At 40.9% G+C, this 288,358-nt stretch overlaps 1 protein-coding gene across 3 annotated transcripts; it reads left to right on the forward strand.

Moving 5' to 3' along the window:
* The first annotated feature begins 1,013 nt into the window (after nucleotides 1–1,013).
* ATG5 (autophagy related 5) lies at nucleotides 1,014–230,073 on the forward strand. 3 transcript variants are annotated; one of them, XM_089665022.1, is made up of 8 exons: nucleotides 1,014–1,087; nucleotides 19,928–20,097; nucleotides 26,714–26,841; nucleotides 55,844–55,922; nucleotides 57,973–58,135; nucleotides 96,471–96,565; nucleotides 184,485–184,602; nucleotides 225,575–230,073. In XM_089665022.1, the coding sequence occupies exons 2-8, from the start codon at nucleotides 19,978–19,980 to the stop codon at nucleotides 225,709–225,711; spliced, it is 840 nt and encodes a 279-aa protein (XP_089521148.1). In that variant the 5' UTR covers nucleotides 1,014–1,087; nucleotides 19,928–19,977; the 3' UTR covers nucleotides 225,712–230,073. The 3 variants fall into 3 exon arrangements, with proteins under 3 accessions (XP_089521148.1, XP_089521163.1, XP_089521155.1); XM_089665037.1 differs by lacking the exon at nucleotides 225,575–230,073 and adding an exon at nucleotides 206,400–206,522; XM_089665029.1 differs by lacking the exon at nucleotides 1,014–1,087 and adding an exon at nucleotides 17,304–17,410.
* Nucleotides 230,074–288,358: the final 58,285 nt, after the last annotated feature.

Genomic DNA, 288,358 nt, shown 5'->3' on the forward strand with positions numbered 1-288,358 from the left:
GATTTTGCATTTCCGGGTAGGGGGTACGCGCCCTATCCGCGCTGCTGTTTGCGGCCGCGGATGTCAATCACCGGGTCCCGCACGGTAATTACTTACCGGCGCCCGGTGATTACCGAGCATCTCTGATGGGTAGGAAGATTGTTTTGTTTACAATCTTCCTCCCTGTTAGCTCAGGCACACAGCTCGGGATGGCTGTGCACAGTACAGCCATCCCGATCAGTGTGCTTACAGAGAAGAACACACCCCTGCCCCTTAGTAAAACACTCCCAGCACACAGTGAACAATTTGATCGCCCCACATGTTAACCCCTTCCTGCCCAGTGCCATTAGTACAGTGTCAGTGCTTTTTTTTTTTTGCACTGATCTCTGTATTGGTATCACTGGGGATGAGGTTAGTTCCCCCCAGTGTCAGAATGTCCGCCGCAGTCCCGCTAAAAGTCGCTGATCACCGCCATTACTAGTAGAGAAGAAAATCCCAATATATATTCCTCCATTTGTAAACGCTATAACTTTCATGTAAACCCATTAATTTACACATATTGGGATTTTTTTTAGCAAAGACATGTCGCAGAATACATTTTGGCCTAAATTTATGAAGAAATTTGCATTTTTCAACTGGATATTTTTAATAGTAAAAAATCCAAAAAGTATTTTTTTCTCAAAATTGTGTCTTTTTTTTATAGTGCAAACAATAAAAAACGCACAGGCAATCAAATACCACCGAAAGCTCAATTCATGGGAAAAAAAGGATGTAAATTTCATTTGGGTGCAGTGTTGCATGACCGCGCAATTGTCAAAGTAACGTAGTGCCATAACGCCAAAGATGGCCTTGTCAGGAAGGGGGGTAAATCCTCAGGAGGGCAAGTGGTTAAATACATTGTAAACGATGAAATGAATGCCAACTTGTGGGTAGAATACATGGAATGGAATACCACAACGTTCCCATTACTGTCTATCATCTGCAAGTGGATTGTACACTTTCGGTGTCCGTACGTGTTGTGAGGGTGACGTCAGCACTTGGAGGGCGGGGCTCAACCGCACCCGGAAGCGTTTGAGAGTGCCGGGCAGAAGAAGTGCAGGAAATTCGGGTAACAGTCGGCTTTGGTTGGGGTGAGGGGTCCCGGTAGACTGGTCCGCTGAGTGTGAGCTATGATGTTGGTGTAGACAGGCGGCTCCCCTCCTCCATGGTGCACACACACGTGTAGCCTGAGCGCAGGGAAGGTGTAGCCGCCCTGGGAGGACAGCCTGCTGCTGCTGGGACTCTCGCCTGTGTGTGACTGACTGCACCCCCCCATCTGCCTGTCATGGGAGGAGGGGGACAGTGCCCAGCATGGCAGTACAGGATCACTGTCTACAGGACTACATCTGATCTTCTAACTTTTATTCTGTGAACATTTCACTTCTCACTGCTGGCTGGTCACTTAGGCAGAGAAGATATCAATGAATAAAGTGATCAGACTGCCCACAACTGGTCATTATGTTATGGCTGGATACATACATGATCTAGCTTCATATACTCCCACTGATTCCGGGGTGAGCTGTCATTTATGAGTGTCCATAGAGTATGGAAGGGTCAGTGCATGGGTATGATCTGACTGCTCGCTCATCACTGTCCTCTCCGATCATCCATAGTATTGTGTGCGTACATGTATGATCTGACTGTGCTCGCTCGTCGCTGTCCTCTCCGATCATCCATAGTAATGTGTGCGTACATGTATGATCTGACTGTGCTCGCTCGTCGCTGTCCTCTCCGATCATCCATAGTATTGTGTGCGTACATGTATGATCTGACTGTGCTCGCTCGTCGCTGTCCTCTCCGATCATCCATAGTATTGTGTGCGTACATGTATGATCTGACTGTGCTCGCTCGTCGCTGTCCTCTCCGATCATCCATAGTATTGTGTGCGTACATGTATGATCTGACTGTGCTCGCTCGTCGCTGTCCTCTCCGATCATCCATAGTATTGTGTGCGTACATGTATGATCTGACTGTGCTCGCTCATCGCTGTCCTCTCCGATCATCCATAGTATTGTGTGCGTACATGTATGATCTGACTGTGCTCGCTCATCGCTGTCCTCTCCGATCATCCATAGTATTGTGTGCGTACATGTATGATCTGACTGTGCTCGCTCATCGCTGTCCTTTCCGATCATCCATAGTATTGTGTGCGTACATGTATGATCTGACTGTGCTCGCTCATCGCTGTCCTCTCCGATCATCCATAGTATTTTGTGTGCGTACATGTATGATCTGACTGTGCTCGCTCATCGCTGTAATCTCCGATCATCCATAGTATTGTGTGCGTACATGTATGATCTGACTGTGCTCGCTCATCGCTGTAATCTCCGATCATCCATAGTATTGTGTGCGTACATGTATGATCTGACTGTGCTCGCTCATCGCTGTCCTCTCCGATCATCCATAGTATTGTGTGCGTACATGTATGATCTGACTGTGCTCGCTCATCGCTGTCCTCTCCGATCATCCATAGTATTGTGGGCGTACATGTATGATCTGACTGTGCTCGCTCATCGCTGTCCTCTCCGATCATCCATAGTATTTTGTGTGTGTACATGTATGATCTGACTGTGCTCACTCATCACTGTCCTCTCCAATCATCCATAGTATTGTGTGTGTACATGTATGATCTGACTGTGCTCACTCATCACTGTAATCTCCGATCATCCATAGTATTGTGTGTGTACATGTATGATCTGACTGTGCTCGCTCATCACTGTAATCTCCGATCATCCATAGTATTGTGTGTGTACATGTATGATCTGACTGTGCTCGCTCATCGCTGTCCTCTCCGATCATCCATAGTATTGTGTGCGTACATGTATGATCTGACTGTGCTCGCTCATCACTGTCCTCTCCAATCATCCATAGTATTGTGTGTGCATGTATGATCTGACTGTGCTCGCTCATCGCTGCCCTCTCCCATCATCCATAGTATTGCGTGTGTACATGTATGATCTGACTGCTCGCTCATTGTTGTCTCAGGTCCACTGCAGGCTCTCCTGGCTCCTACGTTCTGTCGGGTGCCCCCTCAGCAAGTAGCTTGCTACAGGGGCACCCGCTGCTCCCTGTGTCCATTCACACATGGAGCTGCAGCTTGGCCCTCCCCCCTCCTTATTGGCTGTCTGGCTGTGATTGACAGCAGCGGGAGCCAATGGCTTCTGCTTGCTGTCTAAGCCAATGAGGAGGCAGAGACCCAGGACAGCCGAGGCTGTTGTGCATGTCGCTTGATCTCAATAGGGCTCAGGTAAGTATTGAGGGGACTGAGGGCGCTGCTGCACACAGAAGGTTTTTACCTTCATGCATAGAATGCATGAAGTTAAAAAAGCTTGAGCCTTTACAATCACTTTAAAGGAGTAGTATGGCTAAAGCTCATTTGGCCATACTTCTGTAAGTTACAGAAGTGCATTTTGTCATGCATTCCTGTAACCCGTTTTCAGCCGACAACAGGGTGACGTCACTCAGCCACTCCAGACTCTGGAGCGTTCCCAACTTTAATGTTGGGATCCACCAAGATGTCTGACTGGCAGCTAACTCAGCCTCTCAGCCTGCCGCTGAGAGCCTGAACTGGCTGCCCCCACCCTCTTTAGTGATAGTCACTGGCTCTCTGCTCACTGAAGACCAAGAACTGAGTGATCAGAAGTCATGTGATTGCTTGGTTCTCAGTCTTAGTCCCCGATTACACCGGTGTGACTTGTCATGCGATTTGATAGTTTCAAATCACATGACAAGTTGCACCCTATTGTCCGTAATGGAAGCAGTAATATCGGTGTGATTCCGACTCCGAATTTGAAAGTACTGCATGCACTACTTTTTGCACGATAAGGTGTGACTTACATAGACATCTGTGCATGAAGTCACACAGATGTCTTCCAAGTCGCACCTGAAGTTGGACTGACATCCATCTTTGAAATTGTGCAGATTCAAGTAAAGTTGCACAATTTCAAAGTCGGATTTGATGTGACCGAAGGCTTAGAGGCCTCGGGACCGATGCTGTACCACCTAGGTGAGTGTAAATGTTTATTTTTTATAAATTTCCATACTTTTATTTTAACCAGTCCGAGGCGCAGTTCAGAGCACTCACACTACATAAACGAACCAGCCCAAGGGACTGAACTGCCAAAGTGCCAGTGTGAGAACTTTTTTCATAGGTTTGGATAAAGTGAGGGTTTTTAATGCTGTCTGTTCTCTCTGCCCTGTTTACCGTTATCACAGGGAGTAAAAAAAAATCCCAAATTTCAGGTTGCCACCAGAACAGGTATAGAGGGGAAATTTTCCAATGGGGACACTAGTTCTGGTGACAATGAAGAATTCCCTCACTTTGGAGGGATTTCCTCTAACTTCCTCTTTTGGCTATTGGACAGGACCTGAAGGGGAATCTCCCCAACAAAGATCGTTCATAGACATCCAAATATTGAGTGCAAATGCGTGATCTGACTATCCACCGATATCACTGTTGTTATTCAGTATAAAATACCCTACAGACATCCAAGTATTTATTATTGTGTATACATGCGTGATCTGACTGGCATACACCCAGCACCCCCATCTGATCTAAGATTGTCCATAGACCAGTATTGACTATTGAGTATGCATGTGTGATCTGTCTCTCCGCAGACATCAGTGCAAGCGTCTAATGAAATATTATCCATAGATATCCAGATATTTATTGTTGTGTATGCACTCATGATCTGTCATGCACAAATGCCACCTTATCAACTCCTGTGAAGGGGGAAGGCTTATTCTGATTGATATCGTTTTGATCTGCTGGACCACTCTTTTACCACAAGAGGGCGTAGGATATCTACCTTTTCCGGCTACTCACTTGACCAGATCTGAGGGGAGAAGGGGACTCTACAGGATATATATACACATGCGTATATTTTTACGCTATCTGGTTAGTGTAAATCCTTACCACTTGCACTAGGATATACGGAGCACCTTTTTCCACTGGACTGTGTTTTCATTACCACTTTTTTCAAGCGCTGCATTTTTATATATATGAATTGTGGGACTTTTTATGCGTTTTCCTGTATGTTCAGCTGCTGCCACTATTGATGAGCGCTTACTGTATATTTTATCTTATATCTGCTTGTAACCCTATTTATTAGTATAGCGGCTCTCTACCATATCTTCATAATGGGAGACATCTTTGATATTAGAGCCTCCAGATCTCTAATACCTGACGTTATATTTACACAAGTAAATGAAACAGAGGATCTCAGGGGGTTGTTCATTCATTTGCATAATCTCACCACCTCTGAAATTAAGACCATCTGGGATATCTCCTTCTTGGAGAAATACGTTAAAGATCTAATGGTCCCCAGATCTCTTAGATGGGATATTTCTCCAGACACTGAGGATACTTCATCACTGTTGGAATGGTATCACTATTTCAATACGGTTGGGATTGACATGCTTAAATTCTTAATCGTCAGAAAAAAGAAAAAGTTGATCTATCTGGATAAGGAGATTAACTTAGTAAGGGATAAACTTATCCCTTACAAAACCAACGATGATTACATTACCGAATCCAATAAGTTAAAAAAACATTTAGAAAATGTAGATTCGGAGCAAAAAAAGAAAGAAATATAGTAAAGATTTGGCTGACTACCAAACACAGCAGGTGTTCAAATGGCAAACTTTGGACACCAATAATATGACAGGGAGTAGTGGATCCTATCTACCCTCTACCCCGGTTCATAAACAAGGTCAGCAAAATCCCACTAATTTACAGAGTAGGGTGAGACCTTCTAATTCAAATAATATAAGTTACAACGTCACTACCCAGAATAAATTCCAACCACTAGCGGAATTATCAGATAGGAATATCGGGTCTAGGGACAATAGATGGCATCCAAATGCCCATCCGAAACAGGGAAATCCTGTCCCATATAACACCCAGCATAAACCTAATAAATCAAATAAACGTAAAACTTACCGTAAGAACAATCACCATCAGGGCCCTGCTTATCCGCAGAGGAATTCCTTTGATAATCGAAACGATTACCATTATTATAATTCCCCACAACAAGGGTACTATAGGGATCAATACCCCCGTGACTACCAAAATCAATATTGGAGACCACCATACGATGAGTATTATGCACCCCCTACCCCTAGAACTCCAGATACCCGCACCAATAATGACCATCATTTTTTAGAGAGAGGCAGGGTACGAAAACGAAGCGACAATATAGAGGCAAAAGGGGAGGGAGGAGAATCAATAGATCCAACAAAACGAAGGAGAACTTGATAGGGAAGGGCATTTTCAACCTCAGTGCAACTCCCCTTTCTGATAATGAACTCATTCTCCTTGATAAAGGCTTGAAATTTGCCCCTGCTAGGCCTATGAACAAATTCCAGGCCTTCATTGACATCCAGAAATTTGCAAGAAAGTTATCCATCAAAAGATATTTTCTGAATAACCCTATCTCTAAGCAACCCTCCAGTCAGTATACCTCCCTTGCTAACGCATCTACCTTTAATCTTCCACCACAGAGTAATTCTGCTGTTGGTTTATTTAAAGACCAGGTATTGAAAGATTTGAAAAATCTCCCGCCCAAGAGACTATATAAGGATCCTAAGATCGATGCAGCTATCAAATCTCTGTTGGATAAAAAAGACCTTGTAGTAAGACCAGCGGACAAGGGCGGAGGGGTTGTGATTCTGAATAAGAGTGATTACACAGCAGAAGTGTATAATATTCTTGGGGATGCGTCGACTTATCAATTGCTTCATACAGATCCCCTGCCTGGATATAAACGCATCCTTAAGACCATTATTAAAAATGGATATGATGGTTCCATCATTAATAAGAAAGAGAAGGAATTTCTGTGCCCTAAGGCTCCCCGTCTTGCGGTTTTATATATCTTGCCTAAAGTTCATAAGAATCCATTAAAACCACCCGGTAGGCCGATAGTGAGTGGTATCGACTCACTCTGCTCAAGAATAGGTGCCTACATTGACCAGCATTTACAACCACTAGTACTTCATACTCCATCCTATTTAAAGGACACGAAGCATGTTCTCAATTCTATTAAAGATATCTGTATCCCTCCATCCGTTTTTTTGGTCACAGCGGATGTTGAGGCGTTGTATAGCAACATCAATCATAAAGACGGATGATTGCTGCCAAACATTATCTTACACATGAGAGTCCGTTACTTTCCCCACATATTGATTTTATACTAGAACTCCTGGACTTTGCCATGTCGAAAAATTATATGTGGTTTGATAGTAAGTACTATTTGCAGGTCAAGGGTGTTGCCATGGGGGCAAAGTTTGCCCCCAGCCTGGCAAACCTGTTTATTTCCTTTTGGGAGGAGGACAATATTTATGCTATGGACTGGCCCGAATTACTTTTCTATAAGCGGTACATTGACGACATACTGTTATTTTGGCATGGTACGGAGCAGTCCCTTATCAATTTTTTCACCACTCTCAATAACAACACGGTTAACATCAAATTGTCATATAACTACAGCAATACAGAAATTGATTTCTTAGACCTCACTTTATTAAACCTAGAGGGGCATATTGCTACAAAATCCTTTTTCAAGCCCACCGACCGTAACAGCTTTATTCCTTTAGGAAGCTGTCACCATCCCAGTTGGTTGGCAGGAATACCGAAAGGACAATTCCTTAGGCTCAGGAGAAACTGTACCAGTATTGATGCCTTTCACACGCAGGCTAATATCCTCAAAGATAGATTCCTTGAAAAAGGCTATGACAAGGCGATGTTAGATGGCACTATGGAATCAATAGCTAATACGGACAGACAGGAATTATTGAGTATTCAGACTAAACCACCTAAAACTTTGGTCTGTCCATTTATTACTACTTTCTCTGCCCAGTATAGATCCATAAAACATATTATCACTAAAAATTGGGGGATCTTGAAGGCTGATTCCACGCTCTCTAAGATACTCCCGGATAAACCTGAAGTTATCTTCCGCAGGTCATCTACTCTGAAGGACAAAATAGCCCCTAATGTGGTCTCTTTGCCCACACCACCTCCCTCTCTGTTTAGCTACACTGGTTTCTATCCATGCAACAAATGCATCGCTTGTAAGTGTAATGGGGTGAGGAAGAGAAAGATAGACACGTTTGCCTCTAATCAGACTAAGAAATCCTACAATATTGACAAATTCATTTGTTGCAACAGTAGGTATGTTGTATACTTATTAGAATGCCCCTGCTCCAAGCAATACATTGGGAGGACAACTAGGCGGCTTAGGGACCGCCTCCGGGAACATGTCAATAACATCAAAAAGGGGTACAAGGAACACTCCCTGTCCCTCCATTATAGGAAACATCACCATAGAGACCCCTCCAGTCTGAGATTCGTTGGCATTGACGTAGTAACCGCACATTGGAGAGGAACCTTTAAGACCAGGGCGGTCTCACAGATGGAGACTAAATATATTTTTGAATTGGATACTTTGTACCCCGCAGGCTTGAACATTGAGCTTGACGTCAACTGCTATATTGATAACAGCTGAACCCACTAGGGCTTATCATATGTTATTGACACAAGAAACCACGTTGACTCTATTTTTGGGTCAACGGGGAGTTACTGTATATTTTATTTTTTATTTAAATTCCTTTTTAACCACATGTGTATGGTTATCATACATTAAGTGTAACCCCACTATTCACACACCCATTGAGGATGTTTATTAGTACTGGATCATATCCACCCTCTGTTTCTTGTTTTTGTATTTTATGACACATGCCTATGACATCTGTTTTTTTTATTTGTGTTGCTGAACATAAGCATGTATTTTATATATATATATATATTTTTGGTTCATTTACCTCCATGTGACAGGTATTTTATATGTTTTATAATGCCAATTTACCATGTTGCTTTGTCCCTCCATATGGGATTATTACTCATGTACAGGGTGTGATACCCCTTCTGGTTAAATATTCATATTTTAATTACTAGAGTATTTTACGGGGCTTATGCACCTATTGGCCCCTTATTTAGGACACTTGTTCATTTATTATTAACTTTATGAGCCCTTGTCCCTGCTAATTCACATTCCTTGGGAATTTGTTTAAATTCTTCTTTTCTATTCCACATTGGATGTCCCCTGAGGGGGTTTCCCACACATTACCATCCAATATGCAGTTTTATCACAGCGTATATGACGTCCGATACTATCAATATTGTCTCTACCAGCGCTGGGTATTCTGCCTTTTGGCATATGACAAAATGGTGCCCGCGCATGCGCGGTTGCGCAATACGGACGCCCGGACTCCACTAGTAGGGAGCCGTTGTCTAGATACCTGCACCATTTTGGCCCATGGTAAAATGGCACCCGCGCATGCGCACTTGTCGATTGCGGACGCCCGGACTTCGGCAAGATGGCGCCGCATCAGTGCGCATGCGCCAGATACGGTATATACGTTAGAGGAGACGGTCACGGCGGTCCTTGTTCCACCTCTGAAGAAGTGCGTGCGCACGAAACACGTCAGGTGGGACCTAGGACGCCGTTGACACTAAGCCGCCGGTGCCACGAGGAGGCCCGGCGGCCATCTTTAATACCAAGGGGTCAGTGTGTTCATCCATACCTGCCTATACCCTATGTTTACTGTGCACTTATGTTTTCATATTAAAGCCTTACCTACTACACTATGAGTGTTTCCCTGTGTCCCCTGTGAGGAGCTTCCTCAACTTTTACAGCCCCAAGGGATTTCCTTATCAACTCCTGTGAAGGGGGAAGGCTTATTCTGATTGATATCGTTTCGATCTGCTGGACCACTCTTTTACCACAAGAGGGCGTAGGATATCTACCTTTTCCGGCTACTCACTTGACCAGATCTGAGGGGAGAAGGGGACTCTACAGGATATATATACACATGCGTATATTTTTACGCTATCTGGTTAGTGTAAAGATCGTTCATAGACATCCAAATATTGAGTGCAAATGCGTGATCTGACTATCCACCGATATCACTGTTGTTATTCAGTATAAAATACCCTACAGACATCCAAGTATTTATTATTGTGTATACATGCGTGATCTGACTGGCATACACCCAGCACCCCCATCTCATCTAAGATTGTCCATAGACCAGTATTGACTATTGAGTATGCATGTGTGATCTGTCTCTCCGCAGACATCAGTGCAAGCGTCTAATGAAATATTATCCATAGATATCCAGATATTTATTGTTGTGTATGCACTCATGATCTGTCATGCACAAATGCCACCTTCTCCTCTAAGATCATCCCTAGATATCCAAATATTTTTTATGGTGTATGCATGCATGATCTGATCCCATACACCAAGGCAGTCTCATCTAGATCATCCAAATACAGAGTGTTGAGTATGCATGCTTGATATGTCTGTCCTCCGATACCACCACCATCATTTTCTCTTATGTCTGGGTTTTGCTTGATGAGCATGCATTTATGATCTGGCTTCCCTCATACATCAACATCATCACAATTTCTAAGATTATGCATAGACGTTTTACTATTGGATATTGAGTATGCATACATAAACCAGCTGTCCTTACAGACCACCATGGTCTCATCTGAGATTCTCCAGAAACATCTGAGTGTTGAATATTGCGCATGTATGCACAATCCAGCTGTCTTCAGATACCACCATCATCTCATCTAAGAGTGGCCAAAGAGTTTTGAGACGTAAAAAATGGATATGCATGTGTGATTTGACTGTTTTCACCACTGCCATCATCTACCGTAATTGTTTGGTTTAGCTGAGTGTCTTTGTCTCAATACAAAGCATGAGATAGTGAATGGTGCAGACGGGTGCCACTCATGGAATTCACCATTTCATGTTTATGGATGGCTTACTGCAGTAGAAGTTTAAGCATCAGTGCTTTGGGTACATCTTTTGTGTTGTACAAGAAATATCTGTCAGGAAGCGAATTAACCTAGGAATTCCAAAATGCACTAAGCCAGTGGGTGATTCAGTTCTCCAGCATTACCTGAAAACTTGAAAACTGAAATTCTTTTTTTTTTGCAGACTGATATTTCAAAGCTGAACTCTGGGATACTGATGAATTTTGACCATCACTTCCTGCTAACTAGTACATTAGAAATGTTTTTTGTTTTTTTTTTTCTTTTTAGCTCTAGTTTATTAGGTAACTTTTTGTAAAGTAATATTCTCATTTTCATTCACAAAATGTAGCTTTGCCTGGGCACTCAGAGGAGGAAGCAAACAAGAAGTGATGTCACTTCTGCTGACTGTTTGGGGCTGCTTAAACAAACTACAATTCCCATAATTTAGCAGGGAAGCGTTATAGGAGTGAGGGGAGTGTTTTACTAGGGGGCGGGGGTGTGTACTGGGCGGGACAAGGCTGATCGAGAAAGAAAAACTGTTCTTTCTCGATCAGCTGATCCTCGAGCTGTCAGGGAAGTGACAGACAGCACAGCTACTGCAGCTGTGCTCTCTGTCACTGTTTACCGCCGATCGCCGGGACATAGCAGCTAAGGAGCGGCTGTGACCCGGCGACTCACATCTGCGGCAGAGAACCGTGGGACAAATAGGGCGGCGGCGCGCCCCCTATTTACAAAACACAGGTCTTAAAAAGTGGTTTTGCCTGTGAGTGCCGCCCTGCCGCCGTATATGTACAGTGGCTGGGCGGCATGCGGTTAAAACATCAAATTTCATTATAAATTTAGAGCAAATGGTATTCTGCTACATGTCTTTGCTAAAAAAAAATCCCAATATGTGTAAATGAATTGGTTTATATGAAAGTTATAGTGTCTACAAAATGCTATGCAGAGCAATACAAATCCATGTTCAGGAGCTGACGGGAGATATCTCTATTGTTTACATAGAGGTCTCATCCGTCAGTGATACTTGGCGATCTCCGGGTGCCAGCGGGGAATCACCGGCCGGGACCCAGTGAACAACAGCTGAGGCCGCCAATGGCGTGCCCTCCCCCTCCCGGAAATGCGAAATCAGGTGTGTATATATGTATATATATATATATATATATATATATATATATATATATATACCTGATTTTGCGAAGCCCTACCACCCTGTAGCAGTATTTCTGCTATAGGGCGGTGGGAAAGAACAATTAAACAAGTTGAAGTTAGAGGCTGAATGGCTACCATGCACAGCTGCCCCAGATTTTGCACTCTCCAGTTTTAGTAAATTGACCCATTGTATACAGCATATTGTGATTTGCCAGAAATAAGGTTTGTTAGATTTTACTATGATCCAGTCATCTCTAATAATTAAAAATATAGAAAATATCAGGAAACAATAGATGAGAGGGCCCTGCTTGTTGGAGTTTGCAGAAAATATAAAGTTGTAACATTGTTGCAATTCTTTGTGGATTTGAAGAAGCAGTTTGCATTTGAATTATAGAATAAAGGCAATATTTACTTGAATGTATCTGATAGCAGCTAAACACCAGTAATTTTCACTTCAAAAGGTTAAAAAATTTCCTGCAGATAGTCGTGCTTTGTAAATTTGATTATGTGTGTTGAGCTACATGCTTTTTTTTCCCAATGCTCTATTTTTGGGGGGATTTTATACCCCAGGCACATCCTCTTCCTTTTTGTGGGTAGTTTTCTGAGCAAGGAGACAGAGTTGTGCAATTGAAATGGAGTGCAGAGCAAAGCTGGTGCTTACTAGTGATGCACCAAAATTTTGGTGGCTGAAACGTTTTGGCTGAATATATCCCTATCGAACTTTGGCCGATATGAAAATAGGCACCGATGCAGGTGCCGAAAATAACCCCACCCCTCGCCGCCCTGTGGTTCTCAGCCTTACCTGAGAACCTATCAAACGAACCCGGCGCTGGGCATAGAGATCAGTGAAGGAAAGTTGGCCTCCACTCATCTCTATGCCCTTGGAGGACCAGAGTGACATCATTACTTCCCTTCTGATTCCGGAGCCTTGTAAACAAGGCCTTTTTTTTTTTTTTTTTTTAAAGCATTAGATCAATGCCTGTTTTTATCTAATGGTTTACATTGTAGAGGAGAAATGTGAGGTCTTTGTGTTGCCATATCTCTCCACTGTCACTGCTTATTTCTTTCACAAGGGATGATGGGAATAAAAGTGATTTAAAAAATTTTTTTAAAGGGACAGTGTAAAAAAAAAGTAATTAAAAAAATATTTTTTTTTTAACCACCTCCCGCCCGCCATATAGTCCAATGATGGGCGCAAGGTGGTTCTCTCGTTCTGATAGGACGTCATATGACGTCCTGCCATTCTCACCACGTGTGCGCGGCTCAGGGAGCGTGCAGCGCGGCGATCGGCGGTGCTCTGTGTCCCTCGGACACAGGGGATCACGGAAAGAGCCGAAGATTTTGGCTCGGTCATGTGATCCACTGTGTCCAATCACATGTAAACAGGGAAATGCTGGTTATCAGCATTTCTCTCCTCTCGAACTGTCACGCTGACAGTTCGTGAGGAGAGAAGAGCCGGTAATCGCCTTTCCGCGGAGGGGACATGTACACTGATCATCAGGGCACTGATGATCAGTGTGCCCTGATTATCAGTGTGGCCCCAAAAGTACCACCAGTCAGTCCATCAGTGCCAGCTGAACAGTGCCACGTGCTAGTGCCCATCAGTGCCACAATGCCTCATATCAGTGCATACCAGTGCACATCAATGCCACAAATCAGTGCCATCTGAGCTGCCCTTCAGTGCCAGTCAGTGCCACCTATCAATGCCAATCAGTGCCACCTATCAGTGCCGCTTATCAGTGCCAGTCAGTGCCACCTATCAGTGCCAGTCAGTGCCGCCTATCAGTGCCATATATCACTGCTATTTTCAGTGCCCATCAGTGCCACCTACCAGTGCCTCAGTGCCCATCAGTGCCACCTATCAGTGTCCATCAGTGCATCTTATCAGTGCCCATCAATACAGCCTCATTAGTGTACATCAGTGAAGGAGAAAATCACTTATTTACAAAATTTTATAACAAAAACTGAGAAAAAAATTTTTTTTCAAAATTTTCAGTGGTTTTTGGTTTAAGAAAAAACAAAAACCCCAGAGGTGATTAAATACCACCAAAATAAAGCTCTATCTGTCACAAAAAAATGCTAAAATTTTCATATGGGTACAGTGTTGCATGACCGCGCAATTGTCATTCAAAGTGTGACAGCGCTGAGAGCTGGAAATTGACTTGGGCAGGAAGGGGGTATAAGTGCCCTGTAGGCTAGTGGTTAAAGTGCTGTTCTCTGTACCTTTAAACTTTTAACCTGTAGAAATTTTTAAAGCGTCACCCATGGAGATTATTAAGTACTGTGGTTTGGCGCCATTTCACGAGCATGCGCAATTTATGCATGCGCAAGCATGACATGAGCATGCGCAAGCATGACATGTTGAGTATCCATTTACTTGGTGTAACATCATCTTTTACAATTGTGTTATACCATCATGTTCCTGCTTGCGTGGAGAGGAGGGAGAGGCAAATGAAGCAAAAATAGGTACATCCCCTACCATCCCAGTGTCTGACTAGTGCGTATTTTATTCTGATGTATGAGGAAATCAAGACCTATCCCCATAACTTTTACAACGATACCAGAATGTCAGTGTCCACCTTTACAGCTTACTAACTATTGTTAGACCATGTCTGCAAAGAATGAATACCAACATTTCAGGGAGAAAAGCTGTTGACCACACCACAGCTATCTGCAGCAAAACTCGATAGGCATTTTGCTTAAGATAGCAACAGATAGGAATGAAAAGTAAACCCTGGATGCAGCACTTTCCTTCTTTTCCTAAATGAAGGTAAACTGTATGCAACTGCTGCGTAAATTAACGGCACTATAGAAGTACCTGTAATAAACAAACTAAATATTGCTACTAGTTACATATGAATAACATGATTACTTTGCATTGTGGGAGTCTAGCTGCTTTTAGAAAAGTTTTCTGAAATTTAGATACCCATGCAAATGGAGTCTAACTATTCTTTAAAATGAGTAACGTGTTAATAACTGTATCTTGAAACATAATTTAAAGCGGAGGTCCAGTCAAAATAAAAAAAATAAAAGACAGCAGCTACAAAACAGACGCCTGTCCCTCAATCCCACGGTGTCCTCACAATGGCCGGGTCCACCGGCCATACTGTGTCCCCGCCACCGGCATCTTCAGTATGGGCACCTGGCTGACAGCTTGCGGCTTCACAGCTGCGTGCCCACTGTGCAAGCGTAAGTAGCACTGCGCTTTGTGAATGGTCCCGTAGTCTTCTGGGACCTGTCACGTGTCCCAGAAGACTATGGAGAGGGAGAGGGGAGGACAGCTTCCATCCTTTGGGTACCACCTACCCCCCCCACTCCCCAAATGTGCCAATTTTTAACAGGGAGCAGAGGGACAAAGCCTTAAAGCAGAACTTCCCCTTTTGGGTGGAACTCCATGTGACGATCACGGCGTAAGACCCCTGCCCTTCTCACCGAAGGACTATCCAATCTAAAACCGTGATGTCACGTGCGTAACAATGCCACGCCCAGCTGCACCCTGCACACCGATTTTCCAGCTCACTGGACCACAAATTGATGTACCGGCAGCCTGAGCGCGATTGTTACTGGGTCAGGTTAATTACGCAATTAACCCTTCACACTGCCACCACCTCCTTTTTGTACAGAGAAAGAGAAAACTCGGCAATATCAGCAATAATACTAGGATGATTGGATAATCGTCTGTATACCACTGTCACTGCAGGCAGGTTATAGAGAGGGTTAAACACACATAGTAGCGCTCTTCAGCGGCAGGAATTCGTAAGTTGCATTAAATAGCTTTAGAAACAGTTCAACACTTTCAGAAAGTAAAATTTATTACTAAAAGGTCAAAAGGGTGCAATAAAAATATTTACAGAAAAAAGATGTAGCAAATATATATATAAATATACAGAGAGCAATAACACAGCAAAGAGATAACAGAAAGGAATTTAGAGGGTTAAAGTACTTGCCAGTCCGCCTTGGGTTAAGCAGCTTCAAGTGTCATAAGTCAAAAGGATTTCTTGTCTCTACTGCTAGTTTCGATGTTAAACGCAGGAGACTCTGCTTTCTCTCACCGCCAACTCCAAGCTTAAGAGCCTTTTTCTACAATCTCAGCGGGGTGTCTCCTTACAACAAAGAACCAATTGCCTTATTTGGGGAGGGAAGTGTAGGTGGAGACCTACGTTACAACCAGAATCTCTCATAGCTTATATTTTGGCCCATAACTTTTCCAGGTACATGTAACATCCCACTTGCAGGTAGATTAATATGCAGATGCATCTGCGGAATGGTTAGATATGAGACAGGAAATTTACACTTGAATGGTTCAAGAGATATACTTTTCTGCTTTTCTATGTATGTCAGCCAAGGAGTGTGACATATCAAATGGTTTGTCTTATCGTGACCAATCTGAAGATATGCCTGGCTTTTATGTAAGTCTCTCATATTCCAAGATTTGAGACTTAGGGGGAAAATGGATTTTGAACATGGTATCTAGTTTATTACTCCTCTGGAATATCTTTCAACTCAGGGAAAGGCTTGGGTTATACTTTTACGATATGCCAGATTGCACAGTTTCTTAGACAGCCAGGCACCCAGCTCCCTGGGGGGTTTTATAGCTCGGAGCCCCTGCTGTGCTTTGGCTGCCTATGACCACGGCCAACACACAGGTCACATATCACTGTGGATGAACAGCGAGGGAGGGGGGGATGATCAAAGAGGGGCAGAAGGATCTACAAGATGGAGGGTTGGAGCAAAATGGCTGAACCGTGTTCATCTCTGTGTGTACGCTTGCTACACTCCACTGTAATGCAGAGCTTTTTTTTAAGTTATAGGGAGAGTGAAGACACTTGACAAGTTTTAACTGCTGTCTGTGCCCCCCCCCCCATCCCCATAATGGAGATTCAACCTCTCTTTTTGTCCACTTTACCGTTATCATGAAATATGAAAGAAAATCCAAAATTTTGGGTTTTCCCCAAAACAGTAATAGAGGAGAAATCTTCCAATGGGGACACAAGTTATGGTGACAACCAGAGATTGCCTCACTTTGGGGGAATTTCTTATGCCTTCCTATTTTGTGTAAGGAATAGGAAGTGAGGCGATCTCAATGGGATTCAGATGGCAAAGAAAGCTGACAGGGTTTATAACTCTCCCTTACTCTATCCAAAATGAAAAAACATTTTTGCCTTTAGTTTTACTTTAAAGCAATTATAAAAGTTAGTTTTTAATTGTATTAAAATAATAAAGAGGTTATACTTATCTCTACTTTACATGGATATTGCCCCTTACCTCTACTTCTAGGTTTCCCCACAAGCGCTGTCAGCGCCGCCTCTACTTGTGGGTTTCTGAACTTAGTTTCATCAAGACAGTTGCATACATTGCCCATTGACTGGGGCGCCTCAAGATTGTGCATACTTTTAAAGGGTGCTGCTTCTAAAAAAGAGGGTGGGAAATGCTGTTCTATGTCTACAAACTTTTAAACCTGGGTTTACATGTGTGTGGTATATCGCATGTGATTCAGGACCCTTTTTTTGGGTCCGCACTAGAATCGGATTGCATAGGTATTCACACCTATGCGATCAAATTCTTCACATCGCACTGCATTTGCGGACCGCTTTTGGGGTGTTGTTAGCTTAACATACACACCCGCAGCGGTTCGCATGAACGGGGTGTGATTCTGATGGGGTGCGGAATTTGCAGTGAAAACGCTGTGTGAACCAGGGATTTTACAAGTTACCTATAGTCAAAGACAATCTGTTTAAACTATAAGACATATTTGTGAAGTGTACTATTTTTCCAAGCAAGGTTTATTGTTTTATGTATTTATGTGTTGAATTTTATGTAAATGATTTGGTTTTATTCCTGAACAATCGGTTATAGATTGTATAGCAGGTGTGTGTATATACAGTATATGGCTCATTGAATAGTGATCTGAGAGCTATGACCTACATTTACCCACAAAACTTCATCTTCACTGATAGAGTATGTCCCAGCATTATTTTGTTCTTTTTTTCCTTCAGTGAGAAGTAGCTTTTATTACTCCCTGTGATATCAACACCAGGCTTGTCAAATTCTTGCAGGGGTAGCTGCTGAAAGTTTAATTCCTATCGATGTGTACACATATGCCTAGAACTACTGATCATAAAAGCCATTTCCTTAAACACTGTGTGTGCAGGATATTGGGGGGGGGGGGGGGGGGAAGTCAACAGTGTTGTATTGTTTGAAGTAAAATTGATGTATTATTATTATACAGTATTTATATAGTGCCAACAGTGTGCTCAGCATTGTACATTATAATGGGAAACAGTACAGTAACAATACGATTCAATACACGAGGGGTTCGAGGGCCCTGCTCCTTGGAGCTTACAATCTAGGAGGGAGGGGATAGTGGTACAGGAGGAAATAGCTGTGGGAGATGGAGTGGTAGGAAGAGTGGAGGAGATCGGTAATTAGCTGAGGGCGGGGTAGGCTTCCCTGAAGAGGTAGGTTTTCAGAGTGCACCTAAAGGTGAGGAGAGTAGGTGATAGTCTGATGGATTGGGGTAGGGAGTTCCAAATGATGGGGGAAGCCCTGGAGAAGTCCTGGAGACAGGCATGGGAGGAGGAGACCAGGGAACTAGAGAGCAGGAGGTCTTGTGAGATGTATGCATATTATGAGGGTTGTAGTTTGGTAATCCAGCAAGGGCTGCTTAGGAATTTAGCAGTGGCAAGGTTGTCCGCTCCAACAGAAAGTTAGGAGCACACTGATGTTATGGCAGGATCAAGTTATTTTTTTTTCTGGCTATCTATATAGCCCTTGTTCATTCTTCCACAAAAAAAGCCTTGGACATAAAATCCCCATGTGTCTTAAGCAGGCTATACGTTAGTCAGTATTTTTTGCTTAACTACCAGGTTGGATGGCAGAACTGACATGATTCCCCATCCATACATTGGAGGTAGGTGGAGGAATCCTCTCCACTCAGCTTTTGTATTCTGACAGCTGGGAGATCTACCTGCTGTCAGAATACACTATAGCCTGCAGAGCTGATACTGTGAGGAAAATCTGACATGGAGTACACTCTACCGTGTAAATTTTAAACCCTGGAATTCATAAAGTGTATCATGTCTCTGTATCACCAATGTTAGTGCCTGTGACAGATGCATGTATCTGATCGCTTGAAGTCATGGTAGGGGTGGAACTGAGGTCAGAGTGTCCATATTGGACACTGTCCTCAGTAGTGCATGTTCAGCCATGGACTGCACGGTGTCCTTAATTGCTATGACTCCTAGCTGTGAAGTCAACATTGTCCGGGCAACCAATGATACATTATGGCCTTATTTAAATGATGGCCAGGGGATGCATGTCATTAACCAATTATGGCCATTACCGTCTTTGGGTAATGACGCCAGTTAATATCCACAGCACAGTTGTTTAGATTCAGCTCCCAGCCAGGGAGATCTCCTGACAGACAGCTGGATGGGGCTGGGGATATGTTGCCAGCATCCTAGCAACCCACAAGCCCTGAACAGGAAGCCATTACATTCATGACAGCGTCCTAGCACATACATGCCCCACTCTGAGCACTGATGTCTCTTTGCATGCCAATTTAGTGTTGGTCTTAAATCCCACCAATTTTCATAATCTGCAAACTGTCAGTAGTTCTTTGTGAATTTGTTGCAGCCATATTGATAGATTCTTAAAGTAGTGCAAATAAGAACTACCTGAATCTGTTGCATATGCTGCAACTCTTATCAAAACTGTTACAAGGCTTTCATAAATTAGACACAGACTATTTTAAAACGATCTCACCACCAGAAAAGTGTTGCAAATGCTTTAGTAAATCACCCCAATCAGAAAATGAAAGTCAGAGTAACTTACTACACACATCCTGGCTATTGGCATCACACTCTCAATTGATTGCTTATGATATACCCTGGTAAGGGTCTTTACTGTAATGGTTCACATATATCCTTTCTGCTATAGTTCTTCACAGACTGTTGAATGAAACCGCCTGGTCTATATGTGGAATACAGATGGCTGGAAGAATGACAGATGACAATGATGTCCTACGAAAAGTTTGGTATGGGCGAATACCAACATGCTTCACATTATATCAGGATGAGCTAACAGAAAGAGAAGCTGAACCCTATTATGTAAGTCCTACCATATATATAGACATGGCTGACATCGCTTTGTGACCATGGTGTTTTTGACTTTGATATAATTTACAAATATACTGCTCAAAAAAATTAAAGGAACACGTTTTAATCAGAGTATAGCATCAAGTCAATTAAACTCCTGGGATATTGACCTGGTCAGTTGAGTAGTAGAGGGGGTTGTTAATCAGTTTCAGCTGCTTTGGTGTTAATGAACAACAGGTGCACTAGATGGCCAACAATGAGATGATCCCCCAAAACAGGAATGGTTTTACAGGTGAGTGCCACTGACATTTTTTTCCCTACTCATCTTTTCTGACTGTTTTTCACTAGATTTTCTTTTGGCTAGGGTCAGTGTCACTACTGGTAGCATGAAGCGATACCTAGACCCTACACAGCAGTCCAACTTCTCCAGGATGGCACATGAATACATGCCATTTTCAGAAGGTTTGCTGTGCCTCGCAGCACAGTCTCAAGAGCATGGAGGAGATTCCAGGAGAAGGCAGTTACTCTAGGAGAGCTGGACTGGGCCGTAGAAGGTCCTTAACCTAACAGCAGGACTGGTATCTGCTCCTTTCTGCAAGGAAGAACAGGATGAGCATTGCCAGAGCCCTATAAAATGACCTCCAGCAGGCCACTGGTGTGAATGTCTCTGACCAAACAATCAGAAACAGACTTCATGAGGGTGGCCTCAGGGCCCGATGTCCTCTAGTGGCCCTGTGCTCTCTGCCCGGCACCATAGAGCTCAATTGGCATTTGCCATTGAGCACCAGAATTGGCAGGGCAACACTGATGCCCTGTGCTTTTCACAGATGAGAGCAGGTTCACCCTGAGCACATGTGATAGACATGAAAGGGTCTGGAGAAGCCATGGAGAACGTTATGCTGCCTGTAACATAGTTCAGCATGACCATTTTGGTGGTGGGTCAGTGCTGGTCTGGGGAGGCATATCCATGGAGGGATGTACAGACCTCTACAGGCTAGACAATGGCACCCTGACTGCCATTAGGTGTCGGGATGAAATCCTTGAACCCATTGTCAGACCGTACGCTATTGCAGTGGGTCCTGGGTTCTTCTTGGTGCATGACAATGCTCGGCCTCATGTGGCGAGAGCATGCAGACAGTTCCTGGAGGATGAAGGAATTGATACCATTGAATGGCCCCCATGCTTGCCTGACCTAAATCCAATAGAACACCTCTAGGATATCATATTCTGGTCCATCCAACACTGCCAGGTAGCACCTCAGACTGCCCAGGAGCTCAGTGATGCCCTAGTCCAGATCTGGGAGGAAATACCCCAGGACACCATCTGTCGTCTCATTAGGAGCATGCCCTGACATTGTCAGGCATGCATACAAGCACGTGGGGGCCATACAAACTACTGAATACCATTTTGAGTTGCTGCAGTTAAATTTCAGCAAAATGGGCTAGCCTGCTGCATCATTTTGTCTTTGAATTCAGTCCTCTGTAGGTTGATCATTTTCATCAAACGATGGGGCATCCTTACATTCCTAACACATTGCCCAGTCCATGTCAGTAAAGATATCAGCATGATATTTTTCCCCATTGAGATCTGGTGTGTTTTCAAAGTGTTCCTTTAATTTTTTTGAGCAGTGTACAAACCTAAGTTTTTTTTTTTTTAGTTTTTGTTCTAAGGCTTCATTGATACGGGCAACTAGCACTAGTGTAAATGACAGTGGCATGAATCTACTGATTCCTACAGCTGTTTCAGCCACCTGTGTGTGTCTAGCTGCGGCAAGCACTGTACAATTCAATGACAGGTTGGTGGAGGCCACAACTATCTGTTATATTACCTGTAGTGATCTCTGCTGGATGTACTTTATGTGCTTCCAGCAGCAGTCACTGCAGGTAATCGCTGACTAGGCAGACAGCCATGGATAGCTGTTTCTGCCAAACTGTACAGGGCTTGGCAGCCACAGATTGCTGCTCACAGGTGGCTGAAACAGATGTAGAAATCAGAAGATTTCTTCTGCTATCATTCACATTGGTGCTGGTTGCCTGTGTGAATGTGGTCTAATTGTTAGCTGTGTACAAATAGTTTGGTTCTAGTTTTGTTGAATTTCACCATTGTTTACTATCAAGGTTTGTCAGAAAGTACTAAACTGGAAAATGTATCTAATATTTTTCCTGCATAGAAGAGTGTCCAGGCTACACTATTTTCCTGAAATTACAAAAAAAACTAATTTGGGGCTGTATAGATCCCCTATCATGCTAAAGCAGAATGAATAATATGAAAAAGTTTTGTGTACTCTGAAGGGTTTCCTAATCCAAATCCATGGATTTGGATTAATGCAGTTAAAGTATATGTAAACCCTCTCCTTGTAAAACAACCCATTCAGTTTAAAATAGAAATCAAATGCAAACATTTGTGTGTAGATATTAAAAAACAAACAAACAAATACATGGTGCAAAACGCACATATCAGGAATATGAAATGTTAGGTTTACATATTAAGCAGGATAAGACCACTGAGAAAGGGCTTTCCTTTCTGTCCTGATATATCATCATAGAGCCTATTTGCATTCAAAATGCAAGACATTCTTTGAATCGTGCCCATGCTAGGCAGCATGGGACCTGGAAGACCACTGTAACTATGCAAGTTCAGCTTTAAACTTGGCTCTTTAAAAATATCTTTCTGTGGACTTGTTTTTTTCTCTGTTTACAAGAAAGCAGAACGAGTTCTGAGAACAACTGATGGGCTGACCAGTGAGTAATTTCTAGCACTGATGTCAGTAAATTGCGTTGGTTCATCTCCAGTAAACTGTTGAAAATGGACATATTGCTGTTTGCATTATTCATCTTCCTTTTTGGGGTTAAATTAACATTTCTCTGTCCTGTAAGGTAGGCATGACAGTCAACTCAAAATCAGTTCTCAGCCATTAGGTAGTTTGCATTTTAGCAAATTTAGAGCAGGAGTTTTTCATATTTACTCTGCCCTATATTCTCCTTTTCCTATAAAGCCATGATTAGTCATGTATAATGCATCTTTTTATGAAATTATAAATATAATAGGTTTTATTGTAGAGGCCTTTGATATAGCGTTAACATTTTTGCCACACGTCTGGCTGTGTGACTGGTAGGTTTGCGTAGATAGGGGTGAGTCAGCAGTGTTAACCAGGTTCACTTTTCCATCTGCAGCATTCTAAAAAGAAATAACAAGACTTGCGCAGTATAAAATATGAACTTTAGAGAAGTATCTGGAAAAATAAGGGCTTGTTCACATGTGTGTTGATTATAAAGAAGGAAGCAATGCACATTAATGCATCTATAGCATTTATGATGTGTTTTTAACGTGTTTTCATTATGTTTTTGAAGCGTTAAAAACACTTCAAGAATGCCTATTAAATGCCCATGGAAGTGTTGCTTTTCTAAAAAAAAAAAACTGAACTGTAATGCAGGCCATAGATGGGTCGAAAATCGGCCGATTTTTCGGCTGAAAATAAAATCGGACGATTTTCGGATCGTTAGTGGGTTAATTGTTCGGCCGTTTTTCGGTATTTTGGCAGATTTTTTTTTTTATCGGTAAAGTTGGAAAAAGATCAGCTGATTTTCCCGGCAATTAAGGGCAATTCGGACGATATTTTTACCGATAAAAAAATCTGCGCATGAGCAATGACCTGCAAGAGGAAGACAAAAAGAAGAAAAAGAATAAGAGGATGAAGAAGAAGAAGAAGAGGATGAAGAAGAAGAAGAAGAGGATGAAGAAGAAGAAGAAGAGGATGAAGATGAAGAAGAAGAGGAAGATGAAGAAGAAGAGGAAGAAGAAGAAGAGGTTAAGGAAGAAGAAGAGGTTGAAGAAGAAGAAGAGGATGAGGAAGAAGAGGATGAGGAAGAAGAGGATGAGGAAGAAGAGGATGAGGAAGAAGAAGAGGATGAGGAAGAAGAAGAGGATGAGGAAGAAGAAGAGGATGAGGAAGAAGAAGAGGATGAGGAAGAAGAAGAAGAAGAGGATGAAGAAGATGAGGAAGCAGAAAAGAAGAATAATTCCAGTCTGGCAAAAAGTGTCCCCGCAGAGAGCTCCGCTATTTCTTTGACATTGCTTTGACATTTATAGCGGTTGCAACAATGTGTCTATTTGTTTCTGAATAAAAACATCTGTATCCGAAATGGATACAAATAGATACATTGTTGCAGCCGCTATAAATGTCAAAGCAATGTCAAAGAACTAGCGGAGCTCTCTGCAGGCACACTTTGTGCCAGCTGTAGATGGGATGAAAATTTTTACCATTCCTGGTAACGTTGGCCGCTTGAACAACTGATTTTTCATTTTTTTAAAGAAAAATCGGCCATTTTTCTCCCCATCTATGGCCTGCATACGGCCTCATATTGGCATGGCCGATTCGGACCCTGGTAGGTAAAGTATTAGCGGTGAGGATTGCAGGTGGGTGTGATCAGTCATGGCCAGGAAGCCTGTACAAATCAATAACAGGCGCAGTTACATGTGGACATAAGACAGCTTAGCAGCCTTAAGCTGGCCATACACGTGTAGATTTTCGGACAAGAATATTCATAAGAAAAGTCATATGAAAATTCTTTGAACATTTGATGAATGGACAAATGTCGTTCAAAAATGGTCTTTTGTTTTTAACATTCAACTTTAAAATGAATGTAATTTCTGAACGATAACCACATACACTGGGTGAAAATTTGTTTGATTGAGAAACATGTTGGTGGTATATCTTTCACTTGGATGTTATAAGTTGCACTGAGTAAATAGAGTTAGATGAAACTTCATTTCAGGCTGCAAAGCAACAAAATGTGATTATTTTAAATGGGGTGTTCTTTTCCATACACACTGAAAATATGAACAGTATATACACTGTGGAAAATCATTACCTAGAAATTTTATGAATGCAGAGTTTGCAGCCAATTATTGTTTGCGATATTGCAGCTGATTAGGACCCTGGTGTGACAATCAGCATATCCGCTTGTACATAGCATAGACAGGCAGACAGTTGATTAAACAGCCAAAAAGGAGGGATTTATTTGTTTTATTTGATTGCTTAATCACTACTTGAGTGTTGCCATCTTAACCTGAACATAATTTGTAAAAATACAAGCAATCTCATTCAGGGGGTAAAGGCCCCCCCCTCCCGTATGAGACAAATGGCTACTATGACTGCTGTTAAGGCTTCAATCAAAATTCGAATCATGTTTGTTTTCGACAGCAGTGATGGAAAAAATTCGAAGGGGCAGGAAGGAAAACTTTTCTCAGTCAAACAAATTTTCAGCCAGTGTATGTGGTTATCGTTCAGAAATTACATTCATTTTAAAGTTGAATGTTAAAAACAAAGGACCATTTTCGAACGACATTCGTCCATTCGTCGAATGTTCAAAAATTTTCGTATGACTTTTCTTATGAATATTCTTGTCCGAAAATCTACACATGTATGGCCAGCTTAAGGCTGCTGATCTGTCTTCTGTCCACATGTAACTACGCCTGTTATTGATTTGTACAGGCTTCCTGCCAATATGAGGCCTTACAGTTCAATTGTGAATAAGACAACTATGCCACAAAAGTATTTAAATATAAACAATATTCATTATTATACATACAAATTGATACTTAAAGTGGAAATAAAGGCAATTTTTTTTTCATAATGAATAGTGTAAGGGGGGGGGGGGGGGTTATAGGCTATTTTTCCCTTCATTTCCTGTCCTATAGCCAAAACATGAAGTGGAAGAATATCCCTTCAAAGTGAGGGAATCTCTGGTTGTCTCTATTGGAAGATTCCCCTATACTAAGCTGGCCAAAGATGGATAAACATTTTGGCTGGTTCAAGGGACCAGTCAAATTTCAATCCATCTGTGGGCAGGCTGGTTGTTCAAAAGTCGATCTCTTGACAGGCTGCCTGACTTGTACGACCAACCTGTCAGGTTTTTTTTTGCTCGATCAGTGCCACCAGCTATAGTCGGCAACACTGATTATATATTCTGATGGTGGGAAAGTCTCTCTGCTGTCAGAATAAAATAGATCTGTGGGAGGGATTCCAAGTTTGTTGATGGGGGAACTGAATCATTTTTATTTTCTGGTCAGCCCACTACTTGAAGGGAAAAAAATGCATCAACTACGATTTTCTTTTAGTTTTAATATTAACATAGCCCAACAGAAAAATGTTTTTTCCTTAGTGATTTTTAGACCTATTCTTGGGGTTTTTGGGGCACAGATTCAGAAAATTGCATTGGCTAGTTGGCATCACCCCTAGTTTCCTAGATCTGGTCAAATTTATATAATTTTTTAGTCTGTTTTTATAAAGATCTTGCTGATCAACTGTTTTACACACTTCCAACTGATGCTACAAGGAGATTACATTAAACACTACATTAAAATATCCAGGTTTTTTTATGGGCAACCAGAGTGAAGAGCGATATATGGAATTTATGCTGTGTCTCAAAAACTAGAGCTGATATGGAAAAATTGGTTGCAATTGGTGGAATCAGCAGGTCAGATATTCCCAGGAACAGGTCTAACATTCGAGACACCAAAAGGTGTGTTGGCCTGTGTACTGGTAAAGCTTTAAAGTATTTATTGCCATACCCATTTCTTTTACTTACACATTTTTATATAATAGGGATTATAATTTTTGTTGCAGTTACTTTTACCTCGTGTGAGTTACCTTACTCTCGTAACCGATAAGGTGAAGAAACATTTTCAGAAAGTTATGCGGATAGAAGATATAAGCGAGATTTGGTTTGAATACGAAGGCATTCCTCTGAAATGGTAGGTGATCAGAATATGTTCACATATTTCAATATATTCAGAATCCGTTATTGTGCAAATGACACCATTGGAGTGACTATGGTAGCTGCTTTTCTATCATGTACATTTAACAGGCCATGAGGCTTTGGTAATAAATTATCCTTTTATATCATAAAAGAATAAATGCAGGAACAAGTTTGTTTAGTACAAATGAAGGGCCAGTATAGTAAGGGTAAGTTCACAATGGTATAGATGCAGAAAAAAGTAGGATACTATAGAGCAGGGGTGTCAAACTGGTGGCCCTCCAGCTGTTGCGAAACTACAAATCCCATCATGCCTTTGCCTTTGGGAGTCATGCTTGTAACTGTCAATCTTGCAATGCCTCATGGGACTTGTAGTTTGGCAACAGCTGGAGGGCCGCCAGTTTGACACCCATGATGCTATAGAGGATTACTTTCAGTATTCAGGTCAGCTCTACAAAATACAATCTCAGACAACCATGGAACTGTTTACTGAGCTGTTTGACTGAGAAAACCCTTTAAACCCAGTGAATGAGAGGCGCTTGAAAGTAGTCAACACATGTTACACAAGAATGTGTTTGGTCCTTCAGTTTGCAACACCCATCTCTTTGTGTTTGGAAGCATGGTGTCAGAGCCTATTCTTCATAATAGAAGCTATTTGATATTTATTCATGGAAGTAACATCTAATACTGTCACCGTTTAACCACTTGCCTACCGGACACTTTTACCCCTCCTGTCCAGGCCATTTTTCAGCTTTCAGCTCTGTCATACTTTGAATGTGAATTTTATAGTTTTATTTATTTCAGGTATTTATGTAGCGCCGTCAATTTACGCAGCGCTTTACATATATATATTGTACATTCACATCAGTCCCTAACCCTCAAGGGGCGTACAATCTAGGTGGAATCAGCAGTTTTGTTTGCACAAATAGAACTTTCTTTTGGTAGTATTTTATCACCACTGGGTTTTATATTTTTTGCTAAACATATGAAAAAAGCCCAAAAATCTTCTTAGTTTTTTTTTAGTTTCTGTTTTAAAATTTTGCAAACAGGTAATTTTTGTCCTTTTGCTGTGCTGATGAGGCAGCGCTGATGGCCACTGATAGGCAGCGCTGATGGCCACTGATAGGCAGCGCTGATGGCCACTGATAGGCAGCGCTGATGGCCACTGATAGGCAGCGCTGATGGCCACTGATAGGCAGCGCTGATGGCCACTGATAGGCAGCGCTGATGGCCACTGATAGGCAGCGCTGATGGCCACTGATAGGCAGCGCTGATGGCCACTGATAGGCAGCGCTGATGGCCACTGATAGGCAGCGCTGATGGCCACTGATAGGCAGCGCTGATAGGCAGCGCTGATAGGCAGCACTGATAGGCAGCGCTGATAGGCAGCACTGATAGGCAGCGCTGATAGGCAGCACTGATAGGCAGCGCTGATAGGCAGCACTGATAGGCAGCGCTGATAGGCAGCACTGATAGGTAGCGCTGATGTGGATGCACTGATAGGTAGCACTGATAGGCAGCACTGAAGGGCACTAATAGTTGGCACTGAATGGCACTGATAGTCAGCACTAATAAGTAGCACCGATTGTCAGCACTGATGGATAACGATTGGCAGCCCTGATGGACATTGATTGGCATTGGTAGGCAGCACTGATGGGCACTGTTGGTGCTGCACTCATCAGGATACTGATGATCAGTGCCCTGATTATCAGTGTAGATGTCCCCTTTCACACTTGCCGGTTACCAGCTGTCTTCTCCTTGCGATGTGACAGCGTGAGGAAAGGAAAAGCCAATAATTGGTAAGTGTGAACACTTCTGATCACATAGTAAAGGGCCGCTGTGATTGGCCCTTTACCTATTTTTGTGTTACCTATCTCCTTCAGACACAGTGATCACAGAGTGCACCGGATGCACGGGGGGGGGGGGGGGGGGTGGATCTGGGAGGATGTCAATAGACACCCTCCCAGCACTGGACAACCATGCTGTAGCCGTCATTTGGCTATAGTATGGTCGGGAAGTGGTTAAGGAAGAAACTACAGTCATACACATCACTCTTTTATTTCAAAATCTCAGTACCTCTATAGTTCTGAGAGTTCTTTTCCTGAAATGAACATTAAAGTTTGTTACGTCACAAAGTAAGATTAAATAAAGGTGAGCGCATATACATGTAGTTTTTTTTTTTTTAAATCTAGCTCCATCTTTCTCAACCTTTTTAACATAGCGGAACCCTTGAAATAACTTTCTGGTCTTAGGGGACCCCTGCTACAGTTCATGGTACATTAGTGTGATGATCAGTGGGAAGATGCTCCTTACACTTGTGGTTATTGGGAAGAATTACAGCCTTACTGATAGCTAAAAAGATCAATGGTATCAGTGGGAACCTCTTGAGAGGTTGAAACTGCACTGATCATGCCACTGCGCGCCTCAGGGGGGCACTCTTGTGCTCATGTGCCAGGTGACGTAACAGTACATTGCCTGACCTGGCTGTGATGCCTGCTAGCAGTATATGTACTGTTAGCGAGCGACAAGTGGTTAAAGATGTCCATGCACAAAAATGAAAACCATGGCTTGTGATCATAGATTTTGCTATAATTGAGCAAATAACATGCTGTACATGTGGCATAAAAGATAAACCTACTTTATCACAGAGCTTGGATTTTGCTGCAGGTGCTGCCCCAGAAATCTTACTACTTCTGGGTGCCAGCCAGCGACAGCTGCCAGCTCTGAATGAGAGCAAGTAAGTAGAGTTGAACCAGTGTTGCAATTCCTGGAAATCTTATTTTTATTTTCTGGTGAATTGCAGATTCTTGATTTGCCTAAAAATGTGCATTTGAAAATAGCAATTTGTCTTGTATGGAGGTTGTAAACCCTTACCTATACCTAGTGAAGTGACTTACTTCAGGTGATACATAAGTTGTTGCTGAGAGGCCGCATATTTGAGTACCCAAATGTAAACAAACCTGTGGTGAGAGCGGATACCACCACCTAACGGAAAGCTCCTGATCGCTGTGACAGCCAATCACGGCAGTCACATGATCATAAAACCCCGCCCCCCGGCATCAGAAACCCCTTAAAGGGCTGGGAGGCGTGGCGTTAAGGGGTTAAAGTGCTGGACTTTTATTGCTTGTCTGAGAGTTTAGAGAAAAGGGGATGGAGAGATGAAATTACACATTGCAGAGCTCAGTAAGGAGAGCTCTGAGAGCTAATTGGAGTGAAGGGACACACCCCTCTCCACACAGCTCACAGGAACAGAGCTGAGGCTGTCAATCTGCTGGAGGTCCCTCCCATGTCACCATTTTTCTCTTGGTGTCAGAAAAACTTGTCAGAAGTGATTCATGCTGATAGCAGAAGAACTAGACAGCAGACAGAAATGACACTTAGTGCTCTTAATTGAGACAAATACACACTACAGAGGGTTATGCTTTGTTCATATTTCATGTCTGAGGTTTACAGCCACTTCACAGGAAAAAATGTACAGAATGTGTCTGTTTCATTATAGATTTGTTCCTCTCTAATTGTAAACGGTTTTATAGAAATGAGTGAGTGATTTGTGCGTAGTGCAATGTGATTTATTGGCATCTTCCCCTATGAAAGGGTAATTTTATAGTGGACTGTATTTTGTCACTAGGAAACAAATCCCAATTTACACTGCATAATTTTGCACACAAGGGAGATGATGATAACAGTTTTATATTTAAAGTTGTTGAGCAGAAAGCACCTGGCAAAGGTTTAACTATTTGATGCCTGGTGTGTATATCATACTCTGTGCTCTATAACAAAACAAAAAGCCAAATAACAGTAAAATATGTGTTATTGTATTTATTTTTAAATTAAACTTAAAATAGAAAAGGGAGTGTTTGTACATAAGCAGGTTCTTGTAGGTTCAATTCATTTTGTTCTCTAAATGATTCTTAGAACACTGGTATGCATTGCTGTCCACTCAGACACTATTTTAGCTGCAAATGTATTATTTAGTCAAGTGTGTATTGATTATGAAGGATATGAAAAAAAAATATATCTGCGCTAAGATAAAAAATACAATATAAAGCAGCTGTTAATCACAGTGACACCAAGTGAAAGAATGTAAAAAAATCAAAAAACAGCACTAGTAGGCAAAAAAAACCCAAAGAATATTTCATCAGCCATGATACATAACATCCAGTGAATAGAAATAAAATAAAAGTGTCCATGTGAAAACTAAATACAAGTGAAAACTAAAGTCCCTTCTTCTCCAAAGAGTATCAAGTGCTATCTAGGAGCCGATAATACTCCTCCACTGCCACGTATAGATGTCAGAGCCTCTTACCAGACAGGGTGGACCATAAAATTATAAATGGTCATAAAACGCTCAGCTTGAAGATATGCAATCATGATCATAAAGGATAGAGTACACGCTGATTATGTTTTGGGTGGGGGGCTAAAGGAGGAATAGTCATGTACCACTTGAGGCAAGAGCTTAAGATGGTGGCTGAACATGGATGGTTGTGGAACCAGTTGTGCATCAGGAAGAAATAGAAACGGCTGAGTATCAGTTGTTCAAGGTAGAAAGAGTGGAGTGGAAGAGGCTGCTGACTATTGAACATTGTGGGAGTTAGAGCAGAATAGGAGCAAGGAAAAAAAAAAGAGAAGGCAGAGCATGAGATGAGCTGTTACAGGGGAGAGAGAGAAGGCAGTGAGATTTAATTGTGGATAGAGGTTATAAAAGGCTCAGCATGACATGATGGCAAATGTCCAAAATAATGATTCCACATGCTTGCTTGTGTGTTATTGTGTAAAGCAGCCTTTCTCAACCAGGGTGCCCAGGCATCCTGGGGTGCCTTGAGGTTTCTTCAGGGGTGCCTTGGCAAAATGTCCAAAAATTGCCCAAAACTTGTATACAAGCCAGTGTGTGGAACAAGCCTGCCTTTTAGATGCACAAAAGCCACAGGTTTTCATAGTGCACCATTTCGACCTTCTAGCTGCAGGCGTCCTGACAGCCAATAACATCATCAGTTGATAAGGAGGTTGTCAGCCGCTTGCACAGCATCCTAGTTTTATCATCCCCTGCATCTCTCTGTTAGTGCTGGGGTCACATTAGCTCAGTGATGGAGAATACCTGAGGGAGAAGAGAAACATTGGAATACTAGTCAGTACCAGTGTGCAGAAATGTATTTGCTTTAAAGAATAAATCCCCTCTAATGTTGGGTTTCCTACGTGTGTGGATGTTTCTGCGTTATACACTGAAGGAAATAAATATTTGATCCCCTGCTGATTTTGAATGTTTGCGCACTCACAAAGAAATTATCAGTCTAAAAATCGAATGGTAGGTGTATTCTAACACTGAGAGACAGAATAGCAACAACAAATTCAGCAGAAATGCATGTCTAACAAATGATGCACTGATTTGCATGTTCATGAGGGAAATAAGTATTTGATCCCCTTCACAAAACATGACTTAGTACTTGATGGCAAGTCCCTTGTTGGCAATCACAGAGGTCAGACGTTTCCTATAGTTGGCCACCAGGTTTGCACACATCTCAGGAGGGATTTTGGCCCACTCCTCTTGGCAGATCCTCTCCAAGTCATTAAGCTTGGTGGCTGACGTTTGGCAACTCGAACTTTCAGCTCCCTCCACAGATTTTCAATCGGATTAAGGTCTGGAGACTGGCTAGGCCACTCCAGGACCTTAATGTGCTTCTTCTTGAGCCACTCCTTTGTTGCCTTGGCCGTGTGTTTTGGGTCATTGTCATGCTGGAATACCCATCCACGACCCATTTTCAATGCTTTGGCTGAGGGAAGAAGGTTCTCACCCAAGATTTGAAGGTACATTGCCCCGTCCATTGTCCCTTTGATGCTGTGCAGTTGTCCTGGCCCCTTAGCAGAAAAACACCCCCAAAACAGAATTGTTTCCACCACCATGTTTGACAGTTGGGATGGTGTTCTTGGGGTCATAGGCAGCATTCCTTCTCCTCCAAACACGGCGAGTTGAGTTGATGCCAAAGAGCTTGATTTGGATCTCATCTGACCACAACACTTTCAACCAGTCCTCCTCTGCATCATTCAGATGTTCAGTGGCAAACTTCAGATGGGCCTGGACATGTGCATTCTTGAGCAGAGGGACCTTGCAGGCACTGTAGGATTTCAATCCTTGTCGGCGTAGTGTGTTACCAATTATTTTCTTGGTGATTATGGTCCCAGCTGCCTGGAGATCATTGACAAGATCCTCACCTGTAGTTTTGGGATGATTCCTCACTGTTCTCATAATCATTGACACTCCACGAGGTGAGATCTTGCATGGTGCACCAGACCTAGGGAGACTGACAGTTGTTTTGTGTTTCTTCCATTTGCGAATGATTGCACCAACTGTTGTCACCTTCTCACCAAGCTGCTTGGCGAGAGTTTGGTAGCCCAGTCCAGCCTTGTGTAGGTCTACAATCTTGTCCCTGACATCCTTGGACGGCTCTTTGGTCTTTGCCATGGTGGAAAGTTTAGAATCTGATTGTTTGATTTCTCCTGTGGACAGGTGTCTTTTATACAGGTAACAAAATGAGATTAGCAGCACTCCCTTTAAGAGACTGCTTCTAATCTCAGCTTGTTGCCTGTATGAAAGACACCTGGTAGCCAGAAATCCTGCTGAATGATAGGGCATCAAATACTTATTTCCCTCATGAACATGCAAATCAGTGCATAATTTGTTAGACAGGCATTGCTTTTGAATTTTTTGTTGCTATTTTGTCTCTCAATGTTACAATACACCTACCATTCGATTTTTAGACTGATCATTTCTTTGTGAGTGGGCAAACATTCAAAATCAGCAGGGAATCAAATACTTATTTCCTTCACTGTATAAAACTATTAGAATAGTTTTTCACATTTTGGAATGGGGTGCCTCAAGACTCTCCATAATTTTAAAGGGTGCCTCGGAACTGTCCATAATTTTAAGGGGTGCCTTGACTGAAAAAAGGTTGAGAAACACTGGTGTAAAGTATATGCACAGGCAAACTTGTTTGTTTATATTGGTAAGCATGTTGTGATCATGGACCATTTAGAGAACAAGTAAGATGGGGATGATGACTATGGCTGATGGCTAGGAGCTACAGTGAGAACTACTTATGGATTGGGGAGAGAGGAGGTAGAGCAAGAAATGGTTATTGCTCAGGGTTTATGTCCCTGGGAAAGAATAAAGAGGAGAAACTGGTCATGGACTGGGTAAATAAGAGAGAGAAACAGAGCTCATCCTGGATTGGTAAGGGTCATAAAGTGTACTGAACCACTGTATGTGTGTGTTGTGTATACTGTATACAGAGCTAGTTACATTGTTTTTAAAACAATGTAATTATGTTGTACATTGTGCTCCAACATTGGCATTGTATAATTCAATTTAAAGCACCACCAATGCAAAAATACTGTATTAGATAACTGTGGCTAAAGTATATCTAATCTTAGAAACAAAAGTGTAATATACTGCAGCTTAGACTTTAGATGTGGTGGCTGCATTCGTTTTTTTGGGGCGTTTTTTGCTTAATTTTTACTTGTTACTGATGCAGCTAACGCACTTGCTGCCCTGCAGTGGCTATACTCACTCCTTCACTGTGTATGTAGTGAGGAAACTGGTTTTCACCCAGGCTGTGTATCATTGCAGAGATTTACCTTCACTTCCTGTGTCATAGCCAAACAGGAAGTGAGAGGGAATTCCTTGGGGACTCCCAGGTCACCAGAACTAGTGTCCCCATTGAAAGATTTCCCCTCTATTACTTTTCTGGGGAGAACCCAACATTTGGGGTTTTCTTTTACTTTCAATAATAATGGTAAACAGGACAATTAGAGAGGGTGAATCTCCCTAATGATGGCACAGACCACAATAAAAACTGACAGGTGTTCTAATCCCTCTCCACTCTATCTAAAAAAAAATGCCTTTAGTTATACTTTAAACATGGCTTCTTTTTTCATTACATGGTGCATTGAAAGGGCTAGGAAGATAAAAACAGCTTTCAGTTAAGATCACAGGAAGTGACAAATACATTGCTTTTCTGGCAAGATCAACAAGTAATTTTTTCATTTAATGAAAATGTTCTTAGCATGCAAAATGAAAACGAATGCAGCAATCACAGCTAATGGCTGGTAAGCTGCAATATATTATATTTTTGTTCTTGAGGTTTAAATATCCCTGAAAGTTTATTTAACCACTTTCTTACCGCCCTATAGCAGAACTGCTACAGGGCTGCAGAGCTGCACAAAATCACACATATATATATATATATATATATATATATATATATATATGTGTGTGTGTGTGATTTCGTATTTCCGGCTAGGAGGCACACACACGCGCCGCCAGGGCAGCACAGTGGCTAAATGGTTAGCACTCCTGCCTGGCAGTACTAGGGTTGTTGGTTCGAATCCCAGCCACAGCACCTCCTGCCTGGAGTTTGCATGGTCTCCCTGTGCCTGCGTGGGTTTCCTCCGGGTACTCTGGTTTCCTCCCACACTCCAAAGGCATGCTGGTAGGTTAATTGGCTACTGTCTAAATTGGTCCTTGTATATGAATGTGAGTTAGTGACCTTAGATTGTACACCCCTTGAGGGTTAGGGACTGATATGAATGTACAATATATGTATGTAAAGTGCTGTTTAAATTGACGGCGCTATATAAGTACCTGAAATAAATAAATTGGCGGCTACAGATGTCGATTACTGGGTCCTGGCCGGAGATTACCCGCCGCCACCCGGTGATCGCCGAGTATCACTGGCAAGGGAGAGACCTGTGTGTAAACAATATAGGTCTCTCTCCTACCAGGAGTAACATACTGCTGTGTATTTCTCTGCACAGTATAGAAATAAACAGCAGTATGTTTCCCTAGAAAAAAAACACACACAGCACATACAGTAAAACAGAACACTGTTAACCCGTTAATCTCCCCCGAAATTGACCCCTTCCTGCCTAGTGTCATTAGTACAGTGTTGTTACTTTTTATTAGCACTGATCACATCACTGTATTAGCGTCATTGGGATATCAGTGGCAGTTAGTCAATCCCCCCCCCAGTGTCAGAATGCTTGCCGCAGTTCCGCTGAAAATCGTTGATCGCTGCCATTACTAGTAAAAAAATTTTTTTAAAAATTCCATTATGTATACCGCCATTTGTAGACACTATAACTTTCACATAAACCAATTATTTACATGTATTGGGATTTTTTTTTTTAGCAAAGACATGTAGCAGAATACATTTTTGCCTAAATTTAAGAACAAATTTGACTTTTTAAATTTTTTACTGGATATGTTTTATAGCAAAAAGTAAAAAATATTGTTTTTTTTTTTCAAAATAAACAAACTGTACTGGAGTAGAGTCTAAGCTAGGTTTTTATTGGTTAAATTTAGTTTGCTATTTTTAAATTAGTGTACAGTGGGCAAAAAAGTATTTAGTCAGCCGCCAATTGTGCAAGTTGTCCCACTTAAAAAGATGAGAGAGGCCTGTAATTGGCATCATAGGTAGACCTCAACTATGAGAGACAAAATGAGAAAAAAAATCCAGACAATCACATTGGCTGATTTGGAAAGAATTTATTTGAAAATTATGGTGGAAAATAGGTATTTGGTCACCTACAAACAAGCAAGATTTCGGGCTCTCACAGACCTGTACCTTCTTCTTTAAGAGGCTCCTCTGTCCTGCACTCATTACCTGTGTCAATGGCACCTGTTTGAACTTGTTATCCGTATAAAAGACACCTGTCCACAACCTCAAACAGTCACACTCCAAACGTCACTATGGTGAAGATCAAAGAGCTGTCAAAGGACACCAGAAACAAAATTGTAGACCTGCACCAGGCTGGGAAGACTGAATCTGCAAAAGGCAAGCAGCTTGGTGTGAACAAATCAACTGTGGGAGCAATAATTAGAAAATGGAAGACATACAAGAGAACTGATAATCTCCCTCAATCTGGGGCTCCACGCAAGATCTCACCCCTATAATGCCAATTACAGGCCTCTCTCATCTTTTTAAGTGGGAGAACTTGCACAATTGGTGGCTGACTAAATACTTTTTTGCCCCACTGTATGCCAGAGGGTCAGCTTTACAGCCATGTAGCTAGAACTTTTAGAAGGAGCCATTTTGCATTCCTCTAATCCTAGTGGTTTTTCTGTAGGTGATGGCTTGTTCATCAACATATTGTTGTATATAAATCTTTTCCACTAGGTGGCACCCATAGCATTAGATATAAATCTATGTAATTGAAATTAACGTTGAAGCACTGCGATGAGAAGAGTATTAATAAAAGACATAATGTATAATCTGAAGAAGCATGTATGTTTGTTCTTATCCACTGTGCCAATAGATGACTCATTTAGTTTTAAAATACATATTAAATGAATGTTGCTACAGGAAAACCGCTTAAAATTGTTATTACTCTGCTGCATTCACAAAGTTAAGAATCACTTTGATGTTGATAAGGTTGCAAAATAAACATCGTTTTCATGAGATCTGCAATAACTATTCCAGAATTAAAGATGAAGCATAGAAGAAGCGGTTACATACAAGGCTTTGTTAGCTAAATTAATGGTCTGCAGGTAAAGGGCTGCATGCAGCGTTGGTCAGTGCTGGTTGTGTTCTAATTAAATATCTACCCAATAATGATCTCAGTAAACATTTATTTCCGGATGCTGCTTTTCATCACACTTTTTCTGTGGTGGCCTGTGGAATATTTACTTCTGAAATAAAGATATTTTTGTGCCAAATAACTTGCTGGCTCAAAAAGAACCAGCCGTGGGATGGATTATGCAATAACAAGTACTCCTACAATTTTATGATTATGCAGACTTACCCTATAAAGTCTGTTTATCCCTTCGTTTAGCTTTTCTTAGTTTTTATGAGTATACTTCTTGAGTATAAGAATCAGGGAGGATAGCCCCCTGAGGTCTGACAATTGCTGACCAATCAGCTGCCTAAACTCCGTCTTTCAGTTTCCTTTTTGTTCTGTTTACTTTTTTCGGGTGCTTTGTGATGTATGCATGGTTTGTTTTTAATTGAAGTCTGTGAAATATGCGTTTTGCTGGAAACCCCTTCAAAGATGAAGCAAGCAGGAATTTTTTCCAATACAGCCCATCCAAACTGTAGATAAAGCCTAGGTAACCTTAATGGTATCAAACGCAGTTCCTGTAGTTTACAATATTTGTAATTACAGACCTCTTTTATATTATACTGTTCTGCACACTTAGGAGACAGAGTTCTATTTTATCATTGGGGCAGGAGCAACTATAGGTCTTTAGGTGAACTCTAGCATAATCTTTAGAAAAGAGTAAGTAAAGCTAAAATGGGTCACAGATATAAACATTTTAGGAGTAAACCTCTACATTTATAATAATGTAAGACTGAATTTTTGCATATACAGTACTCAGTTGTGACCGTTTAACACAGTGGTTGTCAACTTATGAGCTAAAAGGGGGGGGCTCAGATGCAGTCCCTGACATCACCATAGGGCCACACATAATGTTCAATATATGTAATGCTTGAGAGGACTGTCGGAAACTGCAGACCTAATAAAGGAAATGAGGGTTAGAGATTGTGGAAATGCTACATTTTTGGCTGGGGATGTGCTGCAGAAGACAATATGTAACTGGGAACATACAGTTACATGATGCTAGTAGTGAGCAGTGCTGTTACCCTAATCAATGTTCCCACTACAGACTGCTGAAGTCCGGGGGCTGCATATCATGTACAAATGTGCTGCAGATTGAGCACCAGGGGTTTAATAAGGTTTAACAAGACAAGTGCAAAAAGAAAAAAGGCTGTTAATTCAGCCATAAATCTTGGGATCTGATAACTTCATAAGCTTTCTGCCCCTTGAATGTTATCATTAAACTTTGTATCCTACTATGCTATCACCATGGACTACAAACCACCTCCCCCTGTTATGGAGAAGAGAGGGAGGTGTTATGTAATCCTTACACAGTGTTATGTAGCCCTAACATACTACTTGCCTTAGGGTGACAACGCTGCTCAGTACAGTTGTTAACCTAGGGCAGGGAGTGTCTTAAAGGCAGGATTACCAGACTAAGATAAAGGTCCAAAAACAAGTGAAAATAGTAAAATATTGCAACCACCACATCTCAGGGCTGGCAAATTACTCTTGGGTTTAGATGCACTTTAAGGGAGTTGATTTATAATGAAAGTAAAAAGTGACCTAATTGTGGTCCTAGGCTGCTGATTCTCCAATTGCTGTGAACAAATTGCTCAAAAATAGTGAGCTTGATATTGATATGAGTTGTTCATTGCATAAAATACAGCCAACACGTTTCTGGAGAGGATAAGTAACAAAATAACGGGTCTTTTAAATGCCTCTCCAATGGTCAAATATGCACATGGCACACTTATTAAAAAAAATTTTAACGTGACTTTATTCCAACAATTTAAAAGTATAATAATAAAAACATATACAAAGTAGGACATTGGTTCTACCGCTTGTCTCCCACATACAATGGTGGAGGGACTGTAGCACTGAAATCCTCAGAGATCTTAAACTGTAGGTTGAAGCATTTCGCAGGTTGCCCGCTTCCTCAGGACCTTAGATCTGAGCAGTATAGATACAATGATCACTGAAATTATATACAGTCATGGCCGAAATTGTTGGCACCCTTGATATTTTTCCTGAAAATCAAGTATTTCACACAAAAAAGGTATTGCATTAACACATGTTTTGCTATACACATGTTTATTCCCTTTGTATGTATTGGAACAAATATAAAACAGAGGCAGAAAAGCAAATATGACATAATGTCACACAAAACCCCAAAAATGGGCTGGACAAAAGTATTGGCACCCTTAACTTAATATTTGGTTGCACACCCTTTGGAAAACATAACTGAAATCAGTCGCTTCCTATAACCATCAATAAGCTTCTGACACCTCTCACCCGGAATTTTGGACCACTCTTCCTTTGCAAACAGCTCCAGGTCTCTCTTATTGGAAGGACACCTTTTCCCAACAGCAATTTTAAGATCTCTCCACAGGTGTTCAATGGGATTTAGATCTGGGCTCATTGCTGGCCACTTCAGAACTCTCCAGCGCTTCTTTGCCATCCATTTCTGAGTGCTTTTTGACGTATGTTTGGGGTCATTGTCCTGCTGGAAGACCCAGGATCTTGGACGCAAACCCAGCTTTCTGACACTGGGCCCTACAGTGCGACCCAAAATCCTTTGGTAATCCTCAGATTTCATGATGCCTTGCACACAGTCAAGGCACCCAGTGCCAGAGGCAGCAAAACAACCCCAAAACATCATTGAACCTCCACCATATTTTACCGTAGGTACTGTGTTTTGTTCTTTGTAGGCCTCATTCCGTTTTCGGTAAACAGTAGAATGATGTGCTTTACCGAAAAGCTCTATCTTGGTCTCATCTGTCCACAAGACGTTTTCCCAGAAGGCTTTTGGCTTACTCAAGTACATTTTGGCAAACTGTAGTCTTGCTTTTTTATGTCTCTGTGTCAGCAGTGGGGTCCTCCTGGGTCTCCTGCCATAGCGTTTCATTTCATTTAAATGTCGACGGATAGTTCGCGCTGACACTGATGCTCCCTGAGCCTGCAGGACAGCTTGAATGTCTTTGGAACATGTTTGGGGCTGCTTATCCACCATCCGGACTATTCTGCGTTGCAATCTTTCATCAATTTTCCTCATCCGTCCACGACCAGGGAGATTAGCTACAGTGCCATGGGTTGCAAACTTCTTGATAATGTTGCGCACTGTGGACAAAGGCAAATCTAGTTCTCTGGAGATGGACTTGTAACCTTGAGATTGTTGATATTTTGCCACAATTTTGGTTCTCAGGTCCTCAGACAGTTCTCGTCTCCTCTTTCTGTTGTCCATGCTTAGTGTGGCACAGACAGACACACAATGCAAAGGTTAAGTGAACGTCTCTCCTTTTTATCTGCTTTCAGGTGTGATTTCTATATTGCCCACACCTGTTACTTGCCCCAGGTGAGTTTACAGGAGCATCACATGCTTGTAACATTCTTATTTATCCGCAGTTGTGAAAGGGTGCCAATACTTTTGTCCAGCCCATTTTTGGAGGTTTGTGTGACATTATGTCGAATTTGCTTTCTTTCCTCCCTTTTTTTGTTTTGTCCCAATACACACAAAGGGAATAAACATGTGTATAGCAAAACATGTGTTAATGCAATACGTTTCGTGAGAAATACATGATTTTCAGGAAAAATATCAAGGGTGCCAACAATTTCGGCCATGACTGTATTAACTAGCTGCCGACCGCAGATAGCCGAATGACGGCTGCACTGCGGCCGGCCAGTTCTGAGTGGACGTCATATGACGTCCTCCCAGAACGCGCGGGCGCGCACCCGGCGATCTCCGTGATCCTACGGACACAGCTGATCACGTGATGTGAAAAAAGGCCAATCACAGCGGCCTTTTACCACGTGATCAGCGGTGTCCAATGACACGCTGATCAGAGGGAAATGCAAGTGCCGGTTCTCGGCTGCACTTTCCTCACGCTGTCAGATCATGAGGAAAGTACTGCCGAGAACCGGCAGTTGTCAGAGCGGGGATCGGCACCGATCATCAGGGCACTGATGATCGGTGCCCAGCAGTGGCACCCGCAAGTTCTGCCCACCTGTGCCCAGCAGTGCGCCCACTAGCTCCGCCCACCCGTGCCCAGCAGTGCACCCACCTGTGCCCAGCAGTGCACCCACCTGTGCCACTCTGCAGTGCCACCTACCTGTGCCCAGAAGTGCCACCCACCTGTGCCCACCAGTGCCACCCACCTGTGCCCACCCACCAGTGCTGCCCACCAGTGCCACCCACCAGTGCAGCACAGCAGTGCTGCCAGTCAGTGCCACCAGTCAGTGCCCAGGGGTTGTGCTAGTCAGTGCCGCCAGTCAGTGCCCAGCAGTGATGCCAGTCAGTGCCGTCTATCAGTACCCATAATCAGTGTCACCTATCAGTGCCGCCTATCAGTGCTGCATATTAGTGCCGCCTATCCGTGACACCTCATTAGTGCTGTCTATCAGTGCCGCCTATCCGTGCCACCTCATTAGTACTGCCTATCAGTGCCCTTTAGTGCTGCCTATCAGTGCCCATCAGTGCCGCCTATCAGTGCCCAACAGTGCTGCCTCATCAACGCACATCAGTGGAGAAAAAATACCTGTTTGAAAAATTTTATAAAAGAAACAAAGAAACTTTTTTTTTTTTCAAATTTTTTGCAATTTTTTATTTATAGCGCAAAAAGTAAAGCGCCCAGTGGCGATTAAATACCACCAAAAGAAAGCTCTATTTGTGAGAAAAAAATGATCAAAATTTCATATGGGTACAATGTTGCATGACCTCGCAATTGTCAATCAAAGTGCGGCGGCGCTGAAAGCTGAAAATTGGCCTGGTAAATAAGGGGGTATAAGTGCCTGGTAGGCAAGTGGTTAACAAACCTTTCCAAAATTTACCAAGTAACTGGGTAGCTTCTCTAATCCCAGAAAGAAAAAAGAAAGAAAGGAAAAAAAAAAAAAAAAAAAATATATATATATATATATATATTCTCTCCTGGGTTGCGTTTGCAGTGTGTTTTGGATCATTGTCCATCTGTACTGTGAAGCGCCATCCAATCAACTTTGTTGCATTTGGCTGAACCTGGGCTGAGAGTGTATCTCTAAACACTGCAGAATTCCTCCGGTTGCTTCTGACTTCTGTCACATCATCAATAAATACCAATGACGCAGTGCCACTGGATGCCATGCATGCCCATGCCATCACACTGCCTCCACCATGTTTTACAGATGAAGTTGTGTGCTTTGGATCATGAGCTGTTCCAGGCCTTCTCCACACTTTTTTCTTCCCGTCATTTTGATACAGATAAATCTTAGTTTCACCCGTCCAAAGAATGCTTTTCCAGAATTGGTCTGGCTTTCTTAGATGTTTTTTGGCAAAGTCTTATCTGGCTTTCCTATTCTTCAGGCTTATGAATAGTTTGCACCTTGTGGTGAACCCTCTGTATTTGCTCTCGCGAAGTCTTCTCTTTATTGTAGACTTTGACAATGATACGCCCACCTCCTGGAGAGTGTCCTTCACTTGTCTAGATGTTGTGAATGGGTTTTTCTTTACCATGGAGAGGATCCTGCGATCCTCCACCACTGCTGTCTTCCATGGACGTACAAGCCTTTTTATGTTGCTTAGTTCACCAGTGCATTCTTTTTTCCTCAGAATGTACCAAACTGTTGATTTGGCCACTCCTAATGTTGCTGCTATCTCTCTTTTCTTGTGTTTTTGAATCCTTACAATGGCCTGTTGCATTTGGAACCTATTGCTGCAAACCTACATCATGTGTTCAAAAGAGCTGTCCATACAAGTGAAAGTACCACACTTAGAATCAACTCCAGACCTTTTACCTGCTTAATTGATGAAGAAATAGCGAAGGAGTAGCCTACACCTGGCCATGAAACAACTTTTGATTCAATTGTTTAATCACTTTTGATCCCTTGAAAAAGGGTGAATGGCTACTCTTAATAGCTGTAATTTCTAAACCCATGCTTCAATTTGGATGTACATACCCTCAAATTAAACCTGAGAGTGTGCACTTTCAGCCCATATCCATTATATAACTATAGCTTGAATATGTTTTGGTAAATACCTGAAAAGACTAAAATTGTGCCTGTGTCCAAATATATACATACATACGCACACACTATATTGCCAAAAGTATTGAGACACCCCTCCAAATCAATGGATTCAAGTGTTCCAATCACCTCCATGACCACAGGTGTATAAAATCAAGCACCTAGGCATGCAGACTGCTTCTACAAACATTTGTGAAAGAATGGGTCGCTCTCAGGAGCTCAGTAAATTCAAGTGTGGTACCGTGGTAGTTTGCCAGCTGTGAAATAAGTCTATCCGTGAAATTTCCTTGCTACTAAATATTCCATGGTCAACTGTTAGTGGTATTATAATAAAGTGGAAGCAATTGGGAACAACAGAAACTCAGCCGCAAAGTGGTAGGCCGTGTAAAATGACAGAGTGGGGTCAGCACATGCTGAAGCGCACAGTGCCCAGAAGTCGCCAACTGTCTGCACAGTCAATAGCTAAAGACCTCCAAACTTCATGTGGCCTTCAGATTAGCATAACAGTGCGTAGAGAGCTTCATGGAATGGGTTTCCATGGCCAAGCAGCTGCATCCAAGGCTTACATCACCAACTGCAATTCAAGCATCGGATGCAGTCGTGTAAAGTACGCTACCACTGGACTCTAGAGCAGTGTAGATGTGTTCTCTGGAGTGAGAAATCAGGCTTCTCTGTCTGGCAGTCCTATCGATGTGTCTGAGTTTGGCGTTTGCCAGGAGAACGGTACTTGCTGACTGAATTGTGCCAAGTGTAAAGTTTGGTGGAAGGGAACTGTTAAGGCATCAGCATACCAAGACATTTTGGACAATTTCATGCTCCCAACTTTGTGGGAATAATTTGGGGATGGCCCCTTCCTTTTTAAACATGGTTTCGCACCAGTGCACTTAGCAAGGTCCATAAAGACATAGATGAGCGAGTTTGGGTGGAGGAACTTAACTGGCCTGCACAGTTCTGACCTCGACCTGATAGAACACCTTTGGGATGAATTGGAGCGGAGACTACGAGCCAGGCCTTCTCATCCAACATCAATGCCTGACCCCACAAATGCGCTTCTTGATGAATGGTCAAACATTCCCATAGACACACTCCTACACCTTGTGGACAGCCTTCCCTGAAAAGTTGAAACTGTTATAGCTGCAAAGGATGGGCCAACTTAGTATTGAACCCTACGGACTAAGACTGGGATGCCATTAAAGTTCCTGTGCGTGTAAAGGCAGGCTTCCCAATACTTTTGGCAATAAGTAATTTTTGTTTCTATTTCTTTATTGCCTCCTTCTGGGATTAGATAAGCTACCCAGTTACTCAGTAAGGCCTACTATGCTTCTAAGTTTTGGAAAGGTTTGTTATTTATATATACAGTGGATATAAAAAGTCTACACACCCCTGTTAAAATGTCTGGTTTCTGGGATGTAAAAAAATGAGGCAAAGATAAATGATTTCAGAACTTTTTCTACCTTTAATGTAACCTATAAACTGTACAACTCAGTTTAACAACTGTGGGAACTCGCTTCAACGTGGTAGAGCTTTGAAACGAAAACAGCTACTCGCTTTCTTTTTCAGGGCCTTTTTAGCCCACTTTTATTTAAATGAAAGGTCAAACATAATGCTTCCCACACAGGGGTATCCACCATCAAACAAAGATTCAGCCTCCTGGCTTACACACAGCTTGATGTCTGTCTCCTGCAGACTTCTTCAAGAATTATGGCCACTAGCACACAGCTAGTCTCTAACAGCCCCTTGCTGCTTTTGGCTTCCACCTCTCCTAGGTGAAGCCCACCTGACTCCTGTCTTCCACATGGAGCCCTCCTGACTCCTAGCTGCCGGGGTGGAGCCCAGAATCATGGCCTGGCCTCCACTAAAAGGCCTGCACACACCTGTGCAATCAGCACGCTGGCTGCTCCCAAAATATGGGCCCAGGATTGGAGATTTCATCCCTCCCAAATCTCTAAGAAATCTCCAGGCTACAGGTCCCAAAACAGGCTTTACAAACCAAAGAGGAAACTTATAAATCAGTTTCCTCTGCATTGTGAGAACTGCCTGGAGCCCCTCAACCTGTATAGTTGAGAATCCTGGGTCTCCATCATGATTTCCACCGTGGCAGGATACCGTACTGCCACATATCCCCCCCCCTTTGTTTTGATCCCGTAGGGGGCAGAACACACAAGCCCAAACTCTTTAATTTGGCACCTCTGTGCCAGCTTTCACCCATATGTGCCCATTCCTGACTGACATTGCTTTCAAAGGGAAACTTTCCTTCCTGTCTTACGAGGTGACTTTCCCTGTGTTCTCCTAGCACACGGACTTGGGCCCTATAAAGACACTGTGCCTTTTTACGGGTACGCTTCCAAAAGCGTTGCCACTCTATTTTCCTTGGAGCTACCCAAGTCCCCTTCCCATTAAGGACCTTCCAAAACTTGGTACCTTGCTGAGGATGAGGGTGACGCCTGAGTTTTAGGTGTCGGACAACATTAAAGCTATGCTGCACTCTTAACCACCGGTTTCCCTTCACCTTTGAAGGGGTCACGCTTTTAAGCACAAAAAGTGTGGGCTTTTTTATTGGGGTTACCTTAGTCCCTCTCTGCATTCTATGTACAGGCATCTTTTTACTGACAAAACCTAGCTCGGTTGGTTTCCCCCCCATACACTGCATGCTTCCTTTGGTCACTGACATTCTCAGACGACAGCAATGTCCTACTCTCCTTCTGAAGGACAGACCGATTGTCTTGCGCTTCAGATGATTTTATGTCAGGGGACCTCTTTAAATAATCCACTTCCTTAAAGTTTTCCTTCGGGGCAGATATGCGATTTAAAGTTTCTCTTCCCAGACTACCCTCCTGAACCTGTAGGGGGCCTAATTCTACTACAGCTTTTACCTCAGCTGTGCCTCCAACATCATATTTACCATTTACCAGTGCATTGCACTTTTCCTCATCATCATAAATATCAACATTTACAAGGGCCTTGCATTTTTCCTCATGGTCAGAAACATCCACACCTTTGTCAGAATTAATTTCAATGTTTGGCAGGGCAGTGTCTGGAGACCAAGTGCACAGCGTGGAGTGGTTGTCTTCCATGGCAATGTTGCTATCCACCAGCTCCACTGGCACATGAACCTCTTCCAGCAACTGTACTGACACCTGACAGTCATAACATAATTCCACATTTGGTTTACTGACCCCAATCACTTGACTCTAGAACTTCCTGACCATATTTAGGGCACTGGGAACGCTGAGAGACTCACCTGCTGAGACTTGAGAAGCTGAAATTTTTAAAGGGACCTCCTCCAAGCTGGAGATAACCACAGCCTGGTGCTCCACCAGAGAGCTGCCATGTGCTGGGCTCACTCTCAACATCTCAGACTCAGCATCCACAAGCTGCCCCTGATCATTCCCAGTGACAACATCATTTTGACACTCCATGCCAACATCACTTTTGTGGGTCACAGACAAAGTCTCTGCTGTATACACGCCCTTATCCATAGGCTGTTCTATAGATCCTCCTGCTGGCACAGCAGAAACAGTGTCCACCTTGTTTTTTTGCATAAAAACCTCATCTATCAACGAGATTAGCCTTTTATTCCAACTATCCCAATCCATTGTATATGTGCTCAATTCGCCAGTGCTCCTCAGCACCGAACCATCTGCCCAAGGAGACACATAAGAATAGACAGGCTTAGTTGCAGATCCATTGCACAAATCACTCTGGATCACATCAGACTTGGGTAACACCTGTTTTCCCACTGCAGGTTGCAATACCTCACATCCACCACTTTGCTCTGATGATACTTCCTGAATTACCCACAGACTTGCATTTTTGCCAGGCTGCATTAACCCGCTGTTCACCTGAACACTTCCAGTATTATTAGACTGCACCAACACACTCCTATGACAAGGTGCAGTTCCACTCTGCTCCACCAGAGTGACATCGCAGTTGTCCCGGGCAACCTCCGGCTCCAATACACGGAGACCCCTGGAGATGTCTAAGGACACCTGTGCTGTCTTACCACCAGTTACTATGGGAAATGACCCATCTTTAATTACAGCTTTTGCACTGCAAGAGCTCAGGGTTTTCCCAACAGCAGTACATTTCACATCATCAACAACATCAGCATTTGTAGCTCTTGTGGGCTGTACTAGCCCACCACCAACCTGTGACTTGCACACATTAGTGACATCACTTCCTTTTTGAGAACCATGCACAGGTTTTACTTTAACCCCTACCTCCCCACTGTACAAGGCACTGCACAGGAAAAAGTCACTGTCAAAAGCACATTCAGTGGCCCAACTAACTGGGGTCACTCCTACATCAGAATGGACAGTCTCATAACCAGTCCTTCTCAACATGACAGTCCCAGCCATGGTTTTATCACACACAGTCTTACCCACCACAGTAGTAGGTGTCACCATCTTCATTTGAGTGCGTCGTCTCATAAACGCATCTTCAACTGCACTTTCCTTGGCAACTTTTCCCTTGTCCCAAGGTGAAGTAACAGACGCCCTCATAGGCTCCATGGACTCTCTGGCACCCCCTGCAGGCCCAACAGGAACTTCCTCCCTGTTGCCAGAGGCGGCCGCCAACATTTTCAAACAAGACTCTGTACTTGCAGTTGTAGATATTTGCGCAGTATCAGCGGTATTCCAGAGTCTGGGACAGTAAAAGATCCCATGCCCCCACTGACCACATTCCAGGCAGGGTACATTTCCACACTTATCTTTGTTGGGACACTGAGCCACATCTTCAATGCAGCTCCTCCTTCCAGGCACTACTTTTTCTCCAGTCGCCATGGGAGATTGCACTCTCCAAGCAGAACTTTGCTGGCTCTTTCCAACACGCTGTATTGGCTCCTCTTGATGCCACTTGCCATGATCCTTGTACGACATAGCCCCCCATACACAGACAGCCCGACTGGCCTCCTCTGTGTTGCTATGGGCCTTCACTCTTGGTCCTGGCCTCTGGTCAGCCCCTCTCCTTGCACATATCATAGGCTTCTCTCTGCTGGACCAACTCTCAAGCCGTGACACATTCACATTTTTCACAACAGCTACTGGTTTAACTGCAGCAGCGTTGCCAGGGGCAACAACACCCCTCTCCCAGGTACAGACATCCTGCAGCTCTCTCCTTGCACTGAAGGTTGGCTTGCTTTCCTCTTTAGGTTGGTTCAATGCTGCCAGGTGCCGCTTGCACCAGTCCACAGCAGACTCACCCACATCTACATTTCCCGGCTTGGCTGGGGCATGCGGTATATAACCCCCTAGCCACAGGGCTCTCTCTCTCATTTCAGCAAACATTGCCTCCTTTTTCTGTTTTGACCGCCCCATCTTTGCAGTCATGCACACAGCAGTGTTACACAGTTCAGCAACACCATGGAACACTGTCTCTTTAAGGCAAAGTCCTTTTCACTATCAGGTTCTCCTCACCTGCACACAGATAGTGCAGACTTATGCACCAAACAGTTCATATAACTGATGAACTTACTTCAATCGCTGGGATCTCCAATTCTGCCCACTGCATCCTCCACCATATGTGGGAACTCGCTTCAACGTGGTAGAGCTTTGAAACGAAAACAGCTACTCACTTTCTTTTTCAGGGCCTTTTTAGCCCACTTTTATTTAAATGAAAGGTCAAACATAATGCTTCCCACACAGGGGTATCCACCATCAAACAAAGATTCAGCCTCCTGGCTTACACACAGCTTGATGTCTGTCTCCTGCAGACTTCTTCAAGAATTATGGCCACTAGCACACAGCTAGTCTCTAACAGCCCCTTGCTGCTTTTGGCTTCCACCTCTCCTAGGTGAAGCCCACCTGACTCCTGTCTTCCACATGGAGCCCTCCTGACTCCTAGCTGCCGGGGTGGAGCCCAGAATCATGGCCTGGCCTCCACTAAAAGGCCTGCACACACCTGTGCAATCAGCACGCTGGCTGCTCCCAAAATATGGGCCCAGGATTGGAGATTTCATCCCTCCCAAATCTCTAAGAAATCTCCAGGCTACAGGTCCCAAAACAGGCTTTACAAACCAAAGAGGAAACTTATAAATCAGTTTCCTCTGCATTGTGAGAACTGCCTGGAGCCCCTCAACCTGTATAGTTGAGAATCCTGGGTCTCCATCATGATTTCCACCGTGGCAGGATACCGTACTGCCACACAACAAACTGAAATCTTTTAGGTGGAGGGAACTAAAAATAAAAAAACTAAAATAATATGGTTGCATAAGTGTGCACACCCTTAAACTAATAGTTTGTTGAAGCTCCTTTTGATTTTATGACAGCACTTGGTCTTTTTGGGTATGAGTCTATCAGCATGGCACATCTTGACTTGGCAATATTTGCCCACTCTTCCTTGCAAAAACCCTCCAAATCTGTCAGATTGCGAGGGCATCTCTTGTGCACAGCCCTCTTCAGATCACCCCCCCAGATATTCGATCGGATTCAGGTCTGGGCTCTGGCTGCGCCATATTTTCTCCACTTGATGATGCCTGTCTTCACTGTGTTCCATGGCATATCTAATGCCTTGGAAATTCTTTTGTACCCTTTTCCTAACTGATCTCTTTTAACAATGAGATTCCACTGATGCTCTGGAAGCTCCCTGCGGACCATGGCTTTTGCTGTAGGATGTGACTAAGAAAATGTCAGGACTGCTTTCCCGTCCGAACACTGACCACAGACATCAAACAAGACTAGACGACATCAATCTGTCTAAACATGGAACTCTTTATTTGAAACTCGAACTGGCTTTTTATACACTCGGGACAATCCACCCTCCCTGCATAATGACACAGAGTGGGGTAATCTACACTTTTCAACAAGAGACACACAGATATTCAAAATTCACACCAGAAGGCAGTCTCACCTGGAGGGAGGGCTGCTGGAGACACCCCGCCCCCCACTAAGCTAATACACATAAACAGATACATCCCATAATAGTTTGCTCCCAAGCAAGACACACAATAGAGCAATGGGATTCAACCACATGGCATTAAACAATCAACTACCCCCTACCCCAATATTAGGACAGATCACCCTGTACCCCTAACAGGCACAGGGTGACTTACACATAATAGGGATATGGGGAGCTGACACAGGGGTCTCCCCACCTCTCTAAAGCGAGCTGGGTTCCATGGGCCCCCCACCCAAAGTGACTCCCTTCAGACAGCTAGCCTTTATTTGGGGTTAATCAGAGGCACTTTAAATGATGGCAGGTGTCTACTGACTCCTATTTAACACGATTTTGAAAATGATTGCTTAATTCTGATCACAGCTATATCCCCAACTATAAGAGTACACTTATGGAACCGCATTATTTTAGTTTTTTATATTCCCCCCCAACCCCTAAAAGATTTCCGTTTGTTTTTCAATTGAATTGTAAAGTTCTGAAATGATTTCTCTTTGTCTCATCCTAACATTTTAACAGGGGTGTGTAGACTTTTTATATCCACTGTGTGTGTGTGTGTATATATATATATATGTATATATATATATATATATATATATATATATATATATATATATATATATATATTCTTGATATTATTTCAGTGATCATTGTATCTATATTGCTGAGATCTAAGGTCCTGAGGAAGCAGATCACCCTGTGATACGCCTCGACCTACAGTTTACAATCTCTGAGGACTTCATTGCTACAGTCCCTCCATCATTGTATGTGGGAGACAAGCTGTAGAACCAAAGTCCTACTTTGTATATTATTTTAATTCAAAGTATCTTTTAAATTGTTGGAATACGGTCACGGTGAATACAGTGAAGTTTTTTTTAATAAGTGTGTTGTGCATATTTGACCGTTGGAGGGGTATTTAAAGTCCCATTATCTTGTTTCTTTCCCACTATTATATTTTTGACAGGGATGATACCCTCCAATGGTATAACCCATATATGGCACCAACCCCTTAGATACATACTGGTGTTTCTGGGGGAGGGCCTCTTCATTCAGAGCAGAACTGTATGGTTTGTAATTAGATCCCGATGAGATGCTTTAGAATGCTTGCTTTGATGCTAAAATAGGGCTAAGGTGTTAACATCTCCACGTAAAGATGAAAGTGGCTGCTGTCTTCCTGTTGTACTAAAGAGTTCCAGCAGCAAGGTCTCCCAGTCATACTTCTTATTACTGAGTTATGAATACATTTATAGTACTTATATATATATTTACACAAAGTATGTATTATCTTAATGCTGAATTAAACCTTGCTATACTTAATTCTGCTTCAGTAATGCAACATCTGTGAGTTTCCTTGGCAGAGCCAACATCTTCGGCTATCTTAATTGACTGGAACAGGACTACAGAACTACAGGACTTCCCGTATGGAAGAAAAATATATTTGAAATATATTTTAAAAATATTCTTCCCAAATCTATTGACATATATTTGAAATACTACAATTTTGGTCATAGTCAATATATTTCAATATATACTGTATGTTGAATGCATTTTATTACAAAATATATGAAAAATATTTTAAAAAATACATTTCAAATATACTGTAGGTCTTTAAAAATACAAATCTACATTTTTGGAATGCATTTACAAATATATGTTTTAATGACTTTTTTATATGTTAAAAAAAATCTGAAGAATATATTTAAAAAAATATATTTTTTTAAATATTTTTTTAAAATATAGTCTTCAGATTTTCTTTAACATAAAAAAGTCATATATATATATATATATATATATATATATATATATATATATATATATTGAAATATATTGAATATGGCCAAAATTGTAGTGTTTCAAATATATGTCAACATATTTGGGAAGAATATTTTTAAAATATATTTCAAATATATTTTTCTTCCATGTGGGTTAGTTCATCCTAATATCCAGAAGGTGCTGGGATTGTAAACTGAGCTGTGCGTGCATCTTAAAGAAGATACAAAAGAGGAAGATAAGAAGCTTATTTCAGAAGAATATACATAGAAATAGTTTGTATCTTCTGAAATAAGCAAACTTTCCTGCTCGTAATTTTCTTAAAAGCATATTCACCATTTCGACTCCTCAGCATTTTCAACCTATAGAGTGACATCTGCCCTCAACAAGGGTTCATGCTTTCTTCAGAATGAAATCTGGTTTCTGTAAAATTCACTGTATTTATAATAAGACACATGTTACATTTTCCAACAAAATTTGACCATTAAAACCCATCCCCAGGCAAAACTTAGAACTTCTTCCAACTTTTTACTGATTTATTTTTCCCTTTTGCGCCTCAGCTCCTGTCTGTTGAAGTGCAGGAAAATCATAATAGGCGAATACCTCTAATGGGGATGCAGACAATAAGAAAAAACAAATGTCCTTGTACAGCGAGAAAGGTTAAAACCACTGTCAGAATTTAATTGCTGTCTTTGAGGAAGATTTCCCTGTATTTCCTGTCCAGATTTCAAACGGAACATAAAGAGAAGGGAATTCTTCTGATACAGACAGTATTTAAAATCTTATAGTAAAATCTCAATGGAACACAAACAAAGGTTTTAAAACTTGACAGAAGATTTACTGTATCTATAAGTAAAAAAAAAAAAATTAAAAAAATTTGGTTGGAGTTTAACTTTAACATTCACCACTCTAAACTAGATGCAGTCCATGTATTTCTAATTCACCTTAACTACATCTGTCATGATAATTTCCCATGGTTTCATCTGACATAGTATTTCTAAATACCAGTGGTGCTACTAAAGAAATACAATTTTTGTTATAACCCTAATAAAAAGTTTCATTTTAGAAACTCCTGACAGGAGATTTCATCATCTCAGAAACCTCATCATCCCTTCATTTAAACATCACCTCTCTTTGCATTCTTACCTCTCCTGTGCCATTATCCTCTGTGCCAAAGACCAACAATAGTAGTGTAGAAATCCCTGTGCTGGAATCGACTGCTTTGGAACCACCATGGCACCTCAAAATGTCTGCCCCATTCTTCTTATTGTTGCATAGACTGAAATTCAGAAGGAGCCTATAGTCCGATTAGCAGAACTGTAAATTCAGATATACTCTAAGGGTCTTGCCCTGGAATACAAGGGAAATTGAAGGACTGATTTAGGAAATTTAGGACTGATTGATCCTATAGTATCACAGTCACATGATGTAATCCGTCTTTTTATTATGTTATGTATAACTGCTGTGACCGAACATTAAAGGATATGTTAACCTGAACTGAATTTGGTGCAGTTGCTTTCAACTTTATTTATCCTTTTTCAAGTTTTATATGAAGTTTTACTGATTTGAGTTTACATATGCTTTAAAGCTAAAGTTTAGTTAAGAAATTACCTACAGCTTTAGTCACATCACTTACCTGTAATGACGTATGTTCCATATTATGCAGGAAGCAAGATCCTTGGGAAATCTTCACTGCAGGGATGCCTGTTCTCTTCCCGTCTTTGGGCTTCTGGCACTGCAGTTGTTAACAGTTTCGAGTCATCAGGCAGAATAGCATTACAGATGGTCCAACAGGGACCTGCCCATTTCTTTCTCTGCCATTGAGAAAAGTTCTTGAATTTACTGCCTGTAACATAATCTGTGATTGGGGAGAGAATCCTGTAACTCTTTAGACTTTTCATTTATAGACAAACTAACAAGTAGTGTGATAAATGAAAAATATAGTAGGGGACGTGTCCCTATCAGACCATCTGTACTGCTTTTCTGCCTGATGATCCAAGCTGTTAAGCACTGGAAAGTCAGAATCAGGAAGAGGACAGGCATTCCTGCACTGAAGATTTCCCCAGGATCCTGCCGTCTGCACAACATGAGACATACAGTACTTCATTACAGCATTACAGGTAAGTAATGTGACTAAAATAAGGGAATCAATGTAGGGATTTTTGTAAGCTAAGTTTCACCTTAACCACTTGCCGTCTGGCCGCTGTATATAAATGGCTGGATGGTGGCAGTCCAGGGGCGGGTTGCCGTTCATAAACGGCACCCGCTATTATGGACTGTGCGCGCTCCCAGGGAGCGCGCAGCACCGTAATCTGGTGCCGCTGTGTCCTGCAGACACAGTGGAACACCGATTGTCGTACGGGACCTCTGTGCGAGGTCCCGATCATGTGATCACTGATTGGCCAATCAGTGATCACAATCAGAGTAGTAAGCAAGATGTCACTTCTGACATCATTGCTTACTACGTGTGAAATCTGTGAATGATCACAGAGGTCACATGGCACAAGGCTATTCACAACAGCCTTGTACCATGTGACAAGCTGTGACCAATCACAGCTCACACAGTAGTTCTCAATGGCTGCAAGAATGCAGCCAGGGAGAAGGAGAAATGATTGCTTTTTACAGCCTTTATGGGTGTAAAAGCAATCAGTGTAAAAAAGAAAAAAAAAAATCTTTATCACCCCCCACAAGTAGTACAGTGTCACTATGGTGACACTGTACTGCTAGGGTGACAGTATGTAGAAAAAAAAACCCATAAATAATAATATAAAAAAAATAAAATAAAAGTGTAAAAAAAAACTTAAAAAATTATAATGTTTGGTTATAAACTAATTTGGGTTATTTTTTTTTTTTACTAAAAAGATAACTGAATAAATTTTGGCCAAGATTTATGATGAAATATTATTTAGTTGCAAAATTTTATAAGAAAAACACTGTTTTTCAAAATGTTTGGACTTTTTCATTTATATAGCAAAAAATAAATATCCCAGTGTAAATGAATACCACCAAAATAAAGCTTTATCTGTCTCAATAAAATGCTAAAAAATTCATTTGGATACAGTGTTGCATGACCGCGCAATTGTCATTCAAAGTGTGATAGCGCTGAAAGCTGAAAATTGGCCTGGACAGGAAGGGGGTAAAAGTGTCTGGACTGGAAGTGGTTAAAAAAAAAAAGCATTTTGGGTTATTTTCGGCCTTTTGTCCAAAAATGTTAAGGTGAATGTTTTTAATAAATGTTAAGTGCTTTACTGCCTTACTTTCTTCTGGATCAGATTTAAAATATATAGTTGAAATGCATATACAGTGTGTCAGCTATTTTTCCCTGTCAAAGGATCTGTAATTTTGACACGGGGCTCTGATTCTTCCTTATTTTGCGTTACTGCATTTTGGCCTAGCATTGCAACTTTTGATTCAGCTCTTTCCTTACTGATTCACTGTCCAGTGAGGGAGCAGAGAGAGGTGAGGTGATATAGGAATCTGAATTGCAGAACCAGGGAGATGAAACACTTGATCAAGAACTGTCTGTGTCACCTGCCTGGCTGCGCAGAGTGAAACATTATTTTAAATCTTTCTGCACAGAATTACAAATCCTTTGGCAGGTAAACCAGTGAACATGTATGCATTTTGCTTTTTGATTGCATTTATATGGGCCTATTAGATACAAACAGTGCATAGTGGAGTTCTGAAATATTTTCTACAGCTCCTTTAATATATTTTGTACTAGTTGTAGCACCCAAACTGTTGTTGTTTTGTTTCAGGCATTACCCAATTGGTTTACTTTTTGACCTACATGCATCGAACACTTCTTTACCTTGGAGCATCACTGTCCACTTCAAGGTAGGTTTGAAGCTTTCCTTATGTTCTAGTAGTAGTTAGAGTATAGTATCTATATCAGCATCTACTTTTTTCATTATAACTTGTTACTTCAACAACTTTACTTAGCTAAAAAAAAACATTTTTACCTTACATAAAGCTTGTTTTTGCATTTCAAGCTTTTCTCTAAATAAGCCTGGTACTGCCATTGCTAATTTTTTCATCAGGATCTGTACATTTGGATCAAGTATAAACCTAATTTGCTGACTAACTGTCTTTGTGTGGGAGCTTTCTATAGCATGAAAGTGATAAGTTAAAAACAAACCTAAGATTATTTTAGTGCAGTCATCTCAGAATCTGTCATTTAGGACATGACTTAACATGTTTTTTGCTCTCTGTTTTAACTAAGTTCGATAACATCCAAACCGTTGATAAAAACCACTGTACTTTTCGGTACTAGCAGTACTTTAGCCTTCCTTTCAGTATAGTGAGCTGTGGCTCTAGTTCTGAGTCACTCGTTCCATCATGATGCACGCATAGAACTTCTACTGTCTATTATTTTCCCTTTTTTTTTTCATTGATGAAAGGTAAGAAAAAGGTAAAGCTATTAATAAAATAGAAGTAATATGACCAGAAGTGCCTGATGTCAGCTACACCCCAGTAAGTGTATGTTTAAATCTGATGCTTCTGTAAACATGTCCCTTTTGTATGTGGCTAGAGAATCTAATATGTAAGTTTTACATTTCATACATATTATTTTATAATCTCCACTTGTTAGTAACCACTGCTTAAAATCCCATTTTTGTCAGTACTTTTGTGAATTAGGAACCCCAGGAGCTCAACTATGTGAAAAATTAGTATTACTTATCCCACCCAACATACTACCTAATAACTACTTCCTTACCAAATGCTAAATACAATGCTGCAAAGCTCCCTTTAATACAAAGCCCTTCTCACTTAAAAAATAATAATATAGGAATCATTAATTCTCAAATTACTATTTGCCCTATACAATAGCAAAACAAACTATTGCTAAGGCATGGCAAACGCTGTTCCTTAATCCTCAAGAAATTATTACTAGGGTATCAAGGACTTTGTTGAATAAAATAAAATTTGCTAAATTGACAGATACTGTTCCAAATCAGAGTCTAGTCCCCTTAGGTAGACAACATTCTTCCTTCATTTTTTGACCACTGTCTCCTCACCTTTGATGATTGTCCAAACTTAGGGCACCATGCCACAGTCCCCTGCTGCCTTTGTTTGGTATACCCTACCCTACCTTTTCACTTTACACCTAATTGCCTTTTCTTTTCTACCCCTACTGTCTTCCTAAGTTTTTTCCTATTTTTACCATATATATTCCCTTGTGGACTTAAAAGAAATTTGGAGTCTCCACTCAAGCTTCGACAGCTCTATTTGGTGGATTCTGCTGCGAGTGCAGGGTGGTTGAGAGTCTGTTCAGACTCAGTACATACGATAAGGGCATGAAAGTCTGTGCCAGCCATGCCCCCCGATATGTTTCACCCAACCCTGGGAGCTTAGTTATGACCCCATGACTAAGCCCCAAAGGGGCAGGGTGAAATGCGTCGGGGGGGCATGGCTGGGATGGAGTCAGCTGAGGCTATCATCTCAATGACACACTACTTTGTATGGGGTACAGTAACAGGGATACATTTCATGCCCTCATATTATGTATATTCCCTTAGCTACTGAAGACCTTAGCTACTTTTTTTCTTTCTTTTCTTTTTTTACTGATCTCTAAAATTGAAAACACAGTTATTTTTTATTTATGATATTTCATTTGATCCTTACCCTTTTCACCAGTCAAAAAGATTTTCTGAGATACCTATATTTACTTAATGGCAATACTCTCCCCAGTGGCAAAAAAAATTACTTTGGTTCTATCCCCAATGGAAAGTAGAACTCTTCTGAAATAATAAAACTCAAACCTACCTATTACATTATTAAGGAAATAGGACTTCTAGACCTTCTTTTCAGTGGGAAAACAGTAAAATGATGTTCTGAATTTGCAGTTAGATTATGAAGTGTGTTAACAGATGTGTTTTAATTGCAGAGTTTTCCATCAAAAGACCTCTTGCATTGCCAATCAAAGGATGTGATCGAAGCACACTTTATGTCTTCTGTGAAGGAAGCCGATGCTTTGAAACACAAAGGCCAAGTTATCAATGAAATGCAGAAAAAGGACCATAAACAGTTGTGGATGGGTTTGCAGAATGGTATGTGTCTTGGCTGTACTCGATAACTCTTCTCTTTTCATTGTCACTGTGACGTCTTCTGTCTGTAGATGGGTTGTCACCACGTATAATATATATCTATATACAGTTGTGTTCAAAATAATAGCAGTCAGACATCACTAACCTGATCAATCACTGTTTTTGGTAGAAATGATATTTTTACATGGCAAATATTGTACTAGCAGGTGTAGTAGAGTAATAGAAATCCAACAGACCCAACAGTCATGACATGCATGCTGCTGATTCTGTGTAATTGAATCACTAATTGAAAGGGTCATGTTCAAAATAATAGCAGTGTGGAGTTCTATTAGTGAGGTCATTCATTCTTTGAAAAACAGGTGGCAATGATTGCCCTTATTTAAGGAAGGAAGGAAGGCAGCAAATGTTGTACATGCTGGTTACAGTGCATTTCTCTCTGAAATTCTGAGGAAAATGGGTCGTTCCAGACATTGTTCAGAAGAACAGCGTACCTTGATTAAAAAGTTGATTGGAGAGGGGAAAATATATAAAGAAGTGCAGAAAATGATAGGCTGCTCAGCTAAAATGATCACAAATGCTTTAAAATGGCAACCAAAACCTGTAAGACGTGGGAGAAAGCGGAAAAACTACCATTCGAATGGATAGAAGAATAGCCAAAATGGCAAGGACTCAGCCAACAATCAGCTCCAGGAAGATCAAAGAAGGTCTAAAGTTACCTGTGAGTACTGTTACAATTAGAAGACGCCTATGTGAAGCCAAGCTATCTGCAAGAAGCCCCTGCAAAGTCCCACTGTTGAAAAAAAGACGTGCTGAAGACGTTACAATTTGCCACAGAGCACATTGACTGGCCTAAAGAGAAATGACGCAACATTTTGTGGACTGATGAAAGTAAGCTTGTTCTTTTTGGGTCTAGTGGCCGGAGACAGTTTGTCAGATGACCCCCAAACACTGAATTCAAGCCACAGTACACTGTGAAGACAGTGAAGCATGGTTGTGCAAGCATCATGATATGGGGATGTTTCTCATACTATGGTGTTGGGCCTATTATCGCATACCAGGGATCATGGATCAGTTTGAATACATCAGAATACTTGAAGAGGTCATGCTGCCTTATGCTGAAGAGGAAATGCTCTTGAAATGGGTGTTCCAACAAGACAACGACCCCAAACACACCAGTAAACGTGCAACATCTTGGTTCCAGACCAACAAGATTGACGTTATGGAGTGGCCAGCCCAGTCCCCAGATCTTACTCCAATAGAAAACTTGTGGGGTGACATCAAAAATGCAGTTTCTGAGGCAAAACCAAGAAATAGAGAAGAGCTGTGGAATGTGGAATACCTGTTCACAGGTGCCAGAAGTTGGTTGACTCCATGCAACACAGATGTACAGCAGTTCTCAGAATCAGTGCTTATACAACTAAATATTAATTGATTCAAAGGAAAGCAAAATCTTCAAACATTTTTCAGTTTATATAGTGAATGTTTGAGTATGTAAAGAAGAATACAAACACTGCTATTTTTTTGAACAGTCTAATATTCACTTTTCTTCAATTTTTTTTAGAGGAACAACACACATTTGATATATTTTTCTTCATGTTTTGATTTGGAATAGAATGTGTAGTGTTCCCAATGCATTTGTGTGTATGGAAATAAAAGCTATTAGAAGGATTTTGAGCTTTATTCACTTTTTTCAACACACTGCTATTATTTTGAACACAACTGTATATATATATAAATCTGTGAGCAATGTTGTGCAATCAAGTGAAAGGCAATGTGACTTATTCATTCTAAGTATTTTTCTTTATATAATGCAAACACTCTGAAATTATAAGTTAAACGTAGAGCTTCCATGCACACTTGCAAGTCTGCATTATATTTTGCTTTATCCATTTATTGATTTGCAGAATCTGTTACATTACCTCTCCTCATCATTTGTGGGAGGTGATAATGGCCATGCTGACATTTGAGAGCAGCGATTTAATAATGTTGTCACAGGAAGTGCTGTGTAGGGAACTATCCACATGCTTTGCTAGGAACCGGATAAATAATAGGAGGTTTCTAGCCTCATTCTTAATTGCCCCTCTCTTCCTGCTCCTTTTTCAGGTGCTTTTCACTTGTTTTTCTAAATATCAATTAATATAAATCAGGCAGAACTGTTGTATTTTGCAGTGCTTTGCCCTGCTCATTATGCAATAATATGGTAGTTATGGAGAGGCTTTAACCACTGAGCCATGCAGCTAGCAGAGATCAAACCAGAGGCCACGGAGAATCCTAGGTTGCTGTGTCTGTGTTTGTGCTCGGAAACATATTGGGAAAGCCACAAAGTGTTGAAAATGTGTGCACTATTTTTAAAATTTTTAAATGTTTGGTTTTAGAAGAAAAATAAACTTTTGCTCTGCCATGGCAGTAAAAAGTAGAATAGCAGAGAGCAACCAGAAATGATCTTTTAGCCCTAACTACTCTAAAAACTGCCACCTTTCCCCTCCTAACACCTATAATTGCCAACATGTTTAAGAAAGATGTGTCTACTTACCTATTTTCAGCCAAATCTGGTCCGGTCACGTAACCTCCTCTGTTCAGCACTCCAAACTTGTTTGCTTTTCTTTTGGTTTTGGATGAAGCTAAAATCATTGTTTTGCCACTTTGAAATCATTATTTTTGTTAAAGCCCAGCTCCAGCTGTCTTTTGTGTTGGATCATGTGGAGGCTGTCTGTGCTTTCCCCTCACTTCTTAGCCACCTGCTCATGGCACAGAAAGTAGAAGATCTCTTCAAGGCATAAACGGAAATAACCACTTTTATATGTGGCATTAGGGCCTCAGATTTTCATATTGCTGTCTAGTTTTCCACTTGGGAGTATCTGCACACTCTGCATGGTTCTGTTGATACCCCTTTGTCACGATTTGAGGTGGAGTCAACAGAACAGGGGTTGCAGAGGCAGTAGGAATACAGACAGCAGTGAAACTTGATCATGGTTCTAACCCTTCCCCACCATACTGAAAGGAAAAACATTTTGGCTGGAGTTTGTTTCTACGCTGTAGCATAAAGCTCAGATCAATGCCGCCTATGGAATGGCTAAGTTTGCGGAGAGGTAGGTGGAACTGCTATCCCTGTTTATAGTTCTAAAGTGTGTTTTCTATTTCTTTAATGGAAATTCCTTGTAAGTGCAATGGAGGTGGGTGAGAAAATCTGAAGACATCCTTGTATGATGTATTGTATTTTATTTGCTGCTTTCAATATAAAGTATTTATTGTACCTAAGGTAGATTTTTTTTTTTAATTTTAATTGTACCTTACAGTAAGTTTTCAGTTTGTATATATTGCATAATACTTTCCTGACATGTCACAGTAGCAGTTTAATTTTTCAAAAACTCCTTACCTTTTATCATTTAAAATCTGTCCTTGAGCTTCAGTCAGTGACTTAGGCTAAGATGACATCACCAGTCTGCTGCAAGTAGGAGTAAGCATTTCCTCAGTCTCCAAAACCAGTGATTCAACTGCAGCATTGTTAAAGGAGAAGTAGGGCCTAAGCTCTTTTGACAAAAGTGCACTTTGTTCTGTACTCCTATGCCCCGATTTCAGCCGAGAGCAGGTTAAACTCTTGTTTACTGACATCACTGAGCCGGTCCAGTCTTTGGAGAGATCCTGACTTTAAAGTCAGGATCCAACCAGATGCCTGGACCGGCAGCTGGCTCAGTTTTTCAGCAAGCTGCATAGCCTGTAGCTCCAGTTAGTTCTGGAGGGGCAGAGCACAGAGCCGGTGACTGAATGTCACCTCTATCTGCTCAATGAAGACTGAGAACTGAGCGATCAGCTGTCTTTGATTGCTCAGTTCTCAGTCTTAGAGGTGGCGGGGAACACATGCAGAATTGGACCGATGCTGCATCCACCTAGGTGAGTTATGTAGGTTTGTTTTTTTACATTCCCGAACTTCTCTTTTAATGTGTAGCAAGCCACAAGGTAAGAGACTGCAGCAGCAGCTGATCTATATCAAACATTTGTGGACCCAGAAAACAAGCTGTACAGAATTTAACATAATTGAATCATCTCTGAGTCAGCATCACAAAAGACCATGACTCCGAATAATGCCTAAATAAATATGGCTCTATGAAATAGGAAAAAAAAAACAGATGAAGGTATTGCCAGGGGAAATACTGTGATCTCTAAAATTTAATACATTTCAGGAAGGATCACATTTACCCATTACTTAGCACATATCTCTGAACATGGCAAAATGTATCCAGCAGTATGTCCTCTTTGTAGTGTATTTAAATGATCATATATGTTGAGGCATTGTTTTAGTGTTCAGTTTTGTTTTTTGATATTGTATTAAATAGAGATTTGTAGATTATCAGCTAAAGAGATTTTAAGCTGGCCATACACATAATCTTAACAGGGTACTCCATCTATGTTATACAGCAGTGGTCTCCAAACTGCGGCCCTTTGCCTACTTTTATCCGGCCCTTGGGCCACTTTTCACCCCACTGTCAGCAATAATGGAGCATACTGTAGCCCCTACAATGGGGAATTATTCCTCTCACTGACACCAACAATGGGGCACTATTCATCCCCCTAATACCTAAAAGAGGACACTGTTTACTTTCACTGACACCAAGACATCTTCTACTCCCTCTGGTCACAGTCCGGCCCTCATAAAGTTTGAAAGACAATAATCTGTTCTGGCTCTTTGTTTAGAAAGTTTGGAGACCCCTGTTATACAGCATAGTTGGGTGGATCTCCCACTGGTGCCTATTGTATTCTAAAAGCTCCCTGCAGCAGCTGTCATCGTGCCCAACCAGCAACTGCATATGAAATGTCTGGCTGGAGGGGGCCTCTTATGTAGCAGATTTTTATCCTTATTAAATGTGAAATTTACATAGTGTATGGACAACTTTAGTATATTACCGTAATCACTTAACCTCTATAACAAGCAACTGTTGAGATGTGGGGCAGCACAGTGGCTAAATGGTTAGCACTTCCGCCTGGCAGTACTAGGGTCGTTGGTTCGAATCTCAGCCACGGCACCACCTGCCTGGAGTTTGCATATTCTCCCTGTGCCTGTGTGGGTTTCCTCCTGGTACTCCGGTTTCCTCCCACACTCCAAAGACATGCTGGTAGGTTAATTGGATCCTGTCTAAATTGGCCCTAATATGTGTATGAATGTAAGTTAGGGACCTTAGATTGTACACCACTTGAGGGTTAGGGACTGATGTGAATGTACGATATATATGTGTAAAGCGTTGCGTAAATTGACGGCGCTATATAAGTACCTGAAATAAATAAAAAATAAAATAATAGTGATGTAGATCAAGTCTTGTTTTTTGTTATGACAGCAGTCCCATAGACTAGAAAAAACCCCCCAAAAAACAAATAAAAACACTGACTAGACATTGAATTCAATTTAACACCATAAATACTATAGCATGATTACCAGTGTAGACATTACTTTTAAACAGAAGCTAACAGGAAGATACAATACTGACAGTTAATATAGAAAGTTTCTATCAATTCACACCTTCTCCTTCTCAATATGATGATGCACAGTATGATGAAAAACAGTCTTTCCATTGCACTGGTTCTTACATGGCAGCTAATAGAGCTCTTCTTTCAACAATATTCAGATAGAAGTAGGTGCTTTGATTATTGTTAGAATCGTATAGATATTGACACCTTATAACCTTTTGACCCTTTGCACAACTAAGTGAAATGTGTAAAATGGGGCAGATACTGAGTTCCGAGAAGCACAAGACTGCTGGAGAAAGCTTGTGGGCTTAGGATGGCATTTGGCGTCTCCCATCTGCTGATAAGCAATGACTCAGATGAGTAGTGACCTCCATCTTTCTGTTGCAGTATGACAGATTGTAGAGTTCCAGGTGCAGCAAGGCAAATGCTTAACATTTAGTCATATATTTTTTCTTTATGTTTGTTTAACCACTTTGCTGCCTCATTTGTTAAATATTTCAGAAAGGCAGCTTTACAGACATTAAATGCACTAAAAGTGATGTCTTCTTTCTCAGATTAAGGGAACAAGTGAATGATTTGGTCATATTGTTTTATTTTTACAGAATGAAATAATGTCTTTTCATCTTTGGTCGCAAACATGATTTTGCATCTAGTCTAGGGTATTGGTTATTGACACATAAAAGGGAAAGTTCTGCTTTAAAGCCTCGTCCCCCACTCCCTGTTAAGAATTGGCACCTTTGGGGAGTGGAGGGGAAGCGGGTACCCAATTTTTACAGGTACACGCTCCCACTTCCATTGTGATCGCCTAGACAAGCGGAAGTTGTCCTCCCTCCACATAGTCTTCTGGAATACATGACAGGTCCCAGAAGACTACGGGGCCATTCAGAAGGCACAGCGCTACTCACACATGCGCAGTGGGCACCCGGCTGGGAAGCCGCAAGCTGTCACAGCCGAGTGCCCACACTTAAGATGCCTGCACCGATGAGAGAGGATGGCCAGTGAAAATGGCTGCGGTGAGGACACTGCTGCATCGTGGGTCAGGTGAGTGTCTGTTTTTTAAAAGTCAGCAGCTACAGTTTTTGTAGCTGCTGACTTTTATTTTTTTAGATTTTGACTGGAGCTGCACTTTAACATTAAATGTCACCAGCCACTCTGGCTTCTTCTTGAGCAGGTTTAAGCGGACTTTGCATTGCATATATTGCATTGCCTGCTAAGTAATGTATAAGTGTAATAGAACTTTTATGTGTTTATTACCTTTCAAACAGATCATAGTACTCACCCTGACAGTGTCTTCATCTTCCTGACACTTGCGTATAAGGCCAGTGTCATAGTTTTTAAGTTCTGCACTGTGCTTGCATGTGTTTTGCACAAATCAACCCCTTGCTACTGTTTGTCACTTTATGTATGAAGAATGTTAACAAGACATTTTCTTCCAGCTGTCAGGATGAAAAAAGAAACAATAATTCAGTTTTGTGGTAACAAGAATTGTTCACATTTTTCATAAATTTAAAATGTTGCAGTCTAAATTATTAGTAAGGTAGAGGAGATTGAAGAAATCCTTACCTTCTGCAGAATATTGACACTTTCTCAGACAGCATTACTCAGCTTTGTCACAGTTGTACCTGGGGCTCAGAGACTGCTTTTTATTTATAAAATGCATACTTGAAAGTTACACTGTGTTCAAGTTTACTATATAGAGTTTTAGTTGAAAAGATACTTGGAAGGTAAACCACTTCTGCAGCACTTTTTCTTTAGAAATTTAAGTGTTTTTTACCCTTTATTATGACCTATAATCTGTGCATTTCAATTAAAACCAAACTGAAATCTTTAAAGAGGGAACAAAAAAAACCTTACAATAATGTGGTTACATAATTATCTACACCCTTAAACTAATACTTTGGTTGAAGCACCTTTTGATTTTATGACATCATTCAGTTTGTTGCCCACTCTTCCCTGCAAAAGTGCTCCAAATCTATCACATTGTGAGGGCATTTTATGTGCACAGCCCACCTGGGTCACCCCACAGATTTTCAGTTGGATTCAGGTTTGGGCTATGGCTGGGCCATTCCAAAACTTTGATGATTTTCTGTGAAGCTATTCTTCCACCTTGACTAAAGTCCCAATTCCAGCTGAAGAAAAACTGCTTATTTAGTTAACTTCAGCTAACTTCACTTTGTTCAATTAAGCTTTGAAAATAAAACCCAGAAGCTGATTGGTTACTCTGCACAGCTGCACCAGATTCTTTATGCACCAGTTTTAGTAAATTTCCCCAAATGTCTCCATAAAGAGTACTTGCCACCTGCTTAGTATTATCGCATAGGGGCTTGTTATCAATAAAGTTAAGTAAAAATCAATAAAATTAAGTGAAAACTATTTAAAAAAACAAAACAAAACTGTAATAAAGTGAAGTTAAAATTATTAAAAGTATCTCCTGTTATTACGTGCACACACATGTGAAAGCAAATGCGTGCATAGGATGCACACTTTTCAATAACCCATATTGAGTATCACAAAGCTTGCCAGAGTAAGGGGAATACGTTAGTTAATTCTAAACTAATGAGCTAGAAAGGCATTTAAAGTCTCACCCATTGTTTGGCTAGCATTATTTTCTGCTATTTTGAGGGTTTGTGCAGTTTTGATGCTTAACAAATTTGGTTATTTACTCAACATAACTTTATCATGTATTTTTGTTATTAAAAAAATGTGAATTATATTGTGTTTGTGAATGAATATCATATATAGATTTGATAAACGGTTGCACAAATTTTGCAAAACATACAAAATTGCAAATACTATCTTTTTATCTTACATAAACTCTGCATTCCGAAAATATATAATGTTTTGGGGTTTTAAGTAATTTTCTATCCAAAAATGCAGATTTCAATGTGTGTGAAAAATTTAAAGATTGCTCCCAAGTCGAAGTAGTTATAGAGCAAGGCCCATAATCTGGAACCTGGGACCAATGTTGTTATAGGATTGTCCTTATCAAAATCTCCTTCATCTCCATTGGGCAAGGCTGACACCTCACAGGAACTTCCATGTCTTCTCTGGACTTTCTTTCTATGTGTGCCCATTTACTGGAACAGTTTATTGCAGAGGCCATAGGTGAGCACTGATGCCATCTCTAGCAGAGTCTATATCTGATCTTTCTGAGCTCATGAATCATACCAGGCTTGTATCCTTGTTGCCGTTTTTTATTCAGATTTACAGTCACAACAGAGAGGTTCTTTTTGGATTACCACCGTTTCCTACAGTCCTCAGATATACAGAGGGTGGTTTCTAACCTTATTAATGCAGTGAGCACTACCGTGCATCTGGAGGATCAGCCTGCCGTCCCACGTCTAGGACTTTTTAAAAATCCCACAGCTGCAAAAGATCTTTCTACTACACCTACATTTTCAGTGATTTCTTTATGCGAATTGAAGACACCCTGAAGGGTCCTGGACCCCACCTAAGAGTGTGCCCAGAACATTTTCTCCTTTGAGAAGGGATTTATAAACTGGTGACCTGTTCCCACTGTGGATGTGCCTGTGAATGTGCCTGTGATCCACAGAAACACCAATAAACGTGTAGAAGGTATGCTCATCTTTTGGGACTTCACTGACATACAGTTTATTGCCTCCTTAAAGCCAAGTATAAATATCTGTAATTGCCCACCTCCCTGTGTTAGTGGCAACCCTGATGTGTCAAATGGTGTGTAAAAGGATAGGATCCCGCAAAGAGGATCCCTTCAACATGGGGGAAGGCCCCTGTTTTATAGAGTGAAAATGCATAGGACAATCTGGTTATGTGTGTAGGACTTTGATGAGATATCCAAGGAACATCTGATTCACCAACCCTTCAAGGGATGTCATCTGTTTGGACCTTCTCTTGACACAGTCATTAGCAATGCCATGGGTGGCTAGAGTGTGCTGCTGCCTTAACACAGGATATCTGTGGAAGGGTCAAAGGAGTCCCACCCTTTTATCTCTTCTACTTTTGGCAGGAAGTACTTTTAGGCCTTCAGAGCCTAACTCCCACTCAGGCCTTCAGGATCTAAGCCAGAAGTCAGCTAATCCCTCTAATAGGCCTTCTGCAAGAAGGTGTACCTCCACTTTTTTAAGTGTGGGAGGGGGCTGCTTTTACATCTAAATGGATCTTCGAGGTTGCCTCCCCTGAATTTGGCTGCTCAGGACACCCCTTTTAGCCCATTAACTCTTGGTCTTCTTCAGCCTCACCCTTTTTATCTGGGTGCCTTGATTTAAAGAGAGACATCCACATGGTACCCATGTTCCAAGAAGTCCCTGGTGTGACACTTGAGTTTCTTATGGTAAAAGGAATGGTCCACCTTTCCCCATTGCAAGGGCACTCCACTACAATGGCACTCCACTACAATGGAGTGTCCCAATACCTAGAGATTAACTATGGTGCCTCAGAAAAGTTGGTCCAATCTCTTTGGGTGATCCCACTACAAGTTGGTTCCTTGACCTGGATTCCATTGGACATCACAAGACCTTCACCTCCCAGGAAAGTTAGTAAGTTCTTGCTGTGATGGGATGAGTATCCTGGTCCTTAGATTGGACGAAGCTGAGAGAGCTGCTTTCACCAAAAGGTCTCCCTTACTATCTAAATCTCAGCCAGTAATATTTCTAGAGAGAGAGAGGTGTGCCTCATCTTCAGTATGGCAGGAAGATACAATTGCTGCAGATTTCTGTGTTCCCCTGGAACCTTAGCCATTTGGCTAAGGTTCTTCCTCCTCACTCCACAGTGATGTTTCTCTGGACCTGGGCGCATCAGATGATTCCAGATTCAAGGTTAGGCAGGCCTTGCAGAATTGTCACACTTCAGGTCTGTTAATGAATTCATTTTGCTCCTTCTTTTGATCTTCTAGTGTTCACAATTCCCAGTCTGGGTCTATACTATACCTTCATCCCTGCCTACACTTGTAGAGGTATCTCTTTTGTACCTTATTCCCCTTAATCATTCAGGCTGACTTCAAGGTCGGTACACCTGCATTGTCACCAATCTCAGGGGTCATTTTGATATTACACTTTGAGGTACTCATGTTCTTGGATATCCCATGAAAGAGGGATCGTCTGGCCAGGATACCTTATTCTTATCTTAGTACCTCCCACCACTGAATTCTAGTGGTTGGGAGAATGGGGCATGTGCTGTACTCTGTAACCTCTCCATGGTCATTAGCAGGCTTCTTGTCTTGCAAGGTACCTCACCTCATCTGGCTCGGCTTTAGCTGTTGGTCCTTCTGGTAGTCCTCTGTTACATTATGGTTCCTGGTCCTTTCTTGGTTCTGTCAATGGCTATTGCCTACCCCTTTGTTGGACTGCTTTTGGACGTCCCAGCGGTTTTTTGAATTATTTATTTTCCCATGTGGTAAAGCTGCCTATTTTGGTTGGCAAAACAAAAAGTTTTCAGGTCCTGACCTGCATATTTGAGATCTCCTCACTTAGCTCAGTGATACTGAGGTCAGGGTCAACCCTGAAGCAGCAGAGATTCATCACTATGTTTTACAGTAGGAATGGTATGCTTCTGCTAATCAACCTTGTTTCCTCTACAAGCATAGTGTTCATGGTTGTGACCAGTTCAGTTTTGATCCCACCGCTCCCATTGATTTTGTTCTAGAAGTTTAAAGGTTTCTGTAGGTTATGTTTTATGTATTGTAACCTTGCTGTTATGTGGTATTTCTGCAGCAAAAAACATGTAACATTTTCCAAATGCTTCTAGGGGTATTGTTATTATGAACACTTTAGAATCTTTTTCTTTAAGAAATATGTGTCCAGTTCCTCTATCAGTACAGCAGAGAACTTTATCTCTAGTATTGTCTACCAATATTGTGTTAGCAGTCTATGAATTAATAAACATGAGCAAAACATTTGCGACATTATTATTATTATACAGGATTTATATAGCGCCAACAGTTTGCTCAGCGCTGTACATTATAACGGGAGACAGTACAGTAACAATACGATTCAATACACGAGGGGTTCGAGGGCCCTGCTCCTTGGAGCTTACAGTCTAGGAGGGAGGGGATAATGACATGTCTTCATTATTAGCAGTGGAAGCTTTTTGCATTGGTTGTTTCAAGGTAACTATAAAGCACTGTATACAAGGTGTGTTAAAGTGAACCTGTGACCAGGCTGGTCAGCTTATGTCTGTTAAGTAAACAGTGACAATTCTGTCTAAAAAAAGAAAATTAATTCAGCAGCCACATCTAAGAATGGGTAAGTGGTAATATGACACATTTTGTTCCTGGGTGTAAATATGGTTCTAAATGCAGCAGACAAAAATGACCCTGACCCCCCCCCCCCCACCCTTGGTGGGTGTGCGCTGTGAAAGACCTGTGGAAATCTCACAATGGAATGGCCAGAAAAACACATCTTTTGTCATGTAAAACAGCTCCTATATGTGTATTTCATCTGCATTTTTAGATGTTTGCTTTGAGTTCAAGTTTATTTTTCTAACCTAGGAAGATTAGGTTCATTGGTTTCTTTGGGTCAGCCTAATCATGTATTCCCATAGACCTTTTTTATATGTGACATTCTTCGTTAGGTTACTTTTAGGCAGGGCTTTATTCCCAAAGAATAGATGCAGGTACTCTAATCTCCCCTGAGTCACCCTTTATCGCTGCCTTTGACCTATCTCTGAGCGCACTGTCCCTTGTCTCCGTTCCCTATCCACCTCCTAGTACTGCTCTTTAGAGAATACAGATCCAAGTATCATTTTGTGGTGTTAAAAAATTTGTTTGGAATTGATAATAAAATTTGTTTTAGCAAATTAAGCAAATTTGTTTGCTTAATGATTATAGACCCCCCAGCAACAATAGACTCCCCAGAAACAGAATACCCCCACACCAGCACAATAGACTCCTGCTGACAACAATAGATCCCCCAGCAGGCAGCATCAATAGCCCACCCCCTACAGTAGATGCCCCATCAACATAACCTCAGAGCAACAATAGATACCCCAGAAGCCAGCATCAATAGACCCCCCATCAACAGTAGATCCCCCAACAACGTAAGAACCACAGAGCAACAATAGATCCCCCAGCAACAATCGACACACCCATTAGCTTTACACCCTAACTACAATAGATCATCAGAAATCAACATCAGTAGACCCTCCGGCACATCCCTGCACCCTTTGCCATTACATGCCTCTTGTGTTGGAGGTGCCGGAACTGCGTTCCCCCACGTTCCCGCTGAAAAAAAAGCCCTGCTTTTAGGCTATCTAAATATTGATCATTTTGTCGCGTGAGAAGCTGAAGGATGACTTTCTACTAAAATGAACACATTTTGAAACTCAACAAAAAGCTTACAAGACATCTTTTGAAAACTTTCAAAAGCTAATTTTGATATATCAGCTATTTGCAAAAGAGAAATAAGAAATGCTAGTGAAACCAAGAATTAGAAACACAATGTTCTGTTCAGTTGTTTTTTTCTAAAGCTGGCTTTCTTTTAGCTCTAACGTTTTCTAGTGCTGCAGTGAAACATAATAAATGACCACAAAAAAGAAAAGAAAGTACCATTTGCAATAACTGCCTCATGACGGCTACATCTGTTATTTTTTCTTTTTTTTTTTTTTGCAAAACCTTTGGGCAGTTTAAATTAGGGCTGAAACAGAGAGTAAACATTTACATTTTAGCAGCGGCAGTTCCTTGCTTGATAGCCATAGTCAAACTGTCTTCAAGGTCATTGAAATGGCAGGGCAAGCAGCAATGTACAAATAGGCTGTTTAGATAGACTGATTAATTTAGCATAGATGTTAAAACAAAGGGCTGTTTTATTTACCCAGTACATTCATACTGAAAACAGAAATGCTTGGAATATAATGAAGAATGCTAGATGCTTCCATTATCTGTGAAATCATTATTTCAAATAAACTTTAAGACTTAAAGCTGAACTCCAAATAGATGGAAAAGACACAATCTGTTAAATCTCTGTAATTATCAATGCATTCTTAAAATGTAACTAAAGGCAAAACTTTTTTAAAAATTTTGGATAGAGTAAGGGAGGGTTGTATGTCCCGTCAGTTTTTTCTTTTGCCATCTGTGTCTCATCGGGGATATTTCCCTTCACTTCCTGTCCCATCACCAAACAGGAAATGAGAGGAAATCCCTCTAAAGATAGGGAATCCCAATGAATCGCCAGGGCCACCAGAACTAGTGCCCCCATTGGAAGATTTCCCCTCTATTAGTGTTCTGATGTCAATCCAAAATTTGGAATTTTCCTTTACTTTCACTTTTGATGACAACAATAAACAGGACAAATAGAGCGGGTGAATCTCCATAATGGGGGTACAGACAGCAATAAAAACTGATATACATAAGAGCAGTTTAATCTGCCAAAAGGATTTTATTTCTGTCGTCCATCTCTGTATTTAGCTGTTTGTCTGCTTGACCTTTTCTTTACGAGTCAACCTGTGTATATATTATTTTTGCTACTTTGCTATTTGCTAAGTTCAAGACTTAAAATATATCATTTTTGTCATGTAATTATGACATGTTGCTTATTAATAGTTCATGTGTACATTTCTAGTCTTCTGCTGCAGCTCTAGGTTCTGTTCTACATTTATAAAGCATCTCAGTTGCGTTGCTAAACAAAGCCTGGTTGCAGAGCCTAAAAGTGAAGTACTGAGTTTCAAAAAAACAAAATAGAATACTAACATAGGTGGATGCAGCATTGATCCCCCAACGCCTCTTCACTGAGAACACCATTGACCATTAATTTCTCCTCTCTGAGTAGAGAACGTTGACTATCAGTCACTGGCTGTCTGCTTTGCCCCTCAGAGGCTCACTGGAGTATTGGGGTGTGGAAGGGGTGGAAGTAGCTGTCTCAGTTTCCCAGCTGCACACCTGAGAGGCTGACCCAGCTGCCGGTACAGCTTCTGGGCGGATCCCGATCATATTGTCGTAATCTTCCCAGAGCCTGGACCGGCTCTGTGATGTCAGCCGCCATCGCTCCTGAAATCCATAGTAGACGTATGGCCAAAAAGCTGACCATACTTTTCCTTTAAAGGGAAGCTTAACGTGACGCCAAACTCACATTATTTTAACTAAAATGTACTTTCTATCTCTTTTTTTCCTTTTGATTCATCTCTCAAATGCAAGCTTTTTTCTGATGTTTTCAGACTTCCTGCTCTAGGGTGGCAACATTGTTCTCCCTGACCCTCTTGTGTATGTGCACATAGCCACCCTTCCCTGCTCGTTTCCGAGATGGACAGCACATCTACCTGTAGACATATTAAGCTCTAAGTGAATTATGGTACCCATAGAGTGGGGAACATGTGACCAGAAATAGCAGCACTGCTCACTCTACGCTAGCAGCAGTGAGATGCATCAGGAGAAAAAGAGCTAAGAGATTTTTTTTTTAAACAAAAAACCAGAGCCATGGTATAATTGATATTTTAGAACAATTGACGTAAAAAAATTGGGTTTAGTGTCGGTTTAGATTTTTTTTGGACACCAAGTTCTACAGCATTACCTTTAGCACAGGAGTTAGTGTGGAATGTATGGGTAGTCTATATGTGGATCTTTACTACGCTCCTCCCCCATGCCAAATTCCATGTTAGACTGGTTCATGCTTCCAATTAGAAGGTTTAAGGTTACGTTTTTCAACAGTTCTTTTATGGTACACTAGGGAGGAGATAGTAACTTCCCTATAAGGCACCCCCCTATTGTTTTTCGGGGTCTTTTGTGGTGCAAAGGGTACAATTAGTTTGTTCACATGTAGTTTGGCACATGCTTTCACCTTGTATTGGGTTTAGAACTTTTCTGTTTATATACCTGCCCAGTGACGTAAGGCCCCTGCCCATGGACTTCAACACTGGCCTTGCTAGTATTGCTGATACATTAAATAGGGAATATGACCTGGAAATCCTTCATATGTTTTATTCATTCTGATACAATACAAAGCATTTAATTCACCTAACCTTAGTGTTTATTGTGGGCCTGGGTGGGGCTGCAAGCTCTCCATCTGTTCTTTTGAATGTTACAGTGGATATAAAAAGTCTGCACACCCCTGCTAAAATGTCAAGTTTCTGTGATTTAAAAAAAGACAGATAAATAATTTCAGAACTTTTTCCACCTTTAATGTAATCTATAAACTGTACAACTCAGTTGCACAACAAAGTGAAATCTTTTAAGTGGAGGGAACTAAAAATAAAAAACTAAAATAATATGGTTGCATAAGTGTGCACACCCTTAAACTAATACTTTGTTGAAGCACCTTTTGATTTTATTACAGCACTCAGTCTTTTTGGGTATAAGTCTATCATCTTGACTTAGCAATATTTGCCTTCTCTTCCTTGCAAAAACACTCCAAATCTGTCAGATTGCAAGGGCATCTCCTGTGCACAGCCCTCTTCACATCACCCCACAGATTTTGGATCGGATTCAGGTCTGGGCTCTGGCTGGGCCATTCCAAAACTTTAATCTTCTTCTGGTGATGCCATTCCTTTGTTGATTTGGATGTATGCTTTGGGTTGTTGTCATGCTGAAAGATGAAGTTCCTCTTCATGTTCAGCTTTCCAGCAGAAGCCTGAAGGTTTTGTGCCAATATTGACTGGTATTTGGAACTGTTAATAATTCCCTCTACCTTGACTAAGGCCCCGGTTCTAGCTGAAAAAAAACAGCCCCACAGCATGATGCTGCCACCACCATGCTTCACTGTGGGTATGGTATTCTTTTGGTGATGTGCAATGTTGTTTTTCTGCCAAACATATCTTTTGGAATTTTGGCCAAAAAGTTTATCCTTGGTTTCATCAGACCAGAACACATTTTTCCACATGCTTTTGGGAGACTTCAGATGTGTTTTTGCAAAATTTAGCGGGGCTTGGATGCTTTTCTTCGTAAGAAAAGGCTTCTGTCTTGCCACTCTACCCCATAGCCCAGACATATGAAGAATATGGGAGATTGTTGTCACATGTACCACACAGACAGTACTCGCCAGATATTTCTGCAGCTCCTTTAATGTTGCTGTAGGCCTCTTGATAGCCTCCCAGACCAGTTTTCTTCTCATCTTTTCATCAATTTTGGAGGGATGTCCAGTTCTTGGTAATGTAACTATTGCGCCATGTTTTCTCCACTTGCTGATGACTATCAATGTTCCATGGTATATCTAAAGCCCTGGAAATTCTTTTGTACCTTTCTCCTGACTGATACCTTTTAACAATGAAATCCCTCTGATGCTTTGGAAGTTCTCTGCGGACCATGGCTTTTGCTGTAGGATGCGACAAAGAAAATGTCAGGAAAGACCTACTAGAACAGACCTACTAGAACAGCTGAACTTTATTTGGGGTTAATCAGAGACACTTTAAATGATGGCAGGTGTGTACTGACTCCTATTTAACATGATTTGAATGTGATTGCTTAACTACTTGAGCTCCAGAGGATTTACCCCCCTTAATGACCAAGCCTCTTTTTGCTACTCAGCGCTGCACTAATTCAACTGATAATTGTGCGGTCATGCAATGCTGCACCCAAACGAAATTTACGTCCTTTTTTTCACACAAATAGAGATTTCTTTCGGTGTAATTTGATCACCTGTGTGCTTTTTATTTTTCATGCTATAAACAAAAAAAGGCCAAAAATTTTGAAGAAAAACAATATTTTTTATTTTCAGTTATAAAAAATATATAGTAAACTCAAAGTTGGTTATAAATTTAGGCCAAAATGTATTCTGCTACATGTTTTTGGTAAAAAAAATCCCAATAAGTGTATATTGATTGCTTTGTGTGGAAGTTATAGCGTCTACAAACTATGGTATAAATACTGCAATTTCCGCCATTTTTCTGCTATACAGCGCTGCGCTAGTTTGACGGACAATTGCGCGGTCATGCAATATGGTACATAAATAAAATTTACATCCTTTTTTTCCCCACAAATTGAGCTTTCTTTCGGTGGTATTTGATCGCCTGTGCGGTTTTTATTTTTTGCGCTATAAAAAAAAAGTCTGACAATTTTGAGGAAAAAAAAACAATATTTTGGACTTTTTGCTATAAAACATGTCCAGTAAAAAAAAATGCAAAAATCAAATTTAGTCATAAATTTCTGCCAAAATGCTTTCTGCGACATGTCTTTGCTAAAAAAACCCAATACGTGTAAATTAATTGGTTTACGTGAAAGTTATAGCGTTTACAAATGGCGGGAAAGATACTGGGATTTTTAGGGTTTTTTTTTATACTAATATTGGCGGCAATAAGCGAATTATGGCGACGATAAGGGACCTATGGCAGCAACCAGCGACTTAAGGCAGGACTGCGGGACTGCGGCGGACATTCTGACATTGGGGGGTACTGACTTGGGGTCACTGCCATCCCCAAAAACACTAATACAGTGATCAGTGCAAAAAAAAAAAAAAACTGACACTGTACTAATGGCAATGGGGAGGAAGGGGTTAACTTTATTTTGCAGGGAAGGGTTATAGGAGTAAGGGGAGTGTTTTACTAGGGGGCGGGGGTGTGTACTGGGCGGGACAAGGCTGATCGAGAAAGAGAAACTGTTCTTTCTCGATCAGCTCATCCTCGAGCTGACAGGGAAGTGACAGACAGCACAGCTACTGCAGTTGTGCTCTCTGTCACTGTTTGCCGCCGATCGCCGGGACATAGCCGCTAAGGAGCGGCTGTGACCCGGCGACTGACATCTGCGGCGGCGATCCACGGGACAAATAGGGCGGCGGCGCGCCTCCTATTTGTTTACAAAACACACGTTTTAAAATGTGGTTTTGCCTGCGAGTGCCGCCCTGCCACCGTATATGTACAGTGGCTGGGCGGCATGCGGTTAATTCTGAACACAGCTACATCCCCAGTTATAAAAGGATGTGCACACTTTGTTTACTCTCCCCCTAAAAGATTTCAGTTTGTTGTTCAATTGAGTTGTACAGTTTATAGGTTACATTAAAGGTGGAAAAAGTTCTGAAGTGACTTATCTTTGTCTAATTTTTTTTACATCACAGAAACCTGACATTTTAACAGGGGTGTGTAGACTTTTTGTATCTACTGTGTATTCCTCCTTTTAGCAGACTATATTAAAGAATGAGTCAGGGGTTGGATTTTTTTTCTGACTGATCAGGGGCATGCATGATTAGAGTGTGTTGGACATGCTTACCTAGAATGGGTGCTATGGATATATGCCATAAGGACGATTTTTTTTTTTTGGCCCACGTATTTGTAGACTCAGTTGCAGGGAGATTGAGGGATTTGCAGAGGAATTTGCATGCACCAGACCAGTTCTTTCGTTCAAGTTAGAAGTTCTTGTGTAGATAGCCTGTGCCTTCCCATCTGTCTAAATGGCAATTTTATTATTTGACTTTAATTTATATTTAAGCTGAAGCTACACATACAGTATATCCTTTCAGTAACCTGCAATCACAGTTTCCCATTTGTATAATGAAGGAAAAAAGATGCCTACTTTCAATTGTTTTGTCTTAGCTGACACCCTGTAGGCTACTCTTCTATTGTGGTTTTATTGAAGATTGCTCTATTCAAGTTATTTGGTGATATAGTAACTCAACTGTATTTACATATGTTTTAGGTAATACTAATCCTGTTTAATTAACCTTGGCAAGGGTATATAAATTGCTATAAAATAGCAGTTCACACTGTCACTGAAAGCTTTGTTAGGGCATGCTGGTACTGAAACCTGTCTTACCATTATTGTTTTATCTGATGAGGTTTTGCCTTGGCAGCATGTCATCAGTGACACTGAAAACAGTGTTTGCCCCCAAAGGCATGTATGACTTCAAATCAATGTTCTGTTCTAAACACACTTGTTCATTTGCATAGTTTATGTATTTCTGAAAGCTGTTGCTCTTTTTACAAAGGCCTTTTGTTAGACTTTAGACAAAGCTACTATAACAGTCAGAAAGTTGTTTCTCAAGGCTAAACTCCACACATACGTATATAACATACACAAATGAATGCAGCTCTATATCCATAATTACACCATTAGATGTTTTTAATACAAACCGTGTGAATGTAGCTTAGCCTCAGCCCCTCTGCAGTCCACTGTGCAGCAGAGCTAGAAGAGGAAGAAGCAGCATAGGGAGTCGATCGGTTGTGCTGCATTGCTCAATGTACAAGCCGATAGGAGAAAAGATCAAAGAGATGAGTTCATCAGTATTACACTTCTCTTTTCACTGTCCATTCACAGGGTGAGGGATGGACAAGAGCCGTAAGTGTTTTTGAGCTGCAGCAGATAAAATCAGATTTCCTGCCCTGCCAGACTTGACTGTGCTGTGTGGCAGACCTGTATAAATCTAAAGACCGAATGGACAGAAATACAGTGCAAATCCTTTGGGTGGCAAAACAGCTTTCATCTGTGTATTTCAACTGTATATTTAGCTGTTTGCCTAGTGTTCATAGGAAATTTGTGCTGATATACATTGGCTGTCCTTTCTGATCTCTCCTTATGAAAATGTTAGTGAAGATGATGGCTTCTGATTTACTCAACCAAACAAGACACCTTCCCCCTATCAGAATGCACAACCATACATGCCATTGGCCACAAGCGCTGATGCAAATGCTTGGTTTGCAGCAGGACCGTTTTTTGACAGAAGCTCATGTTTAGACCAGCTTCAGTTGAACAGACAAAATTCATCCAGTTCCTGCTGAACCTGTTAAAATCAATAGTGTAGTGCTATATAAATCTCACTATAATGAGATATATAATATATATCTAATTTATAATCTATAAATACATATATACAAATGTTACCACACACAAAGTGCAAATTGTGCAGTATCAAAAAAAATTAAACCAATGAAATAATTCATATGTGAATCAATTTACAAATATCAAACATGAGAAATAGTTCAGTGCAAAAATGCTAATAAAGTGCTTATAAAACCACCAGGTGAACTATGGTTAAACCAATAAAAAAAAAGTTTCAAAAACATTAGTCATCAGAAATGATCATTTACTGTATTAGGCCTCATTCACACCATGGTGGAGAGACGTCAGTTTTTCTGTACATGTTCTCTATGTGCCCTGTTCACACCCCAACACTAATATCATGTACAGATTTTTTTTATGCACAGGAATCTGCAATCTGTATAAAACTCACTGAAATGTGCATAAAACAGTTATGTAAACTCATGCCTCTGCAAGGGAAATCTGTGTGGTTTACCCATGAGCACCCATTATGCACATATGGTGTGAAAAAATAAAGGTCAGCAGTTACAAAAACTGTAGCTGATGACTTTTACAAACCAGCCACTCACTCCCATCCCTTGATCTTGCAGTGTCTCCCCCGCAGCCTGGTTAATTGGCCGTCCTGTGTTCTTGGTGCCGGCATCTTCATTGTGGGCACCCGGCTGTGACAGCTTGCGGCTTCACAGCCGGGTGCCCACTGCGCATGCGTGAGTAGCGCTGTGCTTTCTGAATGGTCCCCTAGTCTTCTGGGACCTGTCACGTGTCCCAGAAGAGCTCTGCTTTAAAGCTTTCACCTTCCAGTGTCGCAATATTGCCCCTCATGGGTTCCAACACGTCCACTTCATGCAGTACAGCCTCAATTCTCTTACCAAATGTTGTGGACCATAAGGGTTAAATGGTCAAAAGCGCTTTAAAACAAAGTGCCTCCAGTGGTATTCGGAGCAATCACATCGATCAATAACCAATATTACCAGCAACCGACAAAGGGTTAAAAGGTGCAGACCATCGTGTAGTATATAAAAACCTGCTTTATCACAATATAGTATACACTTACAAGCCAAATCTTCATAACTGCATTAAGCAGTATCTGTCAAAACAGGCAGTTTCTCACACCAAACTCCTGCCGGCACCATGTGTGATTATGTCGTATTGTTGCCATGCCCAATGTGTTTCATCAGGAACATGGTCAGGGGACTGGCTAGGTTCCTGCTGAACCGGCTGAATTTTGTTACTTGTGTATCGGGCTTTAGTTATAGGAAACCTTGGCTCCAGGTATGTTGTGGGCTCTTCCCCTGCTATGGTTCTGTGTAAGCTTTGCTGTAAACTGGATGGGGATGAGAAGGGGGTTACAGATGCATGGTTTGTAAGGGTGCTGTGTGCTAGCCTATTGCATAGGCTGATAACCCTTTGTAAAGAAGGCATGTAAACAATAGCTAAACTTCTTTTTTTGTTAAGAGCTGTGAGAATGCCCATGCACAACTGGCTTTAGGCTCCATTGGAAGCAAGTGAAACAAAGCTGTATTTCTAAAATACATTAACCTCCACTTGTAGCGCATGTTACATCATCAGTAGTAATAAATGTGTGTACTTTTAGGGCTTAGGTGAAGATCAGATGTAAAGTGCTAGAATGTTTGAAAGTATTAACAGACCTTTCCTCCTTACTGTATTGGTTGATGCTGAATTTTGGCGTGTAGATATTTTGTATTCTCTTTTCCATCCAGGAAAAGACCCTCTCCAGGGTCTTTGTCACATGTGTTCCAGGCTATCCCTGTTGTTTAATCTGTTGCCACCTGTGTAACGTGTGAGGTGGCAAAAGGTTGGGTGATTTTACTCATATGATGCACGTATGTGTCACTGCGTGGCCAATGTTTCTGTGCTGTCAGAACACTCACAGAGACAGATCTTGGTCCCCCCTAATGACCAGTAGCCAGCGAGACCAGCTCCTCATCATGTGACTACTGTAACAGCCAGACACAGTGGTCACATGATGTCAGATCCTGCTCACCCTCCGGGAGTACTGACCCTATTAAAGGGACACTGGGGCTGGGCAGGAAGGGGTTAAAGAGTGCAATTACTCTAGATTTATGCAAAGCAAAATTAATGGGAGGAGTGACTCTTCACCTTCCTCCTCAATGCCTACCTGTTCAGAAAGGGCTGTAGGAGGTTTCACTCAGAAGAGTCTGAAAGCAAACAGCGTCTCCTATGCTCCCCACCTCCCTTCCCCTTTTGGAGAACATCTGATACTCTGTGAATCCATTGGGTGCACCCAGTGTGCAACAAAGTTTATATAAAAGTGCTAAAAATATATAAATTGTAAGCTTATAAACCTAATTACATTTAACCAAAGCCACTTTAGCTTTCTTTAATATGAATATAGGTCATAGAGGACAAAAGTAGATAGAATTACCTAGTTCTAAGTAGGGTCGTCTTGTTTTCAGAGATCCTGAAAGCTTTGCGGCATTTATTCATCAAGGTGCTAGAATAGTTCCTAAAGGAATTTTTCTCTTTGGTGACTCTATAGCATTACCATTACTCCACCAGACTGTGTTGCTATTGATGCAAGAAATTATGCATGGTGTCATGTTTTTTATGCCAGGTTCTTACCCATCTGAATGTGATTGAGGTACTCTCAGTTGTGGGCATATGTCCCTGAACACATACAGTGCTAAATGTGAATACCTTTCTGTACAACATCGCAGCACATTTCAGCTTGTCAAAAACTTTGAAAGGATTCAGGCAGCTAAGCTGAATGCTGCTCCTGCACATAGACTAAATGCCCAGTGTGTATGTGACCATACAAGTTGATTTCACAGACCTGCTGGTCACTGAATTTTATTATTTTTTATACAAATTTCTGTAAACTCTGGAGACCTGTAGTGCTGTAAGTTCCCGGGAGATCAGCACTTTTCTGAGATGCTTCATTTACCTAGTCTGGCACCAAGAATCAGATCATAAAGTCTCAAGGACCATGTACTGTCTGATTGTTTTATCAAATAACCACAGGCTAGCAGGCTTGGTGTTTCGAGCTACAGTCAAACAATTTGCTGTTTTTCTATTTGCTTTAAGAAACAGGTGTACTAATAAATGGACCACTGAATGTATATTTATGACAATATTTCAGTATCATGAAGTCTTCAGCACAATTCCTTTTTTATTTTTTCAGTAAAATCTACGACACAATATTCAGCTTCTTCATCTTCTTGTGAAATCCAGTCATAAAAAGTTCCCACTTCAGGTAACATTGAATCAACATGTTTCCCCAACAAGCTGGAGGCTGGCCAGATTATTGTAAAACACTTGCCAGAATTTATTGTTTGCAGTTTACTATCTTGGGCATAGAGACAGCTAGAATATTTCATATGTGCATTGCATTTATTAGTACAACTGGATGAGATCCATCTAAAACACAAGCTCCTCAAAATGCTTCATGTGGCTTGCCTTGGGTGGGAAAACATACCTTCAATTGGGTTTTTGTTTTTCAAATACACCTAATACAAGTTTGTGGTTGACGGCATTGCCGTTTTCAGAAGTCATGGATACTTTTGCCGGGTTAGGCAGTCTCAGTTGTTCATGCCACCTAGATCATTGAATATCCTTGTTCTACTATGAAACAATACTGCTCTTTCATCCATTGTTATTAGGCAGCTTGTGCTGTAACTGCTTTCTCCAATTAGACACGTCAATATTAAAGTTGCTGAAATTCTAATTAAATGTATCTTTTATTTAGCAAATTGTCTGTTTTGAAATTTAAATCTTTGTTATATATTTAAACAGATACAGTATACACTTCTTAGAATTCTAATTTGGCAGTGTATTAATATTATGACTTTTGTTGTACCCAAATGACTATTGTTCATAGACTTCTGTAGATTTTTCACAACTCTTAGTTGTTGGTTAGAATTAGAATTCTTTTTGGTTATATACCAATTTCTTGTTGAAACGGGCCATTAAGAGCTATTTCTTTAAGGGTACCTGTTAGACAACATTTTCTGGAAACCAAATGTTTTAAAACACTAGCTAATCCAATTATGTATTCATTGAAAATGAAAAAGAAATATATTCAAATATATTCTTTAAAAAAGATCAATAGCCTCTTCCCATAAGCAGTACGCATATATGTGGCCACACAAAGTGGGCCTTATTCCATGCTGCCACATATATTCTCTTTTTTGCCTGGCACTTGCTCGCTCACTCGGCCCCAGCACTATCACTGCACCGATTCTGGCCACATAGCAACATTCAGGAGCCAGTAGGACAGGCTCCCAATCATGTGATCACTGTGAAAGCTAGTTAAAAGGATCACATGATCAAAACGCCGATGAAACATCTCTGGCATTAATATTTCTTGAAGGGTTGACAGGAAGGAGTTAAACTTACTTTTCTGCATATGTACGCATAAAAAAAACTTTCTAGATATCACCTCACATAATCCTCTTCACAGAAGTAGTCAGATTGGGCAAGGGAAAGTCAGCACGTTCAGCCATTCAGAGATTTCTGTTGTGCACAGTGCTGGTCAACCTACCACTGTACATGCTTATAGAATGGGAAACGACAGTGATTCCCCCATAAAGTTGCTGCTGCTTAATTGTCCACTCAGCAGGATGAGAGAGAGGAAAGGAACTCAGGAAGCAGAACTTCAGCATCCCTTTTCTCCTATAGTGAACCACTAGATTATTTGTATTATAGTATAAATTATGGAAATTACATTTTTACATTATTAGTATCATACTATAAATGATCACATCCATCAACATATTTGAGACCAGAAGTGACCTCCTGTCTGTTTTGGTTCTTATTTTCTCTTGATGCTCCTGTTGTGTTCAGTGGCCTGCCCTGGCGTCTGTTACCCCCTACTACCATTTTACAATCAATGTGGCAACACATCGCACACCTTGAGATTACAAGCTGCCACTCTTTTCAAAATTTCAATATGCTTGGGACCCTCCCAAGTTGTGGTCAATGAGTGTTCTGTTGTGACATATTTATCTACCATATTCTGCAACCCAATCATCCTTCATGCTCACCCAGTCAACCAAATACCCCCGGTATTGGTGGATTGGTAAATATTTCTAACATACAGTCCTGTGAACTTGCCTCCCCACACCCATTATAACTACTCCATCTTTGTTATCTGACTTTCCACACTGTTCACAGTACTGCATGCACCCCTTTCAAGCTTGAAGCTTATACTTGGTTACATCCCTTTGCCCAGGGGTAAGCCCATAGTGTGGGTAAGGACATCTCAGGCTGAGAACCAATACGAACTGCTCCTCAATCTCATGGAAAGCTTTGGGAACTCTTGTCACTACTTCATTTAATCCCATTCAGCTGATTTACTTTACTCACTAAAATGGGAATCATATAGCCATACCCAGAAAATGTTTCGGAGGTCTTCAGTGAACGTCTTCACTAAAGCAGCTTTTTAATTATGGCTCATACATAAGGACTACCTCAAGGTCACGTATCCCAATATTAGCCCAATCTGTTTTGGACAGGATGACTGGGGAAGATAAATGCTGGATACCCCTAGCTCAACCTCTGATGCTCCTCACTGGCCTTGGTCAAAGTCTGTGTTGTCTCCGCCCCTTCAGGTGCTATAGTGATAGGGAGGCCCAGTTCTCCATTCTACAAAGTATAGTCTATATAAAGGAGATTTTTGTATTAATGAGTTGATATTGATACCCTCAAATGTCCTTGTAATTCCCTAGGACATGTTCAAGTTGCTTATACTGTTTGAGCTGTTATTGCATCAAGGCGGAGAGGGAGGGGGGCCCTGTGATAGTCCACCTGTAACTCAAACACACCTCCCCCAATTTACCTTCTTTCTTGTAAGCCTATGCAGGCCTCTCTCAACCTACCAATATTCAAGGGGCTTCCTTTTTCCTGCCCTGACTCCCTTATAAATGTAAATACACCCACTCTATATTACATAGTTCGTCTGGTTGAAAAAAATAGTCCATCCGGTTCAACCAATAAAAAGGAAAAAAAAAGATACAAACCCATATACAGTGGGGAAAATAATTATTTGATCCCCTGCCGATTTTGTAAGTTTGCTCACTTACAAAGAAATGAAGGGTCTACAATTTTTATCATAGGTGTATTTTAAATGATAGAGACAGAATATCAACCAAAAATCCAGAAATAATGCATGATACAAATGTTATAAATTGAGTTGCAGTTCAGTGAGTAAACAGTATTTGATCCCTTACCAACCAACAATAATTCTGGCTCCCACAGACTGACTATGTGCTCATGTGGTACACAGATTAGTCCTGTCAATTTTAAGAAGGTGCTCCTAACGATAACTTGTTATATGTATAGAAGACACCCATCTACAGAATCTCTTTCTTCCATTCAAGCCTCATCATCATGGGCAAAGAGCTGTCAAAGGACATCAGGGACAAGATTGTAGACCTGCACAAGGCTGGAATGGGCCACAAGACCATCAACAAGAAGCTTGGTGAGAAGGAGACAACTGTTGGAGCTATTATTCGCAAATGGAATAAATAAAAAAAAAACATCAATCACCCTATGTCTGGAGCTCCATGCAAGATTTCGCCTCATGGGGTAAGGATTATCATGATAAAAGTGAGGGATCAGTCCAGAACTACATGGGGAGGAGCTTGTAAATGATCTCAAGGCAGTTGGGACCACAGTCACGAAACATTGGTAACACAATGCGCCACCATGGATTGAAATCCAGCAGCGCCTGCAAGGTCCCCGTCCTCAAGAAGGCACATGTACAGGCCCATCTGAAGTTTGCTAGTGAACATCTAAATGATTCAGAGAAGCATTGGGTGAAAGTGCTGCGGTCACATAAGACCAAAGTCAAGCTCTTTAACGTTAATTCGACAAGCCACCTTTGGAGGGAGAAAAATGCTGACTATGACCCTAAGAACACCATCCCTACAGTCAAGCACAGAGGTGGAAACAATATGCTTTGGGGCTGTTTCTCTGCTAAAGGCAGAGGCTAACTTTGCCACATTGAGGGACCAGAGGATGGGGCCGTGTATTATAAAATCTTCGATGAGAACCTTCTTTCCTCAGCCAGAACACTGAAGATGGGTCGTGGCTAATATGTACCTAACACAGCACCTGGTGGTCTACAACTCATAAATCAGAAAAAGACCGTTGCTCTTCTCAAATGTGCTCTGTGCAAATGTCCACAGGCATACACATGTCTGGGGTGCATTAGTTTTTACCACCACCATCACTCGGAGCCCCCATATCCCCCTATCCACACCCAGATTGCCTCCTCTTTCCATCCCATGTCCTATCAAAGGAATTTCCCACCGTTTAACACTGGCTGTTCTCACCGCTAACCCTTCAAAACATAGTAGCTCCACATAAAGCTGTCTACACTGCCAGTAATCCCTACTAACCCTTTCACCTTCCCTTGGCCCCTACACTAAATCCCATCCCACCCCTTCAGATCATGCTCTCCTACCTAAATGAATACTCAAACTTTCCATAACTGACTTTACTATCCACCATTTGCCACACATGTCCACTAGACTGGCTTCTTATGGGGTCTTGGTTGGGCAGAGGTACAGACGTGCTCCTCTAATCTGAAATTGTAAAAAAAAGTCTATATAGGTTGTTCAAGATACCTCTGGGACAAAAAAAATCTTTTCTGTTCTTCTAAACCCATATGTTTTTGTCATTGTCTTTTCTATGATCTTCAACTCAATGTACCAACATTTTTCAATAAAGATTATCTTGGATGAAAATGCATTTTACTGGGGAGTTTTTATTTTATTGCGCTCCGTGTGTTCAGCTAAAAATCGCTGAGGGTTTAATACTACTTTTAAGGGTTCAGCGATCTTCCATTTAGAAGTTCATATCCTACAATATTCTTTTTTTTTTTTTTTTTTTTAATTTTGTGTTGTCTTAAGAAGTGAAAGTGCAAGTAAAATGTACCACCAAAGATTTGGAAACTACAGAAATGTGCTAAAGTATGTTTTTCACAAATCATAAAGTGTGAAAGCAAAACAGTGCTGATTCCACTGGCTCTGATAAGTGTATGTTAGTAAAGGTGGGGGGGAGGGGTTGAGTATATACATTTCATTTGTAGGTCAGTTTTTAAAGAAGTAGGGCCAAAGCTCTTTTGGCCCTACTTTTACTGGGGATCGCAGTAGTGCACTTCATTCTGCACTCCTATGACCCATATTCAGCCGACTGTGGACTAAAGTGCTCTGTCAGCTGACTTCACGCAGCCAGTCAAGACTCTAGAGAGATCCTGAATTTAGTGTCACTGAGAGCCTGAGCTAGCTGTTCCTGCCCCCTCCACAGCCCGGTGCTTTAGTGAGCATTGGAGGGGCAGAGCAGAGAGCTGTTGACTGACAGTTTTCTGCTCACTGGCTCTCTGCTCACGAGACTGAGAACCAAGTGATGTGATATATGACCGCTCAAATCTCCATCTTAGAGGAAGCGAGGGACAGATGCAGAATCGGACTGATGCTGCATCCACCTAGCTGAGTATGTATGTTTTTTTGTTTGTTTTTTTTGTTTGTTTTTTTTCAATCTAAAACTTCTTTTTTAAAGATTCCAATAGAAATTAGATTGCTGCCCAATCTTACTAAAACTGTCAGAATCCAAATTTAACAATGAGTTGCCCATAGGTTATTGGATATTTTTGAATGATATCTATCTGTCCCTCTGAGTATTATGTAATTTAGTCAGAGTGTGCATTGTTTTTAGAATGAGGTTTTAACACTTACCTAATTTATGATATCTGTGGGTTACCAAGGAGTCTAGTAATGAAGATAATTTTAAATTGATATACTTTTTAAGCTGTGACATTATATTGTAAAGCCCTGAGCAAACTGTTGGCGCTATATAAATCCTGTATAATAATAATAATCTCTCATAATAGGGACCACCGTGGTTAAAGCTAATCGACGTGCTGCTTTATCTATTTTCTATCAGCAGAGAACAGGTTGGGCGAACTTTCCCAGCCTTCAAAGTTATTATTATACAGTATTTATATAGCGCCAAAAAGTTTGCTCAGCGCTGTACATTAGAGTGGGAGACAGTACATTAGACAATACAGTAACAGTACAATACACGAGGGGTTCGAGGGCCCTGCTCCTTGGAGCTTACAATCTAGGAGGGAGGGGATGGTGGTACAGGAGGAAATGGCTGTGGGGGATGGAGTGGTAGGAGGAGTGGAGGAGATCAGCAGTTAGGTGAGGGTGGGGTAGGCTTCCCTGAAGAGGTGGGTTTTCAGGGTGCACCTAAAGGTGAGGAGGGTAGGTGACAGTCTGATAGATTGGGGTAGTGAGTTCCAAAGGATGGGGGAAGCCCTGGAGTCGGGCATGGGAGGAGGAGACCAGGGAGCTAGAGAGTAGGAGGTCTTGTGAGCGAAGAGTACGTGTTGAGTGGTATTTGGATATCAGGTCAGTGAGGTAGTTTGGGGCAGTATTATTAATAGCTTTGTACGTCAGTGTTAGTAATTTGAATTTTATGCATTGGGCAATCAGAAGCCAGTGGAGGGAATGACAGAGGGGGGTGGCGGATACAGAGCGGTTGGTAAGGTGGATGAGTCTGGCTACAGAGTTCAGGATAGACTGAAGCGGGGAGAGTCTGATGAGGTAAGCCGGTGAGGAGGGAGTTATAGTAGTCAAGTCGTGAGATAACAAGGGAGTGAATGAGTTGCTTTGTAGTTTCTGGGGTTAGGAACGAGCGTATTTTGGAGATGTTGCAGAGGTGGAGCCTGCATGAATTATGAACTATGCATGAAATGCATAGTTGTTTTTTTGTCAGCTGCAAGCTTTTGTTTGCAATAGTTTTCATGTTATAGTGTTCAGAATATTTGATCAATGCATGTCTGCACTAAGTACAGGGCTGTAAACCTTTGCTGTACATAGTTCCAAGACCTGTGGGGTAATTTCTTGCTGTTTTATGTTACATTGGTCTTAGTGATTAGGCTAAATCTGTTTAGGGAGTAAAAGAACTGAAGACATATTCACTGTTGGATGACAAGCACCATAAACGTGCCTCATTTTCCTCTTCTGTGAGAGAAACAGCCCTGCCTGTACTTTGGACCTTGTGGGATTTCCCACAGTATTTAAAAACCCACCAGCTAAAAATTAACATTTTTTAATGCTCACAATCCCTATACTTCTTTCTTTCTTGCTTAGGCAAGAATATGTATGCTATACTGTCCGCAGGCTCCTGAGATATCAATGTCATATATCTTGCTCAGATGATGGCTTCTACATCATCCAGGCATGCAGTTTGAGTAATTTATTTGTGCGTAAATTGCCAAGAGCCGCCAAGAATTGATGGAAGTTCCTTTATGACAAAAGAAGTTTGCCTGGTGCTGGTGCCTGATGCCCAGCGTTGATGATTTTACATGCTTTCCTCACAATGTAGGTTAACATCAAGGATGGCTTTACACTTTTAGGCTTCGTTTATGCAGTCGTAAAAATTTTACAGATGTTATTACATGTGTTTTCTAGGAGAAAAGTTCCTGCATATTGATCAATAAAGTACTACAGTATAGATGCACATGCATACATAGTGACTTAATTTATGCATTTACAAATGGAACATGCAGTGCATGTTTGCACACCTGTATGAATGGCTCCATTGAAAACAATGCAGCTGCATTCAGATCAGTAATTAACCTGGAAGGTTTCCCCCCTTCCTGACCAGGCCATTTTTTTTTTGCTATCTGGCGCTGCACTATTTCAACTGGTAATTCTGCGGTCATGTAACGCTGTACCCAAACAAAATATTATTTTTTTTACAAAAACAGGGTTTTTTTATTGTAAAAGGAAGTATAAAACATTATAACAGGTACATAATACAAGCATTTGACTTTTTGACATGAAAGTTATGGTACAGAACAAATGAGTAGAAACAATATATTGCACAACATCCAATGTAGGGCAAGAGGAAAGGAGGAGCAAAACGATCTGCACAAGAAAATCAGTTCAATATTGCCGCAATAGAATTAGTGTGATGAAAGAATCCAGGGGTGAAATAAGCAGAAACCAGTTATCCAGGAAAATAGAAAAGGGAAAAAAAAGGGGGAGGGGAGGGAGAAAGAAAAGAGCACCAGAGAGAGGAAAAAGGGTGGAAAAGAAGGGCGATGCTACCATAAGTCCCCACTCCAAAATCCCAGTAGAGAATAATGGGTCACCACAATCTCTCAGTGAGACATCCAGGGGAGCCATACCATATCATATTTCCATTGACTGTCCCTATTGATATAGGTAAGCTTGTACATTGGAAGGGCTGCATCCACAGCCATTTCCCAGGATGACGTCACCAGGGGATCCCCAGAATTCCACTGTAACAGAATCTCTCTTTTGGCATAATAAAAGAGGTAGGATATCAACAACTTCAGATGGTGGGATTGTTGCACATCATTATGAAGTCCCAACAATGCTAAGGCAGGTGAGAGGGTCAAGCACAACTGAAGCCGTACATTAATTAGGTCAAAAACATCAGACCAAAATAATACAATTCTAGGACACGTCCAAAACATATGTAGAAAGGTACTGGGATGTAACCTACAATGAGAACTGGTAGGGTCCCGCTTTGGATATATCTGAGAGAGCCTCAAGGGGGTAAAAGTAAACCCTATGTAAAAATTTGACCTGCATGAGTTATTCCTGAAGGAGATAACGAACTTCGGACCCTGTTCCAGAGCCTCTGCCCAATCCTCCTCATCCAGAGAAGGAATATCTTCTTTCCATATAGCTCATAATTTCTCAACCTTAGGGGAATTAACACCAAACAATGTTCTATAGAGAGCAGACAGTGGTTTGTGGACGTCCTCCTGAGTCAACAACTCCTCGACAGAGTCCCGCTGAAGGATAGGTGGGTGCAGGAATTGGGCCCTGGCTGCATGTCACAGTTGGAAATAAGGGAAGAACATCTTTTGAGGGAGACAGAACTTCTGGAAAAGTTGAGAGAATGTTAATAGCATCCCAGAGGGCATAATATCCGCCAGGGTTCTAATACCATACCTGGCCCAAGGTGCGGGTCTGGGATGGAGCGGAAATGAGAGAGTGTAGGATTCCCCCAAAGAGGTTGGGCTGGGGAGATATGGATAGGTTGAAGGAAACGTCTATCCAAAATCCAAATTCGTAAAGTAGCCTGCGTCGATCCAGGAATGGTGTCATAAGCCCTGCGTCACTGATATGGGATAACATGGAGATCTGCTAAAGATCCCAAACAGACTGCCTCCAAGCAGACGGCAGTATTGGTGGGGGTTGATCAGGGATTTTTTTTTGTACACTTTGAATGGCAGGTGCAATATAGATCATTGCACCTGCAATGCAGTGCTTGCTTTGAACTGTCATGAATGGGTAAGTTCATGAATCATGACCATTCGAAATACTATTGATTTCTGATTGGCTACAGCTAATCACGTAGTACAGGGTGCTGTGCTTGGCCCATATACCAAGTGAGAACTGTGGGCCAATCACAGCTCACCAGGAAGGGAAGAAAAGCTGTTATGAATCAGATTGATTCATAACAGCTTTGCTAACATTGTGATCATGTGATTGCTATGCGATCACATGATCAGCGGGTCCAGTTACCAGGATCCGCTGCACCCCCGTGTTAGTACAGCCAGAGCGACATTCCAGTACGTTGCTCTACCTGTAAATGCCAAGTACTGTGGGCAGTCAGAAAGTGGTTTAAAGACACTTGTTGATGCTTTTTTTTTTTTACAGCCGTGTGAATGAAGCCTTAGCCCTGGTTCACACTGAATATGGCATTGAAATTCCGCTACTTCACTTGAAGTAACGCAGTTTCAAAGCTGCTGGTCAGTGCAATTTCATGTGCGGCTTGCCTGACATCTGTGCACAATTATACAGAGATGTCTTTGCAAGTCGCACTTAAAATCAGCAGAAATAGTGCAGAAACCTTTTTTCAAAATCAGTGCCATACCGCAAAGTTGGAGTCACACCGATTTGAACGGTTCCATAGGGTGCAACTTGTCAAATTGCATGACAAATCACATTGATGTGAATGAGGGCTTAAGGTTTAAGTTCGTATTGGGGGTTAGATAAAAAGTGGGCTATGTTTAAAATTAAGGAGGGTTAAGATTAAAGGCTAGTTTGGCTATAAGGGGGCTTTTTATATGCATTCCCTAGGTTTTTAATGCGGTCTGTGACTCCTTTGGAAAGATACACCTCTCTACTTGTCCTAGTGGCCATTATTACCTGTCAGAAAAAAAGGGATATCCAAAATTATCTTCCAATATACAAGAAGGTTTGTTTTACTGCTCTTTCCCCTTTCTATATAAAAAAGTGTCACTTTAACACAAAAGTAGGAACAAGTGAGAGACAGGTTTGCAGTAGCATTTACCATTAACTGTACATTGGTGATTTCCTGTGCATGGGAACTGGAACATCATTGTCCCAGGCCCTACTCTGGCATCTTACAGAAAAGTGAAAGAGAAAGTGTTTATTGCTTTGCACATTCGGCATAAGCATTGTATAAAAACTTTGCTAGCAGACAGGCTAAGCATTTTTTTTTAGCATAAGAGGCATACAAATTCTCTACCCTAATCAAAAACTCTGCATACAAGCTTTTTTAAATTTGTAACATAAATACTTTAGTTGCGCTTTAAGCCAAGTGTCTCAGTTAAATTGTTGGTGGTCAGCATTAGGAGCATTGGTTGAGATGAAGCAACTAGATTAAATGGAATTGTTTTCCCTAAAATTAATTTTCACATTTTTAGTTACAGTTGTCTCTATACACCAAAACATGAGGGGAAAAGTTCTATGTTTAGCAGTGATATTAATAACATATGTTGCATAGGCTTTTGTTTTTCTTTAGAATAAAGTAAAGATGCTTTTCCCTCTGATATGTAATTGTCTTGTTGCTTTACCTTCACTGTGTACTTTCAGGAATTATGACGGTGTAATGTGGAAAATATCTCCACTAGAGTCATCCAGAACTGCAGTCATCATTTAGTATTTACATAATTTGCTTTTGATGCGGTTGCTTTTTTGTGGAGGGGGGTTGCATTTACAGATTTTGTTTGAAGGCAGAAGCCAAATGTGGCATTGCCTCCTTCAAATGAAAGGAGGCCTAGTGAATGTCAGTGTGTCTCGTGATGTCATGTAACCAATAACTTTTTTTATTTTGAATTGGAAAAACTTTCTTGTGACTGGCTAGCCATGCTCTAATTTTTATTTCTCGCTTTGTTTGGGGATTTTTAGGAATTTTTTTTTGTTATCTCATGTAATCCAGTCAGGTGATTTTTGCATAAAAGGATGCTTTCTCTGCTGGTGCCTTAATGTCTTATGCCATAACTTGGCTTTGGTTCTCAACTGAAAAAAGTACTTTGGTGCATAAAACAAAGCAGAGAGCATTTTTCTGTTGCTCATAGTTACCAAATTCTCTTTTAGGTTTCCGGTGCAATTTGGCAAAATAAACCTAAGATTCTAAATCCAAAAGTCAAAAAGAAAATACTTTATGTGTTAGGTCTGCTGTGTTTTTAGTGTCAGTAGGTTTTTGTTGAAGATTTTCAAAATATCCAGCATAAAAAAGAACGAAAAGCCATACATGATATACAGTCAGGTCCATAAATATTGGGACATCGACACAATTCTAACATTTTTGGCTCTATACACCACCACAATGGATTTGAAATGAAACGAACAAGATGTGCTTTAACTGCAGACTGTCAGCTTTAATTTGAGGGTATTTACATCCAAATCAGGTGAACGGTGTAGGAATTACAACAGTTTGCATATGTGCCTCCCACTTCTTAAGGGACCAAAAGTAATGGGACAGAATAATAATCATAAATCAAACTTTCACTTTTTAATACTTGGCTGCAAATCCTTTGCAGTCAATTACAGCCTGAAGTCTGGAACGCATAGACATCACCAGACGCTGGGTTTCATCCCTGGTGATGCTCTGCCAGGCCTCTACTGCAACTGTCTTCAGTTCCTGCTTGTTCTTGGGGCATTTTCCCTTCAGTTTTGTCTTCAGCAAGTGAAATGCATGCTCAATCGGATTCCGGTCAGGTGATTGACTTGGCCATTGCATAACATTCCACTTCTTTCCCTTAAAAAACTCTTTGGTTGCTTTTGCAGTATGCTTTGGGTCATTGTCCATCTGCACTGTGAAGCGGCGTCCAATGAGTTGTGAAGCATTTGGCTGAATATGAGCAGATAATATTGCCCGAAACACTTCAGAATTCATCCTGCTGCTTTTGTCAGCAGTCACATCATCAATAAATACAAGAGAACCAGTTCCATTGGCAGCCATACATGCCCATGCCATGACACTACCACCACCATGCTTCACTGATGAGGTGGTATGCTTAGGATCATGAGCAGTTCCTTTCCTTCTCCATACTCTTCTCTTCCCATCACTCTGGTACAAGTTGATCTTGGTCTCACCTGTCCATAGGATGTTGTTCAAGAACTGTGAAGGCTTTTTTAGATGTCCTTTGGCAAACTCTAATCTGGCCTTCCTGTTTTTGAGGCTCACCAATGGTTTCCATCTTGTGGTGAACCCTCTGTATTCACTCTGGTGAAGTCTTCTCTTGATTGTTGACTTTGGCACACATACACCTACCTCCTGGAGAGTGTTCTTGATCTGGCCAGCTGTTGTGAAGGGTGTTTTCTTCACCAGGGAAAGAATTCTTCGGTCATCCACCACAGTTGTTTTCCGTGGTCTTCCGGGTCTTTTGGTGTTGCTGAGCTCACCGGTGCGTTCCTTCTTTTTAAGAATGTTCCAAACAGTTGTTTTGGCCATGCCTAATGTTTTTGCTATCTCTCGGATGGGTTTGTTTTGTTTTTTCAGCCTAATGATGGCTTGCTTCACTGATACTGACAGCTTATTGGATCTCATCTTGAGAGTTGACAGCAACAGATTCCAAATGCAAATAGCACACTTGAAATGAACTCTGGACCTTTTATCTGCTCATTGTAATTGGGATAATGAGAGAATAACACACACCTGGCCATGGAACAGCTGAGAAGCCAATTGTCCCATTACTTTTGGTCCCTTAAGAAGTGGGAGGCACATATTCAAACTGTTGTAATTCCTACACCGTTCACCTGATTTGGATGTAAATACCCTCAAATTAAAGCTGACAGTCTGCAGTTAAAGCACATCTTGTTCGTTTTATTTCAAATCCATTGTGGTGGTGTATAGAGCCAAAAATGTTAGAATTGTGTAGATGTCCCAATATTTATGGACCTGACTATATGTCACACAATATCATCTGTACAAACATATAGCAAGGGAAGAAACAAAAAGACCTTTAGAAAGGGTATCTACAAAGGCATAATACACAAATGTGACATAAGAACCATCACATGTCAAAAATGTTGAACAGTATTATTAATCGGAGAGTGGGGATAAGTCCCATCCCCTCATAGGACAGTCCCAGCAAACTTTACGTTTCAGTAGTTAAGCCAAAAACTTCCAATGTAAAGTAAGATTCTATAATATCAGCACGTAGACAGAAGAATAAAGAGAAAGAACATAGAAATGAGAAAAGGATCAGATATCCAACCGAAATTCCCCTCTTTGCACTGCGTGCACTAGTCATGAAGGTAATACCTCTAAATAGTGAAGCCCTGGGTCCCAAATCTTCTCAAACCTGGACTGTTTGTCCTGAGGCAGACTCAGCATTTTCTCATTCAATATAATCTCTGTGAGTTTCTGCTTCATGACAGCTACCACCAGGGACTTCCAGGCAGTTGCTATGACAATTTTAGCAGCCAAGCACACATATAAGATCAGGATTTGCGTATGCTTAATGACTTTAAGGACAGACTCATTCAAAAGTGCAACCTGTGCCTTCTTGGGTATGTTTATCATGGTGACTGAGTAAATTAAAGTGTGCACCCTAGTCCTAAACCTCTGTACCTTGGGACATGTCCACCACGTGTGAAACATGGTTCTCTCCTGGCCACAGCCTCTAAAATATCCTGAGGGGGCTCCCAGATCCATCCTGGACAATCAGGCCAGGACCAAATACCATGGGGCATAACCTTATAGTTAGCCTCGATCAATTGTACATCTAAAATTCTTTTATGGATCCTGGCCGTCCAAGCATTCCAGTCGTCCTCAGGGATATTGGTTTCCTAGTCTCTCTTCCAGGTCAACTGATATGAGAGTTTAGTGGGGGAGGCAACAAACCGTTTGTATAAGAGTGATATATTGCCCCTCTGTGCTCCTACTGAGAAGAATCTATTATCAAAAGCAGTCTGTACGATAATATCAGCCATCTGCCTCTAGAGTTTTGTAAGGAAATGTGTGATTTGATAAAAGCGAAAGGATTCACTTTGTAGCATTTGAAGCTGTTGGGAAAAGTAAGAAACTTTGTGGATGCCTTTATTATGCAGGAAGTGACCGATGCAGTATAGGCCCTTATCTATCCACCAATGGAATGGGAGAGGCTGTAGTCAGAGAGGAAACTCCAGGTTGTAAAATATGGGGGCCACCAAGGTGTGAAGTGAGCACTCAGGAAATTATTTACACAAGGAATCCCATAGACACAATGAATGAGACAAAAAGGGGCATAATATGGCGCAACAAGTTTTTAGGGGAATCCACATTACTAAATCTATAGGGAGGGGCTTACAGGCCTGGGTTTTTAAATTCCAAGTCCAATCTGGCATGTATGTATCCGAATACAGTTGGCATAACTGCTCCGCTGCCCTGTAATATTTACGAAAATCCCCTAAACCCTCTGCCTTTTTTGGGTTTTCTAATATACCTAATAAAGAGGCCAGTGAATGTATGTGAAAGCTACTCTCAGTGATGCCCCCTTTTCTTCTACATATTTTACAGGTTGTGTCCTCTCTGTGTTGACATATTGCTTTGGGAGTAGCTGCTTTTAGGGGAGTCCTTATATGAAACCCTCTAGACATTCTGGATTGGTACCTTTAAGCTCCCTTACAATTGTAAGGTGGGATTTTGCAATTGAGCACTAATGGCTGTATTTTTAATATTCTTCGGAAGCCAAAGTGGAAATCCCAGCTTTTGTACTGGGGAGATTTCTCCTCGCTTTCTATCTGAAATTCATGATACGAAGGAGTGTGCTTCTCTAGTGAAACTTAGATAGATCTTCATTACTGACAGGGGTTCTATGTTCACTCCTAACTCTTTCCCATCTAAACACACAAGCAAAATGTTTTGACTGGAGTCCTACTTCTTGTTCTGAATGTACTATATAACATATATAATTCTTGGTTAGTTCTGCTCAGAAACTTAACTTTATTTGTTAATTTGTTCCAGATAAATTTGACCAATTTTGGGCCATAAACCGAAAGCTTATGGAGTATTCTACAGAAGAAGGGGGATTTCGGTACATACCTTTTCGGATATACCTGGTAAGTAATAATTAAAACATTTTAGATATAATTATAAGGGGATTAGAGGCAACAAATTCTTAAACAAATAATTATATACAGTCAGGTCCATAAATATTGGGACATCGACACAATTCTAAAATTTTTGGCTCTATACACCACCACAATGAATTTGAAATGAAACAAACAAGATGTGCTTTAACTGCAGACTGTCAGCTTTAATTTGAGGGTATTTACATCCAAATCAGGTGAACGGTGTAGGAATTACAACAGTTTGCATATGTGTCTCCCACTTGTTAAGGGACCAAAAGTAATGGGACAGAATAATAATCATAAATCAAACTTTCACTTTTTAATACTTGGTTGGAAATCCTTTGCAGTCAATTACAGCCTGAAGTCTGGAACGCATAGACATCACCAGACGCTGGGTTTCATCCCTGGTGAAGCTCTGCCAGGCCTCTACTGCAACAGTCTTCAGTTCCTGCTTGTTCTTGGGGCATTTTCCCTTCAGTTTTGTCTTCAGCAAGTGAAATGCATGCTCAATCGGATTCAGGTCAGGTGATTGACTTGGCCATTGCATAACATTCCACTTCTTTCCCTTAAAAAACTCTTTGGTTGCTTTTGCAGTATGCTTTGGGTCATTGTCCATCTGCACTGTGAAGCGGCGTCCAATGAGTTGTGAAGCATTTGGCTGAATATGAGCAGATAATATTGCCCGAAACACTTCAGAATTCATCCTGCTGCTTTTGTCAGCAGTCACATCATCAATAAATACAAGAGAACCAGTTCCATTGACAGCCACACATGCCCACGCCATGACACTACCACCACCATGCTTCACTGATGAGGTGGTATGCTTAGGATCATGAGCAGTTCCTTTCCTTCTCCATACTCTTCTCTTCCCATCACTCTGGTACAAGTTGATCTCGGTCTCATCTGTCCATAGGATGTTGTTCCAGAACTGTGAAGGCTTTTTTAGATGTCGTTTGGCAAACTCTAATCTGGCCTTCCTGTTTTTGAGGCTCACCAAAGGTTTCCATCTTGTGGTGAACCCTCTGTATTCACTCTGGTGAAGTCTCCTCTTGATTGTTGACTTTGACACACATACACCTACCTCCTGGAGAGTGTTCTTGATCTGGCCAACTGTTGTGAAGGGTGTTTTCTTCACCAGGGAAAGAATTCTTTGGTCATCCACCACAGTTGTTTTCCGTGGTCTTCCAGGTCTTTTGGTGTTGCTGAGCTCACCGGTGCGTTCCTTCTTTTTAAGAATGTTCCAAACAGTTGTTTTGGCCACGCCTAATGTTTTTGCTATCTCTCTGATGGGTTTGTTTTGTTTTTTCAGCCTAATGATGGCTTGCTTCAATGATAGTGATAGCTCTTTGGATCTCATCTTGAGAGTTGACAGCAGCAGATTCCAAATGCAAATAGCACACTTAAAATTAACCCTGGACCTTTTATCTGCTCATTGTAATTGGGATAAGGAGGGAATAACACACACCTGGCCATGGAACAGCTGAGAAGCCAATTGTCCCATTACTTTTGGTCCCTTCACAAGTGGGAGGCACATATGCAAACTGTTGTAATTCCTACACCGTTCACCTGATTTTGATGTAAATGCCCTCAAATTAAAGCTGACAGTCTGCAGTTAAAGCAAATCTTGTTTGTTTAATTTCAAATCCATTGTGGTGGTGTATAGAGCCAAAAATGTTAGAATTGTGTCGATGTCCCAATATTTATGGACCTGACTGTATAAGCCTCCAAAAAAATTCACATTTCTTGCCTGGCCAGAAAGATTTTAAAATGAGGAAGAATGAAAAGGAAAGGTCTTTATACCCACTTCAGCCTCAACTTCTCTGTATACACCCGATTCATGAAGCAAAAAATAAATCTTGCATACACATTGCATGGATAAAGCGGTAGATCTCTGCAAACTAGTGTCTCCAAATAAGTCCCATTCGTAGAAAATGTGTACACAGCACGCTCTGGGCCTTAAGGAAGGATGTTTATGCCTGTTGAACCTTTCTGACCAGTTAATTATAAGCTATCTACATAGAATATCTGTCCTGCTATTGTGTTCTATTTGAGTATGAATGTGTATTATTTTCCAGTATTGATATAATGGAGAAAAGCAGCAACCATGTATACTGCAATGCAATTTGCTAGACTTTTGTCCTGCTTGCTGTATGTATGCTTGCTTTGCATTGCTCTGTATGTTATGTATCGCATACAGTGCATTCATAAAGTGTTCAAATTTGCAAACATTTCTACAGAAACAATTGAGTACTGTCCGTGATACTTTTTTTATTTGCAAACATTTCTAAAATTATTTTTTCACTTTGTCATTATGGGTGCTGAGTGTAGATTAATGAGAAAAAAAATTAAATAAAAAACTATTATCCAGCGGCAACATTGCAAAATGTGAAAAGGGTTTGAATACTTTAGAAATGCACTGTGTATATGAACACAAATTTTGACATCTATTGAAATGGTGAATACTTGGTGAAGTGTCGACTGAGAAACCACTTGTGCTTTATTGCTCAGTGATATGAGAATGCTGGTATTTCAGCTGTGGTTTGCTTGAACCATATATATGTCGCCTTTGCAGTTATTTGGCTAAACTCTCAGCCTTCCTGCATTATATGCTTGCTGTACAACTGTGTCATACATACTTGATCTACTGACAGGACTACTCTGGAGACACTTTAATGCAGAGAGTCACCTAAAATATATGTTCTATCTCAGCCTTGTGTTTGCAAGAACCCTCTAAGTTATACATTTTTTCTTTTTTTGCTTCATGCAGTAGTCCTTGTGTCTATTTATTTTTGGGTGGTTTCTTGGAAATGCCCTAAGCTTTAAAAAACATCAGCTGGCCATTCCTGTTCGACTCTTCTCTAGTTGCTAGAAACGAATAATCCCATTCAAGAAGTGTAGGACATTACATTCAAATCTCTCCTTGAAATGGGCAAATCACACCAGGTGTACTACAAATCAAAGCCTTTCTGCTGCATTCCAAGACTTTAGGCTCGCAGCAATAGATGACTGATTTTATGCCCCTTGGATCTGCAGATTGCAGAACTGTTTGCTACAGATATAGAAATAAATCATATTTTTATTCCCTGCGTATCAGTAGGTATCTCTCTTCTACCAGAAATGTTGAATATTGCTTGTATACATGGTTTTACTAGCTGATGGTTTTGGAGGTTACATGAGGCTGTGATATATAAATCCTCAACAGCTGCAGATTTGTAGAGTTGCATAAATTGCCTTTCTCATGTATGTGTGGTACCCAATTACTCTAAAGTGTGTTCCTTTGGCAAGGGGATGAGGACTTTAGATGTAAGTTTGACACAAATGCCTAACGTCAAAATAACTAGTCATTGTGAAACTAATGATTAATTGGGAACGGAAATTACAGCTGTTACCATGAATGTTACCTGATGTATAAGCAGTTACCAAAGTGCGTTATTAAGCCTTAAAAGGATTATTTCTAAATAATTTGTGCTTTTCTTCTGTCAACAACCAACTCTGTTTTGTGCTTAGTTGTAAACCACCTTATAAAAAACTCTAGATAACTTTCTAGATATAATGGCATTTATCAGTATTGGTTTTTTTTCCTTTCACTGTCTTTTCTGAGCATTGTATTACAAGATCCACCTCTGTCAAAATAATAAATATTTCTTAAAGTGGTTATAAACCCTCATATATACCCAGTGAAGTGACTGGCCTCAGCTGATACACAGTGATGAAACAAATTCTCCTACATAAGTTGTACCTGTTTATCGGCAGTTTTCTTGTCTACATCCATTCAAAGGGCAGAATATATGAAGCTTGTCTGAGCCATCAGAAAAAATGGTAGGAGAGCTGAAATTACATACTGCAGAGTTAAGTGTGGAGAGCTCTGAGAGATGATTGGAGGGAAAGGACCCCTCTCCTTCACACAGCTCACAGGAAAAGAGCAGAGGTTGTCAATCACAGCCTGTGTGATGGAGCTCCCTCCCTTGTCACCATTTTTTTCTTGGTGTCAGGAAAACTTGTCAGAAGTGACTCATGCTGATAGCAGAGGAATGAGGCAGCAGACAGCAGTGATACTTAGTGCTCTAGATTGAGAAACCTACACACTATAGTGGGATATGCTTTGTTCTTTTTCATGTCTGAGGTTTACATTGAAGTTTTTTCCACTGAATGCAGCACTCAGAGATACCTATGGTTTTAAAAAGCCACTCAGTTTATTACTGAGAGCAGATAACAATATTGACTCTCCAAAGGACACTGCAATGTTTATTTGTAATTCCTGTAGACCAGAGCAGGGAGCTGATTTTCTGTTTCTGCATAGCACTGCAAAGAACATTTCATGATTCGAGGAGAATGCATTCAGATGACCTTGTTTCCTCAGATGTGACCAGTTTCTCCTTGGAATTTTACCCCCATTCGTTAAAATGAATTGAGCTTGTTTAAGAGTCCCAAAGCAATCAATGTATAGAACACATTTGTTACGCACAACCCTGTGCTTTCTAAATATGCTAAAAGAGTTTTGTTCTTTAAAGATGTATTCCAGTCATGGCATTTTTACATGGTTACATTGGTCCAACTTGTATATACCATAGCCATGGGATCCCCCTAGAAGCTGGAAATCACTGAATTAGAAACCGCTAGTCCAGTGATCTCCACTTTGGGCCATTCACTGAGTGGCTGCCCTGTTGCATTGTGAACACAGGTCGGCCACTCAGCACAGGTGCCATTCAGAGAATGCTTGGAATTTTCTCAGTGAATGCAAATTGTTCTCTTAATTGGGCAAGGTGGAGAGGCAGAGCGGTGACCTCTCGCTCTCCACCTTATCCAGTCAGAGATATTTGAGAAAGTGAAGGAAAGTATCCCCAGATTGCACACACACATATCAAAAAAATAAACAAACGGGTTTTACCCTTCTCTGTACATTAATTTTAGAATGTACAAAGTAAACCGAGAGTTTAAAAATGACTATCTTGATGAAACTTTATTTTAGGACCCAGTTAGTCATAGACACTTTATGATTTTACTGATCGATATCAGTATTTTTTATTGGTGTTTTTTGTACATTTTATGCAGTGCTTTCTTTGTGACAAGATATATAGGCCTTCCCTAATCTTCCGTGGATTGTATAAGCCCCAGCCTATGCCATCTTGGGGTATGCAATGTTTTTCCTGTAATTATGCTTTCCTTGATGAGCATGTACCTTCTGCCACACACCAAAAATACAGTGCAGGTTACATCAACAGTCCTTCCTTACAAAACATTCATGTAAGGAGGGAATTACGTACAGTTTCATAATGCAATAAGCGGTGCAGTAACACAGAACAACGAGCTATACGAATTGGTTACTTTTCTTACTACAATAATCTCTGAAAGATGAAAACTGTTGAGTTTGGACAATTGTTATTGTTCTTTTTTTTTAAGCTTTATTTTCTATTTATTTTGTAAATGTAGTTCAGGTGCTGTACATTATTAGCATACACATTTGTCATACATTCTTCTGATCCAGCTGGTACTATTTTACATTTGCATTGATGCTTTTGCTGCTCATGAGATCATGGTTGATTGTCCACACTGTCTGATGCAGTAAGGTATTTATACCTGAAGAGGGCATAACTGCACTGCCTGTAATCTCATCAGTGTGCCAGAATGTCTTTTATATGATGCACTTTTCAAAGTGTTTATTTCTCACTTACAAACTTGTTTTTATTAGTAGATTAAATGTGTGGTTAGGTTTTATACATAGATTAAAAATGACCATGCAGTGTACATAATTAATTATTTTTTTGTATGAACAGTTTATGATTATTTTGATTTAAAATATAGTAGAAAATACTGACACGTAGGAATGAAAGCTGTGGTTATTTGCATGGCCAGGTGTAACAATCTTTCAGTTCTAATGGTATTAGGTATTTTAGGTTGAACAAAATTGTATCCATTGTGTATTATCACTACATAGTTTCAATGTTTAGTAGTTTTCTCAGTATTGGTCCAGGTGTGTGGAGTCGTCCATGGTCTAGTGAAGAGTAGCGAATATGCATTAAAGTGATTGTAAACCCATATATATAATTTTTTAAATTTAAAATAACAAACGTTATACTTACCTGTTCTGTGCAATGGTTTTGCACAGAACAGCCCCAATCCGCCTCTTCTTGGGTCCCCCGCCAATGCTCCTGGCTCCTCTCCCTGCTGAGTGCCCTCTATGGGGGCACTCCTGAAAGCTTGCTCATAGGCGGTTTCTTTGTGTCCATAGAGTGCTCATGGTTCCTCTCCCCCCACTGAGTGCCCACTATGGGGGCACTCCTGCAGGCTTGCTCATAGGCTAGCTCTTTGTGTCCATAGACACACAGAGTGTGGCTCAGCTGCGCCCCCTGTTCCTGCCTCACTGGCTGTGATTGACAGTCTCTGAACCTATGAGGAGGGAGAGAGCAAAGATAGCCACTGCTCTCGTGCACAGCACTGGATCAAGATCAGGCTCTGGTAAGTATAAGGAGCAGCAGCAGGTGGATGACACAGGCTCACCCGAGGTGTGGAGTCTAAGCACTAACCGGTGTTTCCCAGAGCTCAGGATAGTGGAGATGGGTTTTGCTGCATGTTAGTACCAGTTCACTGTCCTCTTGATCACCCTACCAGGAAGTGAGCAAGTCAAGGTCCAGTAGCAAATATAGCAGGCAAGGGTCAAGCAGAAACGTAGTTAGTAAACAAGCCAAAGGTTGGTAAGGATTGATAGTGGAGATCCAGACGTTAACAGGAGTGACAAGAGCGAGATATTGGCTGCAGAGAGCACAATAATATGGCAAACAGGAGGCGCAGAGACATGACTTAAATCAGGAAGTTCATGGGAGGAGCAAAAAATTCAAGGATCACCAAAAACAAGAGATGAGACAAGAAAGTTCAAACAATCATCAAGAAGAGACATCGCCAGACATGGCAGAGGTTGCAGGTTCACACCTGGGTCCTGACAACTTTATATAATTTCATTCCAGCTCTACTTTCAAACAGTTTGGCTGGCGAAGCAATAGTTGGAGTCTTAAACAGATAGTACCCTGATATTTGACTCAAAACTTCCTGCTCTTTAAGTGGTAGTGCAAAGTGATCATGTTTTCCATTTTGTCCTACTGTCTCTCCTCTCCAAACAACTCTTTAAGCCCCTCACGCAGCAGAGAACAGAGGCCATGTGATCACTTATTAAAGAAAGGAAAAGAGAAAAAAAAAAAGAAAGATATTCCTGCTTGGGGGGGGGGGAGAGAGAGAATTTTTACACACACACACTTTTCCTAGCAAATTCATTCAAGACCATGTTGCAAAAATGAATACACCACAATGAAAGCTTTGGGAGCAAAGCTAAATTTTAGACAACAAAATCCTAATGAGCAAGAATTCAGGCGAGTCTAATTATTCATTAAACAGGTGTCCAGCAGACAGTTCATTATAAAAGGGTGTTATTTAACAAAGAAAACCCCTTCCCATTTCATGCTGTAAGCAATGGCACAACATGGAAGAGAAATGTCACAAGGCCTGAGAAAGAAAATAATTTCTTTACACAAGAAAGGTGAAGGCTTTAAGAAGATAGGCAAAGCTTTACTTCTCAGTTAGAATACTGTAGCAAAAGTGATAACAAAGATGGAACTGCAGCCATCTCACAGAGACGTCCAGGCCATCCACGGATGTTAACACCTCGACAGGAGCGTCTTCTGCTGGGATGGGTTGAAGAAAATTGCTTTCACTGCAGTTGGCTAAAGAAGTAGAAAGCCAAACTGGGGTGATTGTTTCCCTTAACACAATACAGTGTACACTGCAGAGGAATGGCATGCATGGGTGTCTTCTTCGAAGGAAGCCTCTCCTAAAGCCCATGCACAAAAAAGCCCACCTAGAATTTGTCAGGGCCCAAGCTGAAAAAGAAGACTACCGGGACTCTGTGCTCTGGAGTGATGAGGCCAAGATAAATGTTTTTGGAACTGATGGCTTCAAAACTGTATGGTTTCACTAAGGTGAGGAGTACAAAGAAAACTGCATGACGCCTACAGTGAAAAATGGTGGTGCCAGTCTCCTTCTGTGGGGCTGTCAAGGTCCTACCTTTTCCCTGAAGTTTTGTTACTCCATGTGCTGGCGTCCATCTTGGATTGTGCTGTGCATGGTGGGAATCCTTTTATGCCTTCAGGTCTCTGAGGTCCATCCCCCAGAGGGGTGTGGCTGATGACATATAAGCCTGTGGCCCGCACATGCTCTTTGCACTTGTGTCTTGTGTCTTTGTCTTCCTACAGCTCTGTGTATACGCTCGTGACTCTTCTGGTATTCTGACTCGGCTTGTGATTAAGACCATTCTCTGTGTTTTCCTTCGATCTGACCTTCCGTTGCTGAACCCGGCCCGTGACCTGTGATTCTCTGTCTACTGTTCTGTACCGTTTTGTCCCGTTGTTGTCGACCCAGCTTGCCTGACTACTCTATTGTCATTCTCACCAGCTACACGCCATTGGCGGCGGCCATTACCGCAGCCGGGGTGTCTCGGGGGCCGCGACCTGGTACCTGGCTGCGTCAAGTCCATCCCCACCATCAGGGGCCCTGGTGAAGGGCAGCCTGGGACTTAGACTCCGCGCCCTGAGGGACTTCGGTCTGTTGGTGGTGGTTGTCGTCAGCCATTGCGTTACCCTGCCACTAGGCCTACCTGTCCGTTCCACAGCCCTGCCCTGACATTACACAAGTGCCATGAATCCTGACGGTGCAGGTACGCCTTCGCTTCCAATGTTGGTCGCCAGACTGGATCAACAGGATCTCCTCTTGGATCAGTTTGCTCAGGCGTTGCAAACCCTGCTTGCACGCACCGCGCACCTTACTCCTGGTGTTATTAGGCCGGTTGTCACTCCGGTGGTCGCTCCCGCTGCTGTTCCGCTGGTTGCGCCTACCGCCGCGGCTGCTGCGGCACCCGCGGCGCCCAGAGGTATGACTGGTTCAGCCCCTCTTCCACAGCACTTTGGGGGTGAGCCGAGTCAGTGTCGTGGATTCCTCAACCAGGTGGGGATTTACTTTGAATTAATACCCCATGCTTTTCCGTCTGAGAGGTCAAAGGTGGGTTTCCTAATATCGCTACTCTCAGACAAGGCCTTGGCCTGGGCGAATCCCTTATGGGAGAGGAATGACCCAGTGATTCACGAGTTTTCGGGTTTTGTCGATGCCTTCCGTAGGGTATTCGACGTACCGGCTCGCTCCGCCTCGGCTGCCAAGCTGCTCATGTCTATGCATCAGGGTTCACGGACCGTTGCCGAGTACGCCATAGAGTTTCGTACCCTGGCAGCAGAGGTGGGTTGGAACAATGAGGCTCTGGTGGCTGCGTTTTCTCAGGGTCTTTCTGATGCATTGAAGGATGAGATCGCAGCCAAGGAATTGCCTGTGGAGCTGGAGGCACTAATTTCCTTCCTGATCCTGATTGATACCAGGCTCAGCGAGAGGCCTTCACTCAAGGAACGCCTGCGGAGGCCTTCCAATCGACTGGCACCTGCATTTTCTGTCTCACCCGTTCCTCCCTCTCCTCCCACTCCTCCTGGGGATAGATTGTCTGATGGTGAGCCCATGCAGCTGGGGTTTGCTCGCCTTTCCAAGGGAGAGCGGGCCGCTCGGCGTCGGGAGGGGCGCTGCCTGTACTGTGGTCTTGGTGGGCACTTTCGGCAGTCCTGTCCGGTCCGTCCGGGAAACGCTCGCACCTGAGATCCTGTCGGGGACAGATCTTGGGTGGAGTCTCCTCGTCCCCGGCGTTCCGCAGAGATAAGCCACTGATCACCGTTGTCCTCTCTTGGGCGGAGGGCTCGGTGACGGCCCAGGCGTTGGTAGATTCTGGGGCTGGCGGGTTGTTTATGGACAGCTCGTTTGCTGCCCAGCACTCCATTCCCCTGCAGGCTCGAGTTACCCCATTGGTTCTCGAGGCGATAGATGGCAGGCCCCTGCAACCACCACAGGTTACCCACGAGACTATGCCAGTTGAAGTAGCTATTGGGGCTGTTCACAGGGAGTTGGCCTGTTTCCAGGTGATTTCTTCCCCTCACTATTCAGTGGTTTTGGGGTATCCCTGGCTCCAGATGCACAATCCAACCTTCAATTGGCAAACAGCCGAGATTCTCTCGTGGTCTCCACAGTGTGGGGCCGGGTGCATCCGTGGGCCGGTTAAGGTGTTGTGTGCCTCCTCGGACTCTGCGTTGCCCACCGACTATGGGGAGTACCAGGACGTGTTTGATAAGGTACGCGCTGGTGCCTTACCTGCTCATCGTCCTTACGACTGCGCCATATCCTTGCAACCTGGTGCCACTCCTCCGCGTGGCAGGGTGTATCCTCTCTCGGTTGCGGAGAATAAGGCCATGGAGGAGTACGTTGCGGATGCGCTTTCCCGGGGGCACATTCGTAAGTCTACTTCCCCAGCAGGAGCGGGCTTTTTCTTTGTTAAGAAGAAGGGTGGTGAATTGAGGCCTTGCATCGATTATAGGGGTCTTAATCGAATTACCACTAAGAATGCCTACCCGATTCCCTTGATTACTGAGTTGTTCGACCGCCTTAAGGGGGCAACAGTCTTTACCAAACTTGACCTTAGGGCGGCGTACAACCTCGTACGGATCAAACAGGGGGATGAGTGGAAGACCGCGTTTAACACCAGAACCGGTCACTACGAATACCTGGTGATGCCCTTCGGGTTGTGTAACGCGCCCGCAGTTTTTCAGGAATTCATAAATGATGTCCTGCGTGACTTGTTGCAGCAGTGCGTTGTGGTTTACCTGGATGACATCCTGGTTTACTCTGCCTCCATGGAGTCCCATATCCAGGATGTCAAGCAGGTGCTGCAACGATTACGTGAGAACGAACTTTTTTGTAAACTTGAGAATTGCGAATTCCATCGATCCCAAGTTGCCTTTTTAGGCTACATCATTTCTGCGGAGGGATTCTCCATGGACCCTCAGAAGGTTTCGGCGGTTCTGCAGTTGCCTCGTCCCAATGGTCTTCGGCCCATTCAGCGCTTTTTGGGTTTTGCCAACTACTATCGGAAGTTCATCAGGAACTTCTCCACGCTGGCAAAGCCTCTCTCAGACCTAACCAAAAAGGGCAGTAATCCTCACGAGTGGCCATCCGAGGCCATCGTAGCTTTCGAGGCTCTGAAATCCGCCTTCGCTTCGGCTCCGATACTGTCTCATCCCAATCCTGGATTGCCCTTCATCCTTGAGGTTGATGCATCCGAGACGGGAGTAGGCGCTCTCCTGTCTCAACGTCGGTCGCCCGATGGACCCCTACTTCCCTGTGGGTTCTACTCCAGGAAGCTTTCCTCTGCAGAGTGCAACTACCAGATTGGAGATAGGGAGTTGTTGGCAATCATTCTGGCTCTCAAGGAATGGAGGCACCTGCTCGAGGGCTCCGCGGTTCCAGTCCTCATTCTTACCGATCATAAGAACCTGACTTATCTTTCGGAGGCCAAAAGATTGACACCCCGTCAGGCCAGATGGGCCTTGTTCTTGTCGCGGTTCAACTATGTAGTCTCCTATTTGCCGGGTTCCAAGAATGTCAGGGCTGATGCATTATCGCGGCAATACTCTGAGTTGTCCAGGGAGGACTCTGAGCCAACCTCGGTCATACCTCCGGATCAGATCCTGGCTGCCATTCGCACCAGTCTGACTTCTCCCCTTGGGGAGCAGATTTTGGCGGCTCAAACTGACGCTCCTCCCGAGAGACCGGAGGGTAGATGTTTTGTACCCGAGGGGTTGCGCACCTGTCTGCTGCGTACCTACCAAAACTCCAAAACTGCCGGGCATCCGGGGAGGAACCAGTTTTCTTGGGTCGTCTCTCGGTTGTTCTGGTGGCCAACTCTCCGTGCCGACATCGCCTCTTATGTAGCGGCATGTTCGATCTGTGCCCAGAATAAATCTCCACGGCATCTTCCAATGGGTCTTCTGCAACCCATTCCCAATGGGGAGCGTCCTTGGTCACACCTAGGCATGGACTTTATTGTAGACCTCCCTGTGTCTCGGGGTCATACGGTCATCCTCATGGTCGTCGATCGTTTTTCCAAAATGTGCCATTGTATTCCACTCAGGAAATTACCAACAGCGCAAGAACTGGCCACGGTCTTTTCCAGGGAGATTTTTCGCCTGCATGGGTTGCCCAAGGTGATTGTCTCGGACCGCGGGAGTCAGTTCGTGTCCAGATTCTGGCGCGCCTTTTGCTCCCAGTTGGGTATTAGTCTCTCCTTTTCTTCAGCCTACCACCCGCAGTCCAATGGGGCTGCGGAGCATTCCAATCAGGCCTTAGAACAATTCCTTCGGTGTTATATCTCGGACCATCAGGACGATTGGTCCGATCTCCTGCCTTGGGCAGAGTTTGCCAGGAACTCAGCGGTCAACTCCTCCTTCGGGATGTCTCCCTTCATGGCCAACTATGGGTACCAACCCGCGGTATTACCTGAGAGGTTCTCACCACAGGACATTCCGGCTGTGGAGAACCATCTTGCTGCCCTGCGTTCTTCATGGGGGCAGATCCTGAGGGCTTTCAGGGACTCGGCTCAGCGTCAGAAGTTCCAAGCTGATCGCAGACGGTTGCCCGCTCCTTCATACCAGGTCGGCGATCGGGTGTGGTTGTCTACTCAGAACCTCAATCTTTGGGTACCCACACCCAAACTAGCTCCCCGTTTTGTCGGTCCTTTTCGCATTCTCCGCAAGGTGAATCCGGTGGCCTATGCCCTTGCCCTTCCACCTGGGATGCGGATCTCCAATATCTTTCATGTATCACTGTTGAAACCTCTGATCTGCAATCGCTTCACTACCTCTCTGCCTCGGCCCCGTCCCATTCGGGTTGACGGTCATGAGGAGTATGAGGTGAGCCAGATCCTGGACTCTCGATTGGTGCGCGGAGGGTTACAGTTCCTGGTACATTGGCGCGGTTATGGTCCCGAGGAGCGTTCCTGGGTTCCCTCCGCGGATGTCCATGCTCCTGCCCTCCTCCGCGCTTTTCATACCCGCTTTCCTCAGAAACCTTTTGTTGAGCCGCGGAGGGGGAGGGGCCCTTGAGGAGGAGGTACTGTCAAGGTTCTACCTTTTCCCTGAAGTTTTGTTACTCCATGTGCTGTCGTCCATCTTGGATTCTGCTGTGCATGGTGGGAATCCTTTTATGCCTTCAGGTCTCTGAGGTCCATCCCCCAGAGGGGTGTGGCTGATGACATATAAGCCTGTGGCCCGCACATGCTCTTTGCACTTGTGTCTTGTGTCTTTGTCTTCCTACAGCTCTGTGTATACGCTCGTGACTCTTCTGGTATTCTGACTCGGCTTGTGATTAAGACCATTCTCTGTGTTTTCCTTCGATCTGACCTTCCGTTGCTGAACCTGGCCCGTGACCTGTGATTTTCTGTCTACTGTTCTGTACCGTTTGTCCCGTTGTTGTCGACCCAGCTTGCCTGACTACGCTATTGTCATTCTCACCAGCTACACGTCATTGGAGGCGGCCATTACCGCAGCCGGGGTGTCTCGGGGGCCGCGACCTGGTACCTGGCTGCTTCAAGTCCATCCCCACCATCAGGGGCCCTGGTGAAGGGCAGCCTGGGACTTAGACTCCGCGCCCTGAGGGACTTCGGTCTGTTGGTGGTGGTTGTCGTCAGCCAGTGCGTTACCCTGCCACTAGGCCTACCTGTCCGTTCCACAGCCCTGCCCTGACAGGGGCTGCATGAGTGCTGCTGGTGTCGGGGAGCTGCATTTCATTAATGGTATTATGAATTCACAGATGTACTGCTCTAAATTGAAAGAGAAGATGCTACCATCACTTCGTGCCCTTGGTCGTCATGCACTTTATCAACATGACAACGATCATCTAAGGTCACTATTGTATTTCTGAAGAAGAACAAGGTGAAAGTGATTCAGTGGCCAAGTATGTCTCCTGATCTGAAACTTAATTGAACACCTATGGGGAATTGTGAAGAGACGAACTGAAGTGAAGTTGAGCATCACTCTCCATCCAGCATCCAGGCTCTGGATTGTTGTTCTTAAGGAATGGAAAAAGATCGATATTGCAGTATGTGGCCAACATGTTCATACCATGTGTAGAAGACTTGGTACTGTCCTTACAAATCATGGAGGTCATACAAAATACTAGATGGAGTAGTTTTTGTTGTGGGGTGTATTCATTTTTGCATCAACTAATTTGAGTAAAACTGAAGATTTTGTAATCTAAGTTAAATTTTGGAAATTGTTCATCAATATATTAAATAATAATTAAAATCTTACTTTTCAAAAAGGGGTCTACTCATTTATGCTGAGGTGTTATTTTGCATTTCTATTTTAAACTGAATGGGTTGTTTTGTAAGGTACGGGATTACAAATACTTTAAAGTATTACTAAACTCAGGACCCGGCATTCACTATATCTGGTCTCCCACAGATCATTGAAATGCAATAATTTTAGTAAATATAAACTGCTAAATACCTTTTCTCATCAGCAGTTAGACCAGTCTTGTTACTTTTATCAGTGTCCAGCAGAGCACTGGTTAAAGCTTGTAGGATGAGTTTTCATTCTCCCCTGATTGTCCAAGGAGTCAGCAGGAGCCCTGACCCTTTGTCTGGACAGTGCTGATTGGCCCTGTGTAAATCACATGCACTCTCCCAAAAAGAAAAAACCTCTCTAGCAATACACACCAAACTAAGCATGTGCAGCCTGCCCTCAAGGCTCTGTTCTATCAGAAGATAGATTGTGGACAGTACCAAAGGAGAAGATCAGAGGAGACAGGATCAAACATCCTTTTTCCACATTGTGGAGGATTAACACCTTAGATTCCACAGTGAGTATAACAATCATACGTTACTGCATATACAGACTGATTTTACTGTTGTGGGTTTAGCAACACTTTAATTAGTATTTTACGTTAAGTCCAGTTTTATTCTTTAATCTATTACATGCTATGTAATATATGTATCACGTACCTGGTGATTGAGGCCAGTGGAGAGAGGGCTTCCCTTGCGGCTAAGTTCCGGACTCCCATGAGAGTGGGACAGCGGGAGTCAGGCCCAAAGTTGCACAGGTCGCCAGTAGGAGTTCTGGTTGGTGGTCCACTCAGGAGCACAGCTGGTGCATGGAGATAGGTCTGCAGACTAGAGGCGCCTGTGCGTGGTATGCAAGCCTTCCAGGATTTGGATGTTTGTTGGTTTGTCAGTTCGAGCCAAGGTCAGGTACCGGGTGGGGAACAGAACAGACGTGGTCAGGTGGGAAAGCCGAGGTCATGCACAGAGGATTGAGAGAGAGAGTATCCTTTAGCCAAGCCAAGGTCAGATCAGGGGGGTCAGTAGAGCAGACAGGTCCAAGTACAAGCCGGGTCGGAATCAGGAAGTCACAGGTAACAGGAACAAACCACGGGGAGCTAGAGATCATCCAGCAACCAGAGGAATTGATGAGTCTCCTTATAAAGGCCGTCTGGCACCAGACTGAGGCTGAGGTGTCCCTCTGCGGCAATGTAGAGTATTGGCAGAAAATAGACCCTGACAATTTGTCTGTGTCTATAGGCTTTTCTATTTCTTTCGACTTATATTCAAGCCTATATATGGTGTTTTGTTTGAGATAGTTTTAATTTCTTTAAACTGTGCTCTAATTCACTTTTGCTGGTGTTTTTTTGGGGGGATGTTTCCTTATGTTGTGGAGTGTGTTGTATTTGTTTGTCTGCTGTGGTATTTTCTTATTCTTTTTAGAATGTTTTGTATTCAAAAAATACTTTCAGTAGAGCACAGTGAGGAAGGCTGACCTAAAAAATGATACCAATGGAGAATTGTAAAAATTCAGAGAGCATAACAGAAAATCTCCTTAGTGTGGGGCGGCATGGTAGTGTATGCTAATCTAACCTATTTTATATTTATAACTATGTAAATCATGCTGCTCCCACACATCTGAGCTGTTTCACTAAAAATGAACTGCCACCACTTCCAGGACTATAAGAATTTTAAATAATATTGCAAGGAACAATCATGATCAAAACACACCCTGAGAATTATGAGCAATATTTTTTTTTTTTAGTTGGTTCTATTTCAGATTTTACTTGTAATTTCCAAGTAATTATATGAAACAACAAGGTGAAGATTCGGCTGTTACAAAAGAGTGGGTAGAATCAGAGGGGTAGTTATAAACAGAATAGGTCCCCTTTAAGTAGCTGTAAGCCTCAGACATGAAAAATTAACAAAGCACATTCCTCTGTAGTGTGTACTAACCTAAATCCAAAGCCCTGAGTCTGGCTCCTCTGTAATCTCTCTTTTCTCTATCTGCATGACTCACTTCTTACCGATTAGGCTGACACCATAGCCTCCCAGGAGACGTCTCGCACCCCCAAGCACACAGCAGATAACTCATACTCTCAGCGCTATGTTTCTCTGAGCTTGAGGAGGTGTTTCACTTTCTTCCAATCAGCTCTCCGATACATTCAGCTCTGTGCTCTAGCACTGCAGTGTGTGTGATGTCAGATCCCTGCTCCATGCTTTCTGCAGCTGAGAAAAATCTTTTCATCTGTGTGTTGCAGAAGGCTGTAGAGGACACATGGCTACAGAGAAATTACAACTTCTGTAGGAGGATTTGTTTAATCATCTGTGTGTCATCTGTGGCTAGTCACTTCAATGGGTATATGTAAGGGTTTACAACCATTTTAAAGTAAAAGCAAGCAATACATGCTCATACATGGAACCCATCTATCCCAAATAATATTTGCAAGGACATGTTAAATCTGAACTGCAGCAATCAAAGTAAACACCAAGCAGCTGCAACAGAAGTTTGTACTGAAAAAGTGACCCTATGTCAAGAACACCCAGCAAACTACTCTGGCCTAGAGATCCCCTTGTGCTTCTTTATGCAGATACCATAATCTTTGATAGATTCTTAAATTCTTAAACTTCCATAATTTTTCAATATCGCAAAAAAGTTGTATTCTGTTAACTGTATGTGGTTATAGTAGAACTAACATTGGAAAAGATCCTGAACAGGCAGGCTCTTTATTGCAGAAGAGAAAAGCAATGGCTCTTCTAAATAAAATACACTTGCCTTCTCTTTAACAATGCTGAGCTGCGATGACTGCACTCCTGCATATGCGTGGAAGTGGTGATGTCATCCTGCGCTGGCCACTCAAGATGGGCAAAGACTTGCACTCAGAAGAAGCCAGGTTGAAGATGCCAGTACCTATGAGAGACCTCACAGGCAGTCGACCTTTGGAACTAAAGCAATTATTTTTGCCTGTAGTTACACTTAGTACCTAATGATAGCATTCAGGTTATTATTTCTGTTAATTATGTCACTGTTCTTTACTTTTTTTCCCCATTTCCAAGCTATTCAATGGGGTTGGGACAAACCTCATAACACTGCCAAGGTGCTTGAAATTTCACTTGGTTCATTTGGTTTAAAGCTGGCATTTATTCTGATTATATTTTTCTTTTTCTGTTCCCCACCCACTCAATAACAAACATGTTGATTACTTTTTTATTTTAATAAAACTTTTTTTCTGTTTTTGTTACATGCCTTATTTTAGACTCAGTAATGTCATCACTGAGTCTCTGTCCTTCACTATGCAATCCAGGTAGATTATGGCTGGTGGGAGGGGTCAGCAGGGGGCTGTACATGCACAGCACTCTGTCGTAGTACTCCTCTCAAGAGTCCTCAGCCATGATGCAAACAGTGAGGTGGCTTCTGGGAGGAGTGCAGAGTAAGATGTTATGAGGGATGCAGGGAGTGCAGAATGTGGGGTAGTGGGGGATGTAAGGTAGTGCCGCATGTGGGGTATTGGAGGATGCAGGGGGTTCATAATGTAGCGTATTGGTTAATGCAGAGTGGGCAGACTGGGGGTTAGTGGCGGCTGCAAAATACGGTTTGAGGAGGGAAGGGGGGTGCTAGAGGTTCAAAATGTGGTTATTGGGGGATGCAGGGGATGCAGAATATGGGGTATTGGGGGATACAGATGGTGCTGAATGTGGAGTAGTGGGGAATGCAGGGGTTGAAGAATGTAGAGATGCAGGGACACAGAATGTGTGGTAGTTGGGGTGCAGAATGTTGGTAATGGGCAATTCAAGGGGGTGAAGAATGGGGAGTATTGGAGTATACAGGGAGGTGTAAAATGTGAGGTCGTGGAGGATGCAGGGGTCACAGAGTGAAGTGTAATGGGGGGCAGTGCAAAGTGAGGAGTAATGGGGGATGTGGGGGGTGCAAAATCTGCAAGATATAGAGGGTGCAGAATGTGGGGAACGTGGGGAACTTGGGGAATGCAAGAGGTGAAGAGCAAGTTGTAATGAAGAATGCAAGGGATAAAAAATGTGGGGGATGCAGGGGTACAGTGTGAGGGTTAGTGGAGGTATATGGGGAAACACTGCGGGGCCCTGTCAGGCAGACTGTACTGGACTCCATAGCTTCCAATGGCGACCTTGAGGGGGCTTTTCCTCACTGAGGCTGGGCTTCTCAGTACTTCAGGACTGAACGGCAATGATGTAATGATATCCAGAAAGAATGCCTGCCCACCATCACTGCCAGAAGAAGTTTGTTTGTTTTTTTCAAATAAAAAATATTCATCGGTGGGGGTTTAAATGCTGGAGTTCTGCTTTAGACTTGTTTGCATGAAAACAAATCCATCTCTGTGTGTAAGCTTACAAAATACTTCTGTTTTTCTTGGCAGCATAATTGACAGATCTATCAACGATCTATTAGTGAATAAAGTAGCCAAAAGCTACAGCTTTCCAAGCATGAACATGCTTATACTGGAACTGTTCATTCTATTAATTATGCTGCCAAAAGGAAGAGGCATACATATTATATGTGTTATTGCCCAGTCTGTTTATATCGGCACTAATTCTAATTTTTATAGGAATGTTTTTCATTTAATCTTACTGAAGTGACTTCAGGGATGTGCAAATGTTTTAAATAACTACTTGTCCAAGGGACTACAGTAAACCCCAATCTACTTGTCCTCATTAAAAAAGGAGAAACATTTTTAAACAAAACCATATTTAAATCTGAGGTGCTTTTAAAAATGTCTGGGGCTTTTAAAAACGAAAAGGGCTTTATGACCCCCACTATAATGTACAGCGCTGAGCAAACCTTTTAGCGCTATATAAATACTGTATAATAATAATAATGACGACAAACTTTTAATATTTTTAAGATGGCTCTGTTTATCTTCTACTCACCTCCCTGCCTGCCTCCAGCACCGCTCCGGGGAACCATCAGGGAGCAGAGAGACCATACAGTGTAATGAGCACCGATTGGGTGCTCATCAGGAAAGGGAAGTGTCGGGCTTTTTTTTAACGCTCAGCAGAAGCGCATCTGCTGAGCGAGTGAATAAGGTGCCATCCCCAATGAGAAAAAAGAAAAACTTTATTTCTTCAGGTTACCCTCGCACATGAATGCACTTGGGTGCTCAGTACTAGTTCCTGCTGAGCAGCTGAATCAAGCTCCAGTGTCCGTTCCGTTAGGCCCTTTTCAAAACGGGCATTTTGGGGTTTCAGAATAGCTGCAATTCTGCCTGCAATCTCAAAACGCACTACAATCATAAAGTACAGGTTCAAGTGTCATTATTTTTAATGGCATCTAAAACACGGTGTGGTTTTGCCACGATTGTTGTGATTTACTTCAGTTCTTTTGGACAACAGGCTTCACGCGATGCGTTTTGCAGTGTGACAATCACGGCAAAACCGCAACACCTTTTAGGTGCCATTGAAAATAATGTCACCTGAACCTGCGTTATGCGATCACGGGCAGAATCACAGCAATTCCCCTGCAATCCCAAAATGCTCAGGTGTGAATGGAGCTGCCCTGGTTCATACATTCTGGATGGCTTTTTTAAAAACAGATTCACATGAGAGGCTAGATATTATGTGTTCCTATTGAGATGGTTCACACAGATGTGATCCACACGCATTGCGTTTTGAGTGCCTCTACAAAAAGGGTCCTGTGTGAGCTTGTAGCGATGCATTCCAGACTCGCAAGTGATAGAAAAGAGAGACATGCCGAGATAAGTATTCACATAGGATTGCTATTAACAGGAGTTTTTACATTGAAGTGAATGGAGGGAATTTTTGCATTGAAGTGAATGGGAGGGTGTTTTTGCAATGAAGTGAATGGGAGGGTGTTTTTGCATGGGAGGGTGTTTTTGCATTGAAGTCAATGGGAGACAATTTTGCACTAAAGTCAATGGGGTGCAATTTAGCATTGGAGGCAATTGAGAAAGAGAGAGCGAAATCTGGCAAAATTGCACCTGTACTGAAATCGCACAGAAACCAAAATTACATTGTGATTTCAGTACACATATGCGTGAACCCAGGCTAAAGAGGCTACTTACCTGCAGCAGGGCTAAATGTAAAGAAACCCTACCTGTCCGGCGCCTGGAACTGTATGCCCTTGGCACCGGGCGATATAAATTGTGCATCCCTGGACTTGCAATGTGTTAAAATAAGCAAGAAAGCTTCTTTAGATGTCTGAACTAAATTCAGGTCCTTTATAAAGAAACTTTGTTTCTCAGCCCTCCCAATAAACTTAAAGCATACCTAAAAGCAAAACCTTTTTTTTTAAGTTCTGGATAGAGAGGAGATGGAGTCGAATACCTGTCAGGTTTTTATTGCCCTCTGTGTCCCAGTTGAGATTCACCCTCTCCATTTGTCCTGTTTACCATTATCATTGAAAGTGAAAGTAAAAGAAACCCATATTCTGAGTTATCCCCAAAAAAAGTAATATAGGGGATATCTTCCAATTGGGACACTAGCTCTGGTGACCTGGGGGTCCCCAAGGAATTCCCTTAATTTGCATAGATATTCTTACTTCCTGTTTTGGCTATGGGACAGGACGGACGTGAAGGTAAATCTCCCCAATAGGACACAGATAACAAAAAATAAACTGACGGGTCATAATCCTACTTTACTCTATCCAAAATTAAAAACTCTCAATAGTTCTACTGCAGAGAAAGCTGTTGTAAACAATAAAATAAATAAAAATGTATTTCCCAAGCTGGTTGAAGATGCCAGAAAGCAGGTTAAAAATCGTTAGCTTAGTGAATGTGGTGAAAATTCCTTGATAGTCTTAAGATTTTATTTGTTCAGCACAAATTTAAGGCACCTTGTGCCAGATGTAGCAAAGCAACCTCAAAACATAACTGATCCTCCTCCATGTTTCACAGTAGGTGCAGTGTTCTATTTTTTCATTTGTCAACATAGAGCTGATGTGACTTGCCAAAAAACTCTAGTTTTATCTCTTCTGTCTAAAGGATGTTCTCCGAAAAGCATTGCACCTTGTCGGTGTGCATTTTAGTAAATTCCAATTTTTTTTTTTTTCCAACAGTGGAGTCCTCCTAGGTTGTCTTCCTTTGAGCCCACTGTCTCTCAAAAAGTAACATATAGTGTGATCAGACACTGATGTACCTTGACCTTGGAGTTCAATTTTTATCTCTTTGGAAGTTTTCCTTTGCTCTTTTTTTTTACTGTTTACACTATTTTTTTGTTAACTCTGGGGTTGATTGTCCTTTTGTGGGCATCCATATCCAGAGAGGTTGATATATTTACAAGAAACGTCAAGCTGCTTGGAGATGGTCTCATAGCCTTTTTTAGCATCCTGGTCTGTGCTTTTCCTTCGGAAGACAGTGCTCTACCACTGGCAAATGATGGGATATGGAATTCCAACTCCAACCATCATAGTCTTTCTGCAGTCCAGTGATTTATACCCAATATGTAATGTAATTAAGCACATTACTGAAATTGTCCATGCCCCTAACCAGAGGTAGCAGAGTCATTGGTAAAATGATACATTCCTGTAGCCTTCTAAAACACTGCTGAGTCTTGCAATGGGAAAATATATACATTAATACAGTGTGTGTATAGGTGTTTATATGTATATATTTTTATGTATATATATTTTTTATTAAAATAAATAGTGTAGCGCTAATAATACTAACAAATTACGTGTTAAAATGCACAAACTCTATATACATCCCCTACATATATATATCAAAGGTGATAAATCAATACATAAATAATAAAATAGTTGTGTCATACGTGAATTCCCTCACGGGGAATATTTAGTGAAAAAAGTGACAAACACACTCCTATTTGCACGTTGTGAAACAATATGTATAGAGTTTGTGCATTTTAACACGTAATTGTTAGTATTATTAGCGCTACACTATTTATTTTAATTGATCATTCACTTACTTGGGTATAAGTTTGGTGTCGGCAGCTTTTGAAGGATTGGATTCCATTTAAGCGCAGGAGGTTGTTTTTGGAATTTTTTATATATATTTTTAATTGTTTTATCAATTTGCAAAAATGCAAAGTGAGCAAACAGAAGAATAATCTGAATCAAATCAATATTTAGTGTGACTATCATTTGGCTTCAAACCAACACCAGTTCTTACACTTGCACAGTTAGGGATTTTCTAGGATTAGAGTCGGGTGCATGATTAAGCAATTAGCCCTGGCTCACACAAGTGCAACTTGTCATGCGATTTAACCGTTCCAAATCGCATGAAAAGTCGCACCCTATTGCAGGCAATGGAACTGTTCAAATCAAATTTAGAATCGCACCGATTTTGAAAGTAGTTCCTGCTCTATTTTTGGTGATTTCAGGTGTGACTTGCATATACTTTTGTGCATGAAGTCGCACAGATGCCAGGCAAGTCACACCTGAGATCACATTGACCTGTGGCTTTGAAATCCAGCTTCAAGTAAAGTAGCGCAATTTCAAAGTATCATTCAGTGTGAACCAGGACTTATACCAAGCAGGTGCTAATGATCACAATTTCATATGTAGCTTGAATCACAGTCATTAAAACAGAAACAACTGTGTAGGAGGCTCAAAACTGGGTTAGGAACAGCCAAACTCTGCTACTAAGGTGAGGTTGTAGAAGACAGTGTCATGTCACAGGTCATAGACCATGGCAAGACTGAGCCCAGTAGTTATACTGCATTGGAAAGTCACTCTCAAAGAAAAATTTCCAAGCAGACATTGGTTTCAAGATATGTTGTTCAAGCTCTTTTGAAGAAGCACGAAGAAACAGGCAGCGTGTTAAAGTGGTTGTAAAGGCTCAAGCTTTTTTATCTTCATGCATTCTATAAGGTAAAAAACCTTCTGTGTGCAGCAGCCCCCCTAATACTTATCTGAGCCCTGTCATGATCCAGCGTTGTGCACGAGAACCTCGGCTGTCATGGGTCTCTGCCTCCTCATTGACTGCGACAGCCAATGGTTTAGCCCCCACAGAATCCTGATCTCAACATCATCAAGCCTGTCTAGAACTATGTGAAGAGACAGAAGGATATGAGGCAGCCTACATCTACAGATCTAGTTAAAGTGGAGCTCCACCCAAAAGATTTTTTTTTTCTTTTTTTATAATTTTCACGGGAACTTCACTTTAATTCTCCAAGATGTTTGTCAAACAACCTACCTGCCAAGTTCCTTTAAATACTGTATGCAAATGTGCCTAGAAGAATTGATGCTGTTTTGAAGGCAAGGGGTGACCACACCAAATATTGATTTGATTTGGATTTATCTTCTGTTCCATTTAAAGCATTTTATTCACACCTGACTAAAACTTTAGCACAGTAGCATATATATACGATCGAGTGCAATGTATTTACAGTGTTTCCTAGATATCCTTAGGTCATTGAATATGGTTTATTGCTGCCTGTTGCTGTTTTTTATACTGCAGATTTCATGATATTTTAGGATGGTGGTACATACCCATAATTCTTTATGAAAGAGTTTAGAGGGGGAAGCATAATTATCAACCTAATTCTTGCTGATTCATCCTGCTGCGGATAGTCCTGGACTTCCTCTACAGAAATAGATCTCTTCCCCTTTTTTTGGGACTATTTTTAGCTGCCGCCCCCAGCATTAGTGACTGGACATGTTTCCTTCTTTTCTTTTTTTTACATTTCTGTTATTATTGATGCAAGAACAGAGCATGTGAAAAATACAAGACACTACTTTAAAGGTCATGTTTTATTCTATAGCAGACTTTATTTGTACAAGTTTCTCTAATTTTTTTTGTCAAGTTTTGCTGGCTAGTTTGGGTGCTAAACGCATCCTTGCACATTAGCATTATGAAGACAAGATATGAATTTTAAGTGCTGTAATAAATGTTGTCCTATGTTAAGTTTTTCACAATTTTAGCAGATTTTGAACATTAAATATAAATTAAATATAAATATTTGGCATGGAAGATGAAACAAAATTTAACTCAACCACAGTCAGATCCATCCATATTCAGATGGAGAAGCTTTGGAACAAAAAAACAATTTTTCTTGAAATGTCCATGCTGGAATGTCCAAATTATCTTCACATGAAGGGTATACAATAATTAAGATTTAAGGTCTTTGTTCCCTAGCTTTAGTAAATGAATACAACTGCACACCATATACATAGTGTTCCCACACAAGTCTGAGTAGCTTAACCAAGAAAAAAATACTCACAGTTGATCCAGAAAAAGACAAAAGTCTGTATAAAGCATGGTCCGGTTTGCTTCAACTGGAAAGTAAAAAAAATAAAAATAAAATATAAAAGTGGTTTCCAGCGTTTTAACAAGCTTTATTGATTCAGATCGTTAGAACAAGCCCCCAATTGGATCCTCCCACTCTGAAAATATTAATTGATGGATTAAAATTTTTGAATGCTGTATGCCCATAGTGCATTTTAGTGAAACGAAATGCAGGATTTAATTAACATCTTTCTACTTATGACTGCTATGATGTATATGAGATCTGATGGCCTTGGGTTGTTGAACCTGGAACTTGCTCTGCAAACACTTAACACTTTCACTGCTAGTCTCTGTGTTCCACATTAAATTTTTGTTAGCCTGATAATTTTTTTCAATTACACTTTGACAGGGTTTCCTCCTTTCTGATGCTTTGTCAGGCTCTAACTGCAGCTGTCTTCAGTTGTAGTTTGTGGGTCTTTCTGCCTTTAGTTTTGCCTTCAGCAAGTGAAATGCATGCTCAATTGGGTTGAGATCAGGTGATTGACTCTGCCATTGCAGTATATTCCACTTCTTTTCCTTCAAAAGCTCCTCGGATGCTTTTGCAGTGTGTTTTGGATCATTGTCCATCTGTACTGCGAAGTGCCATCCAATCATCTTTGCTGTATTTGGCTGAATCTGGGCTGACCGTATATCTCTAAACACTGCAGAATTAATATGACTGCCTCTGTCTTCTGTCACAACATCAATAAACACCAATGGCCCAGTGCCACTGGAAGCCATGCATGCCCATGCCATCACACTGCCTCCACCATGTTTTACAGATGACGTTGTGTGCTTTGGATCATTAGCTGCCCCAAGTCTTCTACACACTTTTTTCTTCCCATCATTCTGATACAGATTAATCTTAGTTTCATCCATCCAAAGAATGCTTTTCCTGAACTGGTCTGGCTTTTTTAGATGTTTTTTGGCAAAGTATAATCTGACTTTTCTATTCTCCAGGCTTATGAATGGTTCACACCTTGTGGTGAACCCTCTGTATTTGCTCTCATGAAGTCTTCTCTTGACTGTAGACTTTGACAATGATACGCCCACCTCCTAGAGAGTGTCCTTCACTTGTCTGGATGTTGTGAATGGATTTTTCTTTACCATAGAGAGGATCGTACAATCATCCACCACTGTTGTCTTCTGTGGACATCCATGCCTTTTTATGTTGCTGAGCTCACCAGTGAGTTCTTCTTTCCTCAGAATGTACCAAACTGTTGATTTGGCCACTCCTAATGTTGCTGCTATCTCTCTGATGGATTTGTTTCATTTTGGAAGACTTACAACAGCCTGTTTCACTTGCATGGACAGCTCCTTTGAATGCATGATGTAGGTTCACAGCAGTAGATTCCAAATGCAAATAGCACACTTAGAATTAACTCCAGATCTTTTACCTGCTTAACTGATGAAGAAATAATGAAGGAGTAGCCCACACCTGGCCATGAAACGGCTTTTCATTCAATTGTCCAATTACTTTTGGTCCCTTGAAAAAGGGGGGATGGCTACTCTTAAGAGCTTTAATTCCTAAACCCTTCCTCTAATTTGGATGTACATACCCTCAAACTAAACCTGTAAGTGTGCACTTTCAGCCCATATCCATTATATAACATATATATTATATTAGGTCCATATATATATATTATATATATATATGGACCTAACTGTAACATGTTTACCAGCTCCCTGCTTTCCTTCTTGAAACCCAATTCCGTATGTGCCCACAGCTGCTGACATTTGGCAGGAGGGAACAGTGTAACGCATACTGACCTGCCCAGCTGGAAATGGTTCTGTGCCACCATATCCTGTACATCGGTGACAGCAAAAGGGAAAAAGGACAGGGTTTATAAATAATTGAGGGAACCATGCTTTTTGCCCCAGTGGTTAATCTTGCTTCTATATTGCAATTATTTGCGTGACCCCCACACACTGCCATTAAATGAGTGAATTAAACAATTGTATATGATATAAGTGATCTCATGTAAATACGTTTGGTTTTAAGAAGGCCATATTGCTTTAATTACTGCTATCATGTAGGGTTAATACAAGCATCAATGGTCTGGTTCTCATCAGCATAATGATACAATTGCTGGAATATTTTGTAGGCTATGACAGGTTTATAGGTCTAGAAATCATGGTTTACAAAATTTTAACTAGAAGTTATCTAACTATTATCTCAATTTAGTAAGCAAGGATCTGCCTACTCTGGCATTGTTTGTGCTTACAAGCAGTGAATATATGGTATAGAACTTGTACTGCAAATCTATCTTCTATAAATGCATGAAGGGGAGTTACCTGAAAAATATGTCAGAATCCACTCTACTCCAAAAGCAGTTTGTGAGTAAGACTACACATCATTAGGCATACACTTCACGCCTTGTGTTCACTTGGATTGCTTTTTGAGGATTTTATTAGAGCAGTAAATGGCATAATACCTTTCTGCACCCCTCACTAAAACAGGGTCTAATCTTTATTTAAGGTGTAGGGATGATTAGTTCTTGATTGAATGATTTGGACACAGTGGAAACACTTTTGGGTTTACAAAGAATGTGTCACTGTCCATTTTTCATAATGTGATTGTCCATAGCTTTAAACTAAATTTATTCAAGGCGCTATCAACCATTTGATGAGGACAGCATGTTTACACTGCATATGCAGTGAGAAATATACCCAACACTTTGTGTATTTCCTTCCTAAACAGACACTTTTAGTTGTCATATGCAAAACATTTACCCATGAGCAAGAGTGTGGGTTGAAAACACAAACTACTACTTTTATATAGGTCAGCTTTGACCTATATAATTTTTGGGGAGTCAAAATGCACAAATCTTCACTAGTGATTGTGTATAAAAAAAAAAAAAGGGAAGGAAAGTCAAAACCTTACTAAGGTTAAATCTCCTTTCACCCCCATTATAAGCCTATTCTATCTACCCTGTAAAAAGAAAGTTGCCTATACTTACCTGTTCTGAAGTCATTCCAGTCCAGTCACATGATCAGGTCCCAGTTCCGGCTTCAGTGTAGACGAGGGACAGCCGACAATGGATTCCCCATAGTAATCCTGTGAGTGACACCATCGTACAGGCTCTGCAGCCATTGTCAACAGTCTCTCCTCTACACTGAAGCCAGTGCTAGAAAGATCATGTGACCCGACCGGAGCAACTTGGGTGGAAGTAGATTTAAGCTTAGTTAGGCTTTCACCTGCCTTCCACTTTTGAAAATAATCCTGACTTTTTCATATATTGTAAAGAAAAATGTTGCGCTCAATTCTATACTGTAAACATTTTCTAAGGTAAACATAGCAGTGTGCATTGCTGACCTCCTTCTGAAATTACTGGTTAAATACTGATTACCTGGCTGTTTTGCCAAGCTTCTGGTTTGTATTGTTTGAGCCACTGACGCAGAACAGAGGCCAGATGTCAAGTTATTGAAACATGATGATAAAAACCCAAGGTATCAAAGAGTGATGCTCAGTATGACAGATAAGTAAAGAGCATTTGCAGAATTAGAGGTCAGCAATAGCAGCCTCCATGCCTCTCTCAGGAAAGTTTCCCTTTAAAGAAAGCTGTCATGAGAGACACATCCAGGCTGCCATTGCCGATCTTGTCTTCTGAAAGTGGTGGCCCTCTCAATTAAGTATTTGATGTTAGGTGCCAAAAAAACCCATACAGATAACAACTGTAGATTTTTCTTTGATGTATCTGATCTTAATATTTGTTCAAGGTAATTGACTTAGATCAAGTATTGAAGCTAGAAGTTAATCACACAGCGGCAAGGTAAATAGCATTTTCAGAACAGCCCCTTGAAAGCTTTTTCATTTTATTAGATTTTGTCTTCATGTGCGTATGCAGCTCAATCAACAGCTAGTTGTTACTCATTTATTAAAAATAGCACCTTTTTTTTTTTACCGGTGTGAGTGACATTTTTATGGTCTTCTGTCATTGTGCAGTCAGGAGCTGGTTTGTACTGTACTAATGAATTTTCTCTTGGTTGCTTCAGGTAAAGCAGGGGTCTCCAGACTATGGCCCTCCAGCTGTTGAAATACTGCAAGTCCCATAATGCCTCTGCCTGTGGCTGTCAGAGTCTTGCAAGGCCTCATGGGACTTGCAGTTCCTCAACACCTGAAGGGCCATATTTTGGAGACCCCTGAGTTAAAGTAAAACTGAAGGTGTTTTTTTGTTTTTTTTTTTCAACAAAGTGGAGGTGGAATCTAACACCCGTTTTTTATTGCCGTATGTGCTGCCATTAGAAAGATTAACCCTCTCTATTTGTCATGTTTACCGTTATCATCAAAAATGAAAGTAAAAGAAAATCCAAAATTTTAGGTTCTCCCCAGAACAGTAATAGAGGGGAAATCTTCCAATGTGCACACTAGTTTTTGTGACCTGGAGGCCCCAGTTGATTTGCAGGGAGTTCATCTGAATTCCTCTTTTGGCTATGGGACAGAAACAAAGGTAATTCTTCCCAATGAGACACAAATAGAAAAATAAACCTGGCAGGAATTCCAACCCTCGCTTACTCTATCCAAAATAAAAAAAAACTACAGTTTTACTTTAATGTTCATTTTGTGGCAAATACAAATAGCTTTCTTTTTTCATCAATAGTGAATATACAGAATGTAGCTTTATTACAGTTCTCATTCATTGCCAGAAACTTTCATATTGGTCAAATATCTGTATCTTGAAAAAGATAATTATCATTTTCATCATTAGCCTACTTGCTCTTTCTGAATTTCCTTTCTTCTTCTGCAGCCCACTGCCATCTCTGCAAAATGGCAGTTACAGAATGATAGTGATAGCAACAAATCTACTGAACTGTATTTTCTTTGTGAGTTTTGATTGTTATTGAGTTATGATTTTTGTTTATTTTAGCTGAATAGACAAAAGAACTTGGACAACTACCCAATCCTTCTATTATACTCTCCCATTGCAGAAGGATTTAAATTCAGTTCATTTCTATCATAAAATTATTGATTGAGGATTCATTTAAAGCTTTACTAAAAATGTAAAAGCAAATCTAGTTCTCAAAGGGGAGAAGTGGAGGAAATATGTTTTATTGAGATAGAAAATACAAAGATATGGAAGTCTTGCCTCTATTTTCTTGACATGTTCCCCAGAGCAGGGCTTACAATTTAGAGTCTAGACCTACTAGCCAGGCACAAACTTTACTCTCCACCAGTTGCCCCACCCAACCTTGCCCAGGTCCGCCTCCAACCCCACCTCTGGCCTGCCCCCAGCCATGCCCCCTTAAAGCTTATGAAATTACATTTTTCTTTAGAATAATGAGTCCAAAATATAAAACTGTATACAGTAATGTATATCCCAGCTCCCCTGTACTCCATTATAGTGATATGACATGTATACAGTAATCATTACTGTATACATGTCATCACTATAATGGAGTACAGGGGGCTGGGATATACATTACTGTATACATGTCATATCACTATAATGGAGTACAGGGGAGCTGGGATATACTTTACTGTATACAACATGTCATATCACTATAATGGAGTACAGGGGAGCTGGGATATACATTACTCAGTAATGTATATCCCAGCTCCCCTGTACTCCATTATAGTGATATGACATGTTGTATACAGTAAAGTATATCCCAGCTCCCCTGTACTCCATTATAGTGGTATGACATGTATACAGTAATGTATATCCCAGCTCCCCTGTACTCCATTATAGTGATGACATGTATACAGTATGTATATCCCAGCTCCCCTGTACTCCATTATAGTGATATGACATGTATACAGTACTTACTCCTTGAGTCCCCCGCGGCGGTGGACAGGGTGTCTCCTCTCAGCGTAGGAGAGCGGACTTCTCCTGTGCCTGTCCCCTCAGCCGAAGAAGCCGGAACCCGGCTTCACAAATGAGGCTTGGAGCGCAGCCGCTCCATCATCTGTGCTCACCGCTAGAGAATTTCTCCTCGCATTTGGTGAGCGGGCGAGCGACTTTTTCAAGCCCTGCCCCAGAGTATGATTTTCTTTGTTATAGTTTCAGCAAACCCCTAAATATCTTTAAAATGTTCCTTGTACAGCTGATGCTAAAAATCACTAGGTTTCTAACACTTACTTTTTCACATTATAATATGTTCAATCTCCAAGGCCTATCTAGTTCAGGAGGTTTCCAGATTAGAAATGTGAAAGAATTGTTTAGGTAATTCTAAAGCACATTGTACAGAATAGGTGTCTACGATTGTAGGGAAACATTTGCCCGATCTTGCTGTTTAAGGTTAGCTCCAGGAACAATCATGTCTAAAATCTGCCTTGATGTTCCTTAGTGGAACCTACTATTTTTCCCCAGGAGAAAAGCTGATGTCCTATCAATGCCTGCTTCATAGGCATAAACATGCATGTTCTCCTGATGACAGTGTGCATGTTTGACCAATAGTTCAGTGGCTAGAATATGTACAGTGCTGAAAAAAAGCACTTAAACAGGCCGTTCTAGCACAGAAACCATCCAATGTGGTTGATCTAAAACAATTCTGCAAGGAAGAGTGGGCCAAAATTCCTCCACAGCGATGTGAAAGACTCATTTCCAGGTATTGCAAATGCTTGGTGGCGTTTGTTTCTGCCAAGGGTGGTACAACTAGCTATTAGGTTTAGGGGGCAATTATTTTATCACCAGGTAGGTTTGGGAAGCTTTTTCCCCTTAATAAATGAAATCATCATTTAAAAACTGCATTTTGTATTTGCTCAGGTTATCTTTGTGTTATTTAAAATTTTTATTAAATTTGACGATCTGAATCATTTAAGTGTGACAAATATGCAAAAAAAAAAGTAATAAGGAATGGACAAATACTTTTTCACAGCACTTTATACAAGGCTCTCTTGTCCAGTGTCTGTTGTCACCTTTACCCATCAGGCTCCCTTACAAAGTGGTGGCTCACTAATACTTCACTGATTATTGCTTCCATCTTCTTCCTTTCCTTTATGTATGGACACCTCATTCTTTTATTGCCCTCAATATTTTTACTTGTTCTACTTTGTTCATCTCGTTTAATTTCTTTTCTTTACCTTCCATCTCCCAATTATTAGCCTTCTGATTAGTTTTTAAGGCTTCTATTAAAATCTGTAATGTGAAATGCATTTGGGTTTGGATCTCCGTTAGTTTATACAGTGATATTATTGTTTGATGATTTATTCCATGTTGTATTTCTTGCAAATTAAAAAAAGGTTAGATGAAAAAAAAAAAACGTAAAAAAGAATTTTCCAAGACACATCAAAGAGTAGATCTTTTGCTTTGTTTATCCTCCTTCTCTTTTATTTAAGTTGAATGTTTTATGAGTTCCACACAAACATACTTTCATTTTACATGGTTGGTTGTAAGATAGGTTTTGCATTTCTCTGTGATATTTCTAAAAAAGAATATAGGTCATGTATGAGGTAAGCCATAAAACTCTATGAATGGGTTTTAGGTGGCTTGTTATTCATCCTCTCCTCTCCTACTCATGATTTCTGTCATTTGCATACACATTGTATGAATTCCGTTGTGCGCCAAAACTAAAAGGCAGCATTTTCTAAGCATGTGCACAAAATAAGTCACAGTTACGTAGCAAGTGTACAAGTATTTCTCAATTTGCAACTGAACAAAAAATATTTTGCAGTCTTTTGTATTTTAAAAAAATTATTATTTTTGCATGTGCCATTTTGGGTTCATAAAAAAGGCAAATAACACATTCTTTTCTGCCAGAGGCACAGAGACATGATCATTTTATAACCCATGAGTAGATCAAAGAGCGTGTGAGCCAGCAGTTCAGCACACATTAGTCATACCTTTTTTTTTTTTTTTACAGTTAACTTTCACTGTGGCCATTATTAATGCATCGTAGATTTTCCTTTCCAGTCCTGAAATGCGTCATTTCCAGGAATTTGTAAAGCACTGGTTTTCTTTCCTCCCTGAAAGAAAAGTCCACCGAAAATTGTGTAAAGTATGTTTCCTCAAAGCAGTCAATTACTGTAGTGTTACCTTTTAAGAGCAAGCCTAAGCTTGAGTAAGCACAAAAAATTGGAGATGCATTTCTTTTTGAACATTTAATGTGAATGTGTTATCTAGCAAAACTCTTATGTTCATCAATCAGTTGCATTTACTGACAATTATGTAAATGTTTCAGGAGCCACTCAATGCCACTTATAGTTTTGTTTAGTCTAAAATGGCACATGACAAAAGAATGATAACAGGAAGCTTCCACAGAAAGTCATGTCTGATTTTGTACAGGGAAAGGACATTTCACATACAGTGCTTGTTTTACCCAATATTAATAAATGTTTATTGATTTATAAAGTAAGCCCCGTACATACAAACCTTCAAGTTGCGAACTTTCAAAGATACGAACATGCGTTCGCAAGTGCTATCACATTAGTTCATGTGTTTGGCATACATTGTCATGTGCGTGCATTCTCTACAAGTGGTTGAGCTTGTATACTTTACTGTACAGAGTACAGTGGTACAGTATCATTCATGTGAAAAGTACTGTATTATAAACCTATTACAGTACACTACTTTATAGCCAACTGTGTTAGTTGTGTACCTAGGCTTACTTTGTTGGACTTATGAATGCACTTCCAGAAAAGAACTTGTTCTTATGTTGGGGAGTTACTGTGTATGTTTTACTAACTTTGCTTGGTGTGACTAGCACATTTCATATTTATTTGATGGCTTAACCACTTCAAGTCCGGACACTTGCACCCCCTTCCTGTCCAGGCCAATTTTCAGCTTTACATAAAACATAGCAGCATGACAAGTGCAACACTGCTCAAAAAGAGTGGTTATTAGAAAATCCAAGCGGAGTAATGTAATTTAAATGTTTAACAAACAAGTTTTATTTGATCACATAGATCATATTGAGGTTAGACAGAGACATGGTAAACAAATCTTTATAAAATCACTGAATTAAAAACATTCGGCGTCTCCATAAATAGTATCCGGCAATCAGGAATCCACATAAGGCAATAAGGTTCCTAACTACTAGATCAAAGGCTTTCCATGTTTTCCATATAATGTCTGCATGGGGGGAGCATTCTTCAAGAAAATGTTTTGGTGACCACCACCTTGAATAGAATGACCTGGAAATGGAAAAACCAAACAAAAATATAAGAAGATCATAGTAGAAGAAACAAATAATAGGAAATGTATGCTAGTCATATGCAATAACAAGACAACCGCATAGCTGGTATATATATTATTCCATTACCTTCTCATGAACTTGACCATCATATAAAGATGGGTATATGGCCTTCCTGGATATCCACCCCAAATGAAAATGTATCCACAGTAGTAGGTGATTCTAAAGATATATGAATGTAAACCATAAATATAGAGCTACTAACAGACCTGAATTAATTAATATAATGTCTGCTCCCCCCATGCAGACATTATATGGAAAACATGGAAAGCCTTTGATCTAATAGTTAGGAAATGTATTGCCTTATGTGGATTCCTGATTGCCGGATACTATTTATGGAGACGCCGAATGTTTTTAATTCAGTGATTTTATAAAGATTTGTTTACCATGTCTCTGTCTAACCTCAATATGATCTATGTGATCAAATAAAACTTGTTTATTAAACATTTAAATTACATTACTCCGCTTGGATTTTCTAATAACCACTCTTTTTTGAGCAGTGTTGCACTTGTCATGCTGCTATGTTTTATGTTAAGCTTTTGGGTTTATAAATCCACACTAATTATCAGTGAGACGGAGATATCTATATGACACATATCTACGTGTCATATTAGGTGGCTACCCCCTTCCTTTTTCCAATTTTCAGCTTTCATTGCTATCACACTTTGAATGACAATTGCGCGGTCATACAACACTGTACCCATTAGAATTTTTAGCATTTTTTTTGAGACAGATAAAACTTTATTTTGGTATTATTTATTCACCACTGTGATTTTAATTTTTTTTGCTATATAAATCTAACAGTCCAAACATTTTGAAAAAAAGTGTTTTTCTTATAAAAGTTTGCAAATAAATAATCTTTCTTCGTAAATCTTGGCCAACATGTATTCATCTATCTTTTTAGTATAAAAAACCCCCCCCCAAATTAGTTTTAACCAAAAATTATAATTTTTCAAAAAAATGATTTTACATTTTTATAAAAAAATTGTATTTTATTTTTTTTTAACATACTGTCACCCTAGCAGTACAGTGTGACACTACTACTTGTGGAGTGTGATGATGATTTTTTTCTTTTTTTACACTGATCGCTTTTACACCCATAAAGGCTGTAAAAGCAAAAATTTCTCTTTCTCTCTAGTTGCATTCTTGCAGCCATTGAGAAATACTGTGAGAGCTGTGATTGGTCACAGCTTGCCACATGGTACAAGGCTGTTATGAATAGCCTTGTACCATGTGATTTCTGTGATCATTCACAGATTTCACTAGTAGTAAGCAATGATGTCAGGAAGTGACATCTTGTTTACTACTATTCATGTGATCACTGATTGGCCAAACGGTGATCACATGAATCGGGACCTCGCACAGAGGTCCCGTACGACAATCGGTGTTCCACTGTCTGGAGGTCACAGCGGGCACTGGATTGCAGTGCCACGTGCTCCCAGGGAGTGCGCACAGGCAGTGAATGCGGGGGCCGTTTATAAACAGCCACCCGCTCCTGCACTGCTCCCGCCTGGCCGTTTATGTATATGGGCCGGACGGGAAGGGGTTAAAGTTGATCTCCAGGCAAAAGAGCTAGTGGCACAGTTGTGTCTTTATGTTCATATATGTGAATTATTTTGCCTGCGAAAGAATTTGTGACACTGTTCAGTCAGTCTTCTGATTCACATACCTCTCCCACACTATGGGGTGATTTACTAAAGGCAAATAGACTGCACTTTGCAAAGTGCAGTTGTACTCTGCAAGAGCAGTTGCTCCAGAGCTTAGTAAATGAGCAGAAGATCTGCTGACTTCCATCATCCAATTATGTGTGTGCAAAAATGCTGTTCTTTTTATTTTTCTTGCACGTGATTGGGTATTCTTTGCAAAGTGAAGCTTTACCTCATTTACCAAGCTCTGGAGCAACTGCACTTTGCAAAGTGCACACTCTGTTTGCCTTTAGTAATTCACCCCTATGTTCCCAGCCAAATTCTTCCACCATTGTCTGGTTAGGTTTACAGGTTCCTTTGTCACCTGTTCACACAGGAATCCTTATTTTCCCTTCAGGGTGTTATGAAAACTGAAAACCCAGAGGCTCTCATTGGTGTGGTGTAATGACCAGTAATCATCCTCATCATAGGTTTCTTTATAGCAGTTATAAAAAAAACAAAAACAAAAAAAAAACCAGCATTTTGATTAGTGTCTTTTTATATTGTAAGAACAATGAGATTTTGGTTTTGTCATTTTTATCAGAAATAAATATTACATTCCATTATATTCAGTTTCACTTTCAGATCATTTTCAAGAGCATATGTACATTTTACTGTAATATGAGTAAATGCAACTGTCAGATATATTGATGTTATGTAAACACATACACACAGGGCCAGTGCTAGACTGCTATGCGCACTACGCAAGACCAGCTACTTGCACTCCCTGAAAAAAAACAATTACTAACTGGGGAGCTAAGAGGAAGTTATGTTAGAAGAAAAGTAAAAGTGCAGAGAAAGGTGGGCGTGGCTTAAATTACACTAACTATTAGTAGGGGTATGGAAATTTTTGAAAAAACTACTTGTCCAGGGACTAAATCGGTGCCCCAATCTACTTGTCCCTCATGACAGTCTACTTGTCCTGATCACAAAAAAAAAATCAATTTTAACCAAAACCGCATTTAAATCTGAGGTGCTGTTAGGAATGTTTGGGACTTTTAAAATCAAAAAGGGGCTTTATGGTGACTTAAACGGTTAATTTTTTTAACATTGCGCTGTTTTATCTCCTCCTCCCCTCCCTGCCTGTCTCCAGCACCGCAATCTGGGACTAGCAGGGAGCAGAGAGACCTTGCAGTGTAATGAGCACTGATAGGGTGCATGTCAGGAAATGGGAGTGTCCGGCTTATCCCTTTTGCTGCCAGAGCCATTTTTGCATTTTTTTGCGCACGTTTAAAAAATAATTTTAGGTTTGAATATTACACAAAACCCCCAAACATATATTTTCTGAAATCCGAGAACCTAGAGAATAAAATAGTGGCAGTTCCAGTTAATATATCACATGATATTACCGCAAAGGTCTAGGAAACGCAAAATTTCAGTAAAAAATACACAAAATTAATTTTAGGGCACAAAAAAAGCAGTAAATTACCCTATTTTTTGTAAAATCTTAAAGATTTGGTTCCAATTTGGTATATCCAACATGTCAAACCTTATATTTACATGCGCTCCTGAAATGGCGACAAACTTCAGTACCCTATATTTTTCATAGGAGACCAATTTAATGACACTTATAGGTCATCAGTTTAGCATCACAGAGGAGATCTGCTGCTATAATTATTGCTCTCATTCTAGCGCGCGCAGCAATATGTAACGTGTATCACAATTGCTGTTTTCATGCGTAGCCGCCCCGGCGTGTGCCGGGTGCCACACATACTTTTGCGTGGCGTGTGCCACATATACTTTTGTATGTGTGGGGGTGGGCCTCAATTTTTTTTTTTTTTTTGAGGGGATGTTATGTGCTTGGGTGATTTTTTTACTATTAAAATTTTTTTTCTTCTATTTACCTTTTTTTTCATCACATAGGGGCCCCTGCATGTGTCCCCTGTGCTCCACTGAATGTAATGCAGTGCACATCACACTGTATTACATTCTTTCCTGGTCTCAAAGACTGGGAATCTGTGAATGGGGACCTGAAATCTGTGAATGAGGACCTGGAATTGACGTCAAATGCCACTTCCGGGCCAGGACAAGAAGGGGAGGGGAGCTGAAGTGAATGAAAGTATTCATGTGTTCTAAAAATTTTAAATGCTTATTAAAGTGGTACTTTAGTCAAAAAATGTAATCCTGCTAAGTCACTTCAGGCTAACCCCTTTTGCAGGTAAAGCTATGTAAAACATTAAAGTGTTACTAAACCCACAACCGTAAAATCAGTCTGTATATGCAATAATGCAAGCTTGTTATACTCACTGTGGAACCTAAGGGGTTAATCCTATGGATTGTGTAAAAAGGCTGTTTGATCTTTTCTTCTCTGCCCCTCCTCTTGTTCAAATGCCCATGCTGATATGATAAACTGAACCTGCACATTCTCAGTTTAGTGTGTATTGCTTGAGAGGTTTTCTTTTCCCTTGGGAGAGTGCATGTGATAAGCACAGGGCCAATCAGCACTGTCCAGACAGAGGTCAGGGGATTTCCATCCTCCTAGAGAAAACTCCTCCTACAAGCTTTAACCAGTGCTCTGCTGAAGTCACAATACTGCTTTAACTGCTGATGATAAAATGTATTTAGCAGTTTATATTTACTAAAATAATTGCACTTCCATGTTGTGTGTACTGTGGGAGACCAGCTATAGTGAATGCAGGGTCCTGGGTTTAGTAACACTTTAAAAATAAGTGCTTATACTGTTCAAAATCCAGTACTGCACTGCTCACCCTGCTCTGCACATGCTCAGTTGCTCTCTATGTTAGGCACGGTGCCCAAATTGTAGAGGCAGATCTGCTAACAGCCTAAAGATTTACTGCTGTTCAGGGGCCCTAGCCTTCAACAAAATGGCAGCCTCCAGCAAGCAGAAACAATGGGACAATGCTGGAGGCAATTTACAGCACACCTACATTTTGGTAGCATAATTATTAATGTGAAATGTATGTTCCTTGCTAAAGAATATTATTATTATACAGGATTTATATAGCGCCAACAGTTTGCTCAGTGCTTTACAATATAACGGGAGACAATACAGCAACAATACAGTTCAATACAAGGGGATAGGAGGGCCTTGCTCCTTGGAGCTTACAATCTTGGATTTTATCAAGTTGTTATGGATAAAGTTTGCTCTAAGAAAAACTGTCATTTCTGCTTATTGTGATAACCATCTGATTGTATTCATGGATGTTTTATTTGACATTTCCCAGTGTTTGTAAAGATGATTCACTGCAACTAATTTTAGTGAGGATATAGGATCACCATGATGCTTAATTCAATGTAAGGATATGAGAAAGTTGTGAGCTGTTTCCCAGGAATTAGGAATAGAATTGTTGCTAAAGTTTATGAGGTGAAGTGTAGTCAAGCAATGTCTAGACACAACATTTCAGTCACTTCTTACAAGAAACAAATAGTGCAAAACCAGATGTATGCATCTACATGTTTAATGGTTATCCCTACACAAGTACAATTAGATGGTTGTTTCTGACATTATGTGCTAAAGTGTACAGCATAATGAACATGTTTAGGGAAATAGTAGGCTTTCCAATATATGATGTTTCCGTTAGTGGCCTCAAATCCAACATTTTACTGCAGGAAATAATCAATATAGTACTCTAGTCTTTACCTCTGTATAGGGAAGTGTAACCAGTAGCCATGTGGAGTCATGTCATTATTTATTATATATGACTACCTTTGTGACAATATTTTAGAAGGTTCCCAACATTCTTCACTTCAGAAAAGGCTTGGCAGTTTTGATAAAGTGGTTAGTGATAGCTGTAAGTTTTGTATTTCAGTTAGGGAGGAAGTTAGAAGTAATATACACACAGAGAATGAAAAAATGATAGATGCCAGAAATTTCTTCTGATCCTGAGTTTAATTTCATTTTATCTAAGGGGACTACTGTTTATATGTATAAAGGCATTGTATCTTATCTTAGCTTTTTTTTTATTTTCATTGTCTTAACCACTTGCCTACCAGGCACTTATACCCCCTTCCTTACCAGGCCAATTTTCAGCTTTCAGCGCTGCCGCACTTTGATTGACAATTGCGCGGTCATGCAACATTGTACCCATATGAAATTTTGATCATTTTTTTCTCACAAATAGAGCTTTCTTTTGGTGGTATTTATTCGCCACTGGGCGCTTTACTTTTTGCGCTATAAATTAAAAAATGTGCAAAAAATTTGAAAAAAAAAAAAAAGTTTATTTGTTTCTTTTATAAAATTTTTCAAACAGGTATTTTTTCTCCTTCACTGATTTGCGTTGATGAGGCGGCACTGATGGGCACTGATAGGCGGCACTGATGGGCACTGATAGGCAGCACTAAAGGGCACTGATAGGCAGTACTAATGAGGTGGCACGGATAGGCGGCACTGATAGACAGCACTAATTAGGGGTCACGGATAGGCGGCACTGATATGCAGCACTGATAGGCGGCACTGATAGGTGACACTGATGATGGGTACTGATAGACGGCACTGACTGGCATCACTTCTGGGCACTGACTGGCGGCACTGACTGGCACAACCCCTGGGCACTGACTGGTGGCACTGACTGGCAGCACTGCTGGGCAGCAGTGGTGGGTGGCACTGGTGGGCAGCACTGGTGGGTGGGCACAGGTGGGTGGCACTGGTGGGCACAGGTGGGTGGCACTGGTGGGTGGGCACAGGTGGGTGGCACTGCTGGGCACATGTAGGTGGCACTTCTGGGCACAGGTAGGTGGCACTGCAGAGTGGCACAGGTGGGGGCACTGCTGGGCACAGGTGGGGGCACTGCTGGGCACAGGTGGGGGCACTGCTGGGAACGGGTGGGCGGGGCTAGTGGGCGCACTGCTGGGCGGAACTTGCGGGTGTCACTGCTGGGCACCGATCATCAGGGCACTGATCATCAGTGCCCTGATGATCGGTGCCGATCCCCGCTCTGACAACTGCCGGTTCTCGGCAGTACTTTCCTCACGATCTGACAGCGTGAGGAAAGTGCAGCCGAGAACCGGCACTTGCATTTCCCTGTGATCAGCGTGTCATTGGACACCGCTGATCACGTGGTAAAAGGCCGGTGGGATCGGCCTTTCACCACATCACGTGATCAGCTGTGTCCGTAGGACACAGCGATCACGGAGATCGCCGGGTGCGCGCCCCCTGGGGCGCGCAGGAGAGCGCGTTCTGGGAGGACGTCATATGACGTCCACTCAGAACTGGCCGGCCGCGGTGAAGCCGTCATTCGGCTATGCGCGGTAGGCAAGAAGTTAAGCCGGCCATTGATGATGCAGTTTTCTTTCCTGCACCCTTGCCTTGCAGGAAAGAAAATCACTCAACTCACTGTGTTGATAGGGGAATCCCACCCACGGAGCTATTGTTCTCTCCTTGCATGGGGGAGCCATCCCTTTATTGATAGGAGCTAAAGGCGCTGGCAATAATCACATGAAAAATCTGACAGTCTGGTTGTACCCAAGTTGTATGGCAATTGAATTGGGTACAATCAGCCTTACCATAGATGGTTCGAATCTCAGCCGGTCCCTGATGCTGAGATTAGAATCATCTTTGGCCGGATTTACACTAAGTCCTCATGCACACTGGACGTTTTTACAGCGGCTGTTTTTGGCTTTTGACATTTTGTTCTACAGCCAGTAAACTCCCCAGCATGTTATCCTATGTGTCCATACACACATAGACTGTAATCAACGTTTTTTGGCTGAAAAAAACCCCCCAGAACTAGTGGGTTTCTAGAGGAGTTTTTTAGCTGTGAAAACACTCTAACACTGTAAAACACGGCAAACCGGCATTTTTGGATTTTTTTTTTGTAAAGAAAAACGCGGCAAAACGCTAATGCAAAAATGCTAAACAATGCTGAAAAACGTGCGTTTTTTACGTTTACACAGCTAACACTACCAGCGTTATTAAAACGCCCAGTGTGCATGGAGCCTTAGACTGTCTGGTTCCTTTCCCTAAAGTAAGTAAAAACAAATGTGTCACATAACTGCAGGCACCATCAGATAACAGTTTATACTACCCTTTCATATGAGTATAGCCACTGGGCTTGACAAATATTCTTTTCTTACAAAAAAATGCTGAAAATGTTGTATGGTTGCATCTTTGGTATGCAAGGAATACCATTATTTAAAATCTACCTAAAAATAAGAAAAAAAGGTCACATAAATGCAGGTAAAGTAAGGTGCCTGCTCCAGAAACACTTCAAAATTTAATGTACAATATGCAAGTTTCAATTTTCACAGAGATAGGGATGGTGTTGGATGCGAGATAAGGGTGTACCTGTACTCATGCTATAGGAAAGTTGGAGTCTAAATATCAAATTAGTCTCTAACGGCAATCCCTTGGGCAGTTCTCAAGCGTTTGCAGATCTGGTGCTCAAATTGATACTTTTTGTGTGTTACTCTATCCCATAAATTTGTAGTTACACTTCATGATTATCACTGAACCTGATCCAGTAAGGGGAGTTACGTATTTTTTTACTTCCCCCCATAGTTGTACATTATATGACCTAAAGCAACCTTTGAAGAATCCCTTCTCATGCTATACCAGGTACCAGGCTAATAGTCTAGTTCTGTCTATATCTCTGCTTCTGCATTCCCAGAACTGCTTCACTTTACTATAATATCCACATTGCCAAACTTGCTGCACTTCAGTACCTGCACTGCTGGTACTGGAAGTCAAGCCAGTTAGTCTCATCCAGCTGGTTGCACTATCTCTTTTGTTGTGTGTGGGAGGCTAAGACCTACTGGACCTGCATACAATTTCTGCCATCTTCAGGACATTCCTCGTTACTTTAGTATTGTCTCATATCTCCACACCTGGTTCCAATCAGCAGGCTTTAAAATGTAGCCAGTGCATTCAGCCTGTGCCTGGTAAAAGGTGTGTGTTTGCAGTTTGTCTGATGACTGTATGCTTTAAATTGCTTTTGTTTAATAACCAAAGATTCTGTTTGCCCCTGTGCTTACCTTCTGCCTGTTTTATGATTGCTTACCTACAACTTGTCATGATCTCCAATCTGTCTGACTTTGATTTTATAACATTGTTTTACATTTTAGTTATGCATGCAAGTTGGCTGTCATCTGGGCTTCGTGACTGTTGCACTGTGGTGTGCTAACAGTGCAACATTTGCACCATTAGCAGCTCTGGTGAAAAACTGACATCTCCAGGTTGCAGCTCAGTGAGGGTTCCTTACCCCTTCTGGAAATAAAGAGGGTCCATTATACAACATGACAGTTAAATGCTTTGATTTTTATGCCATTCCTGTAAGCACCACAAATGATCGCCATAGTGTTTGTAATATGAATACCTCCTGTGATTGTTGGTTCCATTTAAAGCAGAAGTTCAGTCTGTAAAAAAAAAAATTAAAAGTCAGCAGCTATAAATCCTATAGCTGCTGACTTTTAATAAATGGACACTTACCTGTCCCAGGATCCAGCGTTGTCCTCACCCGAGCTAGTTCTTCACTAGCCTCTGGTTTCCTGATGCCGTGTCCTAACTGTGGGCAGCCGGTTGTGCGGCTTTCTTTGACAGTCCAGTCCCTGTGCTGGGAGTGTGCTCCTAAAACAAACACAGATACGCATATATGCGGCCTCATGGAAGATGACCCACTTCTGTAAGGCCTCATATCTGTGTACATGCTGTGGGAAGTGGTTAATGACACTTTACAGGGTAAATCCATTTTCATAGGAACAAAAAAATGGCAAATAAAAAAAATATAGCATATACAATTGCTACATAAAGCATATTGTAATTGAATTTTATTAAAAATTACCTTTCCTTTTCAATCTGCAGTGCTGTAATATTCTGTAAAATGTAATGAAATAAGGCTACCTGGAGGCATTCTGTACACAAATGGTATACAGCACACCCCCTGAAATGTTATTTCCTGCTTTTGTGATTGGCTTACTGATTTTCTGAGAAATCTGCATTTTGGGCATCCCCTTCAACAAAACTGTAATTTTTGGTGATACACTTCTAAAGGGATGCAGGCCTTGCCACTTTCCTCATTGGAACCATGCACATGTAGCAGCTGATTGATAATTATAAAATCACACCCATTAAAATTCACTTTGCATATAGACACAGACAAACAAACCGCTATTTCTTCAGACTACCAAAAGGTAAGAATCTGCAACAACGTTTGTTAAAATTCCTGCAATGTACAAAGATCACCCAGAGGGGAATGTTTTTCCTTAACAAAAGTTACTCTTTAAGATCTGGAAATGTATTAATACACACACACACCCCTCAAAAAAAATGGATGGAACATTTTTCAATCAGAGTATAGCATCAAGTCAATTAAACTCCTGGGATATTGATCTGGTCAGTTAAGTAGTAGAGGGGGTTGTTAATCAGTTTCAGCTGCTTTGGTGTTAATGAAATTAACAACAGGTGAACTAGATGGGCAACAATGAGATGACCCCCTAAACAGGCATGGTTTTACAGGTGGAGGCCACTGACATTTTTTCCCTGCTCAACTTTCATTACTGGTAACATGAGGCAATACCTGGACCCTACAGAGGTTGCACAGGCAGTCCAACTCCTCCAGATATCGTATGTACTCTTTAGCGCCTCGGGATATGCACAGCCAAAAGGGAAGCCAATGGTACCAGGACAGCGACAACCAAAAGAAATGCTTCAGGGGTGCAGCCCTCCTCAGACGGGGAAATCAGCCGCTGGATAGAGAGAAAACAGGTGGCACACACACCTAGTGCATTATCCAAGGTTTATTGTAGGAGTGAAAGAATAATAAAAACATACTCACAGACGAAGCATGTATCTAAAAAGCATAGAAAAATGACAATGGCCACAACGGCAGGCAAGGTGTTCTCACTGTCAGTGCGGCCTCTGATGCAGATGTATGATGAATGGAAAGTAGGAGCCTTGCTGTTGATGTCAGGCATCAACAGCAATGTTCCTACTTTCCATTCATCATACATCTGCATCAGAGGCTGGTCATCAGCTCTGAGGAAAGGGATTTGTCCCCGAAACGTGTCAGCCATTTGACCGCACTGACAGTGAGAACACCTTGCCTGCCGTTGTGCCCATTGTCATTTTTCTATGCTTTTTAGATACATGCTTCGTCTGTGAGTATGTTTTTATTATTCTTTCACTCCTACAATAAACCTTTGATAATGCACTAGGTGTGTGCGCCACCTGTTTTCTCTCAGTCCAACTCCTCCAGGATGGCACATCAATACGTTCCATTGCCAAAAGGTTTGCTGTGTCTCACAGCACAGTCTCAAGAGTATGGAGGAGATTCCAGGAGACAGGCAGTTACTCTAGGAGAGCTGGACAGGGCCGTAGAAGGTCCTTAACACATCAGCAGGACCGGTATCTGCTCCTTTGTGCAAGGAGGTACAGGATGAGCACTGCCAGAGCCCTACAAAATGACCTCCAGCAGGCCACTGGTTTGAATGTCTCTGACCAAACGATCAGAAACAGACTTCATGAGGGTGGCCTGAGGGCCCGACGTCCTCTAGTGAGCCCTGTGCGCACTGCCCTGCACCATAGAGTTTGATTGGCATTTGCCATTGAACACCAGAATTGACAGATCCACCACTGGTGCCCTGTGCTTTTCACAGATGAGAGCAGGTTCACCCTGAGCACATGTGACAGACGTGAAAGGGTCTGAAGAAGCCGTTGTGAAGGTTATGCTACCTGTAAGGTCATTCAGCATGACTGTTTTGGTGGTGGGTCAGTGATGGTCTGGGGGGCATATCTATGGAGTAATGCACAGACCTCTACAGGCTAGACAATGGCACCCTGAATGCCATTAGGTATCGGGGTGAAATTCTTGGACCCATTGTCAGACCCAGCGTAGGGTGCAGTGGGTTCTGGGTTCCTTCTGGTGCACAACAATGCCTGGCCTCATGTGGCGAGAGTATGCAGGCAGTTCCTGGAGGATGAAGGAATTGATACCATTGAATTCCCCCCACACTCGCATGACCTAAATCCAATAGAACACCTCTGGGATATCATGTTTTGGTCCATCTGACGCCTCCAGGTTGCACCTCAAACTGTCCAGGAGCTCAGTGATGCCCTAGTCCAGATCTGGGAGTAAATACCCCAGGACACCATCTGTCGTCTCATTAGGAGCATGCCCCAACGTTGTCAGGCATGTATACAAGCACATGGAGGCCATATAAACTACTGAGTACCATTTTGCGCTGCTGCAATGAAATTTCAGCAAAAAGGACTAATCCGCTGCATCATTTTTTCACATTGATTTTCAGGCTGCCTTTGAATTCAGTCCTCTGTACGTTAATGATTTTCATTTCCATCGAATGATGGGGTATCATTACGTTCCTAACACATTACCCAGTCCATATCAGTATAGATATTCAGCATGATATTTTTTCCCATTGAGATCTGATGTGTTTTCAAAGTGTTTAATTTTTTGAGCAGTATATATATATATATATATATATATATATATATATATATATATATATATATATATATATATAATAGAAGTCTATAAAGGGTTTTTTACTAGTAACAATCAAATCTGGGTCTCTTGCTGGCGCTGTCACTAGGTCTGAGCAGCTAGTAATCCAAACAGTGAATCCTGCCATAATGTGTGCACTGGCCTGCATGGGTGGAATGGTGCCTAAAAACTCATTGGGTAAGTGCTTTACTTCATATAGTAAAGTGTCATGTTGCTTTATAGTTTCATACACACACTTTTGAGATTTGTTTACAATGAAAGTACTTCAGTAAGTCACTATATGAACAGCTGTAAGTACAGTTTACTTTCACTTATCTATGCTACTTTCCTCTAAGAAGTATTTATGTATGCATTCATTTAGAAACCTGTTATCCCTGCAAGTTAAATAATTACCTAAATAAAGCATTTCTATAAGTGCTTATATTTCTATAAATGCCTGAACATCCGTGTAAATATGGATTCAGAAATACAGACAAATAGCCCTAGTTTCCTCTGTACTTATGACTGAAATATATTTATTTATTACAGATACTTATATAATGCCATCAGTTTTATACAGCCCTTTACATATACAGGCGTACCTTGGTTTACGAATTATTGCATTCTGCGGGACTTTTCGTATTGCGAAAAATTCATAAACCGAAATGTGGTTTCCCATAGGAATGCATTGAAAACCAATTAATCCATTCCGGAGGTCAGAAAAAAGTAAAAAAAAAAAAAAAAAAGAGTCTTTTATCTGTTCAAAACTCTATAAAATGCACTTTAAAGGCATAAATACTGTACAGTGATATGATTAAAAATGAAGTCATAAATGCATTGAAAACCAATGAATCCATTCCGGAGGTCAGAAAAAAGTCAAAGTTTTATCTGTTCAATACTCTTTATAAAGTGCACTTTAAAGGAATAAAGGGACATGATTAAAAAAATTCCTAAATACACTGAAAACAAATTAATCCATTCCGGAGGTCAGAAAAAAAGTCAAAAACAGTCTTATCTGTTCAAAACTCTTTATAAAGTGCACTTTAAAGGCATAAATACTGTACAGGGACATGATTAAAAAAAATATTTGTAATGCATTGAAAACCAATTCATTCGTTCTTATTGCAAAAAAAAAATTCGTAAACCGAGACATTATTTTCAATGGATTTTCATTTGTAAACTGAAAATTACGTTAACCGAGGCATTCATAAACCGAGGTACGCCTGTATTGTACATTCACATCAGTCCCTGCCTTCAAGGAGCTTACAATCTAAAGCCCATAACTCACATTCATACATAAAGATACTAGGGCCAATTTAAACAGGAGCCAATTAACCTACCAATATGTATTTGGAGTGTGGAAGGATACCGGAGTGCCCGGAGAATACCCTTGCAGGCACAGGGAGAACATGCAAACTCTGTGCAGGTAGTGCCATGGTTGGGATACGAACCAACAACCTTAGCCCTGCTAAGCGGAGGTGCTAACCACTTAGCTACTGTGCTGCCCCAATCCTCAATAACTGTGTATCTACACTTTCCTGATGCCAATAATGAATATATGAGGATGAGATATTTTTATATATCTTTTAGTTACTGAGCTCCATCATTGGTAAAAGTAATAGGGAGATAGTAAACAAATATTGTCATTAGCTTATCTGCCAGCAGAACTGTTGACATGTCATGACATTTTTTCATCATGGCAGCTTGTCCACACTTAAAAAAAAAAAAAATTAAAAAAAAATGTGCATCACTAGAATTGTCAGACTTTTTGGGGAAACAGTTTTGTTTTCCATTAAGTACTTGTCACTCTTTTTATGTATGAGAATGTGTTGGATTTAGTTATTTTTGTGTTGTATGAAGGTGTTATACCATAATCCTTCCCATGTAAATAATGCACTAACTACTTAAAAATTAATTGGAAAAGGTGCCACATAATGTACTCTCTCCTTTGCCCATGTATTTTAATCTGCCAGATCTTTCACAGCTTGCCAGTGAGTCAGCATTACTAGTAACCCAATAGTTGATATTCTACTTTATTCCTTCCGCCTCTTCTCTTCTGAACGGCTTAAGTTACAAGCTGGAGATTTAAAACTCATCCTCCATTCCCTTTTCAAAGCCCACTTATTAGTCCTTTTGTCCATAGGGACACAACTGATACGCTGATCTAAGACTTTGCACTGTCATTCAGCTTTGTGACACTTTCTGGCAGGGGGGACAATCAGTGAGGGTTAAAATGTTCAAAAATTAAAAAAAGGCCATGTATACACAAAACAGCTGTTCTAAGAACATAAACCAAAAGAATTAAAAGAATTTTGTTTACCTAAAGTCTTTGTCATGTGTTTGAATTACAACAAAATTTAAAGGGAATTTTCATTTTTATTCATATAGAACAGTGGTCTCTAAACTGTGAACCGGGAGCCGGATGCGGCCCTTTACGTGCCTTTGGGGCACTATTTCTCCCACTGACACCAACAAAGGGGCACTATTCATCCCAGAGATACCAGTGATGGGAATGATGGGGCACTATTCCTCCCCCTAATGTCAAATGTGGCAATGTTTACTCCACTCCTTCTGGCCCCCCTAAAGTCTAAAGGACAATAAAATGGCCGTTTATTTAGAAACTCTGGAGACCCCTGATATAGAAGATTAGGCTATGTGTTGTAGGCAGGTTTTGTGTGACAACAACACGTTTATGTTTTCAGTCCCCTGAACCCCAGCTATAAATGGCCCCCTTGCGGTCTTTCGACCAGGTCTGTGTCTAAGCCAATTTCCAACTCACACTTTATAATCTGTTACAGCAAACATTTTTTACTTTTGGGATAAAGGTGTTACATAAATAAAGGCTGATCATTGTAAGCACCACTGTCAGTGTTAAATGGTCTGTCGCCCCCCCCCCCACCCCTGCCAGAACACTCAGGTCAGCGCTGTCAGTCATTGGCTGAGAGCCCTCATCGGGAGGCGATCAGCAGACCTTTTTCGGGCATGCTCACGGGCTGAATGCTGGCTGGTTCCTATTGAACTGGCCGTTGCTGCCCGACATTCTGCCCTTGTGTACTAGGCTTAAAAAAAGAAACTCATACAGCCATCACATCTTAGAATTGGCAATCTGCAATATAATACATTTTTGCTTTTGGGTTTAATACTGTTGCAATGAAATAAAAAAAACAGTGTAGTATGCACTGTATTTTCAAACCTGTTTATTAAAGTGGTTGTAAACTTCAGACATGAAAAATGAACAAAGCACCGCTCACTATAGTGTGTACTAATCTGAATACAATGCCCTGAGTCTGATTTCTCTCTAACCTCTCCTCTCTTTGCTATCTGCATGACTCACTCCTAACAGTTTAAAGCAGGGGTCTCCAAACTGTGGCCCTAGGGCCAGATATGGCTTTTTGCTTGCCTTTATCTGGTCCTTGGGGCACTATTCCTCCCAATGATATAAGGTACTATTCCTCCCACTGACACAAACAATGGGACACTATTTCTTACACTGATACCAATGATGGGGCATTATTCCTCCTATTATTACCAATGATTGGTATTAATGGGAGGAATAGTACCCCATGTTTATTTTCACTGATGCTGGGCCCGGCACATTCTCTACCCCCACTGGTCACAGTCCGGCCCTCCTAAAGTTTGAAGGACAGTAAACTGGCCCTTTTTTTTAAAAAAGTTTGGAGACCCCTAGATTAAAGTATGACTAAAGGCAAAACCTTTTTTCAGTTTTGGATAGAATAGAGATGGATTAGAACACCTATTAGGTTTTTATTGTAGTCTGTGCCCCCTTTAGGGAGATTCATCCTCTCTATTTGTCCTGTTTACCATTATCATCAAAAGTGAAATTAACACCACAAATTTTGGGTTATCCCCAGAAAAGTATTAGAGGGGAAATTTCCAATGGGGACATTAGTTCTGGTGATCTGTGGGTCTCCAAGGAATTCCCTTAATTTGAAGAGATTGTCTCACTTCCTGTTTTGGCCATGGGACAGGGAAGTCAAGGTAATCTCCCTATGGGGACACAGATGGCAAAAAATACATTGAAATGGGTTTTAACCCTCCAAAATGTTATCCGAAATTAAAAAAATTTTTATACCTACAGTTCTACTACTGAGTCGACACCTCCACCTCCGGAGATAAGGCCAACTTTCCAAACCCCCCCCCAAGCACAATGCAGATGACTCATACTCTCAGCTTCTCTGAGTCTGTGAAGAGGGTGGTGTGTCACTTCCCTTCAATTAGCTGTCAACTTTTACAGTGCTCTTTGATCTAGCTCTGCAGTGTGTGCAATGTCAGATCTCTGCCCCCTGCTTTCTGTTGCTGAAGCTTGCAGTGTAAACTATGTGTTTTGGAAGACTGTAGAGAACACAGTGTACAGATAAACAGGTACAACTTATGTAGGAGAATTTGTTTAATCTCTGTGTATCTCCTGAAGTGAGTTACTTAACTGGGTATATGTTAGGATTTACAACAGGGGTAGGCAACCTTAAAGAGGTGGTGATCTACCTGAACAACATGGGAGAAGTCAAAGATCACTGGGCACAATGTTGCCTCCTCACACCTGATTAAAACCTATAATTGCCGTACTTCAGTGTCGCAATCACATGCATTGCATGGCACTCATGGATTTAAATCGGGTGGTGATGAGGTAACAAATCTTCTCCTCCCCACCTGTCAAACACACTCTGGTTGCTTTTCAGTTGAGTCGTGATTTTACCACCCCTAATCCCTACCCCCTTTTAGGTGCTGAGGCAGCAGTCAAAGGTGTGCACATGCCACAGCAGGAATTGTACCCCCTGTTGCTTTTGGTTGGTGCCTCTGTCTGCCAATCGCAACCCATTCAGGCGAATGAGGCCACTCTGCAAGCGTCCTGCAACTGCATGCTTCTGTGGGATCCAGGGGATTAAAGCAAGTGGTGAGAAAGCAACACAATGCTGTCTGCTTTAACCCCTTGTTTGCTGTACTGCAAGAGGTTGCAGGGCGGTTGCTGGGCACTTGTAGAATGGCCTCATTCACTTGAATGGGTCATGCAGGGTGCAGTTGGGGCGGGGGTGGTAAAAACACATCTTGACTATGGGATTTTACCACCTCCAGATTGCAAATGTAAATGCACCCTTACTATTCTGAGACCCCTCAAAGGCTGTTTTCACTCTGATGTGCTGCGACTTTCCTGGGTTAGTTGTGCTTTGCCATAGACTTCTGTTATATCCTGCAGGTGTGGTTCACTTTCAGAAAGTGCACCAAAACCACAGGGTATAATAGAAGTCTATGGCTAAGCACCGCAAACCTGCAAGAGATCTGCATGTACACTGCACTGCACCCGTGGTGTGGGTTAACCCAGCAAATCAGTGTGAAAGCAGTCCTATACTATTATGCCCAGCGTATTGCTTCACACTGACTTGAAGATCTCTGCTTTCCTGCTGCTGGAACCACTCTGGAGACTGCTAGCCAGGATTAGAGGTGGAGTGCAGAAGTAGTCCTTCTGCATTGCACTCTGTTTGATTCTCTGGGATGGTGGGTCAGCAAGCCCTGACCGTGATCTACCAGTCACCTTGCCATGATCTACTGGTAGATTGCCATCTACAGGTTGCTGACCCCCAGTTTACAACCACTTTAAATGGGATTTTGTAGACGGTAATTAGAATCGTTGCATTCCTGCTGACTGATTTTAGAGAAAAAACCTTTTACAGATAGAAAAAGCTCCCTGCAGTTAAGCCACTTGTTCTTTATACTGATTATTTCACTGGTATGAGGCACTTTATCAACATGCAGAAGCTTTCACAGTACTTGTAGCAGTTTGTTAACCTTACAATCAAAGTAAATACCACATAAGCCATCAAAATCTCCACCAATAGTTAACATTACTGTCTTTGGAAAATACAGGCTGTGTTGTCCCTTTGAGAACTTAAAACATATTTTTTTCTGTTCAATATTATACACATTTCACAGATTATAATAAAGGTAAGCTATCTCTAATGTGACATGCTCTAGTGTGGTGTCATTTTTTTAAATGCAGTTCTTTTCTTATGGTCACTACATGAATCACAGAAGTAAAATGTGTAATTTTCTTACTTTAAGTTCTGTGATTGACAGTCATTGTGTCATTTTTACCGACAATTTTTTCATAGCATTTCTTATGTTATGTATCATCTGTGAATTCTAGACATAGTTCAACAGGAACAAGGAATGCAAAACGTTTCATTTCTGTCATATTCATGACATCTCAGTACTCAGTTTAGCATGATTTCTATTCTTTACTCTCACTTCTTGAAATAGTCAGTGCATGTCGTTTTCAATGATGGCTGCTACCAGAATTAAATCCTATAAGTTCGTTCAGTACTAACAAAGCTAAAGTCTAATTATTTATTTTATTATTACAGGTATTTATATAATGCTGTAAATTTATGCAGTGCTTTACATATTATTTTTATACAGGATTTATATAGCTCTAACAGTTTGCTCAGCGTTTTACAATACAGTGAGGAACAGAAGTATTTGAACACCCTGCGATTTTGCAAGTTCTCCCACTTAGAAATCATGGAGGGGTCTGAAATTCACATTGTAGGTGCATTCCCACTCTGAGAGACAGAATTTAAAAAACAAATTCAAGAAATCACATTGTATGATTTTTAAAGAATTTATTTGTCTTGCACTGCTGAACATAAGTATTTGAACCATAAATCAAAAATGTAGCGCTACAGACCCAAGATATTCCAATGAAGACAGATAGGTAGTTCATATGAATAAATGCCTAAACAAACATAACAGTTCATAAAAAGGGTGACTTTTAGTGATTTCTTCTCTGTCCTGCACTTCTGGTGCTCAGGCGTTGTGCAAAATAGTGCTGAGAGAATGCACACTCACCAGAACGCCCAGGAAAATGAGCTGCTGAGAGAATGCACACTCACCAGAACGCCCAGGAAAATGAGCTGCTTCAAATAAGTATTTGAACACCTGAGAAAATCAGGGTTAATATTTGGTACAGAAGCCTTTGTTTGCAATTACAGGGGTTGAACGTTTCCTGTAGTTCTTGACCAGGTTTGCACACACTGCAACAGGGATTTTGGCCCATTCCTCCACACAGATCTCCTCTAGATCTGTCAGGTTTGGGGGCTGTCGCTGAGCAACACGGAGTTTCAGCTCCCTCCAAAGATGTTCTATTGGATTTAGGTCTGGAGACTGGCTAGGCCACTCCAGAACCTTGATATGCTTCTTACGGAGCCACTCCTTGATTATCCTGGCTGTGTGCTTTGGGTCATTGTCATGTTGGAAGACCCAGCCACGACCCATCTTCAATGCTCTGACTGAGGGAAGGAGGTTGTTGCTCAAAATCTCACAATAAATGGCTCCATTCATCCTCTCCTTAATACAGTGCAGTCGTCCTGTGCCTTTCGCAGAAAAGCACCCCCAAAGCATGATGTTACCACCCCCGTGGTTCACAGTAGGGATGGTGTTCTTGGGATGCAACTCATCCTTCTTTTTCCTCCAAACACGACGAGTGAAGTTTAGACCAAAAAGTTCTACTTTGGTCTCATCTGACCACATGACTTTCTCCCATGCCTCCTCTGGATCATCCAGATGGTCATTGGCAAACTTCAGACGGGCCTGGACATGTGATGACTTTAGCAGGGGAACCTTCCGTGCAATGCATGATTTGAAACCATGATGGCGTAGTGTTCTACCGACAGTGACCTTTGAAACTGTGGTCCCAGTTCTCTTCATGTCATTGACCAGCTTCTCCCTTGTAGTTCTGGGCTGATTCCTCACCTTTCTTATCATCAGTGATACCCCACGAGGTGAGATCTTGCATGGAGCCCCAGTCCGAGGGAGACTGATAGTCGTCTTTAGACTCTTCCCTTTTCTAACAGTTGCTCCAACAGTTGATCTATTTTCACCAAGCTGCTTGGCAATTGCCCCGTAGCCCTTTCCAGCCTTGTGGAGGTCCACAATTTTGTCTCTGGTGTCTTTTGACAGCTCTTTGGTCTTGCCCATGGTAGTAGTTGGCGTCTGACTGACTGTGGGGTGGAAAGGTGTCTTTAAAGAGCTCAGACAGGTGCTACTAAGTTAGATTAATGAGTTGAGTAGAGGTGGCCTTTTTAAAGGCACAGTAACAGGTCTTTGAGAGCCAGAATTATTGCTGTTTCTTAGGTGTTCAAATACTTATGTTCAGCAGTGCAAGACAAATTCTTTAAAAACCATACAACGTGATTTCCTGATTTTTTTTTTTTTTAATTCTGTCTCTCAGAGTGGGAATGCACCTACAATGTGAATTTCAGACCCCTCCATGATTTCTAAGTGGGAGAACTTGCAAAATCGCAGGGTGTTCAAATACTTCTGTTCCTCACTGTATAAAGGGAGACAATACAGCAACAATAAAAGAGGGTTAGGAGGGCCCTGCTCCTTGGAGCTTACAATCTAAGATTGTATGTATGTGTGTATGTATATATATATATATATACATATATATACACACAGTATCTTACAGAAGTGAGTACACCCCTCACATTTTTATTAATATATATATTTTATTATATCTTTTCATGTGACAACACTGAAGAAGTTACACTTTGCTACAATGTAAAGTAGTGAGTGTACAGCTTGTATAACAGTGTAAATTTGCTGTCCCTTCAAAATAAATCAAAGCACAGTCATTAATGTCTAAACCGCTGGCTATAAAATTGAGTACACCCCTAAGTGACTATGTCCAAATCGGGCCCAAAGTGTCAATATTTTGTGTGACCACTACTATTTTCCAGCACTGCCTTAACCCTCTTGGGCATGGAGTTCACCAGAGCTTCACAGGTAGCTACTGGAGTCCTCTTCCACACCTCCATGACGACATCACGGAGCTGGTGGATGTTAGAGACCTTGCGCTCCTCCACCTTCCGTTTTTGGATGCCCCACAGATTCTCAGTAGGGTTTAGGTCTGGAGACATGCTTGGCCAGTCCATCACCTTTACCCTCAGCTTCTTTAGCAAGGCAGTCGTCATCTTGGAGGTGTGTTTGGGGTCGTTATCATGTTGGAATACTGCCCTGCGGCCCAGTCTCTGAAAGGAGGGGATCATTCTCTGCTTCAGTATGTCACAGTACATGTTGGCATTCATGGTTCCCTCAATGAACTGTAGCTCCCCAGTACCGGCAGCACTCATGCAGCCCCAGACCATGACACTCTCACCACCATTCTTGACTGTAGGCAAGACACTTGTCTTTGTACTCCTCACCTTGTTGCCGCCACACACGCTTGACACCATCTGAACCAGACAAGTTTATCTTGGTCTCAGCAGACCACGGGATATGGTTCCAGTAATCCATGTCCTTAGTCTGCTTGTCTTCAGCAAACTGTTTGCAGGCTTTCTTGTGCATCATCTTTAGAAGAGGCTTCCTTCTGGGACGACAGCCATGGAGACCAATTTGATGCAGTGTGCGGCGTATGGTCTGAGCACTTACAGGCTGATCCCCCACCCCTTCAACCTCTGCAGAAATGCTGGCAGCACTCATATGTCTATTTCCCAAAGACAACCTCTGGATATGACGCTGAGCACGTGCACTCAACTTCAACTGTATGGTCTTGGCCATCGTGCTGCAGCTCAGTTTCAGGGTCTTGGCAATCTTCTTATAGCCTACGCCATCTTTATGTAGAGCAACAATTCTTTTTTTCAGATCCTCGGAGAGTTCTTTGCCATGAGGTGCCATGTTGAACTTCCAGTGGCCAGTATGAGAGAGTGAGAGCGATAACACCAAATTTAATACACCTGCTCCCCATTCACACCTGAGACCTTGTAACACTAACAAGTCACATGACATCGGGGAGGGAAAATGGCTAATTGGGCCCAATTTGGACATTTTCACTTAGGGGTGTACTCACTTTTCTAGCCAGCGGTTTAGACATTAATGGATGTGTGTTGAGTTATTTTGAGGGGACAGCAAATTTACACTGTTATACAAGCTGTACACACTACTTTACATTGTAGCAAAGTGTCATTTCTTCAATGTTGTCACATGAAAAGATAGAATAAAATATTTACAAAAATGTGAGGGGTGTACTAATTTCTGTGAGATACTGTGTGTATATATATATATATATATGTGTGTGTGTTGTACATTCACATCAGTCCCTAACCCTAAAGGAGTGTACAATCTGAGGTCCCTAACTCACATTCATACATGCACATACTAGGGCCAATTTTAGATAGGAGTCAATTAGCCTATCAGCATGTTTTTTGGAGTGTAGGAGGAAACTGGAGTACCCAGAGGAAACCCACGCAAGCACAGGGAGAACATGCACACTCCAGGCAGGTGGTACCGTGATTGAGATTCGAATCGACAACCCTAGTACTGCCAGTAGGAAGTGCTAACCATTTAGCCACTGTGCTGCCCAAATTCCAGTTATACATGTTATTTGCTACACATATTACTAATTTTTAAGTATGTTTATTGTAATAAGCATTGAATAAGACCCATAAGATAGATGTTAGAATATACATGGCCAAATGTGCATGTGTAAGATGCAGTTCACATCTAGGCACTTTAGCATGTTAAACAAAATCCTGCTTGTGGCATTACCTGTGTGGTTTCCAGCATGTGCTTAATGTCTTTTGATGTGCTTATATAGCAGATTACCTTTGATATATTTAATATGTATTTAGGTAAATGATTATTATACCTGTCATTCAGACTCCAGGTACACCTGGGATTACATAAGTGCTGGCAATGCTTTACTGATTCTACAGTGTTGTGCCCAAAACATGGTAGCACTTCATACGGACTGAACATTGTTAACACTGTTAAAGGACATTGGTGAAGATATTATTGTTAAAGTGATACTAAAGGTTCAGATTTTTTTTTAAATAACAAACATGTCATACTTACCTGCAATTGTTTTGCATAGAGCAGCCCTGATCCTCCTCTTCTTGGGTCCCCCGCTGGTGCTCCTGGGCCCTTTCCCTTGCTGAGTGCCCCCAGAGTAAGCTGCTTGCTCTGGGGGCACTTGTGCATGTTTGCCTCTATCTATAAGACACACAGAGCGTGGCTTGGCTCCCCTCCCTCCTCAGTGATTGTGCTTGACAGCAGCGGGAGCCAATGGCTTCCGCTGCTGTGTCTGAGCCAATGAGGAGGGAAAGACCTGGGAGAAACACTGCTCTTATGCATAGCGCTGGATTGAGATCGGACTCAGGTAAGTATTAGGGGGGAAGTGCACACTGAAGGTTTTTTGCCTTTTTGTATTGAACCACTATAATGCCCAACTTCGTCTAAATGTGTTTGTTTTTAGGAATTTTGGCTACAATAGGGAAGAGATAGAGTCTATGACAGGCTTTTATTACTGTCTTTTGCCCTTACTGAATATATTACCCCTTAATTCCTGTCCTTGAGATACCCTATACAATAGGTGAAGCAAAGAAGGTTCTTCTGGACAGAAAGAAGCAGACAGCAGTAAAAGCTTGATAGAGGTTCCTACTTTTCCACATTCTACTGACTCCAAGAATTTTTTTTTTCTTCTCTTGTTCTATCCATATGTAAAAAAAAAAACACAAATCGTTGAGCAATGAGGGTAATCTTAAATTTTACATATAGTGATGGGCATTATACTTTGGCATATTGCTTAGGACTACATTAAACTTTGCAATATTTCTTGAATGCAGTGGATTGGTATATGAAGTGAATATATGAGCAAAACTTTTTAAATTTCGTTGAAAGTGGTTGCAAACGTTCACTTTTTTTTCTAACATAACAAATATGTTATACATACTTGCTCTGTGCAATAGTACCTACTCTTCTAGGGTCCCTCACCGACACTCTTGGTTCCCGCCCCCATAGCAAGCCCTTACTATGGAGGCAGATGTGCTCACTCCTGACACCTACAGTGACCCACCCCCCCTGCTCCCTCCTGTGCCTGGAGAGGAGAGAGCAGTGACGCTGCTCTCAGGCACAGTGCTGGATTGACAGTTTTTATGAGCGGGGCTCATACTAGAAAGTATTTTAACCTTAATGCATAGAATGCACTAAGGTAAATAACCTTATGCCTTTAGAACCCCTTTAAAATAGATTCGGAAAAGGGTTAAATGCCATCTTTTTATTTCTTGCTACCTATTTCCCATTGGGGTTATTTCTCTTCACTTCCTGTCCTGTTCTCTACAAAATGAAGGAAATTTCTCTCTTGTCACCGCAACAGGATTCGCAAAGTCTTTCTGTTCTAGTGACAACTGCAACATTTTGGATTTCCAATTACTTTCTGTCTTTCTAACAAGGGTCACAGGACAAATAGGGCGAGTATATTGAATGACAGCAATAAAATGTGTACAGTGGTTAAACCCTTCCATACTCTATCCAAGACAAAAAAGGTGTTGACTATACACACACCTTAACTATGAATTAGTATGGCTAAATATTTGTAGCTTCTAGTTCAAGTTTGTGCTCACTTCATAGCAAGTAAAGAAAGTTGAAGAGAGCGGAAAATCAAACTTTTCACATTTTTATGTATTATTTTTATTTATGTACTTTAAAAGAATATGGGTCATTTTTATAAAGCAGTGAATGTAACAGTTACCAAACATTGACTGCAAGGGAAACAAACACTATCATTTAAAACATGCAATAGAAATGTTTGGCGAATATCACATTCTCACTACTTTATAAATGTACACTATTGTATTCTACTTCAGACCAAATTATTGACATCTTCCTTTCACTATTTAGCAGAACGTCACTCTCTCACTCAACATTGAATATTAGTAATCAATATGCTGCTAGCATTAGTAAATAGATTGGAAAGTATATGATATTTACTTGTTTTAAACTTTTTTTTACATTTCTTCAGGTATGTTCTGGTTTCCATGCCTAGGCAAATGATGTCATAGATCCCAGGAGTCTCCATGAAAGGAGGAGGGGTTTTCTCAGCTAAGCACACCCTCCTGCCTGCATGCCTAAACTAAGGGCAGATGGATTGCAGAAAGTAAATGCTACATGAATCATCTGCCCTTACTCAAAATGGCCACTGCCAAAAATGCTAGGAGGTGTTTTTCAAGGCATTTTTTTCAGCAAAATAAAACATGGAGACATAAATGGATGGATGAGTTTGCTGTAAATGTTAAAAAATTAAATAGCATTTTTGGTATGTGCTGCAGCATAGTTCTGCTTTAAGCAGTTTTGTTGTGCTGAATACATATTCTATTATGGGACTTTATTTGGAGCAAACAAGGTTAATGCACCGTTTTTCAGTAGCTCCCTCATTTTTATATTAATCTTATAGAATTATATTATATGCATTGTAGTTTTTTTCATGTTTTGGATAGTGTAGAGAATAGTTTAAATGAATATGCAGCTTCTTTATCTAATAATCCATGCTTGTGTTCCAATTTAAGCCAGTGTAATGACTGCTGCCCTAGGCTTCCTGTTTCAGGGTAGTTCCTTTCTCTTGTTGCAATCTATGGAGTCACCCTTGCATGCAGGAACTAGAGCTGCATATCCCTTACCTAGGTATATTGATAAAACACACATCCCTGTAGCCTAGGATGTGCTCCCTCCCCCCTTTTCCAAGCTAACAGACTGGCTGAACTGTCCACTTTTGTCTCTTTCCTGTAAAGACCAGAATTTCAGGGAAGCAGCACTAGGAGAACACGAGCCAGTAGCATTGAAAGTTGTAAACTGCAGGTACTGGTGTAAAACATTTTAATTATAATTATTTTATGGTGCTCAGTGTGGTTAACTAAAAAAACATTGAGTGTTTAACCACTTCCGCTGGCCATATACATATATGCGGCCTCTCGGTGGGTGGGCTTCAACGCCAAATGGCCGCATATATGCAGCCTTGTATAAACAACTTAGCGTGCTGAGAGCAAGCTCCCTACCTACATGGTCGCCGGTGGGGATCAGTAAGCACCCAATGCATACTTGCCATTGGGAGCTTTCCGATCATGTGACCACTGCGACATCCAATCACAGTGGTCACGTAAGCCGAAAGTCCGCCTCCCAGCATCTAGAAGCTCTTAAAGGGCTGTGAGGTGTTGGCGCAAAGGGGTTAAATGTTCACCTTTGGGAACATGTTACATGTTCCATCCGTGTTTAGGGTGGACCATATAACATGTTCCCAATGCTGCAGCTGCTGCCCAATTCCTCCCCCCCGGAGAAGTTCCCTGTACAAACTGTCACTTTTTAAAAAAGCGTGGCCATGCTGGGCTCCACCCACACGGCCATGTCATTCATTCACTGAGTTCCTTGAATGAACTACAAGTACCAACATCCTTTGCAGATGTCAGCTTGTAGTTCTTGGTGAACTACCATGGTGCTGTGGAGCTCCATGGTAGTTCATTTATTCTTCCTGTCCGTGTATCTGCTTGCCTGTATGGGATGTATGGGCAAGCAGATATACTGACAGGCCTGCAGGAGAGCTGCATAGCAGCAGCGATCGGCTGATTGCTGGTGCAGTACTTTACAGGCTCCTGCAACGAAAAATAATGCACATTTTTTTTAACTGTAAAAGGTGAAGTTATCCTTTAATATTACTTTGTCTCCAAATTGAGGCAGAGATACCCTCTCAGACAATTGTCACTGGTACAGATGTTCCCATCGTGTGGGGTTTAATGTACTTGTACTTTTTTTGTTCACCCATGAGAAAGTACCACTGTAGGAAGAAAACCTTCTTGGTGGTGTTCAGCCGCTGACTCCTGCACTTTACTTCAGTAAAACTATAATGTTTAAGAGTTCATCACTTTAGAACAGTTTATGTTATGACAGACAGATCTCCATATAGTGGCATACTTGAGAACATGGTGTAGTAGAAAACCTAGCCTAGTAAAGAATTAGAGACACAGGAGCTGAGGAATGATATGAAAAGGTTTAATCTATAGGTTGAAGCTTTTTTCCCAGCTAGTTTGCAATAAAAGGCCCGTGTAATGTATCTCGAGGATGACTTTTGCTTGTATGTACTTTTGGCAGTCTGCCCTGCTTTTTATCATGTTCTCCATAAATAACTGTTTAAAAACCACAGCTGGGAACTAGCTGCTGACAGTTTGAAACATCATTTTCTAGGACAGTGATGTGTCTGTTATCTTGAATTGGATTTATTGTTCTTATCAGAAATATTTAACAGATGAAGAAAACCACTTTTACTTTTGAAACAGTTAAGTGAAAGTAACCTAAAGTACATGTAGGTATATCCAAAACTTTTTTAGTTTTTGATTGAGCAGAGCAAGGTTAAAATATAATTCAGTTAATGTTGTTACTATGGTGTCCTTTTATGAAACGGAGATCAGCGGCAATCCTGAGGATTGTTGCTAATCTCCGATCATTAGTGGTTTAGGAAACAGAGATGATCAGTGGAGAACATGTTCCCTGCTGATCATCTCAGCACACAGACTGCCAGTGTATGAAGGAGTGATGTCAGCCCTTCACTGGAGATCTGTGTTCTCCCTCCAGATTCTCCAGCCCAGAGGTGGAGAATCAGGGGAACCACAAACGAAGCAGCGATAATTTACCTCTGCTTAGTAAACGGTGTTTGACTGATCTCTTATTGTAATCTTGTGAGATTATAATAACAGCAGCCGTTTTCCAGCGTTCAAAGAGTTTGTAGATCGCTTCTCTCTTCATTCGAAGAAATGATCTACACCGCTTCATAAAAAGGCATTCAGAAGAGAACTCTCTCCTTTGAGAACTGAGCAGCAGTCATTTACCACTGCATGATAAATGGACACCTGTGTGCGATCAATTTTACCTTTAGTTCTTCTAGATACACAGTTGGAAGTAAGCAAAATCCCTATAATGGGAGTGGAATTCCCACCTTAGGCATTTGGCACAAGAACAGTTGTTCCAATTGGAATGTTTGCCCTCACCTCTTGTTCTGGTGACAACTCTAAAATTTTGAATTACCATCACATTGTGTCCTTCCTACAATGGTCACCAGCATACTGCTAATCGACTTGTGAACAGCTAGCCTGTCAGGTTTTTCTCAAAACATCAGTGCCGCTGGCCACAGGCTGCCGGCTGCCCACAGCAGGAAGGATTCTCCCATCCACATCGAATGTGTGGATGGGAGGGAATTGGCTCATCTATTTTTTCGTTGAGCAAAAAAAAAAAAAAAATCATGTATAGCAAGCATAAGTATCTATAGATAGACTGGTCCATGCGATAAATCTTTCCTGTTCTACTGGTCATACAGAGACAAGTATCTGACACATCTTCACGCAAATAAAAGTCTGTTGGGAGGGACTCACCATCTTCTTCATTCTCAAGTTGTTTATGTTCTATTTTATTTTAGTTAATTGAAACAAAATATAGTAGGTCACAGGTAGTTTCAAACATTTTGTTGCCGTAATGAGAGCTTACAACTTTGTAAAGCATTATTTATGTAGTTAAAGTGTTACTAAACCCAGGACCCTGCTTTTGGTCTCCCACAGTATAGAGGACATGGAAGTGCAATTATTTTAGTAAATATAAACTGCTAAATACCTTTTCTCATCAGCAGTTAGAGCAATCTTGTGACTTCTATCAGTGTCCAGCCAAGCACATGTTAAAGCTTGTAGGAGGAGATTTCTTTCTGCTCTAGGAGGATGCAGGACCCCTGATCGCTGTCTGGACAGCGCTGATTGGCCCTGTGCTGATCGCATGCACTTTCCTCTCAGGGAAAAAAAAACCCTCTCTAGCAATACACACCAAACTGAGTATGTGCTAAGTGACTCCACATGATATGTCAGGAGATAAGAGAGGGGCACTAGAAGAAGGGGAGGATCAGAAAAGTCAGGATCAAACTGCGTTTTTTGGCCCCTTAGGTTTCATAGTGAGTATAGCAAGCATGCTTTACTGCATATACAGACTCATTTTACTGTTGTGGGTTTAGTAACACTTTAAGCTGCATGGTCCAGATATTACATTTGTTGCTTGAATCTCTGCCTTTGAATTTAAATTTTCGGCCTTGTATGGCGGTCTTGATTTCATTTAAAGAGCTGTTATTTAAATCTTTTGTGAGATAAATTTGACAGGATGAATGACATATTATCTTCTATATAATGTATAAGATACTATCCCCGTGCCTCTATGAGTAATTAGTGAAAATAATAAAATAATAGATTTAAAAGGTTTGTGCCAAATATTTTAATGGTGCATACATTTCATATATGTATCCCAAGTGCAAAAAAAAAATTTCAATCACCAGTGATTGTACAGGATGGCTGCAAACAGAATGTGTGTTTCCACAATAAAACAATGAATATGAAAAAGAAATAAATTGCTGCGCCTTCCCTATAAATACAAATAAAACTCTAGTATACAATATGAATCAAAAATAAACCATACAATATCATAGCATTCAAAAAAGTGTCCATAATGAGCAGTGAATGTCCTTAAATATGAACTGTCTATATTACAGGCTCAATCTGTGCTGTTCTCGCCACACTCTTGCCACATTGCACCTCTTGTTTTTCACAAATATACTCCCTACATGTTACACCCGTATCCACGGTGTAACATGAGCAGCCCCCGCACCCTCCTAAGCCCCCCATTGTGACACGGACTGGGGATCCTCTCCTCATACCCGCTGTAACAATTTAACCACCTACTTACCTACTGCCCTATAGCAGATATACTGCTACAGGGCGGCTGCTCTGCGAAAAATAATGTAAATATACGTGATTTCGCATTTCCTACCCGTGCTGCCATTGGTTGCAGCAGATGTCAATCACCGGGTCCCGGCCGGCGATTCTCGGTCGGCACTCGGTGATCGCCGCTAAAGTTGAGGGGGGAGAAATCTGTGTGTAAACAATACAGATCTCTCTCCTGTCAGCATGGACATGCTGATTTCTCTCTCTCTCAGCAGAGAGAGAGAGCAGCATATCTCCCTAGTAAAACAGCACACACTGTAAGCACAACACACAGTTAACCCTTTGATCTCCCCAGATGTTAACCCCTTCCTGCCCAGTGTCAGTACAGTGTCAGTGCTTTTTATTAGCGCTGATCACTGTATTAGTGTCACTGGAGACGTCAGTGGCCGTTAGTCAGTTCCCACCCAGTGTCAGAATGCCCGCCGCAGTCCCACTATAAGTCACTGATCGCCGCCATTACTAGTTTAAAAAAAAAACAAAAATTACAGTGTGTGTGTGTGTGTATATATATATATATATATATATATATATATATATATATATATATATATATATTGCCATTTGTAGAAGCTATTACTTTCACGTAAACCAATTAATTTACATGTATTGGGATTTTTTTTTTTTTTTTAGCATAGACATGTAGAAGAATGCACTTTGGACTAAATTTATGAAGATTTTTTTTAATTTTTTATTGGATATGTTTTATAGCAAAGTCAAAAATATTGTTTTTTTTTTCAAAATTCCTAAATCTTTTTTTGTGTATAGCAAAAAATAAAAACAGCAGATATGGTCAAATACCACCAAAAGAAATCTCCATTTGTGGGCAAAAAATTACATAAATTTAATTTATGTACAGCATTGCATTACTGCGCAATTGTCAGTTAAAGTAATGCAGCGCCGTATCGCAAACATTGACCTGGTCAGGAAGGGGGGGTAAATCCTCTGGAGGGCAAGTGCTTAAAAAACATTTATGTCAATGGGAGAACTACAACTTCCCTCAACCATTACAGCTGATGGTTTGTAGTTCTTAATGAACTACCAGGGCGCTGGTGAGCGCTCTAGATAGTTAATTGATTCTTCCTGTCATTCAGTAACTGCCTGCTCTACATTAGGAGCAAACAGCTACACTGTCAGTCTGCAGGAGCCTTGCATTGCACCCTGCTAAACTGAAGTACAAAGGTTTGCAGGCTCCTAATTGAAAATTAAATAAATGCTATTTTTTTTACCTGCAAAAAGATGTGCATTTATTATTTCTTTTTTTAATGAAGGAATTGTATCTTTCAGAAAACTGCTGCACTGAGTGGATGGTTGTTCCACAAATAATCATTTGATTAATAAAGGAAAATAACTGCCTTAGCAGAAATTTGTTTATCTTCTTCATAATAAATATTGAGGGGAATTTACAAAGAATGGAGCAGCCAGAATTTGGAGCAGTTGTGCATGGCAACCACTTAGCGTCTGGCTTTCATTTTTAAAGCTTAACTGAACAATCATAAAGAAGATTCTGTTTGGTTACTCCCTAGGGACTCAAAGCTCTTATCAAATTGGTGTTGGGGCAGATAGGAAGTGAGGAATCTATCTTGGGTTTGCTCAGTTTGGAGTATGGGAGGAAACTACAGTGCCCGGAGGAAATCTGTGCAAGTGCAGGGTGCTGCAGGGCAGAAGAGCTAACCTCCAAGTCTCGGTGCTGCCCCTGAATAGTCATTGTTGCTAGTGTATGGCTAGCATAAGTGTGCCTTCAAATGACATTTGGTAACTGCATACATTAAAAGTTAATTTAGGACTTCTGTAGGAGAACAAAAGTGAATGAAATGGAGTTTACATACCTATGTAGACAAATTTATTGGTACCCTTCCATGAAATAGAAGAACCTACAATTTTTTCTACAATTTTTTCTAAAATAACTTGAAACTGACCAAAGTAAGTAGAATAATTGTTTATCTATATTTCATAAAAATCAGATTTTGCTTTTATTTTTGTATTCAAAAGAATGCTTTAAATAATAAAACAAATGGAAATGGCATGGATGAAAATGATAGTTCCTTTAACATAATATGTTGTAGCACAACCTTTAGAGGCAATCTATGCAGCCAAGTGATTTCTCTTTCCTCAGATGTTCAATAGGATTCAGATCCGAGATCATAGAAGACCACTTCAGAATAATCCAATGCTTTGTTCTTAGCCGTTCTTGGGTATCTTATCTGTGTGTTTTGAGTCATTATCCCATTGGAGGATCCATGACCTGCGATTAAGAAAGTGCTTTCTGACACTGAGCAGCATTTTTTAATTCAGAAGTCTTTGATAGACTTGAGGTTTCATTGTGTCCAGCACAGATTTATGGCACCTCGTGTCAGACACATCAAAGAAGCCCCAAAACATAACCAAACCTTCTCCTTGTTTCATGTTTTTTAAAACTTTATTTTTGTCTGTGAACATATGAGTTGATGTGCCTAAAAAAGGTCAGTTTTTATTTGATCTGTCCAAAGGACATTTTCCCAGAATCATTGTGGCTTGTCAATATGCATTTTAGCAAATTCCAGTCTGGCTTTGATATGTTTTTCTTTCAATAGTGGAGTCCTCCTGGGTCTTCTTCCTTTGAGCCCACTGTCCTTCAAAAAGTGATGGATGGTGCTATAAGACAGTGATGTACCATTTTTTTTTTTGGAGTTCAACTTGCATGTCTTTGGATGTTTTCTTTGGTTCGTTGTCTTCCATTCCCACTATTCTTCTGTTCAGTGTCGGATTGTGTTTCCTCTTGTGGCCATGGCCAGGGAGGGTGACCATGGCCAGGGAGGATGGCTACATTGCTATGGACCTTAAAACTACTTGGAGATGGTCTTATAGCCTTTACCTTTAACATGTTGGCGAATAATTTCTCTTTCTGATCCCTTCAGACAAATCTCTTCTTTGCTATTTCTTGTTAATGTTCAGTGTGGTGCACACAATACAGAACAACAGAGTGGCACAGCACGAGTTTGTCAGTAGGTTTCAGCCAATGATTTCAGCTGACACTTGCTGATCGTCTGTGGCCAGTCACAGAACAATTGTTTTTACCAACAAAACCCAAACAGCCAGAGTTATAAGTAAAAGCAGCACACATTACATTTGTTAGGCACACAGTTAACCCCTTGATTTCCCCTAGATGTTAACCCCTTCCCAGCTAGTGTACAGTATTAACCCTGATCACTGTACTAGTGCCACCAGCGACATCAGTGTCAGCCAATTGGTGTCCCTCCCAGCCAGTGTCTGTTAGAACCAGATTGTCCACCACACTATCACAGTCCCACTATAAGTCTCTGTTCCTTGCCATTACCAGTATAGTGTCTACAGCTGCTTAAATTCCAGCATACACCTTGTTCCAAATTATTATGCAAATTCTATTTAAGTGTCACAAAGATTAAATATTTTGTTTTTCAGTTTAACTCATGGATGGCATTGTGTCTCAGGGCTCTTTTGATCACTGAAAACAATCTCGGACACCTGTAATAATTAGATTGGCAGGTGAGCCCAATTTAACCACTTGCCTACCGGGCACTTGTACCCCCTTTTTTTACTGGGCCAATTTTCAGCTTTCAGCGCTGTCACATTTCGATTGACAATTGCACGGTCATGCAAGATTGTACCCATATGAAATTTTTATAATTTTTTTCTCACAATCAGAGCTTTCTTTTGGTGGTATTTAATCGCCGCTGGGCACTTTACTATTTGCGCTATAAACAAAGAATTTGAAAAAAAGTTTCTTTCTTTCTATTATAAAATTTTTCAAACAGGTAATTTTTCTCCTTCACTGATGTGCGTTGATGAGGCAGCACTGATGGGCACTGATAGACAGCACTGATGGGCACTGATAGGCAGCACTGATAGGCAGCACTAATGAGGTGGCACGGATAGGCGGCACTGATAGGCAGCACTAATGAGGTGTCACGGATAGGCGGACTAATGAGGTCACGGATAGGATAGCAGCAAACAGATATTTGAAGCTGCTGGTGCCTCTGGAGTCCCACGGACATCAAGGTGTAGAGTCCTCCAGAGTCTTGCAACTGTGCATAAACCTTCTATTCGGCCACCACTAACCAATGCTCACAAGCAGAAACGGCTGCATTGGGCAGAAAAATACATGAAGACTAATTTTCAAACAGTCCTGTTCACTGATGAGTGCTGTGCAACCCTGGATGGTCCAGATAGATGGAGTAGTGGATGGTTGGTGGACGGCCACCCTGTTCCAACAAGGCTGCGACATCAGCAAGCAGTGGTGGAGTCATGTTTTGGGCCGGAATCATGGGCACAGAGCTGGTCGGCCCCTTTAGGGTCCCCAAAGGTGTAAAGATGACCTCTGCAAAGTATGTGGAGTTTATGACTGACCACTTTCTTCCCTGGTACAGAAGGAAGAACTATGCTTTCCGTAATAAAATCATCTTTATGCATGACAATGCACCATCTCATGCTGCAAAGAATACCTCTGCATCAATGGCTGCTATGGGGATAAAAGGAGAGAAAGCCATGGTGTGGCCTCCATCCTCCCCTGACCTCAATCCTATTGAGAACATTTGGAGCATCCTCAAGCAAAAGATCTATGAAGGTGGGAGGCAGTTTACATCCAAACAGCAGCTCTGGGAGGCTATTCTGACATCTTGCAAACAAATTCAAGCAGAAACTGTCCAAAAACTCACAAGTTCAATGGATGCAAGACTTGTGAAGCTGCTATCAAATAAGGGGTCCTATGTTAAAATGTAACGTGACCTGTTAAAATGTTTAAAAATTTAAAATGTTGTTAAAAGTTTGATTGAAATAGCTTTTGATTTCAGTAAATATGCTGCAAACGCAACAAATTACAATTTTCAGTTCTTTACAACCTATAAAGTGTTTTGAAACTTACTGTGCGTAAGAATTTGGAACAGTGCATTGTAAGTTTTTTGTTTAAAAAAAATACTGTTATCATTAGGAGGTTTGTTCAATAAAATTTGAATTGTACACTTAATAGTTGATAACATGAGAATTATGCTGACTGGTATTTACATCAATTATTTAGGTATATAAGAAAAATATCATTTGCATAATAATTTGGAACAGGGTGTATATACCATAGTTGATAGACACAATCATTTTCACACAAATCAATTAATATATACCTATTGGGATTTTTGTGAAATTTATGAAGAAATTGTATTTATTTATTTATTTGATATATTTTATAACACAAAGTATCAAAATCATTTTTTTTTCAAAATTGATGGTCTTTTTCATTTATATAATACAAAATAAAAAACGGTGGTGATCAAATACCACCAAAAGCTTTACTTATGTGAAAAAAAATTATATAAATTTCATTTGGGTACAGTGTTGCACGACTGAGCAATTACCAGTTAAAGTAATATAGTTCTACTGGCAAAAAAGTAGCACAGTGCTGAATAGCAAAAAATGCCCTGGTCATGAAGGGGGTAAAACCTTCTGGAGGTCAACAGACTGACTAAAAGCAAGATTGGAGACAGTGTGATATTAAGTACAGAAAACAGTTAATTTGGAAAATCTCTATGACTCTACTCTTTATCATCTTTCCTAGGAGCAGCAACAAGTCTGTCCATGTCATTTTCAAATATGTTAGAGTAAGCAATAATTTATGTCTTTAATATCTTAGAAGAAGTGACAATTTATCTCTCAATACTTTCTTTTATTTACTGTATGGCATACCAGAGACTTGTAAATACACAGTGCATGAGACAATTGCTTTTAATTATATCACTTTTCGAGAAATATAGCAGTTTTTCAGTGAGATATAAGGGTGAACAAACTTATCCACATTTGTATTGTTCTGTAGTAAACTTTAAATAAGCCTGAAAGGGGTTAACAATAAATCCCATCTTCATTTCATCAGCAGAGAACAACCCTGTAGCTGGAGATGATAAAAGCAACCATATGTCCATACTGTGGATGGTTATGTCTTCTGTTTTATGAGGCAGGAATAATGCTGTACACTTAATTTCTTCATTTATTAATAAAAGTTCATTTCTTTCTGGAATTTAATTTCATGTTTTTTTGCTCCAGGAAGGGAGATGATATATGACTTGCAGAAGAAGATCATAGTATGATCTGGTGTACACTTGTGTGCAATAATGGCAACCTGCTCTTACAAAACTTTGTCTTTGAATCTTAAAACACGATTAAAGCCCTGCTTGTGAAATGCTTTCAAGCTGTGTCCTTTAAAAAAAAAAAAAAAAAAATCTGCTTGTGTTCAATTTTAATGACCTTATTAATTTGCATCTGTGTTCATATTACATTGGAATAAAACTTTTACAAGTAATTTTCACAGCTTCATATTAGGTAAAAGCTACCAGCAGAATCTATGAAAGGTACTCTATCAGACAAGGAAAAATTCATCATTCTTTATTAATGAAAATATTTATTGCTGCTACATGAAATCAATAGATGGTTCATGTGAGCCACTACAGGGGACAAGCAATAGAAAATACAGGGTAGTTGGATTTTCCAAAACAGTAATTTTGTAAGCATAGAGATTACGAGAAGCAAAAGTCTTCTTTGTTTTATTGCCTGTAAATGTACATATCCAAAACTACAAAGGAAGTGCCAGTTTATGAAATGGTTCATTAAAGGCTGATGCTCCTATGTTTATTCCTGTACATGTATATCTGCTCTGAAAACCTAGTGTATGTAAACCCTAACAATGAACTTGTTTGGCCTAGTAAATATACACTGCTCAAAAAAAATTAAAGGAACACCTTTTAATCAGAGTATAGCATCAAGTCAATTAAAGTCCTGGGATATTGATCTGGTCAGTTAAGTAGCAGAGGAGGTTATTAATCAGTTTCAGCTGCTTTGGTGTTAATGAAATTAACAGGTGCACTAGATGGGCAGCAATGAGACGACCCCCAAAACAAATGGTTTTTACAGGTAGAGGCCACTGACATTTATTTCCCTACTCATCTTTTCTGACTGTTTTTCACTAGTTTTGCATTTGGCTTGGGTCAATGTCACTACTGGTAGCATGAAGCGATACCTGGACCTTACAGAGATTGCACAGGCAATCCAACTCCTCCAGGGTGGCACATCAATATGTGCCATTGCCAGAAGGTTTACTGTGTCTCCCAGCACAGTCTCAAGAGCATTGAGAAGATTCCAGGAGACAGGCAATTACTCTAGAAGAGCTGGGCAGGGCTGTAGAAGGTCCTTAACCTGTCAGCAGGACCGGTATCTGCTCCTTTGTGCAAGGAGGAACAGGGTGAGCACTGCCAGAGCCCTACAAAATGACCTTCAGCAAGCCACTGGTTTGAATGTCTCTGACCAAACAATCAGAAACAAACTTTGTGAGGGTGGCCTGAGGGCCCGATGTCCTCTAGTGGGCCCTGTGCTCACTGCCCGGTACCATAGAGCTCGATTGGCATTTGCCATTGAACACCAGAATTGGCAGGTCCACCACTGGCTCCCTGTGCTTTTTCACAGATAACAGCAGGTTCACCCAGAACACTGGTCACAGATGTTAAAATGTCTGGGGAAGCCGTGGAGAACATTATGCTGCCTGTAACATCGTTCAGAATGACCGTTTTGGTGGTGGATCAGTGATGGTCTGAGGAGGCATATCCATTGAGGGACACATAGACCTCTACAGGCTAGACAATGGCACCCTGACTGCCATTAGGTGTCGGAATGAAATCCTTGGACCCATTGTCAGACCCTACACTGTTGCAGTGGGTCCTGGGTTCCTCCTGATGCATGACAAAGCCCGGCCTCGTGGTGAGAGTATGCAGGCAGTTTCTGGAGAATGAGGTAATTGATACCATTGAATGGCCTCCACACTCGCCTGACCTAAATCCAATAGAACACCTCTGGGATATCATGTTCCGGTCCATCCGACGACGCCAGGTTGCACCTCAGACTGTCTATGAGTTCTGTGATGCCATGGTCCAGATCTGGGAGGAAATACCCCAGGACACCATCCGTCGTCTCATTAGGAGCATGCCCCGACATTGTGAGGCATGCATACAAGCACGTGGGGGCCAAACAAACTACAGAGTACCATTTTGAGTGGCTGCAATCAGATTTCAGCAAAATGGACTAGCCTGCTGCATCATTTTTTTACTTTGATTTTTGGGGTGTCTTTGAATTCAATTCTGTGTAGGTTGATAATCTTACTTTAATCTAACATATTACCCAGTCCATATCAGTATAGATATCCAGCATGATATTTTCCCCATTTTGTAAGCATAGAGATTACTAGAAGTAAAAGTCTTCTTTGTTTTATTGCCTGTAAATGTACATATCCAAAACTACAAAGGAAGTGCCAGTTTATGAAATGGTTCATTAAAGGCTGATGCTCCTATCTTTATTCCTGTACATGTATATCTGCTCTGAAAACCTAGTGTATGTAAACCCTAACAATGAACTTGTTTGGCCTAGTAAATATACACTGCTCAAAAAAATTAAAGGAACACCTTTTAATCAGAGAATAGCATCAGAGAATAGTCCTGGGATATTGATCTGGTCAGTTAAGTAGCAGAGGAGGTTATTAATCAGTTTCAGCTGCTTTGGTGTTAATGAAATTAACAGGTGCACTAGATGGGCAGCAATGAGACGACCCCCAAAACAAATGGTTTTTACAGGTAGAGGCCATGATTGAAAATGTTTTGGGTTTTTCTGTTGGATAAAAGCAAAAAATATCAGTTGATTCTGACAGAAGTCTAATGCTGTCCTGCCCATATTACCTTTCTGAACTACATGTCAACACCCACTATGTTATAAAAATGAGTAGAGTGGGAGGAGTTCTGTGGTAATAACACACTTCATGTTCTAGAATGTCAACACAGCTCCTACATAGATAAAGTGTGAGTATGCATTGTCACCCTAGGATAGGAAGTGTGTTACTGGCAGGATCACCAGGTAAGAATAAAAGAAAAACAGCCTGTTAAAAAGAAAACTAATGCGACCACCATAAGGACTTGTAAAGTGCAGTATATGTTCTTTTTGTTCTTGGGTTTAGATATGCAGTAGGAGTAGATATGCACTGTTTAAGTAGGAGTCCTGTCATATGAGTGTTATCAGTTCTGTCATGGAAACTGATTACTCAGTGACTCTCTGACAATTGTTTTTTCTTTGCATATTTCACACTTCTGCAGTTCCTATTGTATTTGCACTGCAGTGCTGCTTCTGGCTGCCTTACTGGCAAATAAGAGCAGAAGGCAACTCCTGCTCAGCTCTGGTCACATGACCCAGCCGATGGGAGGACTTCCCTTATTCTGAACCCCCACTGTATCTGATGAGAGAGATGGGAAAACTGTATAGATGGGAGTCTCTGGGGAACGGGGGGTTGGGAAAAAGGGGAGGTCTGTACTGGGGGGATGGGCTGGACGGAGGTCTGTAACCATTGTCACTGAGACTAAGGGCCCTTTCACGTTAATGCATTTTTGCTGTGCTTTTACCTTGTTAAAACAATAAATATATTTCTCTTTACATATGTGTTTTGAATGCGGTTTTTCAAATGGCTGCTTCTCATTGCACCAAATTTGCCCAGAAGAGCATGGTACTTGGACATAGGTAGATTATCTGTGGCTTCGCCTGAATCATCTGGACCTTCTTTCTTATGGTGACATGTTCAATCCTTCTTCACGGTCACAGTCTTTGACGGATTGCTTGGTAAAGCTCAAATCCTGAGGGATAGAGGTTTTTTTTTAGTCCCTACCTCATCCCATAGTTTTTACCACTGCATACGGAAAGCATACTTTGCTTGGAGCGAGATGAGGAAGCTTTATCCCAGTTAATACTCCATGGCATGGGTTTTATCCTTCCTTCAGCCAGTACTATATAAGTCCTTGGTCCTGAGGACTATAAAGGGTCCAGTTTCTGCCTTGGTGGTACTTTTTAAAGACTTATTCCTTGGTTATTCCCTTGTACAAGGGTTGGGTCACAATATACCATCAGTATGCTCTTTGCTGATGCTGTGGGACCTAAACCTGTTATTGTCTGTCCTTCGGAGGCCTCCTTCCCTTCCTTCCCTCTCCTTTCTCACAAGGTTGTCATTCTAGCGATGATCTCTTTGAATGTATCTGAACTTGTGGTCTTATCATGTAAAGAACCATTTCTTGTTTTTTTTTATAAGGACAAGGTTGTTTTAAAAACCTCTGAACTCCTTTCTGTCTAAGGTGGTCTTGGCATTAGCTTTAAACCAGGACATAGTGTTGCCTTTTTTTTCTAGCTCCTAAATATTCTAAGAAGATTTCTCTCCACTGACTGGATGTAATTACGGTTGTACCAGGTGAATAAAGAAGGTAATTTTTCAGGTATACGATCTGAAGGGAAAGGTTTCCCCCTTCCATGTCAAGGCTCACTCCACCTGAAGTGTAGGTACTTTGTGGGCTTTCAGCATCAGACCTCAGTTTTACTGGTTTTAGCGGAAGGATGTTCAGGCCTCAATGAATGTCGACTTCAGTCAGAAAGTTTTCTCCGCTTTTTCTGTTGTGAAAAGGTTGTTTTTTTATGGGCCTGTGAGTCATTGCTTTTGGACATGCCAATGGTCTAGGAATTAAAATGGAACTAAGCCCATCAATTTAACTGTTTCCCAAAACAGTTACAGTCAAGGCATGCTGTGAAAGATAACTGTGACAGTTGTTTTTTCTCTCAACCCAAACTGTCACATGGCTAGTGTCAGAACTGATTGCATGTGTGGCACCGTGGCATCTGCAGATCAAACATAGACTAGGATGGCAGCTTCCTTGGCTGTAAAGGATGTAAGGATTTAGTTCCACTTGTCCTGTTTACTGCAGTGTATGATTAAGAAAACAGGACTTTTTTAATTGCCTGTAAAATTTCTTTCTTGGAGTATATTACAAGATACAAGTCCCTCCCCACTTGTTTCACTCCAGTATTACTGACAAAACTGAAGTGATACTGGGAGTGGGTGGGGTTATGCCTGTCTGAGTCAAGCTTTTCTGTTTGCCAGTATCCAATCACCTGGAGGTGAAGCATAATTCAGTGGCCAAAGAATGAACTCTGCCCTGTGATGTATGCCAGGAAATTAATTTTTTTCCAAGTAATTAAAAAATCCAGTTATTTTAGTTTTGGATAGAATGGGGAAAGGTTAGAACCCCTGTCAGGGGGCTCCAAGAGATCTCCCTATACTTTCTGTTCTGGAAACAGCTTTATACCAGGCAAGAAGTGATCCAGATAAAAACTGACAGGGGTTCAAATATTTCCTTACTTAATCTAAGAAGGTGAGGGTATCTCTGCAATGGAGCCTCTGATGACATTAAAACTTTGCAAAAGTTCTAATCCTTCCTCATTCTATCCTAAACTAAAAAGTTTTGAGTACAGATACCAAATATTTTTGGAGTTATGGAGCCAAATAATTAAAAAGTAATTTAACAAATACACTTACCATCGTTAACTGTGGCAAAAAAAGATCTGGTTTGTGTCACCAGTTTCGGACACCTCCACGAAATCCTTTGCTCATCTGTCCTTTCTCTTATTGGGGATTCTGTTTGTGTAGAGGATTTAAAAAAGATTACAAAATGTAACTAAATGGTTATCAGATTAAACCATATTAATGAGCCTGATTTCGGGTAATAATAACTGAGCTGACCATAGGAATGTGTAAACAAAACAAACTAGCTTCATACCCTGTGTCATGGTGAAAGAGTGGATATTGAAATTCCTTTTTTTACCAGTCTTCAAGAAGTGATTATAGTTTAGAAATATGGTAGCTGCAGATTCAATTTTGGTTGCTGAGTTCTAGTCTGTTTACATAGATTTACTGTGTTGGATTTTTTTGGCTGATCGCTTTTATTTTATTTATTTATTTCAGGTACTTATATAGCGCCATCAGATTACGCAGCGCTTTACATATATATTGTACATTCAAATCAGTCCATAACACTCAAGTGGCATACAATCTAAGGTCTCTAACTCACATTCATACATACACATACTACGGACAATTTAGACAGAAGCCAGTTAACCTACCAGCATGTCTTTGGAGTGTGGGAGGAAACTGGAGTACCCAGAGGAAACCCATGCAGGCACAGGGCGAACATGTAAACTCCATGGGATAAGGCAGTAGCCAGGGATGCATTTTTATTGCATAGGCATATAAGCTTGCTCTTGTTCTCTGTAAAAAGACATATGTACTGAAATCAAATCTATTGCTATAATGCTTAACTTGTTGAGCATACAGTTATTTTACTAAAAGTATATTTAAGCCAAAACTTTTTTTTTTTAATTTTAGATAGAGTAGGGATTAGTAAAAAAAACAAAACAGGTTTTTCCCATCTGTGCCCCATTGGGCAGATTTTATTTTCCCGTTACTCCTTGTCCTGTAGACGCAACAGAAAATAAAAAAAGATTCCCTCTCAGACAGTTGTCACTAGAACAAGTATCCCTAATGGAATTTTTTTTTCTCATTTGCTTGTTTGGTCACAACTGAAATTTTGGGATTTTCCCTCACTTTCAGTATTCATTGACAATGATCACCAGAAAAAAAAGAGAGTGAATCTCCCTTAACACACACATCAATAAATTATAAGTTCTCACCATTCTATTCAAAATGAAAAAAGTCCTCTTGCCAGATATAGAAAGCCACTGTTAGTTGCAAATCAAAAATAAAAGGGGCAGTTTAACCCCTTAATGCTTGAAGGTAAAACAGATCTTAATGCCTAAATGCAACTTTGCCATTTGTTAGTATAACTGTACATATTGCAACTATTTAGTTTTTCCATGTAAATTATAGTTTGATTTTTTTTTCAGGATAAATTGGGCATTGGTGGTAAATAGTTACATAGTCTGGCTGAAAAAAGACAAAAGTACACCCAGTTCAATCATTTAAAAAAGAAAAAGTTATAATCCTATACCCACAGTTGATCCAGAGGAAGGCAAAAAAAACCCCAGCAAAGCATGATCCGATCTGCTCCTGCAGGGGAAAAAATTCCTTCCTGATCTCCCAGAGGCAATCGGATATTTCCTGGATCAACGTTACCTATAAATATTAGTATCCAGTTATATTCTGTGTATCTAAGAAAGAATCCAGGCCTTTTTTAAAGCAATCCACTGAGCTGGCCAGAACCAGCTCTTGAGGGTGTCTATTCCACGTTTTCACAGCTCTCACTGTGAAGAAACGTTTGTTTGGAGATTACATTTATTTTCCTCCAGACATAAAGAGTGCCCCCTTGTCCTCTGTGATGACCTCAGGGTGAATAACTCTACACCGAGTTCACTATATGAACTACTGATGTATTTATACATGTTGATCATATCCCCCTTAATCTCCTCTTCTCAAGAGAGAATAAATTCAGTTCCTCTAATCTTTAATTAATGAATATTTCCACATCCTGGTTCCTTATTGTTAGTTGAAGTGTATGCTCCAAGGAGCAGGGCCCTCCTAACCCTATTGTATTGAACTTTATTGTTGCTGTATTGTCTATATTGTAAAAGCTCTGAGCAAACAGTTGGCGCTATATAAATCCTGTATAATAATAATAATAGAAGTGCTGGAGGTGTCGGTGACAGCTCAGTCACTCTATAGAGCTCACTTCCAGCACAAACACAGATATGTTGCGCCTTAGAAGAATTCCCATGTTGCTGCATAGATTCCACTACCGTTGAAGATAGTTAGGTCCATATGTATTTGGACACAGGCACAATTTTCATACTTTTGGCTCTGTATGCCACCAGAATAAATTAAAACAAAACAATCCAAATTAATTTTAAGTGCAGACTTTCATGTTTAATTCAAGGGGTTGAATATAAATATCAAGAACAAATTTTAGGAACTGCAGCCATTTTTATACACAGTCCCTCCGTTTTCAGGGGCTAAAATGTAATTGGACAAATGTAAATAATCATAAATAAAATGTTAATTTTTAATATTTTGTTGAGAATTCTTTACTGACAATGACTGCCTGAAGTCTGGAACCCATGGACGTTGCCAAAGACTGGGTTTCGTCCTTTATGATGCTTTGCCAGGCTCTAACTGCAGCTGTCTTCAGTTGTTCTTTGTGGGTATTTCTGCCTTTAGTTTTGCCTTCAGTAAGTGAAGTGCATGCTCAGTTGGGTTGAGATCAGGTGATTGACTCAGCCATTGCAGAATATTCCACTTTTTCTTCAAAAGCTCCTGGGTTGCTTTTACAGTGTGTTTTGGATCATTGTCCATCTGTACTATGAAGCACCGTCTAATCAACTTTGCTGCATTTGGCTGAATCTGGGCTGACAGTATATCTCTAAACACTGCAGAATTCATCCGGCTGCTTCTGTCCCATCATCAATAAACACCAATGACCCAGTGCCACTGGAAGCCATGTATGCCCATGTCATCACACTGCCTCCACCATGTTTTACAGATGGCGTTGTGTACTTTGGATCATGAGCTGTTCCAAGCCTTCTCCACACTTTTTTCTTACCGCCATTCTGGTATAGGTTAACCATTAACTTGCCCTACTGTGGATTTACCCCCCTTCCTGACCTGGTCAGTTTTTGTGTTACGGCGCTGTGTTATTTTAACTGACAATTGTGTGGTCATGCAACGCTGCACCCAAATGAAATTTACGTCTTTTTTTCCCCAGGAATAGAGTTTTTTCTTTTGGTGTTATTTGATCTCCTGTGTGTTTTTTTTTTTATTTTTTGCGCTATAAAAAAAAGACTTGACAATATTGAGAAAATAGCAATATTTTTGACTTTTTGCTAGTAAACATGTCCAGTAAAAAAATTTTAAAAATCAAATTTTGTCATAAATTCAGGCCAAAATGTATTCTGCTACATGTCCCAAATCCCAATATGTGTAAATTAATTGGTTTACGTGAAATTTATAGTGTTTACAAATGGCGGTATGTATACTGGGTTTTTTTTTTTATTAATTTTTGCTAGTAATGGCGATCAGCGACTTATAGCAATACTGCGGCAGGCATTCTGACACGGGGATGCTGACTTGGTGTCACTGTCAATTCCCAGTGACACCAATACAGTGATCATTGCTAATAAAAAGCACTGACACTGTACTAATGACACTGGACAGGAAGGGGTTAACATGTGGGGGAAATCAATGGTTTACTTGTGTGCTGTTTTACTGTGGGGCTGTGCGTTGGTGCTTCACTACTGTAAGCACACTGCTTGGCATGGCTACCCTACCTGGAAATGCAAAATCACACACACATACATATATATATATATATATATATATATATATATATATATATATATATATAAATGTGACTTCTGCTATAGGGCGGACTGGAAGCGGTTTATCTTAGTTTCATCCATCCAAAGAATGCTTTTCCAGAACTGGTCTGGCTTTTTTACATGTTTTTTGGCAAAGTCTTATCTGGCTTTTCTATTGTTCAGGCTTATGAATGGTTTGCACCTTGTGGTGAACCCTCTGTATTTGCTCTTGTGAAGTCTTCTCTTGATTGTAGACTTTGACAATGACACGCCCACCTCCTGGAGAGTGTCCTTCACTTGTCTGGATGTTGTGAATGGGTTTTTCTTTACCATAGAGAGGATCCTGCGATCATCCACCACTGTTGTCTTTCATGGACATCCATGCCTTTTTATGTTGCTGAGCTCACCAGTGCGTTCTTCTTTCCTCAGAATGTACCAAACTGTTGATTTGGCCACTCCCAATGTTGTTCCTATCTCTATTATCTCTGTAATGGATTTGTTACATTTTTGAATCCTTACAATGGCCTGTTTCACTTGCATGGACAACTCCTTTGAATGCATGATGTACGTTCACAGCAATAGATTTCAAATGCAAATACCACACTTAAAATCAACTCCAGACCTTTTACCTGTTTAATTGATGAAGAAATAACGAAGGAGTAGACCATACCTGACCCCGAAACAGCTTTTGATCCAATTGCCTAATTACTTTTGGTCCCTTGAAAAAGGAGGGATGGCTAACCTTAAGAGCTGTAATTCCTAAACCCTTCCTCCAATTTGGATGTACATACCTTCAAATTAAACTGGAGAGTGTGCACTTTCAGTCCATATGTTTTGGTAAATACCTGAAAAAAAACTAAAATTGTGCCTGTGTCCAAATATATATGGACCTAACTGTGTATCCCAAAATATGCAGACAAATATTCTAAATTGCAAACCAATTGTTTGAATTTTCTGTGATCCATGTAGTATATGAAAGCCATGGCTTCTATGGAGAAGAAGGGGTTAGGAAAATGCATATCTATCCAGGTTATGGTGAACTGACTTGATAAAAGTAATGTTTTAAGAAGGCGTTGCTGTGTTTTCAAATAGATGGCAAGAGAATCAGTTTTGTTTCATTTTAAAAGGAAGATACAGACATAATTGCTTAGGTCTAGTAAGAACGTCATTGGCACCAAAGCCAGGAAAAAGCAATCCACCAAACATTCTAAGTACGCATCCTAGTTACTCCTGGGCTTTGCTCTTAGTTATTTTTTCTGATTTAATATAAAATTCATAAAGATGATCAAAAATGCAAGTTTGACAAACTCGTAATTTTAGGAAGTTTATGGATAGTTGTAGCTATTAATTGGTTTTAAAAGATATCCTTTGCAAGTCCCTAATTACATGGTTTGTGGCCAATTAGAGGGAGTGTAATTAAACATCACCAGTCCTGGAATCATTGTAATGGAGTACAGAATATATAGCATAATAACAGGCAAAGTCTAATTTTAAGGTGCTAGTTGCATCCATAAACCAAACAGATTCCAAGAACTAATTAAAATGTTCTTACCTAACACATTTTAGGGGAAATAGAAATGAATCTGATCAAAGATAATACCTATAATACCTAAACTTGACGATTATTTCTAAAAAGATAAAATCAATCAGTACAAAAATTGTTTTTTTTGTGCAGTTATTTCCTAACTTCTATCAATTGTGGATCTGCTCAGCCTCTGTTTCCTGCTCCTGGGATGGTGATGAACATTTTCTTTCAATACCAATTTGAGATTCACTTCAAATTCCCTGTAGTTACACTTCAAATCCAGCATATACTCAAATATTCACAGCATGAGAAGTAAAATCAAATGTGATCTGAACATTTGTACTAAAACCCGCTCAGTTAACAATCCTAGTTCTTCAAGGTTTATGTGATATATGCTTAGTTGGCATGAATGTTTTTTGAAGAAACCGCTAATTGGAAGGAAGCTTTGTTGTAGAACATGTTGGAAGGTAAGTCCAATATCGGGACAGGACAGAACAATGTTCCAGTGCATATTTTCTAAAAACCATAATAGTAGAACAGCTCTCTAAAGTTGGTTTAGTATAGATGTTTGGATGTTTATAAACCACAACCAACCGCTTTAATGGTTTACCATTCAGTTCAGAAATAGTTTGTTTGCATATACAGTTAGGTCCATATGTATTTGGACACAGGCACAATTTTATATTTTTCAGGTATTTACCAAAATATATGCAAGCTATAGTTATATGATGGATATGGGCTGAAAGTGCACACACTCAAGTTTAATTTGAGGGTATGTACATCCAAATTGGAGGAAGGGTTTAGGAATTACAGCTCTTAAGATTAGCCATCCCCCCTTTTTCAAGGGACCAAAAGTAATTGGACCAAAAGCTGTTTCATGGCCAAGTGTGGGCTACTCCTACATTATGTCTTCATCAATTAAGCAGGTAAAAGGTCTGGTTTTGATTCTAAGTGTGGTATTTGCATTTGGAATCTATTGCTGTGAACGTACATCATGTGTTCAAAGGAGCTGTCTATGCAAGTGAAACAGGCCATCGTAAGGCTTCAAAAATGAAACAAATCCATCAGAGAGATAGCAGCAACATTAGGAGTGGCCAAATCAACAGTTTAACCATATATGTGTAACTTTTCTATAAACAAATAAAACAAATCAAACCAAAATATAGAAAATAATGTCCAAAAGTCCCACCGTGTCCAAAAAACAAAAATAAATAAAAATAAAAATACAAATAAAAATAAGACAAAAAAAGTCCCACAAAAAAATAATCCTCACAAGTGTAAACTCAAAACACTTAAACTTTTTCTTCTTCTTGCATCACCACAAACCTTCTTAATACCCGCAGATCCTGATATTCATGCACCTCAAAAAGAAAAAGAACTCGACATAGTGTCATACCTTAAATAATGTAAACACACGTGCCACTATATGTGCCGCATGCAAAATCAATGTGTATACTCCAACCAAGTGTCAGAACACATAAGAGTGAAAACACATTCCCATAGAATATGTCATATAATGTGTGAGAAACCACTTCACAGATAAACTGCCAGTGTATCACACTACACCCTATGTATATGTAAAAGTGGAAGCCAACACCCAAATCACCACTCTCCAACTCTAATAAGGATGGGTAATTACCCTATAGAAGAATCAGCAGGGCAGATTAACCACTCAGGGTTACAATCTCCTCTCATTGATTTTCTCCAACGGTTAGGGTCACCTCCTCCACTTTCCTCCAGAAAACCAGTCAAAATAAAAAGGTATTCTTCTTTATTAATAACTCACATAACATTCCGTGGTAACAGCTCCTCACATAATATTCCGTGGTAACAGCTCCTCCTCACAAGCAGTGTGTACATGGACAGGTTCAGCTGAACCTGTCCATGTACACACTGCTTGTGAGGAGGAGCTGTTACCACGGAATATTATGTGAGGAGCTGTTACCACGGAATGTTATGTGAGTTATTAATAAAGAAGAATACCTTTTTATTTTGACTGGTTTTCTGGAGGAAAGTGGAGGAGGTGACCCTAACCGTTGGAGAAAATCAATGAGAGGAGATTGTAACCCTGAGTGGTTAATCTGCCCTGCTGATTCTTCTATAGGGTAATTACCCATCCTTATTAGAGTTGGAGAGTGGTGATTTGGGTGTTGGCTTCCACTTTTACATATACATAGGGTGTAGTGTGATACACTGGCAGTTTATCTGTGAAGTGGTTTCTCACACATTATATGACATATTCTATGGGAATGTGTTTTCACTCTTATGTGTTCTGACACTTGGTTGGAGTATACACATTGATTTTGCATGCGGCACATATAGTGGCACGTGTGTTTACATTATTTAAGGTATGACACTATGTCGAGTTCTTTTTCTTTTTGAGGTGCATGAATATCAGGATCTGCGGGTATTAAGAAGGTTTGTGGTGATGCAAGAAGAAGAAAAAGTTTAAGTGTTTTGAGTTTACACTTGTGAGGATTATTTTTTTGTGGGACTTTTTTTTGTCTTATTTTTATTTGTATTTTTATTTATTTTTGTTTTTTGGACACGGTGGGACTTTTGGACATTATTTTCTATATTTTGGTTTGATTTGTTTTATTTGTTCATAGAAAAGTTACACATATATGGTTTCACTGGCCTTCAAGGGTGAAGGTATACCACTTTTCTGGGTTATTATAGGTTTAAGTGTTGTGATATTTAAGTACAAATCAACAGTTTGGTACATTCTGAGGAAAGAAGAATGCACTGGTGAGCTCAGCAACATAAAAAGGCATGGATGAATCTCACGTGCCCCGTTGACCAACCCTCAAGACATAGCTGACGCGTTTGCGTGTTACTATCAATCTCTCTACAATATAAAGGACGACCCCAACACGACTCAACCAACAACCCCATCGATTGAAAATTTCCTGCGTCATACCAATCTCCCCCACATTACGCCTTCCCAGTTAGCCTCCCTCTCTGTACCGATTTCACCCACAGAGATCGAGAAAACCATAAATAAACTCCCTTTGAACAAATCACCAGGTAACGACGGTTTCACTAATGAATATTACAAAATATTTGCTCCCTCCCTCACACCACACCTTTCGGATCTTTATAACTACGTTGCCTCTAAAGGAGAATTTCCCTCTGATATGCTACAATCAATAATCTCTACTATCCCAAAACCAGGTAAAGACCACCAATTAGTTCAGAACTATAGGCCAATCTCACTGCTCAACACAGACCTAAAAATATATGCCAAGATATTAGCTCTACGACTGCTTCCCTATCTTCCCACCCTAATCCACCCTGACCAAGTAGGATTCGTACCAGGTAGACAGGCCCCGATGCGACTCGACGAATTATATCACTACTACACCACCTTGATTCAGAAAATCAATCCTCACTCCTCCTATCTCTGGATGCAGAGAAAGCATTTGACCGCATTCACTGGCAGTTTATGACACTCACTCTCCAAAAATTTGGAATTACGGATTGGTTGTTGTCTGCAATTCTATCTCTATATTCCAAACCCTCTGCTAGAGTTCTCACCAATGGCACGCTTTCACAACCGTTCCAAATTTCCAACGGAACTAGACAAGGCTGCCCTCTTTCCCCCATAATCTTCGTTTTACTCATTGAACCACTAGCATCTAACCTCAGAAATGACCCCAGTTTCTCAGGAATTAAATTTCTTAGGCACGAACACAAAATTAGCCTCTTTGCGGATGACATTATTCTAATGATTACAAACCCTTATAAGTCACTTACTTCAATACGCTCTCACATACAAACCTACGCAGATGTCTCATACTATAAACTTAATGAACCCAAGTCTTCTATTTTAAACTTATATACTCCTGCTCCACTTCAAAACCGGCTTATAAAACATTTCCCTTTTCAGTGGGAAACTCACAATATTCCCTACTTGGGGATTAAACTGACTGCCAAAATTAATCAACTCTATGCAGCTAATTTTAAACCGTTACTTGACATAATTCCACAGGAGCTTAGAAGCCTACGTACAGCTACCTTATCTATGTTAGGCAGAATAGCGACTATCAAAATGTGCATACTGCCTAAAATTTTATATATCTTCCGCACGCTGCCTATTTCTATACCTTCCTCCTTTTTTTTCCACACTTCAAAAAATTCTGAATAAATTCATTTGGAATTCCAAACGGCCTAGATGTACCACAAACCTCCTGATACGCCCACCCTTCAGAGGGGGAGCCGGTCTCCCGCATTTAAAATCCTATTACCAAGCTGTCTTATTAGATCAACTCTTCTACTGGTGGCACCCCACCCAAGACAAAACCTGGACTATCATGGAATCCTCTTTGTACTCACTGGGATTATTAATAGATTTACTTTTTACCCCCCACATAGCGCAGACTGGTCCTCTACATTCACATCCATGTATTCAGGCCTCTCTGACGGTTTGGCATGATTTTCTGACATACACGCATTCACATAAGGCTAATCTACGAATCCCTATCCCCATATCATCACTGCACTTCTTGTCCCCCCATTTAAACTTAACTTCTTGGAAAGCGTGCGGTATACATCATATTCAAGATCTCTACACTACTCAAAAACCAGATTCTTTTCAGACCCTCCAGAGGAGATTCCATCTTCCTGATAAGGAGCAATTCACTTTTATGCGCGTAACCCACTTGCTCCATAAAACGAACATACCACTTGAAATAGACTTTCCTGCTACCGCACACCATTTCTTCCAGAAGACTATTTACCCGAAGAAGGGAATATCCACCTTCTATACATTACTAATTGAAGCGCAATTTACAACCCATACGTCGTCCCTGACTAACTGGGAGAGGATTTTACTTCTCCCAACCACTCCACAATCCTGGCAAACAACGTTCGCCATCACATACAAAGCCTCAAAATGTAGTTCCCACTGGGATTCATATTTGAAAATTCTCCATCAATGCTATCTAACCCCTGCTAAATTATCTCTGTACTATCCACAACAGCCACAAACCTGCTGGAGACATTGCGGCGAAACTGGCTCGCTCTTTCATTTGCTATGGTCATGCAAATCCATCAAGTCGTATTGGAACAAAGTGTTTCAAATGATTTCTTCAATTATAGATACACCAATGACCCCAAATCCTGGTCTAGCCCTCCTACATATAATGATAGAAAAATTCCCCAAACGCTCACGCACTATTATTGTACACATTCTGGCAGCAGCTAAGATAAACATAACTAAACTATGGCGAAACACGTCACCCCCCTTATTGTCTCGTCTCGTTGCTGATATCAATCTACAATGCGTGATGGAACGAAGAACGGCCCTCCGAAACTCCACCTATCATAAATTCATACTACACTGGTCTCGTTGGTTAAAACACCCCAATTGTTCACTCACCTGATTACTAGTGCTAAATCCTAGCAGATACTGTATTCACAGCTCATTGGTGCCCTCTTCCCTCACTCCTCCATACTTCCTACCCCTTCTCTCAACCCCTACCTAGTTTCTTTTGTTTTACGTTCTACAACATGGTTCATGAACCACGAGCATACCTCTCACGTAAACTTGATTACACTTAACAGGTCCCCAGCCGGATGGTGGGGATCTATCACCTCTTCTTTTATCTTACGTTTTGTAACCTTGCCTTTGTGAACCTCTCACTTGAATGTTTCTATACGCTGTTATCTTGTTTTTCGATGATAAAAATTTCAATAAAAATTATTTGAAAATAAAAAGGCATGGATGCCCATGGAAGACAACAGTGGTGGATGATCGCAGGATCCTATCTATGGTAAAGAAAAACCCATTCACAACATCCAGACAAGTGAAGGACACTCTCCAGGAGGTGGGCGTATCATTATCAAAGTCTACAATCAAGAGAAGACTTCACAAGAGCAAATATAGAGGGTTCACCACAACCCTCACAACCATTCATAAGCCTGAAGAATAGAAAAGCTAGATTAGACTTTGCCAAAAAACATCTAAAAATCCAGACCAGTTCTGGAAAAGCATTCTTTGGATGGATGAAACTAAGATTAATCTGTACCAGAATGACGGGCAAAAAAAAGTGTGAAGAGGGCTTGGAACAGCTCATGATCCAAAGCACACAACGTCATCTGTAAAACATGGTGGAGGCAGTGTGATGGCATGGGCTTGCATGGCTTCCAGTGGCACTGGGTCATTGGTGTTTATTGATGTGACAGAAGACATAAGCAGCCGGATGAATTCTGCAGTGTTTATAGGTATACTGTCAGCCCAGATTCAGTCAAATGCAGCAAAGTTGATTGGACGGCGCTTCACAGTACAGATAGACAATGATCCAAAACACACTGCAAAAGCAGCCCAGGAGCTTATGAAGGAAAAGAAGTGGAGTATTTTGCAATGGCTGAGTCAGTCACCTGATCTCAATCCAACTGAGCATGCATTTCACTTGCTGAAGGCAAAACTAAAGGCAGAAAGACCCACAAACAAAGAACAACTGAAGACAGCTGCAGTTAGAGCCTGGCAAAGCATCACAAAGGAGGAAATCAAGTCTTTGGTAATGTCCATGGATTCCAGACTTCAGGCAGTCATTGCCAGTAAAGGATTCTCAACAAAATATTAAAAATGAACATTTTATTTATGTTTATATTCAATTGTCCAATTACTTTTGGTCCTTTGAAAAGGAGGAATGGCTACTCTTAAGAGCTGTAATTTCTAAACCCTTCCTCCAATTTGGATGTACATACCCTCAAAATAAATCTGAGAGTGTGCACTTTCAGCCCATATCCATTATATAACTATAGCTTGAATATGTTTTGGTAAATACCTGAAAAAACTAAAATTGTGCCTGTGTCCAAATATATATGGACCGAACTGTATAATGGATTGGCTGTTCATATGTTTATTTTATTTGCAAATTTGTTTTTTTTTTTCAAGCCTTGGATTTAAAGAATGCATTTTCAGAAGCAATGTTAAGTATATCACCTTTCACATTATAAACGGAGAGAATAGCAATCTATTTATTTATCAACCCAAGCATTGCTTCTCCCTCCCGAATTTGCAACAGTAGTTCAGTCATAGTCATTTTATAGGTGTAACTTCAGTGGGTAAGATAGTGACTTTTCAACTGAGGCAGCCCATAGTATAAACCAATAAATTCGCCTGACTATTCAGAACCAAATTAATTACAGGCTGCCGTTTGAGGACCACAACTGATAAAGTGCGTGCATAGAGAGATTGAAACAGCTCTTGCGTTGATTTATAAGGTAGCCCATAGTTGTCTCTTTTTTTTAGTGCAACCAGCATTGGTATGATCACCAATGTCACCAAGAATGAAAGTGATGGTAAATTCACAGTTTTTAGTTGCCACAAGAATAGGAATACAAGGGAAATATTCCAGTGGGGACACTTGTTCCCATGACAACTGTTTTAAGAGGGGATTTTCTTCAGATTAGAAAGATATCCTCTCACTTTCTGTTGAGTCTACAGGAACTAGTAGCGATAGTATATCTCCCTAATGAGACACAGATGGTAAAAAAAATTGACAGTGGCTATTACCCTCCCATATACAAAATGGAGGAAATCATTTTCTGGCAGATAACAAGATTTTTTTTAACATATAACAATTCTGTTTCTCTTTTATGCATTGTTTGGGCATTACATAGGTTTATTTTGTGTATACTAAGGTTCTTGTGGGAAGCACACACATATAGATCTCTGTAATTGAAACCACTTACTTTATTGCTGTTGTGCATTCCAAGTTTTCTCCTGTATTTTTTGTTTTTCATTTGGAGTTTAGAACCTTATACTACAGTATATGACATGAATATGGGGAATAGGATATACATCAAAACTATTACTCACAAATTGTTGTTTCTACAAATTTTAACTCATACTTGAGTTCATTACAAATGATTTAAAGATTACTGGTAGAGTTTATTGCAGGTAGTGTTAGCTGTAAAATGTCACAGTATAAGAATCAGATCATGCTGTATTGTTTTTTTATGTTGACTATCATCTTTGTTTTTCTTTTATTGCAGGCCAATAGTGAACGTCCTTTTGTACAAAAATTATTTCGACCTGCTGCCAGTGATGGTAATCCAAACACACTTGGAGATTTAATAAAGGAAGTGTACCCTGCAGCTCTGCCTCCTGAAGGTACAAGTTTAGTGATCAAAGTATTCCTGTCTGTATTCTGGAATGTGACATACTGCCATGATAATTGTTACATTTTTCATCCAGCATTTAATACTCATTCACACTTTGTTTTGCAAAAGGTTTATTGAATTTTTCAACAAATACAACAACACATACATGTGTTATGGAGTACAAACAGCATAACAGAAGTATGACAGTAATAAGGTGCAATTTCCAGTAGCCTAGCTATCAAAAGAGTGGCAATTCAAGAACAAATAGCGCATCCAGAAAAGCAGCACAATGTTTCATTCATAAAAGGCATGAACGGTAGATATCCACGTTCACACTTTGTGCAGTGACCTGCATTTTTTTTCCCACTGACTAAATGCATACCAGTGCTAGGACACACAGATAACAGTTGTTTTCTGCGTGACCCATTCACACCACAATGCAGGTTGTGGTGTGTGGTGTGGTGCAGTGAGAAAAAATGCAGCATGTCTTAATTTTTCTGCAGTGCACTTGATAGCACCACATATCACCTCAGTGCAGTGCAACACACCACGCTGTTTGAAAACATGAATGATTGTACTTAAGTACAAAAAAAAAATGTAATGTGTGCGGTACACTGCATTATGAATTGAAGCATTCCCTTTTGGAGTGAGTGCACACTGACAACTTCCCAAATTATTAAACTCTGCATTTTATGGGTTAGTGTGAACCAGGCTTTAGGTTCAAAAACCAGTAAGAGTGGTTCCTTATCATGTGATCACTATGCATAACATTGTGATCACGTAAAGGCTGGAGGCTTATAAGAGTAGAACATTCATAGGTTTTTCAGTACTCATGAATCAAGAAAATAAAGGTCTGCCACCAAACTCTTGTCTTGGCCTCCTCAGTGTGCCCATCTTTAATATTGTAATTGTCAGATACAATTACAGCGTTAAGTGGGATAAAAATATATATATATATATATATATATATTTTTTTTTTTTTTCTTTTTTGTTTACATACATACATTACAAATTTTGTGCATTCTTCAGACTGTAATAACAAACAGGTTTTATATGTCCTTAAAAAGTACATACATGCAACATTATTTAGATATGTATATTAGTCGGAGTTATAACCAAGGTCACCAAATCATGCTAACGCTGCCAAATTTGGCATGGGCATCTAGACTTTAAAGTGGTAGTAAACCTCAGACATGAAATACACTCACCAGCCACTTTATTAGGTACACTGTTCAATTGCTTGGTAACACAAATTGCTAATCAGCCAATCACATGGCAGCAACTCAATGCATTTAGGCATGTGGTGAAGAAGACTTGCTGAAGTTCAAGCTGAGCATCAGAATGGGGAAGAAAGGGAATTTAAGTGACTTTGAACGTGGCAAGGTTGTTGGTACCAGACGGGCTAGTCTGAATATTTCAAAAACTGCTGATCTGCTAACACATACAGAACCATCTCTAAGGTTTACAGAGAATGGTCCTAAAAAGAGAAAATATCCAATGAGCGTCAGTTGTGTGGCCGAAAATGCCTTGTTGATGTCAGAGGAGAATGGGCAGACTGGTTGGAGATGATAGAAAGGCAACAGTAACTCAAATAACCACTTGTTACAACCAAGGTATGCAGAATACCATCTCTGAATGCACAACGCATTGAACCTTCAAGTAGATGGGCTACAGCAGCAGAAGACCACACCAGGTGCCACTCCTGTCAGCTAATAACAGGAAACGGAGACTACAATTCGCACAGTCTCATCAAAATTAGACCATAGAAGACTGGAAAAACGTTGCTTGGTCTGATGAGTCTTGATTTCAGCTGAAACGTTCTGATGGTAGGATCAGAATTTGGCGTAAACAACATGAAAGCATGGATCCATCCTGCCTGGTATCTACGGTTTATGGATGTGCAGCCGACAAATCTGCAGCCACTGCATGATGCTATCATGTCAATATGGACCAAAATCTCTGAGGAATTCAACACCTTGTTAGATCTATGCCACAAAGAGTTAAGGCAGTTCGGAAGGCAAAAGGGGGCCCAACCCGATACTAGCAAGGTGCACCTAATAATGTGGCCAGTGAGTGTATGAACAAAGCATATCCTTCTATAGTGTGTACGTGTCTCAATTAAGAGCACTACATGTCAATTCTGTCTGCTACTTCCTCTGTTATCAGCAGAGTCACTTCTGACAAGTTTTTCTGACACCAAAATGGTGACAGGAGGGACCTCCAGCAGATTGACAGCCTCAGCTCTTTTCCTGTGCGCTGTGTGGATGAGGGTGTGTCTCTTCCCTCAAATAAGCTCTCATAGCTCTTCTCACTGAGCTCTGCAGTGTGTAATTTCAGCTTTCCTCCCCCTTTTTTCTGGAAGCTCAGACAAGCTTTATAAATTCTAGACTTTGAACAGATGTAGAGAAGAGACAACTACAGATAGATAGATAGATAGGTAAAACTTATGTAGGATGATTTGTTTCATCTCTGTGTATCACCTGTGGTCAGTCACTCCACTGGGTACAGGTAGCAGTTTACAATCACATTACTGATCTCTGATCATATAAGGGTTAAATAATCATACGCTATGAAGATGTTGGAAACAGTGGTCATTTCAAAAAAGACTTCTTAACACTTTTAAATTAGAACTAAATGTGTTTTACAGTGCGCATGCCAACCATGCCTGAGCTTATTTTTTAAAGGGTCTTTTCAAGACTCATCAAGTATCTGTAAATCCTCTTGCACTCTGTAGCTTGAATAAGCTCAGTACAGCATTATTTTTTTCTTTTTTTACTGCGGTAAAATGTAGCCCATTATTTACAATGTGCCTCTGCACACGGGCGTGTAGATAGGCGCCACGTATTCCTCAGTAAGAAAAAATAGGAATATCTGCATTTTTGTTCAGTAATTTACACAGCGCAGGCAGATATGCGCATGTGCGTGATAATACGTGCATATGAGCATAAATGTTAATGAAATTTCCCTAAGAATATATTGTGTGCGCAAATACGTGCATAAATACGGGCAAAACAAGCACCTGAAATTCCATTAAAAATTGTAAATGCTCAAACATCAGTACCATGTGCAAGAGGCGTAAAAAGAAAAGAATCAGTAAATGTAACATTGTGGCAAGAGCTGTGTGATGAAAGGGGACCTGCATTTACAGCTATTACAAGACATGTAGATTTCAATATTACACTGTAGTATGACAAGCTTCTTTGGAAATTCAGGGTTCCTCTGCTGAGATCATCAAAGACCAAGGTTCTGTCAGTATCTACGGGAGAAATAAAGACTCTTCAAAAGTGTTTACATTGTCAGAGTATCGCTTTATATCACAGCATGCTCACTTTTTGAGAAGAGGTAATGAGTGTCTGTGAAGACACCTGCCTGAGGTCTGACATAAGGGAAACCACAGACACTTAAGAATCTAAAGCTTACAAAACATAGAAACTGCACAGAAGAAAGCCTTGTGCCGGGGATCAACATGGACTTTTCGTGTCAATAATTGACAGGCTATAGGGGTGGAGCAAGGGACAAGTAAAACACAGACAGGGTACCTGCAGCTTCATGTGTATGAAAAGGCAGCTATTATAGACTTCCCTTTGAAGATTTAGAACAGGTAAGATATTTCACTTTGGCAGATGAAAGAAGGCTTTTATTATCCTTTCTGTTTGAAGATCTGAATATTATCACCTCCTTTAATTTCTTGGCAAGCAGAACCCCTCTTTTGTTTTGTTTTTGTTTAATCTCTCATGTGTTACCTTGTTTGGGTCAAAATGGTTTTGGTGAAAAATAAACAAAAGGTTATAGCACATAATTGTAAGAACGGTTTGCTATATAAATACTATATAGGCTGCAGTATTTATCTGTAAGAATCAAATTTATATAAAGAAATTTTTTTTATTAAGCTTTGGTAAGATTGCCATGTTCTTCGAATGCAGAAAAACATACAAATTCGGCACGACAATGCCCCAGCTGATCTAAGAATTAGCAAGCATTATTCAAAAGGGGATAACACACCATGTAATGAAGGTAAACATTTTGGAGCATGATTGAACTAACTTAGGGATGAGCAGGAGTAAAAATATTGTTGCAGGATGTTAAATTTCTCATCTTGATAAAACAGATGAGAAATCCCCTTTTATGTAGTATACCTTAATTGAATGCTAAAAGCTTGCTTCTATCCATTTTTTCTAGTTTTGCATAAAGTATGGGAGAGTTAAAGTGATACCCACATGGAAGAAAAATATATTTGAAATATATTTTTAAAATATTCTTCCCAAATATATTGACATATATTTCAAATACTACAGTTTTAGCCATATTCAATATATTTCAAAATATATTTCAATATATATATATATATAGTGTGTGTGTATGTGTGTATATATATATATAGTGTGTGTGTGTGTGTGTGTATATATATATATATATATACATACACACTGTATGTTGAAATGCGTTTTTATTACAAAATATCTGAAAATTATTTTTAAAAATACATTTTCAAATATACTGTATGTCTTTAAAAATACATGTAAAAATGTATGCTAAAATTACTTTTTATATGTTAAAATCTGAAGAATATATTTAAAAAAAATGTTTTTCATATATTTTGTAATCTATAACAAAACGTATTTCAACATGCAGTGTGTTTGTGTGTGTGTGTATATATATATATATATATATATATATATGTAGCATGTTGAAATGCATTTTTTATATATTACAAAATATATGCAAATATGTTTAAAAATGTTTTTTTATAAATATATTCTTCAGATTTTGTTTAACATATGAAAAAAGTCATTTTAACATATATTTTTACATATATTTGTAAATGCATTCCAAAAATTTAGATTTGTATTTTTAAAGACATACAGTATATTTGAAATGTATTTTTCAGATATTTTGTAATCAAAACTCATTTCAGCATACAGTGTGTGTATATATATATATATATATATATATATATATATATATATATACTAAAATATATTGAATATGGCCAAAATTGTAGTATTTCAAATATATGTCAATATATTTGGGAAGAATATTTTTAAAATATATTTCAAATATAATTTTCTTCCATATGGGTATTAAACCTTTGTTTCCTGAAAAAAAAAAAAAGTTATACGTACCTGCTATGTGCAAAGAGGATCCTCCTCTTCTCAGGTTCCCTGCTGGTGCTCCTGGCTCCGCCTCTTCTGTGAGTGTCCCCATAGGAAGCCGCATCCCATAGGGGCCACTCATGGGCTCACTCTCTAAGCTGCCTTATCTGTGTCTATTGACACAGACAGGGTGGCTTGGCCCCATCTCCCTGTCACAGGTTTTGATTGGCAGCCATGGGAGTCAATGGCTTCCGCTATTGTCAATCTGCCCTATGATGAGGGACAGAGCTGGGTGAGCTGCTGCTCTCAAGCACAGCACTAGATTGAGATCGGGCTCAGATAAGTATGAGTGTCAAGAAGGGTTCTGTGACACAGAAAGGTTTTTTACCTTAACACATAGGATGCATTAAGGTAAAAAACCTTTAGGCATTAGAACCATTTTAAAGTTTGTCAGGTTTTGCTTTGTCTGTGACCTTATTGAAGAGATTTTCCCTCACTTCCTGGCCTTGCGACACCCATACAATAAATGGAGTTGCGGTTTAAAGCCGAACTAAAGTCTGCAATAACTTTCCTTCATTGGTCTAAGGTTCCTTGCCGACACAAACATCTTCTACTCAGTTTCTTCCTTAAACCTTACTTAAGCTACACAAAAAAAAAAAAACGAAACAGTTTTTAGTTTACAGTTTACACTTTTAGTTAAGGGTAAGATTTAGGTTAAGGCCACTTTCACACTGCGGCACTGCAGTTCGGCCACAGCGTGGGTGCAGCGCAGTGTATACACAGCTTTTATGTGGTTATAGACTTATGTTGTACCCCTCATTCTTGGCAAGTTTTCTGCATGCTGCATCTTTGGTGCGCCAAATGCGCCAAAAACGCGGAACATAATAGAGGTCTATAGGAAACTATTGGTACACTTTGCTGTGTTCAAACCGCAGCATGGCAGTGTGAAATGGCCAGAAGTGTTTATCAACCCCTGTCAAGAAGAAATAAAAAATATAAATAATAAAAGAAATAAAAAACTTTTTTGGTTTTGTTTTTTTTTTTTCAGGGAAATGCCAGAACCCCTGTCAGCTTTTTACTTCTGTCTGTGTCTCTTTTGCAGATTTATCCTCACTTCCTGTTAAATTAAACTATTGGAATGAGAAGCGCAAAAAAATCCCTCTTATGGTGCCCCAGATAGCAGTAGAACCTGACAGGGTTCAGACTGTTATAGGCTGCTTTTACATTAGATTGGGAATTATCTACAGGCAGGTAGATGTAGGAATCTGAGGATCATTCCAATGCAATCCTACACTCAGCTAGTTAAGTTACAGCAGATATACTGCTTGGACCTTGATGTAGAATGTACTAAAACTGGACCAGCCAGAATCTGGAGCAGATGTGAATAGTAACCCATCAGCTTCTATCTTCAGCTTGTTCAGTTAAGCTTTTAAAATGAAAGATACAAGCTGATTGGTTGCCATGCACACCTGCTCCAGTCTTAATAAATTCCCTGCAATGTGTCTATATTTAACTTACTTCCAGAGACTATCAGTTTGATTTTCACAGTTAAGAAAACGTGAGCACAAATGACTCTATTATCCATAATAACAAATCAGGGTTTTATCTTTCCATTCATTAGTGAATTACTAATTACTGGTTTACTGGTTTTTGTTGCTATGAACAAGTTCACTTTAGTTTTCTTAACTCAGCCTTTACAGTTCATTGAACTTCGTTATGCAGTCACTGCACTAAACTGCAGTCAAAGGTTTAGTCTGGGTCTATAATTTGTTTAAACTGTGTTTTGGTTAGTTACATAGTCTGGCTGAAAAAAGACAAACGTCCATCCAGTTCAACCATTAAATAAAAAAAGTTATAATCCTATACCCAAAGTTTTGAAGGCAAAAAAAACCCCAGTAAAGCATGATCCAATTTGCTCCTGCAGGGAAAAAATCCTTCCTGATCCCCTGAGAGGCAATCAGATATTCCCTGGATCAACTTTACCTATAAATGTTAGTATCCAGTTATATTCTGTATATCTAAGAAAGAATCCAGGCCTTTTTTGAAGCAAACCACTGAGCTGGCCAGAACCAACTCTTGAGGGAGTCTATTCCACATTTTCACAGCTCTCACTGTGAAGAAACCTTTCCGTGTTTGGAGATTAAATTTCTTTTCCTCCAGACATAAAGAGTGCCCCCTTGTCCTCTGTGATGACTTCAGGGTGAATAGCTCTACACCGAGTTCACTATGTGACCCACTGATGTATTTATACATGTTGATCATATTATTATTATACAGTATTTATATAGCGCTAAAAGGTTTGCTCAGCGCTGTACATTATAGTGGGAGACAGAACATGAGACAATACAGTAACAAAACAAAACACGAGGGGTTCAAGGGCCCTGCTCTTTCGAGCTTACAATCTAGGATTACAATCCCCCCTTAATCTCCTCTTCTCAAGAGAGGATAAATTCAGTTTCTCTAATCTTTCCTCCTAGCTGATCTCCTCCATGCCTCTTATCAGTTTGGTTGCCCTTCTCTGTACTTTCCCCAGTTCCCCAATGTTCTTTTTGTGAATCGGTGCCCAAAACTGAACTGCATATTCTAGATGAGGTATTAATAATGATTTGTACAGGGATAAAATGATATCTTTCTCTCTCTGGAGTCTATAACTCTTTTAATACAAGAGATGATTTTGCTCACTTTAGAAACCGCAGCTTGGCATTGATGCCATTATTAAGCTTGTGATCTACCAGAACTCCCAGATCCTTCTCCACCATTGATTCCCCAAGATGCACCCCCCCCCCCAGTATTTATGATGTATGCATATTCTTAGCCCCCAAGTGCATAACCTTACATTTATCAACATTAAACCTCATTTGCCACATAGTTGCCCAATTAAACAGTGCATTGAGTTCGGCTTGTAAGTTGCAGACATCCTGTAAGGACGTTATTCCACTGCACAGCTTGGTGTCATCTGCAAAGACTGAAATGGGATTTTTAATTCCAGACCCTTTTTTGTTTATAATTATATTAAAAGGTAAGGGTCCCAACACTAAACCTTGGGGTGCACCACTGTCAACCCTAGACCATTCAGAGTATGAATCATAATAATTATATTGGAACATAATATATATAACATTACCCCCCCACGCACACACACAGAAAGGGTTGCACAAAAATGGAAATACTACATAATTTGCAGGTGTGAAAGTGATGACATGTTTGGCGTTGAAAGTGGAAGTAATGTAACATTCTTTTGCTTCCGCTGTGTGATGAGACACCTAGTTAAGTGGGAGGGAAGCCTCACTTTCATCACTCACTACATGCACTGCTAGTGATACAGAGTCATGTCAGAGCTTACTGACCTTCAAAGAGAGCAAATTGTTGGTGCCCGTTTAACTGGTGTCTCTGTGACTGAAGTTGCCAATTTATTTGCCATATGGTGCTGTACAATATCAAAGGTTATGACGGCATATACAGTTTCAGGGAAAACATTGTCTGACAAGCATAAGCATGGTCAACATGGTCAGCTGACTGAAAGAGGCAGAAGGCCATTGTGCAGGACCTGGAATAAGAAAATAACTGCTGCAAAATTGACTGCAGGGCTCAATCTCAGTCCTGTGAAGTGTTTAAATTTTTTTGTCTAAAGCCTAGTACACACAATTAGAAAATCATATGAAAAATACTGCTTTCAAAGCTATCTCATCATCAGTACACCGCTTTCATCCAAAAATATTCAAATGGATAAGCACAAATGTTTTCCTTGTAGAATACCAGCTTGAATGATTTTTGTTTGATCAGTACAGTTTTCGTCTGAACATACAATACACTACATTACATCATTGCAAATTTTTATTCTGTTGTATAAGAATTTTCATAACTTTGGTAACCTCTTCACTTTCGATATAGGAATAGCATGCAAAATAAACCAGACAACCATTCGTCCGATAGTCTCATGTGTGCGAGACTTAACCCCTCTAAGTTTATTTTATTAACAAAATGAATTGTCCTGTTTCTAATCATTTTGCTAAAAGATTTTAAAAGCTTATGAATAGTCCTTTCCATGGTATATTCTCTAGACGAGATATTTATCTGTAGCCATGCAAGTTGAAGGGACGGAGAACAATGGTCTTTGTTGCAGGACATGATGGATAATGGAATTTGAGAGCATGCATGAGTGGGAATCCTGGGTGAAAACTGACATTTTCAGAGTCTCTAGCTTTTTAAAATGGGTAACGTTTAACTCATACAAAGAGATTTTCTGTAATCCAGGCCTCACCTGAGCAAGGTTCTGGTTTCTGTTGATGACATCAGTAAGTTCACAAAATTCCAAACATTTTCAGCATAACTTAGTCTAGCTTAGTCACTGGAAAGTTCACGTAGATTTCTTGATGACTGATAAATTGATCAAATGCGCCATTCAATCCAATATCAATGACTGCTGACTTTTCTCATTTTGGGTAATAAATAGTATTTTTTTTTGAATAGCATGGGGAAGAGTTGCAATTTTTGGATGTGAAATTTCTCCTTATTTCCTGTCCTTGTGACTTCTGTACAAGAAATGAGGGTATAGTTGTCACTGGGGCAGGACTAACCGATAGCTATAAAATAATTTTCAAACACTTTAACCCTTCCTTGCTTTATATAGAAAAATAATTAAAACAATAAGAATCCTTGATTTTTAACATGGTGTGATTTTACTAATTTTGGAAGCTGCTTGTACCACGTTCTTGTAGTAAATGGTCAGCTGTTTTTGAACCAAAGATTAAGCCAGGGTTCACACTTATGCGGTATGGCATACCGCATGTGATTCGCACAGGAACCGCACCGCATTCCTGTGCAAATCACATGTGATTTCTGTGTGGTGTAATTTGGGTCATACATTTTGTATGGCTCAAATTGCACCACATCCCCACCAAAAAAGTGCAGGACCCTTTTTTAGTCCGCACCTCAATCGAATCGCTTAGGTGTTCACACCCATGCGATCCGATTCTGCACATTGCACAGCATTTTGCGAACTAATTTCGGGTGTCGTTAATTTAAGATACACACCCGCAGCGGTTCATATGAACGGGGTGCGATTATGATGCGGTACGGAAATCGCACAGAAACCGGTGCGATTTCCACACCGCATCAGTGTGAACCCAGGCTAAAAGACAGGTGCTGAGCTACCCATAAACCGCCAAAATAAATAAGTTGTAAGTGTTAAATAATTATTAAATCATGCAATAAACAATCTATCACTATTTGTGATCATATAAATGTGACAAAGGTGAATAAATTGTATAAATTGAAAAAATTTAAAACTCCATGTCCGTTTTTGTGTCAAATAAAAGTCTCCCCAAAGCTTTATTCTTCAGAATGTGCTATAAATGTAGATCATGTTCAGAAGAATACGGCTTTTTTTTTTTTTTTTCTTTTGCACTATATGGACACGGACACCCACTGAGTTTTTTTTACAATTTTTTACTTTATTCTTTTGTATTTGTACATATATAATTTATTCATCTTTGTCACGTTATATCGTTACAAATAGCCACAGATCGTTTATTGCATGATTTATTAACCACCAATTTACTGACCACAAATGCAGGGGATTGAAAATACTGTCATTGACTACCAGTGCATGAAAGTTAAATAACACTGCCACTGACCTCTAGTGCATGGGAGGGGGGGGGGGATTATCAGCATTGCAACTGACTAACAATATTGAATGGAGGGGTTATTAGTACTGCTGCTAACACTAATCCGGGGGTTATTATTGCAGTCTCTGACACCAATGCTAAGGTTATTATTGCAATCACTGATGCTAATGCTGGAGTTATAATTACTGACACCAATGCTGGGTGTTATTAATACTTTCACCAATACTGGGGGTTATTCTTGTGTCCACTAACCCTAAAGCTGGGGGTTGTTATTGCAGTCACTAACACCAGTGCTGTGGGTTATTATTACCACAACTAAAACCATTAACATAAATAACATAAACATTGTGCTGCGCTAAAACATATTAAATCAATACTGTATACAACTTATTTCCATAGGTAAAAGAAAAAATATATTCTGAAAAGATGCCACATTCTGTGATAAATCATTTTTATCCCTTTACACATAACACCATATAATATCCATACAAAGTCCAAATGAACAGAAAAAGTGTAACGCCAATCTTCCAGTGGTGAGCATCAGTAGGAAACGTAGTTAGAAACTAGTGCACCCAAAAGAAAACACATTCCAGCTAAAACCATTGCTGGGGGTTATTGCAACCACAGACACCAATGCTGGGGGTTATTATTGTGACCACTGACTCCAGTGCTGAGAGTTATTATTGCAGCCATTTACCCCAATGCTGAGGGTTGGTATTGCATCCACTGAAACCAATGCTGGGTATTGTTATTGTACCCAATGACACTACTGCTGTATGTCAATGATACCAATGCTGGGGTTTATTAGCACTTCTGCTGACAACAATGATATTGCTTATTTTACTCCCACTTTCTCTTCCATGTGTGTTATGCTATGCCTCAAAAAATGCAGCAGGACCACAATTTGGGGGCATTTAGGTATGTTACAGCCCTATTCATTTTGAATGGGCTTTATAACTTGATGCAATGCACCTCAAAAAACCAAAGTATGCTGCCATTGTGTGGCTCTCTTGGAAGTGTTTGAGGCTTCTCTAACCCTTCCCTTTTAAACTAGGGACACAGATGGCAGAAAAACATAGAGACCTTAACCCTTTTATTTTATTTATTTATTACAGGTACTTATATAGTGCCGTCAATTTACACAGTGCTTTACATTTATATTGTACATTCACATCAGTCACTAACCCTCAAGGGGCGTACAATCTAAGGTCCCTAACTCACATTCATACATACACATACTAGGGCCAATTTAGACAGGATCCAATTACCTTCCAGCATGTCTTTGGAATGTGAGAGGAAACCAGAGTACCCGGAGGAAACCCACGCAGGCACAGGCAAAACATGCAAACTCCAGGCAGGTGGTGCCGTGGCTGGGGTTCAAACCAATGACCCTGGTACTGCCAGGCTAAGTACTAACCATTTAGCCACTGTGCTGTCCATTTTCTGCAGTATTCAAAGCAAACCCTTTGGCAAACATTGGGCTGTAGGAAGTATATTTTGAGCACCTTTCCTTCTCAGCCTAGGATTGGAATGATAAAGTAATCTTTCTCCTCTGTCTTCCCACATTTTCCCATAAATGCATGTAGCTGAACCTGATTGGCTCAGAATATTGACCCTCTCTCTCCCAGACAAAAGGTTGCTTTACAAGAGATTACAGGAGACTGACATCAAAATGTATTGAAACTTTTCACAAGTTATATTTAGAATATATTTAATGTCTTATTATTGAATACATTATTGCATTAAAGGTTGTTTATATCTGCCTGGGGTTCAAGTTTAACACATGGTACACTAGTGACACTGATATTACAAAGCATTATGGATCCTCTAAAGAGTTAACACAGTAGTAACTTCTTGCTTTAAGACTCTCTCTCTCTCTAACTGAACCTCCACATGGCCCTGTACGAATAGAGGAAAAGGCAGGAAGGTGAATGAATAACTGCTTTGATTTTGACTACAACTTTCATGAGCAAGAACGTTACGTGTGAGATCTCATTTTCAAGCATTTCTGTTTAGCTCTCTGTTCTTGTGTCTGCTTATTCACCACTCTGAAGAAAGACTTCAGAAGCATAACATCAAGTCTCCTGACAGAAGAGCTCACCACTTTCATGGATTATTACATATATCAATTAAATATGTATTCACTTGAAGCCCAACTCCATCTAGAAATGTTTTTGTATTGGATAGAGTGATAGTTAAATTGTATCTAGTTCACAGAACAGTTAAATAACTTCTTAAAACATGCTTTAACAAGTCCAAGGAGCCAGTTAGGCAGTCTAAAAATATTTACAGGTGGTGAGTAACATTTTCAAGGCTTTACTATTGTTTTCAGTGGAAGTACATCAAAGTGCCTGCTGGCTACTATAATATAGTGACTGGCACTTAAATACTACATTCATTTGACCTCCCCTGTCTTAAAATCAGATTATCTTTTGCTTCCACAGTCCTGTACCTCCCACGCTTAGTTTAAAGTGCCTTTGTGATTTGTTCAGGAGATTGGGTAGTTTGAACAATTTTCCATTTCCAGAACAAAAACATCAGAAACCAGCATTTTGGGTGGAATGGTAACCAAGCATATACAGTATATATCTGTGTAACTTCTGATTTAAGGAAAAAAGGAAATATTTCAGTGGGCCGTGGCACCTTTATTATATATCCATTGATAAATCCACATGTCCAAAAAATAAAGTAGAGGGGAGCAGTAGAATACAGTTATCACCTCCTACTTTATTTACTTTTTGGTGCTTTAGAAGTGCAACCGACTAAAATATTTTCTTTTTTCCTATGTATACAGCTATGAGCTGGGCCCAGCACCTACCTAGTGTGTGACCTTAGGTAGATCAGCAAACTGACCTGGAGTGGAGCTTTGCGATTCATTTTATCTATAACTGATGATTTACTGACAAAATGTACATTTTATTTTTAATTGGGGGGAAAAAACATTTAAGTGCAGTTGAACCCATGTATAACATTTGTGCAGTACAGGACAAGGAATTTGTTCTTAGGCCATGGGTTATATGTCACTACCCTTCAGAAGATTGGATACTGGCAAAGGCTTTGCTGGGAACCGCCCTTTAATGTACCTATATAACCACTTCCCACTTCTTGGGGCTTTAGATTTTAGCAAGGGTTCTTAGGTTTTGGATCCCTTCACTTGGCGTAGAAGAATTTATTTTTCTAATTTTCACAGATTTTCCTTCTTTCTTTGACCAACACTTCTACAAAGATCTGACTGCTTATCGCCTAGCAGTCTCCAGATCAGTTACTCTTGATGTACATTTTTGGAACCGTACCCGGACCCCGGTCTGTAATGTTTTCTTCAGAGATTGGATCCTGCATTTGGCACTCACTTTGGTAGGTGGTGCATGGGTGAGTTAGATGCAGTTTGCTATACAGGTCTAAGAGCTATGGTTCATTCCTATGGCACTCAAACCCTAAAGACCCCTTTGAGGTTTAAACAGGACTACCAATGTGGAAAAAGTAAGAAAGGGTTTCCATGTACCCTTACATACTAGTTTCTGGCTACACAGAATTTGCTGGATTAATACCTACATACAGTCAGGTCCATAAATATTGGGACATCGACACAATTCTAACATTTTTGGCTCTATACACCACCACAATGGATTTGAAATGAAACGAACAAGATGTGCTTTAACTGCAGACTGTCAGCTTTAATTTGAGGGTATTTACATCCAAATCAGGTGAACGGTGTAGGAATTACAACAGTTTGCATATGTGCCTCCCACTTATTAAGGGACCAAAAGTAATGGGACAGAATAATAATCATAAATCAAACTTTCACTTTTTAATACTTGGTTGCAAATTCTTTGCAGTCAATTACAGCCTGAAGTCTGGAACGCATAGACATCACCAGACGCTGGGTTTCATCCCTGATGATGCTCTTCCAGGCCTCTACTGCAACTGTCTTCAGTTCCTGCTTGTTCTTGGGGCATTTTCCCTTCAGTTTTGTCTTCAGCAAGTGAAATGCATGCTCAATCGGATTCAGGTCAGGTGATTAACTTGGCCATCGCATAACATTCCACTTCTTTCCCTTAAAAAACTCTTTTGTTGCTTTTGCAGTATGCTTTGGGTCATTGTCCATCTGCACTGTGAAGCGACGTCCAATGAGTTCTGAAGCATTTGGCTGAATATGAGCAGATAATATTGGCCAAAACACTTCAGAATTCATCCTGCTGCTTTTGTCAGCAGTCACATCATCAATAAATACAAGAGAACCAGTTCCATTGGCAGCCAAACATGCCCACGCCATGACACTACCACCACCATGCTTCACTGATGAGGTGGTATTCTTAGGATCATGAGCAGTTCCTTTCCTTCTCCATACTCTTCTCTTCCCATCACTCTGGTACAAGTTGATCTTGGTCTCATCTGTCCATAGGATGTTGTTCCAGAACTGTGAAGGCTTTTTTAGATGTCGTTTGGCAAACTCTAATCTGGCCTTCCTGTTTTTGAGGCTCACCAATGGTTTACATCTTGTGGTGAACCTTCTGTATTCACTCTGGTGAAGTCTTCTCTTGATTATTGACTTTGACACACATACACCTACCTCCTGGAGAGTGTTCTTGATCTGGCCAACTGTTGTGAAGGGTGTTTTCTTCACCAGGGAAAGAATTCTTCGCTCATCCACCACAGTTGTTTTCCGTGGTCTTCTGGGTCTTTTGGTGTTGCTGAGCTCACCGGTGCGTTCCTTCTTTTTAAGAATGTTCCAAACAGTTGTTTTGGCCACGCCTAATGTTTTTGCTATCTCTCTGATGGGTTTGTTTTGTTTTTTCAGCCTAATGATGGCTTGCTTCACTGATAGTGACAGCTCTTTGGATCTCATCTTGAGAGTTGACAGCAACAGATTCCAAATGCAAATAGCACACTTGAAATGAACTCTGGACCTTTTATCTGCTCATTGTAATTGGGATAATGAGTAAATAACACACACCTGGCCATGGAACGGCTGAGAAGCCAATTGTCCCATTACTTTTGGTCCCTTAATAAGTGGGAGGCACATATGCAAACTGTTGTAATTCCTACACCGTTCACCTGATTTGGATGTAAATACCCTCAAATTATAGCTGACAGTCTGCAGTTAAAGCACATCTTGTTCGTTTCATTTCAAATCCATTGTGGTGGTGTATAGAGCCAAAAATGTTAGAATTGTGTCGATGTCCCAATATTTATGGACTTGACTGTATGTAGTAAATATTACGCTATATCCTTTTATCTTACCACAGTGCTACGCATACAAGTGATTTGGAGGGCACAGGTTATGGAGTAACCTAGTAAAAACAAAAGGGGAAAAGTACCTCTAAGTTTAGTATAAAACAGAATTTTTATTATAAACCCAAATTGGCCATTTGCATGTTAGATCAAAATAAATGCTCATTTACATGGTGGACATCTGAAAGAAGCAGTAACCGCTATAGAGGGAGAGACAATCAGCCACTCTCGTACAAAGTTCGTGGCAAAGGCGTAAGCTCGGTGGGATAACATCACCAGGAGGATGGATGCACAACGCATTTTGGAGCATGCACAATGCCGGGTACGGACATGCACACGGTGCTTTCTCAAGCTGTAAAGTGAATCTAGGTGAGCCATTTAAATATGTGCCAATCCATGTGGGACTGCATTGCCCAGTAATTCATTTAAAATGCAAGATAATATGCCTAATGTACAATAATGACATAACGTAAACAGTTGATGGCTAAATCAATAAAAGTGAAACTGGGAGACCCATATAACTATGCGCCGATCATTGTGGAACTACATTTACCAGCAAGACCAGAATTCATAAAAACTAAAAAATACAGTAGTAATAAAAAATATTAAATAAACATAATCTATATATACTATACAATAATAACAACATAATAATGTTGTCTAAAGGCTAAATCCATACATTAACATTAAAATATATGAATTCATAAAGTATTGGTGGAAACAAGTTAAATTCATATGAACAAAAAATACTAAGGAAAGTTTAAAAAAATACCTAAAAAATGCAACCATTTCCCAGGCCCCCTGTCTATCCTCATTGGCTCACTGACTATGACTGACAGCAGCGGCAGCCAATGGCTCCTGCGCTGGGGCTCAGGCAAGTATTTGGGGGGATGCTGCACACAGAAGGTTTTTACCTTCATGCATAGAATGTATTTAGTAGCAAGGAAATTTCATGGATGGACTTATTGCACAGGTGGTAACCTATCATGGTATCACACTTAAAGTCACTGAGCTCTTGAGAGTGACTCATTTTTCCACAAATGTTTGCAGAAGCAGTCTGCATGCCTAGGTGTTTTATTTTATACACCTTTTGGAGTGGTGTCCCAATACTTTTTGGCAATATAGTGTACCTCCCTTTCAACACAACATTTGTCTATCACTGACATCATGTTCATGAATATGCTGTTATTGGCAAGTTCTGCTGACCGATTCCTTTAGGAAAGCCAGTGTCTGGTTTCTCCACTCCAGGTTACTGGTACTATACTCACTACACATGGAGGCTAGCTCTATTACATGGACCCCCTTTTCTACACAGGCCTCCCTGGCATACAACCCTCAGACACTGTCCTGAGTCATGATATATCCTCTCTTTTCGTATCAAGGTCAAGAATTATTGGGTCACCTGTTCTATGAGCTGAGCAGTCTTTCTGTGCTTGCATCACTGAAAGAATTGGCCTTGACATCAGTCAACTTCTACACCAACCTAGTACTAGGAAGGACTCAATATCTCCTTTATCTGCTTGATTCCTTTCACATACAGTCTGTAGATACTTAGGCATATCAGCCCATCTCATCAAACATTCACTTATGCGACTGCTGTACAGACTCTCTGTTAGAGATCTCCCTGCATCTCTAATGCCCTAATATTTATCAGTTAGGCACTTTCCAAGCCTAGGTTGGGTGCCTTTCCTTCCTTGGAGCATGCAGGGTAATCCTCACCTACCATGATGACAGGGAGACCTATGGTAAAAATTGTTCCCATCCCTAATCTTGCAACTCTCAAGACACCTATCCCTTGGTTTCTGGCAGGTCCTTGTTAGCATTTGTATATCTTCTTCATAGAACTGGCTCCAAACTCTGTGTGCACTAACCTTTACAAGTAGTTGCTCTTTGTTGTGACATTCTGTGCCCCTCCTGGGCCTTCCTTGGGTGCTCTTGCCTACAGAGAACTGTCCCCTTGTGCTAAAAGGGGTTTCTTCCTTATATAGGGCCCATATAAGAATGGAACCTTCTCTTCTCTGTTCCCCCTAACAGCAGTAGTTCTGCTTTGACTCCCCTTGCATTCTGCCTTGGGGCTCCAACTTACATAACATAGAGATAAAGTATCCTGGAACCCAGTTCTTTTGATTCCTAATTCAATGAAATCGATCAGCACTACCACCATTGTTCTAAAATCTTCATTTTATTAAATTGACCACAGTAAAAACATCACAGGTACAATGGTTGACACGTTTTGGCTTAACAAGCCTTAGCCATAACCTATGGGTACACAGGGGTGCTGTTCTGCATTTACACTAATAAATATGGTGTTCTGTTACATTTTTACACTAAGTGCTGGAGCACTAGTTAAAATATTAACACGCCCCCCCCTTCCCAAAAACTGCTTTAATAAATAGCACTGCTTAAGGTACAAAAGCACTGTATGAGGGAGGGGGGGTACATACCACTGCTTTGTGTGCGAGCGCCATACTCCATCTCTCCTGTGTGCTGGAAGCTAAGAGAATTTAATTCTTGCTGAAGCACATAGCATTGTTAAAAAACAAAACAAAAAAAATACGGTAATTATAGCTGCATATGCAGCCTGGCTGTATTACAATTATAATTAGTAAGGGTTCATTTGGAATTTCAAGTTATATTAATCTAAAATAAGATGACCCTCTTACATTATATTTTGCTAACAATTGTAAGTTGTTCAACTTAACTCTTTTTTTTTACCTATGACTATGTTCCAACTCTAACTTTTATTCTGCTGTATAATTTGTAAACGTTAATACAAGTCACAGGGGAACTTACATTATGATGGCTCAGCAGTGGATACTATGTCATGCTACGTAGTGTGATGTTGACATTAAACTGACATTTAGGAGCTTTTTTTTTTTTCTTTTTCAATAAGTTTAATTTGCCAGCTTGTACTGATGGTGTGAAAGGAAGAAGATGGTTGTTTTTGGTGTACTATATCTAGTTCCTCTTGAAAGTTCTTCTTTTAGATAATATTACGCCTGAGGTCCTGTGACATTTACTGTTTCTATGATGCAGTGAATTATCCCAGAAAATACAAAAAACATTTGACGATTTGTAAGCAGTGCTTTTTCATTACCATGCTCCCTGTCCTCTTTTGAGGAACATAACATATATTTTGTCAACACCAGTTTTCTGTATCAATTGCATTGGTCAATTTTGGACTATTGTTAAATGTTTTTAAATAGCTGAACTCAATGCAGATATAAAATACACAACTTAATGCATCTCTGTATTCATTAATATATATATTTTTTTTATGTAACTATTGTATATATATGAATATTACTTCATACCAGCCTCTTGTGTTCCCCTGTAAAGCAGACAAGGAGAGGAATGAGCCGTACCAACTGGGTTTACTACATGCACATATGTTTTCCTATGAATCCAAAGTTCATCCCAACTCCAGTCACATTTTTTTTCTGTTCTATTTCTTGAAAGACACTGTGGACATCCAGATATCATGACTGTTGGACGCAGGGCACAAAAACAAAAGCACAGCCTAGGGGTGGCCAAAACCCCCATCTACTTGAGGCTGCTTGCTATGAATCTTAGTTCACTTATTTTTAGCATGGTATAATTTTTCCTTTTTTTTCTGAGACTTCAGAACCTAGATGACAAGTTAGATATCCAAGATCCTTGCACTGTCCGCAGCTCAGCCATCAAGCTCGTGCAGATCTTTGCTACATGCGAGTTTGACTGTGACAGACCTAATCTGGATTTGGATTAGTCTGTGAGATATCTCACTGGAAGGGGGGGTCATGTGACTTCTTGCCCTGTCGCAGTGTCTCCCCCAGCAGACTGCCCCCCTGCTCCAGCAGAAGATAAACTGTCAAGGGTTTAGTACCCTTATTGCATCCTTGGGATGTGGTAAGTATTCACCCTTCTCTCCCCTCATCCCCTTTGGGTTGCTTTGAGTGACTGTTGGGTACCCCTTTCTCTTCTGCTCCCCTGCATTATATGTCCATGTGGTGCTTGACGTGGTACATTTTACCTCCCTTAGGCTTGTTTGTGTACTACACCACTACTGTCATATATTTGCATTCTCGATTCAATGTCAAGGCCTCCCCTTGGACTAGTCACAACATGGTTGCATCTTTTTTTAATCTACAGGTGGTCCGGCAGCCATATTTTGAATTGGTGGTCACCAGTAGTCATGCTGTGAATTGACAGGCACCTGCTGATGATTCTGTTGGCTTTTTCACAGATTCTGGGGCAAAATCTACTGGCACGAGGTGGACTTGCACTCCTCAGTTCACAGTGACAAAAGGGTAATTTATGGGAGGGGTGAGTCTGCTGCTCTTTCAACTCCCTGGTTCATGGTGACACATTTCATCCATTTTTGTACTGGTAATTCCTGTGCTTTGCAATTTAGACAACTGGGGAGCTACAACTCACCTTTTAGAGTCTCTGCAGACTGTCCATTCTTCTCTGTGGTCCTCCCTGTGGGTTACTTTGGCGGTTTTTGCTTGATCCTTGTCTTTCTTTTAGTGATATACTAATATATCTGCCACGGAAAAAAATTATCGGAGTTTTGCCAATAGAAAAAAAAAGGTGCGGATAATTATAATTGAGTACAATGCAAAGTTAAGTCCCCTTGACTTCAATGAAAAATCGAGTCCCATTGACTTCAATGCACAATCGCGTCCCATTGACTTCAATGCAAAATTGCGTCCCATTGACTTATGTTATTACGGGTACTTATATAGCGCCGTCTATTTACGCAGCGCTTTACATATATATTGTACATTTACAGAAGTCCCTAACCCTCAAGGAGCTTAAAATTTAAGTTCCCTAATTCACATTTATACATGCTCATACTAGGTTTCAGTGCAAAAACGCACCTCTTTTAAGTTCAATGAAAAACCCCTGGATTACGTTACTGGGTTGTATTTTTTACATTCATATTCATTTAAATTAATGATATTAATTAAAAAGTTAAATATTATACAATTATATATAAAAATATATATTTTTTAAAAACTCTGTTTCGGTTTCAGTTTTTGGCCAAGTGCATCCTAAATTTTTGGTCCAGAATTTTCATTTCGGTGCATCACTACTGTCTATGGCTACATTCCTCTCTGTCCTCAATGAGCTTCCCAATTGAGGCCTCCGTGTCCCCAAGGCCATTTATCCAATATGAAACAGGCCTTGAAGATCTATTAGTCAACATATGTTCTCCATCTCCTAGATTGTAAGCTCGAAAGAGCAGGGCCCTCGATCCCCTCATGTTTTGCATTGTATTGGTATTGTTCTGTCACATGTTCTGTCCCCCTTTGTAATGTACAGCGCTGAGCGAACTATTGGCGCTTTATAAATACTGTATAATAATAATAATAATAATCTGTCTTCTTTGGAGGTTTCTGAGAAGGTAGAGAGAAGGAGAAGGTAGACTGGCAGTTTCACAATTTTTGATAAGTTGATGTGGCTGCATTCGTGGATGCTTTTCTGCTTGCACAGTCTTACAAGCAGCAATGTACTTCTTCCTGCCTGGGGGCAGTTGTTGTTAGTCTCCCCCTCGGTAGACACTGCTTTGGTAAATTCCAGTTCCTGAGATCTCTAGATCTCTGCTGTGTCCTTCAATGAACAAAAAAGAGTAACCAGTGATTCTCTGTACTACTTTGTGACTAACTAAGCTGATTCTAACTGATGGTTGGTTTGTCCACTAGCAGGGGCCGCTCTTGGCTGTTCTTTATTTTTGTGCCTAGTCTTTTACTCCTGCAGGTGACTTTATACCCCATTTATCAATATCTCTAGATTTCTGCTGTGTCCTTCAACTACTTCAGAAAAAAATTATTTTATTGTATTAAAAATCCTATTTTTCTTTGGTATTGCAGGGAGTATCGGAGATTTTTTTGTGAATGTGAACCCACAGGTGAAATTTTCTCTCACTTCCTGTTACCTTGATGCCTGAACAAAAGATAGGGGTGTGGATATCATTGGGGCTGGAGGGCACAGAGAAAAGAAAAAACACTGTCTGAAGTTTTAACCTTTCTCCGCTCTAATAAAAATGTGTTATTAAAAAAAAATAGTACTGAGTGTTTTTTTAAACAATTTAGGGCTCAGTTATAGGCCCCAGGAGTTTGTTGTTTACCGGAGTACTGCTGCCTTTTGTGAACAGTTTCTACGTCATTCATAAAGTCCTACCCCTGCCTAACTGCGACTGCTCACCAGTTGACTCATAAAAACACCATAATGTGTTTTCTCCTTTATGATTCTATTTCATCTTGTAGTAATTGCAGATGTCAGAACAGTGATGCTTTCTCCACACTGTCGCTGTAAGAAAGCATGCATTGCTGTGAACAGGGCCAGAATGAATTGTGCCCCCAACTTACAGTCATTCTTTTTCTTCTTTTTTTTTTTTTTTAAGACCTATACTTCATTAGTTGCAAAAATGTGTTTAAAAAGAAAGGTGTTGCTAGAAAGATGGGAGAAATGGCAGAACAGCCTCTTCTTGTCACATGGCAGATCACATGACAATGCTCTCCACCTCTCTTTGGAACAGTGCAGAGAAACCAGCATAGAGCATTGAAAGCTCCACACTGCAAATTGACACTTTATTATTAAAGGGCAACATTTCACTGTAGAGATTTTGTAGCTGTATCCTGCAGATTGAGAGGAGACATCACCAGTTTTTATAAATGGGGCCTTATGTTACCTTCTGGTTGACATTTCAACCAAATATGTAGAACACGTTTTGTCGTACCTTTGGTCTAATAGGGAGTGATATGCATTAGATGGGACAAGTGAGTATTGCAGTGTCGCTGCCACTCACATGGGAGCATGAATACCCAGCCACCTGAATTAGTCAGTCTGGATTTTCCCTGGCAAATAATCAACTCTGATTAATCCGGTGCTAGAAATGTCTGCTCAGCGCATCAGTACAAACAGCCAGATATTCCAAGATTGCATGTTAATGGTGTCATTGCTAAGGGAAGAGTTTGGTGATCCGATCATGCGTGCACTTATGCCTGATGTCACAAATGTTTCATGTTATATGATTACAAGTTAACAGTCAGTGGGTTGTTCTGTAATAGTGGTTTGAATTGCCAGTAAAGAAGACGGTGACGCAGGGTTATATGCAATGAAACAATAGAACAGAAAGGGACCACACAAATGTTTGTATGACACATAAGAGTCTGTATTTAGTGATATCTCCCATGCTGTATCTAACCTTTGACTTTCCTTATGCTTTCATTTATGGTGAACCTTTGTTCATGAAGCATTGGAAAAGATAATCTTTCCTTTATCGTGAACCTATCATATTCACTGAAGATTATAAATATTTCTGGTAAAGTACAGGCAAAATAGCTTTTCTTTACTTGTGGAGGACAGAGTCTAATTCCTAATTTTTGTACCTTACTTTGTCTCCAAGTTGAGCTACATATCCAGCACTCTACTAAAAATTGACAGCAAAGGGGTTTGTGTCTGGAGGGGAGAGGGCTTGACCTTGACTTTAACCACTTAAAGTCCGGACGCTTTCAATCCCTTCCAGTCCAGACCAATTTTCAGATTTCAGTTGTTTGATGAAAACAAGGAAGTCACGAGACCACGTGACGTAACGCGTAGGTACGCCGATACGCAGCTTCCGGTTTTGAAGTGACGCACATCGGGACGCCATCTTGAAACTCCCAGGAAGTACCACATGAATGCAGTTTACCCATGCAGGGGAGAGGAAGAGGCTGTATTTCAATGTGAGTAACTTCTGTATATAAATAAACGCCTGCAAGCTTGATTTACTACACTATGGAGGATCTCTTTTTTGCTCACTAATATGAGAGTGAGATTTCACAGAAATACTGCTTAAAGGACCCCAAAGGTTACACAGGAGAAAAGGTGGAGGAGGCATAATAGGAGAACTAAGGAGGTTTACCAGACGGAATTGTTGAGGATCCAGGGTGATCCTGAAAGCTCTTTGGCCCCTAGGGGTCGTAGAAAGGAGGTGAGGAGGCACTGCAGCTGGAGTGGAAAAGTGTGTTGCCACTTACACGATTGAGCACTAATTGCACATTGCATGAAGTATGCTGCATCACTGAATTATTTATATTGGACTTCTATATTTATGTGTTTGTTCATTTATGAGATTTGAAGTGGCACTATCACGTGATTTATGTTTGCTATTTTTTCTAAATATTATTTGTTGGCACAGGAATGGGGCACTAAGATGATTTGGTCACCTTAAGATGTGTTATAATTTTCACATTCTATATATTTTCATTTTTATGCTTTTATTATAAGTATTTCACATGTAGGTGTTTTGGGCTTTTTTAGCCCATGAAGTAGTATTTATAGTGATTTAGTTTGTTAGAGCTGCACTATTGTTTATAATTCTTTCAGATTTCAGTGCCATCGCATTTTGAATGACAATTGCGCGGCCATGCAACACTGTACCCATATGAATTTTTTTAGCATTTTTTTGAGACAGATAAAACTTTATTTGGTGGTATTTATTCACTACTGGGATTTTAATTTTTTTTGCTATATAAATGAAAAAGTCCCAAAATTTTGAAAAATATGTTTTTCTTATAAAATTTTGCAAATAATGTTTCTTCATAAATCTGGGCCAAAATTTATTCATCTATCCCTTTAGTAAAACAAAATAACCCAAATTAGTTTATAACCAAAAATTATAATTTTTCTAAATTTCTTTTTACATTTTTATTTTATTTTTTATATTATTTATGTTTTTTTAATTTTTTTTTTAACATACTGTCACCCTAGCAGTACAGTGTCACCATAGTGATACTGTGCTACTTGTGGGGGGTGATGAAGATTTTTTATATTCTTTTTTTACACTGATTGCTTTTACACCCATAAAGGCTGTAAAAGCAATCATTTCTCCTCTCTGCCTGCATTCCTGCAGCCATTGAGAAATACTGTGAGAGCTGTGATTGGTCACAGCTTGTCACATGCTATAAGGCTGTTGTGAAAAGCCTTGTACCATGTGACCTCTGTGATCATTCACAGATTTCACACATAGTAAGCAATGATGTCAGAAAGTGACATCTTGCTTACTACTATTCATGTGATCACTGATTGGCCAATCAGTGATCACATGAATTGGGACCTCACACAGATGTCCCGTACAGCGATCTGTGTTCCACTGTGTTCTCCGGATACAGCAGGCACCGATCGCGGTGCCGCGCGATCCCAGAGAGCGCACACAGGCAATGGATGCGGGGGACGTTTAGAAGCATCCACCCACTTCAGCAGCGCTCCCGTCCAGCCATTTATATACATGGGCTGGACCGGAAGTGGTTAAGAGAAGTTGAGCTCTGTATATCTCCTGAATCTAAAATTCAACATCCTGCAAGGGTACAGTTTACCTGATTTTAAGGCCATCTAAGGTACTGCCTGTACTAAAACAGTAATGCTGTTTAAACCTCTACAAGCAAAGCAGATGTTTGTTTTTAACAAATGACATAGCTGTTTATCTGGCAGTACGCTTATAATGATATGTGTTATCAATACAAGCCAAGGGCTATTTCTATTACCAGCACCGAGTAAAAGAACAGCAGCTACCTAATGAAGTTATCTCTATGCCCACTCTCTATCAATCAGCAAGTGCACTGTTCAATGCAGTAACACCCAACTTTCTTACATTGCCACCTATTTCTCTCAGACTAAACTTATGTACAGGGGATTACAGTTGGTTAGTTCAAAGACATATTAGGGTACTATTTAAAAATACACTTTCCAGTAAATGTAAAGCTAGAGTTTTTTGCTTCAGTTATGGGGAGGGTATGGAAGTGTTAAACCCCCTCCCAGGTTTTAATTGCTGTCTGTGTCTTTGCTGGGGATACTCCCCTTTTATAGTTGTCCTTTGTAGAAAACAGAAGGTGGTGGGAAATCGAACATTGCAGAGATGTCACAGTAACAGAAGTGAGGGGGTTAGAATCTTTAAAGCGATTCTAAAGGTTCATTTTTTTGTGTGTGTAAAATAACAAACATATCTATGCTCTCCGCTGGGTCCCTGCAGGCTTTCCTGGCTTCTCCTGTCTGTTGGTGCCCCCACAGGGTGCCCATTCACATGGAGCCACGGCTTGGCCCCGCCCCCCTCTCTCCTCATGGGTGACTGGCTGTGATTGACAGCAGAGGGAGCCAATGGCTCCTGCTTGCTGCCTCAGCCAATGAGGACGCAAAGTCCCGCGGCAACCGAGGCTGTTGATGAGGCCCAGGTAAGTATTGAAGGGGCTGGGGGGGATGCTGCACACAGAATTTTTTTTTTTACCTTCATGCATAGAATGCATGAAGGTAAAAAACCTTCAGCCTTTACAACCACTTTAAGCCTAGGTTCACACTTATATGGTGCAGGAAATGGTGCAATCCTTGTGTGTTTCCCACACCTCATTGTAATCACACAGTGCTTGCAGTCTGCTGCAGGTGTCAATACAAAGTTAAGGACACCCCAAACGCAGGTTGCAAATACAGTGCGTTTGCCTGTACCGGATCGGACGGTACAAAATGACCATGCGTTATGGTTACAGTGCTGCTTCAAAAAAGGTGCCTGCATGTCTTTGGTGCCATGCGGTGTGTTTATAGCCCATTTAAAATCAATGGGCTCAAATCACATCGCATTGAATCGCATTTGAATTGCACAGAAATGCAGTGTGCATCGGGGCTAAATTGGAACAGCTGGAGGGCATTTTTCCTCTCTTTGGAGAGATGACCTTTTTCTTCTTGTTGTGTCCCACAGACAGGAAGTTTTGGAAGTTTCCGTGATGGGATGGAACAAAAAACTTAAAATCAAAAACTGGAAAAAAAAGTTTTGGCTTTACATGATGTACAAATGTTTTAATGCATACTTGGATTATATGGGGTCGTTGATATTATAAGCTAAACTATAGTGGCTGTCAAGTTAACTTTAGAGCAAGCAATTGTATAAATCGTCTCTAATGAACTATACAGTCTTCCATTATAATTCTGTACAGGGTTTTAAGTGTGCTTACTTTATTGGTGTAACAGTATTTTTCTTCTGCTCATAATGAAGCATCCTTTTAATCTTCAAGTTTAAAGGCATTTCCAGTAAAAAATGTATAAATTGCATAATTGTTTGGTCATTGGAACAAAACAGTTTACATTCTGCTTTTATTTTCTTTGACCTACGTGACTTTTTATGACTACTTTCTTCTCTTGCACTTTCAGAATAGGATATTGCTGCATTTTGTGTATATAGAGAGTGTTTAGTGGTGACAGCTTTCTGACACAACTAACAAGAACATGTCTTGATGCAGAATGATTTTAGCAAGAGTAAACATGCACATAGCATCTTAATTTCCAGCAGGATATGTTTATAAAGAATTCACATTTTTGATAAATCCTTTGTGTTTACTTTCTGTAAAACATTTTGTTGAAGAAAGGGATTCATGATAGTTCTCATAAATTGGAGTGTGCAGAAAGCCAAAGTCATTGCTGTCTTCTAAGAGCTCGATGCCGACAGTCTATATTAGCAGGTTAATATTTGGATCAGCGCTAAAATATAATCTGTGCTATTTGCATTATCACCAAATGTGTATCTATTCACTTTAAATGGGCTGCCTGCACACAGCTCAGTATACAAAATGATTGTTCACGCTGCACAGGGCTGAGCACACATGTGAATGAGCCCTAACAGTCATGTCTACAGTTTCCATATTTAAGCGATCATGTACACCTAAAACTATTGAGTACAGTCCATGATACTTTTTTTTAATTTGTAGTAACATTCAAATTTTCAGTAAAAGCTTTCTGGATGTACCCCCTTCCTCTAAAGTCCAAGCAGTACTAATGCCTGAAGTTTTAGTATAATGTTAAGTAAGACATTTAAAAAAAAAAAAAACTGTTGCAAGCGCACTAAGCCCTGGTTCACATATGTGTGGGTGGTGCGGATCCACGTGAAAATTAGTGCAGCTGCACCACCCGCACACAGGAATGCAAACCCGCAGGTGGGTGCCATTAGTTCTAATGGCACGCCACCCGCACTGGAAAACGCAACCGTACTGGGAACCGAGGACTTCTTCCCTGCATATCATGGGGCACGGGAGTCCGTTCAAATTAATGGGCTCTCGTGCCCACGCAAAATGCGGTCCGCACAGCCCATATATGTGAACCAGGGCTTATATGGCTATAGTCACCTCAAACATGTACACCTAACACATCATCTGGCTTTGGCTATTATAAGTCAAATAAATAGATGGCAATAGCTGCTGTCTTCAGTTATGTTTTATTTATATAAGTGAGTTGATTACAGTAATAAAACATTAGAGCAGAATACACTGGAAAGGTAGTACAGAAAACAGCTATTTTGAAGTCTACTTCCATTTTAGGTAACGTGTTACATTTGGACTTTTGAAAGTCTAATCTATGGGGAACTGAGAATCAGTCCTGATAAGAATGGACACAGGCAGACACTAGTGCCTATTATTCTGAATAACAGGAAAATGACATAGGACAAACATGGCAAGTATCCCATGGTACAAACATAGCCTGATCGTCAGTGCACTGGTGGTGCTGTTTACATGAAATATAAATAAATGAGTACACTACATGGATGGGGATTCTCAGCTGTGATTCATGCAGTAGTGGCTGCGGGGGGGAATATCCAGCCAATGCTTACGAGTGATGCGGCTGAGTCATTTGCCCATCACTGCAAGTCTGTTCGAATTATGGCAACCCTGTCATTCCTCAGCATGGAATTTCCTGATGGCTAAGCATGGGAAAGCGTCCTTATCGCTCATTTGTCTAGTCATGGGATTATATTATTAGGAATACTGGGATATCAACAGATCTTTACGCACTTAACATTTGTTAATTCGGCAAAGATCAAAAGGCAGTTCTGTTAAAATCACTGCAAGACTAATGTGTATTGAGAATTGTATTCTCTGTTCCTCTGTGTAAAAGTATCTCAATTTCTTCTGACTTCTGTAGCTAGTGATAGAGTTGCTATCTGTCTGTCTGCCAGGGCTCTATGCTGCTGTTTCACCTGATTCAGCACCTGTACAGTGGGGATCAAAAGTTTGGGCACCCCAGCTAAAAATCTATGGATAGACCTTAAAAGAGCAGTGCGTGACAGACAGCCCAGAAATCTCTAAGAACTGGAAGACTTTTGTAAGGAAGAATGGGCAAAGATACCTCAAACAAGAATTGAAAGACTCTTGGCTGGCTACAAAAAGCGTTTACAAGCTGTGATACTTGCCAAGGGGGCAGTACAAGATATTAACTCTGCAGGGTGCCCAAACTTTTGCAGACGCCATTTTTTTGTTTTCTGTTATTTTGAAAGTGTAAATGATGGAAATATAATTAACTTTTGTTGACATATTATAAGAATGTCTAATCTGTAATTTGATGCCTTTTGGAGATTTTTCCATCTTTCCTTGGCTTCTTTATGCACATTAATACAAATTTTTAGCTGGGGTGCCCAAACTTTCGATCCCCACTGTAGATGACAAGTCATGTTGAGATGCAACCATACAGCTATAGTTTCTGAGTGCCGTTATTTTTGTAATGTCACAAATTAGGGTGACCCCAAGTGGATACTATAATAGGCAAGGTGATATCTGTCCTCAAAGAGGGTCACCACTTGGGGCCTGTCTTCACTTTCACGGAGCATTCATGCAGTCGGAACCCCACCTCTCTGTTTCATAACAAAGAAAAGGAACAGGTGCATCAAAACAAAAGTTGTACAAAGTCTTTCAGTTTTTCCATAAGCTGCAGCCACAGCCTGAGAAGAAAAGCATGTCCCCTGCCAGCAGTGGCAGAGTGGGACCCTTACTCTCTATCTCGAAGCAATGGTCTCAAATTACAGTCTGTCTATCCCCCTGCTGAGTCAGACCTATAGCTCTGCAATTGGTAAAAACTCATGCTCCCCACTGATTGGCTTTGAATAAGTCGGGAGTGTGTTGGACCTCTACACACAGATCACTGCTTCTCCACAGAAAGCAAAGGTCCCACACTGCAGCTGCTGGCAGGGCACATACATTTCTACCCTGGTTGTATCTGATATTTAAAGAGAACAAACTGTACAACTTTGTACACCTTGTGTTTAAATGCACCTGGAATGCATTCAGCTAATGTAAACTGAAAAAACAGTTGGGCTTTTGGTAGATTTTTTAGTGAGCTGCAAAAGGATTTTTTTTTTTTTTTGTGCAATGCCAAGTGCCTCTGACTACCACCGGAAACAGACCTGGTGATTGCAAGTGGTGTTTGAATTTGCTAACAGTGCTTGTAGTTTTTGTTGTATCTATGGCCATGCTTAGCCTAGTGAAAAATTCAAACAACTGTTGGATAATGGTCCCACTTTTGAAAGTGAGGTGGCTGCAGACAAGGGTTGTAATACTACATAAAAAGTCAAAACCAACTGAAAATGTTTTTTTTAGTTTTACCGCCTACCAAAGTTTTATTTCCACAAATACTGGACAGAAAGTCAAGCATCAGTTATTGCTGCATAGACTACAAGTTATAAAAAAATACCATATTAATCCTGATGACTGTTTCATACAGCAAAAAGTGCTAAAAAGTGTCTTTTTGTCTTGCATGATTTTGTTTTGCTGTTTGAGTGACCTCTACCCGCAATTCCAAACATTAGAAAAGCCTGTGTAATGTATAAGGCTTGACAGTATGTAATCCACACATTTATCTTTTATAGAGTGTGTGCACAAACAAGGCAATGATTGAATGATTGAGCAGAGTAGATTGGATTAGTGAGATCCTAACTTGTGGAAAAGAAAGGAATACATATAATTCACGTGACCCCAGCATCTGACCATTTTTCAGTGTTACCCGCTCTAATAGAATTTATTGCAATTTTTTCTTGGCCTTCACTTGTCCTTATTATCTATATAATATGATATTAACAGACAAGGCTATGCTATATTGTACATCTATCTATGATCTGATCTGTACAGGGAAAGAAAAATTGTAATGATGTACAGTATGGCCTGATTCTTGGTAAACTCTGTTACTTATGTGACAACATGCTTATAGACAATCCAATGGGCAACCGCTGGGTGAAATTGCTGGAACCCAAATAATTGTAAGATGTGCCACCTCCTATCTATGGACACTAATAACAAATTGGAAAATTAAGGACTTTATAGTCACAAAAAGACATGTATGTAAAATCACAAAACAACTTTATTGATACATAATTAAAACACTGATGTCCGTAACAATGGATTAGGATAAAAAGCACTCTTAGTAAGGCATAATATATACTGATTCAAGTTATTAGCCTTCCACCTTCCAAAATGTAATTTCCGTTAGTCGGTATCTTGACATGTTTCACGGGAAAACGCTTCTTCAGGAGCTTTTTTGGGTGCTAAATTCAGCACCCAAAAGAGGCTCTGAAGAATTCTTGAATCAGTATATGTTACGTCTTACTAAAGGTGCTTTTTATGCTAATCCATTGTCACTGAGATCATTGTTTTAAATATGTATCAATAAAGTTGTTTTGTGAATTTACATACATGTCTTTCTGTGCCTAAAATTGATGATGATTTTCTAATTCGTTACTTGTGCGAATATTCTAAAATGACTAGTATAAAACTTTTTATCAAATCCAGAGGTACAGTATTTCCGAGAATTTGTAAGCAGCAAGTGTTGGTCTAGTTTCCAAATGTGTAGTAAATACAGTGCGGCAGAATGACAAAACTAGAATAATATATGTGATAGAGCCTATTGCAGTTCTCATTATGACGATTTACACTTTTTGTCCGAGCCCATAGCAAACAATCAGATCCTGTGCTTTGTGATAATGGCCTCTCTTGCCACCATGTCTTTTTATTCCCCTTTTCTTCAGTTTACATAAATCTGTCCTTGCATGCTTTATACAGTTGTTGGTGTTCTACTTTGTGTATCATTGTAAAGTTCAGTTAATGGTAAGCTGTGCAATATGCATTCAGTCAGACTGTGGCTATGAATATATAATTTGTTTTTCATTTGGTATACTATTTATAAATAGAAAAGGAACCTCCTTGACTCATAATGAAATGGTTTACTGGACAATTACTAAGGCAAGACTTTCTGTTTGTTTCTTTCTTTGACATATCAGCTGTACATAGCATTCAGCACTAGGTATGTTACATAAGCCAATGGATGGGTGTTAGGCCATTAACACGTGGATATTTTCAATTGGTCTACATTAAAAGGAATTATAGTACTTCATTTTTAGAACAGTAATGTCCACTAATTCCACCCCACATTCTTTTGTGCCCTTTACACATATATTATTAAGGATTTCCATTGTGTTCTTGCACACTGCTGACCTGAAGTCAGTGGTGAGAGGGGGTGTGCTGGGGAGCAGGCTTCCCTGTGAACTAGTTGGGGCTATTTTAGATGGACCTCTTTACCTGTTCATTACACAATGAATAGGTAGTAAATATCTATAGAATCTTGCCCCCCACACCATCAAATCAGAACTAGCATATCTTTCACACAGCCCTGCCTGTGTTTGGAAATTAGTCTGACTGCTAGAGACTTTTTCCTTTGATATTACTTACTGAAGTACTTAGTATGTACCCTGATTGCTCTGTTCATTTAAAGACATACTGCACTGAGAGAATATATAGGCTGCCATTGCTATCTTCTTCTTTTGAAAAAGCTAGTTGCCTGGATGTCATGTTGATCCAATATCTTTAATACTTTTGAGGCACTGAGCTGGAACAAGTCTACAGCTCAGAAACAGATTCGGATTTCACTTTGACTTTCTAATCTGCATGCTTTTTTCAGGTCACTGACCACTGACTGAGTAATGATTGAAGTCAGGGACAGTCAGCAATGACAGACCCTGTGGTGTTATCAGTATAGGTTTCCTTTAATTAAATAACAGGTATAGGTGAATGAGGTTGTAATGGCTGTGAGTAAAAGTACTCATACAATTAAAGGGTACCTGTCATTTAAAACTTTTTAAAAGTAAAAGTCCTGCCTATGAGCAAGTACCACAATGTATTTGCTATTACCTTTATTAGCCATAAAGTCCTTTTTTGTGGGCCTCTCTGTTTTAATTCAATTTATTAGAAGCTTAACTTTCCTGATTCCCAGGCTAAAACCCAGCCACTTGCATGCAGCCTGTTCATATATTAGGGCTTTTGATTTTTACTGAAATGCTCTCTTGTGATATGTAGTGGTAGGTGCACGGGGCCCAGAAGTTAGTGAAGTCAAGCTCGAGTAACGACTGAAAACTTAATCAAAGGGGCAGACAGAGGGGATTTTACTTACTCATAGCAAAAAGACACTTTTGATTATCTGCTCCTAAGCAAAGCTTTTACTTTTATATGTGTACTAGCAAAAGTGTGCCTGTTTTAGAACTGGCAAGGTTTGAAATATTCTGTTTGAGACATGTTATTGTGCCTCCCTTGCACTTGATGTTTCCACCTTTGATGCTTAGATTAAAATGGTAGTAATATCCTGTGCATGTGTGGAAGTGGTAGTATACTACCTTCCATGTGCAGGATCTTTTATATGTTTACTAGCAAAAGTGTGCCAGTTTTAGAATTGGACAAGGTTTGGAATATTCTGTTTGAGACATGTTTTATTGGGTAGGATGTGCAGGGGATGAGTACAGAGCATGTGTGGGGGAATATGGGGTGCACAGTAGTAGTATGTTGGGTATGACAGTGGGCAGTATGAGGAGTGTGAATGGTCTGATAACTGGCAGTAGTTGGTAAAGTAACATTTATAGGTAAAGTTGATCCAGGGAATATCCGATTGCCTCTTGGGGGAACAGGAAGGAATTTTTTCCCCTACAGGAGCAAATTGGATCATGCTTTGCTGGTTTTTTTGCCTTCCTCTGGATCAACTATGGGCTTAGGATTATAACTTTTGTTTTGTTTTTTTTATGGTTGAACTGGATGGACTTTTGTCTTTTTCAGCCAGACTAACTATCTAACTATATTGTTCTGAACATCAGAGATGGTGGAAACATCAACCACAGGGGTTCATAATATACTGCAAATGCTGATGAATAGTATACAACATGACAGTGTTTCATCACTGCTTGAGGGGGACGTGCAGCTCTTATTTATTTTGTGACTCCAGAGCCATTTTGGTCCACCATTGATGGAAATCTTTTTTTAAGGTGGAACCATAATGCCATCTTAATGAAGTCCAGCTGCAGCATTCTGTCCTCGATTTATGTTACTTTCCTAACATGAATGCTTTACCACTAATTACTGTAGTTCAGCCCAGCTAACCTATCAAACTTGCTATGTTAATCAGAAGCTGGATATTCAATCTATATAATGGACTGAAACTAAGGGGAAACCTTAACTCTATTTTACTTTCTGTGATCTTTTTTTATAATAATTATGAAAAAGGGCTATGGGGTTTACTTAAACTATACAGGCAGATAAACGTGAAAGAGGAGAAATAACATCAACTTGCTTGAGCTATTAAGAATCTTCTTACTGCTCTCAACTTAAATACTATTCCCCCCCCTAAAATTAGTTAACTGCATTTAGTAAAAAAGGTCCAGAGATTGCCAGAAGTAAAGAAGAAATATTATTACAAGTTTGTAGATTCTGAGCAGTGTTGGTCAATTTTCTTGATATAGCTTGCCTCTAGTGCAGACACCACGAAAAGGCCAAAAAATATTATTCAATCAATGTTTATATTACAGAAAACTGTCAGAGACTGCAACATGAGATTGTGAAAGTCTATGGGCATGCTACAAGGGATGGTCAAAGACTGCAAACATGCTGCAGTAGATAAAGACTGTGAAAAAGCTATTGGAAATATGCTTCAAGAGACAGTCATAGACAGAATATACATTACAAGAAACTGCTAGAAATCACCACCTCTTTACAAATCAACGCTTCCTATTACTCTGACAAAATTGCTTGTGACTTTTCTCTGCAAAATGTGACCCCTCTGACTGTCTCCTGTAGCATGTCCCCAGTCTCCAACCATGCCCATAACATGTCTGCAGTCTTTAACAATCTACTGCAGTACATCTGCAGCGTCTGACCATTTTCTATAGCATTACATACATTAAACATTATGTGCAGTCCTTTGGTGATATTAGGGTCACACTTAATGCGCCCCATATCAAATAAGGTGACCGCTTATCTACATCTACTATGTTTTTTTGTGTTGGGCGATTTAGGTTTTCATATATCTTGTTGATACATTTCAGTCCTATTTAATTGTGCTGCTCCTGTGTGCTCTTACAGTTTTATCCATCACAAAGTATTTCTGCTGAAGATTAATTGCCCTTTTAAAGTCTGATGTTTGATATATACAGCATTGGCAGCATCCTGAGCAAGTTTAACCTTCTTTGACCTGACCTCTGTTAGAATTTCTATCTGCTGGGCAGATATTTTCAGCTGGTTTGCGACTGATTTCATACATCCCTCATTCTGCAGTCCTATGGGAAAAATTGAATTAAGATGTTGAGGTTACATTTGTTGTGTATGTTTGTGTGTGTGAGATATATATATATATATATATATATATATATATATATATATATATATATATAGCCAAAAGTATTAGGACACCCCCTCCAAATCAGTGGATTCAGATGTTCCAATCACCTCCATGGCCACATATGTTTAAAATCAAGCACCTAGGCATGGAGACTGCTTCTACAAACATTTGTGAAAGAATGGGTTGCTCTCATAAGCTCAGTGAATTCAAGCGTGGTACCATGAGAGGTTGCCACCTGTGCAATAAGTCCATCCGTGAAATTTCCTTGCTACTAAGTATTCTTTGGTCAACTGTTAGTGGTATTCTAACAAGCAACTGGGAACAACCGCAACTCAGCCACGAAGTGGTAGACCACATGAAGTGACAGAGTGGGGTTAGCACATGATGAAGTGCACAGTGTGCAGAAGTCGCCAACTGTCTGCAGAGTGAATAGCTAGACACCTCCAAACTTCCTGTGGCCTTCAGATTAGCACAACAGTGCATAGAGACCTTCATGGAATGGGTTTCCATGGCCGAGCAGCTGCATCTAAGCCTTACATCACCAAGTGCAATGCAAAACGTCGGATGCAATGGTGTAAAGCATGCTGCCACTGGAATCTAGAGCAATGGAGACATGTTCTCTGGAGTGACCAATCACGCTTCTCTGTCTGGCAATCCGATGGACGTGTGTGGGTTTGGCAGTTGCCAGGAGAATGGTACTTGCCTGACTGCACTGTGCCAAGTATAAAGTTTGGTGGAGGGGGGATTATGGTGTGGGGTTGTCTCTCAGGGGTTGGGCTTGGCCCCTTATTTCCAGTGAAGGGAACTCTTAAGGCATCAGCATACCAAGACATTTTGGACAAGTTCATGCTCTCAACTGTCCACGAAGCAAGGTCCATAAAGACATGGATGAGTGATTCTGGGGTAGAGGAACTTGACTGGCCTGCACATATTCCTGACCTCAACCCGATAGAACACCTTTAGGATGAATTAGAGTGGAGACTGTGAGCCAGGCCTTCTCATCCGACATCAGTGCGTGATCTCACAAATGCATTCTGGAAGAATGGTGAAACATTCCCATAGACACACTCCTAAACCTTGTGGACAGTCTTCCCAGAATAGTTGAAGCTGTTATAGCTGCAAAGGGTGGGCCACCTCAATATTGAACCCTATGGACTAAGACTGGGATGCCATTAAAGTTCATGTGCGTGTAAAGGCAGGCCAACCAATACTTTTGGCAATATAGTGAGAGAGAAAATAGTTTTGGCAATATAGTGAGAGATTATTAATATTACACTGTCTATGCGTGTAGATATCAGAACTACTTTGCACTTTATGTTATATTCATTTGCTTTGACACCCCCGCAATACTTGCTCATGCTTCTTCATTCCCAGAACCAGGCCATGCCTTTTCCCAAATAATCACCATCACCACCCATGCTGCAAACTAATCTTTATGCCATATGATTTTAATGACTCAGATCTAAAGAAAGTTTAGTTCCTGGCTTGTCTAATATATGACTGATTGTATTATTAAAAGCCGCTTAAGGAAGTGTAGGAATGGTTTGTTTGCTTTTCATTTTTACTTACTTTTTTTAACTTTATGTACCGTAAATTCTTATTATATTGATAATAAGATGCTGCACTACACCCAAGGCTTTGGAAGCCTCCACAAAATCACCATATTTTCCAAAAAGAATACTTTGAAGCAACCGTGTCTGCATTTCACATTGCAAAGTGGCTTCTGACAAAAAGAAGATCAGTTAGCTATCAGCTCTGCATAAAAAAACAATCAGCTTCCAGGTTTGTTTGTTTTTTTACAAAGCTTAAAAAAAAACTGGTGCAATGCTTTGCAGGCTCCTAACACAAAAAATAATAATGCACATTTTTTTTTTTTGGAAAGGTGAACTTATCCTTTAATTGAACAAGCTGAAGTTAGAACCATGCACAGCTGCACCTGATTTTGCACTCTCCAGTTTTAGGAAATCAACCCCAGTGAAGTACAGCATTGTCTTCTTACAATAAAAGGTGTTTACACGTTAAGATATTCAATTGTCAGTTGAAAAAAAGGCATTTACTTGCATTTAAAGATATCAAGTAGAGCCATGGAAATCTTTCCTTTTTTTTTCTTCTATAGACATTTTCCTTAAATAAAGAAAATTAACTCTCATTGTCATCATGACATGAGATATAAGAAGAAAATAAAAAATAGAATAATTAAAAAATGTTGTTTAATAATGTTATTTGTTAGTAGCATTTCCTGTGGGCAATTTTCTTTTGTCCCAACAGAGAAGTAAAAATAGAGTAGATCAAGTCCAGCACTGCCGATTACAAACCGCATCAGATTTATACAGATAATGCATTTTAAGTTACTCAGACGGATTTGTAGTTGTGGTACACAATCTGTCTGCTGTATGGAATGTGCATTATGCATTTTTGGGGAGCCAAATGCTGGTATCTGTCCATTAAGGTTTTCAGTATGAATGTTTAATTGCACCAAAGCTACAGCAAAAGTTCTTTTTTCCCAATAATGAATGTGATTTATGAATTTAGTGTATACTATGTGTGAGATGTCTCCTTCAGAGAAACATTCCATGCAGCTTGGGCAGACAGAGTGACTCAACTTCAATTTGAAGCCCTTTTAACCAAACGGCTTAGGATGTCTCCTGTCCTCTTGTGCTGGATTTCTGGAGAGCCAGGGATGAATAATTGACAATGAATACGTATTCTCCGAGTACATTAACATAGATGACTTGCATACAAACATGCTAAAAATATTCTTTCCCAGGGTCAGTAAAATTCTGAGAACCACTACTAGTCATTTTATTTATAAAGTCAGCTTTAATGGCTACTTTTACCAGTGCATGAACATTGCAATGCACAGTGCTTTGCATTTATTCCTGTATTGGTTTAAAAGCTTCTTATATCACATTTTTATGTTAGTTATCGGTGCTTTATTTTCTATAAATGTTTTTGTTTATTAAGCATTTTTCAATTTAAGTAAGACTATCGCCAAAGGAAAAAAGGAAAGGAAAAAATGACATATGATGAATAGTAACACAGCATTTCTGGTTAAACTGAGTCACCACTGTGACATATATAGTTTTCCAGGGGTTTCATTCTGCCAATAGATCCATGGTTATCACCCTGCTGAAGGAAATTAAGAGTAAATGGATCTACTGGCAGAATCCAACCCTAGTAAAATTATGTTACAGAGATGATCCGCATTAAAGTGTTACTAAACCCACAACAGTAAAATCAGTCTGTATATGCAGTAAAGCATGCTTGTTATACTCACTGAGGAACTTAAGGGGTTAATCCTCTGCATTGTGTAAAAACGTTGTTTGATCCTGTCTTCTCTGATCCTCCCCTTCTTCCAGTGCCCTCCTCTTATCACCTGGTAAGACATATGGTGTTGAGTCATTCTGCACATGCTCAGTTTGGTGTGTATTGCTAGTGGGTTTTTTTTTCTTCTTAAGAGTGCATGTGATCAGCACAGGGCCAATCAGCACTGTCCAGACAGAGGTCAGGGATCCTGCATCCTCCTAGAGCAGAATGAAAACTTCTACAAGCTTAAACCAGTGCTGGACTGGACACTGATAGAAGTCACAAGACTGCTCTAACTGCTGATGAGAAATGGTATTTAGCAGTTAATATTTATTGAGGCTAGGTTCACATCTGTGTGGGTGGTGCCGTTGCGGGTACGCACAAAAATCCATGCAGCCACACCACCCGCACAGAGAAATGTGGACCCGTGGGCGGGTGCCATTAGTTCTAATGGCACACTGCCTGCACTGGAAAACGCAACTGTACTGGGAACCAAGGTTTCCATGCGGGCTGCGTTTTCAGAAGAAGTGCAGGGACTTCTCTGCGTGTCACGGGGCACAGAGTCCATTCAAATGAATGGGCTCTCATGCCCGTGCAAAACACAGCCCGCACAGCCGCATATATGTGAACCAGGGCTAAAACAATTGCACTTCCATGTTCTGTGTACTGTGGGAGACCAGATATAGTGAATGCTGGGTCCTGGGTTTAGTAATACTTTAACAATAAATGCTGCAGTGTTGTCACCCAAGGAGCAAAATTTCAGAAATCATTTGTTGCTTTGAATTGGTAGAGAAAAGCTGAAAGGTGATTACTGGGTTAGTTAATTGTTTAAGAAAAAAGTGTATCTGATCAGAAAGTTGGGTATTCTTTAGACAACCAATTGGGACATGTTAACTATCCAGAGCAGCTGATTTGCAGTTCTATGCCTGGACTAGACAGTTTGTATCTGTGCCCATTGTCATTGATTGTGCTCTGATGAGGGAACATTTTTCACAGGGTCTCTTTACCAAATAGGACCAAAAACAATACAGATGCACAAGTGACGTTGTTGCCCAATAACGCTCTAGTATAGAATAGAGGAAGCTCACTTTGTATCATGGGAGCTGTTTTTTTCCCTTGGAGGAAAAAAGTATGTTTGTTTTTACTGAAAGAGTTGATGCAGTTGTGTTTTGTGTCCTTGTGACTACAGATTGTTCTTTAAAGTTGCCTTTTTATTATATTATTTGTTGGTGCAAAAGCAATATGGAGCTTTCTCATTCGAGGAGAAGTATGGCCAAAGCTCTTTTGTTCATACTTCTCCCATGGGTCACATCAGTGCACTTAATTCTGCACTCCTGTAACCCAGATTCATTCAACAGGGGGCTAATAATGTAGGGATCCACCAGGCTGAGCCAGACGCTTCTGCCACCTCCACATTCTTGTGCTCCAGTAAGCACTGGAAGGGCAAGAGCACAGAACACTGATTGACAGTCAGTGCTTAGATCGGACTTGAGAACTGAGCAATCAGTGGTTTTTGATCTCTCGGTTCTCAGTGTAGAGCCAGCAGAGGACAGCTGCAGCATAGTATTGAAGCTGTGCCATCTAGGTGAGTATGTATGTTTTTTTTTTTTTAGATTCCTGCACTTCTCTTTTAAAAAGAAAACATTGGAAATTGTTGTAGGTATTTTATAATATATACATATAGGAAGCTGCCTCTACTATGTAGGTGGATACTGACACTGTATGCAGTGTACTATAAAGCAGGACTTGATACATTATAAGTTATCTCGAAAATGACAGGATAGAGGGCTAGAAGTGGAGTTATCCTTTTACAAATTTAGTAGTAGGTTCAATGGAAATGATGGAGGAAAAAATTAGAAAGGCATGCAGTGCAGATCATTATGAAATTTAAGAAAAGACTGTATTTATTGTAGAACATTATATTTATCATAAATTTTTACTATGATTTAGACTGTTAAAATATATAGGGCTCTTTCTTTATTCACCAGGTTTAGTCACATGAAAAATTTGGACATTTGTTTTTTTTTTTTTATCTTATTAAGAAGAATCTGTATAGATTGTGTGGAGTGATACCTTATTCACTTTGTCAAAGTGCAGGTCGTACAGCATGCAGACAGGGAATATTATTTGAATAATAGGCTTTATGCGCAATATGCCCAAAATTGTCACTCTTTGCATGCTGTACTGTTTTCGGTGCCAAATGGATGAAGAGTAGGGCACTGTAGAATAACAGCCTAATTATTTTTGTACATACAGTTTTTCTTATCACTGTTTCATAAAAAAAAGTTTTACTTTTTTGTTGTAGATGGAGAAAAGAAGTTTCAGGTGATGATCCATGGCATAGAGCCTATGCTGGAGACTCCCTTGCAGTGGCTCAGTGAATATTTCAGCTATCCGGACAACTTCCTCCACATAAGTATTGTTCCACAGCCCACTGACTGAAGGACATGTGGCACTCAAGTGAAAGAGACCATCACATTTGGAGTGGATTTTCCTAACTCATGTAAAAACGAGAAGTTATGGTTGACAAAAAACCTAATTGAGCTCTTATGAGCTGTAAGTGTCCCATTCACGGGTTTATTCTGCCACCACTTGAGCCTGGTTGGAACAAGGAGATCTGCTTGAGACTACCTGCTGCCTTGTAGCTCTGCACACAATCGAATGATCCGAGAGTCAGTGACAGCATGTGCCTCCTGTTCCTGGTTTATACTAACTAGTGTGCTGCATTCTTTTCTACTTGTTTTCAACTGTGTACCCAAGGTTCAACTTTTTCTTTTTTTTTTTTATAAAAGGGAAAATTATTGCTTTGATCTGCTGGTTTATTCAACACTGAAAAAAGCATTGAAAGATGTACAAGTAAAACATGAAAGCTAAGTAACAGAAGCTGTGCTGGTGGTGTTCCTGTTTACAATGTATCATAGTAAACTCTATAACAAATTTTAACAGAGCATGAGTGAGATTTATATTCATAAAAAGACTATATTCTTCAAATCATATATGTTATGCTGATGAAAGAAAAAATAAGACTGGCTAGGTAATATCTCCCAAGAGAAAGCATTTAGCTGCACATGAACCTTGAACATGAATCTTTTTTAGTTTTATATTTACAGGCAGTGTCTCTGCAGCACAGCACATGTTGTATGCACTTACATAAGTATAATGTTTTACACTTCTGTATGGGAAAATCTCCACAAAGGTTTTTCTTTTCCAGTCTTCTGTCTGCTGTCATGAGTAGCCTTGGTGTCAGAAAATGTATAGAGTGGCTTGTCTATTCAGTTATCACAACCTACTAATCACTGTTAGCTTGGATATTTTAGTTCAGTGTTTCCCATGCATGTCCTGCGGCAGTGTTAGGGTTTCTACCTGTCTAAGATTCACTTTGACAGTCCAGATTTTAAATCATGTGCCCTAGTTTCATACCACCTAAAACCTGGACACATTATTAAACCCCAACTGTGGTTCCTCAGCTGGGTTGCTGGCTGTAGTTGTAAGCAGAGAGTGGCTGTCACACTGTCACACTGCTCAGACCCAGCACTGTTCTCACCTTTCCTCCCCCTTCACAGACAGGAGAGGAGAGAGAGCTTGATCTGCTCCTCCTCCTCCCGCCCCTCTCTTACTGTGTCTGCCTGCCCACACTCTTATTCCAGCAGTGCTGTGCCTCAGAAAGAGGATGGGTGGGCAGGAAGTTTGAAGTCCAGCAGCAGGCAGCTGCATGGTGGATGAAAGATACCAATGTCTATGCCTTCATCCTGGGCGAGTGATCTCACTGTTCATCCCCTGTCTGTGACTGAAGTGCTGCCCCCTCCTTTCTCTCTCCTGCTACTGAATCAGTACAATAATGTAAGGGGGGCTCAGATGTAGAGGGTGCTCTGCAGACTCTGATGTAAAGGGGGCTTGGTGAGCAGAGACCCCTTTACATCAGAGTTCCCCTTTACACCAGAGTCCACAGTGTTTTCCCTTACATCAGAGCCCCCCCCCCCCTAATTCAGGGTTCCCAGAGCACCCCTTACATCAAAATTCCACTTTACATTAAAGTCCACAGAGTAAGTGGAAATTTTGCATATTCAGATGTAAGGGGGAACTCTGGGAACCCTGATTAAAGGGGAATGCTGGGAACTCTGATGTAAGTGGGGGCTCCGGTTCCAAGAGACCCCCTTACATTAGAGTCTTCAGTGTTCCCCCTTACATCAAATTTCCCTCCTTAAATCAGAGTCCCCAAAGTTCTCCCTTACATCAGAGTCTGCTGAGTAAGGGGGTTACAGTGTAAGAGAACGCTGCGGGTTCAGAAGTAAAGGGGGAACTCTGCGGATTCAGATGTAAAGGGGGAACTCTGCGGATTTAGATGCAAAGGGGAAACTCTGTGGATTCAGATGCAAAGGAGGAACTCTGCGGATTCAGATGCAAAGGGGGAACTCTGCAGATTCAGATGTAATGGGGGAATTCTGTATACTCTGATGTAAGGGAGAACTCTTGTTATTATCTGAATAGAAATGTTAATCACAACATACAGTGGGGCAAAAAAGTATTTAGTCAGCCACCAATTGTGCAAGTTCTCCCACTTAAAAAGATGAGAGAGGCCTGTAATTGGCATCATAGGTAGACCTCAACTATGAGAGACAAAATGAGAAAAAAAATCCAGACAATCACATTGGCTGATTTGGAAAGAATTTATTTGCAAATTATGGTGGAAAATAAGTATTTGGTCAATATCAAAAGTTCATCTCAATCTTTTTAAGTGGGAGAACTTGCACAATTGGTGGCTGACTAAATACTTTTTTGCCCCACTGTATATGTATAGTGTATGCTACAAAAAAAAAATGCCATGCTCCGCTAAAGGGTTCTGGTTTGGCCTGAAGAAAAGGTGGCAACCCTAAGCAGTGCATGTTGTGCAGGCAACCCCACCAATGTGTATATAGGGTTAGTAATGTTTTAGCAAAGTGTTACAGCCACATAAACTGCTGGTGGTACTTGAGGACAGGTTTGGGAAACACTACTGTGTTTATAAAACATTTTAATCAAATAATTAATGAAAGTTAGCTCCACGATTGCTAATAAGAGCATTATTAGAGCGAAAACCCCTCCAAATAACTAAGCAGAAGCAAAATGTATACTTTGAATTTGAAGTATATACTGTATGTAATTTAAGAAAAATGTGAACTGAGTGGATGCACACTTTGCAGGCACCTAGAGGTGCATACAGGTACCCCAGATGTCTGAAAAAACATTGTGGAACCCCTCTGTGCCAAAGGTTAACTCACACCCTCCCATACTGCGCTATTGGCCCATCACTCTTGATTGGTGCCCCCAATAGATGACTGCTAAAGGAAGGTGGAGGGGAGGCAGCCTTCAGCACACTAGTGGTTTTAAAGATTGCAGATTGGAGCACGCTGGGATTTTGAGGGTCCTGCTGCATTCCTCTTTAAAAAAAAAAACCAAAAAAAAAAAAAAAACCTGTAAACTGAAATCCACAATTATTTGTATATTACAGGCAAATGTAGTAACTGTATGAACTATTAAATGTTTGTCTTTATGTTTGCTGATGTGTACAATGCACAGCTGCAATATTCGACATCTTTGTACAATCTGATTGTACAATATTCTTCAGTCTTACCAACAATCAGCTGTATAGTGGAAGAGCTTACCTGACTGGGTCTAAACTGAATTAATTATTTAGGAAGGCTGCTGCACTATATAGTTATTAGCAAAACTATGGGAGATTGCAATATATGTGACCAGTGTTTCCCTACTACCAGATAGGGGCGCAGCTGCATTAATACTCTCTTGCAAGTCTTTGACGTTAATTGAAAAACTTGTACAGTTAGGACTCTTTCACACAGCCACATGCTGTAAACTTCAGGTGTATTTCCCAACCAAGGAGCCACCGGTGCTATGTACAGCTTCCCGTAGAAAGCAATGGCTGTATGCTGTTACTTGCATAAACATGCACGTACGTATGGATGTACAGCCCTGGACACAGTCTGCATCCAGGGTCGTACGCATGCACGTGTTTACACAAGTAATGTTGTATACCCGAGTATAGCCATTACTTTTTATGGGCAGCAGTAACCAGCACCTGTGGCTCTCAGGTGGAAAAATATTCCCAAATTTTACAGCATGCCACCATGCACATGAACCCGTATACACATGGCAATTTCCAGGCAGGTTCAACCTGTATTTGAACACAAAAACAATCAATTGCAGCAAGGTAACTTATTACCAACAGTTATGATTTTTGTAATAGAAACTGTTGGCGGCAGGTTGCTTTGATACATTTAGTCTGTTTAGTGATTAAAAGTGGTTGAAAAAGTCTGAAAATCGTGTAGGATTTAGTGTATGCGAAAACAGAATAAAGGTTTTATTTTATTTTTGTAAGATATGTTTTTGTTATGCACTTTCAAATGAGATTGAAAATATGAGTAAAACTAATCGGCGCATTATGTGTTTTTATTCCTTCAAATATTGGGTATCATTTTCTTATTTCTATCACAGAACTGCACGTTTAATGTTAGCCAAAATAAGGTTTGATATGAATTAAGATGCTTTTTCATACTTATCAATGAAAAGTAAGCGGGGCTCTTTGAAAACAATTTCCATATGTTGTGGTATGCGGAGACTGTGTGTGTAACTCCAGCCACTGAAGAACATCATGTCCCGGAGTTCCCTTAATATAAAGAAAGGTAAACTAACATGACAAGCAAAGCAGTGCCTATTGATCAATTGGAAAGCATTTCATCACGTTCCCAGTAGCGGATGTGACATGTTATTAGCCAGTTAAATAAAGCTTTTGCAGCTATTTGCTGTTAATCCTGTCTGACTCTAATTTGGGAGAGTGAGGTGGGTGTGTAATATCAAACCTGACAGACGGCTAGAGAGTCCCTGGTACAACACCACCCAATGTAAACACTTCTTCCTAATTTCCTTCCATTTACTTCCATTTCCAGCGGTTGGACAATGATGGACGTACTTAGTGCTTCTACTATTCTGACATTGCTGTTTCCTTGTATTAAGAGAGTCACCCTTTATTCCAGATGTACTGTCATTGACATTGTAATGTCAGTCTCATATCTCTAAATACATGTTTTAATACTTCCAAGGTATTTTTCAATAAACCTTATGACATTATGGTTGCTTGATCTAGTAAGTACAATCCCTGAAAATCATAAAGACTGGCACAAACAGATTTTTGAAAGTGTTTCTTATGCATTCTAAAAGTGATGCAGCAGCATGCACCAAACTCTTGTACCTATCCAGAACTTGTCCTTGAATGTAATGCATGCTGCACCACTTTTAAAATGCACGCAAGGCACTTTTGCAAATTCTGTCAGGGCCAGTGTCTCTCTGCATGCCAAAAAAAGTTGGTCTTAATCAGCTCCACTTTGGTAAGGTACGAGCTGTCTGTGCTTTATTTTGAATTTGGCTAATTCATTGCACTACAATTTAAAGGTGGTGCATTGCAGAACTACCTGAATTTGGTCCGTCAGTTGCTGTCAGAGCCAAAAGTGTCACAAATGCTTCATTAATTTGGCACATTACCAAAAGGGATTAATGCCAGAAAAGTGGTACAGCTTTTTTTTTTATTTTCCCCATTAACTTCATTCCAGGCACACAGCTATGCAGTTGACCAAACAGAGGGGATCTTAAAGTGGTTGTAAAGGATGAAGGTTTTTACCTTAATGCATTATTTGTACAAAATCTTCTATTGTCAGCCTCCCCAAATACATACCTAAGTCCGATGTTGGTCAAGCTCTGTGTCCGTGAGCAGCGGCGCTGCTCTCTCTCTTCCTCCCTATTGGAGTCAGTGGGGCCGAGCTGCACTGTGTGTATCTACAGATACACACAGCCCTGTGTGGGACTGAGCCCGCACGTTTGACATCAATAGGAAGCAGCTTCCTTTGGTGGCACACAGAGAAAAGCAGGAGCCTGGTGTGCCAGTGGGGGACCCAAGAAGAGGACCGTGTGGCGCATGCGGCGCCAAACCCCTGCCCTTCTCACTACTCGTGACAAACGACCAGCCAATCTTACACCGCTCTGTCACTTGCTTAATAATGTCACTCTCAGCTGCACCCTGCACAAATATTTTCCAGCTCACAGGACCACAATCTAGGTGCCAGCAGCCTGAGAGTGATTGTCACTGGGTTAGGTTAATTACACAATTAACTCTTCAAACTCTAAACTGCCACCAGATAGCTTTGGGCCTATCAACCCTTCACAATATTAGCAAGAACAAATGTGAACAATAAACGTCTGTGACACACTCTGTCACCATAGACAAGTATATTCAGAGGATTATTAAATACCGTAGCACTCTTCAAAAGACAGGTATTCTTTCGTTTGCATTAAAAGCTTTAGAGACAGTTTCAACACTTTTCAAAATAGGGCTTATTACTAAAAAGGTCAAAATGGTGCAATTAAAATACAGGTGTGCCTCAGTTAACGTAATTTTCAGTTTATAAATGAAAATGCATTGAAAACAATGCCTTGGTTTACTATTTTTTATTTCCGCAATACGAAGTGTATATCGGTGCCGGTTTTTTTTTTCTTCACTATAGCTCACAGAATTAGCTGTCACTTTTCCCAGAGTTAAAGGAAACTAAAAGGAAACATTGTTTCTTTTTACTCAGGGAAATAAACTAAAAGAAAACTTTCTCTCTTTTGCTGGGGGAAAGTGACAGCTGAATCTCTGAGCTATAGTGAAGAAAAAAAAAAAGCGATAATTACATTTAAAAACTGGCACCATAATAAATAAAACAACGTCGTGGGGTCCTCCCTCCATTCATACCAAGTCCTTCGGGTCTGGTATGGGTTTTGAGGGGAACCTCCACGCCAAAATTTAAAAAACAATGGCGTGGGGGTCCCCTGCAAGATCCATTCCAGACCCTTATCCGAGCATGCAGCCCGACAGGTCAGGAAAGGGGGAGAGATGAGCAAGCGCCCCCCCCCCCTCCTGAACCATACCAGGCCACATGCCCTCACTATGGGGGGTGTTTTGGGACAGGGGGGCTTCCCCCCAAAGCACCTTGTCCCCTGGCCGGTGTTTGTGGGGGTCTGCGGGCAGGGGTATTATCAGAATCCGGAAGCCTCCTTTAACAAGGGGGTCCCCAGATCCCGACCCCCCCATCCATGTGAATGAGTATGGGGTACATTGTCCCGCTACTCATTCACAAAAAAACAAAAAGTGTGTGAAAAAAAAACAGGACACAGTCTTTGACAAGTCCTTTACTAAAAGAAAAAACTAAAAGAATGTCCCCTCGCAGTAGATCCAACGTCAATCACGATGTCTACCTCCAACAAAAAAATAATTAAAAAAAGGCTCCACTCCTGACACTGGCTCTTGGCCGTCTTCCTTCTCTGGCGTCATCAACTGGGGCATGCTGGGTCTATAATGTCACAAGGAGATGGGGCCAAATACGTGATGTCACTGGTTGACCCCGCACCTAACATATTTAAGAACTGTCAAGCCAGCTCAGAGGCAGATGGCCGGGAGCCATCGTCAGGAGCGGAGCCTTTTTTTTTTTTAAATTCTTTATTCGGGTCAGCGGCGGTGGACATCGTGATTGACATTCAATCTACTGCGGGGGACATTCTTTTAGTTTTTTCTTTTAATAAAGGACTTGTCAAAGACCATGTCCTGTCTTTTTTTACACTACACTTTGTTTTTTGTGAATGAGTTGCGCAACCATGTACCCCATACTCACATGGGGGGGCCTTGTTAAAGGGGGCTTCCAGATTCCAATAAGCCCCTGGCTCGCACACCCCCACAACCACCGGCCAGAGTTGTGGGGAAGAGGCCCTTGTCCTCATCAACATGGGGACAAGGTGCTTTGGGGGGGAGCTCCCCTTGCCCCATAGCACCCCCACCATGTTGAGGGCATGTGGCCTGGTGTGGTTCAGGAGGGGGGGGGCACTCGCTCGTCCCCCCCCTTTCCTGAACTGCCGGGCTGTATGCCCGGATTAGGGTCTGGTGTGGTGTGGATTTTGGGGGGGACCCCCACGTCATTTTTTTTTTTTATTTTGGCGTGGGAGTTCCCCTCAAAATCCATTCCAGACCCGAAGGATTTGGTATGGATGGGAGGGGGGGGGGCCCCCACGCCTTTTTTTTCAGTTGCCAGCAATTAAACATCAGCTGTCAGTGGGGAACCCCGCTGACAGCTGAAAACAGTAACACATGGTTGTCACTACTAAAATACTGCATGACTTGATAAAATAACTCATGTGGTATTTTAGTAGCGTTTTATTTTTTCTCACCTTCAGAACGGATTAATTGGTTTTCAATGCATTCCTATGGGAAACAGCGTTTTGGTTTAAGCAGAACGACTTAAATTCGCAAGCCGAGGTATGCCTGTATTTACAGAAAAGGATGTTACACAGACATAAAGAGAACACTAAGGGCTTGTTCACACTTGACTAATTTCTAACTCTTGCCAAATGCCCATATAGCATTTGACAGGTGTTTGGGAAGCGTTTTTAATGCTCCCCAAACACCCTGTGCGTGTTTTTGAGGCTTCTGATAGGCATTTGCCAAGCATTAAAACCGCACCACAAATGCCTATAATGAAGTTTAACGGCGCAAACGCCTCACAACCACCTCGCAAATGCCTGCAAATATAGACTTGAATGGGAGGCTTCAACTCCTCCTGACTCCACATGTGGCGTCAATTTGGCCGCAACACTAACACTTCAGTGTGAACAGCACTGCTCTGCTATGTGAAGAATTTTCATAGGCTCAAACGCCTGCTAACAAAGCTAGTGTGAACTTCGCCTAAAGCAGCAGAAAAATGAAAGGAGTTAAGAAGGCAGAATACTTGCAAAGCCCTGGTTTTAGCAGAGTTCAAGTGTCCGAGCAAAAACATTTCCTTGGCTCTCAAGTCCTTTAAGATGTTCCTTGGTTGATGTTAAATGAGAGCTCCTTCTTCACAAGTTCTGTCAGTCCCTCTCTATGATATCAAGGGGGTGTGGACAGAGACCAACTGACCAATAATCCGGTTTAAGGGATGGGTGCTAGGAGGTCATCAAATTTAAGACCAATTCCCAAATACAGTTTTACACTAATATTAATAACCTCCAATTCATGCAGGTAGTATTGTAGCAACTCGCAGATTAATATTCAGAATTATATTTTGAACCCAGGGATACCAAACACAGCATACCTTTGTCACCCAGGGGGAAGAGACTGCTTTCTCCCCTTTCCTATGTGCGAACATAGTCATGTATGACCTTGATTTGTTTGGTATGATATTCCCTACTCAAATATATACCTAATATTAATGTGCCCTATTCCTGTTGAATTCTATGAATTGTATGTGGAATTGTTACATGTGGAATAGAAATGTTATGGCACGCTCATATGTGACTTCTTGACTGAGTTATTATTGTTTTACGATAGGGCAGAAGAAAGTGTTTTCCATGGTTCCTGGAAAACAGACATCCCGCTAAGACTAATTAGCTGTTTGCAGCCCTTGACACTGGTGTCTATTTGTTTTTTAATTAAGATAAGAGGCTCTTTTGAAGTTCGTTAATAGTTACAGCTACAAATTCCAGTTTTCAGGAGGAGGGGCGGAAGATTATTGCTCATGAAAAAACGCTGACACCTTAACAAGATGGCTGTCATGTACAGCTTCCATGTCTCTATTGTGCCCAATTGTTACAGACTGCTCTGTGCAAAATCCTTGCACAGAGCAGGTAAGTATGACATGTTGGTTATTAAAAATAAAAATAATTCACTTTACAATCACTTTAAAGCAGTAGTAAACCACAGCAAAAAAAAAATTTCAAAAATCCACTGCAAGGTAATGTCATAATGTACTACTATGCTTTGCATACTAGCACATTATGAAGGACTTATCTTAAAACGAAGCCGTTCAGCGGCACGCTGTCACCGCTGCAGAGGCTTTTATCTTCCTTCCGGGTTCATGAGCTTCGGCTGTCTGACTGGCCAAGTAGCGATGACATCACACCCGCACATGCGCGCAGGAGTCCTGGGCCACAGCACAGTGCTGAAAACCTGACTCCAATAAGAGCGAATATCTCCTAAACAATGTACGTTTAGGAGATAGTTTACCTACAAGTATTGTAAGCTAAGCTTTATTGTAAGCTTAGCTGTAGGTAAAGGTATAAAAAAGAGTGTACTACCACTTTAAGCAAGTCAACTTAGCATGGGCAGTCTGATAACACTGCTTTTTGTACAAAGGCCATATAGATTCATTTTTTTAGCCTGGTGCATAGTAATCTGCAAAATACAATTACAAATCACCTTTTATTTTCTGATTACACTCAGGATTACACACTATTTATAAATGGTTTCACACTAGATTTGTAGAAACCACATACCAACTGAATCCAATTTTAAAATGCTAATTTTGGGTGAAAGTTGTGCTAAAATTCTTTAAGGTGATGTGCAGTACAGTAATCATAAAATGTAAAGCTAAAATATAGTTAGATCAGTACTGAGTTTTTTTTCCCACATAGTTTGACTAAATGTACGGTTACAGAAAAACAACTCAAAAACAATGCAAAAGAAATAATGGCAAAGCCACTACAAATTGCAGGGGCTGTCATCCAGACTGTTTATACATGTACACTCTAGTGTTCATCTATTCTCTCTGACTATACGGTATCCATAAGTTATTTTTATACAAATGTTATGACTAACTTTTGAAATCCAGCTAATGTTACTCTTAACCAGTTTGTATGACAAAACTCTGAATGTAGTCACCATAAACCTAGTTTTACAGGCTGCTTGTACGGGTAGGTCTGCGTGACCTGTAAGGGCCAGCTAAAGGAAAACTCCACTTTTGTTATAAAAAAAAAAGTTGCACTTAACTGCAACCTACTCTCTAATTTATAATTGATTAAAATACCTTGCAATTTCAATCTGCAGAGAGCTAATATTTTCTAATTGTTAAAAAAAATAAAAATGTCAATTCATTGTAAACATAGCGTTATATTCCATACAGTTTGTGCAGAGGCAATCATCTGCAATCAGTCCATGTGTTGGGCTGACTGGTCTTACCAGATAGTGTTTTGTTCACTGGGACTGACCATGTGATTATAGTAGGCAGATCCTTTTAAAGCTAACCACACACACAATCATTCTCTTGTTCAGTCCATGGGCTGAATGAGAGAAATATAATAGATACCGCCACCCATGCAATGTGAATCGACTTTTATTAAGCCAGGTAGTGCTGACAGGGCCACCAAACTGCTCCTGCTCAATCGAACAAAATTCAACCCATGCCACCTTAACTTGAGGGAGCTAATGGAAAGACTCATTTTTTCCAATTGTAGAAGCAGGAAAAATGATTAACTATGAAGTCTGATCTTAGTAATGTACATAATTCACTGAGAGGGTTTTTCTCAACAATTGTGGCGTTTCATGTTAATTTTGCAAATATTTACTAAACAATGGGCTTTCAGATGCTGCATTAATATGGATAAATGTTCTAAATATTCACAGCTTACAAAAGCCAACTGGGTCTGCACTGCACAGCATTTAAATGGGCCTAAAATACATTGCTGTATTTTATGTCCATTGATATGAGCTGCCTCACCAACCTAAGTGAAGGGATGGACGCTGCTCAGGAGTCCAATGTTGAGGAATGGTCTCAGCAGCTTCTGGCCACGCCCTCTCACGCGCTTCACCAGCCCACCGGGGCTTGGTCACAGAGGACCTCTGTGACCAAGTCCCATGAAGGGTGTTAAATGTGTGATGGCGTGGCCAGAACGGCAGCTGAGGCCATTCTTCAACATTGGACTCCTGGGGGTTTATTTACTAAAGCTGGAGAGTCCAAAATCAGACTCCCTTTTGCATAGAAACCAATCAGCTTCTAACCTCAGCTTGTTCAATGAAGCTTTGGCAATGAAACCTGGAAGCTGATTGGTTTCTATGCAGAAGGGAGTCTGATTTTGGACTCTCCAGCTTTAGTAAATAAACCCCCTGGAGTCAGTTGAGCAGCGTCCATCCCTTCACTTGCATTGGCTGACACTGGAATCGCTTGGACTCATGGTCCCCTCTTCTCACTTGCTGGTGGGGTGATCTTTTTTCTTCCATCCACAGGTTGAAACGGTGCCATAAGGTATACCTTTCTCTATGCCTCACAAACCTGACACAAACTGACACTGATATAAATTTAAAAAAAAAATTTTTTTAAATCCTACCCAAAATACAATGACACCAACCTTTGACTCTGATCCTGACTTTAGACCCTGATCCTGACCTAGATCAAATTCTGATCTAGCTTTTTTTTTTCTTTTTTAACCACTTGCTTACTAGGCACTTACACCCCCTTCCTCCCCATGCCAATTTTCAGCTTTCAGTGCTGTCGCACTTTGCATGACAATTGCGTGGTCATGCAACATTGTACCCATATGAAACTTTTATCATTTTATTCACACAAATAGAGCTTTCCTTTGGTGGTACTTACTTGCCACTGGGTGTTTTATTTTTTGCGCTATAAACCAACAAAGAGCAAAAAATTTGGAAAAAAAATTTTTCTTTCTATTATAGAATTTTGCAAACAGGTAATTTTTCTTCATCACTGATGTGCATTGATGAGGTTGCACTGATAGGCAGCACTACTGGGCACTGATAGGCAGCACTGATGAGGTGGCACGGATAGGCAGCACTGATGGGCACTGATAGGCGGCATTGATATATGGCACTGATGATGCTGCACTGATAGGTGGCACTGCTGGGCACTGATAGGTGGCACTGATAGGTGGCACTGCTGGGCACTGATAGGTGGCGCTGCTGTGACAGCGTGAGGAAAGTGCAGCCGATAACCAGCAATTGTATTTACCCGGTGATCTGTGTCATTGGACACAGCTTGAGCAAGTGTTAATCTCTACAGCATGTTAGCAGTGGACACTTTGCATACCTTTTAGTTCTTATGCAACTGGAGTGTATTTAGAGCAGCCTTTCTCAACCAGGGTTCTGTGGAACGCTAAGTATCCACCAGAGATTGTCAGGGGTTCCATGAACAATGAGCAACCTCTGCCTCTTGGATGAATAACCACTGACACCAGTGAGCTTTTAGCTATCTGTAAGCATGGGTTTCTTTGTAATGATCACAAATGTGAGAAGCATTCTTCCCGCTATCACACTAATGCACTGTAGCTGTAGATATAGCAATTATTAGCAGGGGTACCCTGTGACCTGAAAATTATTTTAACGGCTCCTCTGTGTTAAAAAGGATGGGAAAGGCTGATTTAGAGGGTTTAAACTGAAGGTACTGTACAGTTAAGCTGCAAAGTTCAACTGTAGCCAAAACCATAGTTTTAACTATGGACAGTCGGGGGGGGGGGGGGGGACAGAACCTTTGTCAGGCTTTTACTTTCAGACTTTTTCTCCATTAAGAAGATATTGCTTTCCTTTATATGGGAGCAGGAAGTGATTAAAATTCTAGAGTAGGAAAAGGAGTTTACAAGAATACTTTTTTGTACTTAAATAGATATGGGTTTGAATCTATTGGGTATTACCGTATGTTTAAAAACCTTTCTCCTTATTTCTTATCCTGCTTTCAAAGGGACAGGAAATGGGGTGAAATCTTCCCAACAGGGTCATGAACATAAATACAATTATCATAAAAGAATGCATTTTTTTAAAGTCTATGGAAAGCAAGCACATTAGCTTTTAGCAGCTGTTTTGGTTTAGGCCCAGCATCAAGCCACTATTTTTGAAAGGTTTATTCAGTGAATATAAAGAGTCTACACACCCCTATTAGAATGTCAGGTTTCTGTGATGTAAAAAAATGAGACAAAGATAAATCCTTTCAAAACTTTTTCCACCTTTAATGTTGCCTATAAACTGACAACTCAATTGAACAACAAACTGAAATCTTTTAGGTGGAGGGTGGTAAAAAAACTAAAATAATATGGTTGCATAAGTGTGCACACCCTTAAACTAATACTTTGTTGAAGCACCTTTTGATTTTGAAACACTCTGTCTTTTTTTGTATGAGTCTATCAGCATGGCACATCTTGACTTGACAATATTTGCCCACTCTTCCTTGCAAAAACACTCCAAATCTGTCAGATTGTGAGGGCATCTCCTGTGCACAGCCCTCTTCAGATCACCCCACAGATTTTCGATTTGGTTCAGGTCTGGGCTCTGGCTGGGCCATTCCAAAACTTGAATCTTCTTCTGGTGAAGCCATTCATTTGTTGATTTGGATGTATGCTTTGGGTCATTGTCATGCTGAACAATGAAGTTCCTCTTCATGTTCAGCTTTCTAGCAGAAGCCTGAAGGTTTTGTGCCAATATTGACTGGTATTTGGAACTGTTCATAATTCCCTCTACCTTGACTAAGACCCCAGTTCCGGCTGAAGAAAGCTGAAAGCAGCCCCACCACAGCCACCACTATGCTTCACTGTATCTATGGTGTTCTTTTGGTGATGTGCAATGTTGTTTTTGCGCCAAATATATCTTTTGCAATTATGGCCAAAAAGTTCAACCTTGGTTTCATCAGACCAGAACACATGAACACATTTTCCCACATGCTTTTGGGAGACTTCAGATGTGTTTTGCAAAATTTTACCAGGCTTGGATGATTTTCTTCGTAAGAAAAGGCTTCCGTCTTGCCACTCTACCCCATAGCCCAGACATACGAAGAATACGGGAGATTGTTGTCACATGTACCACACAGCCAGATATTCCTGCAGCTCCCTTAATGTTGCTGTAGGCCTCTTGATAGCCTCCCAGACCAGCTTTCTTCTCATCTTTTCATCATTTTTTTGGAGGCATATCTAGTTCTTGGTAATGTCACTGTTGTGCCATATTTTCTTCACTTGATGATGACTGTCTTCACTGTGTTCCATGGTATATCTAATGCCTTGCAAATTCTTTTGTACCCTTCTCCTGACTGATACCTTTTAACAATGAGATCCTCTGATGCTTTGGAAGCTCTGTGCGGACCATGGCTTTTTCTGTAGGATACGACTAAGAAAATGTCAGAAAAGACCTACTAGAACAGCTGAACTTTATTTGGGGTTAATCAGAGGCACTTTAAATGATGGCTGGTGTGTACTGACTCCTATTTAACATGATTTTGAATGTGAGTGCTTAATTCTGAACACAGCTACATCCCCAGTTGTAAGAGGATGTGCACACTTATGCAACCACATTATTTTAGTTTTTTATGTTTACTTCCCTCCTCCTAAAAGATTTCAATTTGTTTTTCACTTGAGTTGTACACTTTATACGTCACATTAAAGGTGGAAAAAGTTCTGAAATTATTTATCTTTGATTTATCTCAGTCTAATTTTTTTACATCAAAGAAACCTGACATTTTAACAGGATTTGTGTAGACTTTTTATATCCACTGTATGAGAGATAAAGAGATAAAGAAGAGCAGGAAGACGTCACTCTGCTGTGGTAGACTTAGCAACATGTATACAGGAGACCAGATATTAGGTTGATTACTGCAATAAATAGAATAGATGTTCTTAGGATCATGATGGGACATGCATTGTTGAATTGATAGGGGTTCATGTGCACAATTCTGAAATTCCTGAAATCATCCCTAAGAGAAGGGAAGTGAAGGAGATGACACAGAAACCTGACATTTTAATAGGGGTGTGTAAAATTTTTATATCCACTGCATGTTAATGTCTTCCTCTTCCTCCTCCCTTCTTTCTTCTTCTTCTTTATTCTTCCTTCTTCTTCCTCCTTCTGTCTTCATGAATAATAATTGTTATGCAATTATCCAAATAGCACCTGATCCAAAATTGTAATATATAAAGATTATTTATAATATATTTATCCCAGAAAGCCTGACCTTGCAATAGGCATCGATTCCCACTTCACAGTAAAATAACGTTTATGACTTTACTACTACTTGTCATTTTACTAGCACAGGATTTTAAAACTCATCATAAACCACTGCTGGAAGATTTATGGGTCAGCATGATGCATAGCCATCCTAAGGCCCATGACATTAATAACCAGAATTAATATCTCTGCCATGTTTTAAGGTTGTATCTAATTTTAGAGATTTCCTCTAACTTTCTGTTTTGTCTGACACCAAGGGAAATCTACCTATCGGAAACAAGCAGCAATATAATCTTTAGAAATCAAGTAAATTGACTTGGGAGCACACAGCAAAGGTTAGGACACCCTAATTGCATAATCGCATTATTAGAGAGCTTTAATAACATTTCACAGGAAATTGACAAAGATTTTACTCCATCCACTAGAAGGGAGTGTTTTATTTGAGGTATGTCCCTGTTTCCCCTCACTTTCTCTTTTACACCTGTCAAATAGATACGAAATAGGGACATTTTCTTTTAGTTCATGTTCATATATACGGAATGCAAGGAGAACTCTTCCATGGGGTGTCAAAGACAGCATTTAAAAAGTAGACATGGGTTCTAGGACAGTTGTTGGAATAGGGAATTTAAGTATCTTTGCTTTTGAGCTATGTAGCTACTAAAGCTTGTTATCCTTCACTTGCCAACAGTTAGGCCTCGTTTACACCATGTGTGCAGAAAAACCAATGGAAACTGACATGCAGATTTCACTTGCAGTGACATCAGTTTACATCGGTTTTAATGGGCAGCACAGCATTTCCGCCTGGCAGTACCAGGGTCGCTGGTTCAAATCCCAACCACAGCACCACCTGCTTGGAGTTTGCATGTTCTCCCTGTGCCTGCGTGGGTTTCCTCCGGGTATTGCAGCTTCCTCCCACACTCCAAAGACATGCTGGTAGGTTAATTGGCTCCAGTCTAAATTGGCCCTAGTATGTGTATGTATGAAGGAAAGTTAGGGACCTTAGATTGTACGCCCCTTGAGGGTTAGGGACTGATGTGTATGTACAATATATATGTAAAGCGCTGCATAAATTGACGACGTTATATAAGTACCTGAAATAAATAATTGTGCGCTGCAATGAGTTTTTTACACTTTGCAGATTTCTGCGCACAAAAAATCTGGACGTGATACTAGTGTTGTGGTGTGATCAGGGCACATAGAGAACAATTGATTTTGTTGTGCCCTTGCAGAACTCGTGCAGAAAAACTGCCGTCTCTGCGCCATGGTATGAATGAGCATTTCTTTGCTGTGTTATTATCGAACTATAAAATTTGTTTGTGATCACCATAGTTTAATAAGGAGGCTCTTTTTAATGTAGATTTCTTCATACCTATTTCATTAATGGTACCCTTATCTCCACCAGTATAAATTAATCTAAGACATACCTTAAAACTTCTTTCCTACAGTAAATCATTTAAGAAATCGATGTGCACACCCCTCTCCAATTGCCCAACATATTAAGTTGTTACCTACTGTTTATATTAGTGACCCACACTGCTTGACAAACTCATCTTGATTGTTGGTTACCTCCATTTTTTCCCAATTAAGCATGTTTGGCATTTTTCTGACTGTGCCCCAGATTTTACTGATGATGTGTAACACTTTTATTCCCGTAGAGTTAGGATTATAGAAGACGTTCAATACTTTAACACATTTCTACTTTTTTTTAACATATTCCTGTACCTTTTCTCTCTCTCTCTGTGTCCTTTCAGTTTTTCCTCTATGTGTCTAATGTTCAGATATTTTGTCACATTTTCTTTAATTCTTTTTTTTTCTGAGCTAATCTATTTGTTTTCCTTCAATTCCACTTACTGCTTCTCAGCTCAGATTTCACAGAAAGGATGTTGACTTTAAGCAACAAGCCTAATCTATTCTTAAACCCTTTTTCAGGCACCTCTACAGGTTATTTCTTCCTTTCTATCCCACACTTAAATACATCCCTAAAATCAGCAGGACCTATATTTTGTTTATCCTACTACTGCTTACTATCTTACTAAGAAGGACTTTGCAGAATATTCTTACTTCCATTCATAATACTCTTACATAGACTGCCTCTTCTTAAAGTGTTACTAAACCCAGGACCCGGCCTTCACTATATCTGGTCTCCCAAAGTACACAGAACATGGAAGTGCAATTATTTTAGTAAATATAAACTGCTAAATACCTTTTCTCATCAGCAGTTAGAGCAGTCTTCTGACTTCTATCAGTGTCCAGCTGAGCACTGGTTAAGGCCCCTTTCACACGGGCGGTTAGATTTCATCTTTTAACTGCGGTGAGAGGAACTTGCCTATCGTAGCTAAATGCAGACAATGCATCCCTTCACACACTGCTCCATTCACACACTGTGTTTAACAATGTTTTCATAACATACGGTTTTATGTGTTTAGGAAAAATAAAGTTGACTGCATCCAGGAGCGATGTACCGCAACTATCTGTACATAAACGCAGTTAATCACAGTACAAAGAAAAAATAAACAGTTACATTAAGAAAAGGCAAGAATTTACAACTAAATGCCACATGTAAACACAGATAAACGCAATATACAAACGTAAGTGATTTGTGTGCCAGGAGTGTTGAAATTTCAAAATAAAAAAACCTGCATTTACAAGCGGCAGAACAGCCGCTCGTGTGAAAGGGGCCTAAAGGTTGTTGGAGGGGCAGTGCTGATTGGCCCTATGCTGATCACATGCACTCTCCCAAGAAAAAAAAAACTCTCTAGCAATAAACACCAAACTGAGCATGCGCAGTGTCTCCACATGATATGTCTTATCAGGAGATAAGAGGTAAACACTGGAAAAAGGGGAGGAACAGAGAAGAAAGGATCAAACATCCTTTTTACACAATGCAGAGGATTAACCCCTTAGGTTCCACAGTGAGTATAACAAGCATGCATTACTGCATCTACAGACTGATTTTACTGTTGTGGGTTTAGTAACACTTTAAAGTGTATTTCTACTTTTGCAGCCAAATTGGGGTAAGAACTACTTTTTAATTGTGATGTGTTCTCATTCACAAAGCATAACTTAAGAAATATCTTTAAAAATGACTGCTTACATTTTTAGATGATCTTTTTGATAACTCCAGCACTAAAAGAAAAATCGTACACAAATGGAAAATGATAGAGTTGCAATGGATTATTTGACCCTCACCCTAGACAATTTTGTCTTAGGTGACAAGTGCTTACCTACATCTATGTATGCCTCACCTATCAGTATACTATTTAATTGTACAAACGATCTTATTTTAAACCTTTTCTTTTGTCCCATGGCACCTTTAGTATCTGAAGTATTTGGCTATTCTTCCCACATACCTAAGATCAACAATTTAAAGTAACATTCTATTCAACGGAAATGTCAACAAGATCTATTATTACGAAAATGCCTTTCTTGGTTTGGAAGATCCAAGATTATTATAATAAAGATCCTTCCAAGAATGACTTATGTAATACAAGCGTTTTTAATAATTCATGATGTGATCCAAGGTTTTCCAATTGTACTTACTCCTTCTTTCCTAAATACAATACAAACACTGCTTAGAGTTTCATTTGGGCATGCACACATCTTAATACAATTCAGCATTCTGTATGAGGGTGAAGCCTTTTCTTCAACACCCTTTCTTGGACAAAGTTTTTGTCAGCCTGCAGTCGCACAAGTGTTAAGTGAAAATACCTATGAGAGTTAGCAAAACTGTAATTCCGAGTGCCCACTGTGTTAATTATATCACAGTATCTCTTTGTGGCAATGTTGTTCCAGACATACAGTCAGGTCCATAAATATTGGGACATCGACACAATTCTAACATTTTTGGCTCTATACACCACCACAATGGATTTGAAATGAAACGAACAAGATGTGCTTTAACTGCAGACTGTCAGCTTTAATTTGAGGGTATTTACATCCAAATCAGGTGAACGGTGTAGGAATTACAACAGTTTGCATATGTGCCTCCCACTTCTTAAGGGACCAAAAGTAATGGGACAATTGGCTTCTCAGCTGTTCCATGGCCAGGTGTGTGTTATTCCCTCATTATCCCAATTACAATGAGCAGATAAAAGGTCCAGAGTTCGTTTCAAGTGTGCTATTTGCATTTGGAATCTGTTGCTGTCAACTCTCAAGATGAGATCCAAAGAGCTGTCACTATCAGTGAAGCCAGCCATCATTAGGCTGAAAAAACAAAACAAACCCATCAGAGAGATAGCAAAAACATTAGGCATGGCCAAAACAACTGTTTGGAACATTCTTAAAAAGAAGGAACGCACCGGTGAGCTCAGCAACACCAAAAGACTTGGAAGACCACGGAAAACAACTGTGGTGGATGACCGAAGAATTCTTTCCCTGGTGAAGAAAACACCCTTCACAACAGTTGGCCAGATCAAGAACACTCTCCAGGAGGTAGGTGTATGTGTGTCAAAGTCAACAATCAAGAGAAGACTTCACCAGAGTGAATACAGAGGGTTCACCACAAGATGGAAACCATTGGTGAGCCTCAAAAACAGGAAGGCCAGATTATAGTTTGCCAAACGACATCTAAAAAAGCCATCACAGTTCTGGAACAACATCCTATGGACAGATGAGACCAAGATCAACTTGTACCAGAGTGATGGGAAGAGAAGAGTATGGAGAGGGAAAGGAACTGCTCATGATCCTAAGCATACCACCTCATCAGTGAAGCATGGTGGTGGTAGTGTCATGGCGTGGGCATGTATGGCTGCCAATGGAACTGGTTCTCTTGTATTTATTGATGATGTGACTGCTGACAAAAGCAGCAGGATGAATTCTGAAGTGTTTCGGGAATATTATCTGCTCATATTCAGCCAAATGCTTCACAACTCATTGGACACCGCTTCACAGTGCAGATGGACAATGACCCAAAGCATACTGCAAAAGCAACCAAAGAGTTTTTTAAGGGAAAGAAGTGGAATGTTATGCAATGGCCAAGTCAATCACCTGACCTGAATCCTGAATCCAGCATGCATTTCACTTGCTGGAGACAAACCTGAAGGGAAAATGCCCCAAGAACAAGCAGGAACTGAAGACAGTTGCAGTAGAGACCTGGCAGAGCATCACCAGGGATGAAACCCAGCATCTGGTGATGTCTATGCGTTCCAGACTTCAGGCTGTAATTGACTGCAAAGGATTTGCAACCAAGTATTAAAAAGTGAAAGTTTGATTTATGATTATTATTCTGTCCCATTACTTTTGGTCCCTTAAGAAGTGGGAGGCACATATGCAAACTGTTGTAATTCCTACACCGTTCACCTGATTTGGATGTAAATACCCTCAAATTAAAGCTGACAGTCTTCAGTTAAAGTACATCTTGTTCGTTTCATTTCAAATCCATTGTGGTGGTGTATAGAGCCAAAAATGTTAGAATTGTGTCGATGTCCCAATATTTATGGACCTGACTGTATGTCAGTATATTGTAGTCACGTGTCATTTCCATCAGCAGGCAACCAGTGTGTGAATTTCCTTGTTACTCTTCCCTTGGTGAAGGTGCCCACATTGTTAAAGTCACAGTGCTGCCCCCCCACCCTTTCCCATATGGTCATTGTCTGATACTGGCCCTGCTTACCAAATGACTGTTGATTTAGCCCATGAACTGTCCACCCTGTCCTAAAATTTATACAAGCCAACAGCCAATTGGAGCTCATCCACTGTTGCTGCATATCCAAGTAAATATTCTAGCCACACTCTGATGCCAGGAGGACCTCCTGTATCCTTGTCTTGTACAATACAATTTACTGCAGCTGATGCTGGACGTGTTTCTACCAAACTGCATAGCCAGCCTGTTGACCTGACTTTTTTCTGCTGCAATTAGGCAACATAGTAAGGTCACCTCCCTGCTCTCATCTCCAGTTAGCATGTTCCTTGTCAGCACTTTTGTCAGAAAGCAGGACACCTTATTAAAGCAAGCCATAGCTGGTTTGAATCTCAGCTGGTCCTTGCTGAACCGGTCAAGATTTGAACCAGCTATGGGCAGGCTGATTGTACCCAAAATTATATTTCTAAGACTTTGGTACAACCAGCCTGTCAGGTTTTTCACATTATTATTTCCAGAGGCTATGGCCGCTAGCAATAATCACTGTGTTCCCTGGTAGAACACAATAGCTTCCCAGGTGGGATTCCCCCATCAACACTGACTGTGGACCATGGTTGCAGGAAAGAATATTACATCATCTATGGCCATCTTGACTTCTGTACTGCTCCTCCCTCTCCAAGTGATGCTGTATAGGAAGAACTGCAAGAGGTTGAAATAATTCAAATACAAGTATTAATACTGGTGGCATTTAAAATACATTTGACTTTTTTAATATAACTGTATTCACTACAGAACTCAACGGTGATGTCAAACCTGAAAGAAGGAACCACTGCCTGTGGCAGGGGACACAAGCATCTTCTAGTATGGAATGCTGAAGAGTCTGCCCGAGGCTGCAGTAGTGGAGGAGAGGTAGGAAATGTGGGCCAGGGCGCACTCTCATCGTGCATTACCATGGTTGAACACGTATTTATTGAATAAAAAGAGGATATATACTCACAAACCAACGTGATTAGAAGCAGTATAAGTGGTCCACAAAGACAGTCACAATACATCTGTGTCTAATGATGCGAATAAGCTGATGCGTTTCGGGAGCTGAACCCCCTTCCTCAGATGAGAGTGTGCCCTTGTCTGTTCTTTTCCACTAGTGCTCAGAATTCCTGATCTTAGAAGGGCAGCACCTCTTCGGTTGGCATTTTGGCATCTCCTTGGTTGTATGAAGACTGGAGCGCTGGTTACGTTTGTTTATCTTTTGGAGGAAATGTGGGCCACTGTAAGAGGTGAATATATTACTTTTTCTAATGCAGGGATCTGTCAGTACAACTTTTTTTTTTTAAAGAGCGAACAGGGCACCATTACATAAGTTGCTCAAACCAGCTGCTGAATTTTGCTGTAGTGCTGCATTATTACCAATAACTTGAAATAACATAATATCTGGTGCCTGAATTTCATTGGCTTGTATCAATTTTATGGTAGGAAAATGTAATTTAGGACTCCAGCATTTTGGAGTAGTGCTTCATATCCTGACACAGGTACATATCTGCCAGAAGTTGGGCAGCACAGTGGCTAAATGGTTAGCACTTCCGCCTGGCAGTTCTAGGGTCGTTGCTTTGAATCTCAACTACGGCACCACCTGCCTGGAATTTGCATGTTCTCCCTGTGCCTGCGTGGGTTTCCTCTAAGTACTCCAGTTTCCTCCCACACTCCAAGGACTTGCTGGTAGGTTAACTGGATCCTGTCTAAATTGGCCCTAGTATGCGTATGTATGAATGTAAGTTAGGGAAATAGATTGTACTCCCCTTGAGGGTTAGGGATTGATGTGAATGCACAATATATAAATGTGTAGTGCTCACCCCCTAAGAAGCCGCTGGAATTGATGGGCACTTCTGTCCTTACTTCAGTGATGAACCATATATATATTGGATCCACAGCACACCAGTACACCTTGTGGGAAGGTGTATAACAGGTTTAATAAGACAGGTAAAACTCTGCAAATTAACTTGGAAAATAGCACTTAAATGCACTGAATACACAAACCTTCTAGAATTGGAACAATAACATCAATAAACTCAATATTCATGTATATACGTACAGTGGGGCAAAAAAGTATTTAGTCAGCCACCAATTGTGCAAGTTCTCCCACTTAAGAAGATGAGAGAGGCCTGTAATTGGCATCATAGGTAGACCTCAACTATGAGAGACAAAATGAGAAAAAAAATCCAGACAATCACATTGGCTGATTTGGAAAGAATTTATTTGCAAATTGTGGTGGAAAATAAGTATTTGGTCACCTACAAACAAGCAAGATTTCTGGTTCTCACAGACCTGTACCTTCTTCTTTAAGAGGCTCCTCTGTCCTGCACTCATTACCTGTATCAATGGCACCTGTTTGAACTTGTTATCAGTATAAAAGACACCTGTCTTCAACCTCAAACAGTCACACTCCAAACTCCACTATGGTGAAGACCAAAGAGCTGTCGAAGGACACCAGAAACAAAATTGTAGACCTGCACCAGGCTGGGAAGACTGAATCTGCAATAGGCAAGCAGCTTGGTGTGAACAAATCAACTGTGGGAGCAATAATTAGAAAATGGAAGACATACAAGACCACTGATAATCTCCCTCGATCTGGGGCTCCACGCAAGATCTCACCCCGTGGGGTCAAAATGATCACAAGAACGGTGAGCAAAAATCCCAGGACCACATGGGGGGACCTAGTGAATGACCTGCAGAGAGCTGGGACCAACGTAACAAAGGCTACCATCAGTAACACACTACGCCACCAGGGACTCAGATCCTGCAGTGCTAGACGTGTCCCCCTGCTTAAGCTAGTACATGTCAGGGCCCGTCTGAAGTTTGCTAGAGAGCATTTGGATGATCCAGAAGAGGATTGGGAGAATGTCATATGGTCAGATGAAACCAAAATAGAACTGTTTGGTAGAAACACAACTCGTCGTGTTTGGAGGAGAGAGAATGCTGAGGTGCATCCAAAGAACACCATACCTACTGTGAAGCATGGGGGTGGCAACATCATGCTTTGGGGCTATTTCTCCGCAAAGGGACCAGGATGACTGATCCATGTACAGGACAGAATGAATGGGGCCATGTAACGTGAGATTTTGAGTGCAAACCTCCTTCCATCAGCAAGGGCATTGAAGATGAAACGTGGCTGGGTATTCCAACATGACAATGATCCTAAACATACCACCCGGGCAACAAAGGAGTGGCTTCGTAAGAAGCATTTCAAGGTCCTGGAGTGGCCTAGCCAGTCTCCACATCTCAACCCCATAGAAAACCTTTGGAGGGAGTTGAAAGTCCGTGTTGCCCAGCAACAGCCCCAAAACATCACTGCTCTAGAGGAGATCTGCATGGAGGAATGGGCCAACATACCAGCAACAGTGTGTGCCAACCTTGTGAAGACTTACAGGAAACGTTTGACCTCTGTCATTGCCAACAAAGGATATATAACAAAGTATTGAGATGAACTTTTGATATTGACCAAATACTTATTTTCCACCATAATTTGCAAATAAATTCTTTCCAAATCAGCCAATGTGATTGTCTGGATTTTTTTTTCTCATTTTGTCTCTCATAGTTGAGGTCTACCTATGATGCCAATTACAGGCCTCTCTCATCTTTTTAAGTGGGAGAACTTGCACAATTGGTGGCTGACTAAATACTTTTTTGCCCCACTGTATATACCGGTATAGCTATAGATCAGTATTAACCCCCTGCAACTACAGCAGCAATATGTCCCCAGGTAAACCGACGTCTCTTTAGGCTCAGTCCCAAATTCATTTGTATACTGTAGGATTGTAACACTGTGTGAGTCTATGTGTTGCACAGGCCTGTGTTAGTGAATCGGTGGAGCGCTCTTAAGGGCTGACGTCACTTGTTAGCAGTTGCTCACCACATCCAAGAACAGTCTCCAGGGGTTAACTCCTTGAAGGGATGATGAATGGAGCTCTCCATCTCTGACTAGTGTTTCCTGTGGTCAATTGTCGGTGCTGCACAATCTCTGAAGTGCCTTACCAAGGATGGTCACACGCCTCCTCTGCGATTTTCAACACTCTGACCTCTCTCTCTCTATGGTGGGAGATGTTGTTGCTGTCGATAACTGCCATTGCTGGTGACTGGTACCAATGATCACAATTGCCGCTGACTTCAGCTGCTGTAGATAACTGTTGTCCTTATCAACTGCTGCTGATCTGGAAACCATGTCAGTGTACTTCAACAGTAGGGCTGCAGACTAGCTCCCACATGTCCTCTGCAAAGGCACACATGGGTCACCAACCCTCTTTCCCCTTCCTGGGTGCCCAGCCCCTTCTTTTAGAGAGCAAAAAAACTTGTTCCTTCCTCCTTGCAAAGCATCCTGGTCACTGTATGTCAGGGTCCTGTCCACAGAAGAAGTTCTGGAAGATCTGGCATTTCTGCCAGTACCCTGCATGGCCGCAGAAGCACACAGTCTCAGTTTGGTGATAAGGAGGCTTATAACTTCCTCAAGTTGCTTATGATCTCTTGCTCCCCATGCCTTGTTCCTGTTTCCTGTGTTATTGTGATTTCTTGATACTGACTCAGCTTGCTCTTAGACCTGTCTACTCTGCTTTACCCCTGATCTGACCTCGGCTTGGCTTACGGATTCTCTCTCGCTCCTCTGTGTATGACCTCGGCTATCCCATCTGACTACGTCTGCTCTGATTCCCACCTGGTTCCTGACCTTGGCTTGAACTGACTACCCAGTAAACATCTACATCCCGGAAGGGCTTGCATACCTCGCACAGGCGCCTCCTGTCTGCAGACCTATCTCAGTGCATTAGCTGTGCTTCTGGGTGGACCACCAACCAGCACTCCTACAGGCGACCTGTGCCACTTTGGGCCTGACTCCCGCTGTCCCACTCTCAAGGGAGTCTGGAAATTAGCCACAAGGGAAGCCCTCTCTCCATTGGCCTCCATCACCAGGCACGTGATACTGTTGTCCTGTGCAGCATAAGGTTACATTATCTGCCTCTGTGATGAAACTGCAACTCACACAAACACTCCAGTACTGCTGAGAGCTGAGCCAATCAAACCCTTTCTGACGGCATGCAGTCTTAAAAGGGAAACAGTTCTTTAAAAGGGAAACAGCAATGGCCCCACTACATATGTAAAGTGCTGCGTAAACTGATGACGCTATATAAGTATTTATAGTAAATAAAAATAAGTTCAGCTTTGATTGCTTTATGAGTAACTTGACCTGAAAGAAGAGCGAAGCCAGTGAAAGATCTGCTCACATAATGTACATACTTGTTTTAGGTCAGTGAATGACTATGTAGTAAAACAATGATAAAGATGATAACTGCCACCATATTTCTGTCCTGACAGGTTCTCTTTAAAAGGACAGCCAGATCAACTTTAAACCGGTAAACTGGAAACCAGTCTTCTGCAGAAATGCACTGTGTAGTAGTCTCCCACAACGAAGGAAATTCCCACATTGCAGTCAATGTGTTGGCTGGAAAAAGAAAAAAAAAAGTCTTAAATCTGAAGGTTTATTTAATGTATTGCCAACGCAGATGAGAATAATTACTAATTAAAAGGAAACACTGATGTGGAGCTTCCCACGCCTGGGAATAAATGTGTTAGTGAAAGCTCAGCATCTGTTACAGGAATGGTCTGACATTACTCTGAACATTTTAAACACCGTTCAAAAGTGCATCACTCATGTATAACCACATTAGGGACAATCAGTTATATATTAGTCTTTATTATCATTGCAAGCCATTGAACAAAAGCATAGGCAGCCTCAAAGTGTATTAACGGCTGTTTTGCAAACCGTGCGTGTCATTTGAGTTAAATCAGTTTCACAGAGGCCTTAAAAGTGACTTGCGTGACTGGAAACAGTAGAGACAAGAGACTTGGTTATTAGAAGAGATGAGCAAAACACTGGCCCCACCTCCCCCAAGAATACTACAAAAAACAACATGCAATTTTATTTTATGTGACTCATTGACAAAGATTGGGACTGTATATCGTGCAACATTTCTACACCTGTGTGACAAATAAAAACAATGGCTACCGTTTAAAGGAAAATGCTGTTTGATAATCAAAATAGTTATAATGTTAATCCATTTGACTGATGTCTGGATATATCTGAGAGGCTTCAGAACATTGTAAAGTTGTTAAAGTGAGAGACAGCACAAGATAAAAGCAAATAAAAATTTGAATTCACTACAGGTATCCAGTCGCCATTACTTTTTCTAGAAGGCCATCCCTGCTCCTTACCTTCACATGAAGGAAAATGTGTATCTAACACTGGTGTATGCTGTCAGCAGCAGGGTACACATGACTACAGACACCTAGTCCAATCATCTTGGACAGCAACTCAATGTACTGCCCAGTAAGTTAACTTTTTACAGCATGGGCCATACCATTTAGCATCGTGGTTCCACCTTACTGCTTTATGGGAGCTGATGAAGGCTCTGTGAACTCTACCCCCTCCTCCTCATTGGCCACCTCTTCCAATTTCTTAGCATTAGGACCAGCAGGCCCACCCAAGTGCCCAAGAATCTACACCACATTCCAGTCAAATCCATTTGAGGCAATGCTGAAATGTATATCCCTGGGGAAAAAGAGCAAGACCAGACAAGGACTGCTGTCCTTTCTTCAGGCCTAGGCTGAGAAGTGGTTTACTCTATGCCAGCTGAAAACCAGCAGGTTTGTGTGTGATACTGGCACAAACCTACTGTTGGCCCTTCTTTTGGAGACCATTACACACTTGCCTGGTTCATGTGTTTAAATGTCATGTTGTGGCAGTTATTTTTTTTAAATACCCTGTATTCCCAGGTATGCTTTGCCAAACACTTTTAGCCCTTCTACCCAGTTATGGCTTGTCTGGCAGAAATGCACTGTCAACAGCAGCTTGCCAGACAAGAGATTGGTATGTGACACTCCCATGTGCTGAAACTTCACCCTACATATACTACAGAACCTACAGCAGCAGAAACCGATCACAGAGTGCCTCTGTAAATATACGAAAATAGGCTCATGGGAGTTTTTTCACTCCAGAGATTTTCACTCCAGCAGTGGCTGCTCATCAAGGACGCCTGCACTATTTTGGTCTTCTTTGAGGAGGCAAGTAAAATGGTGAACATAAATCAGGTGGAGAAGCCATCTCCTTTGAAGCTATCTGAGTGCCAGCAGGAACCTTTGTCCACTGCTAACATCACTGGGACATAGAGGCAGCAAGAAGAGTCAGAGAAGGGGGCTTTGGAGGTTTCAGGGGAGGCGCCTTGTTTCACCATTTTCAAACCCTAGGTATTAAATGTGAGTGGAGTTGAAGGACATCATTGTCCTCATACACTGGACATTTGTGGCATATGGGATCCTATTTTCTCCAATGTGTACTGTATGCAAAGACCTGTGCATTTGGACAACTACTGATCCTCAGTACAAGACCAAAGTGGTCAATCCTTTCTTGCTATTACAGAGGGAACAAAAAAATGAAGCACTGCTGCTGACAAATGTTCTTCCAATGATGACATCAAACTCAAGGATCAGCAAGAGCAGCAGCCTCAGCATGGTTTTGCATAGATATTTGAAGCCACAATGGTTAGACCTAGCTACTAGCATGAATTTTAGGTAGCACTTGAACATTTTGATTGCGACTATATTGCTTTCAGGGCCAATAGTGAAACACTTAAAAGTGAGAAGACTCTATGTGCTTGCTGGGTTTCCAGGATGGACCACTGGAGACACTGGCCTGCTGTGCTGCAATTTTAATGTCCAAGAGGGCCCTCAGCTCAGCGTGAGGACCTGTCATGGAGAAACCCTTCCGCCTCTCCCCAGGCATAAATCATCTGGCTAACTCTGATAAAAGTAAATCAGGTCTGTATTACAGAAGGCTTTGAAACACCCACTGAAGATGCTACAAAATACATTTTTTATTAGTAATGCTGCTTCAGTCTTAATTTAATAGTTGCAAGCCCTACCACCTTTTCTTGTAAGTGAAATGCATATGCTAGCTGCATTAGTTTTCTTCTTTTAGACATTTTTTCCTTTCTTCTTGTGAAATGACCAGTTATTTTTCCATTTCTTTTACAAACCAAATTGTCCAGAAAAAGTGACAGAAGGTTGAGACAAACCATTTAGCTCTGACAGGGGTGCTTACGGTGGTCAACTTTTCTACATTTATGTAAAGCCTCTATACTAAAAGGATACATTAGAAAAAAGATGCTGTATGTGCTTAAAAAGTGTTAGCTGGAGTTCACCTATATAATTTTTTAGTCAAGTCCATCTAAATTTGCTAGTGCACCCAACACAACCCTCTCCACAAGTTGAGAACGCTGCTGTCCAAGGGTGGCTCTGTTACTCCTCCACAAATAGATTAGCCACGCTAAGATAGGAAGTGTGTTACTGGTAGGATCACCAGGTGAAAATAACAAGAAATGACCCTTAAAGTGGTACTAAACCCAGGACCCTGCATTCACTATACCTGGTCTTTAAGGATTGATAAGCTGCAAATTAATTTTTTTTAATTTTTAAATTTTTGGGTTTCAATACGCTTTAAGGCTATTCAATTAAAAGCCTGTCATCTTCATACTGGAATATTTTTAGTAGCTATGTGTCAGCTGAAAAGCTATCATTTTTATTGCAGGAAAACTCTCTGTTTCTCTAAAACCGAGGTATTCAGAAAAAAAAGCTTGTCTTCCAAATTTTTAATTTTTTTTTTTTAGCTGTCTCAACTGAAAAACTGAATTTTTATTCCGGGGAAACTCCTTCCATGTCACAAACAAACAAATATTTCCCAGCACACTTACCAGCTAGCCAGCAAAAAAAAACAAATTGTCCCTGTCTAACAATTCACATTAAAAACAGAGGATTTAGTTGCATATATTTGCAAATATATGTGTAAGCCTCAATGCCTACATTAAAACTTCTCTGTATACTGTGGTCCTATATCTATAGTTTGGAGAATCTCCAAGTTGGAGCATATAGCAGTGGATAGTTTAGGGCAGGTTTGCCTGGAGGGAGCCTACAACTTTTTAACTACTTCCTGTTCTCCCTATAGCAGTAATACTGCTACAGGGCAGCACGTGTGCGCAAAATCATGTATATATGCGTGGTTTTGCATTTCTGGGTAGGGGACAAACGCAAGCTGTGCCCCCTACCCGCGCCGCTATTTGAGGCCTCGGCTGTAAATCACCGGGTCCCGGCCAATGATTACTCGCTGGCACCCAGTGATCGAGGATTATTACAGACAGAGGGAGAGAACTGTAAGTAAACAATACAGTTCTCTCTCGTCAGCTCCTGCACACTGCTATGCATGGCTTTGCATAGCAGAGCCATGAAAAGCAATGTGCTTACAGAGAAGCACACACACACAGAGGACACAGTAAAACAGCACACAGTTAACCCTTTGATCACCCCACAATTTAACCATTTCCTGCCCAGTGCCATTAGTACAGTGTCAGTGCTTTTTATTAGCACTGATCACTGTATTGGTGTCACTGGGGATGTCAGTGACACCAAATCAATTCCCCTTAGTGTCAGAATGCCCGCTGCAGTCCTGCTATAAGTCACTGATCACTGCCATTACTAGTAAAAGAAAATCCCAGTATATATACCGCCCTTTGTAAATGCTATAACGTTCACGTAAACCAATTAATTTGCATGTATTAGGATTTTGTTTTAGCAAAGACATGTAGCAGAATACATTTTTACCTAAATTTATAGCGAAATTTGATTTTTTTAAATTTTTACTGGTCATGTTTAATAGCAAAAAGTCAAAAACATTGTTTTTTTTCTCAAAATTGTCTTTTTTTTACAGTGTAAAAAATAAAAACCGCACAGGCAATCAAATACCACAAAAAGAAAGTTCTATTCGTGGGGGGAAAAGTACGTACATTTCATTTGGGTGCAGTGTTGCATGACCGCGCAATTGTCAGTTAAAGCAATGCAGCGCTGTAATACAAAAAATGGCCTGGTCAGGAAGGGAGGTAAATCCTCAGGAGGGCAAGTGGTTAAACTCCTACCATGTGCCTCTAAATGCCATGTCTATTCAGTCATAAAGCATTTTTTCTTGTACCTTTTTTTTTTTATTAATCTAGTCTATGGAAATTCTTAAGTCTTTATAAAACACTGCATGATACTTCAAAATGCTTATAATTGCAAATGTCCTAATGCTAGTATACAGCCAGAATTTTCAATTGCTGCTAGTGTGAACAAGCTCTTTTCCTATTATATACAATGTGTCACAATCAATATTTACTATCAAGGCAATTTCCATGCCAACCTTAAAGGATAAATTAACTTTTCCAGAAAAAAATAATAAATGCACATTTTTTTGCAGGTAAAAAAATATGCATTTATTATTTTTTGTGTTAGGAGCCTGTAAAGCATTGCACCAGCGATCAGCAGATCGCTGGTGCAATGCAGGTCTCTGGCACACTGTCAGTGTATCTGCTTGCTTGTACATCCTATATGGGCAAGCCGATACTTGCTGATAGGAAGACTCAATTAATTACCACGGCGCTCACAGCTAAGGCTGTCGGGACTTGCAGTTCTTTCATTCACAGAACACTGTGAATGAATGACGAAGCTGTGTGGAGGGAGCTAGCACGGGGAACTTCTCCTCGTACTTCTGTCATGGGTGGGGCAGTGGATGGCAGCTGCAAGAACATGTAACGTTCCCAAAGGTGAACTTATACTTTAGTGTTACTAAACCCCTAACAGTAAAATCTGTATGTGCAGTATATATCAGATAGTGTATAGTCTGTATATGCAGTAAAGCATGCTTGTTATATGTACTGTGGAACCTAAGGGCTTAATCCTTTGCATTGTGTAAAAACGCTGTTTGATCCTGTTTTCTCTGATCCTCCCCTTCCACTGTCCCCAATCCATCTGCTGATAGTACAAAGCTCTAGCTGTCACTCTGCACATGCTCAGCTGAACACTGATAGAAGTCTCAAGACTGCTATACACTGCTGTTGAGAAAAATTATTAAGCAGTTTATATTTACTATAATAATTGCATTTCCATGTTCTGTGTACTGTGGGAGACTGGATATAGTGAATGCAGGGTCCTGTCACTTTAAAGAAGGGAGACTGTGGGTTTAATTTACTAAATGTGTAGAGATGTTCACTTTGCAAAGTGAATGCTGAGTGAATAAGGTGACGTTGCAAAGTACAAGTCTTGTGTTTTTTTTTTCTTAACTTACATGCCCTCTATCGAGTATTGAAATTGAACATCTCTATAAAATGACAATGTTTTCTGACAATGGTTAAAAATTAACAATATATAAACTACAAAAAATATATATATCCAGTGAACTTCTTGCTGCTCACTTTACTATCCGCAAAAGATCCTGAAGCTAACATTTCTTTTAGATGCCATTATGTTTTCTTGTATTATGAAAATGATTAGTCCCACACCATATAATTCTACTCAGAACAGCAGAGTCATGATGTATCATTTTGAAACAACTGTTCTAAATAAATATTAAAGTTCTGATACTGTAAACATGCTGCAACCACCAACTGTGTTTCATAGCCAGTAATTTGTTCCATTAGTTTATTTATAGCGTTACAAGAAATAATTCGGCTGTTATCATCTTCTTGAAAGCCTTGGTAAAAGTTTTGAAATTGTTTTGGAGTTGCAGACATAAAGGTTGCCATCTTTCAAGCGTCAACAGCAGAATGCACAAAACATGAGCACAAAAATGACCAAATGATAGAATAATGAGTTATATTATTTAGAGTTGTTTGTTGTCTTTAGGATCACGCTCTAAGCATTTATGACATAAGCGAAGTCATTTGGGGTATTAAAAACATATAGCCGTAACGGAAGGCAGGCAGACATGGGGGTGGTGTAGGTGCAATGCCAGGAATTAAGACATTTCACTAAGAAAAAAATTCCAAAAATGTTTTGAAAAACAATAAATAAACATATGCTCACTTCTTGAAAATTGTTTAGTACAGTTGAAATTGTTCATGTACGCTTCTGCGCTTGCTAAAAATGCAAACAAAATTAATACCGTTGCACAGAGCAGATATGTATGACGTGTTTTTTTGGTTTTTTTTTACCATTTTAATGTATATAGATCTATCCTAATTTGAAGCTATTTACAGAGAAACATTCACGTCTGACCCTGCATGTTCTAATATAATGGGACCTCAACTACAGCAACTATTCATTAGTTGACTTGACGTTTTTACAGCTATTGTCTTTGGCTTTTGATGTTTTTTTTCTACAGCCAGTAAGCCCCCCAGTATGTTACCCTATGTGTCCATGCACACATTACTGTAATCAACATTTTTTTGGCTGGAAAAAAAAACTACAGGAGTGTTTTAGCTGTAAAAATGCCCTAATGCTGAAAAATGCCGCAAACCAGCATTTCTTGGACATTTTCTGACCAAAAAAAAATTTTTATGGTAAAAAAAACCACTAAAAACCACAAAAGTGGAAAAACACCGCTAAACGTTAATGCAAAAATGATAAAAAAAAGCTGAAAAACTCCCGTTTTTAACATGACTTTACACAGCATTACCAGCATCATCAAAATGTCCAGTGTGCATGAGGGCTTAATATGTCTTCTTATCTTCCTTAGTTGTAAGTTTGATGTTTAAGATTACAGATTTAAAGCAACCAAATATGCCCTTATAGTAAATCATTATACCATCTCATTAAATTAAAACTATAGGAATTTTGTTTTAATTTTGGATAGAGTAAGAGAGGGTTATAATCCCTGTCGGATTTTTTTCTGCCATCTGTGTCCCATTGCAGAGATTTCCCTTCACTTCCTGTCCCATAGCCAAACAGGAAGTGACAAAATCCCTGCAAATTAAGGGAATTCCTTGGGAACACCCAGGTCTCCAGAACTAGTGTCCTCATTGGAAGATTTTGCCTCTATTACTTTTCTGGGAACAACCCAAAATTTGGGTTTTTCTGTTACTTTCATGTTCAAAAATAATGGTAAATAGGAAAAATAGAGAGGGTGAATTTCCTTAACAGGGGCACAGACAGCAATAGAAACTAATAAGTGTTCTAAACCCTCTCCACTCTGTAAAAAAAAAATGTTTTGCTTTTAGTTATATTTTAAATTATTAACATAAGGACAATAACTACACTCGTTTAGCTAATCATCTGGAGGATTACCTGTCCCTTGTTATATCCAAGTGGAACTGGTCAGGAAGAGCCAGCCAAACAGCTAGTTGCTTAGTTAAGCTCCGTATACACGTTGAGAATATTGGATGAATGATCGTCCTTTTTTTTTGCATGCTAGTCTCATATCAAAAGTGAAGAGGTTATTAAAGTTATTAAAGTAAAAATCTTGTAATGACAGCATAAAATTTCGGAAGTGATCTAATGTATTTCTATTGTATTTTTGGATGAAAACTGGTTAAACAAAAATTGTATGATCTGGAATCATGTGACAAAATTTTTTGTGCTTGTCCCTTCAAGTAATTTCGGACGATTGCTGTGTACTAACGATCAGATTATCAGACAATCGCATTGAAAGCAGCATTTTTCATACGATTTTCTAATCGTGTATACAGGGCCTTAGGCAGAGCCTAACTAGGCAACTAAAGAGCCTCTGTCAGTACAAGCAAGCTCAGATTGCTTTATCGATCTCAGCAAGTGACTAACAAATCATAAGTGGAGCTTTTTAAAGAACCCTTCACCTCGTACAGAGGGGGAGATGAATACATTTTTTTGGAGGTACCAGTTGTTGCTCTGAACTGGCTTTTAGAAGGCTCTAGTGGTCATTTTGAACACTTGCTACAGTTTACTGAAGCTTGTTTAAGGCTTCATCTTGCACTTTCAGTCAGGACCAAACTGATGTTTATTAGTTCTAAACCCCATTAAAGCTACTTTATATTGCCAAAAGTATTGGGCCACCCCTCCAAATCATTGGATTCAGATGTTCCAATCACCTCCATGGCCACAGTTGTATAAAATCAAGCACCTAGGCATGCAGACTACTTCTACAAATATTTGTGAAAGAATGGGTTGCTCTCAGGAGCTCAGTGAATTCAAGCGTGGTACTGTGATAGGTTGCCACCTGTGCAATAAGTCCAACCATGAAATGTCCTTGCTACTAAATATTCTACGGTCAACTGTTAGTGGTATTATAACGAAGTCAACTGTCTGCAGAGTCAATAGCTAAAGACCTCCAAACTTCATGTGGTATTCGGATTAGCACAACAACAGTGCGTAGAGAGCTTCATGGAATGGGCTTCCATGACCGAGCAGCTGCATCCAAGCTAACATCACCAAGTGCAATGCAAGGCATTGGATGCAGTAGTGTTAAACACGCTGCCACTGGACTCTAGAGCAGTGGAGACGTGTTCTCTGGAGTGACCAAATACACTTCTCTGTCTGGCAAGCCGATGGACATGTCTGGGTTTGTTGGTTGCCAGGAAAACAGTACTTGTCTGACTGCATTGTGCCAAGTGTAAAGTTTGGTGGAGGGGGGATTATGGTGTGGGGTTGTTTTTCAGTGGTTGGGCTTGGCCCCTTAGTTCCAGTGAAGGGAACTATTAAGGCGTAAGCAGACCAAGACATTTTGGACAATTTCATGCTTCCAACTTTGTGGGAACAGTTTAAGGATAGCCCCTTCCTGTTCCAACATGACCGTGTACCAGTGCACAAAGCAAGGTCCATAAAGACATGGATGAGCAACTTCACAAATGGGCTTCTGGAAGAATGGTCAAACATTCCCATAGACACACTCCTAAACCTTGTGGACAGCCTTCCCAGAAGAGTTGAAGCTGTTATAGCTGCAAAAGGTGGACCAACTCAATATCGAACCCTACGGACTAAGAATGGGATGCCATTAAAGTTCATGTGTGTGTAAAGGCAGGCGTTACAAAACTTTTGGCAATATAGTGTACCTCTGGCCACAGTTCCACTAGGAGTGGTTGGAAGTTCTGTTATTTTTTTTTACTGCTGTTCATACTGGAGAGATGCCTCCTGATTCCCTATACTATTCTTTTTTTTTATAAAGCGATGCAAACCTGACAGAGGGTCTAGCTCTTTCCCATTCTAAAAAATATTTTTATTCCTGCCTGTGTCCTGGTTTGAACATTTTCCCTTACTTCCTGTTGTGGCTACCCATTGTTTCCATACTATGATTGATAAACACCTGTGTGGTTAGAGCCTACTGGAGGCAGATGCATTGGAAAGCAGGCTTTTGGCAGGCAGGAAAGAGAGTCTTTGCTCTGAGGAAGGGGTACTGTCAACTGTTTGGTCCACGAGACTAGAGGGCAGACTTCTGCTTTCTGTATTTATGATATGCTACCAATCTACTTTGTTTTTTGAGTATATTTGTATCTTTTAATAAAGTACTGTGGCTAATGCACTAGGCGATCATGCCTTTTTTTTCTCTTTTTTTCTTTTTTTTTTGTTGTAGGAAAGAGAGGCGGATGAGCTAATCCTAAGAGCTTGGTTCACAGGTGCATTTTCTCTGTTTATTGCACATTTACTTTGTCAGGCACTAAAGAGAGAGCAAAGCCTAGCTCGGACAGGCTTACCTTTTTATTATACATATGTTTCAGTCACAAAACTTCCAGATCGCAGTGCTTGTTTAACTTGTTTTAATGATTTGTAGTGACAAGAGATGCACCAGGACCATTTTGTTGTTTCATGTCTGCAAAATTGTTTTTACTCTTTAGCCATCAGAGACCAACTGACAGGCAGAAAGAGCGAGAAAAAGCTGTGGAGCATTGCTGGTGTGTTTTATCAATGTCACCGATTTTTGGTCAGTGAATCCCAGCAGCAGAGCAGTCACATCTATCCCATAGTCAGAGCTATGGTAACAACATCTGAACAGAACAAAGTGATCACCAAGCTCCAGGAATGATGGATGGCTGGGTTCCTGACCGGAAAGTTCATTAGATTGGGCCCCATGCATATAAATATCTAAAGGCTCTAAAAATCACATTCTTCTTTTGTTGCTTCAACCTGCATGTTCATGCACTATACAAACTCTCTTATTGGAAATCTTATCCCAGAGCAATATTAGCAATCGGCGGTGAACATGCAGCTTGGCCCATTTCCATCCACCAATGCTAAAGTTGTATTTTTTTATATTATGAGAGAGAGTTTGGCAACATTTCTAGTTTCTCTGCCTTATAATCTACTGAATGTGTTAAACATACAGAGCTCTGCTATTAGTATGTATAAAATCACAGGTTCAAAACCATATAATCCACAAATACGCAGTTGCAGAAGAGTAATGTTTTATGTTGGTCACTTTTATTCCTCTGTAGTGTTCATATTGGATTTCTGTGTGTACTTTCTAAATGGTATAATTACTTCCATGTTTGTACTGTATGGTGGTTTAACTTTTCTGCTTGCTACCTTTGTTTATCTGCTGATTTAAAGTGACACTAAAGTCTGGTTTAAAAAATATATATTCAAGAATGTATTCTTAAAGTGATTCCGAGGCAGGTGTTGACGAGATGCGAATTCTGTTCAATAAAGTAGTTCCAGTTTGGCATCTAAGCTAGTCTTGTCTAGTCTTGGGTGCAATGCCTGGCTATAATACCTTGATCCTGTGTCCCAGTGGCGAGGAAGCAGTTCTCTGATGGAAGCATTCCGTCACATTTGGTGGCAAGTGGTGGGATGATTCCTGCAGTCTGGGACATCCAAACCACCAACGGGACCCAAAGTTGAGTGATATCGAAGAATTGGTCCAGGAGCCGGTTGCCATGTAAGTGGAGTTCCACTGGCAAATTCAAGAGAATATATCGCCCAGGACATGCTGGAATTAAGAGGCGCAGTCCGCCGGAAGCTCTAGATGGATGCTATCCAAGTGCTATGGAAAGAATCTCCCTACATTCCTGGATAGGTACTGACTGCAGTTGGACTTGCATATACCATTCCTAGGAGAGCATCCTCGGGAGGAATGAATTATGGAGCTCTATAGGCTGGTCCACACAGAAATGGTGTTGGATGATGGTTATCAAACGCTACAATAGCATCCTTCCCAAGTGTGTCAGTGGCTGAAGAACAGCGGTCCCATAGAAGGTTATGACTGTAGGGGCCCAGGAATAATATTTGAGATGCTTCAGGAAAATCCTTATTTCGGTAATGCAGCAGAGTGGAGATGGGAGGACATTCGAAATGTTCTTGAGTTGGAACTTCCCAGTGAGCTTGGGTTGAGCCCTGACTTAAACTTTATAGTAAAACAAGAATGGGAGCTGGAACAAGCATATAAAAGACTGTTCGACAAAGCTCAACAGTATGCCCCAGCATCCGTGGATGTTATCGATTATGAGTTACCCGCACTGGGCCCAAGTCCTGCCAGCCCGTGGCCTGGATTTTCAGCAATTCCAGAGACTGGGATTTAATAGACTTTTCTGCTAAGAAGGAAACAACCCAGTGAACCTCCAGCGGAAGAGCTGGCATCAGGGCAGAGCACCACTGACCTCTGCCTAGCACCAACTGTACTTCCAGAGCTCCAGGAAGCACCAGCAGCACTTCACTACAGCAGCAGGCTGATACAGTTGAGTTTCTAACCCTAGCTGAAGTGCTGGCAGCGGAGCAGAGTACCACCAGTCTCTGCCCATACAAAGTCCCAGCAGAAGAGCTGGAAACAGGACAGAAAGTCCAAGACCTCTCCCCACACCCACAGCAGTTCCAGGGCCCCAGGGAAAGGAGGTGGATGTCCCCCCTCCCCAGCAGCAGTTCCACAGTCTGGGAGAGGAGGTGGTTATCCTCCCTCCCCAGCGGCAGTTCAGGGACTCAGGAGCAAAGGGAGTTGTCCTTGCTCCACAGCGAGAATTCAGGAGTCCAGGAGATGGAGCAGCCAGCTCATCTCCCCAGCGGCAGTTCAACAGTCCAGGAGAGGAGTTGGTTGTTCTCTCTCCCTAACAGTCAGCTAGAGCAGAGGAAACTGTTTTCCCTTCTCAGCAAGGATCTGTGCACCTGGGAGACAGTACCAGAGAAATGTCACCCCAGTAAATGGATGAGGGTACGGAAGATGGAGTAGCGGGCTCAACTCCCCAGCGGCAGTTCAAGGACCAGGGAGGGGAACAAGTCATCCTCCCTCCCCAGTGGCAAGTCCACAGTCCGGAAGAGGAGGTGGTCGACAGCCAGAGCAGAGGATTTTGGGTCCCCAGCTGAAGCACTGGCAACAGGGCAGATCGCCACTGGCCTCTACCCAGCACCTACCATGTCTTCACGGCTCCAGGGAGTTGGGGCAGTTGGCCCCTTTCCCCAGCAGCAGACCAAACCCTGGAATAGTAAAAACTCCCAGCTGAAGTGCTGGCAGCCAGATAAAGGTTCCACAACCTCTGCTCCTCCCCTACCGATGACAACTTTTCCCTGCGGCCAAGAATGGGGATTGTGTGAACCAACTATGTGGGTTCACTCTGCCCAACTAAGGCATGTCCAGACCAGGTGGACGTCTGGGACCTGGCTAGTCAACTTTTGAGGGGTGAGAAATGTGACAGACCCAACCGGGACATGGGGCTTTTGGAGGGGACTGCAGGCTAGCCTCTGGCCTACTGACCATGGCCCTGGCATCTGAGGGGCTCTTTTCTTTGGGAGGTGTGGCATTCTATTGTTAATTGAATCACCTATTGTTTTTCTTTTGGCAAGTCCTCTTGGAGGCTCTTACATGGTGAGATTACTCTGGTGTCAGCTTCACCTCATTATCTATTCAGTGTGGGGTGTTTATCTTAATGTGTAAAATTTGTTTTATTGTTCTTGGGAGAACTGCCCCTATTCCTGAAGTGTATAAAAACCTGTGATTTTTATTCAATAAAGTAGTTGCAGTTTGGCATCTAAGCTAGTCTCATCTAGTCTTGGGTGCAATACCTGACTATAATACCTTGATCCGGTGTCCTGGTGATGAGGAAACAGTTCTCTAAAGGAATCACCCAATCTGGGTGACAGGCATTCTGTCACAGTGGTATTAAATCCAAAAAACAAAAATGTAATATATTGCAGCTTAGCAATCCTTAGATGTGGTGACTGCATTAGTTTTATTTTTTTTTTCCAATTTTTCCTTTTATTTCACCTGGTAATCCAGCCAGTAACACCCTTCCTGTCTTAGGTGTCTGCATTCTGGAAGAAGTAGTAAATTAGACAACTTTCGACAACAGCATTGAGAGTCTGGGGAGTGGGTAGTGGAAGGGCTAGCAGATTTAGATTAATTTGACTAACAAATTGAAGCCAAACTCCAGCTAACACTTTATAAGCAGTTACAGCAAACAGTTCCCTTTTCCTTTTGGAATAAAGAATTGAAATAAATAAATAAAGGTTGATCATTGTAAGCACTCCTGTCAGTGGTAAATGATTTGTCTTAACCCTCAAACTGCTAGTTTGTCTGGACAGCATGGTCTGTTAAAGTAAGTTGAAATTTAACAGACTTGCTGGCTGGATCACCAAGTGAAAATAAAGGGAAAAAGCCTTAAAAAATAATGCAGCCACAACATCTGAGAAATGGTGATCTGCAATTAAATAAATGTTGTTTTTTGGGTTTAATACTACTTTTATATTAAAATAGTGTGGTGCTTATCAATGAAGGACTCTGATATTGTAGTCAAAAAACGTAAAGTGCAAAATATGAAAGTGCTCTATGTATAAATGAATAGGTTAAATACACTTATATACAAAATATCAATCTATGTGAACACTACAGCCCAGTGTCAATCCTCTACACAACACGTGAGAAAATACTAATCAATTGCACTCAATCTGTAAACAAATCCCAATAAATCAGAGTGACTGTGTTAGTAATCCCCACTTGTTGGTGCTAATTCTGATCATCAAACAATCGCAAACAATCATAGCCAATTCATAAGCAAATCTTTGTGTAAATGAAAATGAACATGATATTAAAATAAAAATAAAATAAAAAGTTCACTTGAGTCCCAAAAAAGTGACCAGTATTTGTAAAATCCTCTCTCTTCTATATTTAGTGTGTGCAAACCATACAGTGCTCCCGTTTTCCACCTCACTTACCGAAGCATCTTGACCTCTTATTTATCATAAGAAAATCTGTAGCACTTTAAATAGATGTCTCCTCCTCACTGGTGTTCAGTGTTCTCACTCCCAAAGCACTTCTTCCTTGTATTCCACCATTTGCATGCCTGTAAGGGGGGAGAGAAAGAGACCCAGAGGCAGCCTCCAATAGCGTAATTTCCTTTACAGGCGTACCTCGGTTTACGAATGCCTCGGTTAACGTCATTTTCGGTTTACGAATGAAAATCCATTGAAAATAATGCCTCGGTTTACAAATTTTTTTCACAATATGAACAGATTAATTGGTTTTCAACGCATTTTACATTTTTTTTTTAATTATGTCCCTGTACAAAATGTATGCCTTTAAAGTGCAGTTTATAAAGAGTTTTGAACAGATAAAAGACTTTTTTTTTCTGACCTTTGGAACAAATTAATTGGTTTCAATGCATTTACAAATTTGTTTTTAATCATGTCCCTGTACAGTATTTTTGCCTTTAAAGTCACTTTATAAAGAATTTTGAACAGATAAAAGACTTTTTTTTTTTGCTTTTTTCTGACCTCCGGAACAAATTAATTGGTTTTCAATGCATTTACGCATTTTTTTTAATCATGTCCCTGTACAGTATTTATGCCTTTAAAGTGCACTTTAAAAAGAGTTTTGAACGGATGAAAGACTTTTTTATAACTTTATTCTGACCTCCGTAATGGATTAATTGGTTTTCAATGCATTCCTATGGGAAACCACATTTCGGTTTACAAATTTTTCGCAATATGAAAAGTCCCGCAGAATGCATTAAGTTTGTAAACTGTATTTGAAAGATAAAAGCAAATCCACTTACAATATGGAATGGCTTGTATTCAACACAAGCTACAGCGCACATTTAATGTCCTGTATCATCTGCATTCCATCTACCGGACATGTGAAAGCAGAAGTGGCAAAACAAAGCCCCTCCCAACGCATTTCATCACTCTGATGCTCAACCAGTGAAGTCCTTGAAAATATTATCTTTAACACATTAGGCTTTCACCACATTATGTGACATGAGGCTCAAATTGCAAAGCTAACCCACCACAGTAAGGATACTTGCACACTGGAACTGCCTTTAAACATTAACTCTACTGGCAGCAGAAAAATGCAAAATGCAGCAATAATGTGGTACTGCGTTTAGCCACATTTAGAGCTTGGGCCTTTATTCATTTCATTGGCAAGAGTACTTTCCACTGAAATTAACAAACACCCAAGTACTAAACACGTTTGGCCAAAACGTTCCTCTCCTGAACACAATACTTCTGCGTTGAGGAGAAGGACGTTTAACCACTTCAAGTCAGAACACTTTCACCCCCTTCCTGTCCAGACCAATTTTCAGCTTTCAGTGTTATCACACTGACAATTGTGCAGTCATGCAACACTGTACCTGTGTGAATATTTTTGCATTTTTTTGAGACAAATAAAACTTTATTTTTGTGGTGTTTATTCACCACTGGGATTTTTATTTTTTGTTGTATAAATTAAAAAATCCACAAATTTTGAAAAAAAAGTGTTATTCCTATAAAATTTTGCAAATAAATAATCTTTCTTCTTAAATCTTGGCAAAAATGTATTCAGCTATATTTTTAGTAAAAACAAAATAACCCAAATTAGTTTGTAACCAAATAATAATTTTTTTTTTTATATTATTATTTATGTTTTTTTTTTTTTTTAACATACTGTCACCCTAGCAGTACAGTGTCACTATAGTGACACTGGACTACTTGGGGGGTGATGAAGATTTTTTTTTCTACACATTGCTTTTACACCCATAAAGGCTGTAAAAGCAATCATTTCTCCTTCTCTCTGACTGCATTCTTGCAGCCATTGAGAAATATTGTGAGAGCTGTGATTGGTCAGAGTTTGTCACATGGTACAAGGCTGTTGTGAATAGCCTTATACCATGTGACCTCTGTGATCATTCACAGATTTCACTAGTAGTAAGCAATGATGTCAGGAAGTGACATCTTGCTTACTACTATTCATGTGATCACTGATTGGCCAATCAGTGATCACATGATCGGGACCTCACACAGAGGTCCCGTACAGTGATTGGTGTTCCTTTGTGTCCCCCGCAGTGCTGCGAGCTCCCAGGGAGCGCGCATAGTCAGTGAATGCGGAGGCCATTTATAAACGGCCACCTGCTTTGGCACTGCTCCCGTCCGGCCGTTTATGTACATGGACCAGACAGGAAGTGGTTAACTGCCCCTAAACTATGCTGCTCCTAAACTCTAATAAAAGCCTATGTGTGCATGGACACATAGGGGATTATTTACTAAAGCTGGTACACTCAGAATCTGGTGCACCTGTGCATGGTATCCAATCGGCTTCTAACCTCAGCTTGTTCAATTAGGCTTTACCAATAAAACCTGAAAGTTGATTGGTTTCTATGAAGACGTACTCGAGATTCTGAGCGAACCAGCTTTAGTAAATAAATCCCATAGGCTTTTATTGAGTTGAGTTCAGGGGCTTTGGCAAAAAAAAAAAGCCAAAAACTCCTAAACTCATGTTTAGGAGCATAGCAGCATACACGAGGCCTTAGTATCTATATTTTGACAAAGGTGACAGTTGGTTTCATTTACGTTCAATACAATTTGAAACTCACAGTCACATGGTTTAAAATAGAGTGCTGATGTTAAAGCATTGTGAATTGAATCTATTGCATTAGAAGATTGCACCACATTTCACCAATCAACATCATTTACACTTGTCACTCAAGTTTTCCTTGAAGTGGTATGTGTTATGTCAACAAGACAAAAGAATAGAAATCACAGGTATTCTTCTGTTATGTAATAAACCCTATATTGAAACTTGTATAAGGTGAGCTGAAACTCCAGGATGGGTGACTCACAAGGAGTTAACATGACATCTCATACCTTTTCTCTTTTGTATGGTCAGGCAACACTTCGCAGAAGTCAAAACATAAAGAAAGTAAGAATGTTTCTACTCAAGTTGCCTAATCCCTTCTTTGTGTTAACCTGACTCCCATTTCCTTATCTTGCAGGAGCACAGAGGTCTAATTCACCTGTTTTCATTTACCTTTTTGAAAAAATAGACACATTTGTACATTTTTCAGGTATTATTCATTCTTTTTAGTTTCAATTTTATAATACATACAATAAATTCCGTAGAAGAATAAACATTTAGCTAAAATATGAAATGAACAGATGTACTCGTGCCATTGCTGGCCAAAGCCTGAAGTGCAAAGCTGTTTCCAGAATTCAGCATTGACTTAAAGCTGAGTTCCACCCAATTTTAGTATTTTACCTTATTAGATAGTCCCTGTGAAAAGAATCACAAGTTGGAAATATATATATTTTTTTTATACATTCCTTTTTATCCCAACCGCTTAGGCGATGACATAGAAAGGCGATTTGCAAGGTCTCCTGGGATGTCGTTTCCTGTATCCCAGGAGTCCTTTAGTTTCCTGTGCTCACGGGACTTGGAAACCGGAAATGACGCAAATGGGCGGTGATTCACAACATTTTATCGGAGTCCATGCTTATAGGAGGACGTGTCTTTAGTATCCTGCTGTGCTCTATGCTTGAGTACATACAGTGAGGAACAGAAGTATTTGAACATCCTGCGATTTTGCAAGTTCTCCCACTTAGAAATCATGGAGGGGTCTGAAATTCACATTGTGGGTGCATTCCCACTCTGAGAGACAGAATTTAAAAACAAAAATTCAGGAAATCACATTGTATGATTTTTAAAGAATTTATTTGTCTTGCACTGCTGAACATAAGTATTTGAATAGCTAAAAAACAGCAAGAATTCTGTCTCTCAAAGACCTGTTACTGTGCTTTTAAAAAGTCCACCTCTACTCCACTCATTAATCTAACTTAGTAGCACCTGTCTGAGCTCTTTAAAGACACCTATCCACCCCACAGTCAGTCAGACGCCAACTACTACCATGGGCAAGACCAAAGAGCTGTTAAAAGACACTAGAGACAAAATTGTGGACCTCCACAAGGCTGGAAAGGGCTGCGGGGCAATTGCCAAGCAGCTTGGTGAAAATAGATCAACTGTTGGAGCAATTGTTAGAAAATGGAAGAGGCTAAAGACGACTGTCAGTCTCCCTCGGACTGGGGCTCCATGCAAGATCTCCCCTTGTGGGGTATCACTGATGATAAGAAAGGTGAGGAATCAGCCCAGAACTACAAGGGCGGAGCTGGTCAATGACATGAAGAGAGCTGGGACCACAGTTTCAAAGGTCACTGTCGGTAGAACACTACGCCGTCATGGTTTCAAATCATGCATTGCACGGAAGGTTCCCCTGCCCAAGTCATCACATGTCCAGGCCCGTCTGAAGTTTGCCAATGACCATCTGGATGATCCAGAGGAGGCATGGGAGAAAGTCATGTGGTCAGATTAGACCAAAGTAGAACTTTTTGGTCTAAACTTCACTCGTCGTGTTTGGTGGAAAAAGGATGAGTTGTATCCTAAGAACACCATCCCTACTGTGAAGCATGGGGGTGGTAACATCATGCTTTGGGGGTGCTTTTCTGCAAAGGGGACAGGATGATTGCACTGTATTAACGAGAGGATGAATGGGGCCATTTATTATTCCCTCAGTCAGAGCATTGGAGATGGGTCGTGGTTGGGTCTTCCATCATGACAACCACTCGAAGCACACAGCCAGGATACCAAGGAGTGGCTCCGTAAGAAGCGTATCAAGGTTCTGGAGTGGCCTATCCAGTCTCCAGACCTAAATCCAATAGAACAACTTTGGAGGGAGCTGAAACTCCATGTTGCTCAGCGACAGCCCCGAAACCTGACAGATCTAGAGGAGATACCAAGGAGTGGGCCAAAATCCCTGTTGCAGTGTGTGCAAACCTGGTCAAGAACTACAGGAAACGTTTGACCTCTGTAATTGCAAACAAAGGCTTCTGTACCAAATATTAACACTGATTTTCTCAGGTGTTCAATACTTATGTTCAGCAGTGCAAGACAAATAAATTCTTTAAAAATCATACAATGTGATTTCCTGAATTTTGTTTTTAAATTCTGTCTCTCAGAGTGGGAATGCACCTACAATGTGAATTTCAGACCCCTCCATGATTTCTAAGTGGGAGAACTTGCAAAATCGCAGGGTGTTCAAATACTTCTGTTCCTCACCGTATATATATTGAAAATTTTGTGTGTACGAATAATATAAATTTTTTTAGAGAGAGTAACAACAGAGATATATAGTGCCTTGCTTGAAGTGCAGTGCTGTACAGGTTGCCTGCCGGGGGCGGGTGGCAGGAATTTCATTCGTCCCCACCATTGCTATGGCAAACTGTACTGCACACGTCGCCCCGAGCAGTGTCTGTACTGCGCTTGTGCGACAACAAGTGTTGCATGCTGGGATAGCCAGCAGCACGAATCCAGGAAATAAAGACCTGCGGGCTGCAGATGCCCACAGCCATCATGGTGCCGGCCTGCTTCACAGATCCTGGTAAATATTAACGATTTTTAAAGTAATTACAAGGATTTTAATATTTAATTATTCCAATTGTTAATGATATTTGTAATGTCATCGTGGATCTGCTTTTAAAAAAATTTTCTTAGGGGAACTGGAACTCCGCTTTAAGGCAACAGGCGTATTGAATGGTGTTTTGACCAGAATTATCATGCTGGTATGTTTTAGGGCAGAAGAGCTGGTTTTAAATCCAAAAGATCTTGGAGCAGGGGAGGCGAGTTTGGAAACCAAGGTATTTATGGACATAATTTTTTTTTTATTGTTTTCGATAGAGTGGGGAAGTGTTGTAACCCCTGCCATGTTCTTATGGGAAGATGTGCCTTCTCTACTCGTCTTGATTACTATTGCCACCAGGATAGAAAGTGATGGGAAATCCCAACATTTTACAGATGTCACCATTCACTTGTTCCAGTAACAACTGTCTAAGAGGGGATTTCCCTTACTTTGTGGAAATTTATGCTTCCTGTTTTGTCTTGGGAACAGGAATTAACCACCTTCCGCCTGCTATATAGCACGACGGGCACAAGGTGGTTCTCTCGTTCTGATAGGATGACATATGACGTCCTTTCATTCTCACTGCGCATTCGCGGCTCAGGGAGCGCGCGGCACTGCGATCGCCGGTGCGCTGTGTCCCTCGGACACAGCGGATCATGGAAAGAGCCAAAGATGTTGGCTTGGTCATGTGATCAACTGTGTCCAATCACAGCTGATCACATGTAAACACGGAAATTCCGGTTATCGGCATTTCTCTCCTGACAGCTCGAGAGGTGAGGAGAGGCGGTAATTGGCTTTCCGTGGAGGGGACATGTACACTGATCATCAGGGCACTGATGATCAGTGTGCCCTGATGATCAGTGTGGCCCCAGAAGTGCCACCTGTCAGTGGTCATCAGTGCCAGCAGTCAGTGCTCATCAGTGCCACGTGCCAGTGCCCATCAGTGCCACATCAATGGCACATATCAGTGCATACCAGTGCACATCAATGTCATATATCAGTGCCCATCTGAGTGGCCTTTCAATGTCACCCATCAGTGCCAGTCAGTGCCACCTATCAGTGCTACCTATTAGTGCCAGTCAGTGTCGCCTATCAGTGCGCATCAGTGCCTCCTATCAGTGCCAGTCAGTGCCCCCTATTAGTGCCAGTCAGTGCTGCCTAGCAGTGCCAGTCAGTGCTGCCTATCAGTGCCATATATCAGTGTCATGTATCAGTGCTGCCTTTCAGTGCCTATCAGTGATGCCTGTCAATGCCCATCAGTGCAACCTACCAGTGCCTCCTCATCAGTGCCCATCAGTGCCACCTATCAGTGTCCATCAGTGCAGCCTATCAGTGCCCATCACTGCAGCCTCATTAGCGCACATCAGTGAAGGAGAAAAATCACTTATTTACAAAATTGTATAACAAAAACTAAGAAAAAACTTTTTTTTTTCAAACTTTTCAGTGGTTTTTGGTTTGTTTAAGAAAAAATAAAAGTCCCAGAGGTGATTAAATACCACCAAAAGAAAGCTCTATCTGTCTCAAAAAATGATAAAAATTTCATATGGGTACAGTGTTGCATGACCGCGCAATTGTCATTCAAAGTGTGACAGCGCTGAAAGCTGGAAATTGGCCTGGGCAGGAAGGGGGTATAAGTGCCCTGTAGGCTAGTGGTTAAAGTAATATCTGGTTCATAGGGTGCAGACTGTAAAAAAAAAAAAGGATAGGGGTTTAACTATGCCCTTTCCCTATACTTTTGGCTATAGGTACACTATAAGGTTTACATTAACCGCTTCCACGCTGCTCTATAGCAGAAATACTGCTACAGGGTGGCATGGGTCCGCAAAATCAATGATTTTGCAGTTCCGGGTAGGGGGCGCACATGCCCTACCTGTGCCGCCATTTGCGGCCCCGGCTGTCAATCCCTGGGTCCCAGCCAATGATTCCCTGCCGGCACCCAACGATCTCAGAGGATTTCCAATGGCGGAGAGACCTGTATGTAAACAATACAGATCTCTCCCCTGTCAGCTCATGCACACTGCTTTGTATGGCTCTGCATAGCACAGCCATGCAAAGCAGTGTGCTTACAGTGAAGCACAGCCCACATAGTAAAACAGCAAACAGTTAACCCTTTGATCACCCCACATGTTATCTCCTTCCTGCCCAGTGCCATTAGTACAGTGTCTGTGCTTTTTGTTAGCACTGACCACTGTATTGGTGTCACTGGGGATGTCAGTGACACCAAGTCAGTTCCCCCCCAGTGTCAGAATACCTGATGCAGTCGCATTATAAGTTGCTGATCACCTCCATTACTAGTAAATAAAAAAATTCCATTACATATACCACCATTTGTAGATGCTATAACTTTCACGGAAACCATTTAATTTACAGGTATTGGGATTTTGTTTTAGCAAAGATATGTAGCGGAATACATTTTGGCCTAAATTTGTGACAAAATTAGATTTTTTAAATTTTTTTACTGGACATGTTTAATAGCAAAAAAGTTAAAAAATATTGTTTTTTTTCCAAAATTGTCGGTCTATTTTTGTTTATAGCGCAAAAAATAAAAACCACACTGGTGATCAAATACCACCAAAAGACAGCTCTATTTGTAGGAAAAAAGGACGTAAATTTCACTTTGGTGCACCATTGCATGACCGCGCAATTGTCAGTTAAAGTAACGCAGCGCCGTATTGCAAAAAATAGCCTGGTCAGGAAGGGGGCTAAATCCTCTGGAGGGCAAGTGGTTAAAGAGGGTTGGGTTTACAGGGGTTAGGGTTATGTTTACAAGGAGGCTGCCTAGGGAAACATAGTGTGAGGGTGAGTGTTACATGGGGAGTGTCAGAAAGATCAAGTGCATGGCCATGTCCAATGGTCTGCAAAGGAATATGTTACAACCAGGGGTGGACTGACAACTCATGGGGCCCCCAGGCAATAGGGGATCATGGGGCCCCTGTGTCCTTGCCCAAACTCAAAAAAGCCTATGAAAAAGTTACCAGGGGCATCTCATGGGGCCCCCTACTGACCCTGGGCCCTCGGGCAGTGCCCAAGTTTCCAAATGGTCAGTCCGCCCCTGGTTACAACCCAGAGATTAATACACAGGGTTTCAGCAATGCGCACTCTCACATGCATCCACGCAAATGCTCATGCTAATGCATATCTGGCACTGGCTTGGCACTAATCACCCTATTTGAAGCAAAGCACACTGAAATTGCTGAGAGGTTGTCAGCTCCTGTGACCCATGACCTGACCTGTGCTCTGGCATTCTGTGCTTGGTACAGCATGCCTCCTGACTTCATGATAATCTGGTCTCCTGCTCCTGACCTCAGCTCATATCCTGACTTTGCCTTTTGCTTGCTGTTTTGGTACCTTTGCTGCCTGTATTGGCCTGGACTGTGACTTTGCTACTGCTTGCTGAAACAGTGCCTCCACTGCACATCCTGACTATGGGGACAACTCACTAAATGTTATCGCATTAGTTATGTTGGTCAGGTGATCACATATCACATGTGATACTGAAAATTTCAATTAACTATTGCTAGTATGCGGTATTTATCAGGGGTGTGGCATGAAATCAGTGGGCTCATGTTCAAGTTCAAAAGTGAGCCCCAGGTAGTGATAAAGAAAAAATGTGGTGCGCACAGCGCTGCGGCGTAAAGCAGGTGTGGTTTAAATTGCTCTTTTAAATTGGGTGTAGCTTAAAAGGCATGTGGTCAAATAGTGTCTGAGATGACTTGCATAGGGCAGAATGTGGTAATGTTAAATAGTAGTATGTGCAGGATGGTGTCAGTAGGACAGTGGATGGTGTCTGCAGTTCTTTATTTGTATTATTTTATTTTTTTACAATTTTATGATTTTTTTTACAATTTAATGTTTTATTATTTTTTATTTCAATGGTTTTTATGAAGTTTTAAACAATAGAAAACATTGGCAAAAGGCACGCCCACGCAGGGGCAAGCAATGACACATAATGTAACAAACAGTGTTATAAACACCAACAGTGAATCAAGACCAAGGACAGGTGTAAACCGCCTCAAGAACCAGACAAACACTATGGAGAAAAAAGAAAAGAAGAGAGGGAGATAAGACAAAAACAGAATCAGGGATTTGGGAACGCCAGGACCAATAATCAGCATAGGCCCAAGCTGGCTGGTGGGATCGTGGGAAAAGCAGATGCCAGCCACTACTCCCATACTTTCTGAAATTTACGTTGGGAGTCATTGCGGATACTAGACATCTATTAATTGAGCATCAGAGAGGTCCTACGATTCCGCACCCCCTGCAGGGGGACAGATACAGTCTTCTAGGTCTGAGCAATTGTTCTGGTTGCTGACAAAAACAAATAGGAGGCCAACGTTTGCTGGTCAGCCAACAAGCCTAGCATGGGACAATGGAGTAGGGCATACCGGGCCTCCCTGCTTATAGAAACGTGGAACAAGGTATAAAGAAGGCCAAATAAACAAGACCAAAAACGAATCAATTTTGGGCATGACCACCATATATGTAACACATCCTCACGATGACCACAACCCCGAAAGCAGCGGTCACTATAGGATGGGTTCGCCCGGGCAATACGAACTGGGACCCAATATCAAGAAACAATACCTTGTACTTTGCCTCCAACATGGCCATAATAAATGAACATTTAGCTACAAAAGACCAGGCCCTATTCCAGTCCTCCAAATCCACGACCGCCGGCAGGTCCCGCTCCCATTGGACAACATACGAAAAGGAAGTATGCGCCGGACGCTTATTCAGGGATGCATAAAGAATGGAGATAAGACCCGGAGCACTGGGGCGCTGTTGACAAATCTGCTCAAAAGTGTACTGAAATGGAAAGGTGGAAGTACCACGCAGAGAGGTCAGCCAATGCCGCAGTTGGAGATAACAGAAAAATGCCCTCTGAGAGACATCTCAAGATTCCTGGAGGAAGTTCCAGGTGAAGAAAGGACCTAGAATTCAAAAAATGTCACGCATGCAAAAAACCACTGGCCACCCACCAAGAGAACGCCCGTGGTTGATCGAAACCATCAAAAAAAAGGCTTATTAATAATCGGGAGCAGAGGTAAAAATGGTGACATCAGACTGCCCGAGTAACATACTGAATCCCACACTTGTAAGATATGCAGCATAATCGGGCTCAATGCCATTGCAGAGCAGGAGGAAGCCATAAAAGTGTTGACGTCGCAATGGAAGCACAATTGGGTAGTTCCAAAAGAACCCAGAGAGGAACGTCAGAGGAGGCATGTAGCATGGACAGTGGGGCAATCTGGCTTGCCTGATAGTACTTAGTTACCTTAGGTGCCCCAAGATCTCCCTGCAGTCTATGGACAAAGAGAGTGGTTCTGGAGACCCTGTGGTGTCTCCCAGCCCAAATAAATCACAGAATCCTAACCTGAATCAACCAGAGGAAATGAGGAGGAACTCGTACTTGGAGGGTGAGAAAATAATATAATAATTTAGGCAAAATGGTTATTTTTACAGAATTGATGTGTTCAATCCAGGACAGGTGTGGAAATTGCCAAGAGTGCATGAGAGAGGACAAAGAAAGAAGCGCAGGATATTAGTTCACAGTGAATAGGGAGGCATAAGAAAGAGTCAGGTGAATGCCCAAATACTCAAGAGAAGAGGAAGCCCATTTATAGGGGAAGTGAGACTGTAGGCGAGTGACCAGGTCTGAAGCCAAAGTGATATTGAGAGCAACAGTCTTATCCATATTATTGCGGAGACCCGATATCAAAGAGAAACGAGCAAGGACCCGTTGCAGATTTGGGAGTGTCATCAATGGATTGGTAAGGGTCAAAAGGGCATCGTCTGCAAAAAGACTAAGCTTAAATTCTTTCCACATGAGGGACAGCTGATGCATTACAATCTGCCGGGAGTGCCATAGCCAGCGGCTCAAGCGCTAGGACAAAGAGTGCCGGGGACAAGGGGAATCCCTGTCTCGTCCCCCCTTCAAATAGGAAAGGGATCCAAGAAATACTCTGCATACTTGACTGAAGCCGAAGGGGAAGAGTATAAAGCTTGAATCCAGGAGAGGATAGAATCCCCAAAGCCCCAATGGGACAGCATAAACCGCAGGTATTCCCAGGACAGGGAATCAAAAGCCTTGTAGATATCTAGAGACAACAAGAATCCCAGAATTTTCCGCTGTTGTAGGAGATGTATAAGATGGATCACTTTACGAACATTATCGCCCGTCTGCCTCCCAGGGACAAATCCCAACTGGTCTCTATGGATCAGACTACACAAGTATTTATTGATACGAAGACTAAGAATTTTGCCCAGTATTTTGAGGTCCTCAATAAGAAGAGGAAGGCCTGCGGATCTTGCATGGCTTCCACTGTCTTAGGAATCATCAAGACATGAGCCCTGAGTGCATCAAGAGAGGGCAGAGAGCCTTGTCGTAGTTGGTTGAGGAAGCCAGCAGCAAGGTTGCAAATTTTTTATAGTAGAGACCTGAAAAGCCATCAGGGCCTGGGGCCACGGCGGAATGCAAAGTTTTAATGGCTTGAAGCACTTCTGTTTCAGTTATTCCAGCATTAAGGGCTGCCTGCACTGGTTCAGATAGTCCTGGGAGCTTCAAATCCTGAAAAAAGGATTCCACCTGATCCAAAGGAAATGGGTCCTGTTTGGCATACAGGTGCAAGAGGAAGCCAGTGAAATGTGAGACGATCTGCTGGGGTTTCAAAGTGCAACCCCCACGTGGGGAGCCGCAATTGGACCGGCTTGTGAGGTTTCCAACAGAGTTGAGCTTTTTGGTCAGCATCGGCCCGGTTTGTTAGCACAGGTTTAGAATTTATGTTTGGTCCAATGCAAGGCCTGTTCAGCCTCCGAGGATGCTAGCAAATCTAATTCCGCAGCCAGGGCATCTCGCTTCCGTTTGTGGGCCACGGACTCATGCGACTTCCAGCGAGCATCAGCAGTAGCTAGAAAAGAATGAAGGTCGGAAAGGTGATGTTCCCTTTCCCGCTTCCAAACTGCAGCCAACTGTATAATTTGGCCCCGCACTGTGGCTTTGTGTGCCTCCCACAGGGGCACTGCCGAAGCAACAGATCCTGAGTTGTCCGTAAAATAAGTTTGAATGAAGGCTTGAATTTGCTGATAAGTGGCCTGAGTAGTCAATAGGGATTTATTGATGCGCCAGTGAGAAGGGCGGCGTACCATACCCGAAAGTTGAAGAAGCAGGACCAGGGGATCATGGACCGACCAGGGTGAAGAAGGAATAGATATCCTCCTGACCAAAGGAAGCTGGTGAACATGCATAAATACGTGGTCGATTCTGCAAAAACTCTTATGCGGGTTTGAGTAGAAGGTAAAGTCAAGCTCAATCGCGTGGAGTTCCCTCCAAACATCTGCCAGCCTTACAGAGTACAGGAGGGAACGCATGCGTGCCTCCTGTACTGAGTCATGGGAAGGCGTTGTCCCCCGGGCATAGCATATCTAGAGCAGAATTTAGAGTAACATTGGAATCCCCTAAGAGGAGGAGAAGGCCCTTGGAATGTTCTAGAAATTATGGTACAGAGATTCAAGAAAAATCTGTGCTGAAATCGATTGGGGACATAGTAAGAGACTAAAGTGACCTCCTGGTCCCATGAAGTGCCCTGCAAAAGTAAGTACCTACCCGTGGGGTCCACTATATTCTGGACACAAGTGAAAGGAAGATTGTGTCTGAAAGCAATCAGAACACCCTGTCGCTTCTCAGAAGCTGAGGCTGTATAAAAAGTGGGATAATGAGGTGAAAGGTACCGTGGAGCAGAGGACTGAGCAAACCTGGTCTAATACAAGTAAACCACGTCAATCTATTGAGACATAAGATGGTGGAAAACCTTGGACCGTTTATGGTCGAATTGAATCCATGTATATTTTGTGAATGTACTTTCAAAAGGGGTGAGCCCATGTCGGGGCCAGGGGGAGCTGCTCAGCAGCAAGAGCACAAGTCGGCCAACAAATTCCACTCCAAAGGATGGTCGGTGAAAGACGTCCCGAAGCCCTGAAAAAAAAGAGAACAGAAAAACCAGAAAAAGGGAGGAGAAAACATGGAGAACATGTACAATGAGACAATCGTATCACACTTATAGTGAAATGCATCCTACACTCAAAGGATACCAATTGGGGTTGGTTTTACCACCGAACACATGGCTGCAATTGTATACATCAACATTAACTTTGGCCCCCAGGGGTGCTAAACATTAAACATCAAATGAAACAATTAGATATCATGACAACAAATATAGGAGTCCAAAGGAGATGGGCCATACCCCATGACAACCCTCCACCAGGGGATCCAGCTAATCTCTGGGGCCCACTCCCACCCCGGGACAGACGACCACAGGCTGCAACAGGAATCAACACAGCTCAGCTCAGGAGATCTCCTCCCTCAGCACCCCAGCGAGGCCCAAAACAAACCCGGAGGGGGGCTAGTCGCCAAGACACTGAGCGAAGGTCCCACCCTGTCTAAACTTCCTCCATGGAGCCCAAGGGACCCATAAACTAGCCTCACCCACACCTATCCGGGGGCCACATAGACCCCAAGGCCTACAGTACATTCAAAAAGCAGATAGTCACAAACATCAAATTCCAGGAGGGACAGCAGGCCTCCTACAAGCCATGGGGGACTTTGCCTGTTCTAGGCCACAGGAAGGGCCCATGCCCAGGTGTAGTGCAACAGAACGACTAATGTCAATGTCAACCCCCCCCAGCCTCAGGAAAACCCACCCAAGAGACGAGACCCCAACAGGTGCAGGCCTGAGAACAGCAAAGCAAGCCCGGTACCAAAAATATATCCTCATCTGAGGAAAAAGTGAGGGGAAGGAAATAAAAAAATAAATGCATGTGATAATTAGGTGGTCGAGATATGCGGTGTGTACTGGTTGTTAAGGAGTGGACAGTTGCCGTCATCCTTAAAGTGGTAGTAAAGTAACTTTTTATAATTTTACCTACAAGCTTATATTAAGGCTTACATGTAGGTAAAATGAATATCTCCTAAACATTCACCATTTAGGAGATATTTTACAGAGCAGCAGCTGGTGACAGTTCTGGTGCATGCACTCTGAAGGAACGGCATACCTGAACAATGGGGGTCTTCGGGTGGAAGCTTATTGGAATTTTGAAATCCCCCCTCCCCCACTTGTGTGAATGAGGATGGTGTACCCCTACTCATTCACCAAAAAAAGGTGGTGTAGAAAAATACAGGAGGCAATTTTTTACAAGACCATTGTTAAAAAAAACAAAAATAAAAAAGTGTCCCTCGGTGTAGATACATTGTCAATTATGATGCCTACCGACACCGCCGACCCCCCCCCCCCCTCCAAAAAAAAGGCTTCTCTCTCGTTGAAGGCTCCCGCCGCCTGACAGCTCTTTAATAACTAAGGGTTGGGGCCACCCAATGATGTTGCCAGGTGACCCTGCCCCCTTGTGACGTCATCGACCTAGCATGCCGATTAGTTATTTAATAACTGTCAGCCAGTGGTGGCGGGCATCGTGATTGACAATGGATCTACATGAGGGGACACATAGGTTGGGCCGGGATCTGAGGGACCCATTGTTAAAGGGGGCTTCCAGATTCTGATAAGCCCCTGACCCGCAGACCCCCACAACCACTGTGGTCGAAGAGGCCCTTGTCCCCATCAACAGGGAGACAATATTGAGGGCATGTGGCCTGGGATGGTTCAGGAATGGGGGCTTGCTCGTCCCCACCCCCCCGTTCCTGACCTGCCAGGCTGCATGCTTTGATAGGGGTCTCTGGTATGGATTTTGGGGGGGACCCCATGCCATTTATTTAAAATTTTGGCGTAGGGGTTTCCCTCAAAAATCCATACCAGACCCGAAGGGCTTGGTATGGATGGGGGGGACCCCCACACCATTTTTTAAATTAAGTTATAATTGCCGGCAATTCTTTTTTTTTTTACATTCAGCTGTCAGTGGAGAACCTGTTGAGAGCTGATACATTACTGCATGTTTTCACTACTAAAATACCCCATGACTTATAATGACTTAGTAGCGTTTTTTAGTGAATGCCAATTTTTTTTTTGCAAAAATGCTGTGCAAAATCTTACCATATAGTCAGATACGGTAAGATACCGCTTAGTGAATTGTCCCCATAGTCTCTATTTCCTGCACCTGTGGGTCCCAGTGCCTGACCTACATTCCAACTTTCTGTGCTATAACTGGCCTGAGCATCTTCAGCATCTTGGCAGACTCCAGACTGTCTTCTGACCATCTATACAGTAAACAAAATAATCCACAGAGCACAAGGGGGAAAAATATCAGTCCTGCAGCAGCTAACTTAAAACTCTAAGGCCCCTTTCACACGAGCGGACCGATGAGGTCCGCCTGTCCGTTTTTCAGGTGGACCCGATCGGTCCATCTATAGACTTCTTTGAAACGGTGGATGCCAACGGACAATACCCACTGGTATCCAATCTGATCTTGGGTGCCAAAAACAGACAGATGCGGATCTGTTCCCCATCTGTCCAATGGATCAGATCAGATGACAGTCAGGTGGAAACAGACAGGCAGTCCGTTTCCATCCAGTCCGTCCCATTGAAATCAGCGGGCAGTGTCTGTCATCCGCCTGCTCAGCAGGGATCAGCAGAGAGATCCCCTGCTAAGCAGGAGGATCATGCTGATGGATCCGCCCCGTCTGAAAGGGGCCTAATCCTCCGGGAGTATTCACCATGAAATTAAGTCAAATAAATCCTTTAACTACTTCACTACAGCCAGTGTCATTAGTAAAGTGACAGTGTATAGTATTCTCCCTAATCACTGTATAAGGCCCCTTTCACATGGGCGGCTTTTCTGCCGCAGGTAAAAGCATGTGTTGTTATTTTGAAACTCCAAGACTCCGGGCGCAGGGATCACTTGCGGTTGTACATTGCTTGTGATCACTTGCATTTACATGCGGCTGCGTTTAACTGCAGTGCTACTTTCTTGCGATTTCTATATCAACTGCTCCCAAGTATGTGTACCTCTACCACACATCAATCATTCACTCGGTTCTCCTGTTCACTTGCAGACATATTTTCCAAGTTTGGAGTCAGAAATCGGTGCACCTCCTCCCATTTCAGCCTCTTCATGACTCTGAGTGGGATACAGGGTCCCATATCTCAGGACGGTCATGCACCAAGGCTATAATGGCCTCATGAGATATATAATAGGCCACCATCCCCCTCTCTCTATTTGCATGTTCCCTGCAACTTCCTGGGTCATTCCCAGATATCCCTTGCGATTCTGATATACTTCTTTTTTTTCCTTTGTTTCTTGTCACTGCCATCCGCAGGTGAAATTGCACACTGCGATTACCCACGGTTATGTACAGATAGCTGTGATACATCTTTCCTGGGTGCAGTGAAATTAATTTTTTCTAACCGTACAAAACAGCATGTAATGAAACCATCGTTAAATGCAGTGTGGGGCTATGGAATGCATTGTCTAACTTTAGCTGCTGTAGATGACTTAATCAGCAGCTAAAAACTGAACTCTATCCGCCCATGTGAAAAGGGCCTCACTGATGATGTCAGTATCAGTTAGTGTCAGATTGCCCGTCACACTATCACAGTCCTACTATAATTCGCTGATCACCGCCATTACTAGTATAAAAATAAATAAATAAAAATTTCAGTATATACCATAATTTGTAGACGCTATAACTTTCACACAAGCCAATCACTATACCACACATGTAGCAGAATACATTTTGGCCTAAATTTATGAAGAAATTAGATTTTTTAAAAAATTTTTATTTGATATGTTTTAAAGCATACAGTAAAAAATAAGGTTTTTTCAAAATTTTCTCTTTTTCATTTCTACAATAAAAAAAAAACAGTGGTGATCAAATACCACCGAAAGAAAGCTCTATTTGTGTGAAACAAATTTTATAATTTTAATTTGGGTACAGCATTGCATGACTGCGCAATTACCAGTTAAAGTGCTAAAAAACAAAAAATAGCTTGGTCATTATGGAGAGGTTGGCGCACAGAATGGGTAAGATATACTGCTGCACAGGATATGAAATACCATACGAATGTCTACATTCTTTAAAGTCCAAGGAAATCTATAACCTACAATGCGCACCAGCTGCAGCTGTCCCCCGAGTATGCCAGCTCTATGTGTGAAAATAAAAAATAAGAAAAGGGGAAGCGCAACCTAAGTGCAGTATTACAGTAAAATCTATTTGCAAAGGTCAAAAAAACTTATAAGATGAATAAAAGGTGATCGTTCATCAAATAAGAGATCACTGCTGTTCAACCTAGTCCTTTAAGACCTGCCAGTGGACTCTTCTCATTGCAGATGGTCGGATGGAAGCTGGGACACCAGGTAGAAACCAGGAAGTCTCTAGGGCCAGTGTGGAGCGCTCATGTGAGCGGATGTGACATCACTGGAAAGAAAGATAGGTGTGCAACAACGGGCTATGCACTCGGAGCTTTCTGCTCCTTCTTCAGGCATGAACTGGGTAAAACCTTCTGGTGAGGAAGTAGCACTTGTACTTCTTTATAAAGCAGCTACCTTACAGCATAAAACACAGTGTGCAGTAATCAACTATCATCAAATAAGGACACTTGCATGGAAATAAATAATTTGCCACAATAGACCACACTATGCAATAGCCAGTGGTGTCCCTAGGTGGGTGTGAGCCGCACTGGGTAACACCTATCGCACCATTATAGGGGGGTGACACCAAAATGAAAAAATGTAATTTCGACAGAGCAGAAATTATATTTGGGTTGGACCCTCTCCATGCACTTTGCAAGGCAGTGGTGCCAAATTCTGGATTGATTAGACTAAACGAATAATAAGCAGGATTAAGGAACAGGAAGGAACTGCACATGTGATCAAATCTAATGTCCAGACAACAAATTGCAAAGAACTTAAATGCCCAAGTCATGTGATTACGTAGTCGGAGCCAATCAGCTCCAGTGAAGAACTTGTAAATTACAAACATTACTAGAGGGCCTATAGGCGATTCTGTATGGTCTGGTAGACTCTGGTACAGAAGGAACTCGGAGGAGGTCCATGGAGAAGTCTGGAGGGGTGACACCATAGTTTTACCGCACTGGGTGACACCAATCCTAGTGACACTACTGGCAATAGCACATAGGGTACCTACCTTTCAGCATAACAATTTATCCCCAGATCAGAGTGTTTTGTATACAGTAAATGAATATTTGATCACAATGTGCCACACTCTGGCTGTTGCTGACCATTGCTCATCCTGACTGCATCTCTATTTCTTGCAACTGTGGGACCTAGTGCCTAACCTGCATTCCAGCTTTCTGTGCTAGATCTGGTCTTCTGACTATGCCCTGGATCTACTGTATGCACCCATACTACTCTTCTTTGCTCTGCTACACCCTGTGACCACTTCCATGGATTTTTGAGCTGAAGAAGTAAGGGAAGCCCTTTGATCAACTCGGCCTCAAATAGGTATGTGATAGGGTAAGTGTGAGGCTTGGAATTATAGGGAGAGTAAGTGTGAGGCTTGGGTTAGAGGGGGGTTTTGTGAGCAACAGCTTTAAAGTTAAGTTGACAGAAAGGGTTAAAGATAGGGGATCTTAGAGAGCCTAGAATAGGATTGCTCTCTATGCCAGGTACTCTGAAATCAAAAACTCCAAGCACGTGTGTATTGTGTTTGTTACCTCATTGAAGAGGGTATTTTAAGTGTTAGAAGCAGCACTAATGAAGTGCACCAGTGTCGCTTTCTCTGCACTCTTCTTTGAACAGATGTATGGTATTGGACAGGGAAAAATAAGCAATTACACACATTTTTCCCAAGGGTCCAATTAGATTTCTTGAGACGCCATTTGATTTTCCTGCTGTAAAGAACAGTTGCTGTGCAGCAGAATTTTGTATCATCTGTTGCAGTACATAGGACACATGAAGGCTCACAGAGGAACGGGATAACTATGGAGCACTCCGAGGGAATATAAAATGCTGTCACAAGTATATAAGAGGAGTGAGGAGCACTGGATAAATGGTTCTTTCAATTCCAGAAACAGTTCTGTTTTTAAGATTTGTCTCTGGATTATCAGTAAGGATGATCTTATGGTTTGGTTTATGGCAAACCCAACACTTTTGCAAGCACAGCCAACAACTGGGGCCATTAGCAACCAATTACCAGTAATGCACTTCCTGGCTTCTGAACTTAGATCAGGTGGCTTAGAATGGCCAATAATAGGGGCTTTGTTGTGTGCCAGTCCCTCAGTATAAAAAGGTAGCCTTCCCAGCAGCCATTTTGACAATTTTCAGGCATGTGACTGGGGTGATTTTCAGTCCGGAGATTGTTAAAGGCAGGGGCAGAGCGTTGTCACCCTACAACACAAAGTGCCAAAACGCGGACCCTTATACCAGTACCACCAGTACAGTTTCTTAGGTACCCACCCTAAGTGCAAAGATTTGTGCACCCAAAAATCATTTATCTGTTCGCAACAACTGGTAAACGACTAGCTCTTTAGTTGTCAACGCCTTCGCTACTTTTTTCTATTAAATAGTCATGTCCCTTATTTTTTATATTATAATTTTAGGTTTTGTAATAAGGGTGCATTAGACAGTTCAATAGCTTATTCTTTTGCATCATTTGAAAAAAAAAGTTAGTGCAGAAACAGTGTGTGAATATAAACCACCTCAAATGACATCACTCAATTTCACTGCACCTCTTTATAGATAAAAAAAAGTACGTATACACCAGTTAGACCTATTATACCTGATTAGAACCATAACTGCCATTGGCTAATTACACTGCTGTATCCTTTGTAGTATGTTCATTCTTTTTTTTTTCTAATTTGAAACTCTATCAGAACAGGATGGAAAATAATAGAACAGTTTATAAAGGATATAAGTCCTTCAGTACCTACTACCTAAACACACATGGACCTTACACAATGAGCCACATACAACAGATTAAAACTTTTTCTTTCCTGTTCCACAACTAAAAAGGTGAGAAGTCAGATGGTGCTTTCCCATCAAACTCCTCATCTTTGTAAGGCAAGGGTGTAATGTCTGCTTTGGCAATCTCTCCTTCCATGCTTTGTTCCAGGACTGGGAGGTGTCACTGGAACTTACCTATTGGTTGATATAGCATTTGCAGGATGAATCCCTTTCTATCAAGCTCACTATGTAGCTGTGTTCAGACTAACACCTGTTGCCTGAGGATTAGTTTCAAATCCTAGCAGGGCTGGGGAGAAGGAGTTACCACCAGTCTTCCTCTACGGAGCCCAGGACAGCAGGGGGGCTCAGGCAGGTGAATCAGATGTGGGCAGGAAGGGTGATTGGGACAGCTGGGGAAATTACTGGAACTGATCCCCTCTATGGCTCTCTTTGCAGCAGCTGAAAGCTGGCTTCTTCTGCTCTCCCTCCTGGCTTTCAGATGCTATAGAGAGCCATACAGGGGATCCATACTTTTCCTCCTGCTGTCCAGACCCCCCTATGTGCCCCCACCCCCCGTAGTGCTGCCGGCTTCTCTCCTCTTCTTCCCACCAGCACCTGCAAGCACACAATAAGATCCTTCTGGATGGAGAGTGGGAGTAGGATTCGGGAAATGTCACATTTACCAGCCTCTTCCTTTCCTGAATGAATACAATGAGTGATTGGTACTTATCACTCACGGTGTTCGCTCATAACTGAAGCATAGTAAACTAGCTTTTTTTTGGAGGGGCTGTAAGGTTTGCTGTATGGGGCCCCATGGTTTCTAACAGCAACCTTGATTCATGGCTCCAGGCTCCGCTGCAGGTTATTTCCTGTTTCTTACTGACTTTAGTTTAAATTTGACTGTGTTTGCCACCTGACTTCCCTGGTTAGACAACATCTTCACAGGTGTCTCCAAGGGCTACAACCTGGTACACTCATTAGGAAAGCCATCACTCCTTTTGAGGTGCTCTGGTAATGATATGGTCTGTGTGCACTTGCCTTACTTTTTAAGGATTAACACCCTCTTCAACATGCAAATAGCACCGAGCGTCCACTATCCATTTTTCTATTCTATTCTTGATAAGCTGCCATTTGCAAAGGTGCGTCTGTAGGCAGCAACCTGGTACACCCACCAGGAAAGTCTGTCATGGGGTGCTCTGGTGAAGATCTAGCATGTGCTTAGACTCTGCCCCTTGGGCCTTGCAAAGACTCACACCCTCTCCAAAGTACAGAGAGCACAGAGGGTCCACTATCGATTTTTTCTGTGATAATCTGGTTCTCTCAGAACTTCAGAAGCAAAAACAAGTCAGAAACAAATTAGAGACATTGCTCTCTCCACTCCCACCTACAAGCTGGTATTTATTTTTGGTGCAAAGCTTTCCTTTTTAATGGGCTTGTGACTCAGCAGGGGTGGTATTTTAATTTCTTTTCAGG

This window comes from Staurois parvus, unplaced genomic scaffold (assembly GCF_062004578.1).
Source record: "Staurois parvus isolate SC_StPar_1 unplaced genomic scaffold, SC_StPar_1.0 ptg000048l, whole genome shotgun sequence".
NCBI lineage: Eukaryota > Metazoa > Chordata > Amphibia > Anura > Ranidae > Staurois > Staurois parvus.

Excerpts from the sequence above, each read along its gene's own strand:
- ATG5 (XM_089665022.1), top strand. The coding sequence starts at position 19,978 with ATGGCTGGAAGAATGACAGATGACAATGATGTCCTACGAAAAGTTTGG. Across the intron at positions 55,923-57,972 it reads GCATCACTGTCCACTTCAAG|AGTTTTCCATCAAAAGACCT; the intron begins GTAGGTTTGAAG and ends TTTTAATTGCAG. Across the intron at positions 184,603-225,574 it reads TGCAGCTCTGCCTCCTGAAG|ATGGAGAAAAGAAGTTTCAG; the intron begins GTACAAGTTTAG and ends TTTTTGTTGTAG.